Genomic DNA, 288,358 nt, shown 5'->3' with positions numbered 1-288,358 from the left:
TTGCAGTTTATTAAAATCTAGCCAGGAAAAAAAGGTACTAGGAATTGTATTTCTTTCTGTAAAAAAACACATCCTCATAACAAGTGACATTACCACTACTCCATCACCTCCCCTATAAATGCAAGTTCTTTCCTTCTCTCTCCTTTTGCAGCATATAGGTTTTCTCAGCTATTAAGGGAACATGATTGGTTGCAGCGTTGGGAGATTTTCTGCTTCAGAGCATTCAGCCTGTGTGTATCTCTGGAAATCGCTTGCTCCCTAAGCCATGATTTAATGGTCTTTGAAATAAACGAAAGGGAATTCACAGTCTGAGCTTTTAGATGGCAGGAAATCTGGGCCCATGGTTTCGGGCTGCAGGTGAGCCTGGGACAGGTTTAGTAATGGGTAGCTTCGGTTAGCTTGACTTTGTTCAATTCAGGTCAGATGTAGAGTGAAGATCACTGGACCAGGTCAGATGAAACAGCAGCACCTTGTGATTCATTCCTGGGCCTTGCAATGTGCAAAGGACTTTCTTAAGCCTTTCAATTTGTGGAGGGAATGTAAACATGGCCTGGAATTTTCACCCCTTAGCGTCAGGGGTGGGAGGCGGGAAGCCTGGAAAAATGGCATGGGAAGGCATTGGTTGGCCAGAGGTTTATCCCAGTCTTCCTGCTGTCATGTCATTCTGCCTGTGGTGGAAAAGGAAGCAGACATGGCCCCTGCCAGGAACCCCACTAAGCCATTTAAATGGCCAATTAAGGGCCTTGTCCTGCCTCTGCTGGCATTTTTCCAGCAGTGAGGGTCCAGCCAGTGCACAGGCAGATGGTTAGGTAAAGCCTGCCAGCCTCCCAGTGGGTTCCTGGGTGGAGGTAGTCTTCTTTCAGGGCACTCCATGACCCATGGAGATGCCCCCTGGCGGTAATAGCATGGCCTGTCCTCAATGACCCCCACTCCCCCTACCTCCCACGCCACCGAGCTGGACTAATTCTACATTCGATTATTCAGTTAAAAAGTACTCACATGGTTGGCATCTCACTTGCTACACCTTCCATCGGGTTCTGAAACAGTTTGTCTCCAGTGCCTGCCGCCTAGCACATGACCAACAAATTGTTTGAGAGTTCTTCGCAATAAGGTGTCAGTAACGGCTCAGTATGTTGTACTATTCCCTCTGAGTTGAAAAGTTGTGAGTTCAAAGCCCACTTGAGTGCACACTCTAAGCCACCACCCCAGTGTCACGCGGAGTGAGTGCTGCAGATGGGGTGCTAGGCCTCTCTCTGCTCTCTCAGGTGGATATTAAAGATCCCATGGCCCCACCTTGGTGAAGGCCAGGGCAGTTCTCCCCCCTGTCCTGGCCAACATAAATTCCCTCAACCAACATCACAGAGACAGATTTTCTGGTCACTGTCACATGGCTGTTTGTGGGAGCTTGCTGTGCGCAAATTGGCTGCCATGTTTCTGACATTACAACAGTGACGACACTTCCAAAATACTTTGTCAGCTGTAAAGCCCTTTGTAACATTTAGAGGTCATGCAAGGCGCTATAGAAATGCAAGATTTTTCTCTCATTCTGCACTGTCTTCTTGGTTGTCATCTATGAGCCTTGTTTTTAACCACTTGCCTCCAGCAGGGGAGACATCTGATGACAATAATTTCCCTGTTTCCATAGCAATAGTTGATGACAAAAAGTGGGTCATCTCTCTGATGTCTGTGTCATTGATGCACTCACTCAGAGCGCTGCATCCCTGGCTGGCAATTATCTGGGTAACCTTTGGCAAACCAGTCATTTGGGAGATGGTTTTTGGGAGCAGAACTATTGGCTGGTCGAAAGACGTTGCTGAGAGTGAGAGGGCCCTAGGCTGGAGCCAATAAATACAGTTGACACGTGTGGGCTCACTGCTTAAAGTAAACATGCGATCCTGGGTTCAAATCCCTACTGAGTCTTCAGCTCCTGAACTGGCACAGGCATGATGAGATGAATGGCTTCCTTCTGCGGTGCATGACCCTATGAAGCAGGGTGCTGTCAGTCAGTACTTATCTGCAGAAAAGTAAAGACCCAGAAACAGTGAAGGAAGGGCGAAATAGTTCCAAGTCAGGATGGTTAGTGGCTTGGAAGGGAACTTGCAGGTGGCGGTGTTCCCATGTGCCCGCTGCCTCTGTCCTTCTAGGTGGTAGATGTCGCAGATTTGGAAGGTGCTGTCAAAGGAGCCTTGGTGAGTTGCTGCAGTGCATCTTGTAGATGGTACACACTGCTGCGTCGGTGGAGGGAGTGAATGTTTAAAGTGATGGACGGAGTGCCAATTGCTTTGTCCTGGGTGGTGTCAAGATTCTTGAGTGTTGTTGGAGCTGCACTCATCCAGGCAAATGGATAGAATTCCATCACACTCCTGACTTGAGCCTTGTAGATGGTGGACAGGCTTTGGGGAGCCAGGAGGTGAGTTATTCACCACAGAATTCCCAGCCTCTGACTTGCTCTTGAAACCATAGTATTTATATAGCTAGTCCAGTTCAGTTTCTGCTCAATAGTAAACCCCAGGATTGTAGGCCGTTCCTACCCTAGGTTTGTAGGTTTCCTCTAGGTATCAACAACTCAAAACTACCAAGTTTGTCCACACCAAGCAAGTTTATTCAGTCCTCCATTGTTCTAATCCAATTACATTTACTCACGTATCCACATGGTTTGGGTTGTTGGTTGCTTGGAAGGTCCAAGAATCAGATCAGAGGGGATGATCAGTCCTCCTCAATCTTATTTCCAAGTAGTTGATCAGACTACTTCATTCCCAAGCTAACTAGCTTATCACCTTCGTGGCACCTTCTCTTATAGCCCATTCTCCACATGCCTACTGCATGATCAGGCTTTGATAGTTCAACCCCAGGGTCCAGTTCTTGATGGTTGGTCTGTTGACCACTGGCAGGCATCACAAGTGTGCTACATCCACCAGTGTCGGTTGACCTTTCACCAGTCCAAACATCTGCTTGTTTGTCAAGGGTCTCATCTCTCAGTTTCGACCGCACAGGGCAGCTAGTTCCCTTAGCTATTGTCTCTCAGGAAGATAAGTAGACATTGTCTCATCTCGTGGCCTCTTGGGTCTCCAAGCAACCAGTCCCGATTACATTGTTAATGTATATTTAGCAGTCCTTCACCCTTTGACCTTATGGATCTCTGGACTCCAGTGTACTTACTTCTCCATTTCCCGTCTCACTTGACTGTACATTATGTTTATTCAGCGAATTCCGTTTTTTCCCTTCAGACACTTGTTTTTTTAAAATCTGTGTCTGGCCTCCTCCAAAGGCTTTGAGTTATGTCATGTATAGTTCACAAACTTTAAGCAATCACCTACAGGATGTTGATAGTGGGGCATTCAGCAGTGGTAGTGCCATTGAATGTCAAGAAGGAATGGTTAGATTCTCTCTTGTCAGAGAGAAACTAACTCTCCCCTCGCCTGGATGAGTTCAGCTCCAACAAGAACCAAGAAGCTTGACATTATCCAGGACAAAGCAGCCCCGCTTGATTGACACCCCACCCACCACATTCAACATCCACTCCCACCAATACCAACGGACAGCAATGTGTAGAACACAAGATGCACTGCAGCAACTCACCAAGGCTCCTTCAACAGCACCTTCCAAACCCACAACCTCTACCACCTAGAGGAACAAGGGTAGTGGATGCCTGGGAACACCACCACCTAGGCGTTACCACCGCCCCCCGCCCCCCACAACCCAAAACCACCACCACCAAATCACTCATCATCCTGACTTGGAACCATATCACTGTTCCTTCGCTGTCCTGGGGTCAAAAGTTCAGGAACTCCCTCCCTAACAGCGCTGTGGGTGTACCTACACCATGTGGACTGCTGCAATTCAAGAGGCAGCTCACCACCACCTTCTCAAGGGCAATTAGGGATGGGCAATGAATGCTGGCCTAGCCAGCGATGCCCACATCCCATGAAAGAATAATAAAGATAAGTTGGTCATTGCCTGGCACTTGTGTGACAAATGTTACCTGCTACTTGTTAGCCCAAGCCTAGATATTGTCCAGGTCTTACTGCAAAAGGATATGGTCTTCTTCAGTATATGAGGTGTCACAAATGGTGCTGAACATTGTGAAATCATCAGTGAACATCCCCACTTCTAACATTATGATGAAGGGAAGGTCATTGATGAAGAAGCTGAAGATGGTTGGGCTGAGAACACTACCCTAAGGAGTAGCACCCTGGAACTGAGATGATTGACCTCCAACAACCATCTTCCTTTTTGCTAGGTATGAGTCCAACCAGCGGAATGTTTTCCCCCGATTCCCATTGACTCCAGTTTTGTAGGGCTCCTTGATGCCACACTCTGTCAAATGCTGCCTTGATGTCAAAGGCATTCACTCTCACCTTGTCTCTTGAGTTAAGCTCTTTTGTCCATGTTTGGACCAAGGCTGTAATGAGGTCAGCTGAGTGGCCCTGGCAGGACTCAGGACAACTGGGAATTGGGCGTGGGTCCTTTCTGAATCACTAGAATGGGAACCAAGTGAGGCAGGGCCTTGGACAATGCAATTAAATTCTCTGATATATTTCATTGCATTAATGAAACTACTAATGTTTGGCTTGTCTCCAGTTTATGATTGATTGCAATTGTTCCAATCTTCATTCTCAAAATCATTTACCAGAACCCCGGGCAGGAGAGAAAAGGATAGCAATGGAGGATGAAATATAGTATGTATATACTGCCTCTCGCAACTTCAGGACTGCTTTACTGTCAATTAAGTCTTTTTGGTATAGTACTGTTGTAGTGCAGCAAAGGCAGCAGCCAATTTCTGCACAGCAAACTCCCAACAACAATGAAATAAATGACCAGATTATCTGTTTTAAGTGATCTTGATTGAAAGATAAATATTGGCCAGGACACCAGGGAGAGATTCCCTGCACTTCTTTGATGTAGTGCCTTGATTTTCTTTTACACCTGTCTGAGAGGGCAGGCTAAATGCCAAGTAAATGTCACACCTGCAAGATGGCCCCTCTACAGTGTGGCACTCCCTCAGTGGAGGTAGCCAGGGTGGGGATATGGGCAAGCTCAGGAGCAGAATGAGATGCTCCCCACAAACAAACGCTTTCCATTTACCCATCATATGGCCCAGAGGAATGTACCCAGGAGATGAGGAGGAACATCGTGGGAAGGCAAGTGCTGTTGCTACTGGCAACAAACAGAGCAATATTTCCTTACATTTTTTCTTCTGTGCATTGCTTGCAGAAGAGACAATTAAGAGCAGTTCCTGAAGAAGAGGTGAAAGTGTTTTTTTTTTAACCGATATCCTCATTTACTTCAGGCATTTCCAAATAGTCAGGCCTCAGCTCAGCCTCCCACATCACACTGGCCTCAGCTGCCCGTGTCCTAATTACCCTCATAGATGGTTTAGAAGCCCACTGGAGAATTCACCTTAGCCACCTTTCGAGAATGTTGCTCCATCCTTCCCAGCACTCGGGGGCTGAGGCCTTGGAGCTGCACTTCCAAGGGAGGAGGAACATTGCAGCTGCTTCTTAAGGGCCTTTCAAAAGAGGAGCTCATTACAGAGAATGTGTAGTACGTGATGCCCCTATTAAACAGAGATCAATGTGTATGAGACTGCTGGAAGGACAGGCAGTGTGAAGGTATTTTGCATCTGTTAATTTTTGGCGGGGAAGCTATGCAACCATTCACCAGTGTCCAAAAACAAGCTAGATTTATGCAGCCGAGCCAGAATGAAGAACCATAGAAAGGCTACAGCACAGAAGGAGGCCATTCAGCCCATCGTGTCCATGCCGGCTTTCTGCAAGAACGACTCAGCATGTCCCTGGCCTTGTTCCTGTGGCCCTGCAAATGTTTTCTCTTCTTCCCTCCTCTCTCTTTCTCTCTCTGTCTCTCTCTCTCTCCTCCTCTCTAACCAAGTCCATTTCAAAAGTCAAGATCGAATCTTCCTCCACCACACTCTCAGGCAGTGAATTCCCCATCCTAACCACTCGCCTTTGCTCTCTTTTCGTGCAGATCACCTTAAATTGGTGCCCACTTGTTTTCTAACCTTCTGCCAATGAGAAATGTTTCTCTCTATCTACTCTGTCCAGACCTCTCCTGATTTTGAACACCTCTGTCAAATCCTCTCACTCTTCTCTGCTCCAAGGAGAATAGCACCAGCTACTCCAATCAATCAATCCTTGTAAGTGGAGTCTCTCATCCCGCAAACCATTCTCAGTCATTTTTTTTTGACACCCTCTCTAATGCTTTCCCGTCCTTCCCAAAATGTGGGGCGGGATTTTCCAGCCCCACTCGCTGGTGGGATTTTCCAGTCCCGCCAAAGTCAGTGGACTTTTGGCTGTCTTGCCACATCTGCTGCGGTGGAGCCGGAAAATTCCAGCTGTGGTGTCCAAAATTGGACACAATATTCCATAAACCAGGGGAGAGAGGTATAGTGGTACCCCACCCCCAGTAGGACCATCTGCCACTAGCTCATCCTGCTTTCTACTCTTAATGTCACCATTAACACATTCCATACTTAATATCACCACCATCAACACCCTTTTTTCCTTTTGTCTATGACATCTTTGGCAATCTCTTCTTTGCCTCCACCTATCACTGGCCCTCTATCCAGCTCTACCTGTCCCACCCCCGTCAACCAGCTTATATTTCACATCATTTCTATTTTTCTTTAGTTCTGATGAAGAGTCATACGGACTCAAAACGTTAACCGTGTTCCTTTCCGCAGATGCTGTCGAACCTGCTGAGTTTTTCCATCTATTTTTGTTTTTGTGTAGTGGTAATTGTTGCTGGCCTAGTAATCCCTAGACCCAGGCTAACGCTCTGGGGGCTTGGGTTCAAATCCCACCAAGGCAGCTAGTGGAATTTGAATTCAGTTAATAAATCTGGAATTAAAAGCTTGTCTCAATAATGGTGACCATGAAACTACCATTCATGGTTGTTAAGGACACTAATGTCCTTTAGGGAAGGAAATCTTCCATCCTTACCTGGTCTGGCCTATGTGTGATTCCAGACCCACAGCAATGTGGTTGACTCTGACCCACCAAATGGGTCAGTAAGCTGCTCAGTTGAAGGGCAGTTAGGGACAGGCAACAAAGGCTGGCCTTGCCAGTGACACCCACATCCCATGAATGAATAAAGAGAACCAACGTTTTCGAAAGGCTCATTATAAATCCCTCGCTGCCTCTGACCAAAGGCAGAGTCCTATCTCATATCATATTTTAAGATGGTCCCATCATTATGGTTCCAGGAAGCTGATGGCATCAGTTTCTGACCAATTCCGGTCCACACAGACCACAGCCAAGGCCCATGGGAGTGTCTGGATAGAGGGGTGGATGCAGGAGGCGGGAGAAGAGAGAGTGGGTCGACAGAGGCCGCAGTCTTAACATGCAGGGAGGAAATGCACTCCTGGTAGCTGTGGCTCCATGTCAAGTTGAAAAGAAAAACATACCTGTCGGCTCCTTCAATGGTCTCCCCATAATGATAAAGGCAAAATATTGTGACTGCTGGAAATCTGGAATAAAAATAGAAAGCACTGGAAATGCTCAGCAGGTCAGGCAGTGTCCATGGAGAGAGAAAGAGAGTTAATGTTTCAGGTCAATGACCTTTCATCAGAACTGAGCTCTTTAAGAACTCCTGGGCAGATAGGCAGAGAGCCTGCACAGTAGTCAGAGCATTTAATGAAAACTCCCTTCAGTTTAATTCAGCTGTTGGTTTTACCATTTATTTGATCTCATGCCATCCTCTTTGTCTTCAGAAGGTGGCAGAATAATACTGCGTTAGACTTTGACTTGGTCTTCAGCTGTCAAACTAATTTATTAAACAGAGCAAAGGAAATCTAGCAGTTGTTAAGCTTAACTAGTTAATGTCACAGAAAATAATCAATAGTTCTCAACCAAATTCCTGACTCGTGTTAACTAGTCTCCTGAAGGAGCAGTGGAATCTCACTTTGACCAAGTCTATAAGTCATCTGCTCTGACTGTTTCTTTTTACATGTTTTAGATTGACTCCTGAAACTGATAAAGACAAACAGATGGTCTTTAAAAAGAACTAAGCAAATTTAAGTGACTTATCTGGTTTTGAATACTGTCAATCAAACATATATTTTAGCAAATAGCATAGGATGTGCCTGTGTGTGGGTGCGAGTGCATGTGCACGTGTGTGTCTGTGTGTGTGTGTGTGTGTGTATGTGCACATGTGTGAGTGCATGTGTGTGTGTGTGTGTGTGCATCTCTGTGTATGCGTGTGCGTATGCTTATGTGTGCGTGTGTGTGCATTGCGCGCATGCATGTGTGTGTGTGTGTGTGCACATGTGTGTACGTGTGCATGTGTGTTTGTAAGTGTGTGTGTGTGTGCACGTGTGTGTATGTATGTGTGCATGTGTGTATGTGCGCATGTGTGAGTGCATGTGTGTGTGCGCGCATGTGCGTGTTTGTGTGTATGTGCATCTCTGTGTATGTGTGTGTGCGCACAAATATGTGCATGTGCGTGTGCACGCGCATGCATGTGTGTGTGTGTGCACATGCGTGTATGTGTGCGTGTGTGTGTATGTGTGCGTGTGTGTGTATGTGTGCGTGTGTGTGAAGTTTGTTTTTTAACTGTTAATGTACAGTGGCAGAATTAAACAAGCTAAGACAGGGCTAAATTTTCTGCAAAATTTTCTCACATTGCATAACTCAAGAAGAGGAGCACCAGCTGCCCATTCAGCTATCCGTTGACATCAGGTTCCCTCCCTTACTTCATTCTGAAGACACAGCCCATATCATGTAATTCACTGTGTAGGGTAATTACAGCATTAAAGGAGGGACTTGTATTTGTAATTTACTTCCCAAGTCAATAAGGCTCTTAAACATCAATTATCAGATATCACAGATTTATCAAGTGTACAGCACAGTAATTGTACATGAATATACATTGTAAAGATAACACCTATAAGAAAATAAGAAATAAGAAACAGGAACGGGGTAGACCATACAGCCCTTTGAGACTGCTCCACCATTCATTACCATCACAGCTGACTCTCGGCCTTCAATCCAAATTTCCTACACACTCCCCATATCCTTTGATTCCCTGAGAGACCAAAACTCTGTCTGACCAGATCTAGTGATGGTTGGCTAGGGATATAATGTGTTCCAGTTCTGAGGTCTTTACAAAGAGCCAATTTTTTTATATTTCTCACACTCCCACCACATGACCAGCCACGCAACTCTGCATTAGTTTATTATATGTATATTAAAAGAGTGTGTGCCCAATAGGTCAATGCAATGCGTCTAGTGTGTGGGTGAAGAGAGTTAGCATGCCTTCTGCTTTTGTTTGCTAGTTTCAGCCCACACCACTGGCTAGCAGCGTCCAAATGTGTAAATCTCTCCCCATCAGGGCACAGCCTCTCCATTGGCAAATCCTCAGCAGTGCCTCCTCGTGGTGACACATGGAAACTGCGTCCCTTGTGGCCTCAGGTGAAAGTTTCAGAGGAACTGGGAGGATGTATGCCTCCCAGACATGCTGTGTGCAGGCCCATCCTGGCACTCATGGACCAAACTCCCAGCTATGGGCGAATATCTCCACTGCCTTGTGGATACCTGGGGAGAGTTGAAGCCTCAGAGAGTAAACCCTGACAGAGAATCTGGAGTGGAGCCCAAAGGCAGACTGATGTCTAAATACGTAATCTTTTTGGCAAATCCTGCGACCAAGCTGGTGCCAGATGTAGTGCTTTGCGTTCCTTTGGACTTAACCGAGAAGGTCGAGAGGGGTCCCTGATGTTTGGGCAGCCCAGAGGCTCCTAAGTTTTACCCAGGATTGTGCCCTGGAGAGGACACTCCAGTTTCGCTGCGGAGCGTTAACACAATGCGGGACACAGCAGTTACGAGTGATAGGCCCAACTTGATTGACATAGAGAACGAGTGCCACAGGCTGTCTCCGATTGTGGGAGTGACCATCATGTCCCATGTGTCAGTGACCACCCCCTCCCCTTCCCCCCAACAGTGACCCCCCACCCCCCCAAAATCAGGCAACCCTCTGACTAGTAAGGTGATGACCCGCCATAGCTTCAGTGGATGCTTGGAGTTTAGAGTCTCTGCTCAGCAAATGGACGGGATCCATCGCACCAAGCAAACGAAAGAAACTAACAAAAAGAAAGAAGATGCCAACTCTTTGACTGGCAAGCTGGAACAGCAGGACAGTGTGCCCGGGACTGACAGACGACTTGCAGCTAGTTGATAATGAGCGCAAGAAAGCCGTGATCAACATGGAACTTGATAGGCTGTACATTGACGCAGCATTCGTCTAAAAGACCAGGCTTGCTGAGAGTGGATCACCGCAAGGAATCGATCACTCATTCAGCTGGCAGGGGAAGAGTTCAGAGCACTTCCATGCCCGTTTACCCACTATACACTCTGTAGCGAACCAGTGAATGTTATATTAACAATGGCATGTGTGGAAAAGCTTGAAAAACAGCCATTTAACTTCCTTTAAACGACTGCTGTTAATACAACCCTGTAAAAGTGTCAATCAACTAGGCATTTAAAGTATCAATAGCAGAAACTGTAAGCAATTCACACCTCTTTATCTTGTGTAAATAGACATTGAACCATTGACAAAATATATCTAAGGGAAAAAAAGCTGTCAATGTTTTCCCTTGTGTGCAACAAACTAAAGGAAGCCTGGGCTGTCAGCCAAGCATGCATGATAGAGGGGCATGGGGTGACGTGGGGGGTATGGGGGGCCTTCCGGGGGTGGGTGAAGTGCATGGGTTGGCATGAGTTGGCATGGATGGGGCATGGGGAGTTTGTGGGGATGAGGGAATTGGAGGGGTGAGGGATAGAGGCCCTAATATTGAATAAAACAACTGGGCAAAAGGCCCAGAGAACTGAAGCAGGCCTTTAAAGCAGGCTGTCTCGGCACTCAGCACGCCCCATGACTGCGGCATGGCAGATGTGCAGAGCTGGGAAATTTCCTGGCTCCCACTACCTGCCTCTAACATGAAAATTCAGCCCTGTATTTACACATGTGCAGGACGTGCTCGCCCTAGTGTTGTGGCACGAATAAATACAATACCTTTTGTTTTCCAAGTCAGGGGTTGCTGATTTGTCACAAGCCCCTTTTATATAATTGGCAAAGACCAATATCACTTCCATCAGGTTTTGGAAAAAAGAGTTAGGAGCTGCACGGCCATTTCAATCAGCACAGCAAAAAGTACAAACCGTAAGAGATAATTACATAACTTCCACAGAACCCACATTTCCACAATAGCACACCAGCACCATCTCATCCTCAAGCTGTCCTTTGCATTACTCTTACTCATTCCCCATTCTCCCAGCCACCCGTTCCCCAGGCCTCCAGCCCCTCGTTCCCCAGGCCTCCAGCCCCTCGTTCCCCAGGCCTCCAGCCACCCATTCCCCAGGCCTCCAGCCACCCATTCCCCAGGCCTCCAGCCCCTCGTTCCCCATTCTCCCAGCTACCCGTTCCCCAGGCCTCCTGCCCCTCGTTCCCCAGGCCTCCAGCCACCCATTCCCCAGGCCTCCAGCCCCTCGTTCCCCAGGCCTCCAGCCACCCATTCCCCAGGCCTCCAGCCCCTCAGCCTCCAGCCCCTCGTTCCCCAGGCCTCCAGCCCCTCGTTCCCCAGGCCTCCTGCCCCTCGTTCCCCAGGCCTCCAGCCCCTCGTTCCCCAGGCCTCCAGCCCCTCGTTCCCCAGGCCTCCAGCCACCCGTTCCCCAGGCCTCCAGCCCCTCGTTCCCCAGGCCTCCAGCCCCTCAGCCTCCAGCCCCTCGTTCCCCAGGCCTCCAGCCCCTCGTTCCCCAGGCCTCCAGCCCCTCGTTCCCCAGGCCTCCAGCCCCTCGTTCCCCAGGCCTCCAGCCACCCGTTCCCCAGGCCTCCAGCCCCTCGTTCCCCATTCTCCCAGCTACCCGTTCCCCAGGCCTCCAGCCCCTCGTTCCCCAGGCCTCCAGCCCCTCGTTCCCCATTCTCCCAGCTACCCGTTCCCCAGGCCTCCAGCCCCTCGTTCCCCAGGCCTCCAGCCCCTCGTTCCCCAGGCCTCCAGCCCCTCGTTCCCCAGGCCTCCAGCCCCTCGTTCCCCAGGCCTCCAGCCCCTCGTTCCCCAGGCCTCCAGCCCCTCGTTCCCCAGGCCTCCAGCCCCTCGTTCCCCAGGCCTCCAGCCCCTCGTTCCCCAGGCCTCCAGCCCCTCGTTCCCCAGGCCTCCAGCCACCCGTTCCCCAGGCCTCCAGCCCCTCGTTCCCCATTCTCCCAGCTACCCGTTCCCCAGGCCTCCAGCCCCTCGTTCCCCAGGCCTCCAGCCCCTCGTTCCCCAGGCCTCCAGCCCCTCGTTCCCCAGGCCTCCAGCCACCCATTCCCCAGGCCTCCAGCCCCTCGTTCCCCAGGCCTCCAGCCCCTCGTTCCCCAGGCCTCCTGCCCCTCGTTCCCCAGGCCTCCAGCCCCTCGTTCCCCAGGCCTCCAGCCCCTCGTTCCCCAGGCCTCCTGCCCCTCGTTCCCCAGGCCTCCAGCCCCTCGTTCTCCATTCTCCCAGCTACCCGTTCCCCAGGCCTCCAGCCCCTCATTCCCCAGGCCTCCAGCCCCTCGTTCCCCAGGCCTCCAGCCCCTCAGCCTCCAGCCCCTCAGCCTCCAGCCCCTCGTTCCCCAGGCCTCCAGCCCCTCATTCCCCAGGCCTCCAGCCCCTCGTTCCCCAGGCCTCCAGCCCCTCAGCCTCCAGCCCCTCGTTCCCCAGGCCTCCAGCCCCTCATTCCCCAGGCCTCCAGCCCCTCATTCCCCAGGCCTCCAGCCCCTCATTCCCCAGGCCTCCAGCCCCTCGTTCCCCAGGCCTCCAGCCCCTCAGCCTCCAGCCCCTCAGCCTCCAGCCCCTCGTTCCCCAGGCCTCCAGCCCCTCGTTCCCCAGGCCTCCAGCCCCTCGTTCCCCAGGCCTCCAGCCCCTCGTTCCCCAGGCCTCCAGCCCCTCGTTCCCCAGGCCTCCAGCCCCTCGTTCCCCAGGCCTCCAGCCCCTCGTTCCCCAGGCCTCCAGCCCCTCGTTCCCCAGGCCTCCAGCCCCTCGTTCCCCAGGCCTCCAGCCCCTCGTTCCCCAGGCCTCCAGCCACCCATTCCCCAGGCCTCCAGCCCCTCGTTCCCCAGGCCTCCAGCCACCCATTCCCCAGGCCTCCAGCCCCTCGTTCCCCAGGCCTCCAGCCCCTCGTTCCCCAGGCCTCCAGCCCCTCGTTCCCCAGGCCTCCAGCCCCTCGTTCCCCAGGCCTCCAGCCCCTCGTTCCCCAGGCCTCCAGCCCCTCGTTCCCCAGGCCTCCAGCCCCTCGTTCCCCAGGCCTCCAGCCCCTCGTTCCCCAAGCCTCCAGCCCCTCAGCCTCCAGCCCCTCGTTCCCCAGGCCTCCAGCCCCTCGTTCCCCAGGCCTCCAGCCCCTCGTTCCCCAGGCCTCCAGCCCCTCGTTCCCCAGGCCTCCAGCTGTCCCACCTCCCTCACTCCTGCCCGACATTCACTCTTTGCCCTGACTTTACATCCATATTCTCATTTTTTGTCAGGCCCATTGATTGACAGCTGTGCTGCAGGAGATATGCTCGCTGACTAAACGGGGATCACACCTCGGATCTGTGAATCAAGTTAATAGGGCACTCTTCACTGGAGCTAAAATAGAGAAAAATGATATCGACAGAGGGAATGTGCTCCATTTCAGTTGCCAGACGGGAAGTAACATGAACATTAATTTGAGCATTTGCTAAGGCAAAACCTTGACATAGAATACACTCAACGTCATGAATATTAATATAGGCCTGGAAATAAATCTGCAGTCATTATTCAGTCTGGTTCATTGTGTTCCTCACTGCTGAATAGATGTTACAAGATGATACTCACAGTGACATATTCAACTCTTCACTTGTTTACATATATTGTGAGAAGCTGCTTAGAATCGCCAAAATCTGCTATTATAATAAATACAGGGGACGAGAGATTGGGTCACGTAGTGCCTGAAAAAAGCCATCAAAACAGCGGGCAAGCACGCTTCCAACCAGAATTATGTCCATCGCCGTATTGGACGCAGACAAACAAGGGGTGTTCCTAAAACCCCCAAACGAAGCATTACACCCTTTACACTGTACAGTTAAGGAGTGTAATAGTCATAGAGTCATAAGGCAGGGGGACGCGCCCCCGACATGATCTGGCGTACAATAGCATGTGATGATGTCGGGTGAGTGTCCCGATGTCACCGCACGCTCGTGCCTTGTTTGGGTCAGGGGTGTGCGAGCGGGTGCCGGAGCTGCGCCCACCGGTAATTAAGGCCAATAAAAAGTCATTTGCCGGCAATTTTTCGTTGCCTGTGCAATTTTGCGCTCGTCACACAGGCAAAACAGGCAGGCGGCCAGCCAACCTTTTCAGAAACCCTATCCACGGGTGGAATTGCCAGTGGGAGTAGCAGGCAACTTGATACTCTTGATATTCTGGTGACTTATTGGTACTTGGCATTTCAGGACTCATTGGTGTCTCCAAGGCCCCCGGAGGATTCAGACCATGTGGATCCTTCCAGGTATCAGACAGCCTTCCCTTACCCTGGTAATGGGGATTGTGGTCTCTGCTGGAGGCACCTCCTCTGAGGAGGAAGAGAGGGGCAGAAGGGAGAGGAGGCCAGGTGTCCCAGTGCATCTTCCAGGGGAGGGTCCTGTGGGAGGAGAGGCGCAGGCACAAGGGGTGCAGGGCCAGCAGGAAGTCCAAGGCAGAAGGGGCTACAGAAGACACGACTATCCTGCTGCCAGGGTTTACAGGCAGCGATGCAGCTACCTCAATATGTCTGGGGTGCACGGCCGAAGGATGCTCCGCCTCTCACGAGAGACAGTGACCTCCATTTGCCAGATGATCGAGCCTGAGATCAGCTCTGACTGTGTGGGTGGACACCCCATGTCAGTGGCTCTGAAGGTCCCAGCAGCCCTCAACTTCTATGCCTCCAGCTCTTTCCAGGGGTCAGTGGGGGATCTGTGTGGAGTGTCCCAATCAGTTGTCTACAGTTGTGTCAAGCTGGTGACAGAAGCTCTGTTCAGGTGGGTAATGACCTTTATTCATTACCATACAGACGAGGCCAGCCAGGCTGTGCGAGCCAGAGGGTTTGCAGCGATTGCTGGGTTCCCCTGTGTCCAGGGTGTCATCGACTGCACACACTTGGCCATCAAGGTGCCAGGGGGTCAGCCGGGTGCCTCTGTCAACAGGAAGAGATTCCACTCCATGAACGTGCAGATAGTGTGTGATCACAGGATGTAGATTCTGCAAGTCTGTGCAAGGTACCCTGGCAGCTCCCATGACTCTTACATCCTCAGACACTCCCAGGTGCTGAGGCTATTCAGTGCTCCAGCTGACTGGATGGATGGCTGCTGGGTGACAAGGGCTCTCCATTAAGGAGATGGATCACGTCATCTCTTCACCACCCAAGAACAGAAGCAGAGCAGCGGTACAATAGGAGTCATGTCTCCAGAAGGACAGTGATATAGAGGACCATAGGTCTTCTCAAGATGCACTTCCGATGCCTGGAATGTTTAGTGGGTGTACCACAATACCCCCCCAGAGCGGGTGTCACTGATAGTGGTTCCATGCTGCGCTCTCCACAATCTGACACTGGCAAGGGGGGACCCACTGGAGATATAAGATCTTGACGCAGCTGCAGAGGCCACAGAGGATGAATCCAGTAGTGAGTCAGAAGAGGAGCACAGTGAGGAGAATGCTGAGGACATGGAGGCTGACCTCGGCAACCTCCAGGGAGGCATTGACACCAGGGATGCCTTGATCCATCACTCCTTCAGCGAGGCTACCAAAGATCAGCTTCAAACACGTGCCAGGTCTGCCTCCTTCATCCCGGATGTCTGAAAGGACCCTTTCATTTGAACCCAAAGTCCACTCAGTGCCTGAACAATAAAGTTTAGAGTCACTCATATCCAGATTACATACTGGCATTCCCTGAACCAAGAAAATAAAAAGGTGAAGCACACTCAGGCCATGACAACAAAAACAAAATTTATCTCATTTTGACAATCAAAAAAAATTTACACAACCTTCTCTGGTCTTCATTCCCACACCTGTAAAGATAAAGCAAACATAAATGAACAGAAAAATCACCCATGAACTGTCCCTCTTGTGCTCGTGATGCCTTTAACTTGTATTTCCGAGTGCTACATCTTGGTGTCTCCACCTCCCCCACCCCTCACCACAGGCATTGGAGACAGCCTGCTGACCCTGCTGTCTTGTTGGCCTTGATGGCCTCGTCCTCTGGCCAGTGGAGCCTGTGCTGGCCCCGCCTGGAAGGGAGCGGCCAGTGCCAGGGCTGGTATCTCCCCAGTCACTGCAGCCTCATCATAGGTGGCACCCGCTGCTGGATGGTCAGAGGAGCTGCTGCCATCATCCAGAGCACCCTGACAGGAGCCCACAGAGATGACAAGCAGCTCGTGTGCCAATGTGAGGTCGCTCTGGACCTCCCTGCTCACCAGTGATGGATGGGCACCGGGCTAGGATGCTGGGTGCCTCATCCATCTCCCACACTGGCACTGACCAGCTGAGATCATTGCCTGTGTGAGGTCTTGTAGGTCTGAGCACAACCCCAGGAACCCCTCATTCTGTAACTGGAGATGCATCTCCATGAGAGTCGACACTCTCTCAATGGAGGAAGCAGTGCGCACAGCCATGAAGGTCAATAGAGCGCTAATGCTTTGCATGGACTCCTGCAAAATGGAGACCATGGCACGCACACCCTTATGGATCTCCGCCAGATCCTCCCGCACAACTCGTTGGACATCCAGCATCTGCCGCCTAATGGACAACTCCAGAGGCTCATCGTCAGCCATCGACAAAGCATCATCCTGGTCCCCAGCATTCCTCCAACTGCCAGCATCCTGGGCACTCTCTGCCCCTGCTTGCACCTCAAGCAAGTGCAAAGTGCCCTCACCAATGACATTCTAGCCACCAATCTAATGCCCATCGAGGTGATGGTATCTGTGCTGGTGTCTGGTTCAGAGAGCGGGTGTGACACAGCTGGGAGTGAAGCCTGGTGGTCCTATGGCATCAGGGGTGGCCCTTTGGGGTCCACAGAGCGATTGCATGCTGGCAAACCTAAAAGGGAGAAGAAGGACATGTCATTAGTTAAAGTCATCACACTGTCACTGCGCATGCCAGGCATCCTGGTGAGATAATGGTGACATCAGGGTGCCATTGTCCTTCAACGATCATTGGGATCTCCAGGTTCAAGGCTCCCATTAGTGAAGGGACTACACTAGAATGGTTGCACAATCCGAAACTCTCACCTCTGTGCCCTGCGCTCTTTCCTTCGTCTGGCACCCCCGCCTCTCCACGCCCCGTTGCATGGCAATGTGGTTGACTCTTAACTGCCATCTGAAATGGCCTAGCAAGCCACTCAGTTCAAGGTTCAATTTGGAATGGGCAACAAAGGCTGACCTTGCCAGCGAAGCTCACATCCCATGAAAGGACAATTTTAAAAAAAAACTAGTTGGTACCATTTTAAAGAGCGAGGGGGAACAGAGAATCCTGGGGGCGCCTATACACCAGTCTTTGAACATAGCAGGACAAGTTGACAAGGCTATTAAAAAACATATGATATCTTGGCTTTATTAATAGAGGAATAGTGTGCAGAAGCAAGGACGCTCTGCAAAACTTTATAAAACACTGTTTGACCTCATCTAGAATGGTTTGTCCATTTTGGGTCACGACACATTAGGAAGGGTGCCAAAGCCTCGGAGAAGGTACAGAGGATATTTACTGGAATGGTACCAGGAATGAAGGACTTCATGCGGAGAAACTGGAGAAGCTGGGGCTGCTCTCCTTAGAGAAGATTAAGAGGAGATTTGATAAAGGTGCTCAAAGTCATGTGGGGTTTCAGTAGAGTAAACAAGTGGCAGAAGCGTTGTGAACCAGAGGACACAGGTTTAAAGGGATTGGGAAAAGATCCAGAAGCAATGTGAGGAAACACTTTTTTTACTCAGCAAGTTGCTGTGATCTGGAACGCGCTGCCTGAAAAGGTGAGAGAAGCAGATTGAACAGTAACACCCAAAAAGAGAATTTAATAATGCTTGAAGGGAAAAAATTTACATAGACAGCATAGAGGAAAGGGCAGAGGAGCGGAACAGGTTGCTTAGTTCTACCAAAGAGCCAGTATTAGGCTGTTTGGTATTGTTCTGTCTTGTTCTATGATTCTATGATTTCCATTTCAACTCCACCTCCACTCTGTTTTCACATGGATCGAAGGAATTTCCTCCCAGACTTTTTATCCTGTGTGTAACTGCTCCAAATTTGGGCTTTCATGAAACTGCATTTCCTCAATTGAATCATAAGTCAACATGGTCCCTTACGGCCTGAAAGTTGTAACTTTTCTTTTCATGACTTATTGTGATTGACAGTTGTTGGGAGGGTGTTGGTTACAGAATGGTGCCTCTTAAAAATGTCTTCATTATCTTCAGTAGGTTAACAGCAAGTGTTTATTCACTGTAAACTTATATACAATAGAGGGTACAGGCAAGGAACTATCTCCATGTCTAAGTCTTCACACATATCTGCTCAACATCACACTGACCTTGGCTGTGGGTCATGTGCCACCTTCCATCACTGTGTGGGCAGTACTATACTCAGTCCCGCATTAACCCTGTATGGACCTTATACTACAACAGTTTCCCTATCTACAATGAGCTGTGTAATTGCACTGCAAAGCATCAGCTTTGGGATATTAAACATATACCGAAGACTGCTACAGATTGAAGTGGCTCAGTTGGTAGCATTCCCACTACTGAGATACAAGATTTGTGGGTTCAAGTTCCACTCTAGAGACTTGAGCCTGTAACATAAGAGCGTAAGAAGCAGGAACAGGAGTAGACTATTCAGTTCTTCAAGCCTGCTCTGCCATTCAATAACACCTTGGCCAATCTGACTGTGGCCTTAACTCTATCTTCCTGTCTGCCCACTCCAGTAACCCTTGACTCCATTGTCAATCAAAAATCTATCTTGAATATGTTCAATGACCCAGCCTCCACTGCTCTCTGTGGGAGAGAACTCCAAACACTAACAACCCTCTGAGAGAAGAAATTCGCCCTCATCTTTGTCTTAAGTGGGAGACCCGTAATTTTGAAAATATGGCCGGAATTTTCGAGCCCTGTTGGCATCAGGCATCATGGCGGGTTGGGGGGACAATATGGCGAGAAGGCTAAAAATCGTGAAACCGGTTTGCGATTGTCTGCCCTGCCTGTCAATGGCGGGTCATGTTTGCCAACACCGCAAATTAGGAACATCATTTTGATACAGTTGCATTTAATTATAAGCCCTGCTCGTTGGAATCACCCCCCCGACACGGGATCAGCCAGGCCGACGTGTTTCACAACTGTACATAAGCAACGTGCGCTTGGCGGGCTGCATGTCACTCGGGATTTCGAGGTTTGTTTCCCTACCTTGATTCGGGCAGCACTCGCGGGCATCAGTGCCAGGCTTCGCAGGCAGCACCACGTCACTTTTAGGGTGGGCTCACGGGCAAGTGTCTATCTGTCAGGCCAGCCATAATGTGGGCTTCTCAAAGCGGTGGCTTCTCAATAGCTGAAGGGCTAGGGCTTGCTTGGGGAAGGGGGAGAAGTGGCCTCAGGCAAGGGAAGAGGTTACAGGACGAGGGCTGTATTGGGGAAGGGGGGAGTATCCCAGGGTCTGTGTAGGGGAAACATGTTGATCCGTGCAAATGGCCTCAAGATGGTGCAGGCTGAGGAGGCAGTCTCCAGAGGAGATGAGGCCAGCAGGAGATGAGAGGGTGTGTGTGAAAGAGTGAATGGTGATATCCCTTGAGCTGCCAGTGAGTGAGATGCCAGTGAATGTGTGATGGCCTTGTAAGTGTGTGAGTTTAGAGTGATGAGATGGTTGCCATACCCAGGCGGCATGGATGAGATCATTCATCTATTTCCTGCCCTGGATGGCTGACCTCTTGTGTGCAGCGTTGGCACTAACCATCTCTGCCACTGCGTCTCATGCCAGAGCAGTAAGACTGATGGGCATCCTGAAGCCAGAGTGGGGATACAGGACATCGCTGTGACCAGAAGGTGACCCAGGGATGCGTCACTGAATGGGGGGAACTGCACGTTTCTTGCTTTTGGGGTCATGTCTTCATGGAGCAGTTCTGGGCAGCAAGCATCGAGAAGTGTGCGTGCCGCTGCAGTTTAAACATGGCGCCCTGCATGAGGAAGTGGCGAGGTGACGGTGTGGTGGGCAAATCGGAGGCTGCTGCCAGTGAGGTGGTGTGTTTCCTGTGGCTGTATAATTAACGAGGCGGGAATGGGGCGATACGGCCATTGACATGGCCAGCAGGTAAAACAACTTTATTCCCGCCCACTACCGCACTTTGTGCAAATCCAGGATGAGCCTGTCCTTTGTGTCCCCTAGTTCTAGATTCCCCCATGAGGGGAACCATTCACTCAGCATCCATCCTGTCAAGCCCCCTCAGAATCTTATACATTTCAATAAGATTGCCTCTCATTCTTCCAAACTCAAATGAATGTAAACCAAACCTGCTCAACCTTTCCTCATAAGACAAACCCTTCATCCCAGGGATCAGCCTAGTGAACCTTCTCTGAACTGCTTTCCAGTGCAAGTATGACCCTCCTTAAGTAAGATTACCAAAACTGTGCACAGGACGCTGGGTGCAGTCCCACTAATGCCCTGAACAGTTGTAGCAAGACTTCCCTACTTTTATACTCCACCCTCCTTGCAATAAAAGCCAACATTCCATTTGCCTTCCTAATTTTTGCTGTACCTGCATGCTAGCCTTTCCTGATTCATGTACAAGGACACCCAGATCCCTCTGTATTGCGGCGTTCAGCAGAAATTCAAGCTAACAATTCAGCGCAGCGGTGAGAGGGTGCTGCACTGTCAGAGGGGAAGGCATTTGGATGAGACATTAAACCAAAGCCCTGTCTCGGGTGGATGTAAGAGATCCCATGGCACTAATTGGAAAATAAGCAGTGGCTACCTTGCTAATGTCCTGCCCAATGTTTGTCCCTCCGCCCACACGTTATTTATCTTGTTACTGTCTATGGGAGTTTGCTGCATGCAGCTTGGCTGCTGCTTTTTCCACATTTCAAAAGTGACTAGACTTCAGAAGTATTTCATTGGCTTTAAAGCACATGAGCTCCTCAAAGGCTAGTATAAATTTCTAAATGCAACTCTTTCCTTTTAAGTTGCAAGTTATACTTACTCCAAATTCAGTGGAGAAAATTAAGTGTAACAAAAAAAAAAAGACAGATTCTGGGGATACAACAGAAGCAAAATATGCAAATGGATGGTTTCTCCTTTCTACATCTTTTCTTGAAGTAGTGTATAAAACTCTTTTAATCTTCAAACAACAAAGTCCTTCATAACTTATTGCAGGCACAATCTCCTTCATATCTCTCCAGTCCATGTTTTATGTCATTCGGAAATATATCATGATGTGAATAATTCAAGCGTTACTCTACGGAATCTGATCTTTCTGATCCCAAACTCAAAACACCAGCAAGCTCCAATTCTTACGTGATCAGAAACAGAATGACCTGGAAAAACTCAGCAGGTCTGGCAGCATCGGCGGAGAAGAAAAGAGTTGACCTTTCGAGTCCTCATGACCCTTCGACAGAACTGTTTGAGGACTCGAAACGTCAACTCTTTTCTTCTCCGCCGATGCTGCCAGACCTGCTGAGTTTTTCCAGGTAATTCTGTTTTTGTTTTGGATTTCCAGCATCCGCAGTTTTTTTGTTTTTGTTTATATCTTACGTGATCAGGGTCATTTTTCTCCAGGTACTGATAGGGTACACTTGACCTTGGGTGAATTCCAGAGTGAACCTCTGCGCAGAAGAAAATAAGTCAGGGTGTGAGAGAAGCTGCTTATTTGCCCATTTTGCACGGCTACACAAGAGGTAGTTTACTCCCAAAATTTAACACAAATGCAATGGGTTCTGTAAAACTGGTCAAAATCACACCCCTTCCAATGTGAGCCATTATGCTGTATCTCGCTCCCATGCCAAAATGCAACAGTGAAAATCAGCCTCAAGACAAGCTGCTTTGTTAAGACTTTATTAATCCCTTCATGGGAAGTGGAATGGCTCAAGGGTAATAGGAAGGAAAGTTTGATGACAGCTTACTTCAGAATCAAATCACTCAGTTATGCAAATAGTCGAGACATCAGCTCAAGTTGTTTAAAGATGCTATAAACTGTTAGAAACCTGCCCTCTCCACACCCCGCCACCATTCCACCACCCCTCTGCCGAATTGACCCAAATAACCTGGGATCTGAGAAGTGTGCATTTTTAATGTGTTCATGGTATTATGAATATTTATGTCCAATACCTGCTGTGATCCTGGTACTTCTGGGATGTGACGGCCACACACTCAACACTTAATGTAGATGTACAGAAATTGTATATCGTGGAAAAAATATGATACATCTGACTGAAACTGAAGAATACAAATCCGGCAGAACATTGGTCACGTTTGGTAGCACAGGCTTTGAGTATTGCTGAAACTCAACATTCAAATCCGGTAGGTCGACTTTTGAACAAAAGCTTGGTAGTTAACTGTGCCCTGCTGCATTCCTCATGGCAACACCTCCACCAATCAGAGTCCACTTGCCAACATATCAGCAGTCTTATTTTCATTCATACATGGGATGTGGGCGTTGCTGGCTAGGTGAGCATTTATTGCCCATTCCTAATTGCCCTTTGTTGGAGGGCATTTAACAGCCACAGAGTTTGGAGTCACAGGTAGGCCAGACCAGATAAGGACAGCAGATTTCTTTCCCTAGAGAGCATTAGGTGGGCTTTTACAATGACCAGCAATCGTTTTGTGGTCATCATCAGACTTTAAATTCCAGATTATTTCAAAATTAAATTCAAGTCTCCCTATCTGCCAAGGCAGGATTCAAACCCAGGTTCCCAGAGCATTACCGTAAGCCTCTGGAATATTAGTCCAATGACAATAGCACTATGCCACCACCTCCTGCTCATGCAGTACGAATAGTTGTTCCCTTTACTGTTGTTCCCATTACTGAGCCATCCCAATGAGTGCAAGATGATCAGTTTCAGCAGTTGCTCAGATTCATCCAGAACTTTACAAACATTGCTTAATATGCAAATAACTCCATTCTCCACCCCACCACCCCTAAACTCATTCTTAACAGGGGTCGGCTGTGACTCACTTTGTAAGCACTCCTGCCTCTGAGTTCAAAGACCACAGGTTCACGTCCCGCTCCAGGGATTTGCACCTATAATCCAGGCCGATGGAGGGCTGCATTGTCAAAGACGCTAGGTGGAATCGCCCCAGATCCGCACTAAGTACGGTAACAGGCGGGAGAAAAGGCGTTTTACCTGCCGGCCACAATTGTGGCTTTTCACGCCGTATCATCCCAAATCCGCCACATTAGTTATGCGTTCTCGGAAAACACGCCATTTCCATGGCGGGCGGACTCTGATTCACCAGCCATGCCATCGCCTCGCCACTTCAGCACACCAGGTGCCACATTTAAAGTGCAGCTGCGAGCAAACGTCTCAGTGCTTCAAGCCCAGGACTGCTGCAAGGAAGACATGTCCCAAAAGGCAAGAAGGCTACAGCCCCCCCGGTTTAGTGACCCATCCCTCGAGTGCCTTTTGCATGTCGTGGAGGACCACCATGATATCCTCTACTCCCCACTCTGGCTGCAGGAGGGACAGTAACATTACCACTCTGGCTTGGTAGGCAATGGCAGTGGCAACCAGTGCCAATGCTGCACAGGAGAGGCTGGCCGTCCAACGCAGATAGAGAATGTATGTGCCACCAGGGTAAGGCAACCACCTCATCACTCTAAACTCACACACCCACAAGCCCATCACACATTCACTGGCATCTCACTCACTGCCAGCTCAAAGGACATCCCCACTCACTCTCTTACACACACACCCTCACATCTCCATCTGGCCTCATCTCCTCTGAAGAGTGCCTCCTCAGCCCTCACCATCTTGCCCCCACATGCACCCTGGGATACCCCACTTCCTAATACAGCCCTCACCCTGCAGCCTCTTCCCTTGCCTGAGGCCACTTATCCCCCCTCCCCAAGCAAGCCATTGAAAGGCCACCCCCGCCTTACAACTGGTCTGGTGGGTAGAGACCTGCCCGTGAGCCCCCCTAAAAGTGATGTGGTGCTGCCTGTGAAGCCTGGCACCGATACCCGCGAGTGCTGCCCGTAGGTAGGCAAACAAACCTCAAAAGTCCCGAGCAAAGTGCAGCTCGCCAGGTGCACATCGCTTACTTACCATTGTGAAACACGTTGGAGTGCAATCCTGCCAACGTGGGCGGACGATCCAGCAGACGATGGGGGCAGGATTTATTCCATCAGGATGGCCTTACAACGATATACAGATGTATTACAATGAGATTCCCGACATCTGACAGCAGGAAACACTGATGGGCTTTGACAGGCTGAGCGGACGATTGCAGACTGGTTTCACGAGATCGTGAAACCGACTTTTGGCCATATTGTCCACTCAGGGAGCCAAGCACGCCTGACGCCAGCGGGCACAGAAAATTCTGCCGACTATCATTACCAATATGCTGGGCAGAGCACTTCTAGCTGGTAATGACAATATGCATGTATTCCTGTTAGATGTTGTTTTAGTCCTGAAAAACTGGCACAGTGCTGTTAAATTCTTAATCCATGAGGCTTTTGGGATGGGAGGACATATTTTAGACTGTGACATGGTTATTGGTACAAATGCTGACTAGATATAGAATTTAGCTACATCAAGGGAAGAACAATATCAGCACTGAAAAAGGAATTGCATATGTATTTGATAAAAGGGAATATAAAAAGGATAAAGAGAAAGGGCAGGAAAATTAAATTAGAACGGATAGGTGAATCTTTCTGAATCCCACTGCAGCAGTGGGATCTCGCATATGGTGAACAACTTATTATAGAGTTCGGGGAAACATTCCTGAGATTTTCAGACGTGCTGGGTGCTGAGAATAAGGAGATGGTGGCATAGTGGTAATATCACTGGACTAGTCATCCAGAGGCCCAGGCTAATACACTGGGGGCATAGGTTCAAATCCCACCATGGTAGCTGGTGGAATTTAAATTCAATTAATAAAATCTGGAATTTTGAAAAGCTTGGCTCAGTAACTACTATCAATTGTCATAAAAATCCATCTGATTCACCGGTGTCCTTTAGGCCCACCTAGTCCAGACACACAGTAATGTGGTTGACTCTTGCCTGCCTTCTGAAAGGGCCTAACAAGTCACCCAGTTCAAGGGACAGGCACCAAATGATGGCCTTGCCAATATGCCCACATCCTATGAAAGAAATAAAAACAAGCTCCACTTGCAATGCAGGAGCAATTGCACATTGCACCTAACCAGTTCCAGCTAAAAGAGTCAACACTGGCATAACCCTGAATGCCATCCTCTCTATATTTACATAAAAGCAAAATACTGCGGATGCTGGAAATCTGAAACAAAAACAAAAATAGCTGGAAAAACTCAGCAGGTCTGACAGCATCTGCAGAGAGGAACACAGTTAGCGTTGTGAGTCTGTATGACTCTTCATCAGAACTGAGGAAGAGTCATACGGACTCGAAGCGTTAACTCTATATTTGCAGTTCTGTGGATGTCCATGCTGAGCATGCATCAGGGTCTTCAGTCATGAGAGGACCCTATAGAAGACATGAAGCCATTTACAGCCTGGACATTCTTGAATAATGAGGAATCTACCACCATTATTACAGTAATATCCAATAATGATACGATATTATCTATAATATATCAATCATCTCATGTCTGCATCCACTTCCTGCATACAACACCTTACTGCCTGTTGTCACATTTTAGTCACCCTTTTGTATCGACTTCTTACCTTATAAATTCCTATATCCGCCTTTATAAGGAAAACAGCCTGTCTGAGCCTGTCACACTGTAATTACACCCTCCCACCTGAGGTGGCAACGCAGCACCTCATCTCCCAGCTCCTCAACCTGTCCTGCAAGATTCAACTGAATCTGCTTCCCTGCTTTCCAAGTTGTCATCTGCTTTGCTCTTTAACCATGGTTGATTGGTCTTTTCCTCCTTTGGCTTTCCCATGTTACTTGGGGTCGTCACAACGCTGACTGATCACCTTCATATTAACAATCGTTTTTGGATTTGGCGCGTGGATTTACAGCCGGATGCCCTTCCTGCTGCTAACCATTCCCTATGGACCAGCATTGAGATACTCTGGCTTGCCTGCACTAGTGGCTGGATGCTCTTTAACTATAAACAATGATATTAAATCTGTATAATACATAAAAATAAATGCAAAATTGTGGCTTTGAAATAGGGACTGAATTATGTTCAAAAACCCTGGCTCAATTTGACCCTTCTACCACCCACCCCATGTGGCAAATACCACTCGCTGTACAGGAAGGGTACCCGGCAGGATATCAGTGGGCACCATCAGGCTCAACAGCAACTTGCATTTTCTAGTGCCTTTCCCTTCCTCCAAATGGTCTGTGGAGGCTAAAGAGAGTGAGGGCTGGTGGATGAAGTGACCCTGCTCTATGTGTGCCAATTATGATTCAGTAGGTAGCACCTTTACCTCAGAAGGTTGTGGGTCCAAGTCCCATTCCAGCGACTTGGACTTGCAATCCAGGCAACTGGTCCAGTGCAGTACTAAGAGAGTGCCGCACTGTCAGAGGTACCCACCATTATATCCTTGTAGCCACACAACTATGTCTCAGAAATCTTTGTCCCTACACATACTGCCTGTCAATAGAAGTCTTTTCAACAAATGAGGAGCCTGTTTGCAGTTCACTTGTACCAAACCACCAGAGGGTGCTGGTGCAAAGCAGACAGGAACGACAAGATGTAGAGAAATCACGAGTCAATCTAGTTCACCTTCTGTCCTGGTAGTCACATAATACAATTTAATTGAGTTATTGGCCATCCATAGCAATCAGTCTCTTTCAGTTAGTCTACAACAGTGGGATGGTAGCACAGTGGTTATGTTACTTGGCCAATAATCCAGAGAACTAGATTGCTGCTCTATTGACATGAGTTCAAATCCCACCAAGGTAGCTGGTGGACTTCAAATTCTGTTAATAAAAATGTGGAGCTCATAAATAATCATGAACTTATTATCATTAAAAACCCATCAGGTTCACTAATGCCTTTCAGGTGATATGACTCCAGACCCACAATGTGGTTGACTCTTAACTTCCCTCTGGGATGCTTCAGCAAGTTGTGTTTAAGAGCTACAGAAAAGTGAAAACTTTGGGTGTACCTACATGTTATGACGTGGCAGATGATATGTGCCAGGTGGAAACTTGATTGTGCAGTCACCATGATTTTGACGTTTGTATTTTATTTCAAGGTGTGTGCCCTGAATTCCACAGTGATAAATCCACCAAGACTCTAGAGATTTTTATAAAGCTAAATTAAACACTTATTAACAAAAGAAAAGATTTCAAGCACGTACATAGGTCTACAACTATAATAACTCCTAAAACCCCTAATTAATCTGGCTTCCAGTTACACCCTCATTAAGGCAACAATAAAAAAACAAATAGATTTTAAACAGATCCAGGTAAATCACCACAATACCTTGGACAGTAGAATTCAAAGTGGCTTTTCCCAGCTTTGGTTTCTGTAGACAGCAGCTTAATGCACATCTATTGGAGGCTTTTCACACTTCTGGTAGATCTTGCAATGCCTTCCTCTCTGACACATAGTCTCTTCTCCTTTATACATGTTTCTCCCATATAATGCAAATTCCATTGTTCCCATATATCTTTGGAACTTTACCTTTCTCATGATGTAAATCTTTTCATGGCGCTAATACTATTAGTAACCTTTGGGAAAAATAAACATACTGCTTAGCCTAGCTTCTCTGGCTAGGGTAACATCCTACCATCTCTTTGAAATTCAAACGACCCTGATTTATCTAAAAATGCAAATTCTCTTCACCTTCTAAAACTTCAGCCATGTTTAGGTATTTAGCATTTCAAACCTAGCTTCTTTTGATGAGTCAAAATCCTCCAGACTAGCTGTCTCCAATTCAATTACATCCCACACACACAGAGAAACTATCCAAACCTCATTATTAACCTACTTTTATAATAAATCACAAAATATCATGAGAATTATTATACATACAGGACACTATGGTACATGGACTACAGTGGTTCAAGAAGGCAGCTCACCACTGAGAATAATGGGTAATAGTTATGGTAATCAACGATGTGTACCATGATGTAACAGCAACATCAGCAGTCATGTGTGGGAGACTGAGAAGAAAAGATGAAATAATGTGTATGAGAGAGAGATGTCTTTACCTGGAGGCCTAGTGTGTACTATAGTGTAAATAAAGGGGTTTTTGAGAAACAGACTGGAGTTAGACCAAAGTCGCTCATAAGTTGTTGGAAACCTTCCCAATCTAGAAAAGGCCACAAGTTACCCAACGAGAGATCCAAATAGTATTAAAGTGAAAACCAAACCACAAACCAACCACACCTTCTCAAGGGCAAGTAGAGATGCGTAAAAATCCCGGCCTAGCCAGCAACGCCCAAGAACAAATAGAAAGAAACAAATCCAAACATGACACAAGTAAGATCCAATAAAAGAGAACAAATGCTACCTGCTCCTCCCCAACATGTACACTCACCACAAGTAATGTTTAAATTACTCATTTACTGTATCCTGAGATTTTATTTTCTTGGCAATAGGACCCCTGCTCTTCTTGATATTTATTAATGACCTAGACTTTGGTGTGCAGGGCACAATTTTAACATTTGCAGATGGCAAAAAACATGGAAATATTGTGAACTGTGAGGAGGAACTTCAAAAGGACATAGATATGTTGGTGGAATGGTTGGTGGAAACCAAGAATCCTAATTAGAAAGTAATACCAGGGTGAACGGAATACTGGGAGAGGCAGATAGAACTAAAATAGAGTTAAGTTAATGGATGGAGTCAGAGTAAGAGAGCAAGTAATGAAGACTAAATCAGTGTTACACTGCATGTATGTGAATGCACAGAGTATAGTTAATAAAATTGGGGAGTTACAGGCACAGATTGTCTTGTGGGATAATGATGTTGCGGCGATAACGGAGACCTGGCTTAAGGAAGGGCTGATCTAAGTGTTAAATATTCCTGGTTACAAGGTGTTCAGGAAAGGGAAAAAAAGAGGAGGGGTGGCATTTTTGGTTAAAGAGAGTATTGCAGTACTGGAGAAAGAAGATATGTCAAAGGATTCAAGGACAGAACCGATTTGGCTGGAGCTAAGAAATAAGAAGGGTGCAATTACATTGCTCGGCATAACGTATAGACCACCAGCCAGTGGGAAGGATATGAAGGAACAAATCTGCAAAGCAATTACAGAGAGGTGTAAAACAACATAGAGTAGTTATAATGGGGGACTTTAATTACCTATATACAGACTGGGATAGTGGTAATGTAAAGGGGCAGTGAGGGACAAGCATTCCTAGATTGTGTTCAGGGGAATTTCCTACAGCAATATGTGTCCAGTCCAACATGAAAGGGGGCACTGCTAGACCTGGTGGGAATAAGGTGGGCCAAGTAGATCAAGTGACAGTGGGGGAATATTTAGGGAACAGTGATCATTGTATCATAAGGTTTAGGATGACATGAAAAATGATATTGGTCAATCCAGAGTAAGAATAATCAACTGGCAGAGGACAGACTTCAAGGGAGCAAGAACGGAGCTGGGCCAGATAGACTGGAACCAAAGATTGGCGGGAACAACAATGGCTGAACAATGGGCTACCTTCAAAGGGGAGGCGGTTTGAGCTCAGTCAAGCTATGTTCCTCAAAAGGGAAGGATAGGACATACAAATCCAGAGGTCCATGGATGACCAAGGAGATAGAAATTAAGTTAAAGGAGAAAAAGTGTGCTCACGACTGGTGTCAGGTAGTGAATACAATTGAGAACCAAGCTGAATACAGAAGGTTCAGAAGGGATGTGAAAAAGCAAATATGAGAAGCAAAGAGGGATTATGAAAAAAGACTGGCAGCTAACATAAAAATAAATCCCAAAGTATTCTATAAGCACATCCATAGTAAAAGGGTGGTAAAAGGAGGAGTAGGGCCAATTAGGGACCAAAAAGGGGATTTACACATAGAGGCAAGAGGCATGGCTGATGTGTTAAATGAATACTTTGCATCTGTCTTTACCTACAAGGTAGATGCTGCCCAGGCCATGGTGACAGAGGAGGAAACTCAGACACTAGAAGGGTTTAAAATTGATAAGGAGCAGGTATTGGATAAGCTGTCGGTACTTAAAGTTGATAAGGCACCCGGACTGGATGAGATGCACCCAAGAATATTGAAGGAAGTGAGGGTGGAAATTGCAGAAGCACTGGCAATAATCTTTCAATGTTCCCTGGATTCAGAGAAGATGGCAGAGGACTGGAGAATTGCAAACATTATGCCCTTGTTCAAAAAAGGTTGCAAAGATCTGCCCTGCAATTACAGACCAGTCAGTTTAACTTCGGTGGTCGGGAAACCTCGAGAAACAATTATTCAGGATAGGGTTAATAGTCACATGGAACAACATGGATTGATTCGAAGAGTCGGGTTTGTTAAAGGAAAATCGTATCTAACTAAGTTGCTGGAGTTTTTGAAGAGGTAACAGAGATGGTTGATGGGGACAAGGCCATTGGTATGGTGTATATGGACTTCCAAAACGCATTTGATAGAGTGCCATACAACAGACTTGAGAGAAAAGTTATAGGTCATGGAATAAAAGGGACAGTAGCGATGTGGATATGAAATTGGTTGAGCGATAGGAAACAGGAATGGCTAATGGGTATTTTTCGGACTGGAAGAAGGTTTGTAGTGGAGTTCCCCAGGGGTTGGTATTGGGACCCTTGCTTTTCCTGATATATATAAATGATCTACATCTTGGTGTGCAGGGGACAATTTCAAAGTTTTTGGATGACACAAAACTTGGGAGAATTGTAAACTGTGAGGAGGACAGTGTAGAACTTCAAAAGGACATTGTCACATTGGTGGAGTGGGCAGATAGGTGGCAGATGAAGTTCAGTGCAGAGAAGTGTGAGGTGATACACTTTGGTACAAAGAACACGGAAAGACAGTATAAAATAAAGGATATTATTTTAAAGGATGTGCAGGAGCAGAGAGGCCTGGGTGTATATGTACATAAGCCAATAAAGATGACAGGACAGGTAGAGAGAGCTGTTCCTAAAACATACAATATTCTAGGCTTCATTAACAGGGGCATAGTGTACAAGAGCAGGGAGGTTATGATGAACTTATATAAAACACTGGTTAGACCTCAGCTGGAGTATTGTGTACAGTCTGGGTGCCACACTATAGGAAGGATGTGAACGCATCGGAGAGAGTGTAGAAGAGGTTTACAAGAATGATTCCAGGGATGAGACACTTCAGTTCTGAGGAAAGATTGGAAAAGCTGGGATTGTTTTCCTTGGAGTGGAGAAGGCTGAGCGGACACTGGATAGAAGTTTTCAAAATCATGAGGGGTCTGGACAGAAGATAGGGAGAAACTGTTCCTGCTCGTAAACAGATTGTGAAACAGAGAGCACAGTTTAAAGTGTTTTGCAAAAGAAGCAAATGCAAGGTGAGAAAAAGCTTTTTCACACAGCGAGTAGTTAGGGTTTGGAATGCACTGCCTGGAAGTGTGGTGGAGGCAGGTTCAATTAAAACATTCAAGAGGGTATTGGATGATTATTTAAATAGAAAAAATGTACAGGGGTTACGGGGAAAAGGCAGGAGATTGGCACTGAGTTAAAATGCTCAGAGAGCTGGTGCAAACATGATGGGCAGAATGGCCTCCTTCTATACTGTAACAATTCTGTGGTTGGACAACTAGCAGATGAAATTTAATGCAAATAAGTGTGAAATGACTCATTTTGGTCAGAAGAACGGGGAGAAGCGACATTTTATAGGGAGTACAGGAGCAGAGGGGCATGGGGTATGTATGCACAAATTGTTGAAGTTGATAGGGCAGATTGAGACAACGGTTAGAAAAACAAATGGGGTCCTGTGCTTTATATACTGGGGCATACAAAAGTCAGGAAGATAAGATAAACATGTACGATACACTGGTTCGGCCTCAATCAGTGTATTGCATGCAGTTCTGGACTCCACATTTTAGGAAGGACGTGAAGACATGAGAGAGAATTCAGAAAAGATTCACAAGAATGGCTCCTGGGATGATGAGCTTCAGTTACAGATAGATTGGATAGACTGGGACTGTTTTCCTTGAAGAAGAGAAGGTTGAGAGGAGATTTGATAGAGGCGTTCAAATACATGAGGGTCCTGGACAGAGTAGGTAGGTAGAAACTGTTGGTGGAACGATCGAAAACCAGAGGGCACTGACTTAAAGTGATTGGCAAAAGAAGCAATGGGGACATGATGAAAATCATTTTTATGCAGTGAGCGGTTAGGACTTTTTTTTATTCTTTCATGGGATGTGGGTGTTGCTGGCTGGGCCAGCATTTATTCCCCATCCCTAATTGCCCTTCAGAAGGTGGTGGTGAGCCACCTTCTTGAACCGCTGCAGTCCATGTGGTGTAGGTACACTCACAGTGCTGTTAGGGAGGGAGTCCCAGGGTTTTGAAACAGCCACAGTGAAGGAACGGCAATATATTTCCAAGTCAGGATGGCTTTGAGGGAAACTTCCAGGTGGTGGTGTTCCCATGTGTGTGCTGCCCTTCTCCTTCTAGGTGGTAGCAGTTGTGGGTTTGGAAGATGCTGTCTAAGGAGCCTTGAGTGCATCTTGTAGATGGTACACACCGCTGCCTCTGTGTATCGTTGGTGGAGGGAGTGAATGTTTGTGGATGGGGTGCCAATGAAGCAGGCTGCTTTGTCCTGGATGGTGTCAAGCTTCTTGATGGCCTGGAATGAACTACCTAAGAGTGTGGTGGAGGTAAATTCAATCGTGGTTTTGAAAAGAGAATAGGGTATTTATTTGAAGAGAAACGTTTGCAGGGCTATGGAACAAAGGCAGAGGAGTAGCAGTCGGTGAATTGCTCTTGCAGAGAGCTAGCACAGACACAATGGGCTGAATAGCCTCCTTCTGTGCTGTAACCATTCTATGATCCTGTGAATTAAAGCAGAAATGTTGGAAAACACACCCATAAACAAACACTTCTCGGAATCTGGTCCCCACCCAGTGTCCTCAAACAGCTGGACCCAAACCAAGTATGTGAAAGTCAATCTGCCCAACAGGTGACTGAAAAGAGAACTGGGGAAAGAAAGAGCTTGCATTTGTATGGCAACCTTTCACAATCTCAGGACATTTCAAAGCACTTCACTTCACTTTCACTGCGGCCACTGTGGGGATGTGTCTGGGCTCAGGTCTCTGGAGCAAGATTCAAACCTTCTGGTCAGAGGTGAGGAGTCAACCAATGGAGCCACAGCTGATACCTTGCATCCTAAATGCTAATCTATCCCTTTCTCTTCAAGGTGCTGATTGACATGTTCTGTCTTTCCAGCATTTATTTCATTTATTCTCCATGGGATTTATTTTTATTCATTCAAGGGATGTGGGCTTCGCTGGCTGGACCAACATTTATTGCCCATCCCTAGTTGGCCTTGGGAAGGTGGTGGTGAGTTGCCTTCTTGAGCCGTCGCAGTCCACATGGTGTAGGTACACCCACAGTGCTGTTAGGAAGGGAGTTCCAGGATTTTTACCCAGCGACAGTGAAGGAACAGCAATATATTTCCAAGTCAGGATGGTGAGTAACTTGGAGCGGAACTTCCAGGTGGTGGTGTTCCCATCTACCTACTGCCCTTGTCCTTCTAGATGCTACTGGTCATAGGTTTGGAAGGTGCTGTCGAAGGAGCCTTGGTGAATTTCCTGCAGTGCATCATGTAGATGGTACACACACTGCTACTACTGTGGGAGAGGGTGAATGTGAGCATCGCTCACAAGGCCAGCATTTGTTGCCCATCCCTAGATGCCCTTGAACTGAGGGGCTTGTTAGGCTATTGCAGAGGGCAGTTAAGAGTCAACCACATTGCTGTGGATTGGGAGTCAAATGTAGGTCAGACCGGGTAAGGATGGCAGATTTCCTTCCCTAAAAGGACATTAGTGAACTGAGTTTTTATGACAATCAATGATAGTTTCATAGTCACCATTACTGACACTAGCTTTCAATTCTAGATTTTTATTCATTAAATTATAATTCCACCAGCTGCCATGGTGGGATTTGAACCTATGTCCCCAGAGCGTTGGTCTGAATCTCTGAATTGCTAGTGACAATACCACGACACCACCATCTACCCTTTCCTTGAACTTTCTTTCTGTTTTTGCAGTGAGTCCTGTCACAATACAGAACAGAAGGGTGTAGTTAGCAGAGCTTTGAGGGTTACCCTCAGGATGGGTTTTGTTATGGAGTTTGCCCCATTTGGGAGAAGTTCTGAAAGTTTGACACTCCCATGTCTGGTTGTAGCTCAGCATGGGTTGTGGCTTTAGCAGAGGGGGGGCTTAAATTTGCCCCAAACATCCACGATTTTGCTGGGAGACTATCACTAACCCGGGACTTTGGTGGGGGGATGCTGGTCAGCTCCAACATTGGACCATCAGGTGCCTGGCATCATGGGGGAGAAGGGCATAGGGGACCCACCAACCCAAAATCGCCCAGTCTCCCCAGTGTAGAAATCCCCAGTCTGGTTGGACATATTCCTGAACACATGACCTCCTGCTTCCAACCTCTCCACCTCCCACAGCCAATCAGCCGATATGTCCATTCTCATGGTGTCCTGCCTTCCCAACCAACTGGAATATGGATATGGACAGGCTCTTCCTTACTCCAATTGAGTAACACTTGACTTATCAAGAAGTGCATTTTTCCCGTGTCTGATGGATTTATAACTGAAACCAAAGACATCTTTATAATCCCCCCTCCCCACCCGCCCCAACCACCAACTATGATTTTGCTCGCTGCAGTGTCCTGGAGATTAGCCTTTCATTCCTGGAGACTCAAGGGCAAACCTGGAGGGTTGGCAACCTAATCCCAGGCAGGTCAGCCTTTTGAGTGGAATATGGTTGTTTTTTCTTTAAATGGTGCTCTCAGGTTCAGACCTGAATTCCTGAATTTCCTTTTCTCCCCTTGCTTGGAATATTGGACAACTTGCATACCTCTATCACAGGACACAACTAATGCCATTTTTGTCTTGCAGGTCCAGCTCTTCCACACTCATGGACATTACAACACTGTACAGGACATAACTTTTACGCTAAAGTACAGAATACCATTGCAATACCATACGGGACATGCATCATTACGATACTGTGACGTAGTTGACAGAGGCAAAGATGCATGTCCTGTATGGTATCGTAATGATCCATGCCTTTACTGTATTACATTATGATATGGTAGGTGGTAATTGCCAGGCTGACCAAATCCCAAAGGGAAACTTGGCCAAGCTACCACAACGATTTGTAATTTGTCTTTTTATTACAAGAAGGTATGTGCACTGAAGTCAGAAGTAAAGAGTCCACTACCACTTTTGGAGACTTTAAAGATTAAATTAAAACATTTATTAACATAAGAAAAGACAACTTAAACACACAAGATTACAGTTACACAGTTAAATTTAGTCTTACATTTCCCAAAATATTTCTACTTAGCTAGACTCCCAAGTAAATACCCTTCTCCCAGGCAACAGTCCAAATTGATTCTTAACCTATAAAACATCCAGCAATATTACCACAAGGCACCCACTGTTGCTACAGGGAAGATATTTCACAGCTTCTGTCTTCCTCTCACTCAACAATAGAATTCCAAGGTTTCTAACAAAACCTTGCTTTCTGGAACAAGCAATCACTTCTCTGGTGCAGCTAAAAGCTGATATTTCACAGTGCACTCTTCAAGATCTCACATGGCCACTCCTCATTCAGCTTTCGATCTTTCCTTAAATAAACTTTCGCCCTTTTGATCTTTAAAACCCATTGTTTTAAGCTTTCTTTTGGAAGTTACTTTTAGCAGAATATAAATATCTTTCATGCTTTCATCTTGTCTTTGTTTTTGGGTCAATAAAACATGATATCCCCACTGCTTGTTTACCTATGAACTCCTGCAAGATGCAAACATTTTCCTTGTCATCTTCTACTTCCCCTTTCGAAATTCAAACAACCTCTCAACTTATTTACAAATGCAAATTTTAGCTTGTCCATTTCCATTTCAAAATGCATGGTTTTACACCTAATCCCTTTGATGATGTAAATCTTGCAGTCTGACTGTCCTCAGTTTAATTAAATTAGTCACACACACACACAACACATTCACAGCCCCCACAAGCCAGCCTCAGTATCCCACAGCAATATTAGAAAAAAATTATATTTGCTTTACAATTATAATGATGCATGTCCTGTACAGTAAGGTAATAGTGCATGACCTATACATTATTGTAATGACTTATATTCTGTGAGATATTGTAATGATGCATGTCCTCAGCAGTACTGTAATGGTCCATGCCCTTTAATGTATTTTAATGGTGCATGTCCTGTACAGTAACATAATGCTGCACATCCTGCACAGTATTGTAATGATGCACGTCCTATATGGTATTGTAATGGTTCATATTCTGTACTGTGTTGTAAGGCTGCATGTCCTGTACAAAATTGTAATGATACATGTCCTGTATGGTACTGTAATGGTTCATATTCTGTACTGTGTTGTAAGGCTGCCTGTCCTGTACAGTATTGTAATGATGCATGTCCTATATGGTACTGTATTGTAACAGTGCATGCCCTGTATAGTATTATACTGCTGCATGTTCTGCACAGTATTGCAATGGAGCATGTCCTTTATGGCATTGTAACGGATGCATGTCCTATACAGTATTGTAATGGTTAATATTACACAAGGATTAACATTACAAATGATTCAGGAGTTTTGTCCCTTTGCTCTTTCTGGAAGCTGATTCCATGTGTTGATCACTCTCTCTGCAAAATAAACTTCCTGACATTACTCTTAAAATTATCCTTTACTATTTTGAACCCGTATCCCCTTGTCCTGCTCCCAGTGCTCCAGATTAACTTTTTAACATTACCGTATTCCCTCTTCTCTTCCTAGGCCATAAAGTATAAACCCAAGAATTCAGATGCACCCTTTTTGGGAGCACAGTGGTGACAGTAACAGTGACAGTGGATGTTGGGGTGTGGGGGTGGGGAGTGAGGGTGGGGGGTGGGGGTCGGTTGTGAGGGTGCAGGGAACCATGTAAGAATGGGGGGTGGTGGCGGTAGGGTGTGAGGGCAGGCAGTATGGTGTGAGGATCGAGATGGGCGAGGGCGAGGGTGTGGGCAGGGTGTGAGTATGGGAGGTAGGGTGTGAGGGTGGGGAGTGAGGGTGAGATGGGGGTGGAGGGGTGTGGCTGGAGGCTGAGGGGCAGGGTGTGAGGATGGGGTGGGGGTGAGGGTGAGGGTATGGGATAGGGTGTGAGGATGGGGAGTGGCGGTGACGATCAGTTCAGGGTGTGAGGGTTGGGGGTAGGTGTGAGGATGGGGGTGGGGGTAAGGGTGGGCGAGTGGGGGATAGTGTGTAAGGATGGGGGTGGGGGTGAGGATGGGGGGGTAGGGGCAGGATGTGAGATTGAGGGGTGGGGGTGAGGGTTGGGGGCAGGGTGTGAGGGTTGGGGGTAAGATGTGAGATTGAGGGGTGAGGGTTGGGGGCAGGGTGTGAGGGTGGGGGTAAGATGTGAGATTGAGGGGTGGGGGTGAGGGTTGGGGGCAGGGTGTGAGGGTTGGGGGTAGGATGTGAGATTGAGGGGTGGGGGTGAGGGTTGGGGGCAGAGTGTGAGGGTGGGGGTAAGATGTGAGATTGAGGGGTGGGGGTGAGGGTTGGGGGCAGGGTGTGAGGGTGGGGATAAGATGTGAGATTGAGGGGTGGGGGTGAGGGTTGGGGGCAGGGTGTGAGGGTTGGGGGTAGGATGTGAGATTGAGGGGTGGGGGTGAGGGTTGGGGGCAAGGTGTGAGGGTTGGGGGTAGGATGTGAGATTGAGGGGTGGGGGTGAGGGTTGGGGGCTCAGGTTGTGAGGGTTGGGGGTAGGATGTGAGATTGAGGGGTGGGGGTGAGGGTTGGGGGTAAGATGTGAGATTGAGGGGTGGGGGTGAGGGTTGGGGGTAGGATGTGAGATTGAGGGGTGGGGGTGAGGGTTGGGGGCAGGGTGTGAGGGTTGGGGGTAGGATGTGAGATTGAGGGGTGGAGGTGAGGGTTGGGGGCAGGGTGTGAGGGTTGGGCTGAAGGTGGGGGATGAGCAGTCTATTTTACATTTCTTGCGCCACTATGATGAGGCCTGAAGCTTCCCAAATGCTGGACCTCTGGCTTCATTATAATGGAGTCAGGGCAACGCACCAGTTCATAGGTGAACAGTGGTGAAAAGCTGGACTGCTTCCAGCCTCCCTGTCCACCATATCGTGCCAGTTGTAGTCTGAGTAGTGACCGAGAAATAGATTTCAAGGCCCTGTCTGCCCAGTCTTTCTTCAGAACTCAGACCCCTAACACTAGGATCAGCCTCATGGCTCGTCTCTGCACTGCCTCCGGTAGTTGAATTTCTCCCTTGAGCCTCGGTGATCAGAACTTGCCACAGTAGCTATGGAAATGAAAGGTAAGACAGGTAGACTTGCGTTTCTGTAGCACCTTTCACAACTCCAGGATGTCCCAGAGCGTTTTACAGACAATTAATTACTCTCTGAGTTGCAGTCACTGTTGTGATGTGGGAAACACAGCAGCTAATTTTCCTGCAGCCTGCACCCATTACCAGCAATGTGATAATGACAAGATAATCTGTTTTACTAACTCACCTCCTGACTCCCCAAAGCCTGTCCACCTTCTACAGGGCACAAGTCAGGAATGTGATGGAATACTCCCCACTTACCTGGATGAGTGCAGCTCCAGCAACACTCAAGAAGCTCAAAACCGCCAAGACAAAGCAGTCCAGTTGATGGGGAGCCCATGCATCACCTTCAACGTTCACTCCCTCCATCACCGACGCAACGGCAGCAGAGTGTGTCATCGGCAGGAACTCACCAAGGGTCCTTCAACAGCACTTTCCAAACCCGTGACCTCTACCATCAAGAGGGACAAGGGCAGCAGATACATGGAAACACCGCCACCTGGAAGTTCCCCTCCAAGCCATTCACCATCCTGACTTGGAAATATATCGCCGTTCCTTCACTGTCGCCTGGTCAAAATCCTGGAACTCCCTTCCTAACAGCACGGTGGGTGTACCTACACCACATGGACTGCAGCAGTTAAAGAAGGCAGCTCACCGCCACCTTCTCAAGGGCAATTAGAGATGGGGAATTAAAATGCTGCCCTTGCCAGCGACGCCCATAGGACATGAAATAATTTTTTTAAGTCATGTTGTTTGAGGGATAAGTATTGGTCAGGCCACCAATCCTTTATATCCACCCAGGAGAGCAGACAGGACCTCGGTTTAATGTCTCATCCAAAAGACAGCATTTCCAACAGTGCAGCATTCCCTCGGCACTCCTCTGGGGCATCAGCCTAGAGCTTTGTGTTCAAGTCTCCAGAGTGAGACATGATTAAACTCACAAGTTAGAGGTAAGGGTGCTACGATTTGAGAAGCAGCTGGTAATATCAGATGGACTTCACACTGTAAAGCAGAATGAGTTACTTCAAACTATAGCAACATGTGTGAAGTCGGAACAGCCATTTGCTCGTGATGCTGTACCACCAGTCATTAGGCGAGGAGCAGAGGAGGGGACGAAATTCAGGATGGGGAGCAGGGGAAGGCTAGAAGCTACCAGCAAGATTAGAGATGACCCTATCAGTATGAAATGGGATTCAGTGGTCCTTTAGGTGAATTCATTTCTTCATTAACGAGTGTTAAAGATGCACTGTCAAACTTTGTTTTCTGATTAGGGAGGGAATAGAGGCTGAAGAGTCAGGTAAAGATGTTCTCACTTACGGGCAAGTTCAAAATTAGCGTTCAGAAACATAGAATTTGATGGGGGTGGGCCCCGCACATCAGTGCGTAAAATGACACCCGGTGAGGTTGGGTGAGTGTCCCAGTGTCACCACACGCCATTGCGATGTTTCGCCGGGCGATGATATTCGACGCGCGCCCACCATTAATCAACAGGCTAGTTAAGGCCCTTAAATCGTCAATCGACACCGATTTTCAGGCGTCCGTGCGATCTTCGACTCGACGCACGGGCGCAACGGGCAGGCGGGTAAGAGACTTTTTAATAAAACTCATCCACGGGTGGGATAAGAGGGGTCAGTGGGGTTGTCAATCTGGTCTGTGGAGTATTTATTGCAGAAAGTTTTTTAAACTTGCCTGTGTGATCTGTAGCAGTTCAGAAAGAATTCCAGCAGCTTCCTGTGAACTTTGAACCTTCAGCTCAGCACTCTGCAGTCAGGAATCTTTATCGGGCCTGCAGCTTTCCGGAGGCCTCCCCTTAGCCTGGGTATGGGTTCTGACATGTCCACTGGAGGCAGCTCCTCTGAGGAGGAAGGGAGGGATAGAATAAGGAGGAGGCCAGGAGTGGACAATCAGCCTCCAGGGGAGTCACCTTTGGGAGGCCAGGTGCAGGCACAAGGGGCGCAGGGACAAGAGGTTGTCCAAGGTGGAAGGGGCTGCAGAAGACGCCACTATCCTGCTGCCAGGGTATACAGGCGGGGGAGCAGCTACCTCAATATGCCTGAGCTGCAGTGCCAAAGGAGGGTCTGAGTGTCAAGGAAAACAGTCAACTACATCTGTCAGATGATTGGCCCTGAGATCTCCGCTAACTGTGTGGGTGGACACCCCATGCCAGTGGCTCTAAAGGTCACAGCTGCCCTCAACTTCTATGCCCTCTGGCTCCTTCCAGGGCTCAGTGGGTGATCTTTGCAGTGTCTCCCAATCAGCTGCGCACACTTGTGTCAAGTAGGTCACAGACCCTCTTTTTAGGTGTGCATTACCTTCATCCACTTCCACTGGGACCAGGCAAGCCAGACAGAGTGAGCCAGAGGCTTCACGGCCATTGCTGGCTTCCCCCGTGTCCAGGGTACAATAGACTGTACACATGTGGCCATCAAGGTGCCAGCAGGTGAGCCCAGTGTCTTTGTCAACAGGAAGGGCTTCCACTCCATGAACATGCAGATAGTGTGTGACCACAGGATGCTGATTCTACAAGTCTGTGCAAGGTACCCAGGCAGCTCCCACGACGCCTACATCCTCAGACACTCCCAGGTGCCGGGGCTCTTCAGTGCTCCAGCCTGACTGGATGGATGGCTGCTGGGTGACAAGGGCTATCCCCTCAGAAGGTGGCTCATGACCCCTCTCTGCCATCGAGGAACAGAAGCTGAGCAGCGGTACAATAGGAGCCACGTCTCCACAAGGGCTGTGGTGGAGAGAACCATCAGTCTTCTCAAAATGCACGTCCAATGCCTGGACCGCTCAGGGGGCGCACTCCAGTACCCCCCAGATCGTGTCTCAGTGATAGTGGTTGCATGCTGCACTCTCCACAATCTTGCTTTGGAAAGGGGGGACACAGTGGACGATGAAGACATTGACACAGTGGATGTGGCTGCACACGATGAGTCCAGCTCTGATTCTGAGGATGAGGACAGGGGAAAGATGAGGGGCTGAACGCTGACCCAGGACTACACCAAGGAGGCAGGGATACCCAGGAGACTTTACTCCAATGAACATTCAGCTAGCTCCACACAAATGATGAGGGGCTGAACGCTGACCCAGGACTACACCAAGGAGGCAGGGACACCCGGGAGACTTTACTCCAATAAACATTCAGCTGGCTCCACACAAGTGGATCAGCCTTGCCTGGTGTTTCCATACTCGGCACTTTAAGTGCTAAATCTGCCACTTCATCAGCTGCAACTAAGGACTTTGGACATAAACCTCAATGTCCACTCAAATACTCATGACAAATGCGGAACAAAGGAGCCGCCCTCAGCCATGGTAACACGTCTGGATTTAATTTTCACCATCGTAAGGCCACACAAAGTCAAACCAAAATGTTTTTCAATAATAAACAAATAACAATTCCCTAATCTCGGGCCAACACAAAAGCACCAGTGAGAAACCCGTGGTGTGCCTAAGGTGCCTTATGTTTACGTTTCTGGGTGCTACGTCTTGGTGCCACCCCATCGCTGGGAGTGGCATCTGAGCCAACCTGCTCATTCTGCTGTCCTGTTGGCCTCGATGACCTTGGCGGGCATCCTCTGGCCTGTGGAGCCTGTGCTGGCCCCGCCTGGGAGGGAGCTGCCAGTTCCACAGCTGGCACCTCCCCAGTCACCGCAGCCTCACCCAATGAAGCGGTCACTGGGAGAGGGGCGGAGCAGCTGGTACCCTCATCTGGAGCGCCCTGAGAGGAGCTCGCAGATTCAACAGGCAGCTGCTCCACTGACGTGAGGTTGTCTGGGATCTCCCTGCTCACCGTGGATGAATGGGCAATGAGCTGGGCAGCTTGAAGCCCTCACCATCTCCCACATTGGCAATGACCAGCTGTGGCCACTGGCACTATGAAGGCTTGCAGGTCCGAGCATAACCCCAGGAGAAGCTGCTTGTTCTCCTGGAAGTCCCTCTCCATGAGAGTCGCCAATTTCCCCATGGAGGAAGCATGATGCTCTGCCATGAGGCTCATTGCATCACTGACGCTCCGCGTGGACTCTTCCACCATGGACACCAAGTGAAGCACAGTCTCATGTATCACTCCCAGATGCTCCCGCACACCCGGCCACATTTCCTGCAGCTGCTGTGTCGCGGACGACTCCGGAGGGACATCATCAGCCACCAACTGAGCATGTGCCTCTGACTGCTGGCGCCATCGGCACTCTCTGTCTCTGCCAGCTCCTCGAGCGATTGTGAAGTGCCCTCTCCACTCTGCTTTGGGACACCAGCCGATGTTGCAATGCCCACTGAGGTGCTAGTATCTGCGCTGGTGCCTGCCTGGCAGAAATTGTGTGACGCAGGGGACAGTTGAGGGCCCTCGGGTGTGAGAGGGGGCATCTGGAATTGCTCCTGGTGGAAGAGTTCTGATGATGCTAAAATTAACAAGGACAATGGATCAGTTAGCGTGCACACAGTGACACACTTCATCCCTTTCCCCCTGGCTCATTATGTGCTCAACCTTCCAGAACCAATAGAGACAAATATTGGTGAGATGGCAAATAGTCAGGAGGATACCCTAACATTACAAGTGAATACAGACGGACTGGTCAGATGGCCTAAGGAATGCCAAATGGAATTTATGTGGATAAGTGTGAGGAGATGCACTTGGGCAGGAGAAACAAGGTACAGGAATACACAAGGAATGGTAGGACCGTAGGAAGTTAGGAGGATCAGAGGGACTTTGCTGGGCATGTCAACAGGCCCATTAAGGTAGCAGGACAGGGTCATAAGGTGTTTAAGAAGGTAAATGCCATAGTTGCCTTTATTAGCCGAAGGAATAGAATATAGGAACAGGGAGGTAATGTTCCAAAAGCAGAAAACACTGCCTAGGCCACAGCTAGAGTTCTGCGTGCAGCTGTGAAATGCGCTTCACGGGAGGATTGTGATTGGAGTGGAGGGAGTGCAGTGGTCGCTGACCAGGATGCTGGCTGGGCTGGAGAGTTTGACTTATGAGGAAAGATAGCATAGACTGGGGTTATTGCCCCTGGAGCAGAGGAGATTGAGGGGAGACATTATTGAGGTTTATAACATCATGAGGGGCACAGATAGGGTCGACAGAAAGGAACTTTTCCCCTTGGCTGAGGGATGAGTTACCAGGTGGTATTGATTTAAGGTAAGGGGCGTGAGGTTGACAAGTAGGTGATGAGGAACTTTTACACATAATAATGTGGGATGCGCTGCCTGAAAGGGTGGTGGAGGCAGAAACCCTCCTAACGTGTAATAAGTTATTGGATGTGCAGTTGCGATGCCATGGCATACAAGGCCATGGGGATAGTGGTCGAGGTGGTATAAGGTGACTTTGGAAGATGATTGACATGCACAACTTCGAAGGGCCTAGGGACCTTTGTCTATGACCCACACGTCTGACTCTATCAGTCTGTGACCGAGCAATGTTACAGCAATAACAACTTAAACAATCATCGGTGCTATGGATGGTGGTAAGACAGAGCGGATCTCACTGTTGGCCTCAAACACCTGGCCTTTCCACCCCAGCCTCAGAGACACCAGTTGACCTGGACGCATGGCACCTCTCATACCCCAGGGCCTCCTGCTCGAAGCAGCTTAACATCATTGGGTGAGCCTAGCCATCTCCGGTCCTCAAACGCTCAGATTCATTCTTCTCCTGAAAAACAGAGAAGACCATTCATTACGACTAATCACACATGGACTCTGCATGTGCACACCACACCCCAACCACAGTGACCCATATCAGGCCTCGAGTGCCTCCTCCCCACGCTACTGCTGATCAGTCACACAAAGATGGTAGGTCTGCTCCTAACCCCCCTCAATGGCCCCTTGGACACATTCTGTGTCCATCACTTCAGGAAACACACGGTCTTAACTCCCAGAGCAAGGAGGGGCCATTATGTGCAGCATCGAGGGCAGCAGATGGCTCTTGGCCACAAAACCTTGAGGCTCCCTTTCCACCATCTCATCACCGTGAATAGAGCATGTGTTGGAGTTCTGAGTATGTACCGAGCTACACCTCCTGCAGGCTGCCCCCAGACTAGCCATGTGTGACTAGGAGCAACACATGGAGGGGAGAATTCTTCTCCTCATGAACCACTCAGGCTGATGTAAGCATGGGCACCATCTGCTTGCCCACCCAGCGTACAAGAAATGCCCAACATGATTCAACACAGTCACGACAGTAAGACTTGGTGGGAGGGGGGGTTCCCTCAGAGGGTAAGGCTACCTGCTGGGTTAAATGCCCAATGCCAACATGGTACTCACCATGCCAGAGCGCAACAAATTGTTGAAGCGCTTGCGACACTGGATCCAGGTGCATCGCACCACATCGCAGGAGCTCACCACTCCACCACCTCCTACCAGGCACATTTCATCATGGCGGGGGGGGGGCTCCTCCCATCCTGGGGGACCAACACCTCCCACTGTGCTGCCACCTCCTGGAGGAGGGCAGCAAGGCAGTGATCAGAAAAGCAAGGGGCACATTGGCCCCCCACTGGCCTGCCCTGCTCCTCTGGCCCACCCTGTGGCCCACCCTGCAGCCTGCCCTGCTCCTGTGACCCACCCTGTGACCCACCCTGTGACCCACCCTGCAGCCTGACCTGTTCCTGTGACCCACCCTGTGACCCACCCTGCAGCCTGACCTGTTCCTGTGACCCACCCTGTGACCCACCCTGTGACCCACCCTGCAGCCTGACCTGCTCCTGTGACCCACCCTGCAGCCTGACCTGCTCCTGTGGCCCACCCTGTGACCCACCCTGCAGCCTGACCTGCTCCTGTGACCCACCCTGTGGCCCACCCTGCAGCCTGCCCTGCTCCTGTGGCCTACCCCGTGGCCTACCCTGCAGCCTGCCCTGCTCCTAGGGCCCACCCTGCAGCCTGCCCTGCTCCTGGGGCCCACCCTGCAGCCTGCCCTGCTCCTGTGGCCTACCCTGTGGCCCACCCTGCAGCCTGACCTGCTCCTGTGACCCACCCTGCAGCCTGCCCTGCTCCTGTGACCCGCCCTGTGACCCACCCTGCTCCTGTGACCCACCCTGCTCCTGTGACCCACCCTGTGACCCACCCTGTGACCCACCCTGCAGCCTGCCCTACTCCTGTGACCCACCCTGTGACCCACCCTGTGACCCACCCTGCAGCCTGACCTGTTCCTGTGACCCACCCTGTGACCCACCCTGTGACCCACCCTGTGACCCACCCTGTGACCCACCCTGCAGCCAGCCCTGCTGAGCCGACCCCCTGCAGTGTGACTTGGACGTGGCTATTGTGAGCAGCCTACAGGAGGCTGCCAGGCCTTCCTTTAAATAGGCTGCTGGGTCGCCATTGTACCCGGTGGTCTGTGCACACCCGCCACAGCCCGCACACTCCCACTATTCACGGGAATCGGAAATGGACGCCCGCCTTAATTGGCCCGCCCGTGCAAAATGGCGGCGCGGCCCCGATCGTGGGCGCTGATCAGGTCCACACCCGCCTGCGGCTGCTCCTGCTCTGCCCGCCCAACAGGCAGAAAATTCTGCCCCATAAAGTAGTCACTAATAAATCCAACAAGGAATCAGGGGAAACCTCTTTACGCAGAGAATGATGAGAATGTGGAACTTGCTACCACAGGGAATAGTTGTGGTGAATAATATAGATTGACTTAAGGGGAAGCTATGTAAGTTCATGAGGGAGAAAGGAATAGAAGGGTCTGTTGATGGGTGAGATGAAGTAGGATGGGCGCAATAAACACTGGCATAGGCAAGATGGGCCAAATGGCCTGTTTTTTTTAAAATATTCATTCACGGGATGTGGGCTTCGCTGGCTGGGCCAGCATTTATTGCCCATCCCTAGTTGCCCTTGAGAAGTTGGGGGTGAGCTGCCTTCTTGAGCTGCTGTGGTGTAGGTACACTCACAGTGCTGGTAGGAAGGGAGTTCCAGGATTTTGACCCTGTACATTCTATACAATGATGCATGCCTCCCAACATTACATGACTGACCTTGTGACTAAATCACTGGGATCTGATTGCCGTGTTGTTATAATGATATAAAGGCAATCACTCATCAGGGATTGGGTAAACACATTGTGCATTCATTTATTTAGAACTAGGCATGTGGGAATATTTATACGTAAGTAGAAAGCTTAAAGATATCAGCAGCAGAGCTGTGTGTGTGTGCTCTGCTCAAAAGCAAAAGTGAAAGTAAGACTGGATCGCATGATATACTTCCCTTCTCGTGATGTCATGCTGCTATCCCTTAAAGGCATATTGCAACACTGATTACTGCTGCTGGGGATGGCCAATCAGAGAATCACACCCCTCTGCCAGTAACCTGGCTACAAGTTTAATAAATGCTATGTCATCATATCACATGCAAATGAAAAAGTATTTGCTACACCTAATAAGTAACAGTTGAAGGGACAGCGCCCCTTTAAAGTCCATTCCGTGTTGCCAATGTCGGGAAGTGAAGAGCTTATACGTCAATCTGCCTTTACCCTCTTCCTTATTCTCCTGTATGTTGCCCTTGTAATGTCCACTTTGCAGAAGGCAGTGGCTCCTTCCTGGCAGCTGTGTTTCAACTGCCTGCCATGTCATTTCTTGCCCGCAGGCAATAAGCTGGGCAGAGATTGGGACGTGTGAGCTTCCTGCCATTCAGAGAGGAGCCCGATGGGTTAAAAGGGAAGGTGTTGGAGTGGGGATCGCAGTGCTGCAGATGGAGTGAAGCCAGTGAACTGCAGTGCCTGCAGTCGCTGTACACCCAAGCCTAAGATCTCAGCCAGAGCCATCAGGGGGAGCTGTGAGCCAAGGCAAGTCACTTACTCAGAGGGAAGAAGGTGAAGTGAGCAACAAGAGAAGCAGGAACACACAGGCCCAGTTTGGTCATGCGATTGAAGAACAGAGCACAATGGTAGGGCAAGGAGACCTAAACTGATAGCCAGGCACCATTAAAAAAAAAATTGAAGATTTAAAAACATCTTTTCCACAAGTTAGCTCTGCTGAGAGATCATTGGTCTTGTTAGGCAAAGCCTTTGCAAGATTTCTCAAGGCCATCTTTAAACGTTGAGCTCACGGCTAGGGTTGCCAACACCTCCAGGATTGGCCTGGGGTCTCCAGGAGTTGAAGATCCATCTCCCAGAGACACGGCTGTGTGCAATCCTGGAGAAAAACCATCGGGACGTTAAAAAGGGTAGAAACAAAAAAACTGCGGATGCTGGAAATCCAAAACAAAAACAGAATTACCTGGAAAAACTCAGCAGGTCTGGCAGCATCGGCGGAGAAGAAAAAAGTTGACGTTTCGAGTCCTCGTAACCTGCCGAAGTTCTGTCGAAGGGTCATGAGGACTCGAAACGTCAACTCTTTTTTCTGCCGATGCTGCCAGACCTGCTGAGTTTTTCCAGGTAATTCTGTTTTTGTTTTAAAAAGGATAGTTTTTTTTTTAAACTTCCTTTGAACATTTCTCTTTACCAGAAATAAAAATACGGAAAATGGCAGGGTGGGGGTGGGGGGGTGGGGGGGGGTGGAATAGGCTGTTTGACTGACAGTCAAGCATTATCTAATTTCTTGCTTAATCTTCAGACCTGGTCGGAGTGTGAGCAGGCAGGTGACAGTTTCTTCGAAGGAGGTACCCTTCACACCAACACCACAACACCCCCCCCCACCTCTTTCCCTTGCGAAGTGCGGGCAAGTGGATTCCTCTGCGGGCTCAAATTATGTGTTTCAGACCCTCCATTCACTGGGACCAACCCCTGGGCTCCACACCATTTTGGGATTTAAAGCCAGCTCCCTCTGCCTCTCCTCCCAGCTCCACACATCTGGCCGGTTTTGATGGCGACAAACAGGCTGGGCGACGCTGGGTAAGAGGGCAGTGGCGCAAAGCGGCCGGGCCAGACAGCTGAAGGCCTCCAGTTGTGGCCATAAATGGAATCCGAGTCTGCCTTCAAGGTCCTTCCAGTTAGGTGGAGTGAAAGGTGGCAAATTGAGATCTGGAAGCCTGGTCACTGTTGAGAGCTTTGCCTGCCTGGATTTATCATCGTTGTTGTGTGCAGGCTGTGGAAGCAGGCCCTTCTACCAGGTGCCTAATGACAATTTAATTTTGCACTGAATATGCTGCAGGTATTTTGCAAGCAAGAGAAAGACCTGGAAACCTAAGGCTGCAGACGTAACCCCACGACAAGCTGAGAATTTCACTATTGTACAGCGCAGTCTAGCAGGGCTTTGGATAAAACAGTACAAATGCAAATGTGCAGGTCTGGGTACAAGGGCAGCTCTTGAAACCCATCAACAGTTACAAAAATAATTGCATTAAAGTTCAAAGAAGCTGTGAAAGCGCCTGGGGTTATTTCTCGAAATAGAAATGGGAAAGGACATGTCAAGGAGCAAGGTGAGGCCTGAGATTCTGTCAGAGATAAAGCGCCTAGTGCCTCACCTCTCCCACCCTTCTCGATCCTCCTCGCTCATGGTGTGTGGGCCCTGTCCCTGTGCCAGGCCCTTTTGGTGTTGAGACGGAGTCCCATCACATTGCTGTATCCTGTGAAAAATTCTCTCAGCTCCATCTCGTCGGTATAACGATTCCCGACAGTCTGGGGATCGGACTGTGCGCCGTGCTGCTGTACTCCCTCGGTTTATTTTCATTGCGACCCGGCCTGGGGCTGTGTGGTAGCACATCCTGCTGTTTCCTAATTCACTGACCGTGAGGCCTTGTGGGTGGGATCGGTCTTTCTGGTTTTGTCTCCGGTCGGGGCTGTGGTGTTGTGGCTTTGGCAACATGAGGTGCAATTCCAGGCATGGGGCCATCCCCCCTGACCTCAGTCCTCCATAGAAATTGAGTGAGAGAGTGAGAACCCTGAGATTGGGAGTGAACTGGACACACAAACACACAAACACACACACAGAGGCTGCTCGGTGTAGGGATACACACACCACACACCACACACACACACAGAGGCTGCTCGGTGTAGGGATACACACACCACACACACACACACACACACACACAGGCTGCTCGGTGTAGGGATACACACACCACACACACACACACACACACACAGAGGCTGCTCGGTGTAGGGATACACACACCACACACACACACACACACAGAGGCTGCTCGGTGTAGGGATACACACACCACACACACACACACAGAGGCTGCTCGGTGTAGGGATACACACACCACACACACCCTGCAACCCCCCTTCTCCTCCCTCCTGAAAAACCTATCCAGATCATCCAGGAGGTGAAGTCAATTCAGGCTAAAGGCCAACCTGCTTCGGACCCCCACTTTGATATGAATCCCACCAAGGCCAGCTCAGAGGTTGCAACACTAGAGGCGAATGCAAGGCCGGTGTTAGTTAAACCTATTTCCTTGGCTCAATCCCGGTTCCCTCCCCCTTCCCTGGTGACCAAGGCTTGGGGCCTAGTCTGCCTCTTTCCAACTCTGCTTCTGAAGTGAAAAGGCAAAGAAAGGTTTTATTAGTTAGCTCTGCTGCTTGGCACTTTTTAATGATCATCTTTATAAATGACTTTGTTCTTTCATTATCAATTTATTGCTTTGACGTTGAGGTTTTTTTGCTCAGCAAGATGTGTATGTTTTATTCATACCTTAGTTGTTTTTTTGAAATTGATGTTTAGCGTTGCGCTAAACCAGATCTCAGGCAGCTGCTGCTGTGTTTCTAGCTGAAGGGGAATGAGAGACTCACAAGAAGTCTGAATGTTTTTGGAGGGCTGGCAAAAGGGGTTAATTTTGCTCCAATGGAAATGGGAAGTATTGGAAATACTCAGCACGTCTGGTGGAAACTGTGCAGAGAGGAGGAGAGGTCAGTGTTGTAATTTGTCAGAATTAGATCATATTGTGATCCTGAAGCATTAACTCTGTTTCTCTCTCCACAGATGCTGTCTGGTCAACTGAGTATTTCTAGCATTTCCTGTTTATATGTCAGATTTCCGGCAGCTGCAGTACTTTGCTCCCCTATTATACGCTCCATGCAGGGCATTTATAAGTGTGGTTAGTTTCAATTTAAAATGAGAAAATATTTATCACTCAATGCAAAATGTAATTTTCCTGTTAACATTGCTTGGTGCTAATCTACCGCCAGGTTTAGACATTTTTAAACTTGGAAGTGAAATCAGGAGTTATTCACCAATAGAATATGTCACTGGTAGTTCAAAATATCCTCATTTGTACAGAGGATTGTTGTTTGCAGTTCTTGTGAGATTCAAGTCTTTTGGATGTTGTGTGAATATTGCATAAGACCTGGTTCAAAGCAGCAGAGAATGGTTGCATAATATGAATGACCAAGCTGTGTGTAATCGTCTGACAAAACCATGGCTGTAAGGTGTTTCATACTGAAACTTAAACTTTCGATGGTCCATCTCAATGGAAGTATAAAGTACAAATGCCAAGAAGTTTTGCAAAAGCTTATATATAAAACAGTGACTATGATTCCAAATTCTGGGCACCTAAAGGATGTGAGAGGGAGAGTTAAAGATGGGTGGGGGAGGGAGGAGGAATTAGGGGCCCGGAAGCAGGATAAGCACCAGGGCCCATAGTTTCTCTCCCTGAACCTGTTTCCATCCGAGGGCTTCCGCACTCGTTCATCAGTCTCCAGCAACCAGGGGAGCTGGAGATAGCAGATGGAGAAGGTTAGGAAGCAGGCCAAGGTGGCCTGAACCAGCACTACACACTATTACAAAAGGGTGTTATAGTAAAACCATTTACAAGTCATTGGTTAGGCCTCAGTAGCATTGTGTTCAATCCTGGGCACCACACTTTAAGGAAGATGTCAAGGCCTTGACATGAGACCACAGCAGTTTGGCCAGAATGATACCAGAGATGAGCTAACCCGGTCTCTCTTCAATCACCAGTTAGCGCCTGCTGGTGGATTTGGATGCATTGTTCTTCAAGAAAAGACCAAGAGGGAATTCAACGCAGAATCTTGGCTGGGAAGCCATTGGGAGAGGGGGGAATTTTGTATTAAAGCATCCTGATTTACCATGGTGATCTCATTTCATGATCAGTGCATAAAAACTTTACACTTCCTGATCTTCTGGCGCCGACACAACAGCAGATATCAACATGAAGGCCAGTAGTGATGTAACAGAGGTCCCATGACCTCCAGAGCTACGGACCAAGTGCCAGTAAATGGGATTAGGCTGAAGGGCTCATTTTTCAACTGGTGCAGACATGATGGGCAGAGTGGCCTCCTTCTGTGCTGTAGTTTTTTTCTACATTTTCTAAATATCTGAAAAGGAGAAATGTGCAGTGATGTCCGTGAAGGGGCAGTACATGAATTGCTCCTTAGGAGAGCCAGCATGGACATAAAGGGCCAAATGGCCTTCCTCTGTGATGTAACAATTCTATGAGACACACTTGCGTATGAACAATCGGACTTGATTTAAAAACTGAAGCTGACATAAATGAACCTTCAGCATAGGAGATGGCAAAAAAGATGCAAAGCATATGTGAGAACAGGACTCTTACCAGATAGACTAGTGCCAGAATGTCTGGAAACTAGGAAGGGAATGTGAGAGTAATCGGGCTTTCTGTTGTAAATATGTTAGATAAGGCTGTGAAGGCAAATGATAATAAGATCAGTCATGGAGGGAGAAAGTTTGGAGAACAATACAAGGATAGAGAAGCAAGGAGCAGCTGCATGTGTTTTGTGATGCCACAATAGCCAATAATACTTAAATGCTGACTGCATGTAGTCAGAGGATGTTTGCATATTAACCTCACATGTAGATGGTGCAGTTAGCAATGTGGAGGGTTAAAACACCACAAAACTTTATCTAGACTTGTACAGGACTAAGCAGTTGGACTTAAGAGTCTCAATAAGTTCTTTGTTCATGAGCTTTTATGGTACCAGTTGCATGGACACTGCGTGTAATGGGTTGTATTATTTTGTTAATTGAAATTATTATTAATCAGGCATCTCTTCCCTATGTGATGGCCCATATGCACTTTGGAGGAAAAGTTGGTATGATGGTCCCTTTAAGAACTAGGTTTCTCTAAGATATGATTCTGGTGATGCACCTGGCATCCAGTAAATGATCATGTGACCAGGTTGCCTGAGAGATAAACAGTAGAAAAAAGGTTAACATAGGTTAATTATAGGGATGTGATTCCGTGTTCAAGAAGTTTATGTTTTAGGTTTGAGAATAAGCTAGCTGCAGAAAAGAAAACATCTCTCTCAGAGTTAAGTTGAAATGTTTTGTGTTGGCTAAAGGAGTGTAAACCTTTTGTTAACTGAAGGACTCCAACAGTGAGTTTAACTACTTGCATAGCCAAGCTGAGAGAGAGAGAGAGATGCAAATCTCCAGAGTTAAAGAATATTAGAACCAGGAGAATTCTGACCTGAGGCGGCTATGTTTAAGATGCTGGTGACGCCTGCGTTGAACGGGAGAGTTTGCAACCATAGGACAGGTGGAGGAAATTTGAAGGGAAACTCTTGCTGGAAGTATGGGCCAAGAAATCTCAACCTGTATATGAATCTTTGAAGCTTTACTCAGACCAAGCTGTTAATTTCCAATATTTGGTAAGTATTTGACTTGAGTTTATTGGGGGTGTAAGTCTAATAATGTGGACGAAAATGTGATTTAAAGAGTTTGGTTTAGATTATAAATAACTGAGTTTAATGTACTTTTATTATTTTTAATGTAATTGATTATTTAAGGCAACCTTTATTCATGTTCTTTGATTTTTGTGCAGTAACATTCGTTTGATTTAAACCCTGAATATTTTGGCTTCATTCTTTTAGTAAATACCTGGGTTTTTGGATTGTAAAAAGAAAATGTTATTGGTCCCAACCAAGATTATAATATCCATCTCTTCGGTCCTTTAACTTTCCACTCACCGCCACTCACCATCACTCACCGTCACTCACCATCACTCACCGCCACTCACCATCACTCACCGCCACTGACCATCACTCACTGCCACTCACCGTCACTCACCGTCACTCACCATCACTCACCGCCACTCACCATCACTCACCGCCACTCACCGCCACTTACCGCCACTCACCGTCACTCACCGCCACTCACCATCACTCACCGCCACTTACCGTCACTCACCGTCACTCACCGTCACTCACCATCACTCACCGCCACTCACCGTCACTTACCGTCACTCACTCACCGTCACTCACCGTCACTCACCGTCACTCACCATCACTCACCATCACTCACTGTTACCCACTGACACTCACCATCATATGTGGCACAGTTTAAAAATAAGGATTCTCCCAGTTAAGATGGAGATGAGGAGGAATTTCTTCTAACCCAGCTACTGCTGCACATAAGCCAGAATATATTGGTACCAGTCCACGGACCAGATGAAAGGGGGATGTTAGTGACAGGAAGGGACATCTGGCTGTAAAACCAACTGCCACATCTAAAAAAATGAAGGATGATATGAAGCTAATCAACCAGCCTTGTGGTAACCCATGTAACAGGGGAAAAGCCAAATGAGAAAGGAAGGAAGTGAGGAAGGAAGGATGAGGAGGAATTTCTTCTCTTAGAGAGTCATCAGTCTTTGGAATTCTTTATCCCAGGGAGGAGAAGAGGCTGAGTTATTGAAGGTATTCATGGCTGAGTTAGACAGATTTCTGATCTACAATTGAGTCAAGGGTTTTGGGAACAGTCAGGAACGTGATATTAAGGCCACAGTCAGGTCAGCCATTATCTTATTGAATTGTGGAGTAGGATCAAGGGGCCAAATGGCCTAGTCTTGCTTCTATTTCTTATGTTCTTATGCTCACCACCATTCACCATCACTCATCACTATTTTTCACCATCACTCACCACCATTCTTCACCTTCACTCACCACCATTCTTCACCATCACTCACCACCATTCTTCACCATCACTCACCACCATTCTTCACCATCACTCACCACCATTCTTCACCATCACTCAACACCATTCTTCACCATCACTCACCACCATTTTTCACCATCACTCACCACCATTCTTCATCATCACTCACCACCATTTACCATCACTCACCACCATTCTTCACCATCACTCACCACCATTCACCATCACTCACCATCACTCTCCACCATTCACCATCAATTGCCACCATTCTTCACCATCACTCACCACCGTTCTTCACCATCACTCACCACCATTCACCATCACTCAATGCCATTCATTGTGACTTACTCATCATCACTTACTGCCATTTACTATCATATTCCCTTTGCTGACCTCGCTTTCTTTGGTAAAATTCAGTTAAGTAAACTTATAAAAGAATAGTGCAATAAATTTGTTGAAAATAATTCCCTTTTCTTCTTTTCCAGCCTCTGTATCTGTATCCAGCTGTATCTGAGTCTTTGGAAGGTCTGGACCATCCTTACACTCACATGATATGAGCGGCAAAGGCCACAGAGTTTAGTATAACTCCACCCAAGAGTTTTGTGCTCAGACTCTCACCAGACAAGAGTTGAATCAGAGGAATCATCTCACCCCCAAGACCACGAAAAACTGTTTAGATTTGCTCAGATTCCACAAATGCCATTGACTCAAATTAACTCTCTTTCTCGTGCTGTGCTGCTCTTTTCTAGTTCATTCCCTTTATTATCATTGCTGTTTTTCACTGAGTGGTTCTTTCTCTCATCTCTCTTTCTCTCTTTCCATCCCTATTTAAGTTCTGCCATTCCTTCATCCCTCCTCTACCATCAGCTTCCTTATGCATGCTGTCAAGCATAATCATCATCTCTCATGTCCTCCCTCTTCCCTCTCTTGATCTCTCACTCAAATACTTGCTCCCTCTCCGCCCTCTAGCTTGCATCTCTCATTCCTCTCTCTCACCCTCTCATAAGGGAAGGTGGTAACGTATTGATAATGTCACTGGATTAGTAATCCAGAGGCCCAGGCTAATGCTCTGGGAACAAGGGTTCAAATCCCATCACGGCAACTGGTGGAATTTAAATTCAACTAATAAATCTGGAATATAAAACTAGTCTCAGTAACAGTGACCAAGACAACTGTCATCATCGACTGTTGTAAAAACCCATCTGGTTCGCTCATGTCCTTTAGGGGTGGAAACCTGTCAGTCAACCTTGTCTGGTCTACATGTGACTCCAGAAGCACAGCAATGTGGTTGAATCTTAACTGCCCTTGACTGAAGGGGGCAATTAGGGATCGGCAACAAATTGCTGACGTTGCCAGCGATGCCCACATCCCATGAAAGAATAAAGAAGACTCCTCTCACTCTCTTTCTTATTCTCTCTCATTGTTCACACTCAGTCTCCCTCAGGCACCTTCTGCTCAGTTTCACAGTCTTGTCCTCATTCTCTTTTTCACTCCGTCACTCTCTCTCTCTCAAACCATCATTCTCCCACGCCCTCACCCTGATTCCAATTCTCTCTCTTTCAGCTTCCCTCATTGTTTTTTCACAGTCTCTGTGCATGTGTGTACAAGATTTGGCAGCAGGCCACACATGAGTCACTCAGTCCCAGATGTAAGTAGTCTGTTCCCCTAATGTGGTGTGAAATGTAAGTGGGTGTGTGTGGGTGTGGCGGACATTGGTGTGTGTGTCTCCCTCTCTCTGTTCCTCCCCCACCCACGATACACGGCCTGGGGATCTGCCCCTTTTCTTTCTCTGCGCCACCTCTCACTTTTCTCTTTGATCTCAAACTCATTTCGACTGTTGTTCTAGCTGAAAATGGCTATACTCTTCCAGTAATGTACAAAGCACACTATGCAATATGGAGCAGTCACTCAGCTCTGGCAGTGCATGTTTTGTGTCTTGAGTGCTAGTTCCTGTGTATGTGCAGGCACAAAGGAACAATCACTCAGATCCGGTCCTGTGTGAGTCATGCCTGGGTGCCAGTTCTTGTACTCATACAGGAAGCAGTGGATAAAAATAAACAGTGCACTCATATCCAGTGCGGTGAGTCATGGCTGAAGACCAGCTGTGGAACAAATACAGCATTTAGAATGAAAGAGTCCCTCTGTCCTGCATTGTTTGCTTAATGAATTCGTTGGTGTCAGTTTCTGTGCGTCATGCTTCACCCACCCCAAAACTTTCTTTGTTTGTTCCTCCTGTGCCTATATTTCCCTTCATACTGTTGCTCCTCCTTACATCCTCACTGTATTAAAACTCCCAGACTCCTCGTAGTGTCTTCTACACTCACTCATTCTTTCTGCAGAACTAAGAACTGTAGAACTCCTCGCCACCCTCGGGTTCCCCTCCTCACGACGTCCTTTATGGCTTGTTAAAGTCCAATCTTATTAGTCCCTTAGTCAAAGTAATTTTGTCCTTCTAGCAGCAGCTGTGGAGAGGGAAAGAGAGTTAACATTTTGAGTCCCATGTGGACTCGAAACATTAACTCTGTTTCTCTCTCCACAGCTGCTGCTAGATCTGCTGAGTTTTCCCAGTGTTTTCTGTTTTTGTTTCAGATTTCCAGCATCGGCAGTATTTTGCTCTTGCCGTTTTGTCCTTGATCTGTCTCAGGGCCCCTCTAACTCTCACCAATACACGAATCCACAGCTTACACTGGGCCCACCGACAGCTATGAGTACTATCTCATGTTCACCCAGCAGCACCCTATTAGTGGAAAATATGACACATGTATCACTGTGAAATGGCTTTGTTCAACCTGTTGTTCAAATTTTTGAGATTCTCTGCAAAGAAAAGGAATATGTTCATATACCTAAAATAAATCTGCCTTTATCAAGAGCCTTTCCAGCCTGTGCTTTAGCTTTGATCAGTATGTTTTAAGGTGTGTTCTTCCTCAGTTGTACTGTATGCTGTGTGACTTTTATTATTTCCTAACTGTGTGGTCAGCTGCAATGATTTATATTTAAACGGCACCTTTGAGATATTTGCATTTATATAGCTTTTGACGCTCATTGTCAAGCATGAAGAAACCTCACAGGGACTGTGCGTAGAACTGCCCTCAGCCAACAATAAGCACATCCAGTCACTTGGTAGTACAGAACATGAATATTGTTGAAAAGTGATATGTTGCTGGAACTTTTCATCTTACATTCATCAGGGTAGTGTCCTCAACCCAACCACCTTCAGCTGCTTCAGCAATGACCTTCCTTCCATCACAAGGTCAGAAATAGGGATGTTTGCTGATGATTGTACAATGTTCAGCACCATTCGCAACCCCTCAAATACTGAAGCAGTCCATGCCCAAAGTCAGCAAGACCTGGACAATATCCAGGCTTGGGCTGACAAGTGGCAAGTAAAATTCACACCACATAAGTGCCAGGCAATGACCAACTCCAACAAGAGAGAATCTAGCCATCGCCTCTTGATGTTCAATGGCATTACCATCACTGAATTCCCCGCTATCAACATCCTGGGGGTTACCATTGACCAGAAGCTGAACTGGACTAGCCACATAAATACTGTGACTACAAGAGCAGGTCAGAGGCAGGGATCCTGTGATGAGTAACTCACCTTCTGACTCCCTAAAGCCTGTCCACCATCTACAAGACACAAGTCAGGAGTGTGATGGAATACGCCCCACTTGCCTGGATGAGTGCAGCTCCAACAACACTCGAGAAGCTTGACATTATCCAGGATAAAACAGCCCACTTGATTGGCACCCCATCCACAAACATTCACTCCCTCCACCACTGACATACAGTAGCAGCAGTGTGTACAATCTACAAGATGTACTGCAGGAATTCACCAAGACTCCTTAGACAGCACCTTCCAAACCTATGAGCACTACCATCTAGAAGAACAAGGGCAGCAGACACATGGGAACACCACCACCTGGAAGTTCCCCTCCAAGCCACTCACCATCCTGACTTGGAAATATATCGGCCGTTCCTTCACTGTCACTGGGTCAAAATCCTGGAACTCCCTCCCTAACAGCACTGTGGGTGTACCTACACCACAGGGACTGCAGCGGTTCAAGAAGGCAGCTCACCACCACCTTCTCAAGGGCAACTAGGAATGGGCAATAAATGCTGGCCCAGCCAGCGAAGCCCACATCCCATGAATGAAAAAAAGGAAAAAACGCAAGAACACCAAATTTCAAATAATCTCAACAATTTATATGACAGGAGAAAAGGGTGCTGATTGGTTGGCAAGTCGATTCTGATTGGATGAGGCATTGGCATGGAGACAGTGACAGAGAACTATAGGCTTCCCAATTCTGGCTAATTAAAAAAAAGGCACAAGGCTTGAACAAATTCCTTTTGTTTGCAGAGAATGGGTCCCTACATATGAACGTATGTCACTTCCAGCAAACGTAAATGAGCCTTAGGACCTGAAAAGTGCCCGGACTACCTTCATTTACCCTGGGAAGGCAAACAATCTGAAAAATTTGAACAACAGGTCAAGCAAGCCATTTCCCACTGCTACTATCACAGAATCACACAGTGCAGAAGAGGCCCTTCAGCCCATTCAATCTGCACCGACACTGACACCGACACCAACTATGCAGTGACGACATGTGTGATATTTTCCATAAAGAGGATGCTGCTGTCAGTCTTGCAAACCAGTTAGGTCCCAGCTTTAATCTCCAATCTGTACTGAGTTAACTGGTCTCAGCTACACTGGTAATCAAAGCAGAATAGTTAGCCTCAGCAACCCTGGGGAAGCTAGCAGACTAAAAGCAACCAAAATTCCAGCTTCTGATTGCTATCCAGTGATGCTTTCTGAAAAATGGTCATCTATAGGCAGCTTCCAGCTCTATTGTAATGCCTCGTAAGGTTCAATACTCTCTCAACACTCCCTGTCTAGTGTCATGCATGAAGAAAGGTCATAGGAACTTTGTGTGGGGAACTCTGCTCAAAAATTAGTGAGGACGTTTTGGAGAAAGGGAAACAAAAAAATGTTAATGCCTTTGCAGGATCTTCTTCTTTAGTTCTCTGACCGAAGGCAGGTCCTACCCACAGCACCAGAACCTCCACCATGAGTAGGACAAGGAAGCAGGTCCTGAATCCACCTGGACTAGAACAGGGATCAAACTCTGTGCTATTGGCATGAAACTGATCCACATGCTGTCCAGCCATTTGACCCCCCGGTATGTCTGAGTTGCTGTGGCAACATACACTTTTATATGAATGTTGTAGTCTGGAGATATGGATCGTGATGATAAGGCTCTAATTTTCTCTTCATCACATAGCTCACCAGGAATCTCTCCTGCTCTTACCACCTGCCATTGCTGTGTATTGGAAGGATTTACAAGTTGACTTCCAACCCATTTGGCAGCATTATGAATGCATCTTCCTTGGCCATCAAGTCCTAGAGTGGGACTTGAATCCATAGCTTCTGGCTCAGAGACAGGGAAGCTACCCACTGACCCACAAGATCTCCTGTTGCAAGATAAGGTTCTGAATTGAATAAAAATGATGAACCTCAGTTTAAACAAAAGAACAGTTTGAAAGACAGAAAAGCTCACACTTAGAATAACTCTTTAACTCTTCCTTTAGAGTATTGTCTCCAATTCTGGGCACTGCACTTCAGCAAGGAAAAGAAGGCATTAAGAGAGGGCACAGAAATTAGTTAAGAGAATGGTTACAGGGATGAGGGACATCAGTTGCCTAATTGGAGAAACTGGGGTTGTTACATACAAACATACAAATTAACATACGTTCGGCCCTTCAAGCCTGTTCTGCCATTCAATAAGATCATGGCTGATATGATTGTGGGCTTAACTCCACTTTCCTTCTTACCCTCTATACCATTTGAGTCCCTTGTCAATCAAGAATCTAACTAACTCAGACTTAAAAGTATTCAATTACCCTGCCTGCACCACTCCCTCGGGAAGAGAGTCCCACAGACTCATGACCCTCTGAGAGAAAACATTTCTCCTCATCTCCGTCTTAAATGGGCAACCCCTTACTTTTAAACTGTGTCCTCTAACTCTATCTCTCCCACAAGGGGAAACATCCTTTCCGTATCCACCCTGTCAAGTCCCCTCAGGATCTTATATGTTTCAATAAAACCATTGTTCACTTTAGAGAAGAGAATGTTGAGGGGATTTCATAGAGGCATTCAAAATCATGAGGGATCTAGACAGAGTTTAGTGTTTTAGAGTTTGGTGTTCTACAATCCTAGCCCCCTTTTGGGGCTATTCTAGATAAGACATACCTCCTGATTAGCCCACACTCAACCTCAGGCAGAGAAAGTCAGAAACCAAGGGCACTTGACTGGGTCGGCAGAGTCTGATCAGTCTCTCCCCAACATTATTACCCTCTTCCTGATAGCCTTTTATTTTTAATTAGTTTTCAGCAAGGCTCTAATTTTCCCAGATGTTAGAAGGGTCTGGGTGGAACTCCTCAGTAAATATTGCCCCACCAAAAGGAAATCGGAGTCAGTTTTCTGTATCAATGACTCAAATAACCCAAGTGAGACAATATGAATTTCAAACACACAAAGTTTATTAAAATAAGCAAGCGTGAAATTCAGTGATTACATGAGAAGCATAAATGATGAAACTAAATAATTCCAGAAAAGGACTAGTTCTTATTTCTAATAGAGAATTCAAGGTTTAAACTTTAACTGTTACAGAGATGACGTTTTAAAAAGGACATCCATCAAATATTAAAGTAAGGTTTCCTTAATAGCTAAGTGAGCGAGACTCATTAGGTTCAAAACAAATCTAAATCTATTTGAATTATGTTCAGATACTTATAGTAAATCTTAGTGGTTTATTCATTAATTTTATGTAGATAGGTGTTTCTTTAATTTGTAATGAGACCATATCTTTTGATTTCCCATATTTGGTGGAAAGGCCACTTATTGTAATGAAGGTATCCATTCAATTCTATGAAATCTTGTCTTGACCGGCTATTGAAATGGGGAAGGCTTAGGTAACTAACGTTGGTCAGCGTTTCTCCCTTAGTCAGAGCATGGCTTCAAGTGAGATAGCAAGACTCGGGGTCTGATATTCTTCTATCTTTATCAGGTTTTCTTTATCAGGGCTTGGATTTTGTGTTTTAATGCCAGTGCAAGAGAGGGAACCACATTTTTGGGTGTACATATTTTCTTATCAGCAAATTCACATTGTTGTGCAGTGAGTCAGTCCCATTGTGTTTCACAAGCTAGTTCTGACCCATGTTAATAAATATGCTTTTCCATGAGTTTGCCAAGGAGTAACTTTTTAACCTAACATTCCTGTATTACTACCATACCGTTTGATCGTTACTCCATTACAAGGGTATATAGAGAGAACCTTCCTATTGGCAGAAGGGTTGAGAACCAGAAGATTTAAAGGTGTTTGGAAAAAAGAATTAAAGGTGACATGAGGAAAAACTTCTTTACATAGAAAATGGTTGCAATCTGGAATGCACGACCTGAAAGGGTGGTGGAGGCAGATTCAATCATGGCTTTAAAAGTGAATTGGATAAACACCTGAAGTGAAAGAATTTATAGGGCTATGGGATAAAGTCAGAGAAGAGGGACTAGCTTGCTCTTGCAGAGAGCTGGCATGGGCTTAAGAGGCCGAATGGCCTCCTTCTGTGTTGTAACCATTCTTTAATTCTATGGTCCTTATCTCATTGATGTGTCTCAAAGTGCATCACTCACAATGGGTTCCAGTAATTATTGTTAGATTAGTAAGTAGATTTTTACATAGCCCACTCGAAATGTAGACCATTCAGTCCAAACTAGATTGGAAGCAAACCAACTGTGACAGGATTACCAGAATCAGCTCTCGCACAGTATGTACTTCACTTGTGTTCCAGAATTTAAAACGGCATTGTCACCAGAGTGTATGTTGACTTGCATTCTGACTGAAGACCTTGTACACACTGTACCAGAGATGATGGACACAATGTTTTGAAGTCACTGAACACATTCTACGAATAACATTATCCATGTATTGTAACGCACCCTTTTATCAGTAAATTGTGTAGAGCATCTTCAGTATTGAAGGCATAGTGTAGAATGTATTGAAGACTGCATACATAACTTTTCAGTACACACAAGGTAGCGAAGCCATTGTAAGTGTCAGCTGTGATTCAATGGGTAGCACTTTCACCTCTGAGTCAAATGACTATGGGTTCAAGTCCCACTTCAGGGACTTAACCACATAATCAAGGCTCACTAGTGCAGTATTGAGGGAGTACAGCAATGTCAGAGGTGCTGTATTTCTGGTAAGCCATTAAACTGAGGCTCAACCTGCCCACTCAGGAAGATATAAAGATCGCATGACACTACTTTGAAACAGAGCTGGTGAGTGCTCCCTGGTGATCGTGGCCAATATTTATCCCTCAACCAACATCACTAAAAAAAAGATTATCTGTTAATTTTCAGACTGCTGTTTGTGGGAGCTTGTTGGGTGCAAACCAGTGGGCATATTTCCTGCATTGCAACAGTAACTACTCCTCCAGAAGTACTCGATTGACTGTAAAGTGCTTCAGGACGTTCTCAAATTGTGAAAGGCATTATATAAATCAAATGTCTTCCCTGTACACAAGGTACCAAAGAGATTGTCTAGTAGGTGGTAAAGGAAGTAAACACAAGATCATAAAGAGAATGTATCCAATGTACTGAAGACAATGACTCAGGTTTAGCAGCAATAATAAGAGTGAGGCTATCAATGCTTGCCATTATTACAAGGGAATCTGATAGCAACTTAAAGCATTCACATATGCACCATAAAATGTGGAAATTCAGAAATTCCTGTTAGAGATACCTTGCTCCACAAGGTGCACTGTGCAATCCTCACCAATAGGCTCAGCATTAAAATCACTGTCATGTCATGAATTGGGGTACTTACACATTATCTCTGCATTAAGGATGGTTGTAAAAGTTAGGCTAGTACATTCAAGAATAAGTGATAATTATCACTGAACAACCTCTCTGGCCCTGAAAATTTAATTTTACAATGGTGAAGACTAAATTCCTCCTTAATGTTGCAGATTTTTCAAGAAATTAAAATTAAGGCTGTTTTCCACTTCTTCTGTTTGCATCTTTTAGCTTTCTCCCCTTTCATTCCATCTGTCTTTTCCAATCTTTATTTTGATTTCACTACAGGATTTAAATCTAATTTATAGTTCCTGTTTTATACTTACTGGTTTGGACTCTGCATGTCTCAGTGAGGACTCTTCAATCTGATTGGTTGAAGAGCCTCACTGTTTTCTGCCCTGTCTAGAGATTCCCTGCAGAGGGTGCCACATTGTGTCACTGGCAAGCACGCGAAAACCAATCAAAATTTTGTGGGCAACTGTAGTTGAGGTGGCTGGCAAGCACCATTCCTTTGCCACTGATTGTAAAATCAGGCCAATGTATAACATGTGCTGATGATAACATAATGTATATAATGTACTTTTTTTTGTTCATGGGATGTGGGCATCACTGGCTAGGCCAGGATTTATTGCCCATCGTTAATTGCCCTTGTTCAGAGGGCATTTTTTTAAGAGTTAACCACATTGCTGTGGGTCTAGAGTTACATGTAGGCCAGACCAGGTTAGGACAGCAGATTTCCTTCCCTAAAGGGAACCAAATGAGTTTTTGTGACAATGGTTTAATTCCAGGTTTTTATCAAATCCAAATTCCACCATCTGCCGCATTATCCGAGCATTACCTGGGTCTCCAGATTACCAGTCCAGTAACAATACCACTACACCTCCTCCATCAGTGTACATAAGGTTCTGAAGACAATGCATCAACATCCACACACATACATTCATCAATAGATGGTAACCAAATCTTGGCTGATATTTCATAAGAACATCGGAATATACAAACAGGAGTAGACTATTTAACTCTCAATTCTGTTCCACCATTGAATGAAATCATGGCTGATCTGCAACTTGACCCTATTTCCCATTTTTAACCCACATCCCTTAATTTTTGTGAAAATTAACAATTCATCGAACGTCAGTTGCCATTTGCAGAAAAGAGATCCAAGTTTCTACCACCCTCTGTGTGAAGAAGTGTTTCCTAATTTCAGTCCTGGAAGGTCTAGCTCTAATTTTTAGTCTATGTCCTTTAGTCCTGGTGTTCCCCAGTCTACCCTATCTGTTCCCCTTAATATCTTGAAAACTTTGATCAGGTCACCTCTTGACCCTCCAAATTTTAGGGGACACATCCCTATAGCTTCTCTAATTTCTCCTCATAGTTTAACCATTGGAGTCCGAGTATCATTCTAGTAAATCTACGTGGTGCTCCCTTCAAGGTACTTCCTAAGGTGCGGTGCCAGGAGCTGCTTGCAGTTCTCCAGGTGTGGTCTAACCAGGGCTTTGTATAGCTGACAATATGACTTCGACCCCCTTGTATTCTATTCCTCTAGACATAAAGGCCAAAATTAGCCTTTTTGAATATTTTCTGTACCTGTTCATGACATTTTATTTGTCTTTGTGTCTGGAACTCGCCCCCCACCTCCCCTCCCCTCCCCCCCTCTCCCCTCCCCAAGTCTCATTGGACTTCCACTGCTTCTAGCTTTTCAGGATTTAGGAAATAACCTGTCCTATCTTTTTAGGTCCAATGTAGATGGCCTCACATTTGCCTGCACTGAAACAACGTGCCACAGTTTTTCACATTCACTTAATCTTTCCATGTCTCTTTGTAATTTTATGCTTCCAGCTACACTGCTTAGAATGCTTTCCCTCCTTAACCAGTGGGCACTGAGGGCCAATTGTAGCCTCATCACCAATATCTGGGCCGAGAACAGATCACTGAATAAACCTGGGCCTGGTCTGCTCTGCCTGGCCCAGTACTACACCAGGCCGTCAGTGCATTTACCCACTGGGCAACGCATTCCATTAGATTATATAGGATACACAACATAGAAGCAGGCCATTCAGCCCAACCAGTCCATGCTGGTGTTACTGTGTTTGTGCTCCACTCAAGCATCCTCTCACCTTTCCTCATTTAAATCTACCATGGTAACCAACTCCTTCAAATGCTTGTCTAGCTTCCCCCTAAATGCATCTATACAATTTGCTTCAATCACTCCCTGTGGTAGCCAGTTTCACATTCTCTCTACTCTTTGGGTAAAGAAGTCACTTCTGAATTGGAAACAAAAACAAAAATAGCTGGAAAAACTCAGCAGGTCTGGCAGCATCTGCGGAGAGGAATAAAAACAAAAAACTGCGGATGCTGGAAATCCAAAACAAAAACAGAATTACCTGGAAAAACTCAGCAGGTTTGGCAGCATCGGCGGAGAAGAAAAGAGTTGACGTTTCAAGTAACTCCCTCCTCCATCCCCACCCCCTTTCTGTTTCTTCCCCTTTCCTTTTGTTTTTTTCCAATAATTTATATAGATTTTTCTTTTCCCACCTATTTCCATTATTTTTAAATCTTTTATGCCCCCCCACCCCCACTAGACCTATACCTTGAATGCCCTACCATCCATTCTTAATCAGCACATTCATTTAGATAATATCACCAACTTCAACACCTCTGTGTCCTTTTGTTTGTTTGTCTGTTACATCTTTTGATTATCTGCTCCTATCACTGCTTGCTTGTCCCTACAACCACGCCACCCCCTCCACTTCTCTCCCCCCTCCACCCAACCACCAAACCCCCCCCCCGACCCCCCACGTTAAACCAGCTTATACTTCACCCCTCTCCTTGGATTCACCCAGTTCTGCTGAAGGTTTATGAGGAGTCGAAACGTCAACTCTTTTCTTCTCCGCCGATGCTGCCAGACCTGCTGAGTTTTTCCAGGTAATTCTGTTTTTGTCTGCGGAGAGGAACACAGTTAACGTTTCGCGTCCAGATGACCCTTCAACAGAACTTCTGAATTGGATCCCTTTTGGATTTCTAGTTGACTATCTTATATTGATGGCCTCCAGTTATGCTCTTAGTCACAAGAGGAAACATTCTTTTTGTATCCACTCTATCAAAATCTTTCATAATTTTGAAGACTTCTATTCAGCCACTCCTCAGCCTTCTTTGGTCCTTAAAGTGCCAATATTTTTCCCATGGCTGGTGTAGATGAGTGTTTTTTTATTACTTAGGGTGTCCACAGTCCTTGCACACAACGTATGCTTCACTGTCAGATTAATGAGCCATTGTCCTCACCACAAATGTTAATCTGGGCATTCTTCAATTAAATGGGCCCATTCAGTGCATTGTTCACTAACCACTAGGGCTTGACTGGTCAGGGGGTCACAATTTAACATTCAAAGCAATGGGTCTTCTCAGAAAAACTACTTTAAAGATCAAATTGCTTGAGCCACTGTGTGTTCTTGATTGTTCAACATGTATTTTCCAGCAAGCGCATGAGTTATTGGAGCAAACCTTGGTTTAGTGGTCCGTGTGATAGCCTGGACTGGTTTCAAGCACTTGAGGGTGTCAGGCGGCTTTTATTTTCTATTATTCGTCGTGAGCCATCCTCTGCCCTTTTTTCACTCTCCCAGGAAATTACAGGGCAATGGAAGCGGGGAGGAAGTGCCTTGTCACAGTGTACCATCCATCCAGTCTTTTCCTACCAATATTTTTTGTATGATGGTTGGATGGTTATAGGTTCAGATCCCCCCACCACCTTAGACAGCCTCAGCATGCCAAGAATGAATACAATGATCATTTGTATTTATATGACTCATTCAGTAAAATATCTCAAGGTGCTTCACAGGAGCATTATTGAACAAATTTGAACCACATAAGGAAATATTTGAGCAAATGACCGAATGCTTGAACAAAGGGGGAGGCTTTAAGGGGCATCTTAGGGGAAAAATGAGAGGCAGAGAGGTTAAGGGAGGAAATTCCAGAACAGAGGGTATTGTCATTTGAAGGCACAGCCACCAATTGTGGAACAATTAAAATCGGGGATGCTCAAGAGGCCAGAATTGGAAGACCACAGGGTATCTTGGAGGAGATCACAGAGATAGGAAGGCACTAGGCCATGGAAGGAACTGAAAACAAGGATGAGAATTTTAAAATTGAGGCATTGCTTAACCAGGAGCCAGTGCAGATCCATGAGCACAGAAGTGATGGGTGAACAGGACTTGATGCGAGTTGAAATGCAGACAGCAGAGTTTTGGATGACCTCAAGTTTACAGATAATAGAATGTGAGAGACCAGTCAGAGGTGTGTTGAAGTAGTCACATCTGGAGGTAACAAAGGGTTCTGATCCCTGAATGTTGAGTTGACATACAGAGAGTACTTGTGTATGATGAGACCTGAGTTTTCCACTAGCCCCCACCCACCATCACAACTAGCCTTGTGAGTCGGATTAATCTGTTTTTGTGATGTTGATTAAGGCATAAATATTGACCAGGACACCATAGAAAACTCCCTGCTCATCCTCAAAATAGTGCCATAGGATCTCTTTCATCCAGCCAAGCATGCAGATGGGGCCTCAGTATAATGTTTCACCTGAAAGACAGCACCTCAAACAGTGCAGCACCCCATCAGTACCGCACTGGAGTGTCAGCCTTGATTTTTGTACTGAAACCCTGGAATGGAACTTAAACCCAGGATCTTGTGGCTCAGAGGTGAGACTGCTACCAAACTGACCCACAACTGATCTTGTTGAATGACAGAACAAATTCGAAGGGCTGAATGGCCTAGCCTGGTTCCTATCTTATCCTAGGTGCTGCTAGGCATGGAAGAGAAGATGAGCTGTACACTCCAGTGATGATTGAATCACCAGCTGTTATGAGTTAACTGATCTCATCCAGCATCCACTTACATCAAGCCTCAGTAGCCCTGAATTAGGGAGAGGAAATAAAACAGATTCGGGTGCTCATTCATGACCGCCACTCAACAAATGCTGCTGGGAAGTGTGAATGCATGGACTTTGGGTACAAGTTCCAGCTGTGACTTCCCCAGCTGTCAATGATTACACACAGGAAGGCAACCAGAAAAATGAACACTGACCTGCCTCATTTTTTTGTTTCCGTCTTTCTCCCCACAAGTGTCCTGGGGCCAACTTGAGGCATCACCAGTTCTTGCCCAACAGAAGACAGCCAACTCGGCACCAGACACAGACTGGGAATCAAACCGTACAGCTCAGTCTCCTCACACCCAGCAGTACATTATAAATAGAAAGTAAATGCAAAGATTTGCATTTATGTAGCACCTTTCACACCCTCAGGACATCCCAAACTCTTTACTGACAATGAAGTGCAGCCAATGTTATAACATAGAAAACGTGGCAGCCAATTTTCACACTAACAGCAATGTGATAATGACAAGATAATCTGCTTCTTAGATGACAATCATTGAAGGATGATATATCTTCTTGGACAACAGAGCCAATTCTACTCTGCTTTGAAATAATGCCACGATAGGGCCTCAGTTTACCACCTCATCTGAAACAGCACCTTCGATAGTGCAGCACTCCCTCAGTACTGCACTGGAGTATTAGCCTGGATTTTGTGCTCAAGTCTCTGGAGTGGGACTTGAACTCACAGCCTTCTGACTCGCTGAGAGTCAGCTAATAACATTAACAATATTGAGTTTCTTTTGATGCCATTAACATTGACATTCTCAATTTGTTTTGATGCAGCTCAGTACACGAGACAGTAGCTCAAGCAAACGTCAGGACACAAAGGGCCTTCAGTGCGCACTCTCAGAATTCATGATGCCACCTGGTACCACATTCCTGTGCACTTTCACCCCACTAATGAGTGCTCACGTTATTGCTTGGCACTTGGGAGTGCAGTTTAATGGTTTCCGATGCTGAAGCTGGGCTCAGAGCAGCCTCAGTATCATTGGTCCAGCACAGTCCCTGATTCAAAGGCTGTGACCTTAGGCCAGTATCTTTTTAAAAGACCCCATGGCACCATTCAAAGAGGCAGGTCCCTCGGTGTCCTGGCCAACAGTTAACCCTCAACCAACAACATCCAAAACAGATTAACTGAACATCTACATCTATCTGAAATGGGCAGGAACTCTTTAGAGCTCTAGGAAAGAGAAGACTGAGGGGTAGCCTGGTAGAGGACTTTAAAATTATGAAAGGGTTTGATAGGGCAGATGTAGAGAAGATGTTTCGACTTGCAGAGGAGACCAAAATTAGGGGCCAAAAATATAAGATAGTCACTAATAAATCTAATAGGAGATTCAGGAAAAACTTCTTCACCCGGAAAGTGGTGAGAATGAGGAACTTGGCACCATATGGAGTGCTTGAGGTGAATAGCAGAGATGTATTGCAGGGAACCTAAATAAACACATCAGGGAGAATGGAATTAGAAGGATATGTTGATGGGGTTAGACAAAGCAAGATGAGGGAGGCTTGTGTGGAGCATAAAGACCAGCATGGATCAGTTGGGCTGAATGGCCTGTTTCTGCTATCACTCTTTCTGAAACTGCGGCTTTGCTGGGGGGAAGAAAAATACTCGCTGTGTCTCCTGCCAAAACCACCACAAGTGCACTTCAGATGAAAGCGCCCCATTGGCTGTGAAGCTCTTTGAGGTTTCCTGACGGTGAAAGGTGCTATCGAAATGCAAGATGTTTCTTTGCATCTGTGTTACTTTTAAACCAGGGTTAATGATTTAAAAAGCTGTTTACAGTCAAAGGGCAGAGAAGGGAATGGGATCCCCTGCTGAGTGATCGAGTTCTAAAATATTTATGCCATTTCCTGAGTGACTCCAGCAAACTACAGTTAAAAACAACCTGCAAATGCATAATGCATGTGTGGTTCCTCCTGCACAGTCTCACACCACAGAGACGCCTACAATCGAAATCACGAATTTAGAGTTTATTTTCATGGCAAAGATTAAATTACCCAGCAGGCATCAACTGGTTTTACCCACTCGCGTTGCGAGATGCAACTGGCAAGCTCTCCACCAATAGGAAGGCTGCTGGTGAATTGGTCAATCCTGGCAGACATTACATCACCACTTATCTATGTAAACTACTCTCTCTCAGAGGCCCCAGCCCTACCTCGCAGCACTCAGAGAAGATTCCAGACGCCCTCATAAAGACCTGCAATTAAACAAAAACACCAGACACACGTCACAGACGCCAGTCATTTTAATAAGACGGGGCTCTGATTTTTCTTTCTCGGCCCCCTATTTAGTGTAGTAATGTGTTACCGGCTACGTTGTGCAGCAGTGCCAAAATGGAAAAAAAATGCGAATACTGGAAGCCTGTAATAAAAACAGAAACATGCCAGCTCTACAAAAGACCCAGAACAAGCACGATGGGCTGAAAGGCCTCCCTTTTCTGCTGTGTCATTCTGTGAAATACAAAATGGCTGCCAGTACCTGTAGAGAGAAAAGACAAAAGCAATGTTAACCTGTTTTCCACATCACTGAAGGACGTGCAATTCATTTTCTGTTTCTTTATTCGAAATCTATGTTGTATTTGAACAAGGAGTTTTTTGCTCAGATAATTGTAATCCAGCTTAACCCATTCCAGAGTGCTGTAAAAGCAGATGCCTTGCCCAATTTCCCTCCTGTTTCTGTTTATTCACTGTTAACTGCTGCAGGATATTTAAGTGTATTTTTGTTACTCAAACATGTAATGATCGAGGATCATAAACATAAACATCATAAACTGATGTTTATTTTGATGGGCCTTTGACCCTCATCATTACCCACTCCACCATCAGCAAGAAATACTTCCTAAAGGGAAATGGAGACAGTGTGGGAAAATTACAATGAAGTAGAAGATCAGGCATGATCTAGTTGAACGGTGGAGCAGGCTTGAAGGGCCAAATGGCCTATTCCTGCTCCTATTTCCTATGTTCCTATGAATTGTATGAAGGAGTGTGACTGAGGGACAATAATGAAAGGGAGAAATGTTTTAAACCAGAGCTGCAGTCATATTGTTTTAACCCATATGAGCTGAATTTAATTCAAAGAACTTAGTGCCAATAATGCAGGGTTCATTGTTCCTTTGCAATGTGGGTGTTTCCTGTCCTGTCACTGTGAGCCATCGCTCACTGAGGACAATTGCCACTGATAATTGTCAGCGGAGCTGTTAATGTTTCCATCCTCTGATCAAGAGGACAAAGGCCTCTTAAGCCACACAATGGGAAGCCCCCCACACACCCCCACCCCCCCACCCCCTCACACCGCACCACCATCAGGCCTCTCCCCACCACCATCAGGCCAGGAAGCTGGTCCCCAGGTTAAATTGCTGGGGGCAGCTATTCAATTCATTTGAAACTGGGGCAAGGGGGTCTAAATAGGGTGAGGGACAGAATTAGCCAAGATCTTGCGAACAAGGAGTCCTCTGTGTAAAGGGTCTGTGCAGGGGACATTGAGTGATTGTAGGATGGGATACGATTATGACATTCCCCAATCCTTGGAACATCCATTCCACTGATGTGCACAAAGAATCGTTGTTAGGTTCTAGAATTGGCCCTTTTGCAGCGCGGGAGGGGTGAAACTGGTTGAGGAGGGGCCAGGAGAAAGAGAGAGAGAGAGAGAGAGAGACGGTGGGGGTAAGAAAGGAAAATTATTTCTCAAAACCTATGAACATTTAGGGCCCCTCCCTGCCCACATCAGTGGCACACTGCAACCCAGACCTAGGGTCATGATGGGGTGTATCCCGCTAGTGCCCCAGAATAACAAATGTAAAATGCAATGCTGCAAGGGGTGGCAGTTAAAGGACAGGAGGGCATATTGGAGTGAGCTATATCGTGAGAGCGTGGTGCCATTTAGGTGCCTTTTTGTCACATAACCTCAACCTGGGCTTGATTAATGAACATTTCCTGCATCCACTCAGACGGTAGCGTGCAGTTTTCGATTTAATAAACGGGTTAAACTGCGAAAAAATAAGCAATATTCATGAGATGAGGGGGAAAACTGTCAGTTTTAAGTAATATTGCTTCTATCACATGGCATATTCTTCATTTTTTTTCCTCTCGCTAAAATGGAATCTGGATACTATTTATAGCATGTGGCAAAATAAGGGGGCTGAGATATCTGCAGAAGGGCTTTTTTTTTTATCATGAATTAATTCTCCCATGGGCTGTCTGATTACTCAGTGAACAAGCAGCCCAGTCCTTGGCGGTTGAAACCGGATTGATCCAGTCTCAGCCAGCTGGCTTTACATAAATTCCACAAGGGCTGGGTCCAAAATCCGGAATGGAGTTAAAGTCAGGCATCTTCGCTGCATCGCCAGCGAGCAACCGTCTGATCAGTGAGAAAACAATCCCACTGCCCCTCCTCCCCCTGCAACCCTCCCCCAACCCTTCACTGTGGGCCCCATCCCCCACTCCTGCAGCACCTCCCCGTGATTAAGTTGCATAAACACCGAGATTCCTTAAAGCAACCGCCGCTCAGTTCACTATATAGATATACATTTTTTTTCCTTTTAAATTTATGTTCCACCGCAACCAGTTTGCAGCTAAAATTAACTGTTCCAGTCAAAAATAAAGTTGCCCTCCAAAGGCACAGACAACCAATATTGATGCCCTTTTCCAAGCGTGTATGTGCGCAGGATTAGTGAGGAGAACTGTCTCATGGGTGCCTGTGTTTTTGGCGTTGCTGTTTCTTGCTGGCATCTGTACAATTTCATATGCAGAGCTGAATTGTGTTTTCTGGAGGGGTTTAACAATTACAGTTAGTTTAACATGTCTGACAAATCACTGACACCCTCCCCCACCCTCTCCTCCATCACAGCCTCCTCCCCCACACCCCACCACTGTTATTGCAAAATGCAGCATATACGGTTAATGATTGCAGACATGTATGGCATGTAGAGCACACGATGTGGCCCGGCACATTAGCCGCTCTCCACCAGGATAGATTTCTGCTCTAAATTCCCCTGGAATAAAGGGTACCTTTGTACAGCAACAAAGGGAGTTTCTGTTTGACAAGCGGGGGTTAGGAATAAATACCTCTCTTGATTTCTCAATGATAAGGCGGCAAAGGCTCCACAAAGACCTCACTCTAACCTAAGAACAAAAGGGCTGGCAAGGCTACTGCTCTGCTTCATTCCGATTCACGGAAAACCACAACACATACATGCAGAGCTCCCACCAGCAAATGCTTGTTGCAGATACCTCAGCCTCCATCTTAGTCAGTGACAGACAATTACTGGGGTGCTGCTGATTTTAGAGATGCGCCTGAATTTTTTTTGCGGGAAAGGTCAAATAATCTTGTTTTTCAATGAGCAGGTTCAACAGCAGCATGCTCTGGTTCCTGCGTGTCTGTCAGAACAGCCTGTGTGCTGTCACGCCTAGAGCAGCACTTGTGAAACAGAGTGCATTTAACAAACAATAGATGGAAGCAGGCTGGAAACACTCCTGACTTTAATTGCTGATTATCATACAAGGCTACAGCAATGTTATTGCTGCATAACGTACAGAGCATGTTTACTCTATAATTTACACAGCAGTATTATTACATAGAATGGATGGCACAGAAACAGGCCATTCAGCCCATCAGGTTCCTGCTTGTATTTATGCTCCACACGAGCCTCCCACACTCTTCTTATAACCCTATCAGCATAACCTTCTATTCCATCCTTTCCTCATATCTTTATCTAGCTTTCCTCTAAATACATCAGTACTAACTGCCTCAACTACACCATGTGGTAGGAACACAGGAACAGGAATGGGCCATTCAGCCCCTCGAGCCTGCTCCGCCATTCAACTAGATCATGGCTGATTTTCCTGCGTTAATGCCTTATCCCTTAATAGTATTAGTGTCTAGAAATCTCTCAATCTCTGTCTTGAACATAGTCAATGATCGAGCTTCCACAGCCATCTGAGGTAGAGAATTCCAAAGATTCACCACCCCCTGAGTGAAGAAATTCCTCCTCATCTCAGTCCTAAATGGCTTCCTCCTTATTCTGAGACTGCACAACCTGGTAGTAGACACCCCCAGCCAGGGGAAATATCCTTTCTGCATCTAATCTGTCTCGCCCATTATGAATTTCTTAAGTTTCAATGAGATCACCTCTTATTCTTCTAAACTCTAGAAAACTTTAAACTCTAAACTCCAGAAAATACAGGCCCACAGCAAGTTCTACATTCTCACCACTCTCTCGGTAAACAAGCTTCTCCTGAATTTCCTCTTGGATTTATTATTGACTATCTTATAATTACGTCCCTGAGTTCTGGTCTCACCCACATCTTCCCTATGACTACGCTGTCCACCCCTTTCATAATTTTAGTCAGGTCAGCCCTCAGAATAAAGAGATCATTATAGAAAATGGTTACAAAAAGGCATTAGTAAACCAGTTAGATCATTGTTTAGAATTATGGAATAGGAAAGCACAGAAGGAGTCCAATTCAGCTCATCGATAGTTCAACAGATCTTTGAAAGGCAATCCAGTTAGTCCCGCTAACCTGCTTTTTCCCCACATTCCTGTAATTTTTCTTCGCCTTCAAGTAATTATCCAATTTCCCTGTAAAGGTACTCCTGTTCTTCAGGTACCATAAGACGTAGGAGCAGAAGTAGGCCATTCAGCCCATCGAGTCTGCTCTGCCATTCAATGAGATCATGGCTGATTTGATAATCCTCAACTCCACTTTCCTGCTTTACCCCCATAACCCGTGATTCCCTTACTGATTAAAAATCTGTCTATCTCAGCCTTGAATATATACTTAACAACCCAAGCTCTATAGCCCTCTGTGGTAAAGAATTCCACAGATTCACTGCCCTCTGAGAGAAGAAATTCCTCCTCATCTCTGTCTTAAATGGGTGACCCCTTACTCTGAGATTATGCCCTCTGGTCCTAGATTCTCCCACAAAGAGAAACAACCTCTCAGCATCTAGCTTGTCAAGCCCCCTAAAAATCTTATATGTTTCAATAAGGTTGTCTCTCATTCTTCTAAACTCCAATGAGTACAGGCCCAACCTACTCAACATCTCTTCATAAGAAAATCCCTCCATACCGGGGATCAACCTAGTGAACCTTCTCTGGACTGCCTCCAGTGCCAGTATATCTTTCCTTAGATAAGGGGACTAAAACTGTTCACAGTATTGTAGGTGTGGTCTAACTAGTGCCTTGTACAGTTTTCGCAAGATTTCCCTATCTTTAAACTCAATTCCCTTTGAAATAAAGGCCAACATTCCATTTGCCTTCCCTATTACCTGCTGAATTTTTACGCTAGCTTTTTGGGATTCATGTAAGAGGACACCGAAATCCCTCTGTGCTGCAGCTTTCTGCAGTCTTTCTCCATTTAAATAATATTCAGCTCCTCTATTCTTCCTGCCAAAGTGCATAACCTCACATTTCCCACATTATATTCTATCTGCCAATTTTTTGCCCACTCACTTAACCTGTCTACATCCCTCTGTAGATTCTTTGTGTTATCCTCACCACTTGCCTTCCCACCTATTTTTGTGTCATCTGCAAATTTGGTGATCGTACATTCACTTCCCTCATCTAAGTCATTAGAATATATTGTAAATAATTGTGGCCCCAGCACTGATCCCTGTGGCTCTCCACTAGTTACAGGTTGCCATCCTGAAAATGTCCCCCTTATCCTAACTCTCTGACTTCTATTAGTTAGCCAATCTTCTATCCATGCTAATATGCTATCCCTAACACCATGGACTCTTATCTTATGTGCAGTACCTTATTGAACACCTTTTGGAAATCCAAATATATTGAATCTACTGGTTCCATTTATCTATCCTGTTTGTTACCTCCTCAAAGAATTCTAATAAATTTGTCAGGCATGATTTCTGGTCATGAAGCCATGCTGATTCTGCTTGATTATATTATGTATTTCTAAATGTTCTGCTATTACATCCTTTATAATAGACTTGAACATTTTCCCAATGATGGATGTTAGGCTAATTGGCCTATAGTTACTTGTTTTTGTCTCCCTCCCTTTTTGAATAAGGATGTTACATTGGCACTTTTCCAATCCTCTGGGACTTTTCCAGAATCTAAGGATTCTTGGAAGATTACTACCAGTGTATCCACTATCTATGTAGCTACTTCCTTTAATATCCTAAGATGCAATCCATCAGGTCCAGGAGACTTATCGGCCTTTAGCCCCATTAGTTTCCCTAGTACTTTTTCTCTAGTGATATTTATTGTACATATTTCCTCCTCGCCTTTTGTCCCTTGATTGTTTAGTATTTTGGGAATGTGTCTTCTACTGTGAAGACTGATGCAAAGTATTTATTCAACTCCTCTGCCATCGTCTGGTTCCCCATTGTTATTTCCCCAGCCTCATTCTCTAAGGGGCCTATGTTCGTTTTGGCCTCTCTCTTCCTTTTTATATATTTATATATTTAAAGAAGCTCTTACTGTCCATTTTTATATTACTTGCTAGTTTACACTCAAAGTTTATTTTCTCCCTCTTTGTTACTTTTTTGGTCATCTTTTGTTGGTTTTTAAGACTTTCCCAATCCTTTGGTTTACCACTAATCTTTGCCACATTGTATGTTTTTTCTTTCAATTTGATATTATCCTTGACTTCCTTGGTTAACCATGGTTGATTTACCCCCTTCCTAGGATCCTTCTTCCTCACTGGGATATATATTCGTTGTGAGTCTTGAACTATTTTCTCAAATGTCTGCCATTGTTCATCAACCATCTTTTCTGTTGAACCCCTTTCCCAGTCCACTCCAGCCAACTCTGCCCTCTTCCTTTGTAATTACCATGGACTTCATTGGATTGGTCCATGATTAGGCTTGGTGAAGTACTGCAGTGGTTTGCTGTAGCCTTTTGCAATATGGCTGACCAAGAAACTCTCCCACTCTTGCTGCCTGCCATCAGGCATTTTGGAAGGATTTACAGGCTGATAATAAACCTGTTTAGCCACATTGTGAATGCAGCCTCCATGGTCATCAAGTCCTGAAGTGGAACCTGAACTAGGAGCTTCTGGCTCAGAGGTAGGGACACTACCCATTGTACCACAAGACCTCCCATTCATAAAAGTACTATTGAATCTGTTTCCCCCATCCTATCGGGTAGAGCATTTCAAGTATAACCATTTTTTTGCATTATAAAGTTTTTCCCTATGTCGCCTCTGATTCTCAGGCCAACCACTTAAAATCTGTGCCCTTTAGTTATTGACCTTTTAGCCATTGGGAATTGCATTATGTTGTAAACATAGCACTATTATTAGTATATAACACACAAAGGCTTTTACTGTATAAGATGTGGTTCAACTGGTAGCACTCCTGCCTCAGAGTAAGAAAGTCATGGCTTTAAGTCCTACTCCAGAGATTTGAGTACAAACTCCAAGTTGTCACCTCAGTGGAGTAATGAGAGAGTGCTGCATTGTCTGAGCTGCTGACAATAAACCAAGGCCCCATCAGGCAGCTTTAAAAATCCCATGGCAGTTGTTCAAAGGAGAGCAGGGGAGGTGTGCCTGGTGCCCTGGGCCAATATTTATTCCTCACCCCAACACCATTAAAAGAGATAATCTGGTCATTATCATGTTGCATTTTATGGGAGTTTGCTGCGCACAAATGGGCTGCCATGTTTGCAACATCACAACAGTGACTACATTTTAAAAGGTACTCCATTAGTTCTAGTGCATTCTGAGGTTGTGCCAGGCACTATATAAATGCAGTTCTTATTTTGTACATTATATAGAGCAGTATTGTTACTATATAACATAAGTGTTAATAGCCTATAACATGCCAAGCGTATTAATGTAAAACATACCAAGCATTATTTCTGTAAAATATATACAGAGCAGTGATTTTACTGTCCAACATACTGACTTTATCTTAGCAGCCAGTTTTACAGTCTGGGGCCTATAGCATGGTTTCTAACACTCACTGATGTGCAGCTCGGTTGACATTGTCCCATTCACTAAATCCCAAGGCCCACACATTTTCAGAGTACAAGTGCCGGATTGTTGTGTTGCCCACACAAGAGTTCCCAGCCATTAAGGAGCTACAGTTGTGAGTTAATGTATTGCAGGTGATAGGAATGCTTATTCTGGGTGATTACAATGAGGGACAGTTGGAGCCAAGAGAGCAGATGCCAGAGGGAGTTGGGGATGGGAGTCCAAGCAAAGGTGAAAGGATAACAGAGCTCTGTGACTGAGAATTCCCGGGTTGAAGCCTACTAGCTTTTACTTAGGGGAAACTAGATCAGTCAGTTTAACATACTAGGTTTTCCAGCTGCACCTCTGGAAACAAATCCTATTCCTTCAAGTCAAAAGTATATTTAAATTTCATCAGGGAGTCCAAAACTGGGGCCAATAAAATGCAATAGTCATTAATAAATTTGTAGTATAAGGGTCTGGCACCTATAGGGTTAATGTGGGACTAAGTACAGTACCGTCCACATGTGATGTGAGAGAACACATGACCCACACCTAGATCAGTCTAGTGTTGGACAGAGCCATGTGCATAAGCAAGCATGGAGATAGTTCCTAGCTTGAACCTTTACTGTATATATGAGCACAGCTCTTGCAGTTAATAAATACATACAGTTAACTTGCAAAGACTTCATTAAGACCTACCAAACTACATCCAACACCCTACAACAAAATCCAATAAAGAATTCAAAGGAGTAGTTAGATATGTGGAACTTGCCATCACATTGAGTAGTTGAGGTGAATAGCATGGATGTATTTCAGGAGAAAGGATATGTTTTATATATGTACATCACTTTTGTAGTTAAGAAATACATAAGTTTAACATACTTAAGACTACCAAGACTTCAGTAAGACCTACCGAGCGGTATCCAACACCATACAACATGGTGGCAGCAAATAGAAAAGCTCAAAACCTCTCTGAAAATGCAGAGAGAAACTAAAACCCTGCAAAACTAAAGAAAAATCCGAAGAAGCATTCTGACCTGAAGAAAAGCTCAAGAGAAAATGCAGAGAGGAAAATCACGAGGGAAATGTTCCAAGAAAGTCTTGGAAGCTGAAGGCAGAAATTTAAAACTCCTCACTGCAGCAGAAGACTCTATGAGATCTCTTGGAGGTCCAGCTTCAATTTCCAGAATACAGAGCCATCAGATCTAGCAGGAATGAACTAAAGCTTTTAAATTCCAGAATAAAGCAAGTGCTGAGAAACTTTTAGATAGCTCAGTGATCAGAAATTGCCATTTAAAAACTCTTGTCAGGAAAACCAGCCACCTGAACATGCTGCGTCCAAGCTCCCTTCAAAAAGGGGGGAGAAAACTAATTAGTTAATTCTGAAGAATCACGACAAAATAATCAGCTTTAAAGACCTGTAAAGGCCAGGATTCAATACTTTTGCTATCCTAAAGCATAGCACTAAAAAGAAGTCTGCAACTAGTTGATCCAAAAAGCTATTGTTTAAACCTGTTTTCAAGCCTGAGTGTGAGTGCCATGGCACCAGGAGCCTGCTAAAACTGGCAAACACAGGAAAACAGTTTGGGCGGAATAGTCCGTGCCCGCTGGCGTCGGGCGTGTTCGGTGCCGTGATTGGACAATATGGCGAGATGCCAAAAATCAGTTTCACGACGTCGTGAAACCAGTTTGTGATTGCCTGCTCAGCTGGAATCTCACTGTAATACAATCTGCACATTATTACAAGGCTAGCCTGCTGGACTCGTCTCCTCACACTGATCATCAGCCCACGTCGGTGTGATTGCACACCGGCGTGTTTCACAGCAGTACATCAGCGAAGTGCACCTGGTGAGCTGCACTTCGCTTGGGACTTTGAGGTTTGTTTGCCTACCTTGCTTTGGGCAGCACTCGCGGGCATCAGTGCCAGGCTTCATTGACAGCACCACGTCACTTTTAGGGAGACTCAAGGGCAGGTCTCTACCTACCAGATCAGCCATAAGGCGGGGGTGGCTTTCTACGGCTGCAGGGCTAGGGCTTGCTTGGGGATGGGGGAGAAGTGCCCTCAGGCAAGGGAAGATGCTGCAGGGTGAGGGCTGTATTGGGGAAGTGGGGTATCCCAGGGTTTGTGTGGGGACACATAATGATCTATGCAAGTGGCCTCAAGGCAGTGAGGGCTGAGGGGGCAGTCTCCAAAGCAGAGGAGGCCAGATGGAGGTGTGAGAGTGTGAAAGAATGAGGGTGATGTCCCTTGAGCTGGCAGTGCATGTGTGATGGGCTTGAGTGTGTGAGTTTAGAGGGATGAGATAGCTGCCATACCCTGGCGGCACAGATGAGATCATTCATCCTCTATCTCCATTGGATGGCTGACCTCTGCTGTGCAGCATTGGCAGTGATCACCATTGCCACCGCCTGCTAAGCTGGAGTAGTAATGTTGCTGCCCCTCCTGCGGCTAGAGAGGAGGTAGAGGATATCTCAACGGGCCTCCATGGCTTCCAAAAGGCACTCAAAGGTCATGTAAATAAACCTGGAGGCTGAAGTCTTTTTACCTTTTGGGGACATCCTGTCTTCTGTGCAGCAGTCCTAGGCTGGAAGTACTGAGATGTGTGCTTACAGCTGCACTTTAAATATGGTGCCTGGTGTGCTGAAGCAGCAAGGTGATGGCGTGGTGAGCAAATGAGTGCCTGCTTGCCAAGGAAGTGGCATGTTGCCTAGGAATGCACAATTAATGCTGCAGGTTTGGGATGATATGGCATGAGAAGCCGCCATTACAGCCAGCTGGTAAAATGTTATTTAATGCAAATCTGGGATGATTCCGTCTTCGTCTTCAAATGGACAGTGGCACTATCTCGAATTTCGGCAACTTCTTAAAGCTGAACCTACATTTTAAAATTTTTTAACCATGGATCAGAAATCCACTCTTCCAGTTTGGATTTACACAAGGACCAAGTCAATCAGGACTTTGGAGAAAAATATTCTTTAGAGACATGATTGCTTCAGGTCTGGATAAAAAGACAGAAGCTCAAAAAAGTTAACACACTGCTTAACTCGGTAGGCCCAAGAGTAGATGACATTAATGCTAGAAAAGGAATTAATGAATCAGCTGCTAAATTTGAAAAAATACTCAAATCATTCGATGTTTATTTTAATCTAAGAAGCAACAAAATCCTCAAAAGAACTAAATTTAATAATTTAAATTATTATCCAGCAGCCAGGAGAACATGTCGACTCATTCATTAATGATCTGTGTAGGACGGCAGAAGGATGAAAATATGGAGACCTAAAATCTGAACTAATCAGGGATAGAATAGTTGTAGGAGTAGCAGACGATGCACCCTCAGACATGCTGCTAGCAAAGGGAAGATCTAACCCTGGAAAAACCTATCCAGATTGTTAGGCAGTCTGAACTCCACAGCACAGGTCCATTTTCAGAAGTGAAAGTAAACCACGGTACAAAGGAAACCCCACTGTCCAGTTGGTTAAACAGCAAAGAAATGTGGACCCTCCAGGCCAAGGGAGGTGATACTTTAACTGACCAATAGAGCGACCGTGCCAGAGCTGTGGAGCAAAGCACCCCCAAAGGCGAAATCAATGTCCTGCAAATTCAGCCTAATGCTTTCAATGTAACAGAATTGGATACTTCAGCAAACTGTGCAAGGCCAAAGTATCTAAAAGCACAGAAGACCCAAAGATGAATCATGAGGTCGAGACAGCACAGCAAGAGGACACACAGCCATGCTTCTTGGATGAGGTCAAAGATCTAGGATTTTCGTATTGGAATGCAGACATTTTAGTTAACGGCCATCTCACAAACTAAATTAGAGATGGGAGCCCGTGTTACGGCCCTATCAAACAAAGAACTGTGGCAGAGAGCCTCTCTGGCTTCAAATGAAGGACATACCAATCTATGCACCCGGATGAATCTGGCTTCTGGTCATAGGCATGATTCTGGTATCATTAAGGTATGGCGGCAAACAAAATTTTCAAGCTGATATATGTCATCTATAACCAATCTTTCTCTCTCTTGAGCAGACATGCCTGTGTAGCCCTGAATCTCCTCAAAATGGCAGAAGATGTCAAGATAACCATTGTCGTAAATTATACAGAACTGCAAGTTCCAGAGAGCTCAAACAAGGAAGAGTGTCCCGCATCATCTCTGCTCTGAACTGTCTTCTCTCTTTGCAGAGCAGGTTTGTCCATTTTTGTTACAGGTGCCGGAAAGCCCTCATTGGTTAGATCAGCCAACCATTCAGATGGTTACCATGATGCCTCCAGTGGAGGATAGACAAGAGAGCAACCAACAACCAGAATAGCCTCATCCTCCAGCTCCGAAGAATGTGGGTAAGGTCAACAATGCAACCACAGAGCAAATGCTGCAGATCCCATCCAGAATGACAGGGCCACAGACAATGCCGGAACCAAGTAGCAGCCATGTATTGCTGACAGCACACCCAGCCAAATGCAAAGATGATCTTCCAAAAGAACCACATCCTCATAAAAAGAATGGCCATTTTCCATCACACCAAACCACACGACGAAGGAAGAAGAGGAAAAAATTGACATGGAGATGAGTGCAATGTTCATCCACCCCACAAGAAATGGAATGGAACAACAACCATCTATCACCACAGCGTCTGAATCGAAAAAGAGCGATTCAATACCAAAGAATGGAAAAAGATGATAAAAAGATACCCAGATGCCAGAGTAACCTTCAAATCAACTGAGTTTACACTCCCCTGACTGTGATCTGAATGAGATATAGAAGAGTTATAAGGCCTCCAGAATGCCTGAACCTATGAACTCAGAGACTTGAAGTGGGGAGATGGGGTAGTAATAACATTGTAAATACAGGGGGTAAACTAGAATAACTTGAGATACATTGGATAAAGACTTAGGGAGGTGTAGTATAAGGGCGTGGCACACAAAGGGTTAATGTGGCACTGAGTGCAATGCTGCCCACACAGTGATGTAAGGGAACACATGGCCTATGCCTAGAAGTCAGTCTAGGGTTGGACAGAGCCGTGTGCACAAGCAAGCATGGAGACTGATCCTAGCTTGTACCCTTTACTCCATATATGTACACAGTTCTTGTAGTTAATAAATACATACAGTTAATTTGCATAAAACTACAAAGACTTCATTATGACCTACCAAACTGTATTCAACACCTTACAATAAATTCCAATAAAGAATTCAAAAGAGTAGTTAGATATGTGGAACTTACCATCATATTGAGTAGCTGAGGGGAATAGAACGGATGTGTTTCAGGGGAAAGGACATGCTGATCTGGTTAGACAAAGTAGGGTGGGAGATGGCTCATGTGAAACATAAACACTGCATAGACTAGATGGATTAAATGGCCTGTTTCTGTGCTGTAAATTCTATGTCATTCTATGCAGATCCACATTCACTTGTTGTGATTGATTGTTAAACCTAGAAAGCGTACAACATCCACAGACTACCCTGAGGTTGTTCCATTGTAGATTTGTTTGATATTATCTGCAAGACAGGAAATGCATTCTGACTACTATCTTTAAAATAATAAGAATTAATCCCATGTGGCATTGCACGCGGTAAATTGGGAAATTTGGGAATTTGATGTTGAGGCACAAAAACTGGCATTGTCCATTGATTGTTCTTTGTAGAAACCACCAGATTTTAGTATCAAAACGTTGTTTGTGCTCTCTGTGAGGGGTGAGCGATACACAATGGCAGTTATTCATCTGGGAGGCAAGTTGAAAACCTATCAGGCAACGGTTTTTCATATTTTTCTTATCATTACTTGTTCATTATTCTGCCATTCATGCTTACTATGAGCAAATGCTTTATCTCTTTGCTACTGCCATTACCACTCCCTTTACATTTTGCTCCATGACATCTTTGTCATTTAATCTCTCCCACCATCTACCCTATACCAGACCTTCCTTTTTGTTCTTCCTCCCCTTCACCCCTTCCAACAGCATAAAACCCATCACATTTCTACCTTTCTTCAGTTCTGAAGAAGTCATATTGGACTCCAAATGTTGACTCTGTTTCCCTCTCCACAGATGCTGCCAGACCTGCTGAGTTTTTCCAGCCCTTCCTGTTTTTACTTCACATTTCCAGCATCTGTAATATTTTGCTTTTATATTTGAAAACCTGCAGCAGGAAAATGGAGTTGAGACCACAACCAGATCACCATGATCTTATTGAATGCTGGAGCAGGCTTGAAGAGCTGAATGGCCTACTTCTGCTCCTAAGTCCTGTGTTGTAGCTCAGTTGCTAGTACTCTCAACGTCACTAAGACTGCCTATTTCCACCTCTGTAACATCAGTCAAATTTACCCCATTTCAGCTCACCTGCTGCTGAAGTCCTCATCCATGCCTTCGTCTCAACTTAGACTTGACTATTCCAATGCTCTCCTGGCTGGCCTCCGGCATTCTATCCTCCGTAAACTTGAAGTCAAGCAAAACTCTGCTGCCCATGTCTTAACTCACAGCAAGTCCTGTTCCCCCATCATCTCTGTGCTCACTGACCTACATTGGCTCCTGGTCAAACAACATCTTGATTTTAAAATTATCATCCTTGTTTTCAAATCACCCTACCTTTATAATCTCCTCCAACTCCACAACCCTCCACGATATCTGCGCTTCTCTAATTCTGGCCTCTTGTGCGTTCCCAATTATAATTGCTCCACCATTGGTGCCTTCTGTTGCCCAGGCCTCAAGCCCTGGAATTTCCTCTCCGCCTCTCTACTTACTCGCTTTCTTCCTTTAAGATACTCCTTAAAGCTCTTTGACCAAGTTTTTGATCATCTGACCTAATATCTTTATGTCTCTTGGTGTCATACTTTATTCTATAATGCTCCTGTGAAGTGCCTGGGATGTTTCATTACATTAAAGGTGCTATATAGATAAAAGTTGTTGTTGTTGTTGTTGAGTTAGAAGATTATGGGCTTAAGTACTTGTGATTTGCGCACATAACCCAGGCTGACACTCCAGTGCAGTACTAAGCGAGTGCTGCACAGTCGGAGACACTGTCTTTTGGATGAGATATTAAACCAAGCCCTCAACTGCCCTCTCAGGTGGAGAGAAAAGATCCCTTGGCACTTTCAAAGATATGCAGGTGAATTATTCCTTATGTTCATGTTAATTTTTATCCCTCAACAAATATCAATAAAACAGATAATCTGGTCATTATCTTACTGTTGTTTGTGGGACTTTGCTGTATGCACATGGGCTGCCATGTTTCTTACATGTTCAGTTCAAAATCAAGATGTAATTAAGTGGCTCCCTCACCGATGTCTAGTATCCCTCCCTCCTACCCTCCCTTTCTAATTATTTCCTTCAAAAAAGCTTGGTTTGCTTTCAAAATTTACCTTTAAATATTTCAAATTAGATCTTTGTCTCTGTCTGACAGGCGTTAATAATTAGAATTTCTGTCACAGCTATAAAGCAATTGGCAATTAGCATTTCTAGTTTTTGACAAAAAATTGGCTTTGATTGAAACATGAATGAATATCACCCCAAAGATTGACACTTAATCAGTTCTCTCTCTCCCCTCTCTGACAACAATCAGCTTTCTGAAATTTATAAACTCAAATCAAAAGCTGCAAAATCATTTCTGCAAAGTGTGATGCTGAAGTGTTTACATGCTTAAACATAGTTTCACTAAAAGCGCTTGCAGTTGGATTCTTATTACAAATGTTTAGATAGGCAGTTTTCATTGAGGCATGTTGACATACAGGTGTTCTATTATAAAAGTTGTAATACAGGATGGTGAGATCCATGCCATATCGGAGACTTTTAATATTAGAAATTTCTCAATGATGTTTTGCTACAGTTGTATAGGATGTTGGTGAAACCACATCTGGAGTACTGTGCAGTTTCACGCTCCTTATTTTAGAAAGGATATAAATGTGTTAGAAGCAGTTCAGAGAAGGTTCATTCGACTGATACCTGGGATTGGGTTGGGGATGGTGGTGGTTATATTATGAGAAAAGGTTGGGCAGGTTGGGCCTGTATCCATTGGTGTTTGGAAGAATGAGAGGTGATCTTATTCAAACATATAAGATCCTGAGGGGACTTGATAGAGTGGATGCTGAAAGGATGTTTCCTCTTGTTGGGGAGGCTAAAACTAGAGGACATAGTTTACAAATAAGGGGTTTCCCATTTAAGATGGAGATGAGGAGAAATTTTTTCTCTCAGAGAGTTGTGAATCCCCAGAAAGTGGTGGAGGCAGGGTCAATTAATATTTTTAAGGCAGAGGTAGATAGATTCTGCACTAGCAAGGGAGTCGAAGGTTATCAGAGTAGTTGGGAATGTGGAGTTAAGGCCACAATCAGATCAGCCATGATCTTAGTGAATGGCAGTGCAGGCTTGAGAGGCTGAATGGCCTACTCCTGCTCCTCAATCGTTTGTAAATATGTATGTATGTTCATACGTACAGAGCCGATCCACAAGGATGTTGCCTAGTTTGAAGACATACAGATATGATGAGAGGCTTCATAAAATCATGGCTGTTTTTGTTAAAACAGAAGGTGTTCATGGGTGAATTCATAGGGATGCTTCAAATCATGAAGAGATTGCTAAAGATAGATAGAAACAGTGGATAGAGGGTCTGAAGCGAGGATGAGGGGTGCAAGGAAAACCTTTTTACACAGATGATTGTGAAGCCATGGACTTTACTACTGGAACAAAGGATCATAGGAACATAGGAACAAGGGGAGGTGATTCAGCCCCTTGAGTCTGTCTGCCATTCAATGAGATCATAGCTGATCTGTAACCTAACTCCAGCCACCCGCTGTGGCTTCATATCCCTTGGCTAGCAAATATCCATCAATCTCAGATTTAAAATTAACTATTGATCTAGCGTCTTTGCAGAAAAATATGTCCAACTTTCTACTGCCCTTTTTGTGCAAAGGTGTTTCCTAACTTTACTCTTGAAATATCTGGCTCCAATTTTTTGACAATGCCTCTTAGTTCTAGAGTCCCCAAACAGTTGCTCTCTTTCCTCTCTACCATGGCTGTTCCCCTTAATATCTTGAAAACTTCCAGCAAATCACCCTTTAACCTTCTAACTTTCGGAGAATACAACCTAATTTGTGCAATCCAGCTTCATAATTTAACCCTCGGAGTCCAGGAATTGTACTGGTAAATTTACACTGCACTCCTTGGTAAGGCCACAGTTTAAGTACTGCTCCATGCTGCTAGTGGTTTATTGAGGAAAAATAAAGTATAATGAGGTAGGCCTAGCGATTGAAGGAGAAATCATGCCAACTTTTAAGAATAGAAACAATTTAGTAGTACAGAACTTGACTATTGCTGATAAAACAGACAAGTCAAAGCTTTTCATCTTCCACTCATCAGGACACCTTGCAAGAATACCAATATAAGGGGAAAACATCAATTTATAGTGTGTGTGAAGAGAGTGCTGATCGGTTGGCAAGTGGACTCTGATTGGTAGAGGCATCACCATGGAGAATGTACCTGTGATGGTGGCTGATAGTTAACTGCCAAGCATTGTTTGAAATTTAAAGCAGGCAGTTAGACCCTGATTGGTCAAGGCATTGCACTGGGTAATGAACCAACGAATGGCGGTCACTTACTTTGTTGAGCTGAAACAGGCACAATGTGTGTACATGTTCTTTCTGTCTGCAAAGGACAGGGCCCTGAGTATTAATCTATGTAGCTTCCAGTACACACAAATGCACCACACTGCGAGCCCAACTGACCATCTTAATTTGGTTGCCAGCGTAATTCTGAAGTACACGGAAGATTGTTTAGCAAGCTTTGACATGTCTCTTTTTTTCAGCAATATTTTAAGAATAGGTTAGATAAGCGGTTGAAAGAAAGAAGAATAATGGGCAACACACGGGATTAGAATTGTTGCTGTGTGCAGGATATATGCCAACATAAACTGGTTGGACTGCATGTCCTATTGTAATTCCTATGCAATTCTATGGAACTGATCATTCACCACATTGCTGTTTAACCTGATCTTGCACCATACAAGAATGGCTGCTCTCATTGCCTAGAATATGCTATTTTTTTTGGAGATAATTCTGACAGACATGGTAAGGTGTTTATATAAATACTGGTCTATGCACACTTTGGGTGAGGATAGAAGCAGGTGTCACTGAGATGCTTTCAGTGGTTGAAAGGCCTCCCGGCACTACCTGTAAGACTGCCAGCTTTGAGGAATCCTACTTCAACAGGGTAGGTCTTAAAGACTGAAAGAGGAAGGGGTTGATTTCTTTTGTGAAAAAGTGAGCTAAACATGGAGAAATATACAATGCCATCCTTTTAAGTAATGATTGGTTGGAGCCGAAAGCTGTTCTCAGCATTCAATTTCATTTTTTCCTTGCAATGACTCTCTGTCATACATCTAAACATGTTTTTTTAGCAATTTTCAGTAGTTATTTCAGAACGGAGCAACTTGCATTCATATGGCATCGCTGGACAACCTAAAGCAGCAATTCCCAAACTGTGGGTCATGACCTCTGAAGGGGTCACAGTGTGGGGTTGGGAGCTCCTCTTTCTCTGGGGCAGCAATAGCGACTGCGGAGAGAAGACTACCTAGTCCAGAGGCTCTGGCAGGATAACCGTAAGCTCATTGGATCGATACCACCAAACAGCAAGGGGTGGACGTGAGTCCAAAGCATTCTTTAACCTTAGAAAATACGATTGGCAGCAAGTGTTGAGTGGATCCAAGATGTTTGTGTGCCAACTTAGAGGCCCGCATGTGTAGCTGATTTTAAATGATGTATAATCGTTGATCTATAATGTGCAAACTTTATAATTATATACTGAATGTTCCTGTGCTGCTTTATTGCCATTTTGTTTTTGCTGGGTTTATGTTAACTTTCAAGCGTTAAATTGGGGTCATGTTGGAAAAAAGCTTGACAGCTACTGAATTAAAGCATTCCACAGCAACAAAATATTTTCATTATAGGGGTAAAGGAAGAGGAGTAGGCCATTCAATTAAAAGGAGAAACTTGCATTTATATAGCTGCCTTTCACTCCTCAGGATGCCCCCAAAGTGCTTTTCAGTATAGCCACTGTTGTAATGTAGTAAAAGTGACAGTCAATTTATGCACAGCAAGCTCCCACAAACAGCAATGTAACAATGATCAGATAACATGTAATAATGATGTCAGTTGAGGGATGAACATTGACAAATTCATCAGGGATAACATCTCTGCTCTACTTCAAATGGTACCATGGGATCTTTAACCTGGGAGGGCAGGGAGTAGATTATAGCTGATCGTTACCTTAAGTCTATTTTAAATTTTCAATTGACACCCAACCTCAACAGCTTTTCAACGAGAAGTGCTTTTGTACATCACTCCTGAATGGCATTGTTTTAATTGGAAGGTCATCCCCACTCGTTCTGGACTCCCCCCAACAGAAGAAATTGCTTCTCTCAATCCACCCTAACAACTCCTTTGCTGCTGATAATAGGCACACTTGGGTGAACATAATTTGCCCGTGAAATGTGATAGCATAACATGGTAGCATTAATTTCAAGTTGTGGTGATATTGTAGAGAATTATGGCAACTTGTCTGTTGTTTAAATGCGTGCTTGTAAAAGTAAGAGAGAAAATGGTGAGAGTCAGAGTGATTCTGACATTGGGATAACAGTATTGTGTTCTTACATCCAATGAAATATGCCACAAGGTTTTTTGTCCAATTCATTGACCCTTATAGCCAAACGACCAAATCCTTGTAACCTTTGGGAAGCAGAAGATGGATATCAATGTTTTCTCCTGAACATGTGTAATCCAATTTCTTAAGTACATCGAGGCATGGGGGTGCTGGTCCTTGAATCTATTGCCCCCTCCCACCCCCCAATACTGTAATTTTCAAATCTTTTTTGGTTGGAAGACCCCTTTACAAGTGGATTAGTAATCATGGATCCCATCTGTTTTGCTATAGGCCGTTGATGAGACCACTTCTGGAGTACTGTGTACAGTGTTTTCAAATTCAATTTCTCCTTAAGAAAAGATATAATTGCATTAAAAGCAGTTCAGAGAAGGTTCACTTGACTGATTCCTGGGATGAATGGCTTATTTTATGAGGGAAGGTTAAACCTATACCTACTGCAGTTTAGAAGAATGAGAGGTGATCTTATTGAAAGATATAAGATCCTGAGGACACTTGGCTGGGTGGTTACTGAGAGGATGTTTCCCCTTGTGGGGTAGTCTAGAACTAGGGGATACAAGGTTAAAGATTAGGGGTTTCTCATTTAAGGCTGGGATAGGAGAGTTCTTTTTCTCTCAGAGGGTCATTAGCCTGTGGAATTTTCTTCCCCAGAGAACAGTAGAGGCTGTGTCACTGAACATATTCAAGGCTGAGTTAGGTAGCTTTTTCATCAGGAAAGGAGTCAAGGATTATGGAGATCAGACAGAAAAGTGGAGTTGAGGCCACAGTCAGATCAGCCATAATCCTATCAAATGACAGAGCAGGCCTGAGGGGCAAAATGGCATTTTCCTGCTCTTAATTCTTCTGTTCTCCTCTTTGTGTTAAATTATAATATTGAAAGCACAAAAGTGTTTCATGTAAAGAGCATTTTAATAATGCTTTTAAGAAAATAAATACCTACTTACAGATGTGAGTGAGATAGGTGTGCCTACTTCTCACTGCTGAGCCTGTCTATCCTTGATTCAGTTGCAACTTGTATTATCACAACTCATGAAGCTGTCAAGAATTGCGAAGTCCTGGCCAAGGGCTACCCACAGAAAGTTAACTGCTCCTCCCTTTACAGATGACCAGCAACAGCTGGCTTTATTTCACACTTAATTTCACAGCAATGTGGGGTTGACCCTTAAATGCCCTCTGAATTGGCCGAGAAAGCCACTCCATTGTATCAAACCACTACAAAGTCTCAAAAAAGGAATGAAACTGGATGGAGCACCTGGCATCACCTAGGCACCGGAAAAGACAATGGCAACTCAGCCCTGTTGACCCTGCAAAGTCCTCCTTACTACCATTTGGGTCCTAGTGCCAAAATTGGGAGAGCTGTCTCACAAACTAGTCAAACAATAGCCTGACATAGTCATCCTCATGGAATCATACCTTACAGATAATATCCCAAACATCACCATCACCATCCCTGGGTATATCCTGTCCCACCGGCAGGACAGACCCAGAAGAGGTGGTGGCAGAGTGGTGTACAAGCAGGAGGGAGGTGCCCCTGGGGCATCGACTTTGGAGCCGAAGAAGTCTTAAGGCATCAGGTCAAACATGGGCAAGGAAACCTCCTCCTGATTACCATGTACCACCCTCCCTCAGCTGATGAATCAGTGCTCCTCCATGTTGAATACCACTTGGATAAAGCACTGAGGGTGGCAAGAGCGCAGAATATACTCTGGGTGGGGCACTTCAATGTCCATCACCAAGAGTGCCTCAGTGTCACCACTACTAACCGAGCTGGCCGAGACCTAAAGGACATAACTGCTAGGCTGGGTCTGAGGCAGGTGGTGAGGGAACCAACAAGAGGGAAAAACATACCTGACCTCATCCATCTGTCCATGACAGTATCAGTAGAAGTGCCTACCACACTGTCATAGTGGAGACAAAGTCCCGCCTTCACTTTGAGGGTACATTGTGTTGTGTGGCACTACCACCATGTTAAATAAGATAGATTTCGAACAGGTATAGCAACTCAAGACTAGCATCCATGAGGCGCTGTGGCCCATCAGCAGCAGCAGCAGAATTGTACTCAAACACAATCTGTAACCTCATGGCCCAGCATATCCCCCACTCTACCATTACCATCAAGCAGGGAATCAACCCTGGTTCAATGAAGAGTGCAGGAGGGCATGCCAGGAGCAGCACCAGACGTACCTAAATATGAGGTGTCAACCTGGTGAAGCTACAACTCAGGACTACTTGCATGCCAAACAGCATAAGCAGCAAGTGATAGATGGAGCTAAGCAATCCCACAACCAACGGATCAGATCTTAGCCCTGCAGTCCTGCCAGAAACAGTCGTGAATGGTGGCGAACAATTAAACAACTCACTGGAAGAGGAGGCTCCACAAATATCTCCATCCTCAATGATGGGGTAGCCCAGAACATCAGTGCAAAAGATAAGGCTGAAGCATTTGCTACAGTTTTCAACCAGAAGTGCTGGGTGGATGATCCATCTCAGCCTCCTCCGGAGGTCCCTGGCATCACAGATGCCAGTCTTCAGCCAATTTGATTCTCTCCATATTGTATCGAGGAGCGCCTGAAGGCATTGGATGCTGCAAAGGCTATGGGCCCTGACAATATTCCAGCAATAGTACTGAAGACTTGTGCTCCAGAACTTGCCATGCTCCTAGACAAGCTGTTCCAGTACAGCTACAACCTACCTAGCTATGTGGAAAATGGCCCAGGTATGTCCAGTACACAAAAAGCAGGACAAATCCAACCTGGCCAATCACCATCCTATCAGTCTGCTCTCAATCATCAGTGAAGTAATGGAAGGGGTCATCAACAGTGCTATTGTGCAGCACTTGCTTTGCAATAACCTGCTCACTGACTGCCAGTTTGGGTTCCACCAGGGCCACTCAGCTCCTGACCTCATTACAGCCTTGGTCCAAACACGGATAAAAGAGCTGAACTCCCGAGATGAGGTGAGTGTGATTCTTGACGTCAAGGCCATGTTTGACCGAGTGTGGTATCAAGGAGCCCTAGCAAAACTGGAGTGAATGGGCATCAGCGGAAAACTCTCTACTGGTTGGAGTCACACCTAGCACAAAGGAAGATGGTTGTGGTTGTTGGAGGCCAGTCTTCTCAGCTCCAGAACTGTAGGAGTTTCTCAGGGTAGTGTCCTCGCCACATCCATCTTCAGCTCTTTCATCAATGACCTTCCTTCCATCATAAGGTCAAAATTGGGGATGTTCACTGATGATTGCACAATCTTCAGCACCATTTGCAACTCCTCAGATAATGAAGCAATCCATGTCCAAATGCAGCAAGACCTGGACAATATCCAGGCTTTGGGTGACAAGTGAAAGTAACATTCATGCCATACAAGTGTCAGGCAATGACCATCTCCAACAAAAGAGAATTTAACCATCGCCTCTTGACTTTCAATGGCATTACCATCACTGAAACCCCCATTATCAACATCCTGGGGGTTACCATTGACCAGAAACTGAACTGGACTAGCCACATAAATACTGTGGCTACAAGAGCAGGTCAGAGGCTAGGAATTCTGTGGTTGGTAACTCCACCTCCTGACTCCCCAAAGCCTGCCCACAATCTACGAGGAACAAGTCAGGAGTGTGATGGAATACAAAAACAAAAATTGTTGGAAAAACTCAGCAGGTCAGACAGCATCTATGGAGAGGAAGACAGAGTTAACGTTTTGAGTCCATATGACTCTTCATCAGAACTAAAGAGAAATAGAAATGTGGTGAAATATAAGCTGTTTAAGCGGGGTGGGATAGGTGGAGCCAGATAGAGGGCCAGTGACAGGTGGAGGAAAAGGAGAGATTGCCAAAGATGTCATAAATGAAAGGTCAAAGGGGTATTGACAGTGTTGATATTAGCCAAAGGATGTGCTAATGGTGACATTAAGAATACTCCCCACTTGCCTGGATGAGTGCAGTACCCGCAACACTCAAGAAGCTTGACACTATCCAGGACAAAGCGGCTGCTTGATTGGCCTCCCATCCATAAACATTCACTCCCTCCACCACCGACGCACAGTAGCAGCAGTGTGTACCATCTACAAGATGCACTGTAGAAACTCACCAAGGCTCCTTTGACAGCGCACCTTCCAAACCCACAACTACTACCTAGGAGGACAAGAGCAGCAGATAGATGGGAACACCACCACCTGGAAGTTCCCCTCCAAGTTACTCACCATCCTGACTTGGAAATATATTGCAGTTCCTTCACTGTCACTGTCAGCAAAGCCTGCATCCCATGAATGAATAAAAAAAAACACTAAAGCCTCCAGATGCAAGACATCAATTTAAACTCACAGCATGCGGAATAACTAACTCCAGGTTAAACCAAAGATCCTGGCCGGCTTCTTTAGATACTCTATACTTCAAAACATGCATTTTTCTACTGTCTCATATGCGGCAGCCAAATCTTTTCTTTTGTCAGTGCTCATGTGAATCGGAAAGATCTTATAGAAAAATAACTTTCACAAAATAATTCCCTAACATTTCATTGGTTCATTGACAAGATGTTGGAGGTGATTGGACGACGATTATATCAGTCATCAGTTGCCAGCTCAAGAGCATTTGAAATATTCCTGTAAGGGCAGTGCCTGCTGGAAGTGAGAAAGCACTCATGGGAACAATGGGCAGTCACTGCTTTGCACACAATTATCAGCAATAATCACTGAAACTGCTGCTAATAACCAAAGTGTTCTTCGTCAAATTACCCACATAACATTTCTAGCTGCTATTCCTTTGCTTATTTCACTTACTCTCCTGAAAAGTCGCTACAAACCCATAAGACATAAGACATAGGAGCAGAAATTAGACCATTCGGCCCATTGAGTCTGCTCCTCTATTCACTCATGGCTGATAAGTTTCTCAACCCCATTCTCCCACCTTCTCCCTGTAACCTTTGATCCCCTTACCAATCAACCCCCAGTGGTCTGTGGACCCAGTTTGAGAACAATTGCCTTAATCATCCTTAATTTCTATTACAATATTACCTGCATCTCTAGTGGACCCCAGCTTATCTTTATCCTCCCTCTTTCTCTTAATATACAGATACATATTATATACATGTATATATATAACCACTTTTAATGTTATCCTTTAAAACTTTTGGAAGTTTTTTTTATCTCTTACTTCTTTTTTGTAACTCTTTTCTGTCCTTTATCGCTCTCGTAGGCCAAAGGATAGAATCATAGAACGGTTACAACACTGAAGGTGGTGATTTGGCCTTTTGCATCCATGTTGGATCTCAGCAAGAGCTACTCAGCTAGTCCTACTCCCCAGCCTTTCCCTTTAGCCCTTCAGGTAATCAGCAAATTCTCTTTCAAAGACCTCAGTTGAGTCTGCCTCCATCACACACAGGCAATGCATTCCAGATTCTAAACAATCACTGCATAAAAATGTTTATCCTCATGTCGCTGTTGTTTCTTTAGCCAATTACCTTAAATTGGTGCCCTCTGCTTCTCAATCCTTCCGCCAATGTATACAGTTTCTCCCCATCTACCCTGTCCAGACCCCTCATGAGAACCTGTATAAACCTCCTCTCTCTCGACCTCCTCTAAGGAGAACGACCCCAGCTTCTCCAATCTACCCACTAACCTTATTTGCTAAACAGTATGAAAAAAGGAATGTCTCCTGGAGTACCATAGCATTAAACAACAATAGTTTTGCAAATGATAACTTTTGTTTTCAAGAACCTGTATTTAGATAGTCCATTCAAAGCGAAAAAAAAAGTTCCAGGGTACTTAAAAGAAAATAAAAATTTCAAAAATTTAACTGAAGGTTTTTTTTTTGAGGCTGGTTATTTTTTGTATAAAACTCTATGGACGAAGTTGTCAGAACGTGTTAAGAACTTTTATTTGCACCATGTTAAATATGTAACAAGTTCCACCGCATGTTCTGCAAATCTGACGCGCCTTTGTGCTCAGCAGCGACACTGGTGGTCAGTCCTGGAAATGCGCAGGAGCGGTGGAGAATTGCAAGCTTTCGAGAAAACAACCGATGCAAATATTTAACAACGGTGCAATGGGTTGTTAAAGTTAGCATTTTTAAAAAAAAATGCAGCGTCTAGAAACCATTCGGTTCTTCCAATCTGGTCAGAAGTTCTCTGCATACCAACCTATGTAGGATTTTAAAAAAAAATCAGAATCCTATTGAAAAATTAATGCATCGTTTTCCTGTGCATTTGAAAAGAACGATTTTAAAACCAACGGTGCCAAGGCGACCCAAGCAATAAATTTGCAGCAGAAGCGTCTGCTTCGCTGCAAAACAAAACAGGCGAGGCTGAAAATTAGATCGACCGGGCTGCTATGCAAATTAAGCGCCCGGAATATTTACATACCACGCCCCCTCTCCTCCCCACTCCCCCTCCCCCCCCCCACCACCCCTATTGTTCTGCAGCGGGTGAGCTGGGCGAGCCAGTCATCTGAATTTGCATATCGGCGTCCGTTATCTGCATATAAGCCCTCGCGCCAGCTGTTGATTGGCGGCGAGCTTCCTAATGAGATGCATGCGAACGTTCTGTCATCTGCATATTAACCGTTCCCGGGGAGTCAGCGGCTACCCTCTGCGGCGCGCGGGGAGAGCGATCTGCTTCTCGTGAAGCGAGGGAGGGAAAGGGGAGGTCCTTCCTCAATGAATTAAAAAAAATTAATTATGCGCACTTTTAAAAAAAGAAATAAAATTACAGGGGGAAGCTGAAGAGGTGGGGAAGGAAATATAAGATGCGTTTTATTGCTTAATTTGCGTATTTTTCTAATTTGCATACCTTCCACGCGCAGCCGCCATTTTGTTTTAAGGGGGCGTGAGATATTTGCGGATAAACGGCAGCGGCGATAGTTGGGGGGAGGGGGATAAAGAAACGCCCAATGAAACGACCCTTTAACGCAGCGGAAAGGTAAGCGAATTATTTAAATTTATTCGGTAGTCGGGTGTTACATGTGTCGATAGGGGTTGAAGCGTATTTTTTTTTCTCTCTGTTGTAGTTTTTTTCCATACCCACCCCGCCCTCTTTCTCTCCCGGGCTGTTTGTTGTTGAGCGTCTTCGCCCCTGTGGGGCGGCCTGGGTGGCCCCGTGGGTGTGCCGTGTGTGTCTGCGCCTGCGCGGCGGCTGCAGCACTGGAGCTGCATGGCTGCTGCACGAGACCACTCGTGCGACTGCGCATGCGTGCGGCGCTCCCAGCTAGACCACTCGACAAACACACGCACACACATATAACAAACCCGTGGTGTTTGCGGGAGCTTCTTTCCACCCACCCTCTCCTCCTCCCCCTTCCTCCTTTCTCCCTCCTCTTGTATTAAGTGGGAACTTCGCTGGAAACTTCAGGTTAAGGTAAGATTTAATCTGGTTTATTGATCCAAAAAAAGCATTTAAATTAATTTCTTTTTGCCTGAGATTTTGCATTTCATCATGTAGATGCATTTTTTTGTTTATTTTGTTTTTTGGTTACACACTTCCATTCCCCCACTCATTTTTGTCAGCCTCTTTAATATCATGCTGAGGGTGAGGTGACAGCAAATGAGCTCAAGCAGCATCTAGCTGCATTACTGTAGGATTCTTCGTGCATGCATGTTTAGCTTCTAGAATGTTGCAAGTCATCACCTGACTTCTTCCCTGCACATGTATATACGCGTGAACAAGTGGTATTTCTGATTTTAACAGTGATTTTGTTGCACGGTTTAATTCTATTTGAGGTACTGCATCGGTACTAATTGTGTAATTTTAAATATTGGCATGTAACTGAGTGGGGGTCAGCTCAGTGCTGTTGCTGTCTGTGTAATAAATGTCAGAGGAACATTTAACCTAATTTCTGGTTATCCCTCACTCAGTAGCTCGATTTGCGATGCATCTGAAAATTCTGAACGAACTGGAAACCTGTATACTTGTGCAGAATGGGAACAGTAATTTGTGTGCACGATTCTGCTATGGGTCAGCTGAGAGATGACCTCCGAGTCGCATGGTCCTTTTGTATATTTTTTGACAAATAAAACCATTTATGACATTCCTTACCCATCTTGTTGATATTTAACACCTTCACCGAGATTGTTAACTTTTCGTTGTACATATACTGTGATTCTATTATTGTGCATATCTGTGACAAAGTGAGACTACATTGAGTTCTCTTGATGTAGTATTGAACAGTTTTTGCTGTTGGTGTTTAATCCTTGTTTTGTAAATTTTTGTTAAGTCTTCTACTTTGGATCCAGTCTTCTCAGGTGGCAAATTAAGTACTTCCCCTCATGGTGCTGTGACTAAAGACATTTGAGTAACAGGCTCCTAGTCCTTTCTCAAAGCTTCTCTGGGAGTGAAAGGGACATCTCTTGGGTGGGAAGGGGAAGTAGCTGGATTTCTGCTCAGTGCCTCCTGCAAAGCTGCCACCAAGAGTGGGAATTTAACGTTGTGTGGGAAATTGAAGTCCTATCCTGTTCCAGCATCACTCTCCTGTTTAACAACAGGTAAAAAGGTTTGTATTATAAACAAAGATTAAAATGCCATGAATCTGAAACAACTGGAAAATGCATAAGTATGCAAGTGAGTTAACATCTGGGAAAATTAACTGTTATGATGTGAACATAACAATGGAGGCAGAAGTAGCCAATTCGGTCCTTCAAGCCTGCTCTGCTATTCAGTGAGATCATGGCTGATCTTCTACTCAACTCCACCCTCCTGCACTTTTCCCATATCTGTTAATTTCCCTGGAATCCAAAAATATATTGATCGTTATTTTGGGGATACGTGGGCGTGTCTGACAGTTCACCATTGAAATGCATTTCTGTCGGTTTTCAGAGTAATTAAGCATTGATTGTTTCTAATGGTTTCTGTTTTAGTTGAATACTTTGTAAGCTGGATTGAATATTCTTTTCAGTCCAATATGACTCTTCAGAACTGAAGAAAATTAGAAACGTGATGGGTTTTATGCTGTTTAAAAAGGCGGGTGGGGGTGGAATGGTCAGGTAGAACATAACGGGAGGTCAGGGATAGGTTAGAAGATGGAAAAATTTAATTCTCATTGGCATTTAAACATTCCTGCTGTCTAAGCGATCCCTGATTTTCCTTTTGGTTCTACCTGACCCCTCTTCCCCTTTTTCAACAACATAAAACTCATCATACTTCTTCCTTTCTTCAGTTCTGAAGAAGAATCATATTGGACTCAACATTAACTCCATCTTTTTTCCACAGATGCTGCCAGATGTGCTGAGTTTTTCTTGCACTTCCCTTGTTTCAGATTTCCAGCATCTGCAGCATTTTGCTTTTTTTGAATATTCTGTTGTTAACATTTCAGGTCGCCTAAAATGTAAACTGTTTCTCTCCCTACAGAAACAGCCTGACTGGCTGAGTATTTCCAACATTTTCTGTTTTTATTTTAGATTTCAAGCATCTATAGAATTTTGCTTTTGCATACTCTGATTGTGTTCATATAAAGCAATTTTTAAAAACTGGTTGTTTGCATGATACACTTTAATAAAAGTTCTAACTTAACTTGAAGGAGCCTAGATTTGTAAGTGTAACTTTGTATTGATATACTTCAGACTAACACCAAGGTAGATTGTCATATTGAATTCAATAAATTTGGAAATTTGTAGAATTGGGTCAGAAAAAGTGACGTTGAAGGCTACTGGACTGATAAAAGTCCAACTGGCTCACTAATGTTCTTGAATGTTGCAGAAGTGTGGAATGCATATTATGTAAGAAATTTCAATTTTGTTTTCCTTATGTTCCAAATTTCTGGGTTTTTAAACCCCCTAATCCAGTAGCATTTGCCTAAAATGGTTGTGTAAAATGTCCTGGAAGAACTTGTGGAAAGAACACTTAAGCATTGCTGAAAAAAGAGATTTGTTGAAGTTTTTCGTCTTGCACTCTTCAGGACCCTTCAAGAATCCCAACATAAGAGGAAAACAATTTATGCTGTGTGTGAAGAGTGCCGATTGGTTGGCAAGTGCATCTTGATTGTGATTCTCTTAACATACAGTATAAATTGTTGTTTTTCCCCTTATATTGGTATTCTTACGAATGGTCCTGAAGAGTGCAAGATGAAAAGCTTTGACACATCTCTTTTTTCAGCAGCACTCAAGTTCTGTAGTACCAGATGACTAAAGAACATTAACTGCAGCACAAGACAGCATTAGATATGTGCACCTATAACACACATGGTGAAGTATATTTCAGGAGACCTTGATTTTAGTGTTTCGGCTTTTTGTTTGATACCTTGCTACAATGGTGTATTTCCAAACAAGGTTTGAATTAGTGATAGCAACCATTTCTGAATTCAGATGAACTTTGTGTCAATTTGGTGCGAAAATAATGCTCATGCTTGCAACTTGTTTACTTTTAAAAAAGGACATTCAAATTTGAGTCAAGTGTGCGCAGTGAAGCGCTAGTGTATTGCTCCTATCTGCTTGAGAAAAAGTATTCAGTGGAAAATATTTCAGTATTGTGACTGCTGGAAGATTATTTTTTCCAAAGTGGGAGAAATGAAGTCACAGGAAGTGGAATGCAAAAATATTCAAAAATATGGAAGATAAAATGACTTTAACAGAAGCAGGATAAGAGAGAGAGCATCCATTCTTTTATGGGGGGTTCCAGGTCTCCGTTTAGCGGGGAATTATCTACAGCTCTGTCACTTTGCAATATTTGTCCTATTCAATTTCCCACATGGACTCCAGTCGAACTTTTCTCAATCTGGTATGCATATTCTCTCGCATATATTGGCTTGCAAAATTGGAGGCATTTTGTAGGGAGGGGATCTCCATTATTTGTCAAGCATTTGACTCCGTGTCAGATGTTGTGGTTTCCTGTCAAATGACCAAATTATTTTAATTACTGATCATCGTTCAGATGTTTACATCACTTTTTCACAGGCCTAGTCTCCACTACCCCTTCAAAACTTCACCATGATGCCCAAGCCACTGGGTGTAATGAAGCATCACGGATACTTGTATTTTTCCTTGGTAGAAATGCATGTTGAGCTATTGGTTTGATTCATACTCTGTTCCTGAAAACTTTTTGTGGCTTATGGGTAGCTTCATTAAAATGACTGTTGCCACTGTCCCGGGCAGATCACTTTCAATAGGGTTTTGATGATGGCATTAGCATGATTATTGACTGCATCGTTTGTGGGCAGAAATTTCATGACTACTTCAGTCAGTTATATTAATTGGCTGACTTTTTTCAGAACAGCGGTCAAATGTTCCCAACTTTGAGAAGGAAGATGCAGAATAGAAGGATCTCCAGTCTCTGAGAGGCTGTGTGGAGAATTTTGTGGTAAAAGCCAGGATTGTTACCCTGATGAGTTCCAGATGTATCCTGGGATGAACAAGAAATCCATTATTGACATAGTGGACTTGCCTACTATTTGCAGTTGCTTTGGTAAAAACACCGCTAGGCTGTTGCAGTAATATCTTAAGTCACGTATCTGAAAAAATTGTTTGCATGGTATCGAACTACTGCTAGTCTTCAAACACCAAATGAAATATGGCAAGTTTCTGGTCCAAGGAGGAGGTTTCTTTCTTTTTTAAAAAGGATTTTAAATAGATGTGTGCTGTAGAAGGTTACATCCAACACCTTTTCAGCAAGTATCTGCTTCCTCCAGACAAATATCACCCAGGTAATGGATGATATTTGTATGCCCAGATCGATTGACATACTACCCATTTTGGCTATGTACCCAGTTAGTGAGGCTTCTGTTGCAGATTAATTAAGCAATTAATTCCCAAACTATAGCTGTAGAAAGGTTGAAAGTACACTGAACAAGAGGCTTGTGTGAAAATCAGCAGCATGGGCCCTAAGCTTGGAAATTTCTCCCTAAACCCCTACACCTTCTTTTAAGATGCTCCTTAAAACCTACCTCTTTGACCAATCTTTGGTTGCCTGCACCAGAATTTCTATATAGCTTAGTGGCAGATCTTGTTTGATAATGCTCCTGTGAAGTGCCTTGAGTTGTTTTTACTATGTTAAAACTACTATATAATTTAAAATTGTTTGGTCAGACTTCTGCTAGTCAGTAATGGCAAGCTTTGTAAAAGAATAAGAACTGCATTTTTATACCTGCCTGGAAACTTGGGTTACTTTGCAGCACCATCAAAGGAATGGGATCGCCCATCAAATGACTGTGATATGTGACCATAATAGTCAATGGAGGGAAATTCTCCTTAGAGGAATCTGCTTGCAATCAGGAGTGATATCACTCCTATTCATTTGACAGATTTGCTGCAAGCTGTTTGGCAGCTTCCATTGTTCAGTTACCAAACATGGCCAAAAGAACTGAACACAAGAAGTGAGGTGAGAATGACTGCCCTTGGATCAAGGAGCTCAAGCAAAATTGGAAGCCAGTGCAAATCAAGAGGGGGGGCTTTCCACTGGTTGGAGTATACCAAGCAGAAAGGAAGATGGTTGTGGTTCTTGGAGTCCAATCATCTCAGCCCCAGGACATCACTTCAGGAGCTCTCAAGATAATGTCTGAGGCGCAACCATTTTTTTGCTGCTTCATTAATGATTCTTCCATCGTAGGTCAGAAGTGGAGATGTTTGCTGACTTCAATGTTCAGTTTCATTTGTGATTTCTCCAGATACTGAAGCATCTGCATACAGAAAAGCTTGGATAATATCCAGGCTTGAGTTGATCAATGGCAAATAACATTTGTGCCACACAATTGCCAGGCAATGACCATCTCCAACAAGGGAGAATCTAACCATCTCCCCATGACCTTAAAAGGCATTGCATTCACTGAATCCTCCACTATCAACATCCTGGGGTTACCATTGTACAAAAACTGAACAGGACCAGCCATATAAATACTGTGGCTAAAAGAGAAGATCAGAAACTGGGAACTCATTGGCACTAATTCACTGTCTGACTCCCCAAAGCTTGCCCACCATCTAAAAATGCAAGTCAGACTTGACTTCACCAGTCAGGAGTGTCATGGAATACTCCCCATTTTCGCAGATAATGTAGCTCCAACAACACTCAAGCTCTACACCATCCAGAACAAAGGCAATCACCCCATCCATCATTGTACATTGGCAGCAGTTTGTAATATTCACAAAATGTACTGCAGCAACTTGCCAAGGCTCCTTCAACAGCATGTTCCAAACCCACATGGGAACCCCACCTGCATGTTCCCTCCCAAACCACCCATCATCCTGACTTGGAGCTATGTCACTGAGTCAAAATCCTGGAACAGTCTCCCAACAGCACTCTAGGCCTACCTACAGCAGATGAAATACAATTGTTCAAGAAAGCAACTCACTGCTTTGAGGGCAAACAGGAATGAGCAATACATGTTGACCTTGCTGATGATACTCCAATCCCATGAAAGAATATTTTAAAACTTGTTTCTTGTAAGGTGGTTTCCTGCCCAACAATATGGGGCTCTGCGCAAAACTGAAGTTTTGATTGAACATTCTTTATGCTTTCCCATTTGTTTTCCTCCACAGTTTATTTAAGATTCACATGAAGGAGTTGACAGTCAGAGACCTGCCTGACCAGATTGCCTGTCTGATGCTCTGGCACTCTGAATCGTGAGAGGCATTTAAAATCCTGCACAGAGTGGCCATATTTGGGACATCAATCCTTTGTCTTTCTGCATGTTATTTTAAAAACTAGAATTTAAAGTCAGCAATAATTACGTTGCTAAATTCTGGGAAATCCTAAAGATTGCATTGGCAAGTGTCTTGTCTGCTGATGTAATGGACACCGTTTCAAACCAGTGGCATTTAGTTTACTAGCAAGTTGGAAATGCTGCTAGATTAGGAATACTTGCTGAGTTTTGCTTCAATCCTTTTGTTGTCACTATTTTATTTGCTGAAAGAGTTTTGTAGGAACTCTCCTGAAAGGAGCATTTTGATGTTCTGGTTCATTTGCAGAGGTGGGGTAGGATAGGGAGCATTTTTCCTTTTGACTCCTAAGTGGACATTAATCTGGTTCTAAGCTATCAACCTCTTATCTGATGTCTCTTGTTTCTACTATTGAAAGGAATTGTTTTGCCTTATATAGGTAGGGCTAAAAAAGGACTCTATCAGAAGGATATAGAAAACTAAGAAACTGTAGTGTGGATTCACTGGGATGTAACCAGGGATGAGGGGTTTTAGTTATGTGGAGGGACTTGAGAATTTGCGCATTTTTCACTATTGCCAAAAGATGACCTGATTTGAGGCCTTTTAGATTATAAGGGATCATTGAGGTAAATTGTTTTTTTATTAGACAACCAGACAGCAATTTAAGATCATCTCTCATTGAATTATTTTCTGATTAAAATTATTTGAGGTCACAGTGAGGAGAACAATTTTGGCTCATAATTCATCCATCCAGAATGACCCTAAAGTCCTCACGTTGCTTAATTGATTTTTGGGTTGACTTTATTCGAAGTCCATTCCATGTGTTTATTATCAGTCTAAAATTTACTCTTTCACAGTTAAATCCTGTGACCTCTCTTCCATACAGTTTTTAATTATATAAATATACTACTGTCACCTCTCAGAATTGTCCTTCATCACAGAAGAATCAAATTTCTGCAGCATTTCTTCATTACCCAGACCTCAGAGACTTGGGGATAATCCTTATGGCCCACCACTGTCTCCCAAAGCTTGAATGTCTCCTTTTTTTGTTTGTAGGAATGACTAAGCTCAGTGGAAGAAGTTCAACCTCCACATGCAAAGCTTCCTAGACTCGCCCTCATTTCTCTAATAATAAAATAGGTAAAATGCTGCACATAAAAACAGAACATGCTTGAAATAATCAGCAGGCCTGGCAGCATCTGGAAAGAGAAACAGTTAACATTGAACTTTTGTCAGAACTTGGAGGTGTTGATTATTACTTTCTTTGGGCAAAGAACTGAGGGCACAATCTGGAATAAGGGTTTGATTTCAGCAGAATGGAGGAATTGAATATACGACTGCTGAGGAGACAGATGTCTTTAAGGTCACTGTTCCTAGATATCCTTCTACTCTCTTCCCTCCATGGGATTGACTGCAATTGCTGTTTACATCTTACAAGAAAGAGAGCAACAGTTTCTCTGGGAGGAAACCAGCATTCTACAACAATGTGGGTATTTGAGTGGGCACAACACTTTCTTTGGCATAAATACAAAAAGTATATATGTACTTGTGCCTTAAGGCACAATGATCTTAAAGCCTATACAAAGTGTCCATAATATTGAAATACATTACATGACCTCCAATTATCAGTTCTGGATAGATTACTGTGGAGGAGGCATAATACTGATACATTGCTCTTCCCTATAAAGAGCTATATAATGGAAGCAATTGTTAGCAGTCGCTGTTGCAATATGCATTAGCGCGTTACTAATGCAAGGAAAACACCTTTAAACCAACACACTCTCTTTTGTTAACTATGATCTGAACTCATCACTTCTATTCCTAGCATTGCTGTTGCTGTAGTGTATCAAAACTTTTCTCTGATCAACCCAAAATTTAGAATTATAGAATCTCTAATTGTACTGGATTTTTAAAATATTATTTTGGTTGAGAATATCACATCGCCAGTATCATGTTTTATGGAAATTCAAGCAACAGCATTGTATTTTACAATCCACATTACAACTGCAGAGTACTTTAAAATCCACATTGGGATCAACAAAAAAAAAAGTGATCACCAAGCAAGCCAACGAAAAATCAGTAACAAGATTTCACTTTTTTTGTATTTTAATTGAACGGTCAAATGAAAGTCAATATATGTTATACATTACACAGTGGATACAAAGTTAGATGTCACTTTATTCCATGGCTGCCCTGATGGTAATCCGTGGTGAATGTTCCGTTGAAATTATGTCAACTGTGGAGTTCACATGTAGGCTAAGTCCAGTAGGCCCAAAGAGTAGGTGAGATGAAACAGACTGTCCAAAACTCCTGAGCCGTGTGTGGCAACATTCAAAGACATGTATCCCAAACAGACAGTTTCACTAACTGACACATTCTGATGGTGATGGTTTTCCTTCAAATATAACTCGCGAAGAGGAAAATCTCCAACCATGGCCTCCATTGGAGTATTATCAGGATAGTGACTCCACGGATAGAGCACACACCTTTTTTACAAAAATATTGTAACACTTATTGCAACATTAAAGTACCAGATGTTCCTGGTGTAACAGTTTTTCATCACAGTATGAAAACAGCTGCTGTAACCTTGGGCAAGGTAGTGAATTTTGTACTTGGACAGATAGAAAGGATTAGGATACAAGTCAAACAGTTTGCTTACTTTAGAGCTTCACCCCACCCCTCCCCTGCCTCAATCCCTCAAAGTTTCAGTTGCTTGAAGGTTTTTTGTTATTTGCAAATGCTGCATGCATTGCAGAATTACTTTTGATTTGACTTGTATGAAATTAGTTAATTGGACTATCCTTGACAAAAATAACAAAAATCCTTGGTTGAAGTTTATCTTCTGAAGTGTGGAATAATTTTAGAAGTTGCTTCACATGAAGAGATGCTTCCAAAAGCTCACATGTATTACAGTCAGCCCTGAAAGCTGATTTCTCTACTGTGGGGAATAACTTATTTGTTGAGCATTCAAACCTTGAATGACATCTGGATCAACAGGGCCCTCCCTGTCCCATGATTTGAATTTATCACCTCAATTTTCCGAGCTGCCTGCAGATAGTTTACTGGAGTTTCATAGAAAATGTTCAGCGGTTAGATAACAGGTTGGACCCGATTTCATGCAACAGTTTTAAATCCAGTCAGTGAAGAAGGACTGGAGTCTTGGTAAACATGTAGTTGTACATTTGTTTGTACACTTGGAGCGTTAGAAGTGAATAATGAAAAGTGTTCCATGTTTCTTTATAATACTCGAGTTTCAAAAAAAAAAGTGCTGTTTTTGGGCGTGTTCGATTTTTGGATTTACGCATAAAGGATACTCCACCTGTGGATATATTGGTCTATTCAGCTATATCTACTTTCCCAAAGTCCCTTACTCATTCTACTGCATCAATTGATAATATCATCGCCCTTGGAGTCAGAAAGTTCTTTATTTGAAGGCATACATCAGATCTTGAGCACCAGAGGTGGTAGGCTGGCTTGAGTGCTAAGGAAAATGCTGCATTAAATGGTTCACATTTGTTGGTTCCAGTCCTTTAGGTGAACTTGAGATTTCATGCCTTCCTTTTAGAAGGATGGGTAGTTACCACAGTATCCTCGATAACACACTACCTTGGCAAAAATCACCAAAAGATAGTTAACTGGTCATTCACCATCTTATTTGAATGATCTTTCTGATTGTATTATGGTTACCAAGTTTGCTTGCAAAATTAATTATTGTGTATGTATATGTGTGCAGTGCTTTTTGAGATGTAATCAAGCATTATTTAACGCTAGGATTTTTTTGTACTTTTTAAGAAGCTAAGAACGTCGTAGGAACCAAGAGAGGGGGTAAATTAATCTGTTAAGTCAGGGAAAGTCACTAATTCCAGCTTGTCTCTTATGTGAACTTCTGAACCTTTCAGAATTTTTTGATGAAGTATTGCAGTGAACAATATTGTACCAGTTATTTCTCTTCCTTGTCTGATGGTGATGAATGTTGCTAGTGGTTCTAGGAATGCTAGCAGACTTCTAGCATCTTACCCAAGTATTACTTCACCAGTTGGGACAAGCTGTTCATCAGCTGTGAATTAGGTTAGTGAGTAGTAGACTACTTAACTCTAGGAGACTAATAAACATAATCCTGTTTTCTCAGTATCCATGTGTTACACTTGTAACAGCAGTCTTTGGACAGCAGCCACAAGCGGAATTTTGCCTAGCTGTTCCCGAACTCTCCTTTTACCCCAGCAGCGAGTTGCCTTCAGGACAGTTATGGTGGTAGCCCTCCAGTATCTCACGAATGTGGCAGTTATTTATGGAACTCAAAAAGTTGAGTGTAAACACGGAGCTCAAACATAGCTGAACTTGACTATGTTCTTGTTCGTTGCTGTTCCAGAAAGACTCACTGGATAACGATCGAGGGCAGGAACTACTGCTGATTCTTAGTTTTGCCAAAATGCAGGACTGCTGATGCCAGTTGTAACTCTGCTTTTGCCCTGGTGAAAATCAGTTAATGCACTGTAGACTGCCATTTGAAGCTTGGTCTGAATGGCTTATTGCTTAATTAGGCCTGAAAATTCGGGGGAGCTACAAATCAGGAGTTCTCTATAATGTGATGTATTTGAAACTCTAAAGTCGGGCTACTCAAAGAAACTAGGGAGGTACTAGTATCAATAAGTTTTTGTTACTACAGTAAAAGGAATAGTGCCAAAGGGAAAATACAGCTAATCCAGGGAATTATAGACCAGTTAGCATAATGCCATTAGTAACTAAGGTGCTTCACCATTCAGGACCCCTCAGACACTGAAGCAGTCCATGCCCAAAGTCAGCAAGACCTGGACAATATCCAGGCTTGGGCTGACAAGTGGCAAGTAACATCCACACAATGACCATAACAGCAAGAGAGAATATAATCATCAATTCCATTACCATCACTGAATCCCCCACTATCAATATCCTAAGGGGGTTACTGAATTGGACTAGCCATATGAATACTGTGGCTACAAGAGCAGGTCAGAGGCTAGGAATTCTGCAGTGAACAACTCCCCTTCTGACTCCCCAAAGCCTGTCCACCATCTACAAGGCAAAAGTCAGGAGTGTGATGGAATACTCTCCGCTTGCTCCCACAACACACAGGAAGCTTGACACCATCCAGGACAAAGCAGCCTGCTTGTTTGGCACCCCATCCACAAACATTCACTCCCTCCACCATTGATGAACAGTGGCAGCAGTGTGTACCATCTACAAGATGCACTGCAGGAACTCGCCAAGGTTCCTTCCAAACCCATGACCACTACCACCTAGATGGACAAGGGCAGCAGACAAATGGGAACGCCACCACCTCGAAGTCCCCTCCAAGCCACTCACCATACTGACTTGGAAAGATACCACTGTTCCTGGAAGCTCACACCCACAGTGCTATTAAGGAAGATGTATAGCACATGGACTGCAGCTTTTCAAGAAGGCGGCTCACCACCACCTTCTCAAGGACAGTTAGGGATGGACAATAAATGCTGACCTGGCTAGTGATGCCTACATCCCATGAATGAATTTAAAAAAACACTAAATCTTAAGATCGGATAACAAAACATCTATAGATGAAAAATATAATAAATACTCAGCATAGCTTTCTTAAGACAACACCCTGATTAATCAACCTCTTGAATTTTTGAAGAGTGAAGATAAGGGCAATTCAGTAGTTGTGGTATATGTGGACTTCCAGAATACCTTTGATAACGTAATGCCTAAGTTCAGGGCATATGAAGTCAGGACCCAGATAGCAGAATGGTTTGAAAGACAGCTACAAAATTGAAAACTAGCTTCGTGTTAGCAGACATTTCTTGGACTGGTTGGCAGTGGTCTACAGGGATAAAAGCAGAAAACGCTGGAAATAGTCAATACACCAGCATTTGTGGAAAGAAAAGCAGTGTTAATGTTTCAGGTCAATTTCCAGCTTTCCCAGTATTTTGCTTTTTATTAGTGTTCCACAGGGATCTGTGGTGGGACAACTGTTGTTCAGCATATACGTGATTTTGATTCAGAAGTTGGAAATATGGTGTTGAACTTGCAATGATTCCAAAGCAGCATGTATATTTATATGGTGTACTGTACCAAAATACAGAAAGACATACATGGACTGGAGAGTGGGTGGATAAGGCAATTAGGGATGGGCAATAAATGTTGGCCTAGCCAGTGACGCCCACAAACTTCAAAAAATGAAATTCAAAAAGGCAAAGTGTGAGGTGGTTCATTTTGTTATGGCACAGTGAATGGTAAATGCTGAGCTGCTCAAATCCCAGAGGGAAACTTGAAACACCTGCCACAACTGTTTCTGCAATTTGTATTTTTATTTGGAGATGTGTGCTTTGAATTCATCATAAGTCCATGAGTCTTGGAGGTTTTGTTTTACAAAACTAAATTAAACATTTATTAATAAAAGAAATGTTTTTTAAACATTTTAAACATATACATAGGTCTGCAAGCTCCCATAATGAACCTAACTCTCAGTTACATCTCTGTTAAAGCAACAGTAAAACAAGATGGATTTCAACAGATACAGGCGAAGCACACAGTACCCTGGACAGTGATATTCAGAGTGAATTCTCTTAACTTCAGTTTCTATAAGCAGCAGCTTGGTACACAGAGGCTGGAAGCTTTTCACACTTGTTAGATCTTAGAATGTTTTCTTCTTACACACAACCTCCTCCTTAATGCAGGTTTCAATGTAAATCCCATTGTCCCAATATGTCTTTGCAACTTTTACTTTTTCCATAATATAAATATTTCATAACACTCATTATTAGTAATCTTTGGGAAAAGTAAACACTCTGTTGGCTAGGTGTAATAGCTTACCATCTCTTCAAAATTCACTACTCGGGTTTATCTAGAAATGCAGATGTTCTTCACAATTCCATTCTAAAACTTCAATCATGTTTATGTATTTAGCATTTCAATCCTAGTTTCCCTTCTGATACATCAAAGCACCCCGACTAGCTGTCTGCAATTCAGTTAAAACCCCATCTTCAGTTAAAACATAACTATATACAGAAACTAAAACAAACCCCATTATTAACCTACCTTTACAATAAATTATCAACAGAAGTCATTCCAGTCCAGTGTCTGGATTTATAATTGTCCAATTTTCCCTTTCAGCTTCAAACTCTTGACAATTCATTTGCAATCAGTTTTTCTCATCTAAGCACATGTGTAATCTATGGATTAAATGGCTGCACTAATAAACTCAATCTCAATAGCCAAGCACTTTTGCCTTGAAATTTGTCCAGAAACTTGAAAGGATTGTGGTCTGTATAGACAATTGTTTCTGACGAATTGTTTGCCATGTGAATCCCTAAATGCTGCAATTCTAACACTAGACCTTTTGGATCGTTGAATATTTTCTGTTACACATTCAACTTCCATGAAAAATACCCTATCCGTTTTTCAATTCGTGTCGTCATCTTGTAACAATACGGCCCCAGTGCCTATATCGCTTGTGTCAACGGCCAACTTTAAATTGCTTGGCATAATTGGGTACTGCCAAAACTGGTGTCATAGTAAATGCAGTTTTTCAAACTGTCAAATGCCTTCTGATACTCCTGTGACAATTTGAAACTTTTTTTAGTAGTTCAGTCAACGGAGCAAACACACTGCTATGATTTGATAGAAATTTCCAGTAAAATCTACTCATGCCCAGAAATCTCAAAACTTCTCGTTTTGTTGTGGGCATGGGGAAATCCATGATATCTTTGGTTTTCACACCTCTTGGAGCCACCTTACTATAAGATGGAGGAGTAGGTGTAGGCCATTCAGCCCATTGAGTCTGCTCCACCATTCAATGAGATCATGGCTGATCAGATAATCCTCAACTGCACTTTCCTGCCTTTTCCCCATAACCCTTGACTCCCTTACTGATTAAAAATCTGTCTATCTCAGCCTTGAATATACTTAACAACCCAGCCTTTACAGCCCTCTGCGGTAAACAACTCCACATATTCACACCTTCTGAATGAAGAAATCCCTGCTCATCTGTCTTAAATGGGCGACCCCTTACTCTGAGATTATGCCCTCTAGTCCTAGACTCTCCCAGAAGGGAAAACAACCTCTCAGCATCTACCCAGTCAAGCCCCCTAAGAATCTTATGTTTCAATGAGGTCACCTCTCATTCTTCTAAACTCCAATGGGTACAGGCCCAACCTACTCAACCTTTTCCCATAAGAAAATCCCTCCATACCTGCTGGGATCAATCTAGTGAACCTTCTATGGACTGCCTCCAATGTCAGTATATCTTTCCTTAGATAAGGGGACCAAAACTGTTCACAGTGTTCTAGGTGTGGTCTACCTAGTGCCTTGTATAGTTTTAGCAGGATTTCCCTTTTTTATACTTTGAAATAAAGGCCAGCATTCCATTTGCCTTCCCTGTTACCTGCTGAACTTGTGTACTAGCTTCTTGGGATTCATGCATGAAAACCCCCAAATTCCTCTGTGCTGCAGCTTTCTGCAGTCTTTCACCATTTAAATAATGTTCAACTCTTCTGTTCTTCCTGCCAAAGTGCATAAACTCACATTTTCCCAGATTATGTTCCATCTGCTAAGTTTTTTCCCACTCATTTAATCTGTCTATATCCCTCTGTAGACTGTCATCCTCACCACAGGCCTTCCCACCTATTTTTGTTTCATCTGCAAACTTGGCAATAGTACATTTACTTCCCTCATCTAAGTTATTAATATATGTTGTAAATAACTGTGGTTCCAGCACTGATCCCTGTGGCACTCCACTAGTTACAGGTTGCCGTCCTGAAAATGCCCCCTTATCCCAACTCTGTCTCCTATTAGTTAACCAGTTCTCTATCCATTCTAATATACTATCCCCAATACCATGGGCTCTTATCTTATTAAGTAGCCTTATGTATGGTACCTTATCAAATGCCTTTTGCAAATCCAAACATATTACATCTACTGGTCCCCTTTATCTATCCTGCTTGTTACCTCCTCAAAGAATTCTAATAAATTTGTCAGGCATGATTTCCCCTTCATAAAGCCATGCATATTATATCTTTTATAATAGACTCTAATGGTTTTCCTAATGACCGATAAGCTACTGGCCTATAGTTACCTGTTTTTTTTTGTCCCCCTCCCTTTTTGAATGAGTGCTCATTGGAAGTTTTCCAATCCTCTGGAACTTTTCCAGAATCTAAGGATTCTTGGAAGATTGCTACCAGTGCATTCACTATCTTACCATATCCAGTGATGTGGCCTAGATGTAACTTGTGCTTTTGCAAATTCACCTTTAGCCAAGGTTATTACCAAATTAGCTTCTTGTAATTGATAAAACAATTCTTCCAGATGTTGTAAATGCTCCTCCCATCCTTGACTGAAAGCTATCAAGTCGTCAATATAAACAGCACAATTGCTCAGTCCTGCAATTACTTTGTCAGCCTTTGAAATGTTGCAGGTGCATTTTTCATACCAAATGGCATGACTTTAAACTGATGTAGTCAATCTGGCGACAAAAAAGCCAATATCTCCTTTGCTTTCCCCGATAATCATACTTGCCAAAGTCCCCTTAGCAATTCAATCTTTGTGATAAATCTTGATTGCATTGAGAAAGTGGGACAATCTTCCAACAATGGTATAGGATATGAATCTGCTTTTGTCACTGCATTAACCTTTTGATAGTCCACACTTAACCAGTTTCGCTACCAACACAATAGGTGAACTCCAGTTACTGCAACTAGACTCAATGATGTCATTTTGAAGCATGAATTCAATTTCTTTCTGTACTTGTGATAACTTTGCTGGATTTAATCTATAAGGATGTTGCTTTATTGAAGATGACACTTCTACAGATATATCAAGTACAGCTAAATTTGTCCTCCCCAGCTTATTCCCACAAATAGCTTTGTGTTACTACAATAGCTTCTCCAAATCACTGACGCTTGTCTGGAGGGTAACTCAATATTACATTTAAATTTTCAAGTATCCCCTCATTATCTAATTTGATTTGAGGAAAATCAGTTTCAGAATCCTGCATTTCTATCTCTTTATCTACCACCACAAACACCTCCTTTTGGTCCTCTTCCCTGTCAAAGTACTTTTTGAGCATATTTACATGACACACCCTCTGCTTTCTTCTGTTTCGAGTATTTATTAAATAATTTACTTCACTCAGCTTCTTCTCAATCATATAAAGCCCACTAAAGCTTGCATTTAACGAGTCACCCATTACTGGTAACAGAACTAGCAATTTTTCCCCAGCAACAAAACTGAGCTGTAGCTTTCCCATCTGCCTTCAATTTCATCACTTGCTGTTATATCTTTGAATGTTCCCTAGCTAACTCACATGCTCTGTCCATTGTTTTGCTGAAGCTTGATACATAATCCAGGAGAGTACTTTCTGAATTTTGACCCACCAATTTCTCATGAATCAATTTCAGTGGTCCTCTCATCTCATGACCATAGTTAAAAAGGACTAACTCCATTGATGCATTAGGAGCATTCCTAATAGCAAATAACAAGAATGGAATTCCCACATTCCAATCCTGTGGATAATCCTGACTATACACCTCATCATAGTTTTTAAAGTTTGATGCCATCTTTCCAAAACCCCTTGTGACTCAGTATAGTAAGCTGTTAACTGTTTAATCCCCAAACTGTTCATTACTTCCTTAAACAGTCGTGACATGAAATTTGAACCCTGATCTGATTGTATTTCTTTAGGTAAACCATATCTTGTAAAAAAAAAAATTTAGTCAACTCTTCCACAACTCTGTTATATTTCTCAAAGGTAGACACATCCATTATTGTCAGTAAATACTGATTTCCACTTTTAGTCTTAGGGAGGGGTCCTACACAATCAGTCATAACCTTAGTAAAAGGTTCTTCAAATGCTGGAATTGTAATTAAATGTGCCGGCTTAATCATTGCTTGTGGTTTCCCTGTCACTTGACATGTATGACATGTTCTACAGAATTTGACTACATCTCGATGCAACCCAGGCCAATAAAAATGTTTTTGTGTTTTTGACTGTCTTTCTAATTCCTAAATGTCCCTCATTGGAATTTCATGAGCTATCCTCAGAACCTCATTTTTGTATCTGAATGGTATAACAATCTGATGCACTCTCCTCCAGCTTTCATTTGTTGAAACTTAAGGCTGTCACTTTCTCGTTGAAATATTACCCTTGAGGTAATAGCATTCTGCCTCTGTTTTTGAGTAAGCTGTCTGATTTAACTGCCTTATTTGCATACCTTTTTTCTGTAACTCCAACTGCCTTGAGCTAAGTATCTCAGCTGCAATTTCCATCCTTTCTTCCTGAACAATTTTATCATACACCATGTCAGCTAATTGGACTTCCACACGTTCTCCCTGCTTTTTAACTTCCTGTTGCTCTTGATTCAACCTGTGACCTTGTTACCTCTCAATCTGGAAACAATCCAGGATGCTCTCTCTTCAACACTTCTGTTGAAAACACTTCTACAGGCTGCTCAACTACCATAGGCATCACCCACATCTGGGATTCAGCTATCACTGCCTGCACCCCAATAATCCTAACAGATTTTCTTTGTAATTTCCAAGACACTGACTTTGTGTGTCCAACTTTATTACAATGAAAACACCTCAATTTTCGAGTGTCATTTCTACCTCCAGCATCTTCCTTTTTATTCTGAGATTAAAAAAAAAATTTGCTTGGAATTTCCATCTACTTCTCTTCCCTGACTACCCACCTTCCTTTCACCTCCCCATGTTTTATCCTTCTCTGATTTAATGGGTGACAAAAAAAAGGTTTAGCTTTATGAAATAACTCATAATCATCAGCTATCTCTGCTGCTTGTCCAACCGTTTCAAGCCTCTGTTCTTCCACATGAGCTCTCACTGCTGAAGGAATTGAATGTTTAAATTCTTCCAAAAGAATTACATCTCTAAGAGTTGCATATGTCATCTCTATCTTTAATGCCTGTATCCACCGGTCAAAATTACATAAATCTCGTACTCTACCCGCCAACCTGGATTGTAACAACAATGTCCAGTTTTCCTGTCGTCATTTCATCTGTTTAGCTATCTTCTCAAATGAAATAAAGAATGCCTTAACATTTCTCCTCAAACCTTGAAAGCGCTTGTACAAATTAAAAAGTTTTCCCATTGGATTTTAGGTTAAAGATTTTCTCATCATAACCTTTCCTCAGCATCTGAAGTCTCCTTTTTAAAATCCAGCTTTTTAGGCCAGTACGCTGCCTGTTTCCTTCATTCTCTCTTCCATTGCTAACTTTTCCCTCTGGAGATCAAGTTTTCGCACTTCCATTCCTTTTTGAAATCCCCTTTTTCCCCTTTTTTTTTTGCTGACTCCAGTTCCAGTTTTTTATTTCAAATTCTTTTCCTTTTCATTTGCCTCCAACTCAAGTTTTCTCAGTTCCTTTGCTTGTTCAAATTCAAGCATCTTAATTTCTAACTGAAGTCTCACTACCTCCAGCTGTGACTCACCAGTGTCAGGTATCACTTCCAATTGTAGATGCTGTACTATCACTTCAACCATGTCTGCTTTCTTTGCCCCTACAGGTAACCTCAACTGCAGCTTATCTGCCACCTCTGCTAATTTACCCTTAGCTACTTTTTGTAACCCAATCAGTTAGATCTTATCCTTCCAAAAGAGTTTTAGCCATGGATACAGGCGTTTTGGCAGTCTCACCACTTTAAAAATGACTCTCACCACCTCCTGAATTCAAAGTGCTTCTCGTACTCAACCTTAAGATTCACCAACTCCAAACTAATCAAGGAATTTCACATATATCCCAGACAATCCCCCAACTCGGGTTTATCTAAAAATGCAAATGTTCTTCACACCTCCCATTCTAAAACTTCAACTGTGTTGATGTGTTTAGCATTTCAACCCTAGTTTTCCTTCACATCGGAACACCCGGACTAGTCTGCAATTCAATTAAAGCCCCCCACACGTCTATACACAGAAACTAATCCAAGCCCTACTATTAACCTATCTTTACAATAAATTACAATAATATTATGAAAATTGTATTCTCACGACAATTTTGTAAGGAATAATGAGAGTACTTTCACCTCAGGTGAACATATAGATAGGGTAGAAGATTCAAGGGATCTGGGAATACAGATATCGCTAGAAGTAGCAACCCTAATTGCTATATCTATAAAGAGTGCAAGCAAAATAGTGGGGTTCCTTTTCTAAAGTAATAGAATTCACGAGGAAGTAAATGTATACCGAATCTTGGTTAATTAGACACACTTGGAATATTTGTGTGCAGTCCTGGTCTCCATACTACAAATAGGCCAGGGAATCACTGGAGAAATTGCAGATCAGATCTACAGAGGTTACAAGAATTAAGATGTGAAGAAAAGATTAAGTAGTCTTTTTTTAGGTTCCTTTTTTATCTCCAATCTAGAAAAGAGAAGACTAAGAAGAGACCTGGCAGATGATGTTTGAATTCCAAAACAGTGTGGGGTGCATATGGAGAAACTTTCCCTATGTGGATGTGTTCAGAACAAGGAGGCATAACTGCAAGTCACTTATTGAAAAAAAAATCAAATGAAGAATTTAGGAGGGGTTTGTGTAGTGTGCTGAGAACATGAACTCGCTGCTACCTGAATGTTTTGAAGCAGATAGCAATTAAATATTTAAGGGGAGGCTTGACGCATAGATGAGAGAGAAAAGAATTGAAGATATGGGGACCAGGTGGGTGAAGACTTATTTGCAATATGGACAATGACACCTACCAGTTGGGCTTAATGGCTCGTTTCCAAGCAGTGGATTATAATGTTTTCATCTGTTTAGGTTGTGTGGCTTCAGCAGTACAATTTAGAAGATCCAAAAGTTTTCATATGTAATAGTTTTTTGCTGCTAATGAAAATATCCTGCACTGGAGAAAAATGCTGTAAGGATACCCTTACTTTGGGCAAAGGGTGTTGCATACAGATCAAGACTCCCCAGTTCATGAAGTTCTGCTTCAAATCACCTTAAAAGTAGGTCAACTTTTCCTCTGCCTCCCAGCATCTCATGAAGAACATGCACACTCAGGCATTTTCTATGGGTCAACATCATATCGTTTGCATTTTAAATATGGCTTGAGGTCCCCAAAATGAATTGGAAGATCCTCATGTTGGTGGTTCCTGAACTGTGGTGCTTAAGATAACTTCCAGTGGTAAAACTGTCATGACTACCTAAGACTGATTTATAACAGATCTTTAATCTGGGCAATTCTCAGCCTGCTGCATAAAGACCAAGTTCTAGAATCAACCACACCTGACATGGGCCTCGTGCAATACGAAAGCACCTTTTAAATATTGATCATGTTGCAGTAAAGAACTATTGCATTTGGAACTTTTGTAGACTTTTAAATTGTACTGCAAGAATTTGGAAGCTAGATTTTTCAATGTTTTTCCTTCTTTGCCAACCACCTTCAGCACCAAACCCCACTCAAAAAAAATACATATACAAATGGTACACTCCTGAAGGTTTCTACTCGACATAATCAAGAACGTGGAGGTGCAGTATAGTGATGTAGAAGTTCTTTTGTTTTAATCTTAATTGTTTTCCATTTATGGGGTAGACATCCCCTGGATTAATATTTGGATATGCAGTTTGGAGACTCCATTAGCTGGGGACTCTGGTTGAGCCCTATTCTGAGGACATGGACTGACGTTATTCCTGTAATCCCTTTTGTTGAGTATTTTGGTATTTAGGTCAGTGACTTTTCACCCAGTATTAAGTAACTGGAAGAAGAGAGAACAATTATTTAAATATGAAATTTATTTTGGCATCTTATTTAACACCTGTGCCTTTGTGAGTTGAACCTAATTTTCTTTTAATGTAAATGGTGAATTGTTGGATGCAGAGCATATGATTTTCAACCTTTTTATGCAATTAAAACCACTCCACTGATACTTGGCATACTGGGTTTATTTTACAAAATCCCCCTGTTATGGAATAATGGATATCAGCCAGAATATTTTAATTCTGTATCAATATGACACAGAACGCATTCTGCTGTGGCATCTCCACTGACATTTAGTGGGAAATGGGGTTAATATGTTAGCTAAGTACACGTTTACTGCATTCAGTTTGTTGTTTTATTGTAAACTGGTGTACAGTTTTTTAAAAACACTTTTTTTGGAACAGCAATGTTCTGGTCGACCTAGATTTTCTAAAGTGCTAAATAAAATCCAGGAGTGTGCTAAAATAAATTAAGTGGGTGGTTTGGCCAGTTCCCACTGACGTGAGTTCCTGAAATAGCAGCAAGCAAGGCAGCCATTTTGTGCATTCTGCTGGGACTCTGGCTCCTCCATTATGCAAGGAGCTCAGCAGCTGGAATCACATGACCAGAGATCTCATAGAACCCCAGATACCTCCTTTACCTGCTTTTCTTAATTAATCCAGTCTCTTTCTCTCAAAAAAAAATGCAGTGCGAGACGATCTTTCCTTGTAATCTGAGAGTTTATCATACAGAGAGCTGCTAATTGTGTAATGCTTATGTAGAGTAATGTTCAGTGTTCTTCATAGTGAGGGATATTATTGTCTACAATTTTTAACTATTTTTGTTTGAACATCTAACATACCTCACTTAAATTTTGTTTTTCTTTAATGGGTTATTCAAAACTAGATTTAAATTTCTACCTACTTGAACTCCTGGTGGGGGTGGGTGGGGGGAACTGGGAGGCTAATGTGAAGCCATGAGTAGTTTTTTTTTTGTGAAGCAAAAATATCTCTATCACAGTTTTCACTGTTTGGAAAGCTGTCCTTTGGTTTATAACCTCCAGGAGACAAGGAATAAAAAGACTTCTTGCAGATTGTCGTGAGTAATTTTTTTGTATGCATTGTTTTTTTTCTTTTGGGGATCCATTTTAGCAGGCAGTTTCTCTCTTAACCCGCACCCCCCTAACCACCTCCACCATCACCATAGAAAAGCTCACTATCAAGACTTCCCAATTACTTTATTTTGATCATCTGAAGGAATCCTGCATACGATCAACTTGGCTGCATTGCCGTGATTATTTCAGTGTGCTTAGTTAATTTGCCGCGTGCAAGTGGCAAACATCACAACTCCTATGTTGTCCTTCAGTTGACCTTGCAAGTCTTTCCAGTTGTATTCCTCGTATACTTCTCCCAAATTTTATTTACTGATTTTTTTTTTTTGGTGCTGTGTTCTCCTATACCTTGTCTTATTTGTCTTACCAGTTTTGCAGTGTAACATTAGATCTCCTATGTGTTTGCTACAATGTGGTTTTTGATACAGTCATTTCCTTTTCAGAGTAATTCTTGCAGTGTAACTAGATCTGAGGTAAAACTAACATTAAAAAAGCAAAGTTAAGCAATGTGTATATATATATATATATATATATATATATATATCCGTATGGTACACATAGAACACATGTACTATTATAGATAATGCATGGTGACCAGTCTGCTCTTTATTTCACAATTGCAAAATGTGTTATAACTGGCGGGTGCTGTGAGCGTGAGTCATCTAGATCTTTCTCACCAGTGCAATCCAGTGAAATGAAAAGCAAATTGTGCTGCTGGCTGTGCACTTAACATAGTAAGTGAGGAAATGGAACAAAGAGGAGGGAACATTTCTAGTTTCAATAAAGCAAATTATCATAGATGTATTGGTAATGAAAGCATGGTGTAATTTAAATTTGAGATGTTGGATATTTTCAGTGCTGTGAAAATTGAGTGGAGTAAAATATTAAATACCTTATTACATGTAGGACTAATATATTCTCTGATTATGTAATTTTTTAAAGTATCTTTAATTCTAAGGGAACCTAGAGAACACTAACCTCAAATTTGAGCTTTTTTTGGGGACTCGATTTAAAATAAACTTGAAGTGTTTATTTTGATTTTAAGTGACTTTTAAATTGCTTAGGGGAAGAAAAAGTGATTTACAGTTCTTTTGGAAAAGGAGGGAGTCACATGTATTGAATGGGGCATACATTCAAATAATGGGTTTCAGGGCTTAGACTAGGAGGCAGATCTTGCATTCTGGCAATTTCCTCCTCTATGTTCTTGAAGTGGGGCTTCTTTTGTTTTTTTCCCTTCCCCCCTCCCTCTGGTGCCTGCCGGTTCCAACAGCCGTCTGGCTCGCTCTGGCAGTCTGGAATCTCTGGCCTGGATTCTTAGGAAGCAGCAAGCAAACTTGCACAGTTGAATCCTGCTTGCTAATTGCCTAGTGTGACTGACAGGCAGTTGACGTCAGTGAGGGGCCGCCTCCAGACACATCTGCTATACTGTAGTTGCATACCCAACAATCAGAGCTTGCTGTCTGCTGGTAAGTCCTGTTGTTGTTGTTGTTAATGTGGTTGTGCGCTTGCAGCTATCTGACTGTAGCAGGCAAGGAATATTGTGCACACGTATATACACACGCACAGCCAAACATACACACCCACACCCCAGCTAAAGTAAATCATTGTACAGTGGTACTGCAGGGCAGGAAACCATGTTCTAGCTTTTCTCTATAGAGAAGTAACTGTTTTGTTTATGAGGTGGGATGAAGCTACAGTAACCTTAACTGCCCGTGTCTCTGCAACATCAAAATGGCTGACAGTTGTTGTGGCTGTTCCCTCCTGCTAAAATGCCTCGGGCAAGTTCCTGTGGTTTATTTGTGGAAGTGCAGATATCACATATCAACTTTAATGCCAGGTAAGCAGAATTAAATATTTATTCTTTTTGTCTCTAAACATCAGAATTTTTTGTCTTTTTCACGCTCCCCTCCCCCCCAAAAAAAATTAGTTATTTTCAATGCTAATTTTAGGTACAAACAACTTGCAAAATGTAATGTAAATGTACGTGATTTATGTTTTGCTGTGTGTGTGTCTCCTTAAATTAAAAATGCTATATTTCTTGGAAAACAACTGTTTTATATTTAGTGCACTGGAACCTGTATAAAACGGTCACCCTTCAGAAGGACCAAAATGGCTGCTAAATGGAGGTTCAGAACCTACTTAAGCAATATCCCAGCATTTGGGACTGTGAAAAATGGCTGTTAAAGTCAAATGAAGACCGCTTAATGTGGTTGAGCGTTAATGTGACATTCACAGGACTTAACCCATTCTCAACTAGAGGAACATATACATTTTATTACTTCTGCTCCCTGGTAAGTAGTAATTGTGGCCATTTTTAGTTATCTTTTGTCTTTGTTTTGCAGGGAGGGGAAAGTAATTGGAATATGTTGGTTTAGTCTCAGTCTGTTACATAACCAGGAAGAAAGCTGGATTTGCATATGGTGGGGTGGGGTGGAGGGCGGTGGGTGGGGGGGGGGGGCGGTGGGTGGTAGTAGGATAGGGGTGGGCTGTTCAGTAGTTGCAAGTAGTAATTTATTTTGAAAGTGAAGGAATTCTCGGTGTTGCACTGTGTAGAAATCCAAACTAAAACAACCCAGAACAAAGAATTTTGTGGATTCTATGGTAGATTGGCTTGTGTGTGGAACAGCTCAGCTTTAACTCCACTAAAATACTAGTAATTTTGCAGCCATGCATTGTGGGGAGGGGTTGTGGGGGGAAGGGGAGATGTATGGTGGGGGAAATAATTAATGCTGCCTAGGTAAGACCTTTTCACTCAGCTTGTGTTTTAACCTTTTATAAGATCTCACAGGCTAATACAATTTGATATTAATATTTAAACTGGTGTTCTAAGTCATGTTTGGGTTAGTAAATCTTTGAACTTTCCTTTGCCAGTTGACCAAACACTCTTCCTTTTACATAATGTTTATGCTAGTGCCAGGATCATCTTCACAGTCTTCAGTGCTGCAGCTTCTCTCAAGGCTCCAGGATCTTCTCATTTGAGTCTTCCCATACGGTATTTGCTTTGACATGCATTTCATCTATCACGTGCTTTAATGAAACAAAAAGGCCAAATTGCCTATTTGTTCTTAATGAATTCAAAGTCGTCTTGTAATTCTTTTTAAGTTGATTCAGTTTTTAACTGGTGGCCTTCCTGTCTACATTTTGACTTTCTCTGGTTTGAAATTTCACAGGGAATTCTTTGACATCCTCTCTTCTGGAGCCAATGTTTTTCTAGTATAGCCAAACACAATATAAAAAAATGTACTTGGTGCTGTTGATTTTTTCCTTTCCTTCATGTTCATTTGCTCATTACTGCCTTGCCCACACTCAACAAAGACATACCAAGATGCCTTTTTTATTCATGATATGAACAGCCAGCTGCATTTGAGAGCATTCTAGATTGAATTGTGGCTGAGGCACTATTACCAATTAGTACTATCTTTGTTAGCTTGCACTTTACTATAACCTGCCAACATGATCTTAAGAGCATGGTAACTATATCCAATCAGTGGTAACATAACTATTCATCTTTCATTCATTACAACCTTTTGTATTACCTTGCCAAATTAAAGCCAGAATTGACACAATCTGAGCATACTTATAGTTCTTGATTATGTTATTCATGGATGGAATTAGGATTTTTTGGATTATTCACAAATGTATTGTTTGTTTTGTTGAAGTTATCTTTTTATTGCCATTTTAATAGTTGCCCAAAAAAGCAACCATCTACATATACAATACAAATATCAGCACATTAATACAGACATTAAGCAGGCTTGTCTGTCAATATTTCTTATCTACCTGATAAGCAGGTGACTCTTAAATTCATTACAAAATCATGGTGATGTGAAGTACTAACCAAGGTGATACAAAGCCATAAGTAATTATTTCCTTTTAAATGGATGAAAATTCCTTTATCAATATTTAAACCTTTTTTGGAGATTTGTAGCAAAATATTTGCCTTCTGTACCATTTTACCAGTCTATGAAATCCATTTTTGCTGATTGCTTTGGTCTGCGATTATCAATGCTTATTATCTCCTGCCAAAACAAAAGTCATATTTTCCACATGATATTTAATTTCATAGTACTTCTGCATATGACTTTGTTACCCATAGCTTTAAACCTAATTATATTCTTCTGAAAAATAAAATTGCACAAATATAACCATGCTTTTGTACTACCAGTTTAAAAGTAGGGAATTGAGGGATATTTTGAACATACATTATTCATAATGCTTTGGCACACTCTACTTGTGTCCTGGCATATCAGTTTAAAAAATCCATAATGATAAATGTATTTTTCTTAAACTGAATGAGGGTTTGTAAAGAAATTTTTAAAGCTGCAACATTAGTAGGGTCTTTAGTTGCACATTGTCTTATTACTAAATGTACAGCTGTCATTGAAAGCTAACCCCATTGTACACTGGAGAGAGACATGACATATTATGTAATGCTTTCAGCAGATGATATGGCATTAACAGTCAAAATGTTACTTTTTCAAAAAAGGCAGGTGCTTCATTGGTAACTTGTGTGCACAAGTGAAATCCAAGTACTTATTGGCTGTGAAAACTTTTGTGACATCTTGAGGTCACAAGGTGCTATATAAATGCAAGTTCATCAATCTTTACCAAAATTAGTCATATACTCTAGGCATGTAGCAAAAGGCAATGTTATAGCTTGGATTTTATAGAAACTTGTTCACTCAGTTGCCTTACTCATAGTCATCTCACTGAAGTGGAGGATTTTAAACATAGGCTTTAATGACCTAGTATCTTTTATTATTAAATGACCTTTTAATGAAATAATATCTTATTTGAACTAATTTTAAAATCTCCAGTTTTGATTTTATCTATTATATGTTAAAGCTTCCCATTCTAGTACATTTCAGTCAGCTTTCTCAAAACAAATCAAATAGTGATGTGTCAGTCCAGCTCCAGGTGGCTTGGGGATCGTTACCTGAATAGACAGCTAAGTAAACACCTTATACATATTGCATATAGAAGGAAAATACCATCAAATGAGATGGGTCTCATACATTACATTTTGCATAATTTGAATTAATTTGTGCAGTTGCTGCTTAATGAAATAGTCAGTGCAGGAAAGTAATTGGGGTGTTTTCACTATTCTGGGGGGAGGGGAGGCAGAAAAATAATTTGCCAAGATTAGTCACGTGTGAGCCAGCTGCAGCCATGATAGAACCAGAGTTTCATTATATGGTCCACTCTTCAATACTGGTGTTCCTATAGTGATTAGCAGAATGAAGAGGTGGGGGGGGAGGGATGGGTGGGGAGAGAATTATAAATATGTGACAAGATCATTGTCTTTTTGGAATTACAGACCCAGGTGACAAACACAATAAAGATGTTAGTAAGTTGCATTCTTATTTTATGTGCTTCTATTGTATACCACCTTTTAAAATTATCGTTAAAAAAAAAAGTGAGCATTTCTGCCAAACTGACAAATAATTGTTTTTAAAAAAATACTTCCACATCTTAGTGTGCAAACTGATAGATAATGTAGTTACTGTATAATTGACCAGTTCCTGTCAAATCATTGTCTGCACCATTCATTTTTCCAGACCTCCTCTGCAAATTTTGAATATTTGAAAATGGTCAATGTGTGAATTGATAACGGTACAAAATTGCATGACCAATTTGCATGATTGTGTTATTTACAAAGCCAAGATATCAAATAAATTATTTCCTTTGTAGCATAGGTTTTCCGCTGTTTATGTCCTAGGAAACCTGTTTGATCTATTGGTTAAAATACAGTCTGCTTTTACAGGAATGAAGCAAACATTTCAGAATTTATGATTAATGGCATGAGCTATTTCAGCCAGCATAGTGCAGCAGTGCTTACACATGGGAAAGAATACAAGCCACTGAAGACATTCATCATTTCTACATAATTTATATCTCAGATTTTCCTTTTATGAAATGATCCATGATAGGAATATTTGTCCATTTTTGATTAGTTACATATTGCATTTGGATCTTACTATTTACAGATTCAACAAAAGCAGATTGCGCTGGGGTATTTCTTGAATTTGTGCATTCTTGATTGATTGTAAATATCCTGCTTAACTAATGTCACTAATTCAGTCTTAATTATGTTGAAATAAGCCACGCACTTTTTTTGGCAATTTTACTTGTGATCCAAATGGAATACACAATGAAGAGTTTAGGTGATAACCTTTATGCTGTTTGACAATTTGTATATCAGATCAGATGAGAAAGTCACTAAGGGTCAAGCATAATTCCTTTCACTGGAAATAAAAATTCCATTTTATAATGGCGAACTGTGATGCAGATGTTTTTAGTATAAATTCTCTCTTGAGGAATTTCCAAAGCTGTACCCATCTTACAAATGCAAAGACAATGTATAGAGCAAACACCGATGACACAGAACAACTAAGGCTTAGTGGTTCAGGAAATAAAACCAACCTGTAGCAGATTATTCAACTACGGATAGGTATTTATCCTACTCTCAGCTGATACCTTCGTACAGGTATTTTCCATTAAAGATCATTTGGCAGTAATCAGGAGCAGGAACATTTTTTATCTTCCTTCTCCCAAAACCTGCGTAAGCCATGTGATGCCTGAAGGTTTACAAGCTGTTGCAGTGCCCTTGTGAATGACCAAGTTTGCAACCTGCTCCAACTACCTAACTTAACTATTTAGAGCAGTGGTCTTAAAAAAATAGGCCAAGTTATTAAATGAACTCTTTCCTCAGCGACGTCAGGAGATCTAGCATAAGGGTATATATTTGAGACTCATCTGTCCGCTTCAGTTGTCACAAGAACAATTTTCTTTGCACTTAAAAGGTATTGTGGAAGAAAACATTTGTTTCCAAAGTAGAGAAGCTTCCCCACTTATTTCTTTAAAAATAAATGTAAAAACCCTCAACTTGACCAGGAGTTACACCTTGCAACTATGAAAAACACAACACATTAGAGTACCTCAGCAGGAGAATGCATTTACCATTACCTGGTAAAATGCTCCTGTCTCTGCAAAAACCAGTGTGACTCCTAATTTAGCCTGAACATCAATTAATGGATCTCCACTATATTTGTGTCCCAAGCTGCTCTTATGATGAGAGACTACGTCTCCTAAGATGTGTAAAATCCCAATTTTAAACTGGGCCTGTTATAGGTAGTGGGATATTGAGCTAGATTTTATGGTCAGATGCGCAGGAATGCTGGCAGGAAGCTGCCACAAAGATCTAGCAATCTCTAGCGTGGATTTACCTTTTCCTGACAGCAGTTTAAATCTGGTGCCAAGTCAAGGAAATCTCCAGATGTCTAGCAGCAATGATGTCAGCAAGTAAGAAAGATAGCCAGTCATAGTGTTCTTTCAGATAGCAAACCAGGAAGTTAAAACTGGTGATTCACATTTAATCTATGTTTTCAGATAGTGAAATAAATTATTATAGTTCATAAAGATAAAAGCTTAAATATCAAACTTCATTTTTCTTAGCAAAAATATAAAATGAGCTTTTCAGGGCCAGTGAGGGTGTTCAGAAGTAATTATGAAATTAGTATGCTTCAGTGCATAGTTACACCTCACTTGACAAAATCTGATTTCTATGGTGAAACTAATGACACAAAAGTGTAAGTTCTCATCAATTCACTGGTTGCTTGGGGATTTCTCTCAACAGTGCATTCTCTAATGGAGTGTTGAATCAGTGGCAACTTTTGGACTTCTGTGTTATTCTGTACTCCTGAAGTTAGTGTCAACTTGAGTGAAGTAAGCACTGCTGTTACTGCTGCAAAATCTGAGCATTTTGTCTTCATAATTGTCAAATGGCTGAATTGGTGAAATTGTTCAAAACATCAGTAAGCAGTTTTAAAATCTTAAAGTTTGCAACAGGAGGATTATATTTCATCTTTTACTTAAATTTTGTGGTGTAGAAAGTGCCTTGCCATGGATAGATTTGAAGCAAAAGCTATTTATGAGCATATGGCAAAGGATTATTTAAAATGGTTATATTCTCACCTCTGTATTTCATGTGGTATTTTTGACAAGATTGCACCAATAACACTATCTTTTGACTTTCTGCCCTTGGGTTTTTCACTGCTGCATCTGATTATTTTCGCATTGCGTTTTAGCAAAATAATTATACCATCTATTTTTCTAAATGATTTTTGGATTGTACTGAACAGATTCTCTCATCAAGTTTGAGAAATACTGATGAGATAGAGGCCAGTATTGGGGGAGAGAAGCAGCATGCCTCCCCTGGGACTGCAATAATTTTTGTTACTTGAAAGATGGTAAAAGCTTAATGGTATATTGAGACTTTTTAAAACAAAAATTACTGGTTAAGGGTGTTACAATTTTTAAAACAATTTGACACAAGTTGGCTGAGACTACAAGAAAGTTGTCTTAAAGACTATAAATTTTATTTTAAAATGAGTAATACTAAGTATTCTACATTAATTAATGATACTATCAAGACATTGTGATTAGACTGGTGATGACTCTGGGGGTCTTGACTATCTCTTAATTTATCACTTGAATTTCCAATGCAGCCATCTTAAAATATTCCTTAGTGTACTTTACCATTTAATGAGTGCAGAAAAATTAGGTTCAGTCACAGCCAAGTGAAGTAGTGGACCATAGAATACTTCTTGATTCTCAGTACAACATTTTGAAAACCAGGAACTCCTGCGCTTCATGTTTCAATTCATGTCCCTGGGTTCTAAATTCTGGCTTAATCTGAAGCACTGTTCGCAATGTCTTACGTTATCAGTATCAATGCAGAGTTGATTCTGTTCCTGTTTAGTTAATACAAGCTGCTGCTCTAACACGAGGCAAAAAAAGAAGATAATGCAACGCAAGAGAGTACTGCAGTGTTTGATGTGTTTCTAACATTAAAATGTCCTCCAATACTGGGAGACAAATTAAATTGTCCATTTGAGATATTCTGAATAGCCTAGAGGAGGTATGTATCTTGGGAGACACTCTTTGGGGACTGTGATTTGCATGCCCTTAACTCAACAGAGGCATTTTTCCAGCTGTAGTTTGTACTAGTAAAGAATCTAATGAGTGTCTCTTTTTTTTAAACTTTCTTTGTTCTGGGAATTTATACTATGTCAGAGTGGGGGAGGAGGCAGTGGATGAGAGGCAGCTCACTAAAGTGGAATATTGAAATGCTTGCCATGCTCCAATGTTCCCCATTAAAAATGTGCTAGCTTAAATCTGCAAAAGTGTTGTGGAGGAGAATACAGACCTGTTTTTGGCTGTGATTCAGGCACTTAGTTCTTAGGAACAGGAGTTAGCCACTCAGCCCTTCAAGTCTGCTCCACCTTTCAATAAGATCGTGGTTGATCTGATTGTGGTCTCAACTCCTTGTGCCTGTCTGCCCCCATAACCCTCGATTGTCTTGTCTATCAAAAATCTAACTCGACCTTGAATAAATTCAGTGACCCAGCCACCAATGCTTTCTGGGGAAGAGAATTCCACAGACTTAGAACCCGCAGAGAACAATATTCTCCTCATCTCCATCTTAAAAAGGAGACCTCTTATTCTTAAATTGTGTCCCCCTAGGCCTAGCCTCCCCAACAAGAGGAACCCTTCTTCTGATATCCACTCAATCAAGTCCTCTCAGGATCTTTGTTTCAATAAGATCACTTGTCATTCTTCTTAACTCCAATGGGTAAAGCCCCAGCCTGTTCAATTTCTTTTATGTAAGATAAGCCCTTCATCCCAGGAATGAGTCAAGTGAACCCTCTGAACTGCTGCTAATGCAATTAATCCTTTTTCAAATAAGGAGACCAAAACTGTACACAGTGCTCCAGATGTGGCCTCGTCAAGGCCCTGTACAGCTGCAGTAAAATTTACCTACTTTTATTGCAAAAGGAATGGACTATAAATGTCATCATTCCATTTGCCTTCCCAATCACTTGCTGTGCCTGCATACTAACTTTGATTCATGTACCAGGACACTCAGATCCCTCTGTACCACTGAGTTCTGCAATCTCTCTCCATTTAAATAGTGTAATGCCTTTATATTCTATTATATATTTTATATGTCAAAGTGGACAAGTTCATGTTTTCCCACATATACTCCATGTTTTTGGAAGCTATCTTTTAAACAAAGTTGTGCATCTTGGCGCTTCATAATGTCCATTCATCTCCTGTTTCTGATATATGGGAACAGGTAATGACTATTGGCGGTGATGTTCTGATTTATTTATGTATGAGGTGACGTTGCTAAAATCCACCCTTTCCAAACCTGCAGGCATCCAGGCACCCAAAATTCAAACTGGACAAACCAGTGAATAGCAACTCTAAATTTGAATAAATAAGGCTTGAGTTGTCTGGACTACAAGAGCCAGATTTTCTGGTGTTTCATTGTGATCGTTGATGTGTTGGGAAGATAAGGTTGTTAAATCATATAAGATTTCCTAATTTAGAGAGAGAATCAACTCTATCACACTCAGTTATATTATCACGCTTGCTGCATCCTGGACTTAGCAAAAATGATCTTGCATTCTAAAACAAACATTTGCTTTTATAAAAACAACTCCATCTAACAGATTGGAGGTTGCACATAGAGATGCATTGCTCATGTTTCAAGGTTGCTTCCGGTTCTCTCTTTAGTATGTCTGTTATTCACTGCTGGCATTTTGCCAGGCTTTGTAGCCTGCTTGGAACTAATTATTAGCCCAGTTGCCTAGCAACTGTCAGTCGTCTCCTAGAAACCAAGGGAACTGATGCCTAGGGCAGCAGAAGTGCAGCTGAGCTGGGCGTGAGAGATGGCAGCTGGAGTTGCAGCACATGCTGTGGAGTTGAGCAAAGCCTGTGGGTGCACGATCAATTAAGTGCTGTTCAACACTTAGATGCTGATTAAACAACTCTTGTATTTGTCCTGCTTTCTTCCTTAGTACTAAGACTTAACTAGTTTTAGTACTCAGCATATAAAGGATAACTGTTTATTGTTGTACACAGTACATAATATTCTGATATTCCATGTAGCCTTTGCTCACAGCAGAGTTTTTGGAGTAATGGTGTTAATACAGTGAACTGTGATGGCGAGGCATTGTTTACGGCATTTCCTACTTTTAGGAGCAATGCATTTCATTTCAAATAGTTAAAAACTACCACCAAGTAAAGAAATCAGTAACGATGCATATATCAAGTTCTCTTTTTTAAAAGTGTTAGCTTATCAGGAAGGTGGGATTTTCACTGGACCCCAAAAGCTCTGTTCCAAGTCCACCTTTAAGTCAGCTTAGCAAAAGTGTCTCTATAATCAAGACTTGAAGCTAAACAGTTCATCATATTTTGGCAAAGGTTAGTGGAAAGTATAAATAGCCAAAAATACAAGAGAATTACTGACCAATATACCGTGTACTGGCTTCCAACAAAATTAAAGCAGAATTTTGTTTGTGCATTTAGTACCGAGAGTACTCAATCTTTGTTCTGAACAAATGGTGGACAACAATGCAGAATTATCAAATGATTTCTGACATTGTTCATACTACAATATGTCTTTGATTCTGATGAGGAAAAGCACTTTTTCTGACAGAGATTGCTTTTAATTGGAAACTAGAGCCTGTCACTGATTTACTTGTGACAATCTTTTAAAATTAGTAATACAGTAATTCCTCGGCATCCCTTCTCATGCTGATTATTAAATTTTAGCAAGATTTATGTTTTTGAGTGAAAATATGTGTTTTAGAGGGCAGATTATGTTACAGGAATTGGTAGGCTTTAAAAGATGTTCACCTAATCATAACTAGTGATTCACAGTAATATTCTAACAAACCACTAATTAAAGTACAGTAAAGCTCTTTTTTTTTTTACTATTTGCTGTACAGTGGGTGACTGGACTATCCACTGCTAAATACTCCATTGCCCTTGACTGACATTGAACCACTGAGTTATTAAAGTAGGTCTTTGAATCAAGTTAGATTCTCCACAGAAGGTTTGATATAATTAAATATTGTAACAGGGAACCATGACCAAAATAAGATGAGTCTGCTGTTGGAAAAGTAATGTATAGTAAAAATAACCATGGCACGGAATCTGCAAATAAAATGTGGTTTACAAGCAGAAAAATAACCAGGTTCAGCATCATCCATTTCTTTGAAATTAATTAGCACCATCAAAGCTGTGCTGGTGGCTGTGTTTCCAATTTTTGCTTGTAATGTAGTTAAGCATGTGGTTCTTTTTCAATTATCTTTGAATCTAGGATTTGTCCTTACTCCCACTCTTCTTTCTTTCTTATTGATGATCTCCTGGATCCTTCCTATCCTACCCACGGGTGCTCACATTTCACATTACTTTCTTTCATTACATATCTGCAGAGCAATGACTTTCAGCACTCAGTGCAATGACAATGCCGTGCTCTTAAGTGTGTCGCTGAAAATGTTTTTTTCAGTTCATTGCCTCTCCAGGCTAGCTGGCTACCACCTCTTGACTTCAGTCCCATCTTTCATTCTTTAATCTAGATAACAATCTTGATCTCCGTATACTTTATTTCTGATGGAACACCCGCTTCTCCATTTCTAAACCTTCCAAGAAAATTATTTCTTTCTCCCCCCCCCCACCCCTTTTCAGTGCTCTCCTGAAAGCTCGTTCTTCCCGAGACTGAACATAGCTCCTTTGGCTACATGTGTTACTTGTTGCGGGAGGACACTGGAAAGAACTCTGCTTCTCTGCTTTAAATAATAGCATGGAAATGTTTACATTGTCAAGAGATACCATTAACCTCTTTAAAAAAAAATTGAACTCCCAGTTATTAACTGAAAGCATTGTCATAGGTTTCACATATTAAAAACTTTTACTATACAAGATTTAAACAAAGCAAGTATTACTAGCAACACTATTTGATGAACACTGGAAATCTCAATGGGTCACTCTTATTCTGTTTTTATTTCCATCCATATATTTTCCAAGATCTTGAGGGTTCCTTCACTTCGCCTGGGACCAAACCAAGGTGTGCCACAGCTCTCAGGAATTCATTTGGATTCTCCTCTGTATGACACTTCTTTGGGGCTCAATTCCTTCCACTAGCCTTTTGTTGGGCAGCCCTCCAACTCTTTAAGCACCTGACTATTGTGCTCAAGCATGGACTTTGCTGCTTTCTAGCTCAGTAACTCAAAAATCCGAAAATAACTTAGTTTCTGATGGTCCACTGCTTTTGGCCTCAGCTGCTTCCAAGCACCCACTGCTGGCAGCTTTCTTTCTTTTTGCCAGTTTCCAAGCTGTTTCAGCTCCAGATGTAAAACTGCCTGGTTTCTGCAATAAATCACGCAGCTAATACTAAAACAGAAGGGTACCTCCCTGCAGCCTATCCCTTATCCCAGATAGAGATGTAAAGTGATTACCTTTTACTTCCAAAACATCTCTTGATTTTGGGACCTACATGAATAATTTATACGCCATTTGAAGACAACTGTTGACATCTTGTTCCCACTAAGATCGGGTCCATCCATTGTTTAATGTTTTCCCATTTCTAGCTCTGATCTTATTAAATAAACGCAGGTCACCATTTTGAATAGCAATTACTTCAGATCTGTTTACGAGCTTTTGACCAGATGCATCCATTATCTTCTTTTAAAAAATTTAAGTTTTGGGATTAAGTTAAGATTTGAATCATGAAATGAATCTCATCACCATTGTGATGTTAATTTCTACCATCTAAAAAAACAACTTAAGAACATGCTGCATGTTTTAACTATCTTATCACATGCAATACAAGCCAGTCACTCCATCTTGGCAACATGACTTTGTTGACTCTGTTGGCTGTAACCCTGATCCCATTTAAAATTCACAAATTTTCTTGCCATGTCCTCTTTTATGCCAAAACAAAAACAAAAATACTTGGAAAAACTCAGCAGGTCTGACAGCATCTGTGGAGAGGAACACAATTAATGTTTTGAGTCCGTATGACTCTTCAATAGAACTAAGGAAAAATAGGCCTATTGTTTGTGAAAATCCATCTTGATGCTCATAAGAGGAGGCTTCTCATTGTTATCCATGTGAACTTTTAAGCACAGCCTTTGAATTACCCTGTTCAGAATTCAACTTCTGAACTTCATTGTGCTGCATATTTGTAGAATCTTTTTGAACTTGAAGAACATCCCAACTAATTCCACAGTGAGACCATCTTCCTCCTGCTCATCAGCAAATGTATTTTTATTTTTAAGTCCATTGTTCAGACTCAAGCACTTTGCTTTCTCTTTTTTTTGAGATGGCATGTTCCAAATGGCTGCTTTTTGTGCCAACATCTTATGCCTTCATTGGTCAAATTCTTCCTTAGCCACTTAAACTGCATACAAATTATATTTTATGTTCGAGGAGAAAGGTTTCATATTCCTGTTTGGCCTAGTCTTTGAACAGTTTATAGTTTATTTTTTCTTTATCCTACTCTGAGTCTTGCTTAATATTTTTTGAGTCTTGTCGATCACTTTGAACCTTTATTTTATGTTCCAACACTTTGAATCTTCCACGTAACTTGCGAATAGCATCATCCCAATCACCTTGGGGTTTCAAATGGTTTTGTGAACGCTGTCCATTTGCCTAGATTTTTGCTGCTGTATCCTGTGTCTCAACACTGGCAAGCACTTCTGATTCTGTCTCAGGTGTCATTGACCCTTCAGGATTACTTCGCGAACTCTGTCCTTTCTGGGGAAATCTTTTAATTTGAGACTCTTTCAGCACTTTTGCTGACACTGTCCTAAGATTTGGCAAAACCATATGCCCCCCAAGATCATTCTCCAATATAAAATCACGTGCTCAATTGGCAGTTTGGACACAGCACCAAAACTAATGGATCCCTTTGCTCTACTCAATGGGATAGGCCACACTTCCCATCAATATCTTCTATCAATACATTTTTATTCAATAAACCTTTTTTGAAGAAAAGTCTAAATCTTTTGCTAACAGCAAGCTCTGAGCTGAACTGGTATCTCTCAGGATAACAATATTTTTAGGCCCTTGGACAAAAATAGTGTGACTTCCTCTTCAAGTATAAAACTTTCAACTTGTACTGCACTGTTGGAGATGCCACCTTTCTGATGAGATGTTAAGGCGAGGCCCAGCCTGTTCTCTAGGGTGGATATAAAAAATCTCATGGCAATATTTGAAAAAGAGTAGGGGAATTATCCCTAGTATCCTGGCTAAAATTGATTCCTGAATCAACAACACAAGATTATTTGGTCATTATCACATTGTGTTTGTCAGAGCTTGCTGTGCACAAATAAACTTTCACATTTCCTAGAAAACCACCGTGACTACACTTCAACAGTACTTCATTGGCTGTAAAGGGCTTTGAGATGTCTGGTAATGAAAAGTGCTATATAAATGAAAGTCTGTTTTGAACTTGTCAACAGAATATTTCAGCCAAACAGAATTAGATAGTGATCTAAAGTAGAAACTTCAACCCATAGGAGGCAACTGCAGTAACCTACTACTTCTACAAAGGTGCACCAACTCTCAGATTGCAAATTGAGCGTGCATCCATGCTGATCTACATGGCTAAACTACTTCTGGATAAGCTTGCTCAGCCACTGGGCACTTTGCATGCAGAGCTGAATTTGACCAGGCAGGAAGAGCCAGGTGATTTTCTAACAATGGAAAGCATTACATTGTAAGGAAGAATTGTCTTCATATAATACTAGGGAACAATTTGGAAATGTACAACTGCACTGCACATACCCAAAGCAGCAACCATCTTTTCTCTTTCACTTGTTGTTCAACCATCATTTTCTGTGTCTTTAGTTCACTTTTCTAGTATTCATAAGATTTTAATTTACCATTCTATCCCAGTGAAAAATTAGAAGTAGCTCATATAAAGATTTATTTTGACCAGCCTTCTAAATGCATACATGACCCTGATGGACAATATTGTCTTTAGATAAACATTAAGTATTGAACTAAACTTGTTAACACACATTTCTGTTTTGTGCTAAAGGAATCCATCTTGTGATGGAATCCAAGGTTTGAAAGACCAATAGGAAGCATGTGCGAACTATAGTCTGAACAGATGACTGGTCAGGTGTGCTGTTGGCTGTACTCACCCTGGTTTCAAAGCTTGTTTTTGTTCTGTTATTTCTTTTGTTTTGTCAGACCTTAACTGATAGGGAAATTGACTTCAGGTTTCTGGGAAAACTGAAACTAATTGAAACCAGACAGAGACACAGCCATAAAAGCTTAGATTGCCCAGCAGTACTGTGCAGGCAGGCTGGAGAGAGTTACGTGTGAAGCATTTTAAAGAAGGAAACCCGAAGCTGGACGAGGAAAGGGAATAAGAAAAGTAAGGTTATTGTTGCTGCTGCTGCTTCAGTAATTGTAAAGGGACCAATTTAAACAGAGCTGTCTGTTTTGGGTGAAGACTGTACTTTTGGGGACTTTGGTTGGGATCAAATGTCAGAGGAGACTTGGTGGCTAAATCCTGCATGGAAATAGGAACTGAAACTCCACCCAAGGAAAGCAAGAGTTTGAAGGACTTTTGCTGAACGCAGTGCCATATATCCTAAGTGGATTGCCTGATAAATCTTAAGACTATCTTCATATCCCTGTTTGAAGTGTAATTTCTAGCTTATGTTGACAACAATTTGTCTTTGTTCACATGTAATTTGTTTTTTTGTTTGATTATTAAAGTAAAAGTTATATCTTTTTTTTCCATTGATGTTCAATAAGTTTGGTTCTCTTAGTTTGGTCTTCATAGGAATCATTAATCTGTCTACTGGGACGACATATCTCATAGAACTAAGCACAATACATGTATTAATGTATATGTAGGTCACATCAGTACTCGAGTGTATTTTTTTTTGCCTCCAGAATTAAAGCCTCTGTGTGATTCATTGCTTTGAGCTTGCACCTATTCATTACCACAGCAGTGATCTTGTAAGTCTTCATGCACATTAGCTTGTCCAATGCTACTTGTTCCCCTAGTACTGCTGCTCCATTATTGGTGGCAGCTCTTTCATCCATTATGTCTTCGCTCACAGGAATGCCTTTCTAAATTCTTTCATCCCCTCCGCGGTACTCTATACCTTGCTGCCACCTCAAAAACTCCTTCGATTCTGTTGTCTGTGCCCTAGGCCCCACAGAATTCTTTTGTGTTTTCTCCCCTGCTTAGCTTTCACTGTTTCCAGTTACCTTTATAAAGCACTTTTGTGAGATGTGCTAAAGAAGTGTTTGCTATTGAATCAATTGAAAACAAATTGGTTATCCTTACTGTATTCTGGTAAATAGTTTGCAAATGAAACTCTCTATTGACTTCGCTTCTGTGGAAGCCACACTCAATATTGCTGTATACGTGAGTGATTTTCATGGAATTCATCGACCATAAATGGTTCCAGAGCAAATATTTCCTTTTTCGGTTTCATGGTTTTGTACCCGAGTTGATTAAAATTTGGAAATATTTCACTTCAAAGAAAATATGGAACTTCATTTACAGTATAGAATTATTCAGTTATTAAAGTTGACATAATTATAACTGAAAATAAGAGTTTGGAGAGGACTAATTGGGGGAAGAGGGGAGAGGAAAATGTGGACAATCCACCATCACCACCATCTCCAAAGCAGGGATTTTAGTTACAGTTAGCTTGATATGAAAGGGGAGGTGGTAATATCTGATGCAGTCCAAAGCAACTCAGGGAAAAAAATAAAAAAACTGGCTTCAATGATTGATCCAACTAATGGGAGAAATGTGTAATAATAGATATCAAACAGGCTTGTAGTCACTAATCCCTGGCAAGCTGTGATTTCTAGAAACAATTGTAAATTATTAGTCGGCAGAGTAAAATAAAAGAATAAAAATAGTTGATTTAAAAGGAGAGGTTAAAAGTATTTACCCAAATGTAAAAATGTATGTTCCTGAACCATTCTTTAATGATTAGCATATGAGTATACTGTTCTTGGGAATAAGTGACTTTGAGCTGATTTAAAAGTGCTCTGCTGTTTCTACATGGTTTAATTAGCTCTGTGCATTATTCTACTTATTCCTACATTGTAGCATCGTTAAATATTTGTGTCAAGAATTAGTTACAAAAATATCTGTTAACCATGAGGGACCAGTAGCCTCTAAAGATGGACAAACCATGTTGTTAACGTAACATTAATGTTAATGGACATCCTGGGGAGCATAAATTATATCAACTTTTTATCAGTGATGTTATGTTGATCAGATTTGGCCTAGCGGGGTAAGAGCAGAGTGTACTATTTAGATCCTCATTAAGAACATGCTGCTCACCACTAACAGTAGGAGTCAAACCTGTCATTTATACAGGACTCAAAATTAAGATTGTTTGATGGATTTGAAGGATTATAATAGCAAACCCTATGCAAGGAGAGGGAACTTCTCCATTTGTCTGTTGGGACATGTTAATTCATCTAATTTGATACAGTGGCTGAAGCTTTATGAATTAAGCTTTTTTTTCCTTTGATAAACTTTTGCCCTTCCCACAGATCCCTCTTTTCCACTCCCAGTATCTCTTTGAGGTCTTGGATGTCATTGTCACTTTGGGAAAGGTAGTGGCATGTAGAGAGCTGGCTATGATTTAGTTAGATGTATTGTTTGAAAGTATTTCTCTGTACTGTTCAATGATTCTTAGCATCAGCACCAGTCTCGAGCACTCCTACTGCATACAAGTGCTTTACAACCAATTAAGTACTCACTGTTATAATGTAGGCAAATATGGCGACCAATCCACATACAAGATCCTACAAACACCAATGAGCTAAAATGACCAGCAGACCTTTCCTTTATTGGCCATGATTGAGAAATAAACATCAGGGCAATAGGAAAGTTCCCCTGCTCCTGGTCGAATCGAGCTATGGGATCTTTTATGTCCACCCAAATCTTTTATGTCCACCCAAGAGGGCAGACTGGTTTGAACATCTCAAATAAAAGATGGCAACTCCAAAAGTGTAGCACTCCTTTAGTACTTCACTGAAGTATCAGCCTGGATTATTTGCTCAAGTCTCTGAAGTGGGACTTGAAATCATAATCTTTTGATTGGGTGCCACTGAGCAAAAGCCTCTTCTGCCCCCACCCATAGGTAGCCTCAAATTATCCATGATACGTAGAGGTAAATTGGATTTGAAATAAGGGGTGCTGCTAAGTTTTGAGTGACCTAATTTATCAGCACCAATTGGAATATTGAAAACACATTTTATATGGGTGCTTATATGAAATGTTATTCTCCTAAATTGGGTGTCTCTTTTAATTTTGCTACCTTTGTCTGATGGCATCAACTAATTGAAGTTTCCATGGATGCCAAGTACCTCTAAGCCAAGAGTAGTCATTATTCATTCATGTGAGCCCCCACAATGAGTATTGACTGCATGGGACACCTAGGGTAGCCTAACTAAGCCAGAAATCCACATGCAAATTTCTGAGGTCTTGCTGGTTAACAAACAGGAGTGGGACTGTTGACTTTTCTCTCTTCCTCTCCGAACTTCAAATTGTAGCATCTATACCATTATTGACCGATCAGCTGACTCGACATAAATTAGGGATTACACCTGGATCGCCCAAGTTCTGTGTAGCTAATTTTACTGTAGAAAAACTCACTTGTGCAACAGGGTAACTCCTTACGGATCTTTTTATTTCTTGGTTCTGTTTGTTTGGAAGCTAAGATTGTAATTGATGTAGGTGAATAATGTCTGACATGCAGTTGCACAGTGTCATGTGACTTTAAAGTGATTAGTCATTATAACAGCTATAGCTCATTGGAATCACTACTCCTTTGGCTGAAAACAAATGCTGCTTTACATTGGATGGACTGGTCATGGAATCTTATTTTCCAGTGTATGACAGTACATTGCATGTTTTGGTGTATTGAAATTTGAGACTCCACATAAATGGTGGCTGTGAGGGACATGCTCCAGTTTTCAAAGCTCCCCTCTAATAACTGAACATCTTGAAAACTGGCAAAATAATTACTCATTTGCAGTCTTCCACCTGCGCCCCGCTACTTCCAAACCAAATGTGCAAACCTTAGCCCAACATTAAATACCATTTGAAATACTAGATTTATTCTATAACAACAACTTGTATGTTTTCCGTCTTTTTATTTATAGAACCGTGGGCATAATATTTGATGCAATCTGACATTCCAAATGCAATATGCCGTAACTGTTACTTGGTTGAATAAAATGCAGCTTGACTCCTTTGTCACAGCCAGTGCTGTGTTAATGAAGTTTCTGTTATAAACTTGCTCTCTGCTAATGTTGCTTATTAGATTCTCTGAGCAGAGTCTAACAGTATTTTCCCATTTCTTTCAGGAGAGACCAAAGTGAAAAGCTGAATGGTCTGCTTGAAATAAACTGAAAGGTATGGCTGTCTTTGGGTTTTTTTTGTTAATTGGTGGTTTCACTTGCAACTGCATTTGAAGATCAATCAAGAACACCACATGCACAAATTAAGCTAGTCACATTTTTCTCTGGTTTTGGCACAAAAGAAACCGGTCTAATTGCGCATGTAACTATAATTGTGTTGTGGCTGTAATGGCGAGTGTCATGACGCCCCTTTTTTGTCTGTGGTGGGATATGGCGCTAGAACAAAGGGTAGTAGAATTTTGAAACTCTCCCACAAACGCACTGATGCTAGATCAGTTGTTAAAACCCACGGTAAATCTCGGAATTAAAATTAAGGGATATGGAGCGATGGCGGGTATATGAAGTTAGATCACAGATAAGCCATTATCTCATTAATTGGCAGAACAGGCTCAAGGGACTAAGTGATTTCCTCCTGTTCCTATGGCATCACTCAGTTGCCCATTCTATTTGTGAACCTAGACACAACTTGATTTGTGTCAAGACTGAGCCTCTTCCTGACCTCTCCCAACACCCGTGTAAGTTCACTTTTAGCACAGCTCACTGGCTGGTGATTAGGAGTTTGAATCTAAGTAACTTTCTTTCTTGCCCTTTCTTCGCAACACTGAAGCCCAAATTTCCACATCACAGGTTGAATCTTTATGATTTGTATAGCTCAGTACTGTACCATGTGGCACATTTAGTACCGGACCATTGCCCTGCGTACTCAACAAGCATACATACAAAGGAAATCCTAGCCTGCAAAAAAAATGCATTAAATTGGACAAGAGTTTATTTTGAGCACCATTTCAATTTCATGTCCCCTTTGGATCTAATCTCTTGTCATCATTTTAGTCAATATCTGTAATAGTGGTGTCACCATACATACCTAAGTATAGTTATTGGAAGTTCATCTAATTTCATCATCCTTTAGGAATTTGAAATTCAACAGATTCTTACAATGAACTTGAAGGTTTTGCAGGCAGAATTTTTGTACAATGAAAACTGATTTCAGCTTCTAAAAAGTTAATGGTCATGTTAAAGGGAATACTGGTGAGTCTCGTTTATGTAATATCAACTGGTAAAATGAATTCCAGTGCAATTCCTGACCTAATCACACTGCATACAAGCTGGAGCCAAATGTCCACACTCCACCTTGACACATCTGTTGACTAAAATCAAGATGATGAAGCACACAAGAAGGTAAGAAGTTCACACTTGTCTGTATTAAAGCTCAGTCTGTTTTGGGGCAATCATACAGTTCCAATCAATGTCATAAGGTTTTGAAAAGATTTCTGTCTAAATTCAAACAATGAAGAAAATCTGTTTGCAGCTGAGAAGATATCAGGGATATTAATTAGGTGATGCTCCAAAAGGCATTTTACTCATGCTGCCATTTTGGAAACCTATGCTTTTGGGTCATAACACCCATGGGAAAGTTACCAGTGGTGGTAACTTTTGAAACTGTGCGCCATTTGCTGTATTAGTGTGTATAATTTCAACATTTCATGACAAAGTACTCTCAGTTGGTAAGAGGTTTATAAATCACAGAATCTTAAAATATAATGTTGCAGTTATCTTAACACTTTTGATGCATTTGTTAAACTTATGTTAAAACGTGCAGTGCTTGGGGAGAATGGGGTGAGCTGTAAGGAGTGCACTACCAAGCCATTCCCTGTACCATCACGTGCTTTGTTCTATATTTAGCATGTTAATGTCTCTTTGCACATTTTTAAAATTCCCTCGCATTCAAGTCTTGAATAATCGAATCAAATAGCATGGTACCATGGCACACTTGTGCATGCACACAGATGGAGTTTATATCTCCCATTGTAAACTTACCTCCATCTTTAAAATGAGTTCTGGATGTAGTTGCAATTAATTAATTGTGAAATTATGCTGATGGAGAAACTAATGATGTCTCTCCCATTTGATCCTTGCTCTATCCTGTGTTGCATGTTTTCAGCCAACGGGCTGATGCATTTGGCCTTCATCTGTGTGAACTAAGCAGGAAGGAATGTTGCTTCTGATATGAATGAATACTCAAATATTTCTGATCAATAGATGAGAAGAATAATCCAGTTTTGCTGAAACTCCTAGTACAGATCACCTTGCGTACCTTACTGTATAGATTTACATATGATTATTGGGCACATGGGTGTTTTTGGAGGCTGACTTGGGCTGGCAAGTCTAGGGAGAAAATAGTGGAGTTGAAGGAGTGGAAAGAAGAATAATTGGCAGTTGAATTATTTGTTACGTAAGTTACGTGACCTAGCATGTGGTTCTATTGCCTTCATCCTGTCAGCAGAATAACAAGACCTCAAAGTTCTCTTTTAAGTCACACATCTAACCTGCTGTTACTTGACAGTTGCTGAGTCAATGTTTTGGAATTTCCTGTCTAACATCATGATCGGAACACCTCCCCACAGGATGGTAGCACTTCAAGCAGAGGACCAAGTACTGCCATTTCAAGACAACTAAGGATGGGAATTAAATGTAGCTTTTCCATCATCTCTGATTCAAGAATAAATAATGGGTTTAATTAAAACCCAGGATCACTACTCTTTTCCTGCCCTCATCTGAAAGTCATATTGCTCTCTGGTAAACTCACTTAAATTCTGCGTAAATAGAAGATAATTCAGAGTTTTGAATCCAAAACACTCGAGTAGAGAGAAAAACAAGTTTAAATGTCTTGCGTCCCTAAACTATCAGTAATACTTTTGTCATTTTGTCTCCGTGTTCTCTCTACATCATTTCTCTGGTAACTGATATCAGTTGTGACCGTGTGCAGCTCTCAACAATTTATTGATCAGCTCCTGCACCCTTATTAGGTTTGCAGGAATTGTTTCAAATTTGTATCACCCCCTCCAATCTCAAGGGGAAGAACAACCTCAAGTTTAAACTGGATAACCTATAACAATTTGATTCTTGTCATCATATTGACCATATTGAATCATTTTTCAGCATGGCTTGAGGAAAATCCAGGAAGGCTTATCAAATTGTTGATCATGAGTTATAACTCCAGCCATACAGGACTTTATTCTCTCTTCCCATTTTTGCAGAAAAAGACAAGAAAAAGAGCAAAAGTTATCAAGATAAAAGCATCAGTCCTGATTTACTTCAGTGCTTGCACTAAGTGAAAACCCAAACAGTGACTACATAATAGTGAGCTGTTTTCATTTGAGTGCTCTAGTGGCAAGTAACACAAGCAACATTCATTTTTTTGACATTGGCATGAATCCTGTGTGTTTGAGTGTTTTACCCATTATACTAAGCACAATTCAAGGCCACCAACCTAGTAAGCATTGCAAAGTTAACCCTGCACAGAATGGAAGATGTCCAGTTCACTTGAGCTTTTAGTTTTTCTATTAAGCCCTTTCAATTTTTCATTTCATCACAATCTTGTTTTACTTCTTGCTCTATCTTATTCTATTGCCCAGATGTTTGGGTCTTTATCAACAGGATGATTTGATTGGAGTCTTGACATTACAAAGTGAATATCTAGTATTCCCCAATATATCCTTGATTGCTTTTTGTCTTTTTATATGACTTATTCGACAACTATTTTTTCACTTCTATTGGAAAATATGTTTTTATATACCCCCAGCGTTTTGCTCTATTAGCTTGTTTAGAAAGTGTGTATAGCACCTATTTCAAAGACATGCTGTGAGGTGAGCAAGACTTTCCTGGGCATACTGAATTTCAACCTTGATGCCATCTGAGTTTGACAATCAATAGATTTTTTGCCTTTAGGAAATGTGAGGTCTCTTTGGGGTTCAGTGCTTCCAAGATGATGATAAGCCTGACAACTGAGGCTCTGAACCAAGTCAATGTCTGACAAGCTAGTAATTCAGTGTCTAGACCGGGTCAGTCAACAATACCCAGGATATTATTAACGATTGACCGTCAACCAGTTTCACTAATGAAACCTGAATGGTAGAGCAGCCACTGAGGGCTACATGAGGTAACTCTGGAAGCCAGTTCTTCAGTAGATATGTGGCTGAGCAAACTTTTATATTTGCATGGTTTTAAGATGACTGAGTTCCAGCAATAACCCTATGGTCACAAAGGGATCTAAACCCTTGGTTCTGCCAATTTGCTGCTAGTCATTCTGGATTTGAACAATTGGGCTGTGTTCCTATGGGGAGAATCTGCTTTCCCAAGATGCTCAAACTGCAGGTAAGTCCCGATATCTCAGTTGCTTGATTTGAAGACTCTTAAACACGGTAATGGGGTTTTGTACATAGCAGACACCTATTTGAGAAGTGGGGGGGGGAGAATTCCCAATAGATTGCAGGACTGATAATGGGCAGTCCCAGGTGCATACCATATTGGAGCTACAGAATATTAAGATTGCAAAAGAAGTTTTAGCAGTGTTGATGCTGGTCCTGTCATTAATGTGTTGACTTTTTCAGTTTTAAATGCTGAGTGTTTCTTGGCAGTTTCTGTGCTAACAATTTATTTTGGCCACCTGACCTAATACTGACCCAGAATTAGTGGTAAATGTTGTGGGAATTGGTCCTTTTTATTTTCTTTCCCTTGCTCCCTCCCAGAGCAAACTCACCAGTTGTTTAACTTGAGGTTATTCAAAACTCTTCTAGTGTCTAAATTGCACTTAGTCTTGTTCGCCCATCTCCCCTCTGCTTGCTGACCTATATTGGCTCCTGCCTCAAATTTAAAATTCTCATCCTTGTTCTCAAACCCTCTCTGTATCTCCCTATCTCAGTAAGCTCTAACAACCCACACCCTTCTAGTTGTTTGTGCTCCTCTAATTCTGGCCTCTTTCGCATTCTCCATTTTAACTGGTTCATGATCAGTGGCTGTGCCTTCAGCTACCATGGTCCTAGCCTCTGGAATTCCCTCCCTAAACCTTTCTCCCTTTTCTTTGTTCTGCTTCTTTAACATGCTCCTTATACCCTACCCCTTGACCAAGCTATCTGTCATCTGTTGCATGATCTCTGGCCAGTGTCAAGTTTTGTTTTATAATGTTGCAGTGCAGCACCTTGGGACATAAGAGTGGTATATAATTACAAGTTATTGTTTGATCATCACCAGCCACATTGACTTCAAGTCTTATTATCTAACACAAATCAAATTGTAGTCCTATCTTAGTTCTTTCCTTTCCCATTGTATTCACCCAATTCTTGCATACCATAACTTTCATGTGAAGCTCTGATGGCAGCACTTTTTTTTAATATGTCAATATTTTGAACTCATTCTGTAGCCATTGTTTTGAACTATGGTTGTGTGTATATATATATATGCAACCTGGCAATTGTCAACAGTTTGCACCATAATTTTCAATGTGGAGCACATAATGACAGCTAAATAGCAATATAGTAAAAGAACATGCACTTCACAATCCAAGGGATATGTATACAGGTATCTTTCTTCAAAGAAATCTCGATGGGAGACCTTGGAAGATTTGGAATACTACTGACGTCATTGGTGTCCATTATTTAAATAACTCTCATGGGGGCAATGGGCACTAAAACTTAGAATTAGCATCTTTTTTAAAGCGGATAATGATTAAAATGCAAGCTTTGAATTAGGTGAGACTTTGAGGGGGTGGAAAGAAAGGAATTGTTCAACCTTTCTGTGAGTAAGTGCTCATAAAAGGTATGTGGGGCTATTGGGGAAGGTGCAGGAAGAGCAAGCCCCATTTGTGAATGGGTTTTAGGGGTTCCACAGCCAAAACCAGTTGATCTTTCACTTCCGTTCAAAGTGTTGTTGATTTTTCTTGTACATTTTGTTTTCTTTGCTCTAGCACCAAAATATATCCAACTTCAGTAAACACTGGTTGCAATCTTTTTGAAACTACCTGAAAATTATTGACTAGATAAACATAGAACTAACTTGTTTACCCAATGTGTGCTGTCAGCACAGAACTTTACCTACCCACAACAGAGGTCAGGGAATTTCGGGTGAGGCCCCCGCAATATTTTTGACCATTAATTTTATCATGAAATGCTGACAGGCAAGTCTGCACCAGTGGTGAAGGTTTAGAAAATCTCTGTAGGCCTTACCTGTTTCTTCCATCTGGTGCTGCAAAGACTGTCTGTAAAATTGAAAAATGTAATGTATGACAGTGGAGGCAGAACTGTGCATGATTTACTAGTATTCTTAGGGGAGAGTGAGATTCTTTTTTTTAATTGCTTTTTTTCTCTGCATTACAACAGTAATAATCTGTATAATAATTGGTCTCCTGTGTTCTCCTCAGACCAAAGCAGCTGCAGTTTGAATTGTTGCCCTTGTGACTCCTGATTTACTTTAACTTTTAACTGGCTGCAGCTCGAAAAACGCTACCTTCCCTTGGTTCATTGATGGAAATCTCTCAAAGCTACCTCATTGAAGTAAAATATTTACATTAAATGGTAAAATATTACTATTGTTTAATATAGTGCAAATACAACTTTAAAGGCGTCAGCATTGGTGACACCTACAATACTAAAACTATTATTTGATTCTAGACTGCACAAGGATTGCAATTGGGAAGATCTGTTCATCAATTTTTCAGAATTATGACAGTGAAAGTGGCATGGCTATTCAGGAAAGGGAAATTTCAGAGCAAGTGATGGAATTTAAGTGAGTTATCATCTGCGTTGAACCTTATTACCTCTGGATTTAGATGCATCCATGTGATCAGAAGTGGAACGCAGCTCATTAAATTCTTGCTGTGCCAAAAGAGGAAAATACATTAGGGCACCCACTTTTACACACAAACCGTGATGTAAAAAAGGACCGATGTGCAGAAAACTACATCCATGCAGCGGGCAATCTCATTATCCTTTGACACAAAGTTGACCATGTTCATCATCTGGGGTGTTTGGTAAGGTTCTGCTGGGTAGGTAAGTGACTGCTAAATCCAGTCTGCACCCAGAAGGTTCTGCTGCAAATAGGAGAAATTTAGTAATCCAAATTTAGTGTTGCATTTGCAAACCTCATTAGTCATTGTAAACTATGAAAAACAAAGTTTGTAAATTATGACAAACAGGTCCCCCTCATACCTCAAGAAAAAATATCATACAGAAATATTATTGCTTAACTAAAGGCAGACTCCAAATTGCTGTATTTTAAAATAAATCTGAGCTAACACCTCTCTCTGTGGTAAACAATATACAAAGCTATCTGGAATTGACATCTCCAAGAAGCACTATTTGGCCTATCTGGTTTCACTCTAACACCCTTGCCAGCTTTTATAAATTAATCGCATCAGAACCTACCTTGTGCTAATACACGCAAGAGTTAGTAGCTGGGAGAGAAGATAAGAATCCTTATTTTTGTTTGTTGAGCCATTAAAGGAGTTTCGCATCATATATGCATAGTTCTAGATTGTGAGCAAACAATTCAACAGACCATCCAAAGGGCTGCTTTTTCATCCCAATTGCTTTGGGTGCAAAGCTTGATTAATATTATGGGGATATGTCTACCAGCAACCTCTTCAATCTTGTATTGATTTTCTTCTTGGAGTCCCAGAAAAATTGAGAAAAGGAATGCACTTTTCCTGTACCTTCCAGTCATTTTGATTGTCTCTGTTTCCAGTCGAGGAGGACGAAGAAGTTTTCACAGAACATCTTTGCTATAGGAGCATATTGGAGATTTCTTTGAAGAATCAAAGAATAACCACTAAGGTTTTCGATACTTGGAACAGTTGGAACCCAAATAAATATACTATTAGTTAATTGTTGCATTCTTTTGATTCTGTGTAAATTTCCTTGTAAGTAAATTTGATAATTTAGTTTTAGGATAAATGGACCCAACAATGGTATTTTCTTCTTCATCTTTCAGAGCAGTCAGAGAATGTGACATCCATGATTAGTGCAAAATACTGACTTAAAAGGATAACTGGGCACTGTGGCACATTTAACCCATTTAGATCACGAGTTGGAGAGCAAATTTCAATTCATAGTCTGTTTATAGAAATTGTCTTTGAGCTATGTGTATGAACAAAAATGTGTTGTTGAGAGGGAGCCCATATTGTAACACTAATAGAAGAAAACATTGATCTGAAGAAAACTTCCACAAATTGCATTAAGTTTTGTACTGATTTATTGCTGAAAGAAGGAGGAATTGTCTGTGATTGACTTGCCGAATCACTTGCTGATGACAGAATGGGCACAGATTGTGGCTATTATGGATGGCTGTACCGCTGGAAGAAGGAAACTGGACTGCATATGAGCTGAATGAGGAAAGTAAGTGTTTTTTTCACTTGCTCCTCTTTTGGAAAGTGCATGACCTCCCCTTTGTGGCTTTGAGGTTGACTTCCCACCATAGAGGCATTTGTTATGAACCAATGACTTGCAACAACACAGTATAGCACAGTAATGTGCATAGGTGCTTGGCAACATGACTGCTATTGACATTTTGAATTGATATTGGCAAACTATTATCTCATCCAAATTGCACTGTAGTTGGAAGCTTCTACTCTGAGACACCCTTTTTTGTTTTCGTCTGCTTTGAATGCTAAATTTTAAAAGATAAGTGTGTTGACAGTTGAAGAGTTTGAAAGTCCATGTCTTGTAGGTTTGTAAGTTTTAATAAATTGAGGGACTCCAATCATGAAAGATAATTGTAATTTGCCAATGAACTTTTGTTTGGAATGCTCATACCTTAAGATTAACTACCTCAGATTGCTCCTTGGTTAACCAGCAAGTTCAAAGGGACAATCATCATAAGCACCAGTTTTCCAGTGCTCTTCAATTTCTGTTTTCCTACATTTACAGATAGATGGATCAAGGTCCATAAGCAGCAGTAACATCTCACTGAGATTTTGAGAAATGTGAAAAGAACTACAAAGTTGACTCAATTGTGCTATGTAGTATCTTGTTTATCTCTATGTTTATGTTGTTTTTATGTCAGCTATTATGTAATTATTGATAGTAATTTGGCATGTACCTATAATGTGACCATTTTCAGCTTAATTCTTGATCAGGTGGCCTTTGGTATGTAAACTGAGAGTTAAGTTCCTTCCTACCATAAATGCAGGGTAAACCAATACAACAACTTCCATTTGTATACTGAAATACAAATGTAGACTCATGTTTAGAAAAATGTTTTTCTTACTACAGTTACATATAAAAATTACTAGAATTACATAAAGGGATATATGGCACAGAAACAGGCCATTTAGCCCAACCAGTTCATGCCCGCATTTATCCTCCACTCGAGACTCCTCCCATCTTTCTTCCTCTAAATCCTCTTTACTTTCTCCTTCATGTGCTTGTCTAGCTTCTCCATAAATACATTTATTCGCTTCAACCACTCCCTGTGGTGGCAAGTTCCACATTCTCTCCACTCTTTACCCAAAGAAGTTGCTTCTGAATTCCCTGGTGGATTTCTTGATTGTCTTATATTGATGACCTCTAGTTACGCTCTTCCCCAGGAGCGGAAACATTCTCTCTCTATACGCACTCTCGAAATCCTTCATAATTTTAAAGATCCCTATTCAGTCACCTTTTTTATCAAGAGGAAAGAGATCCAGCCCGTTTGTTCTTTCCTAACGTGTATACTCGCACATTTCATATTTTAAATCTTCTCTGCACCCTCTCTAATGCCACTGCATACTTTTTATAATAGTGGATAGAAAGAGCGCAGGGGATCCAACAACTCTCATATACCAATAACATGCATGGATTCTTCAGCACTGACAATCTATGCCCACACACAAGGGCCCATCCTGCTGAGAACCAAGCATGGAGGGGAGCTCATCAAGGATGGGGAGGCATTTGCATGCTGGAGAGAACATTTTCCAGAACTTCTCAACCAAGGCTCTGTCTTTGACTTGAAAGCTCTCAACTTCATTCCTTAGTACCCCATCCAGCTCTGTCTTGGTGCTACCCCGGCCTGGAGCAAGGTTCACAAACAAGAAGGCCCTGGAGCAGACAGAATCGCTGCTGAAATTCTGAAACACAGTGGAGATACAGTCCTGACACAGCTGCTCAACCTTCTACCCCTCATCTGTGAAGAAAAACACATGCCAGGGGAATCTTGCGTGCTGTGATTATGACTATAGCCAAAAATGGAGACGAGTACGATTGTGGTAACTATTGCTGTCCGCCATGGAAAGTTATTGCGCGGATCATCCTCAACTGCCTCCTCCCAGTGGCCAAGGAATTCCTTCCAGAATTGCAGTGTGTTTTTCATCCCATCAAGAGGCACCACAGACATAATCTTCAATGTGTGGCAAATTCAAGAAAAGTGCGAGGAACAGCATTAACTTATGTTCATGCCTCTTTTCAAAAGCTTATGACCCTTTTCAACTACGAAGGCTTATGGAGTATCCTCCTCTACTTTGGCTGCCCTCTGAAATTTGTCACCATCTTCCTTCATGCCATGCAAGCTGTGATCCTCACCAAAGGAAGTACCACGAATCCTAATCCAAAATCACAGCAACCTCAGTCATAGAGCTTCAGTACGCAGATGATTGTGTGCGATCTCAAACTGAATTCCAGGTCATTGTCAATTCCTCCTTTCAAAGCATATAAGAGAATTGACCTTTCACAAAACACCTGGAAAACTTAAGATGCTCGAACCAGCACTCTTAGCACAGCATTTTTGTCCGTCGGTTAAGGTCAATGGTGAGATCGGTGGCATAGTGGTAATGTCACTGGACTAGTAATCCAAATGCTCTTGGGACATGGGTTCAAATCCCACCATGGCAGCTGGTGGAATTTGAGTTCTGTTAGTAAATCTGGAATAACCTATCTGGTTCACTAATGTCCTTTAGGGAAGGAAATCTGCCGTCCTTACCTGGTCTGGCTTACATGTGACTCCAGAGCCACAGCAATATGGTTGACTCATAACTGCCCTCTGAAATGACCTAGCAAGGTCAATTCAAGGGCAATTAGGGATGGGCAACAAATGCTGGCCTTGTCAGCTATGCCCACACTCCATGAAAGAATAAAAAAAAATCCTGGAAAATGTGGACCAATTTCTGTATCTTGGGAGCCTTTCCTCGATATTATGAAATTCATCATCGCCTCCAATGTGCCAGTTTCGGCTGACTGAGGAAAAGAGTTTTTGAGTCTCAGGTTTGAGATCCTAGTCCTAAGGTCGTGCCCTAATGGGCAGTAGTGATCCCTGCATTCCTCTCTGCTTTGGAGACTTGGATAACCTACATCAGGCACCTTGAGCACTGGAGAATACCATCAACAGTGTCTTTGCAAGATCCTCCAAATCCAATGGCAAAGGCAGTCCAACAGCAGCACCCTCCCCCAAGCCAACTTGCCCAGCATTGAGATGCTAATCAATCAAAACCAGCTCTCCTGGATAGGACATGTAGTTCGTGTGCCTGAAGCAACTGCTCTACTCAGATCTTTGTCATGGCAGGAGACTCCCAGGAGGACAGCGCAAGCGCTTGTCCTCAAAAGTATCCTTGAAGAGGTCAAATATCCCTTTGTTGGATCCTGTTCCTAGTTTAGTTGGCCTGATGGATTTGGATTGCACACTTGTTTCGAGATGACCGAGTTGGCACCATAGAAATAGCAGATGAGTGGACAGTTTTTATGTGGAACACATTCAATTTATTTACAAAGGAACTCAGCAGTCACACTAGTGTGCTTACAACTCAAATCCTATCTGTACATTAGACTCTAACTCAAGACTACTCTTACTAACTTCTAAGGTAGCGCGCACTACTCTGCTATTGGATACTAAGATCATGTGATTTTCCATTATACAATCGTCGTAAAGATATATTACACATCAGATTACAACATCGCTGGTTTGTGACTGACCAAAATGGAGAAGGCTCATCCAGAAAGGCGTTGAACACATTGAGACTTCGGGAGCCTGCAGAGGTGACGTTGAGGTGTTAGAGGGAGTGCACAAACCTCCAAACAGTCCATTTATAGAAAATCATAGAATAATACAGCACAGAACCTGGCCACTTTGTCCATTGAGTCTGTACTGGCTCAATCCAGTCAGTCCCACTCACCACCTTTCTCTTCCAAGCATTCATCCAATTCCCTTGAAGGCAAGTGCTGAATTTGTAGCCATTACTCTTTTCAGGCAGTGCATTCCAAATCCTAACCACTGTGCTTCTGGCTCTTCTCTCCTCTGGCTCTTTTTTGAATCTATAATCATTGGCCTTTCAACCATTGAAACCAGTTTCCCTTTATTTACACTAGTTTGTAATCTTAACTTTCTCTGCTGTGAGGATAGCAACCTCAGCTTCTCCTATCTATCCACCTAACTATACTCCTTTTATCCTTGGAATCTTTCCAGTAGTGCTGGAGCCCTCCCAAAGTAGTATTTATGAACTTTTATCTGAGGAAGCAGGTGGTTTTGGGGTTATTAATAAAAAGAGAGGAAGGAAATAATAGAAGAAAATTGATGCAACAGTTGAAACACTGATGGAATTAAAAGGGTGTGTGTGAAGTCAAACAATTTGAATGTGAGAGGAGAATTTCAAGGGGATAAGGTGATTTACCCAACCCTTCAAGCACCACCTGCCCTGCATGTGGTAGTGTCTGCAGGTCAAGTATTGGATTCAACAGCCATCTCGGAAGTCATCAAACCGGAGTGGAAACAAGTCATCCTTGATTCTAAGGAAGAAGTGACCAGTGGTCTAACCAAGGTTCAACTCGAGTTTAGCGTAACTTTCTACTTTTCAATCCTGTCCCTCTAAAAATAAAGCCCTGTGCTTGCTTTATTTTGTTTAATGGTCTTGCTAACCTGTGATGCAACTTTTAGTGATTGGTGCATTTGTGCACTCCAAGATCCCTTTGTTCCTTTGGTCTTGCACCTTCCAATAATAAATGACTGCCCTATTCTCCCTACCCCACATTTATCTGTGTTGAACTTCATTTGCTAAATATTTCCCAATTCTGACTCTCATCTCACCCGCAAAATTTGGTGTCATCAGCAACTTTAAATATTGTATTTTTTTGATTCCAAGGTCCAAGTTAATGTAAATTGCGAACAGCAGTGGTCCCAGCCTTGATACTTGTGGAACACCACTTTCTACCTTCTGCCATTGAATAACTATCTTTTACTCCCACTCTGCTTTCTATTATCAAGCCAGCTGGCAATCTGCCACTTCTCCCCTGACTCCACATTCTCTGAACTTATTCATTGGTCTATTATGGAGCACCTTATCAAAGGCCTTTTGAAAATCTGGATAAATTATCAGTAGGTTACTGCATTGTTGTCTACTTTGTTAGCCCCTCAAAAAATTCAATATGGCTGATCAAGCTTCTGTTTTGAAATTCATGTTGTCCATTCATTATATTTTTCTTTTCTAGATGTTTTTATTCTCTCCTTTTAGTAAGAATGCCATTGTTTTTCCTACCACCAATGTTAAGATTTCTGGTATATAGTTCCCCAGGCATATTCCGTGCCCTTTTTTCAAATACAGGAATTAGGTTAGCTAAACGTCAGTCCTTTGGCACTACACTTTTTTTCTAACAAATTATTAAATGTAGTGATGCTTCTTCTATTGCTTCCTGGTATTATTTTAAAATACATGGATGTAAATCCCAGTTCCAGATGGATTTATCCTCTTTGGGTTCAATTAATGTATTAATTACAATCCCTTTTTTATTTTAAACAGTTATCCCATTACTCATCGTTCAATGTCATGTTTACCTGTTCTGACTCCCTGGTAAATCATCATATTTTCTCTGTCTGAAGGAAGGTCTTTGGCTCATGGTCTTCTCCATGTTTCTGTGTCCTATGCTAGTCTTTTCATTTTCCAGTAACTTCATTCAATTTTTTTTAAGCCATCCAACATTGATATTCTCTTTCTCCCTCTTTTTTTCCTTGAAATCTTGCCTCCATAAAAGTCTCCTCCTAACCTATTTCTTGAGTATTGCTGAGAAAAGACATTTTGCCGAAGCTTTTTGTTTTGCACTCATCAGTACAATTGTAAGAATACCAATGTCAGAGGAAGCAGCAACTTTATACTATGAGAAGAGTGCTGATTAGTTTACAAGTGGGCACTGGTAGAGCTGTTGCCATGGAGAATGCACCAGGCACCAGTTAATGGTGGCTGACAGTTAACTGCCAAGCATTATTTGACATTTAAACCAGGCAGCCTAACTCTGGTCAAGGCATTGCCCTGAAAAATGAACCAGTGAATGGCTATCAGTGTGTGTACATTTTCTTTCTGTCTGCAAAGAACAGGCCCCTGTGTATTAATATATGTAGCTTCCAGTACATGTGAATGTGCCACACTGCGCCCAGTCGATAATCTTAAATTGGTTGTCGGCGTAATTCTTAAACACACTAGGATTATTACTCTCTCCTCAAAGTTGTTGCTTCCCCTGACATTGGTATTCTTGCGATTGTCCTGATGAGTGCAAGATGAAAAGCTTTGTCAAAAATGTATTTTTTTTTCAAGGATACTCAAATTCTGCACTACCAAACAGCTAGTCTGTTTCCTCTTAAAATGTGCCCTGCCCAGCCTCTCTGCTTTTTCTGAAAAGTTCAGCAAATATTTGTTCACTCTCCTCAGCACTTAATCTCTTGCTACTTTTTCGGTCCAATTCATCCTTTTCATTCCCCTCCAAACCTGCATTTCAAAGCTATTTAGCAATTTTTCTCCTCTTTCCATAAGGTACAATCTTTCATCTTTACTGAAACCACTCCAAATCAAGCTCTTCATCAGACACTTTGAGTTGTTTATTCAACTTTCTGGTTAACAACTGTCTTACTAAATTCAGTCTTTCTCATTGCTATCCTTGCTCTTATTTCTTTGCACCTTCCACCTGCAGATATCATACTTCCTAAATATGTGAATTATTGCACCTTTTCTAGTTTTCCTTCTATAAATAGATGCATATTTCTTAAGGATTTTGAGAGATGCATCACTTTGGTCTTGCTAATATTTACTTTCCTTCCAAAGTTCATGCAAGCTATTACTGGTCCATCAACTAGTTCTTGTAATCCTCCTCTTGTAATCCCTGCTACAAATGCTTTGTCATCTGCAAATCTAACTGATGGATAAGGGCCCTCCACAATGTCCAGTCCGCTACACACTTCTCCCTCTCAGAGCTATGATAGGGTTTGCCTTGTCCTCACCTTCATATTCAATGGATCATCCTCAGTCATTCTCACCAGCTCCAGGGTAATGCCACCGCCAATCACATCATCTGCCCTTTGATTTTAGCATTCCAAAGGGATTGTTCCCTCTGCAGCACCCTAATCCACTCCTCAGTCACTCCTAACATCCACTCCCTTCCTTCCAGCACCTTTCTGTTAAAGTGCAGACACGCAACACCTGCCCTTTCTCCTCCCTTTGCACCACCCAAGGCCCCAAACACTCTCAGTGAAACCATGTATTTCTCTCAATTTGGTATACTGTATTCTCTGCTCGTGATGAGGTCTCCTCTACATTGGATGACTGTTTTGCAGAAAACCTCTGTTCAGTCCGTAAGCATGACCCTGAGCTTCCTGTCTCTTGTCATTTTAATACTCCACCTTACTCCTGCTCTGATCTTTCTGTCCATGGCCTGCTACACAGTGTTCCAATGAAACTTGATGCAAGCTGAAGGAACAGCAACTCATCTTTTGTCTTGGCATCCTACAGCCTCCTGGACTCTGTGTTGAGTTCAGAAACTAGATCATAACCCTTGCCTCCATTTTGTGCTATGTTTTGTTTTATTTGCAGGCTTGTTTGTTTCTTTATTTCCATGTTGCATTCAAAAGGTTGTTATATTGCCTGGACACAACCTATACCAATACTCTTTGGCTTTTGCATCAATCTTTTATTATCTCTTCTGCCTTCCACCCTATCACAGGCATCTCTTTTGTTCTTCCTGTCTCTGGAATTGAAAGTTAATCTCAGTAACGGTGACAGTGAAACTATCATTGATTTGATTGTCGTAATTACCATCTGGTTCACTAATGTCCTTGAAGGAAATTTGCATTCCTTACCTGGTTTCACCCTACATGTGATTCCGGATCCACAGTAATGTGGTTGAATCTTAACCGTCCTCTGGAATGGCCTGGCAAGCCACTCAATTCAAGGGTAATTGAGGATAGGTGACAAATGCTGGGCTTGCCCAAGACACCCACATCCCATTTGAAAAATAAATATTTTTAAAATTGCCCTTCTAGCTTAAAAACTCGTCTATTTCGATATTTTCTTCATTTCTGATGAACGGTCATTGACCTGAAACATTAACTGTTTGTCAGTTGCTGCCTGACTTATTGAGTATTTCCAGCATTTTGTTTTTACTCCTTTTTATTGAATCGCTCCTTCAGAGGGCCAGCCCAGACATGACCAGCTGAATGGCTTTCTGTGCTGTAACCATTATGATTTTGTGCTTGAAAAATATTTTACTTCTGGGAGATAGTCTATGGACTTGTAGTTTCCTTGTTTTTGGGCCTTTCCTTTTGGGTGATGGCTTGATCTTGAAGGCAATAATGGCTCAAACCAGCCTGTGGTCAGTTTAACAGCCTGCACTGGGCAAAACTTTGTGTAGTATGTCCCAAAGGTGCACCAAAAGGTGTCGGTACTTTTGATTGTGGGTGCCTACAGGCGATCTTGAATCTGGCTTCCTGTTGGAATAGAGAATGAGTGGTATTGAGTTCATACTTTAAAAAGAGTGCTTCAAAAGAAACACTCCTGCTGCAATAAATTATTTGCATACCCTGATGAGTAGGCTACAAATGCTGCAGAAGAAGAAGCCTGCAGCACTCTGCAAACTAACTTCTGAGTCACCCAAAAAAACTGGTGGCCGGTGTTGAGTGGATACAAATGCAGGTGTGGGAGATGCGATCCTTCTACGAAGGTTTGAGATCTGTATATGGCCCTTCATACTGGGTGCAAGCGCCACTAAATCTTTGGATGGCACAACCCTGGTCATAGAGTCCCACTGATGGCAAGAAAAGAGCCTATTTGGTGTAGGAGATTTCCATGGCAAAGGGAAGTGAAGCCGGAGGTGGATGAACCACCAAACTTTGAAGAGATCGAGACCGCTACAATGCAACTAAAATCGCACAAAGTCACAGGAGTAGATGGAATTTCTGTCGAGGTCTAAAAGTGGCAGGGGATTTGATCCTTGACAGGCTTACAGAGCTGTAGCATGCTGGGAGAAAGGGAAAGTGCTTCAAGTTGCATTGATTCTCCCTCCTCAGAAGTAAGGGAGAGAAGTCTGACTGTTCAAACTATCTTACTCTCTATTGCAGGTAAAATCTTGGCCAGAAGTAACAGCGATTTTCCAGAACAAGCTTGGAAAGACTCCACAGAGACCCGATTCTGTGTATTGATATTAACCCAGCAGAGCAGTGGGAACAGTTCCATTCTACAAGAAACAACTGCAGAATTGGTTGGCTTCTCAAATAGAAGAAACCACGATTAAATTGATGAAGATGAGGTGTGGCACTATCAATATGTTAATGGGATAGATTCAAAAAAGATCCAGCAATCCCAAACTGGACCTCGGTGAGGCGCTGTGGACCATCAGCAGCAACAAAACTGCATTCAACCACAATCTGTATCCTCACCCCCTGACATATCTTTCACTCTACTGCAGGTCGAGTATCCGTTAACCGAAATCCTCGAGGCTGATGTTTTGGATTTTGGTTTTCAGTTACAGGCCTAATTGCACTTACTTGCAGACAAACAACTAGGCTTCCTGCACTAAAGTTAGGTGTGGTCTGTAAAGTTTGTGCCAGCTCAGTCAGGGCCTTCCCATGCTAAAGGTCAGTGCATTTGGTGAGATTTGTGCTGGCTGTGGCTTGGGTCAGGGACTACCGGCGCTAAAGATCGATGAGGTTCAAAAAAGTGCAGTTTTTTGATGTGTTTGGTTTTTGGATTTATGGGTAAAGGATACTCGACCTGTATTACCATCAAGCCAGGGAATAACCTTCATTCAATTAATTGTTCAGAAGAGCATGCCAGGAGCAGCACCAGATACACCTAATAATGAGGTGCTAACCTGATGAAGCTAAAGCACAAGACTACATCTGTGCTAAGCAATAGAAGCAGCATGTAATAGGGCTAAGTGAATCCCACAACTAACGAATCAGATCTAAGCTCTGCAGTCCTGCCATATCCAGTCGGGAATGGTGGTGAACAATTAAACAATGAATTGGAGGAGGATGATCCACAGATATCCTCATTAACAATGTCAGTGCAAAAGACAAGACTCGAGCATTTGCAACTATTTTGAGCCCAGAAGTGCCATTGATGTTCTGACTCTGCCTCCTCCTGAGGTACCCAGCAGCACAGATGCTAGTCTTCAACCAATTTGACTCACCCCATGTGATATCAAGAAATGGCAGAAGGCACTGGATACAGCCAAGGCTATGGCCCCTGAAAACATCCCAGTTGTAGTGTCAGAGTTGTGGTCCAGAATTAGCTGTAGCCCTAGCCAAGCTGTTTCAGTACAGATACAACATTGATATCTACCCAAAAAAGTGAAAAAAATTCCAGGTATGTCCAATCCACAAGGAGAACACACTCAATCCAGCCAGGTACCATCCTTTCAGTTTATTCTCAATCAACAGCAAAGCAATATCAAATGGCACATAGCAATAACCTGCTAACTGATCATCAGTTCGGGTTCCACAAAAGCCACTTGGCTCCTGACCTTGATTACAGCCTTGGTCCAAATATTGTCAAAAGAGCTAACCATGGTGTGTTGACAACAAGGCAGTATTTGACTGGCAACAAGGAGCCTTGGCAAAATTGAAGCCAGTGGGAATCTGGTGAATCCACTGTATGTAGACATAACTAGTGCAAAAGAAGATGGTTGTGATTGTTGGAGGTCAAAGCATCTCATTCCCAGGACATAACTGCAGGGTCTTCTCAGTGTAGTGTCCTAGACCCAACCATCTTCAGCTCCTTCATAAATGACCTTCCCTCTATCATAAGGTCAGAAGTGGGGATGTTTGCTGATGATTGCAACTCAGATACTGAAGCAGTCCACGTCCACATGCAACAAGACCCTGGACAACATTCAGGCTTGAGCTGGTAAGTAGCAAGTAACATTTGTGCCAATCTTGTGCCAGGCAATGCCATCTCCAACAATATAACCTAACCATCTCCCTTGACAATCAATGGCATTACAACCACTAAATCCCCCCCACCATTAACATCTGGGGTTATTGACCAGAAACTTAACTCAACCAGCTATTTGAAACCTGTGGTTACAAGAGCAGATCAGAAGCTGGGAATTCTGAGTAATTCACCTCCTGTCTTCCCAAAGAATGTCCATCCACAAGGAACAAGTCAGGAGTATGATGGAATGCTCCCTTGCCTGGATGAGTACAGCTCCAGCAACACCCAAAGGTTGACACCATACAGGACAAAGCAACTTGCTCATTCACTCCCTTCAGCTGCACCATTGGCACATAGTGACAGCAAGTGTGCACCATACACAAGATACACTGCAGTAACTCCCATGGCTTTTTTGACAGCACCTTCCAAACCTGTGACCTCTACCATTTAGAAGGTGCATGGGAATGCCACCACCTGCAAGTTTCCTTCCAAGCTGCACACCATCTTGACTTGGAACTATATCTTGTTCTTCCACTGTCACTGGGTCAAAATCCTTAAACTACCTTCCTCATAGCACTGTGGGTGTACCACCTATTCGAAGCACTACAGTACTTCAAGGTGGCTCACCAGCACCTTAAAGGGCAATTGGGGGCAACAATTGCTGGCCTTGCCACCACTGCTCACCTTCCATGATCAAGTTTATTTAAAAAAGCATTCATTCCTTGCTAGAGTATGGTTTCAGAGTGCCTGACACCCAATTTCCATGATTGGCTCAAGTGTCAGCAAACTGTTCAGCTGGGCAGCTGCTCCCATGAGTGTTTCTTTATTTTTAACCATTTTCTTCCCCTCTTTCTCTCTGTCAGCTGTGATCAGTTGATAGCACTTGCCTGAGTCGTAAGGTTCCAGGTTCAAGTTCCACTCCAGGGTGTTAGTACAGAAATCAAAGCTGTCACATGCCAGTGCAGTACTGAGAAAGCGCTGCAATGTTGGAGGTGCCATCTTTTGAATGAAGCATTAAACAGAGGCCCAAACTGTCTGCTCAGGTGAAGGATCCCACGGCACTATTTTGAAGAAGAGCCGGGGAATTATCCCTGGAGTCCGAGCCGATATTTATCCCTTAGCCAACATCTCTTTCTCAAAATCTGGTCATTCATTGCCAGCCATGTTTCTTGATTTGAGGATGATGTCTACATAAGGTTGCGAGTTTCTTCCAAGGGTCTTCCTGTGACTGAGTAAGCTGGTTTTTCAACCTGCACATAGGGCAGAGCATCCCACAAAGTAGTGGGATCCAGGGTGCTGTTACTCTGCCTCAGCAATAATACATTGGAACTAAGCCATAATGCAGCTTAATGGACAAGTTGTTGCTATTCTGAGCAATTGGTAGCAAGCTCCTAGTCATTATCAATGCCAACACATGTCAAGTAGAGCTTCAGTGTGTTTGAATCATTTTCCTTATCCTCCCTGGTATGTTGATCATTTGAGAGTTGTGAACAGGACCTGCTGGGGGGCTACTTTCAGCAATGTGGGCGCAGTGGCTATTATCACGTTGCTAATTGTGGGAGCTTGTTGCACACAAACTGGCTTCTACAGTGACTACATGTCAAAAAACACTTCATTGGCTGTGAAGTCCTTTGAGATGCTTGGTACCTGTGAAAAGCTTTAGATAAATGCAAGTCAGTTTTCTTTTCCCTACTAATCCTGTAGTTAGTAATTAGTCAGATAATTTTCCCCTCCTTAGACTAGGGGTCTTGGTCAGCATTCCTAAACACAAGAATCAGAACAACAACAACAACTTGCCTTATTTTAGCATCTTTAACATAGTAAAATGTCCCAAATCTGTGCACAGGAAGGTTATCAAACAAAATTTGACGTGATGCAATGCTCATTGGATCTCCTATCGTTGTCTGGATAGGATCAAGTAACTCAGCAAATATACTGAAACCCAAGACCAGCCATTCGCAGTCTTTAAGATGTACCGCATGTCAATCATTTGTCTGAACTCCACAAATCAGTTAACATATTGCATCATTCAACAGGGTGGGAGGAGGTCACTTTTTGGAGTCACTGCCTTTACCAGAATTGGGTCTTAATTGAGCTGTTCCTTTAATGTTGCTTGGTATTCTCTTTTTCCATCATTGACAATGTTACAAGCACAATTGTGTGCTGTTCTTAACATTTTTGCATTCTTTTATGTTATGAAATCAGTAGTTATCATGTTGTATTTTTGAAAAAAACACACCAGTTTTGAAGATTTGGATTCCCATTTTTGATTGAGAGCTGTTATTATTATTACTTTGATTAAATTGCTTCCAATTTTGGGGAAGTTTATTGACAGTTAAATATAGCTACCAGAAAGATTTTTGAGATCTTGTCCAATGACTGATAGTGAAAACTGAACTCTGTTTAGCACCAGTTTCGAGAAATGCACAGTCTGTTCCAAGCTACCCTGCTGATCTTGTCATGAATGTTTTAAAATGTTGGAAGGAGATCTTGGAGGACAGGGTAACACTGGCCAATATTATATGACAACAGACCTTAGAGCGCCTACACCTCGTTGACAAACAAGAGTCACAGGTCAGAGATTAAAGCTTTGCAGATTTGGGCTACCTTTGGAGTATTTGAGACCTGGAGCGCTATTGAGGTATTCCCCGTTAATGAAGAGGACTACAATAAAATACTTGGGATCTAATCTCTCGAATGTCCCCAGCTCTTGATCTGAACTGTCAAAATTGACCAACGTATAACTTGGAGTAAGTACTTGATACGTTTTGCAGCCTGGAATCCCAGTTTCAGCTTGGTCTCCTTATCAAAGCCTCGGCTGGCACTTTGAGAGGAATTCTTGATTACTGCAACTGAGTGGCATACACTGAGGCTTTGGTCATCTTCCAAGCATGAATGTTGGCCATTGGTCCGTAACATCTGTCAATGCTGCAGCTAGATGAGCAAAAGGCAAATCAGTAAGGTGTGATATAGTAGAAAGCTTGATTATCTCACAGCAACAACAAAAAGATTTCACAACCCATATGGTTAAATTGGTTAGACTGTGTTTGTGTCGTGGCTGAAGGGAAAGAATGTTCTGTGAATACTGGCCTCTGATGCTAGACCCCTACATGATAAGGTGCCAAGTGATGTCATTCCATCTACCAAACAATTTGTTAAGTCGACATTTCAACTTGATTGGCATTGTACCACATACAAGATGCATTGCAGCAACTCGGCAAGGCTCCTTCCAAATCCTCTACCACCTAGAAGAAAAGGGCAGTCGATGCATGGGAATGCCACCACTTGCAAATTTCCCTCCAAGCCACACATCATCCTGAGTTGCAATTATATTGTTCCTTCATTGCCACTGGGTAAAAATCCTGGCACTCCTTGCGTAACAGCACTGGGTGTACCTACAACTCTCTGATTTTACTTCGCTGGAGATAGGAGAAGACAGGTTTTGGAACTTACCAATTATTTTGCATGTGTCTATTGAATAATATCCTGCCAAATGAGCGATTCTACATGTTTTCATGAAGCTTTTCTTGTGTTGCTGATGTACACCGAGGTGCTGAATACCTGGTTCCTGTCTTGAGTTTTACAGCTTCAGTTGTGACTTGGCTCTTAGTGATAAGGTTCTGAGTTGCAGTCCCATCCCAAGACCCGAGCACAAAAATCAAGGCTGATGCTATAGTCCAGTACCGAGTTGTCGGAGGTACCATCTCTTGGACAAGATATTGAAGCAAGATGTCTGGCCCCTCAGGTGGCTGTAAAAGATCCTATGGCACTATTTTTGAAGAACAGGGATGTCATCTCTGGTTCCCTGGCTAACATTTTCCCTGAAACAACACTACAAAAGATTATCTGGTCATTACCGCATTACTGTTTGTGTGAGCATGCTGTGCACAAAGTGGCTACTGTAGTATCAGGGGGTTTGGGACTGGGGGGGGCTAATGTGGGACTGGGGAAACAGCACTGTCCACATTATGGTTTAGAATGTCACATGGGAGCAGTAGAGTGTAGGAGAGAGTCTGGAGTTAGAAGTTATGGAGATACAGTCAGGACTAGGTGCTATCATTCATAAATAGTTATTGTTCAACCATACAAGCCTCTAGAACTCTACAGGAGACAGCATACAACCTTACAACGTGGCAGCAGCAGGTGAAGGACCCCAAATCCCTAAGAACAAAGTAGTAAAGAAACTGCAGCCTGACATGAGAGAAGTGCACCTAACTTGAAGACCTCATATACACAGCTGGAGATTGCCTAAGAAGCTCCATTACAGGTGTGGAGGCTGAAGGGCAGAAGAAAGATGCACTGTGCAGTGTATAAAGATTCCAGTAGAGTACTTGAAGGTCTGTTGTGAGACCCAATCGAAAGCCGAGTTAAAGGACCTAACTGGACCGCAAAAGGGTAAGCAAGCTCCAAAAAAAGGCTGAATTGGATGCAATAATCAGGAAGCACTGGCAGACCAATCATTCTTCAAGTGGCGCTCATTAAAACACTGAAACCGGTATCCAGAGTCAGCGCCATAACACCGTGCACAAATGGAAAAAAAAATTAAGTTAGAGCAAAAAATTGGTTTCAATTCTGTTCTCCAAGCTTAGGAAAGTAACCAGCTGGCCAAAACAATCGTTCAAAGCTGTGATGGGAGCCCGCCCTATCTCAACAAGCACAGGAAGAGAAAGCAAAACCATTACTGCAGTGCCATTTCCCAGCTGTGAATGGTAAGTCAACAACGTCAGATCAAATAAAGCAGATGGAAGTGCTGGACCAGGTGCAAAATTGGGTGTACGGGGAAGATTTTTAAGATAGATGATAACAAGAGGCTTGTATAAGAAAATAGAGGCTGAACAAGTGAATACACTTGTTTTCAGCCAGTCCAATCACAGATGACATAATTGCAAGACAAGGATTAAATTAATCATCCAAAAACTTAAGTATTTGACACGTACTTTAAGATAAGAAATAAAATTTTGGAGTAAGCAAAATTTAATGAATCTAAAATCTGGGGCAACCTGTAGTCTCTCAAATTAGTTATACAGATTAGCTGAAAGCTGTGACTATGATGACCTTTAAGTCGGAGCTCAGAGAGACCAAATAGTATTGGGAGTGTCTGATTTTATGCTTTCTGATGTACAGCAATCTAAAGAAGATCTGACTTTGGAAATGGCCATCCAAATTGTCAGTAGGAAATCTGCCAGTTAAACCGATCCATTTTGCATGGCAAAGTTATCCCATGGTACAGAGCAACCCCAACAGTCCAGTTCATAAACCAATAAAAGGGAAAGGAGACTCCAGGACAAGGAAAGCAATATCCAAGCAAAACACTAGATGGTGGCAGACCATGTCAGCACTGTGGCGCCAAAAGACATTGCAGGCACGAGCATTGTCCAGCAGCACTGTGCAGTGCTTTCACTGCAACCACCTGGGGCCCTTTGGAAAGATGTGTAAGTCTAAAACCTTGATGTGCAGAGGATCACAAACAAGTCCATGAAATAGATGAGCCACACCAAGAAGTGCAACAATGCTGCTTCGGTGAAATTAAGGATCCCAGATTCACCTTTTGAAATGCCGACATACTTGTAAATGGTCACCGTATGAATTTCAAATTAGACACAGGAGCCAGTCCTGTTGGGTAAGGAGTCATGGCTCGTGAAACAGTATATGAAGCTATCCATAACACAATTTTATAGGGACCTGGAGACATCAAGCTCCATGTCAAAGGTACTGTGCAAGCTGCTCTCCAATTTAAAAACAAACATATGGGAGACGCTGGGTGTTCCACAACCAAGAATTTTCTTTCCTGAGCAGGAAATCCTGTGTCCACGTCTACCTCATTCAGAAGATCAGGATTAACCAGCAACGATTTGGTTCAGATTTCAAAAAGGATGCTCCAAAACTTTTGACTGGGCTGGGATGACGGATGAAGACTTGTATGCAGCATAACACAGAAATGATGCCAAACCCATGTTTATATTGTACAACAGCAACTTGATAAAATGACTTAGATGTAACTCAGCTGACAGAATGGTGTTCTGGAATGGTCCCAGTTCTGAAACTAAACTGGGCCATTCGTATCTGTGTTGACCTGACGCAACTTAACAAGGCAGTGGCAAGGGAAGTTCACCCTAAACTCTCCAAGAGCACAATGTTCTTGAAACTTGATACCAACAGTGGCTTTTAGCAGGTTCTTTTAGATGAGAAATCTAAGTTGCTGACAACTTTTATAGCTCCCATTTGGCAGATTCTGCTTCAGACATTTACCCTTCAGCAGTACCTTGGCATCCAAGATTTTTCAGTGTACCATTTCTGCCATGTTATAAGGACTGAAAGGGGTCATCTGCCATATGGATATTGCCTTTGGTCATGGTCCGACTGTCAAGGAACATGACAGTAGACTCACAGCTATCTTGAAATGCTTCCAGGAAGCAGGATTGACACTGAATGATAAGTGCAAGTTCCCCAGGCCCTCCATTTGGTTCTTGGGTCATATGTTGTGAAGGCATCAGGGTGGACCCATCCAAAACAAAGGCACTTAGTGAGTTTTCAACCCTGTCATCCATTCTAGACCTCCAAAGGTTCACTGGCATGTTGAACCAATTTGTGAAATTTCTGCTCAACTTGGTACAGGTCACAGGCCTTTTTGGAGGCAGAGGCTCTAAGTGTGGTGTTAAGATGCACATCAAGAGCATACATTCTGTCAGGTCAATGCTCGCAACAGATCCTGCTCACTGTCACCCATCCCTGCCAACTACAATTGCAGTGGATGTCTTGTCAACAGGACTAGGGGCAGTTCCAAGAGCAACTGGTGGATGTCATTGACCAGTATATTACTTGTCTAGGGGGCTGTCAGACACAGATGCGTTACATAATTATTGAAAAAAAGGCCCTCACAGTAATGTGGGCTTGAGAAGTTCTCTGACTCTATTGTTGGGCTGAAAGTAATCACCGAGGCAGATCACAAGCCATTGGTCTCACTATTGAACCAGAAAATTTACCAGGATGCTCCCCAGAATTCAGAGACACTGCTTGCGTCTCGTGTGCTTGGCATATGAGATAGTGGATATCCAGGGGAAGCATCGAATGACTGCAGACACACTGTCCAGGGCGACAATCGACCATCCTGCACATGGTCAATCTGGTCGACAAGCTGAAGTCGTATTCCCAGTACATGACAACACAACTGCCAGGGAGCTCCAAAAAGCTTCAACAGGTACACCAGGAGTAGATGCGAGATGGAGTGTGTGCCCACATCTCATTTCTGCCTACGAGGTTGGTCACTGCCGCATCCAGATGGCAATGTTATGAAAATTTACTTCAAACAGCAGAAACACTTCACTGTTATTGATGGACCTGCTATTTTATGATGAATGTTTGGCCATTTCTGTCTCACCCTGGCCCGAGATTCTACAATAAACCCACCAATGCCACTTGGGCATCACCGGTGTAGAGCAGGAGCCCAGTCTGCACTGTGGTGGCCGGGACTATTGAGCGATTGTGTGCGTGCTGTGCAAACCAGTCCAGAAGGGGAGTCCCTTATCCTCATACAGTTCCCTACCAGACTATATTAACTTTTGGGAATGGATCAATTCATATATAATGGCAAGTCCTTCCTCATTATTGTTGATTATTTCTCTCGGATCGAAGAGAAGTGTTTACAAACAACCACAGAGTCGGTCATTAGGTCGTTGATAGAAATTTTGTGATCCATGGCATATATTCATTTGCTATTGAATAATTCACTTTTTTTCTGGAATTGCTGGTTTCAACACCTCATCAGCTCCCCTAGGCATCCACAGTCTAACGGTGAGAGGGAAAGGGGCGTCTGCACTATTAAAATCCTCCTGAAAAATTATGACTTTCTAATGGTGCATTTGACACAGATCCACCCCACTACAATGTGAATTAGCCCCATCAGAACTGCTGATGGGCAGAAAACTTTTTACTTAATTTCTCTGGTAGCATGAGAAGTTAATCCCAGGGTTGGCAGTCGGGGAAATTAATCCCAGGGTTGGCAGTCAGGGACTATCAGGACCGAGAACATTCTTACAGTCAGTGACCAAGCTTCCACTTAAAATAAGAGATGCCATACTAGAAACCAGCCCAGACTAAACAGAGGTGATGGAGAAGGCATTATTGTCCTGAGGGATGAAGATCAACAACATACCCCAAAAGGCACAATCAGTCAGAACAAGAGGAGTCTTCTCCTCATTCCTTGTGACGAACTTCCTATCGTATACTTGAGAAAATCAGACGTAGAAACCCAAATAATTGCAAACCAAGTACTACAACTTCAACTCCAGACCAAGAAAATCACCCCCAAAATAATTGAGACTACCACTCCTCCAAATTTGAAAAGAACGAGATCTGGTAAAGCCTCCAGACTGTCTGAATCTGTAAAGTCAGAAACTTGGGACGAGGAAGGGTAGCATGTAAATATTATTGTAAATACATTTGGGTGAAGACTTGGGGAGGTGTAGTATTAGTGTGTTCGGGACTGTAAAGGTTACTGTGGGACTGGGGAAGCAGTAATGCCCACATTATGATAGAGATAAGTTATTACTATACAAGCCTCTAGACCTCTTCATGAGACAGCATACAACCTTACAACAGCTGACATGTTAACTACATTAAAACTGATGATTAAATACAAGGGACTTGGAACTGAAAGTAGGAGAAACATTAAAAAAAACACTGTGAGACTGGAATTTGAGTTTGAAGCAGAGACAGCATCAACATTTTAAGAATAGGTTGGTTAGGTAATTGAGGGAAAGGGAATGAAAGATGTATAGGACCAGAGCATGCACGTGGGATTAGGACAAACAGCAGATCTGTGGTCTGATGGTATTGAGGTGGCAGATTCCTCATTCAAGTATGTCCAGGCTATAAGTGACTGTCGTCTGTGAGTCTTCATGACTGAGGAGTCCAATGAGAGATCAGCATGGAACTGGAAATTCATGTTGTTTTTGTTGTTGTTTGTACTTGCATTGGTAGCAACAAATGGCTTTGTTTGCAGGTTTATTTTCTTTGTCACTAATGATTGCATAGAATTAGATAGAAATGACGATACTCGGGAAACAGCTGCAGCCGACCGACCCATGAAGAGATGAGCGCTGAAATTTAGTTCAGTGTGCAAGGACCGTCTGCATCAAAATCACAACTACCACCGTGTCCAGAGGAAGGCCAGTGGTAGCACTGTCTTGGGAAAACACTGCAACTGACAGGCCCATGTAGAGGCAATCACTAAAATTTCATTCAGTATGCTTCAAGATCATCTATGTCAAACTTGCAATATCCAACATGTCCAGAGGAAGGCCAAAGGTGGCGCAGTTGCAGAAGTTCCCCAAGCATCAAAAATCCCTTGCATTTAAACGTGTATGTACGTCTATTTGTTCAACCTCTCAACCATAGAGATGGTCTTCTCTATGTATCCTAAGCCCCCCTTCATAATTTTAGATGCTTGTCAAATTACTGCGTAATTCCTCTGTTCCAACATACTCATAATAGGAATCTGCGTTTATGTGGCATCTGTTGCAATGATTTACTGTTTGAGGCAATAATTAAGGCTTTTGGAGAATCTAATTATTGTACATGGATAGTCAACCAGTGGTTATAACCCGTATTGATTTATTTAAAAAAAAATGTAAAATGTAACAGTGTCCCGTTGTTGAGGGAAAAATCTAAAAACCGACTTGGATATCTGGTGCTCTTTTGTGTGCTGCTCTCTTTTTGTGTGATCAAATGTAAATATAGTATTAGGGAAGCATTCCTTTGAGTAACACTTGAGCCTTGGTTGCAATGGACTGCTTGTACTTATGGTTGAGATTTGGGTATTCTTGGTAAATCACAACCCAAAAGGAGCTTGTAGATCACTGTTCCTAACCTTGCATCTCATTACGTAAGGAAGATTGTCAGTCGTCAAATTCCAGTTAGATTTGTAGCATTTGCTGAGGGATGGCATCGTCAAGCCCATTTGAAGCCTTTCCTCGTATCATTGGTTAATTTGAGGCAAACAAATTCTTGACTATGACCACTTGTCTCATTCCTCCTGTTATGTACGCTGAAACAGGAAACCTGGATTGAAGTGGGTATTTTAAGAGCCTAACAACTGGTATGCCTATTGTACTCTGCAGCTGCTCAGTGTACCTGTGAAATGGTTGCAGTTGAAATTTAGGCTGCTGGGTCTAAGGTATCACCTCAAACTGACTGAAGGAGAATTATAAAGGTACATGTAATGGATTCAGGTCCTTCAGTGGTGTGGTTTATTAGCTTTGGACATTAAAGCAAAACGTGTGTATGAATAAAATTATATATCACACATGCATGAACATTTGTAACTATCTTTGCATTCATGTTGTTCTAGAGTGTTGATCAATGCAGCTAGGAATAAAAATAAAAGTTAACAACAGATTTTGCAGTAATTATAATGGCAGCTTTGTTTTAATGCATATGACTATCTGGTAATTACATGGGTTCTATATATGTTGTCCAGAGGGTTAGGGCGTCTGTCTTCCGTCGTGCAGCCAAACTGGTCAGCGCCCCAACAGTTATGTCAGAAAGCACATTTTCAATATCAACATATGGTGCGGCAAGTTAATTTGACTAAGTTCACTAGAAACGCCTGCTGCAGGGAGTGACAGTTTTTTCGTGTACAAGACTATTCATCGAGTAATTTTGATAGCTATGGAGTAAGTAACCTTGAGGCATCCAAGTGAAAATAGGATGACTGCTTTCTAAAAGAGCCATGAATGTTTGTTTGTGATTGGGCACATCTTCAAATGTTAGTGACTCTAACTAATAGTGTTCTATAGGAAAATTTGTGGGGTATGGGTGGTTATGAAAATGGAATATGAAAATGATTCTATACCCTAGATGTTTTCACGTCTCTTTCTCGTTCTTCCTTTGCCACCCATGCTCTTGAATGTACAAGTGTAATTCGTATTTATTGTGGATGGGAGGAGAAGAGACAGCGAGGGAGGCTGTATGTTTATTTGAGGTAATTGTGTTTTTGAATTGCATCCGTGGGCCACTCAGTTAATGTCATAAGGGAACTGTGAAGAACAGGTATAGTATTAGCTGCTGTTTTGACAAATATGGTCTGACCTCATGGCATGTTTAAAGACTAAACGTTGTTTTTCATGGGGAAATTTTAAGGTGATGAGAGAGCTGTTGCATCCAGAATGATATTCTATATGCAGCATGCTATCCCTGTGCAAAGATATGTAGCTTCTTCTAATCGTGTTAATTGATTAGCGAAGCTTTTTCTACTGCAGTGGACAGAGGTGTGTTCGAGTAAACCAGGTTGGGAAAGGGTTTTTTTATTCTTGTGATCGTTTATATTTTAAAAGCAGCCAATTTATGTAACTGGCTCAAGCTATCAGATTCTGATGATTGTCTTCAGATTTCCAGCAATATGTCTCTTTTTTTTTTCACACCCTCCTTTCATTACCATATAATCACCTCCTTTGCCCCTCAGTCTGTTGCCAGGCGAACTTCGCAGGGCTTACTGCTGATTGCTCAGCTCTGAGCAGTTCCTTTATTGGCTGTTGCTGGCTTGATTATGCAGACCTATCAGACAGCAGGTATTCATCCCTCCCCCCACCCAGTGCTGTGACTTCAAAGAAGGTGAGGTCTTTTTGCTGCTGTTGCTGAGACTGAGTTACAAAATGGCTGCAGGGGGCTCCCTCATGGGTATGTCCAGTATTTTTACATTTGTCTTTCCACAATGAAGAAATTTCTTAAAGCTTATTTTCTGGCGCATATATTTTGCAAATTACATTTATCCAAAAATTATGTACACAATCAGGGAAATTTAACTTTGACATAAAAGCGTTTTCCATACTTCAAGATTAGAGCTCTGGCGTGGATGCATCGAACCAGTTAAATAATTAACAAATACAGCAGTTCTGTTATTTCAAACAATGAGGAATTGGGGCAGTGATTATTTCTCCATTGATCCCCATTTTAAAGTAATTTTATCACGTGCAGCAAACAAGGATTGAAAAATTGGAAGAGTATGCATGATGCATCATGGGATGGATGAAACCGATTTAATTGGGATCAAATTTTGGCAGCATTTTTCACTAATGTTAAAATAGTTGGGGGGTGGAAATGGGGAGCAAAGGCTCAACATGGTTAGCTGGGAAAACTTGGCGGATGATTAGTAGCATGATTACCTGTAACCAATGTCCGCTGTTTGTTTTCAGTTACCCCCATCTCTCTAAACTGGTATTTTTATGCTGATTTAACTTTAATTGAGTTTACTGATTCACACTACTGATTCACACAAAGCTGTTAACTGTGAACTTGCTTTTGAAATGGCAGTGATTTAAGATGTTGCTTGCACTATCTTTTTTTCTTGTTTGAGAATTTAATCAGCTTTTGAATGAAGAGCCCTCACTGGCGGATCTTTCGTAATCTAACAGCAAGGCAGGAAAACAGTGTTTGGATTTGCTTTAAGTGAGAACTTAAATGTCAGCATGGAGACATGTGAATTTTTTTCAATTAAAATTTGATTGAATGCATTGCAGATTATGAAAATGCAGATTTCTTAAGCACTCGATTATTTGGCCTTTTTGTGACACGACATATTGCAGGAATTGTTGACTGCAGTAAAATAGATTACCGTAAATAGCCCAGAAGGAAGATTTTTATCTACCAATGATGGCAGGCCTTCCCATGTTTGTGTTGGAGGGCAGATGGATGATCATTGTTTAGCATTTCCCTTTTATCTCCTTCAAATTACAAGGCCAAGATTACAGAATATTTTACAGATTATAGAATAAATTTCACGGTTCTTAACAGTAGCAGAATTCACTTATGACATTAAGATTAATGTTATGGAAATAATCCTTGCCTCATGACCTTTGTCCCATCCAAGGACAAAAAGGAGCTCATCTCCCTGATTGTCTAAATTACTAAGTGAATGTAAACACAATTTATACACTCAAAACGACACCTCATGAGGAAGACTTGCACAAATGTTGGTGAATTGCAAAAGTTTTGAAACAATGATTGGCAATTGCTATATTATGGTGAGCTCAGCTTGAAAGATCTGTTGCATGTTCTGCAGCATTTCACTTCATGTTACCCAAAAGACCTGTTTACCAAATAACAAAATGTGCAAAAACTTCTTTTGCCGTTTCACAATATATGGTTTTAAACTACCAATGAGAGATGATTGCTTATGCATTATTGCAGAGATTTTAAAAAACCTAAAGGAGTTCCCCTTGAAGTAAATAGCATGTAACAAATTTAGAATGTAAGAGAACTTAGTTTCTTTTGATTAAGTAAACAGTGAGAGCACTACCTATAGGAAGCAAGTCAGGTTCCTTTTCAAAAATAAGCATGTTGTGTGTTTGAACTAGCCTCTGTCTAAGGATACAGTTTGTTCATCCTGTTCAACAGTTCATATGCCCTGTATATGCATATTAAAAAAAAAACAATGTTTTTAAAAATTCCAGCAACTGATGCACTCATGCTCAGATACACTTTTTTGGTGAAAACTGGCATGTAGCTGGTGAGCAAGATTGCCCTCTGGTGTCACTATGAGGGGCAGACAACCAGAGGAGATTATATGGCTACAGGGTTTGTTGCACATTTGTTAAGGGGAAATGACCTATTTAAAAATAAAACTTGGCCACTTCCCATTTTGCAGTTAAATCCTATCACAGATGAAATTTTTTCATACCTGAATATCAACTTGAGATCCCATGTGTTACATGGGAAGGACAGGACCAGAAACGATTCTGCAGATCTTTTGGCCAGTTTTGCGCACTCTTGTGTTTATCTTGTGCAGCTGTTCAAAATTCCCTTGCTTACATCACATTAGTCGCATATAGCAAGTTAACTAACCTATTGACTGTAAAATAATACTTCCAGCTCCAAAGGTTAGGATTGTGAATTGTTCATTTTGCTGCATATAAATGGTGGTTATAAGGTAACCCCCCACTGGGGGTGGGGGTCGGACGGAAACCGGTTAGATGGCATTCCATCTATACACTTTTCTCAAGAGAAACTAGTGGGTGAGTTAACAGGCAGGATGAAGAAATTTTCAAGGGTACAAAGTACATTGTAGGGATAGAAGAAAAGATTTCATTCAGCACGATATTGGGACAAATTAAGTGTCTAATGAGGCACTTTAGAGAACAGGAACTGACTACTGGATTTGAGCACTAGGATTATGAAACTGAAGTTAAGTGACAGGAAGCAATTGAGGGGAGAAAGAAAGACATTTGGTAAATCTAATAGTATGATTCTAAAGTCAGGTGAAGCTTAAGATGGGGAGTCACTATCTGTCATAACTGTACCAAACCTCTTTGAGAATCACTAATTAAAATTTGCTTTCTTGGTAAATGTTGCATTTTTTTCATAAAATTAACTTTACCTGCCACAAAATAGATGCTTGACTGTCAATTTTGGGAATTAATCTCAATGCTTTATTTAGCAATTGAGTGCAATGTAAAAATAGCCAGTTACTACAAAGGAATTGTTTTGGAAGTCAATTTAAAAAACATAGATTCTTCCAAATGATTTTGCTGTGTGTGAATCTTGCTTCTTTTGTTGTTTTCAGTTTGTACCATCATAAGTGCTGCATTCTCCTGGTACATGAGTCTTGTGCAGCTATTGACAAGTGCAAAATAAACTTGCCAGACCAATCCAGTAAAAGGGCTGTGCGTCATTAGTGTGGTATAAAAGGAACTCCTGATACAGACTATCTTTTACCTCAGTTTTATTTGCTACTGCTCCATGTGTTAACTGAAGAACTTTGCGTTATTAAATTACATACCTAATGGAGTAAAATATTTTATCAGCCAGAGCCAATATCTGTTGTCACAAGTGTATTCAGAATGCTTATGATGTTTGCCGAATTAAATGAAAATGGCCACATGTCTGTTGTGTCTTGAAACCTAGCGGTTAATGAGGCAGAAAGTGCTACCCAAGTAAACACTGGGGAAAACAGGCCATATAAAGCGAAGCTCAGGCCATTCCTTTTTATTTCTGTAGGCCCCACCTCTTTCCGGTGGCCAGTGCCCTCAGGTCGTCTCTAGTGGCTGGCTGTCTGACTCTCTCAATTCCTGAAAAATGCGCACAATGGATTGTGAAAAACAACAGTGTGACAAGGAATCAATTCTATATTATTCTTATCGTGCAACATCGGTATCAGCAGAGGTTGGGTAAACAGGATGTTTCAAATTTGGCTTTGTAATTTTAGGGAGGGAAAGAAGCTTTAATGCGGCCAAACCTTTATCTTTGCTGCTGTTGTATCTAACATACAGAATCAAATTCTTTCTTTGCCAGAAAATTCTAGAAGCATTTACTGAAGTACCAACTGTCTACAATTCACAGCCTCATTGCTGCTCCCTGTTGGTGTGCATAAGAATATCCGCTAACTTGCAGTTAGATTCTTTGAGTGGCTATTTCACACTCGATCTACTTCCATTCCTGTCGGATATTCTGATCATAACCTAGGGTTGTGATTCCTGGTATGTTTTAATCAAAAAGAAACCAGAATTTTGATTACATTTCATTGCTCCATGTTTTCTTGAGGTTCTTCAGTGCAAAACATGAATTGTGAATGGCACTATAATTAGTAGTCATTTTAGTGTTAGGCGTTAGAGTGGAATGTGGAATAGTGTGCTTTGTTTTTCCATTGCTTACATCATCATGTAGTTTTAGGTTGGCAATTTATAGGTGAAATAAAAATGAGTGTAAAAGTGCTTTAAGGCATTGACTGGCACTGAGTGCTGGCACATTATGCAATGAGTTTGTTGTTTCACCTGCCCTTGAGACAGTATATTTTCACATATGCTGTGTTGTAATTTTCTTTCCTTTCTCTTTTACGTCCTGCATGCGATGACTTTTAGAAATCTTACTAAAAATGTCACTACTCACTAAATATTCTATCAACCATTTCTGTAAAACATCCATTGTTAAGTTCAGCTTTTACAGTTTTTAAGCTACTTTGAATGATTATAGTGCATCATTCTTTTTGAAATTCTGCAACAAAATGCAGTTAAGTTGAAGAGTAACATTGCTGGAAGCAATCCTTCTGAATCCAGTCTTGACATGCACTAGTCACAGAAACCTTCCTCCTTGCCCCTGCTGTAAGGGTGAATGCTTTTCTTCTTACACTTAATACAGTTATTAATCTGTTTCAGTTACATGTGCTCCTGTGCAGTTGGATAATATTTCCTTCAAATATGTTTTCTGTTCTGTGCTATGTTAGGATCTTGCTCTTTTTTAGTTTGAAGGGTGTTGGGTAAACAATCATTTCTGAAGGAGGTGATCCTGTCTGACCACTAACCTCTCTCTCTCTTTGAGGAAGCAGTGTCATAAGTGAGCTATGGAAAGTGTATGACAGTGTACCTAGACTATCAAAAGGGGTTTGACCAAGTTCTAAATGAAATGCTATTAAATGCCAGGTAAGCCATGCGACTGAGTAAGAAACTGGCTGACAGATGTTGGAGGAATTACATCCGGGTGGGATGGTGTAGATCCAAGTCGGGGACTGCACATCTCCGTGTTGGAATCACTGCTGTTCCTAACTTACATAAATGATCTAGATTCCAATAACTCAATGCAAAATCTTCAGATTTGCAGTCAGTATCATTCTAGGAGGGTCAGTTGTAAATTTTGAGCTGCCTCCAGATGCAGTGTGTGAAATGTGTGCACAAGACATTTGCATGTGAAATATAATGCATAAAATTGCAGAGCCAAGTAAGGAGGAAAATAAGCAATACACTTTTTCAAGTTGCAGTTAAAATAACCTGGATGAAACTAAAGAGACCAGGGTGTCTTTGAAGGCTTAACACTAGACATGTCTAACTGGTGCAGAACCGCAAGCATTAAAGCTGAAACAACCGAATACAAGGTGGTGGAAGTTATGGTCAAACTGTATAGTGGCCTAATGAGACCACAACTGCTTGCAGTAATAGCTATCAAGACATGGAGGAGGTATTAATGTAATGGAGGGAGTGCAGATAAGAGCCATGATGCCAATCCCTGGTGTTTTACCTGGAAAGGAGTCCTCTGAGAAGTGACAAGGTGTGCAAGATAGGTAAGAGAATGGAAAAGGTAATCTGGAATACCAGTTCATATTAAAATATGATTGTAGAAAAAGAGAATATGTATTTGAGTTAGTTGAAGTTATATTTATGACCAATATTAGGAAGTACTTAATCTCGCATCAATATCTATTCAATGTGTGGAATAGACTTCCAGAAAAGTGTAGTAGAACCAAAAATCCAGGAACCATTTAGATTTTGCAATGGGAGAAGTTCCGGATCATTCTGGGTTGGTGGATTTAAATGGTTTGAATGACCTTCTGCATCCAAACTGTGATTATGCTCAAGTTCCTATGTGCAGTACTGGCTTTAATAGTTGAATATGGGGACAGGTAACCAAATCATTTTCAAGACTTTTTTCCCCCAATTGTTGAACTTTCATACTCCATAAATTGCCTCACTGGAATTCCTTATCTTCCTGGATCCATTGAATTGCTTCCAACTCTTGACAAGATGTTAAAAGGGTGCAATACACTAAAAAGATAAAACCTTGTGGAAAAAGCCAGTTTCCAGTCTAAGTGTCGATCACTCACTGCAGCTGTGAGAATTTGTTTCGTTTCCATGAGTTTCTCTACTGCTGTTAAATTTCTATAGAGAAACCTTCTGCACCATGGCTAGTTCTTTTTCTCCTTGAATACCGAGCTCAGATAATCGAGCCAACACTTTGCAGATTAATGGATGAATTGAGTTGTCAAATGAAAGGTGATATCTTGCAGATTGGTTCTACCAAGTTACTGAATTTTATGCCTTGGTGTAACGAGTGAAATATTAAATATGCATTTGTTCAAATTCCATTTGAAAACTAATTGAACTCATCTAATGATGCATCCAGATCATGCAGCTCCCCATATGGTTCTAAGCTTGGGTGGCAATTTGGGCACCAGTGTCAGCATCCTTGAATTAGCATGGGGGAATTAAGTAGGGGTAAAAAAACCGGATAAAGCTGGAAATACTCAACAGATCAGGCATCCTCTGTGGAAGGTAACAAATTTAAATATTTAAAATTCCTTGTTGCTTGCCTTAAGCAGCAGAAATCTAAGGTGACTGATTCAGTTTAACAGGAAAAGTGGAAATGGAAAAAAATGGTATCAGTAAAAGTAATAATAAAGCTGTCGTATTAGGGAAGGCAACCGTACCCAGTCTGGCCTATATATGACTCACTGCTGCCACAGTGTGGCTGACTCTCAACTGCCTCCTGAAGTAGCCTAGCAAACCCCTCAACAACTCCTTACATTTATATGGTGTCTTTAATGTGTCAAGGAGCCGCAGAGAAGCGTTATCAGATGAAATTTGGCAAAACCATAAAGAGATTTTAGGAGAGGCAACTAAAAACTTTGTCAGATATGGTTTGAGGAGCGCTTTACAGGAGTGAGCGAGAGAGAGGCAGAGGGGTTTAGGGAGGGAAATTCAGAACTAAGGGCTTAGACAGCTGAAGGCATTGACTGCAAGTGTAGGGCGATGGAAATTCAAGATGGACAATTCAAATGGCAGAGGTCTTGGAGGATTATAGGGTTGGAGAATGCACTCAGTTGTAGCTGCTAACAGAGGTTCAAGATGCTGACCCATCACCACCACCACCTTGGCAACTAGGGATTGACATTAACCGATGGCTTTGACACTCGCTTTCTGAGAATAAATTTTTAAGTCCAGGCCAAGATTTAAAGCTGAGAATATGACAAAAGTGCTACGTAGCATTCCCTGGTGCCTAGCATTTGGAACAGCAGGCAACTGTAAATTTTGTTTTTAAAACCATATAAAAATGCAAGCCTTTTAATAAATGTGAATGAGCGTCACAAGTATTGTGACTGGCAAACACGTTGCCTGAAATTTTAATGAAGTGCATTAGGTTGGGAAAGTCTCATCATATGCTACTTGTAGGCATTGCAGACACCATTAACATTGAAAACTGCAGAGGGGGAACATTTGACTAATTTTTAAAAAATGTATAGATGTTTTTTGCGTGGCACAATGTATATCATGATTTAATAAGTAATAAAGGCCTTGAAGCCTGATCAGAGTCTGCTGAACCATTGTAAATTTACAGTATACATGTTTAACTACATTAAAATTTTCTGAACCAATCTTTCAGGGTCTAAGAAACATTACCAAATGATTACCCAAGGGCAGGTTAAATGGATATATGGCAGATTTATCAATAAAGTTGAATTTTGAGTTGCATTGGATTGCAGAGATTTTCAGCCTTTGATACTTCTACAGAGTCAAGGGAAAATTAAATTGGTAAACTTTAGGACAGTAGAATTAATTCAAAAAATTGTGGGGGAAGAGGACCTGGAGGCAGTAATCACCACTAGAAGAGCTATCCAATCTAGTCCAATCTGTGGCTCTGGAGCAGAGCGGCCACATTCTGAGAGAAATCCATGTGTGACATTGCAGGAAAACGGTTGTGATGGGTGAATATTTAACTTGTTTATCTTAAACGTATGTAATTTCTTCATAATTGTAAAGCTTTTAGTTGAGGTTTTCTAGCAGTAGTAAAGGTTATTGGGAGTAGCAGTGTTTATTAATTATAATTAATAAATTAATTAACAAGTAATAAAGATGACAGGGCAGATGATGTGTTGCAACTGCAGAATGTGAGAGTTCCTGGACGCCGGGTTGATCACACCCAGAGAATGAGCTAACACATCTGCAATAAGTGACTGTAGCTTGAGCTTTGGCTCAGAGTCATTGAGTTGGAGGCCAAGCTGCAGACACTACAATGCGTAAGGGAGGGAGAAAGTTACTCGAACACTTTGTACCACACCCCTTAGGATAGGGTCTTCTGATTTGGTCAGTGGTCAGGGACAGGAGAGAGTGACTGCACTGCAAGTGAGGCAGGTATGGGGACTCGGAAGGTAGAAGTGGAGAAGCCTTAGCCTTTGCAATTATCCATCAGGTTCAAGGTTCGTGCAGTCTGTATGGATGAAAGTGGTGGCTTCAGGATGGGTGGGCAAACCAAGGTACAGGAAGCCATTCAGGCAAGGGGAGTTAATAGGAATGTGGTGGTAATTGGGGCCGTGCAGTGAAATTGGAATCTTTAAAGAGTCTCGGTGCTGGAGAATGAGTAGTCGATATTGGTAGAGTTTGTGGGATACACAAAATGTATGTGTTGGTGAGAAAGTGTGCAAAGTGTTGAACCTTTAAGTGCTGGCAGAGTGAGTCAGACTAGAAATAGCATAATTGAAAATATAGAAAGACTTTTGGCAGTTGGATTGAAGACCAAAATGACTGCCAGGTGCTTCTTAGTTTGATGGTCTTGCAAGCAAAAGCCAAAATTCTGTGTGAGGATTTAGAGAATGAGCAGGCTGAGAATTCCTGTGTCAGAAAATTTCAATGCTAGTTGTGGATGGTTCACATGTTTCAAGAGGCGTTTCTATCTGCACAACCTTAAAGTGACTGGCGAAGTGGATAGTGCCAATACATGAGTGGCTGTTGAATTCCTTGCCAACTTGAGCATCTTTGAAGAATATGGCTACTCATCAAAACAAGTTTTTAAAAGTTGATGCGACAGGGTTGTATTGGAAGTGTATGCCACAGCAAACATCCGTTTCCAAAGAAAACATGGCGTCAGCATTTAAAGCTGCAAAAAATCATCTGAATGCTGTTCTTAGTGGCAAAAAAAATGAAGTGGTGTGGTTGACAAGGTGAAATTGCTTGCATATCATGGAGAGGAATTGCCCAATGAAGACTTAATACAGATAGAGAGTCAACAAACTGAAGAGGAAGACTTTGCTGAAACACCATCCTCCCTCAAATTTTGTCAACAAAATGACTGTCGCAAGCTTTCCAACTCATGGAAGAGGCAGTGGAAATCTTCATGGGGGGTGGGGGGGGGTGACCCAAATTGAAAAATCCTGCTAAAGTGAGCAGGATGATGAAATTAACTTCTGCAAGATGATCTATTGGTAGAGGAAAAAGAAAACCATCCAACAGCCCTTGGATAAATTTTTCAAGGTTGTTGACAATTGTAGCCTTTCATCCATTAACTCCAGGGCCTGGCTATTCAATCTATATCACTTTCAAATCCAAACCGCAGTCACTCCAACTTCAGTCGTTTTATAAGCAGAAGACACTTGTGTTTGCACTTAGTAAGAACATGCATGAGAAGAAAATGAGCCTTCCCATCAGCAACACCTAGAAAACAAAGGCCCTCTTACAATCAGTTCCCACAGCGCAACAACACCTGTTGATTAAGATCAATTTAGACCATTTGCCAGCCACCCCTTGATGAAGGCAAACATTGGCAATGAAATTCTTCATCACTTACAATGTGCCAGTTCATTGTTCAGCCAACTGAGGGTAAGAGCATTTGAGGACCAGGATCTCCAGACCAAGGTCATGGTTCACCAGACAGCAGTGATGTCCGCACTCCCACCTATGTTTTTGAGATTTGGAAAGCCTGCAGCATTTACCTCAAAGCATCACAGGCAGTGTGCTTGAAAGATCCTCCAAATCCTGTGGCAAGAAAGGCAGTGCAACAGCAAGGTTGCACCAAATCAACATGCCCAGCCTATAGGTGCTAATTGCTCAAAGCCATCTCCACTAAAAGACTTTTTAGGAATGATCTCAAAGCATCCCAAAGAAGGTCAAACATCTCCACTGACTCATGGCAACCAAACAAAATGGCAGAAAGTTCATTCAGGAAGGCAACGAATACAGACTTCATTGGGAACACACAGAGACAAAGTCAAGTCGGCGGAGTCAGTACAAAAGCCTCCAAACAACACCTGCCTCACATGTGGCCGAGTCTGCAGATCACACATTGGACTTAACAGCCACCTCCAGAACCCATCAAACCAGAGTGGAAGCAAGGCAACCCTGAGCCCAAAGAACTGCATAAGAAGAAAAACTAGTGAGTCTTAAAACTGCTTTACTACTGATTCCTGTGGGAACCTATAATTCACTTAAAATCACTTCATTTAGTCTGATTTTCTAGGAACACATCTACAGTGTTTAAGTGAGGACTTGTTATTATACCAAATAGTTTGATAATTCCTCTGAATAAATTGCTTTGCCATACAGCTCTGACATCAATAAGTGTTTTTAAAATTAAAAAGTTCCTAGTTATTCACATTCACCTGAGTGTGGCATTAAGGAGCCCTAGCAAAACTGGAGTCAATGGGAATCGGGAAAAACTCTCCACTGGCTGGAGTCATACCTAGCACAAAGGAAGATAGTTACAGTTGTTGGAGGTCAGTCATCTCAGCTCCAGGACATAACTGCAGGAGTTCCTCAGGATAGTGTCCTTGGCCCAACCACCTTCATCAATGGCCTTCCTTCCATCATAAGGCCAGAAGTGGGGATGTTCACTGATTGCACAATGTTCATCATTCGTGACTCCGATGCTGTAGTAGCCCATGTCCAAGTACAGCAAAACCTGGACAATATCCAGGCTGACAAGTGGCAAGTAACATCTGTGCTGCACAAGTGCCAGGCAATGACCATCTCTAAGAAGAGAGAATCTAACCATCGCCCCAAGACATTCAATGGCATTGCCATCACTGATTCCCCCGCTATCAATGTCGTGAGGGTTACCATTGACCAGAAACTGAACTGGACCAGCCATTTGGATACTGTGGCTACAAGAGCAGGTCAGAGGCTAAGAATCCTGCAAAGAGTAACTTGCCTCCTGCCTCCACAAAGCCTGTGCACTATCTACAAGGCACAAGTCGGGAGTGTGATGGAATGCCCTCCTCTTGCCTCAAGAAGCTTGACATCACCCAGGACAAAGCAGCCCACTTGATCAACATGACATCCACAAACATTCACTCCCTCTATCACTGATGCACAGTAGCAGCGGTGTATACCATTTACAAGATGCACTACAGGAATTCATCAAGGCTCCTTAGACAGTACCTTCCAAACCCCTGACCACTACCATCTAGAAGGACAAAGGCAGCAGACACAAGAACACCACCTGGAAGTTCCCCTCCAAGTCATTCACCATCCTGACTTAGATATATAACACTGTTCTTTTACTGTCGCTGGGTCAAAATCCTGGAACTCCCTTCTTAACAGCAGTGTTCCTAACAGTACCTACACCACATGGACTGCAGCAGTTCAAGAAGGCAGCTCACCACCAGCTTCTTGGGGGCATCTAGGGATGGACGATAAATGCTGGCCCAGCCAGCGAAGCCCACATCCCGTGAATGAATTTTTTAAAAAAAAATCATCTTTGGAATGTTTAAGCATGTCAAGACATTATTTCTGCTGTTTTATAAAACACTGCTACTTTTCTGCTGGTTTTTGTGATCGTCAGATTTAACGTTTCCAACCTTCCAGCATTGCCCAAACCTGCACCCTATACTATATAAGCTTCGATTCTTTTGGAATTCTGCCAGCCGCATCCCATCTCACAGGAAATCCTCTTCATCTGTCATTCCTTTTTCCTGATGCCCTTCATTGGTTTTCATTCCTTCATACATATGCAACTTCACTGTTTCTTACCTCTGCAGTTCCCTCCAACCTCTAATCCTTTCTTTCATAGTCCAGCCTTTCCTCTCAAGATTATGGATACTTCCTCTCTACACTTCAATTATCACTGACGGAGCCTTCAAACAATTCGTCTCACATTCAAGAGCATGTTCTCCAAACTGCTCCAGGTTGGTCCCACCTAACAAAAGCCTCCTTAAAACTCAGATCTTTGACCATGTCTTATCCCTTAATATTTTTTCACCCTCTCCTGTTTGTTAGATCCTGATCAAAAAGGCACCTGAAAATGGTTTTTTGTTGCAGATGCTATTTTAATAATTTTTATACTGTTACTGTCACCTGTGGGAACATGCAGAAGGAAAAAAGCTAATTTTGATTGTTGGAAAAAGCATATTGTGCTGAACAGACCAATAATTGTCATTGCTTAAATAATTTGAGTGATTCTCAGCAGCAGAGTGGAAGAATTGAGAAGTAATGAGCAACTTGTGAAGAAATGTTATGAAATTATGGAACCACCAAATAAAAATGGAAAGGATAAGTTTGTGTGTTCAGGACTCAACTGTTACAGCTTCAACAAGCCCAAGCTCCAGAATATTCATAATAGGAAAGACTGAATAGTAAAGAAATTTGGAAGAAGATGACAGTGTGAACAATGGATGGCTGACGAGATCCCTTCTGCGCTATCTCATTGCGTTAAAAACATGCACAACAAATTCAAAGAACCTGTTGAGCAGATACACTCAATTTGTTGCAGCTGCATGTACAACTAACAAATTGTATCTTTTGAGCTACATCGGATTAAAAGCTTCAAAGATGCAGACATTAGGAATAGAAATGGAAAGATGCTGGTGGTAGCAGCAAAACGGTGCTCATGGTCATTCTGAGATGATGCCTTTGGTTTTCTTGTGGGGCCACAATTTCCTGCCACATTGGGAAATTTTACATGTGGATGACTGGCAGTGTTCAATATGTCTAAATGTTTTAGCGAAATTGTAGAAAAATTTAAAATTGCTTTTGATCAAAGACATTTTGCAGCGTTCATCCCCCATATTAACTAGCATTTTCTTTCTACTTTTTCTTGGGATGTGGGTATCGTTGGCAAGGCCAGCACTTGTTGCCCGTCCCTAATTACCCTTGAGAAGGTGGTGACGAGCCACCTTCTCAAACTGGTGCAGGTACACCCACAGTGCTGCTACGAGGGGAGCTCCAGGATTTTGATCCTGTGACAGTGAAGGAACAACAATTTAGTTCCAAGTCAAGATGGTGTGTGACTTGGAGGGGTCCTTGCAGTTGGTGGTGTTCCCATGCATCTGCAGCCCTTGACCTTCTCGGTAGTAGAGGTTACGGTTTAGAAGGTGCTATTGAAGGAGCCTTGGTGAGTTTGCCACAGCGCTGCTTGTATATAGTGTACACTACAGCCACTGTGCTTCGGTGGTGGAGGGAGTGAATGTTTAAGGTGCTGGATGGGGTGCCGATCAAGTGGGCTGCTTTGTCCTGGATGGTATTGAGCTTCTTGTTGGAGTTGCCTTCATCCAGATAAGTGGAGAGTATTTCATCACACTCCTGACTTGTGCCTTGTAGATGGTGGACAGACTTTTGGTCAGGAGGTGAGTTACTTGCTGCAGAATTCCCAGCCTCTGATCTGTTCTTGTGGCTACAGTGTTTATGTGACTGATCCAGTTCAGTTTCTAGTCAGTGATAACTAAAGTATTCAGCCATGGTAGTCCCATTGAATGTCATGGGGGATGGTTAGATTCTCTTGTTGGAGATAGTTATTGCCTAGCACTTGTGTAGTGCAACTGTTACTTGTCAGCCCAAGCCTGAATATTGTCTGTGTCTTGCTGCATACGGTTATGGACTGCTTCAGTATCTGAGGAGTTATGAATGGTGCTGAACATTGTGCAATCATCAATGGACATCCTTAGTTCTGACCTTAGGGTGGAGGAAAGGTTACTGATGAAACAACTGAAGACGGTTGGACCTAAGACACTACCCCAAGAGATTCATGTTACGATGTCCTGGGTCTGAGATCATTGGCTTCCAACAAACGCAACCATCTTCTGTTGTATCAGATATGACTCCAACCAGTGGCCAAACTTCACCCATCAACCAGCAAAGTTGTCAAATCATTTGTTTGTGGAACCTTACTGTGTGCCAATTACATACTATTTTTGTCCACTGCAAGGTTAAATCCTGTCCATACATGATCCCTATGCTCACTGATCTACTCTGGCCTCCAACAGTTAAGCAACACCTTGATTTTAAAATTCTCATCCTTGTTTCAAATCCCTCAGCAGCCTCACCCTTCCCTGTCTCTGTAAACCCCTCCAGCACTACAGACCTCCAAGATATCAACATTTCTCCAATTCTGGCCCCTTGAAGTTCCCTGATAATTGTTCTGTTGGTGATCGTACCTTCAGCTGCCAAGGCCCTAAGCTCAAGAATTCCCTTCCTAAATATCTCTCAGCTTCTCTACTCTCTTCTCCCTTATGATACTCCTTAAAATCTAATGTTTTGACCAAAGGTTTGGTCACTTGCCCCCATATCTTTGCATGGCTTGGTTGTCAAATTTATTTGATAACGTACCTTGAAGCAGATAAAACAAGTTGTTTGCACACCATGTAAAAATCACTAATTCCTGGCACTGAACTGGAGCAGGAACTCTTGCACCTTCCAGCACTGATGTCACTGTCGTGTGCCTTTTGTCCATTGAAGTCCCACACTCCCTTGTTGCCCCCATCGCAACTTTGTGTGCTGCGAGCAAGGGCTTAGGAGAAGGGCAGCAAAGAGTTGGGAGTGGGGCAGGGAGCAAGACGAGGGGTTGGTGGCAGCAAGCGGGAAGTGGTGAAAACTGTTCTTTTCGGGCTGAATTCAAATTGCCACTTTTGGTGCAGGTATCTACTTGGGACATCACGTCCCAGGCAGTACAACTGCATGTGTGGTGAGTATGCCTCTCTGCAGTTCCAGTGTCAGTAAACACACCCTTTCCTTCGGACAGTCCTGGGCAGAGGAAATGAAGTGCTAATTTGCTTTTCTTAAACACAGACCTGGAATCAGTCCCAGAATTTAAGTCCCAGTTGCTAACTGGTAAGATAAAAACAAAAAACTGCGAATGCTGGAAATCCAAAACAAAAACAGAATTACCTGGAAAAACTCAGCAGGTCTGGCAGCATCGGCGGAGAAGAATAAAGTTGACGTTTCAAGTCCTCATGAGCCTTCAACAGAACTAAGTAAAAATAGGAGAGGGGTGAAATATAAGCTGGTTTAAGGGGGGAGGGGGGTGGGGGAGAGAAGTGGAGTCGGGGTGGTTGTAGGGACAAGCAAGCAGTGATAGGAGCAGATAACCAAAAGATGTCACAGATAAAAGAACAAAGAGGTGTTGAAGGTGGTGATATTATCTAAAAGAATGTGCTAATTAAGAATGGGTAGCAGGACACGCAAGGTGCAGATAGCTCTAGTGGGGGTGGGGTGAAATAAGACTAAAAGGGCATAAAAGGTATAGATTTAAAAATAATGGAAATAGGTGGTAAAAGAAAAATCTATATAAATTATTGGAAAAAACAAAAGGGAGGGGGAAGAAACGGAAAGGGGGTGGGGATGGAGGAGGGAGTTCAAGATCTAAAGTTGTTGAACTCAATATTCAGTCCAGAAGGCTGGAAAGTGCCTAGTCGGAAGATGAGGTGCTAATTGGTAAGGTCTGATCCATTCTTGAATCACTCATCTGCAACAATGATATTATACAGGTGCTAACCACTTGTGAAAATCAGTATTTCTTTCATGACATCAGTTCTGTCACTAGAAAAGACAAAGTGCAAAATATTAACCTATTTCTTCACCATCTATAATGATCTGAGAAGTCAGCTCATAAATTACAATGAATTAGACAAAATATGAGTTGGAATAGTTTTGACCTCGTGAATCAAAAGGGCATTGAATACTGTGACAATTGGCCGCATCCTATCCTGCTGACCAGGTTTCCCTGCTTTCATTGGATGTCTATCTTAAAACTGTCAATGCTGATTTTTTTTTTTTTGCGCAAGGCCAAATTGGTTTGAACGGGAAGCTGAGTTGCCAGGCTAATAAAATGGGCTGTCAATGTTTTGTTTGCTGTTTTCTTTGTTCAGTATATGTTTGAGTTTGACTGAACAGTAGAAGATCTGGTGAATGGAATATCATCAGTATCAAGCATTGCAAAAGATGCATACATAGAGCTTCCTGTATTCTGCTTTCATTTGAGTTGTGGTGAATCTATATAAAACTTAGTTTGATAACAGTTGGGCTACTGTGAAATCTTGCTTCGCATTATAGGAAGAATATCGAGGCAATGGGAGTGATGGCACACAGGTTCATTAGGATGACCTTGGGTATGAATATATAACAAAAATGAAGAATGGACAGATTTAGTTAGTGAAAAAGGTTGCAAAGTGTACAAATTTATAAATAAATGAGGTGGACATTTTTGAGATATTTAAAGTTGGGGGAGGGTTGTTACTTAAAATTGAAAGTGCCTTTCCTTCCCCACTCAAACATCCTTCTAATATTTTTGAATTTTGTGCACACACCAGGAGGTGACTGTAAAAGGAAAGTAATCAGAACTGTGCCAGCATTGAGTTTGTAAATCTGAAGTTGTTGTAAAGAATATTTTGCATAGCCTGAGGTTGCCAGCACTTTGTAAAAGCTAATTTTACTGAAACATTTAATTAAATCGCCTGGAAAATGTGTATGGTAGCCATTGGTTATGGTGTTTGATTGGTATCCCGGAGATCATGAGTAAATATCACCATGGCGGCTCGTAAAATTGGCAATGAACGGACTGGCACCAGCAAAAGAACCATGAAAGATTTTGGATTTCTGTAAAATATCTGCAGCTTCGCCAGTACCTTTTGTTAGGGGGAGTGAGATGGGGTGGTGGCGAGAGTCTATTGTCTTTACCTGATCTGGCCTGCATGTGACTTCCCACATTAAATTGCTAACGCTTAATGGCTTTTAAAGTGGTTTAGCAAACCGCTTTATTGTAACCAGTCTCTGTGAAGTTTAGCAAGAAGAATTTCCTATCTAATACGTTCATGGGAGCACCATAACCATGAGGAGTGCAGTGATTCAAAGAGAAGACCCAGCACCAGTCCCTTGGGGCAGCCACAAGCCACAGGTGTTCCTATATTCCAATATCAAGTTTAAAAACTAATTGTACATCACTGTAATACCACAACACAAAGTAGTAATTGCAGCTGTTTACACTTCTTAGAGTAAGCAAGCAAATTAATACTTCAAGAAAAGGGTATTCAAATTTATCTACTTTTTGTATCCTTGCATTCCCGTATATTGTTTTTATTACTGTGACCTGTAGGTCAGGTTTTGTTGCTCTGATTTTATATCAGAGACCACTTGTATGTTAAGAGTTTGATACTGAAATAAATGTGGTGAACTTAAATTGCATAAATATCTCTAAACCTGAAAATGCTCTGATTTGCCTTAAGTACATTAGAGATGTGTATCAATTTAACCCAAATGTATGCAGCACTTAAATTGAAAATATAATTCTAGTAATAGTTATTAACTAGGTTAAAACTGTTAGTAGTTGGTTCTGAATCACATGGATTTTAACTTGGCAATTTTAAAGTATGATTAATTTTACTGAGATTCTTTTCCCTTTAAGAATTAGTTGACTATTGGGTTGCGCTAAGTTTACGGTGTGCTGAATGCTAGAAAACTGCTTTGGAAAATGACCATACTGGGCAGATCTAAATATGTTGGAAGCCAATGATCAAAAACAGAAAATGCTGGAAAAACTCAGCAGGTCTAACAGCATCTGTGGAGAGAGAGACAGTTAACGTGAGTCCATATGACTCTTCAGAGCTAAAGAGAAGTAAAAATGTGATGAAATTTATACTGTTTAAGGGGAGTGGAGCAGGTGAAGATGGATAGAAGGCCAATGATAGGTGGAGGCAAAGGAGAGATTGACAAAGATGTCATGAACAAAAGGACAAAGGAGTGTTAATGGTAGTGGTACTGGCTAAAGGAGCTGCTGATGGTGGCATTTAAGGTAAGAAAGCCAGCTTCAGCATCTCCACCCCACCCCCCCTTAAACAGTATAAATTTAATCAGATTTTAACTTCTCTTTAGCTCTTAAGAAGAGTAATACAGACTTGAAACGCTAACTCTGTTTTTCTCTCCAAAGATGCTGTTAGAACTGTTGAGTTTTTCCAGCATTTTCTGTTTTTGTTTCAGATTTCCAGCACCTGCAGTATTTTGCTTTTAACTAAATAATGTGTAGTTATTGGTTTAATTGCCTGACCTGTTGAGTTTGCTATATGAGTTTTATCTCACAGTTCTTCCTTTTAATTTTCTTGCTTTCAGGAATTCTGAGATGGATACCAGTGAAGAGCTTCCAAAAAAAGTCTTCAAGGCCAGAAAAACAATGCGCGCAAGTGACCGACAACAGCTAGAGGCTATCTATAAAAGCAGAGAGGAACTTTTAAAAGCCAATGAAGAGACCAAAACTAAACTGTGTAATGGTAGACATGAAAATGGAGATTGTGACAACAAAGCCTCACTAAATACTAACTGCATGGATGATGCTGACATTGATAGTATTAATGATGTGAGGCTGGGACCTGAGGAACTGCAAGGCAACTCCATTGATGAACTTAGTATCACACAAACACCTGAACTAAACTTTGCTGAAAAATGTCTTAATGAAAATAAGGATTTAAGCTCAAAAGATGAAAAAATGGACTCGACATCCCCAGCTGCTAAAGATGAACAGATTTCTACTGGGAGCACAGGAAACCAAATTTTGGTAGATGTTGAGAGCAAAAGAGATGACACTGTGGAATCAGACTGTGTTGAGTTGAAGCAGGATTCTTTAATTGCAGATAAATCATGTTCTGATTCTCAGAGCCTTTCAGAAAAGGAAAGACCACCTTCTGTTGATGACAGCAGGAGTCAGGAAATACCAGATGAAAGTAGCCTTAAGTTCCAGTCTTCCTCTTCCTCTGTGAGAGAAAAGGAAGACCATGAAAGTTCATTGGACATTAGTGAAGAGGCAATAACAAGTAGCATAGAATCTGTGCAGGAGAAAAATGATTGTGAAAGCTCTAAGATGGAATGTGCAGAGACTGAAAGTGAGATTGCAACAAAAGACAAATTAAGTGAGAACAAATCAGCTGAGAACAACCAACTGGAAATTGAAGAAATAATCCCCATTTTGGAGAAATTGGCCCCAGAGAAGGACAGTGAATTAGCCTGTAACCAAGGAATTGTTCCTGTAGTGGATTCCCCAGCACCAAAGGACAGTCCATCAAAAGACTTGCAGGAAGAACAGATGGACGCATCTCCATGCAGTTCTCCAACAAAAGAAGAGTGCAATGGCAACTTGCCAGAAGAAGCATTCCTTGTTTTATCAGATGAGGATGAGCCAATAATTGAGAGTAAAACAGAAAGTGAAGAGCTGGTACCAAAAAATGATGATCCAGGTATGCTTGCTTGGTGTTGTGCTGCATTGTCACTGAAAATATTTTGGATGTAATTTGGTGCTAAATTTATGGGTGCTGATTCTCCCTTTCACTTGTTAGGCCTGTTCTCATCAATTGTAAATGTCCTAAAATTGTAAAACGTATATGCAGTTCTGAATGGCAATGACTCCATAACTTGGGCTGGAAGGGTGGCTGGCATGTAGGTGTGGGAATTTCATATCGTAGGTGTGGGTATTTTTGAGGCTGTGCATTAAAACAGAATAGAAACAGTTTTACTCAAACTTAAGTGATATGAATGGTTTAGGGTTGCAAAAAGAAGGAACATACCCCCATTTCTAAGCATTAAGATTTTTCTTTGATCAGTTCCAAAAACATTTTTAAGTAATTGTTACCAAAGTGATGAATATCATTTCCTGAATATATCATATAGATACAGTAACAATGGGAATGAGTAACAGAAAAACCTGAAAAGTAAAATAATAGCTCTATATAATACCTTTAATATAGAAAACATGCAAAGGGTCTTCAAAGGTGGAATGGGACAAATAAAAACGGAAGAGCTTAGAAAGGGTATTTCCACAGGGGCTAGATGGCTGAAGGAAGGTCTCCAATAGGAGAAGGGAATGAAAGATTTACAAGTGGCCAACCATATATAAAACTGTGAATCATTTTACTGTCTAAGTTTGATTGTTAATTTGGTAAGATTAAACATATACAACTGTTAAATGCATGTACTTGCAATAGACTACAAATGCTGTTGGGAGGAGTAAAGAAGGAAGATGTCAATGATTTTAGTATTCATGCTTTTTGATATATAATTTTGTCCTCCTCAGCTATTTGTAATGCCTTGTTTTCTGTTCCTGTTATGTCATTAGCACAAAAGTTTATAAATGTCTTGGTTGCTTGATCTTTGTACCTTTTTGATATCGGTCCACTGAAGCTTGCCTCTGCATGGTTAACTCTCTGGACTGCAGTTTTAAGACATGCATCTGAATCTTTCCTAATAACTGCGAATCACAATGCCGCTCTTTCAGCATTGCACAACATTAGATGGAATATAAAAACTGAACCCTCTGCCTTAGCAGCTAAATGCGCTGCTTGGTTTGGATCAGGATTATGGAGGGAAAGATCAGATTGCACTCCACATAGCTATCTAGTTCCTGCTGGAAATTACAAATGAAGACAGAATTAGCCTCACTGTGATCAACTAGCCAATGAATAGCTTGATGGCCGCTGTTGCAGCTGGCCATTTAGACCATGTGCCCTGGAGCTGCTTATAGCTGTGAACCCGCATCCCTCCATGATTCACTTGGGAGAGGAGTGGCGAAGAGTGTGACAAAATATGAAGTTATGGAATGGGAAAAGGGTAATTTGCCCATCAACCCCCATTCCTCCTCCCACAATGTATAATCCAGCTTCAGGATGGAAAATATGCTCTTTCAAATTCTGGATAAGATCTGAAGAAGACTGTTTAATTGCTGGAAGGCAGCCCTGACTGCAAAAGTGTCCAGCCCTTCTGTTGCAGTGAATTTTGGTTCCTTGTCCCCATAGGAGTAAAATTCAGCTTTGTGGATGAGATGGAGAAAATCAAACATAATGGGTGCAGGTGACCTGACTGATCACTCAACGCGCGCACGCACGCACACACACGCACACACACGCACACACACGCACACACACCACACACACCACACACACCACACACACACACACACACACACACACACACACACACACACACACACACACACACACACACACACTAGAAGCAATCATTTGGTTTCAGTCTAGATACCAATCCAGATTAATATCAGCAGAAAGGATCAACAGGCTGTGATGGCTCCTGTTAAATGGGAACATAGGTGCAGCAGTAGGCAATTCGGTCCATCAAGCCTGCTCCACCATTCATGAGATCATCGCCAATCACCTATTTTTTTGAAGGCAAGGCAGGAAGAAGACTGTTTAGCTGTTTGTCTCAACATATTGCTAGTTTTTCATTTGAAGATGGTTTTACAGTACCTGCAACTGCCTAAGAAGTGCAGGCTCTGACAATTCAAGTATTTCCCCGTAGTGCTGTGTGCTCAGTTCTGTCTGAATTCTAAGGTTAGTTGTTTTGCTAACCTCTAAGAAGACTTCCCTCTTCTCGGAGAGGAGCTTTATCTCAATATTTTCTTTTGGCAAAACCCTCAAGTTTCGTTTTGCCATTCCACGATTGGAGAAGTATTCATTTGACACTCTACATACTTTTACAAATTACCTCTTAACAAGGACTCTGACCCTTGGATCCCAAGAAGACTACAGGTCAAACATTTCCAAGCTCTAATTAGCTATTTGTATTGGTAGAGATAACAAAAATATATTTCAGCTAACCACCTGTTCGATGACAATGACTTTGTATATTGGAAGTTTGTACAAAGGTCCGAATTATTGGTTCTTTTTATATATTTGCCTGTATTCAGCTGTTTTTGTTCTGTGGCCTGACTGGTTACAGTCATAATAAATAATTGCTCTGATGCGTTTCAAGGTTAGCAGCTTGACTTTAGGACCTGCTCTCAATTTTAGTTACAGAGGTGCTGGTCACAGGTAGTCAGTGACTTGTGCTAGGTGTTCTACTGCTGCTACCTAGTACCAAATGATGCAGTAGCGTAACCCAGGCATGGAAAAATAGGGTTGCATAGTGATCAGAACTAGACATTCTGTCTTTTTGTGTATGCCCTCCCCATGTGTTTCTCTAGTCACTTCAAAAGCATACTGAGAAAAACTTGGTGAAACAAGACCAGACAAAAATTCATTACGCTGCTTTAATTCACTAACTGCAGGTGAATTTAGAAAGGTTAGAGTAAATTCCACTCTGTTAACTCAATCTCACTTCACTCATCAAAAAATCATTGAAGTAATAAACTATACACTGTCTTTTTTGCAGGCAGACTGACTGACAAATTTTTGCATGCTGTTGCCTTTAGACAAGTTCTAACTCTAAGACCTAACCTGCATTTGGAGCTTAAGCCAAGAGCTGTGTCTCAGTCATTTATTCTAAACCCCTGAGCGTGGGCTTTCTTTTTAGTTCCTATACCAAGTGGTAGGGCATGTGCAGTGTTGTTGACACCTTCCTGTGCATGGATTCACCAAGAGTTTTGTCAACTAGACCCTCCTTGGCGCATATTGTTTGTTAATGTCTATGCAGCATCCATCTGCCACCTACAATGAGGTGATAAGTTACTGAATGTCCCAGCTCGTTTTGACTAATGGACCTGAGATGCAATAATAGATCTTTGCATCAGTCTGAAATTGTGATATTCCCCACACTAGCTTGTTTGGTTCGAAGGCCACAACCTACAGACATTGACAATATGTATTTCGTTTTGCAAATTCAATTTGTTTTAAACATAACTCTGCCCCAAAACTGTTTGTGAAGATGTGAAATATAAATGTTATCAAAGATCTTTGAGGACATTTTGAACCCATAAGGATGAAGACAGTAAATTTCAGTTAAATGCTCAACCAAATGCAACATAAAAACATCTTGTCCTCCCCCTCATTCCACTAGTTTTGTGACCTTTCACTGTTACATTTGGTTTTACAGTTAACATTAAACCTGAATTTTCCTCTGTCACTGATTGAGGTATTGGTATTAGACGTGAGCATAGGAGTAAGAGTAGGCCTTTCAGCCCTTTGAACTTTCTCTGCCATTCAACTAGATCATGGTTGATCTTCTACCTCAATGCCATTTTCCCACACTATCTCTCTTAACCCTTGATGCCTTTGGTATTCAGAAATCTGTCAACCTCAGCTTTGAATATAATCAGTGACTGAGCTTTCACATCCCCCTGGATAGAGAATACCAAAGATTCACCACCCTCTGATGGAAGAAATCCTTGCTATCTTGGTCCTAAATGGTCTACCTCTTATTCTGAGACTGTCACCTGGTTCTAGACCCCTCCCCCTCCATGCCCCCAAACAGGGGAAACATCCCTCCTGCATTTGCATTTGCCCTGTCAAGCCCCATAAGAATTTTGTACACTTCAGTGAGGTGGAGCACTACCACAAAGTGGATGTTTCACTGTTGAATTATATAGTGACTCAACAGATTTTTTTTACATTCTGCTTCATAGATACAGACCATAAAGAGCAAGCAGCTGATACAAGACAAAAGCAAGAACCAAGTAAGTAGTTTCTTCATTGGAAGCATTGCGCAAAATTGATTATTAAGATACGATGGTATCTGAATACTGTTTATCTGTATTCTCTCTCCTTTCTTAAAAAAAAGTAGCAATGTTAGTCACTTCACACCATCTCCTTTACTGGTATAACGGTCCAGGCTACTGGCTTCTGTAGCAGTCGTCGATTTTAAACATGTTTAAATAGCATTCCATCAAATAAAGCCCCCAGATGTTAAAAGGAGTGCTATGGTCAGTGGCAATAATTGTACTCCTACGTGGTTGTGATTTAATTTGCTAAAACTAAAGGCGTAGGTGAGGTTCAGTGGCCTTTGAAATCAGTGATTTAGCATACACTTAATGGTCCAAAACAGTTTCTTTAACTGAAAGGTTTCTCATAGTTTGAAGAAGATAATAGTTTGGACATAGTCAACTATCATGGCAATTGTGGACATTTAGCAACACAGATCGTGTTTGGTCATACACAATGCTAACTATGCATATCAAAAAAGTCATGAACAACACAACCATGATTTCCATATGCATTCCAAGTGGCAAGTGAGGTTTTCTTCCAGTAGCACACACTTCGAAAAATCAGCCCTTAAATCCCATTAAAACATAGGCTTGGTCTTATAAAATTGTTTCCAAGCACATTGCTGGGATGGTTTCTGGTATTTGTCTAACCTAAGTAACCTGTGCTTATGGAACAAATAAGTCAACCTTAAGAATAAGCCTTATGCAATGACTATTGAATCTGAAATGATTGTGATAGGTAGTTCTGAATAACTTGCTCATTGAGTAGCCATACATAAGTATAAATTGAGCCCTTCACATCTTGCAAATTGGATGCCACAGTTGACTGCAAACAGCATTGATTTCTGGCTATTGCTCCATCAGTATATCCTCAAATAAATTGCCAACGAAACCCTACTTCAAAAAGTTTAAAAATAATTAAGATGATGGTTATATCTGGTTTTAAGTTTGTTTAAATAGTGCTAATGACCTCAACAGGATAGTTGAAGGAGCTACTGACCCTAATAGTAACAGCAGTTTGAATTGACATTCAGAGTTGGTCATAAATCCACAAGTGATTGAGCATCAGCTGTACAGTGCATAATCAGTGGCCCTGCACAGAATCCCTTCTGAGTCAGTATCCTAATATTCACACACAAATTAAAAAGCAATTAAAAAGGACAAAATCGATGTTTGCCATTGTTACATGCAAACATACAAATTAGGAGGAGGAGTAGGCCATTTGGCCCTTTGAGTTTGCCCTGCCATTCAGTAAGGTGATGTGGCTTCAACGCCAGCCACTTTCCCGCTTACCCCCAATGTCCTTTCACTCCTTTGTTAGTCATCTACCTCTGCCTTAAAAATATTCAATGACCCTGCCTCCACTTCTCTCAGAGCCGTGAGTCTGGAGAACTCTTCCCCAGAGAGCAAATATTTCTCCACAGCTCCATCTTAACTGTGGGGGCCCCTTATTTTTAAACTGTGTCCCCTGGTTCTGGCCTTTGCCACAAGGGGAAACACCCTTTCAGCATTCACTCTGTCACGCCCCCCTCAGGATCTTCTATGTTTCAATAAGATCACCTCTCATCCTTTTAAATTTCAATGTATACAGGCCCAGTCTGTCCAACCTTTCCTCATGAGATAATCCTTTCATCCAGGAATTAGTCGAGTGAACCTTCTCTGAGCTGCTTATGATGCAGTTATGTGTTTTCTTAAATAAGGAGACCAAAACTGTATACCGTACTCTAGATGTGGCCTCACTAATTCCCTGTGCAACTGTAACAAAACACCCCTACTTAGTTATTCCATTCCCCTTGCAATAAACAACAACATTCCATTTGCTTTCCTAATAACTTGCTGCACCTGCCTACTAACTTTGTGATTCATGTACCAGGACACCTAGATCCCCCTGTACCTCTCTCCATTTAGATGATATGCATTTTTTAAATTCTTCCTGCCAAAGTGGACAAGTTCACAGTTTCCCACGTTAAATGCCATCTGCCAATTTTTGCCCACTGAATTAACCTATCTATAACCCTTGCAAACCCCTTATGCCTCTTCACAACTTACTTTTCCTACCTATCTTAATTCAATCCCTTCATCCAGATGATTGATACAGATTGTTAAAAATTGAGGCCCCAGCACTGATCTGTGGCATTCCACTTGTTACATCTTGCCAACCTGAAAAGACCCATTTATGCCTACCCTGTGTTTCTTGTTAGCTTACCAGTCTTTTATCAATGCTAATATATTACCCTCTACGCCATGAGTTCTTATTTTGTGTAGTAACCTTTTATGTGGCACCTTGTCAAATGCCTTCTGGAAACCTAAGTACACCACATCCACAGGCTCCCCTTTATCCTTTACAGTTTTGTGCGGCCACATTTTCCTTAAAAAGGGTTGTCTTTGGCTCTCCAGCTTTTGAATTGGAAATGCTCATAAAAAACAAATACTTAAAGATTTAAAATGCAAAAATATATCCCCATCTCATTACTTTGGAAATTTATGGTACGTCCTGGTTCAGGGACTGTACAATTTAAATAACCTTTTGGGAGTAATTTAATCTTTGGATGTCATTGACTTCACAGAACACTGCAAGTCAGCATTCATTTTCTTGTATATCCTGGGTGAGTTATATAAACATACCCAATTTACAGTACAGCTACTTTGCATTAAAGCACAACAAACAATATTCCTTAAATCCACAATATCAACGAATCTTTACAAGATCTAGCATGCAGTAGGTGGAGAAGAGATGTTAGTATTTATTGAATGTCAAGCATAAAAAGTGCTTGTACTTATAACCAACTGTGGCAGTAGTAGATGTAGTTGTCACTTTTATCGGTAGTTTTGCACTTTTATGTTATTAATCCTGAAAGAGCCATGAAATGTAATTTACTCATTCAGATGTCATTGGAACTTTGAGGGGATCTGACTCATTGTTGGTTGATAATCAATACCTGAATTTAATGTGGTTTTTGTGTAAAGGTTGGTGGTATGTGTTAATCTTGATCTAAAGAGTTTTTGTTTTCTGAAAACCGACCTTTAAAGCTGATTCTCAGCCACTGAAAACTGATTATTAAAAATAGTCGCTCCCATCAAAATAATAGTTGAAAACATCCGTTCAACTTGGAGATGGCTTCCTTAGTTGACCTTTTTTGAGGGAAGCGGAAGAAAGTAAAATAATTGATTCTGTTTGGCTCTAAGCTGGGAGAAAAATTGAGCTCTTAGGTTTCTTGAGTAATATTTCTATACATACCAAATAAAGGCATTGTCTACACTGCAAGGAAATTCAAGGAAATGCACTTTGGGGGCAATTGAGACACGTTAATAAATACAAATTCTGTAAGCGTTTCTATCTTTCAAACTTATGAAATGTTGTGATGCTTTTTGTTCTTGAGATGCATTGTATGTTTTTAAACTAATTTGCATCTGTTACAAATAAATATGTACCTCTTCATAAAAATGAGATTTTGGGAGTTTGGCAGTGGGAGGCAGTTGTGACTTCACTTTCTTTTTGTTGGTTTGCTTAGCTGTCTAATTTTATAAATTGTAATTCCATGTTAACCAGGGTCATTTGCCAAAAAAAAATACATCATAGACCTATGAAATTTTTGTAAAGCCCAGAATGTTACAAACGGGCTTACTTTAATAACCATATTTTTATCGGAACTGTAGGGATAGGATGGTGGTGAAACTGAAGACCTATCTTCTTTACCTTTTTGATGCTCATCAAGGAAACGAGATGACAGTACTGTTGAATGGAACACTTTTCTTTGCACCCAAAGACAGCATTAGGTACTTCCAGGATAGCTATAGTACATGTTAGGTAATATTTAGTGATGCCCAGCCCAGTAATGTGCTTTCATGTTAGCTTATAAATAACAGCCACTACTGCACCAGCTCAAAACTACCATTTGCTCTTCTAAGCCCTTATGGCCTCCAGGAATCACATTGCCCATTTCGTGCAAATCACGGTCTATGCTTCACCTGGATTTGACTTTGAATTGTGACTGCCCAAGCTCGACTTCACTAGGAACCATTAACCATTATTTTCCCTCCATCTGCTTGGTGTAAATTTTGGTCCAGGTCTGGTTACTGAACCACACAGTCCCTGGCTTATTGCCCCACTTGTATGAAAGGCAAAGGATATAAGGCAAAGAAATGCAATAATTTGTTTTGTATTACAGTCCCTCCCATCAAAATAAAAGAAAGTGTATTGAGTAGAGAAACAATGTTCAGAGAAGGTCAAGAAATGAGTAAATTGAATTGTTAACAAAAGTGTAGGGCTTTAGTAGCCACTTGAAGATAGAATACATTTTTAAATTACAAAAATATTGCACAGTTTATTGTCCTGCAGATTGGCCAGCAACATAAACTGGTGGTATAGCTTCCAGTAATGAATGTATCTTGCCAAAATCCTAAACCAGAAGCATTTATCCTGTACGTATGGTACCCAATTTTAAGTGTTCAGACCTAGAAAGCTGATGTGTTACGAATTACGCTCCCTTCAGCCTTCGCCATCTAGAACATAAGCATCTGATCAATCAGTGAATTTGAGAAATGCTAAAATATAGATCAGAGTTCACAATGAATCTAAATTTTGTATGGTGGTGTAAATCCAAAGATTGTCTCTTGTAGTTGAAAATTATTCTGGTTACTTTTTTTTGGATCCATCTTTGTAGACGAAGTTGTGCCACGAAAAAGGTCCAAGTCTGAAGATGCGGAAAGCAGTATATCCAAGCGGTGTCGGTTTTCTGAGGATGAATATGAGGCTGCCTTAAAAGTGAAGATCACTGCCAGAGGGGAGATCCGCCAGACGCTGGAGAAGGTATGTGACCTGGACTGTTGAATCAGTGGTTCAGTCTTCTGCCCATGTCATTTGGGAGAACATCATTTTATCACATTTCATCAAGGAGCAAGCTTAGTGATCTCAAATATATGAAAAAGTCTGCTTCTGAACTATTGGTTCTGCTGATTATTGGCTCTGTTGTTTTTGTACAGAGGAATTCAGTTAGTTTGCCTATTCAGTACATTTATAGTTTTTTTTGTAAAGTTCTAAAATATTTTGTTTTTGGCATATTATTTGTAGACACGCTGATGTGACCCTTCCAGTAAGGATGCATTTCTTTTCATCTTTTCGCATCTTATTTTTTTTGACTGAAGCCTTTGACTGAACCCAGGTTTTTGTTGGTTTATTCCACATAGGAGCATTAGAGTTAATCCCATGTATCTACTCTATTCATATATCCCTATATCCCTTTATTCCCTTTCCTTCAAGCAGCCATCTAAACTACTTTGCAGCAGAGACCATGTCAACATCAGATCAGTAACACTCATAGAGCATTCCATAGCCTCTCAGTCCTCTCTGCCAATTTAAATTGTGCATCCTTACTTGTGATGAGTTTAAAAATTTACTGGCTTCGCTGATTGGGAACCATAAAAAAAAAACACTTGCCATACCTCATCCAATCTCGGTTGCCAGTATGCCAAAGGTTTCTTAATTCATGTAGCTGTTGTCCAGGTAAAGTATAAATTTGTAAAGTTTAACCAAGCATCATAATCTTGACAGTCCCCACAGTGCAATTATTTTCCTGCTCCAAGACTGCATGTTCAGCAGTATCACCAACTGCTATTATGACATCCAAAGTGACTGCAACAAAGGAAGGCTTTCCCTCCTCGTGCTTCTCCACCTGTCTACACTGACTGCACCATACTCCTCCAAAAACCCTCCTCCGCTGTCCAACTGGTTGGACCAACTCTTACCTGGTTCCATTCTTATCTATCTTATCGCATCCACAGTATTGCTTGCAATGGCTTCTCATTTGGCACTTGTTCGGTGTTACCTCTGGTGTCCCCCAAGGATCTATCCCTGGCCCCCTCCTACATCTCATCTGTTTGCTGCCCTGTGACGACATCAACTAAAACACAAGGTTGGTTCTCACATATATGCTGACAACACCACTATCTCACCACTAACATCTCTCTCAACTTCTCCACTGTTGATAAATTATCAGACTGCTTATCTGACATCAGTTCTGGATGAGCAGAAGCATTCTCCAATTAAGTATTAGGAAGATGGAAGACACTTTTGGTCTCCACTCCAAACTCTGTTCCTGAGCTACCGACTCCATCCCTTTCCCTGCAATAGTCAGATTAAACCAGCCTGGTTGCAAGCTTGGTGTCGTATTTAACCCCAAGATGAGCTGTCCGACCACATGTGTGCCAGCACTAGGACCTTTGTATCTTCACCCCTTCTGAACTCATCTGCTGTTGAATCCCCTCATTCGTGCCTTTGAACTTGACTATTCCAATGTATTCCTGGCTGGTCTCCTGCACTATACACGCCATAAACATGTCATTTAAAAACTGTTCTGAACTTGCACCAAGTCCTGTTTACCTATCACCCCTGTGCTCACTTGTCAAACAACGTTTGGATTTTTAAGTTCTCATCCTTCCATGGCTTTGGCCCTCTCCATGTCTGTAATCTTCTTAAACCCCACAATCCTTTGAGATATTTACGCTCATCAAATTCTGACCTCTTGATCCATGATTTTAATCATGGTGGTCACATCTTCAGTCGCCAAGGCACTAGGCTCTGGAATTCCTTCCATATACCTCTCTGCCTCTCCACCTTCCTTTCTTCCTTTTGAGGCACTCCTTAAAACCTACCTCTTTAACCAACCTTTTGGTCATCTGGCTTAATACTTCCTTTTGTGGCTTGGTGCCATGTTTTATATATGCTCCTGTGAAGCATCTTGGGGTGTTTTAATATGTTAAAGGCGCTAAATAAATAAAAATTGTGTAATCTGATGCATATTCTAGGGAAAACACTCCACCTACTAACTTTTATTGGAGAAAAGAGTTGGAAGGGAAGAAAAACAATGTACATCATTTGAAACTGAATAATGGAAAAAAGGTTTGTAGTAAGTAACTATCTTTTTATACAGATTGTTCAACAGATTATTGAAGAACGCATCAGTTCCATGCAGAGTGGTGTTTTCGACAAGAAGCTGGCAGAGCTGAAAAACAGAGTAGAAAAGATTGAATGCAGCACGAGGCATGAATCTTTAATCAGTGGCTTACAGGCAAGTACTAGAATTTGTAGCTTTCTGCGATGTAGAGGGTAGAAATAATTTGGAAATTCTGGGCTGACACTGATGCGATTTTACACGCCCTGTGCATGAACAGCCAGAGCATGGTAATTTTTCAGAAATAGTTGAGTTTTTTTCTGTAGTCCAAAATCCCAGATTAACCTACAATAAAAGCTGACTTTGCCTCAAAATGCACAGTTGAAAATAAGATGGTCTGCCATTGTCCAGTCAGCTAGAAAGATTGTCACTGCTGAATAGTAATCATGTTTATTAACATGTAACTTTTGTTCCTACAAGAATTTATCACAAAAAATGCAAACGCTGTAAATTTATGGCTCCCAACCTAACTTTGAAGGATGTGGATTTGCAGCTTCCTTAGACCAAAAGAAGGAAGCAAGAGCAAATAAATGTGTGCCATATTTCTCTGCCTTTCATTAACTCGCATTGACAAAGACCTATTGGCAATTCAGGCTTGCTGCTTTACCATGTTGCTGTGTGAAGTACTTTCTTCAAGCAGAACTTGCTCTTTTAATGATATTATCACAAAAATCCTGAAAGGTACGATGTAAAAAATATAATGACTAAAAACTATCAGTCATAAATTATTGATTTGAAATTTCTGCTTGTTTGCTTGATCTGTTGTGATGGTCCCAGAATCAGACATGCACAGCAATTGCCTCCCAAACTATACATGATATCAACGATGAAAACACAAACCAAAAACGCTTGGCTATTTTTGAACGTTTTAGAAATCTTAACAGACGCTGTCTTAACTCTGCCACATGTCACCTGGAATGTTGTGTGCAGTTTTGGTCTCCTTATCTGAGGAAGGATGTTCTTGCTATAGAGGGAGTGCAGCAAAGGTTTACCAGACTGATTCCTGGGATGGCAGGACTGACACATGAGGAGCGATTGAGTCGGTTAGGATTATATTCGCTGGAGTTCAGAAGAATGAGAGGGGTCTCATAGAAACCGATAAAATTCTAACAGGACTAGACAGGGTAGATATAGAAAGGATGTTACCGATGGTGGGGAGTCCAGAATCCGGGGTCACAGTCTGAGGATAAGGGGTAGACCATTTAGGACTGAGATGAGAATTTCTTCACCCAGAGAGTGGTGAGCCTGTGGAATTTGCTAGCACAGAAAGTAGTTGAGGCCAAAACATTGTATGTTTTCAAGAAGGAGTTAGATATAGCTCTTGGGGCGAAAGGGATCAACGGATATGGTGAGAATGCGGGAGCAGGCTATTGAGTTGGATGATCAGCCATGATCATAATGAATGGTGGAGCAGGCTTGAAGGGCCGAATGGCCTACTTCTCCTATTTTCTACGTTTCTATATTTGTCTACTGTGTGTTATGATTCTAGTGTACAAATACCTGATATATCTTTGCACCAGATAGATTCAAGTTTCATATTCATCAAATCACAATATACCAATCAGTAAAAAACCTATCAGTAAGCAGGAATGAAAAATTGGCAGCTACCAATAAAATGAAAAAGCAAAAAAATTACATTACTCAGTATTGTCATACTCATTATTGTCAAATGACTTGCCTCTTACGCTCACAGCAGTTGTAAAGGGCTCTAATACAAAATACTTTTTTTTTGCCTTACTTATCTTGTGATGGGGCTAAAGGCAAGTATGTTTTTATGAAACACAATTCACTGAAAATTTAATTTGTGGTAATCTCTGCCCATGGAGCAACCCATCATCTGACTTTCCCTGAGCAATGCCATACTACGTCTAATATTTGAAATCATAGATTGAAAATAATTTAAATTTATTACACCATAAATACAGGGGAGTCCTAATTAATACCACTGCCTAGATGGGTTGATGGGGTGTAGCATTATGTCCAGTAATATCAATGAAAGAGGTATTAAACATCAAACCCGTTAAATCTGCCACCTAATCAGTGTACACTAGCGGTTCCCATACTTTTTTGGTTGTGTACCCTTATTCAGATTTACTGACTTGGTGCATACCCCTACACGCAGTTTCTTTTATGACCAGGCATTTTGTAAATCATTATAATTACACTTTATTATAAACATATATTTACCTGTAATAATGTTTTACTTGCCTTTAATGTGATGAATGAGCTTGTTTGTTGGAGCATAAGCACTTGAAAGTGGGAGAAATGGGTGACAATTTCGGTCACAAACTGTTTTCAACACATACGTTGATGGCTCTTAGATTTCGATCCATTGAATGCCAAAAATCATCTTTCATAAAGTTAAGTCATGATGAACCAAGCGCCCCTGCCCCAGTTCCCCCCATTCACTCAGACAGTCAGGAGCCCCTCTTCCAATGCACACACGTGCGCAGACTCTCGCTCAGCCCTTCTCTTTTTCCTCCGCCACGGTGTTTGGTCTTGTTACCAGTGCCTGTGAAGCAATGCCGCTAGCATGGGGTAAGGAGCTTGCTCAACAGACAGAAGGAGCAGAAACATAAATAAAAGTAGATTTCCCTGTGGATAGTTCCACTCAGAAGGACAGTGATTTTGAAGTATTTGGATGTCCTTGTTCCCTCTGCCAGTTATTACTCTGCAGCAGCAACTGAGCCAAGCACTCCTTGTGTTTGTGAGACAGCTGCACCACGGTGATGGCTGCAGCCAGGCAGGCCATGGCCCCCCAGCAGTCCGCTGACCTGTGGGTCAAGCAGTCGTCTCTCCCACAATGTTTTGGCCACCAGCTGCTGCTCTCGCACCGCCACTGCGCTGATGCTCAGACCATTGTGCCACCACTCATCATCCTGGTTTTTTTTTTTCTGCACTCAGAGACTTGATTACACTTGCCTACCACTGCCTGTGCTAAATTGGTGCCGAGCATCCTGGGCCCGTTTGGCATTCTCTTTAAGTCTGTGGTTAAAGGGCAGCTCATGACCCCAGATGTATTCTCCAATCACAGATTTTTCTCTCTCCTGCACTCACTGCTGCTCCGATCACGGATTCCCTCTCTACCCGCTTGTTGCTCCCCCAATCGCAACTGCATCTTTTTCCACTCTTGACTAGAGAAACCTATGCTTTTGTTGCAGTTTATGTTTAGCCCCGCCCTCTGCTTGAGTTCGCTGCTGTGAATGGCCCACAGTTTGGCAGAGGGGTGGCAGATAGCAAGGGGTGGCAGAGGTCAGAAACATTTCTCATCTCTGAAAATAGAACAAAATCCACCATTGCACAATTTCTATTAAGTACCCCCGAGGGATATCTGCTGTATCCCAAGGGATATGAGTAACCCACTTTGGGAACCACTGGCATACATTGCTGCAATTGCCCTGTGTTCGATGTTTGATGACTAGTTTGCCTCTGCTCCCTATTGTGACTGATAACCTGATGAGCCAGTGAAGGAGATGCAGTATCGTAAAGGATGTGTGCTTGTATTTCAGAAAGTGCAGCAGCTATTGAAAGTGTAGGTGGAGGAAAAAGAACTAAACAGCTTGCTTTCATTCATGCTCTCAGGAAACCCCAGTTATTTACTTTTGAAGTGTAGTGTTCCCTAATATAGGAAGCATGACAGCAAATTTGCAATGACATAACGACCAAGTAATCCGTTTTGGTGATGTTGGTGACACTTGAAGCCTTTACCTCCCTTTTAGATGCTAACTATCCTGTGTGCATTTCCAACATTCCAACACTTACAGTTCTTACTTTCAAGGCAACCTAACTTAATAACTATTATATCCAGAATCATGCTTGACTGACCTGGGTGCATTGGGTGACTCTGGTATTATTTTATGACTCAGTTTTTTTAAATTATTGTGTCTTGACTTTTCTGCAGGCAAAGCTCATGCAGATAGAGAAAAGGCTAGGCTCAGCAAATCAAGCTCGCAATGATTCTGCCTTGAAAAAAGCACAAGAGGTAGGTATCAAATTGGGACCATTGCTTAATTTGCCTTGGAAAAATAATGTGTTTGGGCCTTATTGCAGTGACCAAGTAGTATCTCAGTAGTGGCTCAGTACCCTTCTGGATGTATTGAGGGTTAACTTTGAACTTACAGTCATCTCTTTCTAAAAAAAAAACTACCCTGCTTTTCTTATTGTGTATCAAGATTTTGGAATTAGTTCCTGCAAATCTATGTGATTCAAACAGTTGCATCAAGCATCTACATATTGTATGCACCCATACTCCTCTTCTGTATGATTACAAATTAACTTTAATTACCTACTAACTCATACAGATCATTCCTTGGGAGAAACACAAATGTTTTCATTAAAGAATAACCCTCACTGCAGCTTGAAACAACATATTCTGGCATGCGTGTACTTTCTGTTTCTGTTTGTGGAGCAGGAGAAAGGAATAGAAGTAAGGAATCTAAAATTGATCTAGCGATAATAAATGGAAAAGACTTATAATTTTAATTTGGAAGTTTTGCTTGACGGATGTAGCTTTATAAATTACTTTATAACCATTGTTTACCTTTTGGAACCTTAATGGGCCTTTGCAGATACCAATCTGGTGGAAATATTAATTTGTGAATGTGCAACAAGTATCTTAAACTGTGGGATAAACTTCAAAGTACAAATTATAAAGTAGGGAGGTAAACTATAAGTCAAAACTGTCATGGGTCTAAGCAGCCCCCATTTATGCATTAGCTGTTCTTTAGTCTTGGGGTCACCACTGTAGAGTCTGGAAAGTCCTCTTAGTAGACCAGATATTCAGTAGATGTGTGGCATCCTCACTGCATCATCGCTACACAGAGGGCTATTTCTGAGTTTCCAGATGCGGCATTTGCCTGCACCTCCCCCTGGTTAAACTTGCACCACAGGTGGCGTGGCAGTTTACAGCAATGCAATCTCTCCTCAGTGGATGCTGGAAGTAAACATGCATTGCAAACAGTATCAACCATGTGTGAAATGCTGTTTGAGACATTTTAAGAGCATAAATATGTATGTAAAATTATTTCAGTATTGTTACAGCTTTAGCTTTACTCCTTTAGTACAAATTGAGCTCAGGCTATTCTTAGCTGTTGCCCCATTTTCTGCATAATTAACTTCTATTTTGCATATCATGTGTAGAAAAAAATGACAAAGTCGATGTCATTGTGTAGGAGCTGGTTGAGCTTACCCAGTAAATCTATACTTGGACAAAAACAAAGTTTCACTGAATATAATTGTTCCAGTAAAATAAGCTTATCATGTTTCTGCTCTCAACCAAGAGAGGAACAAAGGCCAGAAGAGAAGCCCTGGTTTTCTCTGAGCACATGGCCGTGTTATTCCTGATCTAGAATTTATTAAACTCCTTTAGCCAACTATGCAAGGAATTAAAATTGGACAAAAGTCAGACCTCAAGTTTTCATCCACTGACCTGTGTCACCTGTCTTTGTAAAACTGCTGTTTATTTTTTTCTCTTTCCTCTACTCATGGCTGCAAGAGAGGAAAGAGTTTTGTCGTTGCTGAAAATGTAGAAGTCCCTAGATTATTTTTATCAGTTGGTGCTGATGCATCTGTTAAGTTGAGCCATTTTGCTTAAATATACAATAAAAGATGTGTTGATTTAGTTAACGTCCATCGGATCTCTTGCCTGGCAGAGGTTAATTAACAGTGATGCACGAGCAAAGATTCAGTAGAACTTTATCAAGACTTTTTTTTCTAGTTGGTGTATATGTGTGGCTGCTGAAGGGACCTAGTTTTCATGCTAGCATTTCAGTACAAACGATACAGTGGTGTCCTTGCATCGTGAATCACACTTTTACAATGAATTTGCAGGCAACAAACACTTCTGAGGGTTACCGATGACCATGTAATACTGTCAGGATCCCGAACTTGTATTGCAGCTTGTAAGGTGCTTCTCTTCACTGTCCTCAGCATGCGTGGATATCCATGGTGATTTGTTTATTTCTTCAGGAACTATTGTTTCTGTGTTCTATAATATGTTAATGTACACGATTTAATAGTTGGCTATTTTACAAGTGCCCTTTTATTTTACACACTATTTCTGCAGCTGAGGCTTGCTTCTCATTTCAAATCGTCCAATCCCAACCGCTGCCTTTTAGCTTGCATTCACATGAGTTAAAGGGGAGAATGTTATATAAGGACCGGTTCTCTGAGTTGTTCTACATTTCGTTTTGATGTGTTTCTAACTTGTGTTGGTCAGAATGCTGTAAAATTTTATTGGCAACATTGATTTACATTTCTGCTTGTGACTGAAGGAGCTTTTGTGCAATTGGGACTTCAGTGCATTAGCTATCCTGCTGGTTTTGGGACGTGTCTAAATTCTGAATAGCTGCAGGCCGGCACAAAGGTTGAGTGTGAAGTGAGCCATTTTTAAGAATGCAAAATGTTTCTTCCACAAGAGCGTATTTATTTTGATAATTTGATAACTAAAACATTCTCTCTTGCCTAAAACTTTATAAAAGAGAATGGGAAAATTATGATAAATGCCCAAATTGTGCATTCATTAAAATATTATCTATTAGTGGGATATAACCTAAAGTTCAGTGTTAAGTCAAGCATTCTTAAAATCTTCAGACTTCTGTAACCTTGGTTTATTTTCACCCTCCTGGAGTTTGTCATTGCAGCTGTTTGCCTAACAATATCGAAATGTGTTCACGTAAAGCTGTTGATAGCAAGGTAGTAAGGTAGCAGTGACTCCAGCTGGCTACTGCGTCCATGGAGAGAGAGAGAAATGGTAAGCCTGTTTTGGGTTTGACATCACGCCATGATAAATGCCCTGTTCATTGCACAAAAGTTAGGACGAGTAAGGCATTGCACCAAAGTTGAAGACCATTTTGAGTAGGAGATGCTGATTGATATAAACTAAGAGAAATGCTAAGGGCTTTAAGAAGCTAGCAATGGCTGGCATTTAGACTAGATGGCTTATGGGGGGATATCAGATTTCATGGTCTACTGGTCTGCTTTTGTGCTGGAACATTGATTTGGTAATGTGCATAGTTGCTGGACTCATCTGAGATGCTAGGGACATTAACAACTCCTTAATCCTCAGCACACAATGTCTGCTTGAACACTGGTCCAATTTGCTAGGACAGACAAGCTAATTGGTCACTTTATGGTGTAAGGGGAAGCTAGATAAGTTCATGAGGGAGAAAGGAATAAAAGGATATGTTGATTGAGGGGGGGTGAAATAAAAAGAGTGGGAGGAGGCTCATGTGGATATAGACCATTTGGACCAAATAACTGGGAGGAGGCTCATGTGGATATAGACCGTTTGGACCAAATGAACTATTTCTGTGCTTTACAGCTAAGCAAATCCTGTGATGCTGGAAATCTGAAATAATAACAGAACATGCTGGAAAAACTCAGCAGGTCTGGTAGCATCTGTGGAGAGAGAAACAGAATTAACACTTCCAGTCCAATATGACTCTTGTATGAATCATATTTTACTTGAAACGTTAACACTGTTTCTCTATACCTGCAATTATAGTACCAGGCATGAGTGAATTGCTACATCAGATCTGTTACCTGAGATCTGCTGAATACATGTAGATGGTTATGGAACTTCATGGCATACTACTACTACAAAATAATTTTGGCCCCCACAAATTTACACAATTAAGGCATAGTTGTAATCTCTATTTAGGCTGTTTATAGTATTTACTAATTTTGTATGTTTTGCAGCTGTTGCAGTTTCTAGGATTAAGAATGGGGTAAATAAAACATTTTGATAACTTGCTTTGCTGCAGACCAACAGTTGAGGCCTTCACCTTTTTTAGAATTGCAGCAATGCTTTGGCTAGTGACCTAGAAAATTCTAATCTACTGCTCTATAACTGTAATTCTAACATTCCTGCTGTTAGTTCTGAAGGTATTAATGCTCCTAATAGTGCCCTCAACAATAACATGAGAGTTACTACATAGAGGGCATTTAAGAGTCAACCACTGCTGTTGGAACTACATGTAGGCCAGATGAGGTTAAGAGTGACAGATTTCCTCCCTTGACAGAGGAAGGACACTAGGGAACCAAATTGGATTTTGCAGCAATTTGGTAGTTTGATCACTATTCCAAATGTATAAATTAATTGAATTTAAATTCCTCCAGCTATCCTGGTGGGATTTCAACTCTTGTCCCCAGAAATTTTGTTCAGGCCACTGGATTACTAGTCCTGTAACATGACTATTATGCTACCATCCTCCCCTGGCTGTGTACCTGGCTAAGAAACCTCCTAATTTGGTATTTGGAGAGGAGGTGGGGAATAAATGCAGACTTAATAGATTTCCATTAGAGCTGCACGTAGACAATCCTAAACAAAAACAGAATTACATGGAAAAACTCAGCAGGTCTGGCAGCATCGGCGGAGAAGAAAAGAGTTGATGTTTCGAGTCCTCATGACCCTTCAACAGAACTGGGTGAAACCCCTGTTCACCAACTTCAGCAGAACAGCTCCTCCGCTGAGTGTGGAGATACAAAATGTGGGTGTTTGTGAGAAGATGAAATATCACAAATCCTTTAATAAGGGATATTTAACCTATCAGTGGGGAGCAAGGAAGTACTTCAGATTGAAATTATTGCTGTACAATTTTTTTCCATGAGATATTCTAGGAGTTCCAAATGTTCTAGGAGATATTCCTATTTGTAGTATATTCTGGCTCATAACAGGAACACAACCAGGCACAATCATGAACCATGGCCCTGTGGGTTGCATTTTTTAAACAACTTTGATATTAGTTGGATGTTACTACTTCGTCCTGTGCGTCTTACCACTGTTTAAAGTGTCATAGGTTACTTTGTTTATTTTGTATTGATTGTCAGTGAACTGTCATAAGTGAGCTTTTTGTAGCTGTTTGGTGCAATGGTTGACATGCAGTGGCTGCTGTTTGAAAGTAATCTGCTGACCAGATGCCAGTCATGCTAAATTTTCCAGCCAAAGCAAATCTCTAATTTGTTCTTGTGCAAACAACCTGTTTGTGGGCAGGTTGGGGGTGGGGGGGGGCGGGTGTTGGGGAAGCAAGGATTCAGACAAATTGTAGTCCGCTGAAATTACAATGTGTGACTGAGATTGGAAGGTGATGCAAAAGAGGGAAAAGATTGTGAATTTTCTTTTGGAAACTTCAAAAAGTTAGAGGTATTATAGGATCTGCACCTAGTGGAGGTATAAATTAAAACTGTTGTATGGGCTAAGTATTCATGCCTACTGCCCTGCCACCATTCTGTACAGGCTCAGACATCACAACCACTGTTCAGCTGTCATTCTGTTCCATGCTGGGAGCTTGAGAGCACCTCAATTTTCTAACAGCACGATGGACCTCATGATTGGCTCAAAAATGTTATTCAGGCTGACACTTCATTTGGCTGCATTATGTTGGAAAATAGTTTGATTTACACTGAAAATTAATAATGATTTTTTTGAAACCGTGCATATACTTGATTTTTTTAAAGAATTTGTTCTCAAAAGCTGCAAGATGAGGTTCTCGTGAAGTGTGAAAACGGGAGTCCAAATACTTAGATAAAATTAAAATTTTAGTGTTTACTGCCATAAGCAGAATTTTGGAACCATGTTACTGACAAACACTTTTTAAATTGGATGGATTTCCAGGACAGTAACTTGGAGTGTTGAACCACCTTTTGTTATCAGAATTGTTCCTCACTTATTACTGTAGTTGTACAATTGCAGTCTGTCTTAGATGTAGAGATTTGCAGGAAGTACAGATTGATTTTGCAGTGAGCATTGAACACATTGAGAAAACTCAATGGGCTGATTTCCAACTGCCATGTGGAGAAGTGCACCTTTGGTTTCAGAACCATTCACATGGAGTTTACAGCTTTTTGATTGGATGATCCACCAAAGCTAGTGTGTTGTAAAGATCCCAGTTAAATTCCTGATGCACTGAACTTGTATCTGCAAGAACCCTGAAAAAACAGCCTGGTTTTCCTCCTCTTCCTCTCGTGATTGATAAGTTATTGATGTCACGATGACTTGACAGCCTTCATTCGTTGACATGTAATGACACTGCTGTGGCATCACTGAACAGGATGAGACAAGTACATTTAACTCAAGTAAGTGAGCAAAGTTCTTTTTAATCTAATGAAACCATCTGTAAAGAAAGACCTTTAAAGTTAGTGAACTGAGATGAAATGTTATGGGTTGAATAATATATACTATGAGTTGTGATGTACCTGTTATATGATTCATTTGAATTCTTTGGGCAATTATGCCGGAGCACAAGTTATTTGAAATCTAATTCTCAACTCTGTAATTGGATAGGCTAACAAATGTTTCTGTTGTTTGAGGTTCAGACCCTTCTCTATTTGGGTAGTAACAAGCCTCCACTATTTGTGGTCTTGAGCTTCTGACTCGATATTGAAGCTTTGTTTGCAACTATCAGGGAATCAAAATCATGCTTGGGGTTTATTTTGAACCAGGAGTGCAATCAATTTGGATTTACTTTGTAGAGTTGAGTAGTGAAAAATTACTAACGCCACTCGACCCTGAAAATAAACAAATGAGTCCTTGGCTCATTACCAGCATGCTGAAGTTTCAGTGCTTTGTTGTAACTCTAATATTGTGGAAACTGCTTTTAACAGGAGTGCTGTACATTCAGTGAAACAGACTGCTGGCTGCAATATTGTATAACAGGTGGTGGCATTGCCCCAGACTCTACATGTGATGCACTGAAACCGCTGAAGTAGTTGCCATCACCAGATGGTTTCTCGTGTTTTCTTCTGCCACCATCCAAAAAGTCAATTGTTCATTGAATCGATAGAAACTCAAAGGAACACAGTTTAATCATATTTATCTTGCCCCAAATTTTAAAAGAGGTTCACTGGCTTTACTGGCAGGTTCTTCTGTTTCTTTGTCTCAGATTCTTGCACCTTTTCAACCAGAAATGCAATTTGACTTGAGCAACAGAGAGGAGTTCAAGTTGGCAAAGAAAAATGAGACACACCAATTTGGCAAGTCCATTGTGGAGATGGAACAGGTTCTACTGCAACTAAATGAAACTCTGTCTCCAACAGGCCCGGCAAGTGTATTGCGCAATCAACAAGTTGCATTACAAGATAATAGATCCGGTAAGCCTTTGAAAAAGCAGAAAGTTCCACTGGAGGATTGCAGGGTTTTTGCTGAATCAGGCAAAGCTGTTACATTAAAACAACAGGCTCTGTTGCAGCATAACAGAACTCTAAGTATTAAACAGAAACCCACTACAGATAAACAGCCTGCGTTAATAAATGATCAAGGTTACTGTAACTCATTTGGGGACATTATAGTGGAGGAGCATGAGGCGCCATTAAAAATTAGTAGAACTTCAAAGAGTATGTTTGTCCAGTTAACCACAAGGAAACCACAGGCTTATAATAGTATGTTTGTCAGGCAAAAGTCAGTTCTTTTACTAAAGGATAATGGCCCCAGCAGTATATCAAGAAAACCTGACACAGGACAGCAACAGGTGATACTACTTGAGGAAGTGACTCCCTCTGTTGTCCTTGATGAGCCTGATGTAGGTAAACCACATGTAATATTACAAGAAAATAAGACTCAATGTAATGAGAGAACTTCAGAAAATCAACGTACAGTATTGCTAGAGAATAGAGCTCCCTTTAATGCATTTGCTGAACCTCCTGTGGAGCAGCAGGTTCAATTGCCGGATGACCAAACTCCCAAAGGCATTTATAAACCTGTCCCAGACAACAGAAAGAGGATGATCATACAAGATAGCATAATTCCCTACAATACAAAGAGAGCCACCGCCTGGGGCATTCAGGCTTGGGATGAGTGGGCTAGAAACCGAAATAACTGCTTCATGGAAAATAATATGGAATGCTGTGAGTCAACCCTTTATGTGCCGGTACTGTCTCATGAAATAACTCACGGTGAACTGAATTTCTGGCTGTGCCACTTTGTGGAAGAAGTCCGTCGGCGGGATGGATCATTTTATCCACCTAATTCTCTCCGTCTCCTGTGCTGCTCCATCTTGCGATACTTGCGTGAAACCTGCCAGCGACTAGACATTGATTTCTTTAACGAATATAACATGGAGTATGCTGCATTTCGGGCTATCCTTGACAGACGCATGAGAAAACTTAAACAACAGGGGATTGGTATAGTAAGGAAACAAGCACAGCCTTATTCAGAGGAAGAGGAAGAAAAACTGTGGCAACTAGTTTTTCAACTTCACGATGCAAGAAGTTACAGTTATGCTGTCTATTTCTACCTCTGTAAAGTCTTTGGTGTACACGCAGCAGTAGAACACAATAAATTGATGGTTGATCAGTTTACCTTTGGAGCTGATGAAATTGGAGAATATTTGGAATTTGTGGCAAAGCCTTACAGAGGCGGGATCCAAAGAACTAAAGGACACACTTGGCAGTATGCAGATTTAACCAACCCAAGGTGTATTGTTTCTCTTTTTCGTCGCTACCTCAGCATGGTTCCAAGTAATGGTCCGTTTTACCGGCGCCCTCTTCCCGGGCGGCTGGAATTCTGCCAGCAGGCTATTGGAGTTCACACACTGGAGCGTTACTCCAAAGAAATCTGTGAGGCAGGTGGCATTTCAGGACGGCATACTGGCCAATCTGGAAGGGTAAGTATGAACAGTGTTTTGTTAATGTTGCAAAGACAGTAGGTGTTTTACTCCCTAGTGTCTATTATATGCATTTCAATGCATCTAACAGTCTGTGTAGAAGTTAACCCATTGTAGGTATAGTTTGTTGTTAGATGCTATATTTATGCATTCTGTATTTTAAAGGTCAAGTGACAAAGCCTTAATTTTTTTTTACACAATTGTGAACTGGAAGAAAACTTAAGTTGCATATACTTATGCATTTTAATTTGATTGCTTTGCCCATTGTAACCCCAATCACTGGTTCTGCTGCCTCCACTTTTGGCACTTGCTTATAGGCCAAATTTAGCCTCGATGCAGTCTTCACTGAGACCCAAGATTGTCTGGTAGGAGCTAATATTCAAGAAGGCTGTCAGATTATATTGTTCATATATTCTTCATGCTTTCCCCCTTCTACCCCCTCATCCTTTCCGTTAGGTTCCTGCACATTTCTGCATGTTGGTCCTTCCAGTGCTCAGGAGTCTCGTCCAACTGCAACAGGGGTAATGGCAGTCAGTCCTGGAACTTGAATTGCAACTAATAGGCTAAAATTCTACTGTGCGCCACCTGCATTTCTGTTAGCTTCCCACCAAATGGATGTCATAATTGTCTAGTAACTGGGAAGCTCTGAGAAACCAATTCCATAATGTTAAAAATGTTGCTTTTAAATTGGGATTCATTAAGATTGTACTGTAAGTAGATCAAGTCATCTTCAAAGTGTTGTGGTTACAATTCCATTGAAATTGATGAAGTTTTTGTCCAGCCAGAAATAAATTTGCTCCAGTAACAGACATGGTTGAACATGATCTGGAGAGATTGCACCTGTATAATTATAGCCTGCTTCCAGAATGAGATGGTAAATAGTTTCCCAATACACTCTGGTAGCCTTTTCTGAGATTATTTCAGCTAGGATGAGACTTTTCATGTTGCTTCAGTGGGAATATGAACTTATTCGAGTGTATGATACCATTCAAAAAAATCAGCTCTGATTTCCAGTGTTGTAACCCCAAAACCAAATATAACCAACTAGAATAGAAACTTTATCCTGTTTCCTCCCACCCTGAGCTTTTCGTACATTAGCTTTGCAGTAAGCAGTGATTTAGAGAGATGTGTGAGATCCATCCATCGATTATCTTTTACTGCAGAAACTTTTTTTCAGTTAATGAACGTTCATTGGTGAGAGCACTCTTGACAGGACAGCTAGATTAATTCAAAATTGACATTGATTACCTCTCAGATCATAGCATATATATAAAATAATGTTTATTGCAATGTGCAACTGCCACCTCCTAGCAGTAAAAGTTTTCAAATTGTTTTTTGACAAAGATATTTTAACTAGGCTTACTGTATTAGGGTCCAAAGTGGGTTCCACTTAGATTGCATTCCTTGCAATATATTCAACAATTTAATGAAGAATTTGTTTAACCTTTCCAAAAGAATATATTTTCAATTATATTAAAATTTAGGTTCTGAATTATCCTAGTCAAACTCTCCAGACGTTTGACAGAACCTTAACGAATCATGTAAAATATTAAACTTCATATTTTAATTATGCTGTATAGGACCAGAGAAATTAGCTTGAATAAGAATAATGCCATTTTAAAACTGGTATTAGGAAGAAGTAGTTTACAAAGGGTGATAAATTCTGGAATAAACTGCCAAAGTAGGAGGAGGAAAAGGGCTTTCTACAAATTCAGCAGTTTGGTTGCTAAAGAGTTGAGTTTTGGTGAACTCATTTACCATCCTCACTATAACTGTTTGATATGACTTTTGAATAAGTTGGAAGACTTGATAAATCTGCATTCCAACTGTAGCAAATCCTCCACTGTTTCCATGGCTTATGGAGGACTTCCATTTTAGTACATGGTCTGTCTCATTAGAAGGTTTGAGAACCTTATTTCAACAGTGTTCAGTCTTGGAGGCAGTACAGTGAGGTTGAAGGTACTAAGAGCATTTGTAGGTAAGTGTTAAATCATTTTTCATCAACATAATCTGACAGCACAGCTTATCTGTCATCACTGAGTTCCCTTCCTAGCTATTCCCCTTATTTTCATAGTTTAATATTGCCAGACCTAAATGTTTACCTAAGATAAAATTTAAAAACACCATTATCCAAATAGTTTCATTTTTTGAAATTGAATTTGTATTTTTTTTTCACAATGACCGTTGACGTTCTAATCAGAAATTGAGAAAAGCTTTGTCATTTGAACTTAAAACAAAATTTCTGATAATTTTTAATATTTGATACTTGTGGCTTATTGGTGTTAATACAGCGGAGCCCTGCAACAGATCAACATCCAAATTGCAAAAGGATTTTTCCCCCAGTGTTTAACCATGTTAAAATAATATTAGCTATATTCTAAAGTAGCAGCAAAGTTTGATCACAGTATTTTGATTTCAATAAAGTTGATCTGAAGTGGACTTCGTCACAGTCTTGAGTTATTGCTGTTGAATTAAAAATGCAGGGTGCTGTGTGTGCTACTCTCTCTGATAAATTGTTCATTGCAAGTATGTATACAATAAGCCCTCACTTTTGCACTGTGACAGACCCCGGTACTTTTTACATTGGGTATCAACTGTCAGTGATGATGGAAACCACCATTTCTGATTCTTCCTTTATCCTCTGCTTCCCCACTACAACGATGAAGCTAACTGAAATAAAAACAGAAAATGCTGGAAAAATTCAGGCCTGGCAGCATCTGAGGCGAGGGAAATGGAGTTAATGTTTCGAGACCGTATGACTCTTGACTCTTCAGAGTTCTGAAACGGACTCGAGACATTAACTCTATTTCTCTCTCCACAGACACTGCCAGACCAGCTGAGATTTTCTAGCATTTTCTGTCATTATTTCAGATTTCCAGCATCCACAGTATTTTGCATTTATCTTGATGAAACTGTGAGACAGGAAATGAGTTCTGACATCAGACATTGCACATGCCTGAGCTATAGTTATTACTAGCTGGCTTTTGTTTGCTTGCACTAGCAAACCTGATGATCAATCTTGATCAGTGCTGCTCATCGAATTGCTAAGCTGTTGTTACATCAGTCGACAGCAGGATTTGTCCAAGTGGCTGAGATCAAAATTTTGAAAACTGAAATTCAGCTGCAAAGTAAAACTGATGCAGTATGCCCATGATCCCACAAGCACACTTTTTTTTGTTGGCATCAGTATATTGGAGAAACACATCAATTACTGTATTCTGTTTTTTGTCCAATGGTATAGAGGGGGCCTGTTGTATATTTGTTGCAAAAATAATTTAATTCATCTTAGACTGAAACATTCAACAACAGAAATTGCTGACTGTAGTTATACAAATTTTTATTGAACAAAGAGTTCAAACTCTTCTAACTCCAAGCCCTTGCTCATAACTTTGCATCTAGTAAATTGACCAGTGACAATTTACTTAAGATTGAGCATTGTAACAAGTGTTTTTCCTTTTTTGGGGGGGAGGGGGGTTGGGACAGGAGAGGGAATTCTTTTGTTGATGTCTTTGACCATCCAAAGCTATTGAAGAGATTTTTTGGGGTCAAGTATCAGCAAATTCTGCATATTGCTTAATATTTTGTTTTTTAGTGATAGTGGTTTTGAATGTATAATGTGACTTTCACTTGGGTTTTCTGAAACTGCCAAATTAATTTATGTTTAACAAAAAAAATCTCTGGTCAAATTGGTTTTGCAAGGAAAAAAAAATATTGACTTGTGCTGTGGTAGAAGTCCATGAGTCCTGTCTTCATTGGGCCTGCAAACAATTGAACTTGCTGGATGGATGTGCAGATTGTCTTGCTATTGAAAATTGACTGGATCACTCAATTTATGTTCACCAGCTTCACTGTTGCTAAACGCACAAGAGTGTAGAATATGATGTAATTAACTGAGATGCAATGTTGTTGTTACAGAATTTAAATTAGCCAACCCAAAAAATTCAGAATGGAAGTGGTGTCAGGGCATATTTTTTGGACCTTGCTGTTATAAAATTCAGAATTAAAAGATAGATAAATGTGCCCTTGGGTTTACTCAGAATAAAGCCTTCATCATGGTTCTCTTGCCCTTCAATTAAATTCTGTTTGCTGTCCTATTTAATCCCTTTAATCCCACTTATTCCCCCTTGTCCATTTTTTAATTCACTTGACACAATCACTTTTTAATGCGAATTTCACACTTTTTTAAGGATCTTTTTGTGTCACACTGGTTAGTTATGTGTTTATAGGTGCTAGGTGACAACCTAATCCCCACCAAATTGCAATGATAGTCATTGCAGAAGTGAGCTGAATGGGTGTTCAGTGATTTTAAGATGTGTTGAATGTATCTCCTCTGAGAGAAATCTATTATACTGGTGAAACCCTATTATTGTCATTTCACACTATTGCATTTGTGTTGCCTTTTAGTTTACTTAAAAGTCAACTAGGCATTAACAGAATTCACCACGAGTTGTATTGGCAAAATGTTTATTTCTTTGTGGAACCATAATTGCAAGTACTGTAAATCCTTTTGCTATTGTGTTTCGCAAACCTTTTGTATAGGGGAATGCATTAAAGGTTTGGATTTCCTCGATGGCTTTCCCAATTCATGATATGGCTGACCAATGTGGCATTACAGTCATTCTGGCAAACAAAAAGTAGTGCTACTATGTTGTACCTTGCAAATGTTAATTAAATTCACCCCAATTTCAAAAAGCCAAAACCGTAAGAAGAAAAACCATTTTGATGCAGTTCAAATCAGTAACGCCTAAGTGGTTATCAAATGAAAAATCTTAACGACCAACATCAGAAATCTGTCTGCACAACCCCAGTGACTTGTTCATCTACGCAGGCCTATTTTTACTTTTTGTGTGTGTTCATTTTGTTGTAGGCCAGCAGTGTAGCTGCCCTTCACAGTCGTGGCTTTGATGAAGAGCTAATTAAGGAACGAATGGGAAATGGCAGTAGTGCAATGATGTCCTGCAAAAAGACTCAAATGAAGGCAGTATCTGACTGTTTGCAGCCTCCAAATCCTTTGAAGAAAATCTCAGCTTGTTCACAGTCGTCATCTGCCTTGAGACAGCAAAGTGTTTGTGCACACGAAGCAGTGACCAATAGTCCCCAGCCAGAAACTGAAGTTACAAACCAAGAAGAATTGGTGATAGTTGAACTGCCTTGTAGTACACCTTCAACGTTACCAATGTCTTTGTCAAAGTTGCAGTAATGTCAACCTATTATGCTGCTAGAATCTTAACAGTGTAGCGAAATGACTCCATTTTTATCAGGTTGTACGAATATGAAACAAACTGATGAGGGGAGATGTGATGTACCTCCTGATTTCTGTGTGTAGCAGTATTTGAGTTTTTAAGCTCCCATCTGGAAGTGGCTACATTGAGTCAAGAACTGGGGAGGGGAGGCTGGGGATAATGCAGACGTTTTAGTGTTATTTCCTACTAGTGTAAGATGGTTAAATTTGCAAGGTGATTCTTTTCAAGCACTTTCTCTTCTGTTATGCTATAAATGGATTTATCGTATGTGGTTGTCAGTAATACTAAGGTATTTTTATCCTTTTTAATTTTGAGATTTCACGTGCAATAAGCAACTAAATGTTAATAACAAAATTGTTACCCTGTCTCCTCATAATTAAAATTATTTAAGTCTATATATTATATATATAATCCCATTAGATTTTATTCTCATTTGCCTAGCAAAGTTACCATCTTTGTTGCCTTGTGTCATTCCTCTTACCACATTGCTTATGAGAAAAGATTGGTCTTGTACTTAATGCAGTTTCTGTGCAAGCACTAGCTGTAAAAAGTAAATACTTTTTTCAGTCCATGGGATATGGGTATCACTGGCCAGCATTTGTTCTCCATCCTCAATTGCCTTTTAAGGAGCTGGTGGTGATTAACAGTCTTGAACCACTATGGTCCATGTGGTGTTGGTACAACCATAGTGCTTTTAGGTAGGATGTCCCATGGTTTTGACCCAGTGACGATTAAGGCATGGTAGTATGTTTTCAAGTCAGGATGGTGTGTGACTTGAAGGGAACTTGCAATTGGTGGTGCTCCCATATATCAGCTGCCCCCTTCTAGGTGGTAGAAAACTTAAGTTAGGAAGGTGCTGTGAAGGGAAGCCTTGGCAAGTTGTTGCTGTGCACTGTGTAGATTGTAAATCCTGTCAGGTGTGCCATTGGCAGAGGGAGTGAATGTTTTAGTGTGGTGGATGGAGTGCTGATCATGTAGTCCTGGATGGTGTCAAATTTGAGTGCTGTTGCAGTTACACTCATCAGGAGTGTGATGGAATATTCTGGCTGATGCTTGTAGATGGTGGACAGAGTTTGGGGAGTTGGGAGGTGAGTTACTCTGCCTTTGGCCTCTTGTAGCCACAGTAATAACTGGTCCAGTTAACTTTCCTGTCAATTGTAAACCCCAAGATAATGTTAGTGGGGGATTCAGCAATAGTAATGCCATTGAATTTCAAAGGGACATGGCTAGATTCTCCCTTGTTGGAGATAGTTTTTCCTGGCACTTGTATGGCATGGATGTAACTTGCCACTTAACTGTCCAAGCCTGAATGTTGCCTGGATCTTGCTGCATATGGACATGGACTGCTTCAGCATCTAAGGAGTTATGAATGGTGCTGAACATTGTGCAATCATCAGCAAACATCCCACTTCTGATTTTATTATGGAAAGATCATTGATGAAGCCGCTGCAAATGGTTGGGCCTAGAACATTGCCCTGAGGAACTCCTGCAGCGATGTCAAAGCCTTTATGCTAGGTTTGACTCACAACTAGTGGAAAGTTTTCCCCCGATTCCCATTGACTTCAATTTTACTAAGGCTCCTTGATGTCATACTTGGTCACATGTTGCCTTGATGTCAAGGACAGTCACTCTCACCTCAGCTTTTCAGTTCAGCTCTTTTTAGTCCGTGGGTGGAACTCAAACTGAGCTGAGTAAGTACTACTTGATAGCACTGTCAATAACACCTTCCATCACTGATGATTGAAGGCTGATGGAATGGTAATTGGTTGGATTGAATTTGTCCTGCTTTTTATGGACAAGACATCGGGGCAATTTTCCCACATTGAGTAGATGCCACATGAGCAACTTGGCTAGGGGTATGGCTAATTTGAAGCGCAAGTCTTCCATTCTATAGCCAGGGTGTTGTCAGAGCCCAGACCCTTTGGTGTCCAGTGCCTGCGGTTTGTTATTGATATCACGTGGAGTGAATAGAAATGGCTGAAGATTGGCTGGGAAACCTTTGAAGGAGGCTGTCATGGATCATTAAAATTGCTTTATAAGTGGGGCATAGAATACCAAAGCAAGGAAGTTTTGATGAAACAGAATAAAACCCTGGTTCAGTATCAACACTCTGGGCACCAAACCCTTTTAGAAGGGATCTGAAGGTATTGGAGAAGGTGCAGAAGAGATTCACGGGCATGTTTCCAGGGATGAGGAATTTCAGTTTGGTGGATTGATATGAGAAACTTGGGGCTATTCTCCTTGGAGAAAAGATTACGAGGGGATGTTATAGAGATTTTCAAAATCAAGAGGGGTCTAAATAAGGAGAAACTGTTCCCTTTGGCAGAAGGGTTGAAAACCAGAGAATATCAACTTAAGGTGATTGACAAAAGGCGAGACAATGACATGAGGAAAAACCTTTTTACGCAGCATATCAGGAATGCTCTGCCTGAGTTTGGTGGAAGCAGATTCAATCGAGGCCTTCCAAAGAGTATTGGCTAATTATCTGAAGTGAAAAAAATTGCAGTGCTATGGGGAAAAGGTGAAGGAGGTGGGACTAGATGAGTTGCTCTTCCAGAGTTGGCACAGGCACAACAGGCTAATTACAGGAGAAGGAGGCTATTCATTATTCATTCTATGATTCTATCATCTACTCAGCACTTCTGGTTGAAGGTGTTTGCAAATATTTCAACCTGGTCTTTAGCACTGATGTGTTGGGCCCTCTCATCACTGAGGATGTTTATGGAGCATCTTCCTCTATTTAGTTGTTTAATTGCCCACCACCATTCATGACTGGATATGGGCAGGAATTCAAAGCTTTGACCTGACCTCTTGGTTGTGGAATTGCATGCTGCTTCCACTCTTTAGGATGCATGTAATCCTGTATGTGACTGTTTTGGTAGCTATAACTATAGGGTAGAAGAACACACCTTTGTTTTGTACAATAGTTGGATTTCTGAAGTGTGTAATTCTCTCATAATGGATAATGGCTTGTAGATTAATAGGTCATGATAAATAGGTGACCAGATTGCGTTAGCCAGGCAGAAATCATCTCCCTTGGAGTGTGGAGTTTGTGGAGACGATTATTACGGAACCACTGACTTCTCCACCTCGTTGCCATTTGTAATGTTTCTGAAAAAACTGTATGAAGTTCATATACTACTTTTGCTTGGACCTGCTTTTAGTTCTGACTTTAATCAGTTAAGGAGAGTGTACGCAATTGATGAATCTTAAGTATTATAAAAGGCGATAGATATTTGATGCTCTTTAATGTCATTTGATGCTGTAGAGCTTTTATTATGTGGCAACAGTAAGCTGCGTTGTTAATGTGCATGAAAAACATTATGATACTGTTTCTATTCATGCCAGTTCTGCAGAGTTGACTGAGGATAAATGATTTCTACACACAGTTTCAGGCTGTATAAATAAAGTAGGGGACTAAAGAGTATCTGAGACGCCAGTATTTTAACATAGAAAATAGGAGCAGGAGCAGACCATTCGGCCCTTCTGAGCCTGCTCCGCCATTCATTATGATCATGGCTGATCATCCAACTCAATAGCCTGCTCCTGTTTTCTCTCCATATCCTTTGATCATTTTCACCCTGAGAGCTATATCTAACTCCTCCTTGAAAACATGCAATGTGTTGGCCTCAACTACTTTCTGTGGTAGCGATTTCCACAGGCTCACCACTCTCTGGGTGAAGAAATTTCTCCTCATCTCAGTCCTAAATGGTCCACCACTTATTCTCAGACTGACCCCTGGTTCTGGACTCCCCCACCATTGGGAACATACTTCCTGCATCTACACTGTCTGGTCCTGTTAGAATTTTATAGGTTTCTATGAGATTCCCCCCCATATTCTTCTGAAACTCCAGCAAATATTATCCTAACCGAACTCAATCTCTCCTCGTATGTCAGTCCCGCCATCCCAGGAATCAGTCTGGTAAACTTTTGCTGTACTCCCTCTATAGCGAGAATATCCTTCTTCAGATAAGGAGACCAAAACTGAGTGCACTATTCCAGGTGTGGTCTCACCAAGACCTGGTATAACTGCAGCAAGACATCCCTGCTCCTGTACTCGAATCCTCTCGCCATGAAGGTCAACAAACCATTTGCCGCCTTTACCGCCTGCTGCACCTGCATGCTTACCTTCAGCGACTGGTGTCCGAGGACACCCAGGTCTCATTGCACATTCCCCCTCTCAATTTATCATCATTCAGATAATCTGTCTTCCTGTTTTTGCTACCAAATTGGATAACCTCACCTTTATCCACATTATACTGCATCTGCCATGCATTTGCCCGCTCACTCAGCTTGTTCAAATCATACTGAAGCATCTCCGCATCCTCCTCACAGCGCACCCTCCCATCCAGCTTTGTGTCATCTGCAAATTTGGAGATATTACATTTAGTTCCTTCATGTAAATCATTAATATATATTGTGAATAGCTGGGGTCCCAGCACTGATCCCTGCGGTACCCCACTAGTCACTGCCTGCCATTCGGAAAAAGATCCATTTATTCCTACACTGCTTCCTGTCTGCCAACCAATTTTCTAACCATCTCAATACACTACCCTCAATCCCATGCGCTTTAATTTTACACGCTAATCTCTTACGTGGGACTTTGTCGAAAACCTTCTGAAAGTCCAAATAAACCACATCCACTGGCTCCCCCTCATCAACTCTACCAGTTACATTCTTGAAAAATTCCAGTAGATTTCTCAAGCATGATTTCCCTTTCGTAAATCCACGCTGACCCTGTCCGATTCTGCCACTGTTTTCCAAGTGCTCAGCTATTAAATCTTTTATAATGGACTCCAGAATTTTCCCCACTACTGACGTCAAGCTGACTGGTCTATAATTCCCTGCTTTCTCTCCACCTCCCTTTTTAAATAGTTGGGGTTACATTAGCTACCCTCCAATCTGTAGGAACTGTTCTAGAGCCTATAGAATATCGGAAGATGACCACCAAAGCATCCACTATTTCTAGGGCCACTTCCTTAAGTACTCTGGGATGTAGATTATCAGGCCCTGGGGATTTATTGGCCTTCAATGCCATCAATTTCTCCAGCACCATTTCCCTACTAATACTAATTTCTTTCAGTTCCTCCCTCTCACTAAGCCTTGTGTTCCCTTACATTTCTGGTATGTTATTTGTGTCCCCCTTTTTGAAGACAGAACCAAAGTATGGATTTGGTTGGTCAGCCATTTCTTTGTTCCTCATTATAAATTCCCCTGTTTCTGACTGACATCTGTCATCACCTATCTTTTTCTCTTCACATACCTATAGAAACTTTTACAATCAGGTTTTATGTTCCCCTCAAGCTTACTCTCGTACTCTATTTTCCCTAAATCAATCCCTTGATCCTCCTTTGCTGAATTCTAAAATCCAATTCTAAAATCCCAATCCTCAGATCTGTTGTTTTTTCTGGCCAATTTGTATACTTCTTCCTTGGATCTAATACTATCTCTAACTTCCCTTGAAAGCCATGGTTTGGCCACCTTTCCTAGTTTACTTTTGCACCCGACAGGAATAAACAATTGTTGTAGTTCACCCATGCGCTCTTTGAATGTTTGCCATTGCCTATGCCTTTAAGTAACGTTTCCCAATGCATCACAACCAACTCACACCTCATACCATCGTAGTTTCCTTTATTAAGATTCAGAACCCTCATCTCAGAATCAACTACGTCACTCTCCATCTTGATGAAGAATTCTATCATATTATGGTCGCTCATCCCCAAGGGGCCTCGCACAACTAGATTGCCAATTATTCCTTTCTCATTACACAAAACCCAGTCTAGAATGGCCTGTTCTCTAGTTGGTTCTGCAACGTATTGGTCTAGAAAACCATCCCATATACACTCCAGGAATTCCTCCTCTACGGTATTGTTACTAATTTGATTTGCCCAATCTATATGCAGAGTAAAGTCACCCATAATTACAGATGTTCCTTTATTGCATGCATCTCTAATTTCCTGTTTAATGCCATTCCCAACATCACCACTACAGTTTGGGGGTTTATATACAACTCCCACTAACATTTTTTGCCCCTTAGTGTTTCTCAGCTCTACCCATATAGATTCCACATCGTCAGAGCTAATATCTTTCCTCACTATTGCGTTAACTTCCTCTTTAACCAGCAATGCAACTCCACTACCTTTTCTTTTTGTCTGTCCTTCCTAAATACTGAATACCCCTGGATGTTTAGTTCCCAGCCCTGGTCACCCTGCAGCCATGTCTCCGTAATCCCGACTATATCATCCCTGTTTACATCTATTTGCGTGGTTAATTCATCCACTTTATTGCGAATGCTCCTTGCCTTAAGGCACAAAGCCTTAAGGCTTGTCTTTTTAACATTACTTGTCCCGTTCCCGCTATTTTTCACTGAGGCCCTGTTTGATTCTTGCCCTTGATTTCTCTGCCTATCACTTTTCTTATTCCTTATAGTCAAGAAATGATTGCAACTGATGCATTAAATAGGTTTTCATCTCAGACCTGACTGATCCAGGTTACATTCTTTTTGAATGGATCCTGATATAACTGGAGGTGAGTTTCTCTTTCCTTCAGTCCCCAAATATAGTCTTAATCCAATTCTTTTATAGCTATCTCCTAAGGACAAATACAGCTCAAACTGCTGATACATGTGAAAAGTTGATTTAATCTTTTTTATTAATTCATGGGATATGCATCCCTAATTCTGAATGTGGTGGCGAGCATCCACCTTGTATTGCTGCGTTCCATGTGGTGTAGGTGCACCCAGGGTGTTGCTAGAGAGGGAGTTCATGATTTTGGCTCTGCAATAATGAAAGTCATGGTATGTGACTTAGAGGGGAGCTTGCAGGCAGTGGTGTTTCTATGCATATGGTGCCCTTGTTCATCTAGGCAGTAAAGCTTATGAGTTTGGAAGATACTATTGCAGGAACCTTGGTGAGTTGCTGCAGTGCATCTTGTAGGCGGTACACACTATTGCCAGTGTTTTTCTTATTCTTTCATGGGATGTGGGCATCACTGGCTAGGCCAGCATTTATTGCCCACCCATAATTGCCTTTGAGAAGATGGTGGTTAACTGCAGCCTTGAACTCTCCAGTACATATGGTGTAGGTATATCCACAGTGCTATTAGGAAGGGAGTTGCAGGATGACCCAGCAACAGTAAGGGAATGGTGATCTAGTCCCAAGTCCAGATGGAGTGTGGCTTGCAGGTGGTGTTCCCAAGCATCTGCTGCCCTTGTCCTTCATGGTGATAGAGGTCGTGTGTTTGTAAGGTGCTGTCAAAAGAGGCTTGGTGACTTCCTGCAGTGCATCTTGTACATGGTGCACACTGCTGCTACTGAGAGTCGGTGGTGGAGAGAGTGAACATTGAAGGTGGTGGATGGGGTACAAATCAAGTGGGCTGCTTTGGCTTGGATGGTGTCAAGATCTTGAGTATTGGAGCTGCACTCATCCAGGCAACTGAGGAGTATTACATCACACTCCTTACTTGTGCATTGTAGATGGTGGATATGCTCTGGGGAGTCAGGAGTTGAGTTTCTTGCTGTAGAATTCCATGCCTCTGACCTGCTCTTGTAGCCACAGTATTTATGTGGCAGGTCCAGTTCAATTTATGGGTCAATGGTTACCCCCCAACCCACAGGATGTTGATAGTGGGGGATTCAGCTATAGTAATGCCATTGAATATCAAAGGGACATGGTTGGATTCTCCCTTATTGTAGATGATCATTGCCTGACACTTGGTGCGAATGTAACTTTCCACTTAGCCCAAGCCTGAATGTTGTCCAGGTCTTGCTGCATATGAACACTGACTGCTTTGATATCTGAGGAATGGCTAATGGTGCTCAATGTTGTACAATCATCTGCGAACATCCCCACTTCTAACCTTTATGATGGAGGGAAGGTTATTGATGAAGCAGCTGAAGATGGTTGGGACTGGGACACTAATCTGAGGAACTCCTGCAGCGACGTCCTGGAACTGAGATGATTGACCTCCAAAAACCGCAATCATCATCCTTTGATCTAGGTATGACTCCAACCAGTGGAGAATTCTCCTCATCCCCACCCCCCTTACCCCCAATTCCCACTGACTCCAGTTTTGCTCCAGCTCTTTGATGTCATGCTTGGTCAAATGCTGCCTTTGATGCCGAGGACAGTTGCTCTCGCCTCGCTGGTGTGCACCAATGGTGGAGGAGTGAATATTTAAGCTGGGTTGCCGAGCAGTCTGTTTTGTCTTGGATGGTGTCAAAATTCTAGAGTATTATTGGAGCTGCACTCATCCAGACAACTGGGGTGTATTACATCACACTCCTGATATGTGCCTTCTAGATGGTGGACAAACTATAATGGACAAGTCAGGAAGTGAGTTACTCACTGCACTATATGTGGATGATCCAATTAAGTTTCTGATCAAAATTCTGAAAGTTGATCATACAGCAGAGCTCGTGTGAAGGCCATGAAATAAGCTGGCAAAAAGATGCTGAAGGGTGATACCTATAGCTGCAAAGCCAATATGGTTTTTAAAAAGTTGCTGTTTTATGTCAGAGCTTTGAAGTTCAGCTTTTTAGAGGTGGTTGCAAAGATACTGAAGGACTTGGCTTTAAAACTCTCTCATAAACACACCAATAAACATTTTTTTTGAATAATTGCTTGTCTGGTATCCTTGTTTATCATTTAATACACTATGTAGATATATTTATTGACATGGCTCGTTAAAGAACATTTTGGTTAATAAGCGTATTTAACACATCCTTAAGTGCCCCTGTTAATGGGATTAGTCTAAATTTGGTCCCCACTAATTTTCCTTCCAATTCACGCTGACTCCAGTATCTCGGTATTTTGTTCACACTACTATCCGATAAAGGTTGGGTAGAAATTAATTCATCTACAATATGTTTGTCGGACTTGGCCTAAATAGCCAAGTGGTTATGGTACTGGGCTTGTAACCCCAAGATCCAGAGTTCAAATCTCACAATGGCAAACTATGAAACAATGTAACTTCATCTGAATAGGAACAGATGGAAACGTGTTTGTACTCGAAAGAGTTACAAATGGACTTGCAAAAAATTGCTTGGCCTAAATAGCCAAGTGGTTATGGTACTGGGTTTGTAAACCCAAGATCAAGGGTTCAAATCTCACAGTGGCAAACTATGAAACAATGTAACTTCATCTGAATAGGAACAGATGGAAACGTGTTTGTACTCGAAAGAGTTACAATATGTTTGTCGTTATGAGCCTATACATCAATTGTCCACAAAACATTTATTTATAGAGTGATACAGGAATGTAGCATGTAGAATAATATAGCCGTAACATAGTTCTGTTATAGACAGTGATTGGATGAAGATCTAACCACACGAATGCAATTCAGGAGCTTGCTCCAATTGTATTTGACTGTCAGCTGTTGGAGCCAGAGTCGAATTAATTTTGTCTGTAACACGCGGACCTCACTGTGGTCTGGTGTGTTAAAGTTTATATTTAGAAGTTGCCTTTGAAGTCAGTTCAACACAATTGTGTTATATAGAAGTTATTGCATCTGCCTAAATATCAGTTATAGATGTACTAAGGAAGGACCTGTTAAAAGTAGCATCAAGCACATCACCAACATTCTTTCATTCAGAAGAAAGATCGTGACTTGTGTCCTCTATCATTTTACATTTGTGGAAGAATCTCATGGTTCATCACTCGGTTATATTCTGCTTTTGTTTTCATATTAACATTAAACTCTCCTAATTTTCAGCTGAATTCAGATAAAGGCTGTGTATAACAATTGATTTTCCAGTTGGCTAGTGTTTTTTTAAGAGACACTAATTGCTAATTAGAAATTACTGCTGTGTTTGCATGTGTAACTATCCATAGAAATCCTATTTTTGTCCCTTCATACCTGTTCCTTGCTCCCAGTTCCCAGTCCTTTTTGACCAGCTGTTGTAAGCGCATTGACAAAAATCTTTGTCGTGGCAGTAATATTTTTCAGCAGAATGTATTGGGCATGGAGTTCGCACTTATCTCAGTTTACACCAAGATTTGTATTCTAGTCAAATGTTAAAAAGCAAGGGAAACCTTTTAAGTATACCCTTTGGTACACTTGACATGAAATTTGGAAACATGAAAGATTGAGGACAGGTGACTAAAAGGAAGTTGCAAAAATATTTGCCAAACTTAAAGATCAGAACTACAAATGTGAAATTGGCTGATTATTGAAGCTTCATTTGTACTAAGACTGCTTGTGTTCAATTCGAGAAACGTGTAAACAGCTGAATGATGGCTGTGTGCACTGTTAAATGGACCCTGTTTCAAGACAAATAGAATACATTTTTTAAAATGAGCTAACCTCATGCGTAAGAAGCTGCTAGGTTTCACTCTTTAGGGGCCATTGTGATTTTGAGAGCATGCAGTACTTTGTTCACTTTTGGCACATCCATCCTTAATACTTTTTTATTTTATCCAGAAACCAGCTGTCTCCTCACCTCAGCAACCACCTGGACACCAAACTACGCAACCTGTCTCCCCCAGCAAATCTTACAACCCTTCTCTTGGTGCTTCTGGTAGTGTGCAGTGTCGTAGGTAAGGAGGCTCTTCGTTTTAATCAGTAAGTTGTTTTGCTTTAACATATCCGCATGTTTAAGGGCATAAGAATTAATTTTGCTGGACAAATGGAATATTCTGGGCAAGTCTTAGTCCATATCTTTCTCAAGAAAAGCCACAGTCCCTCAAAACGAGGATGACTGCTGCCAAGCTTTGTGATTTGTGTGTCCTCAGGTGACTCAGCAGGCCCATCCTGTAGCCACAAGTCTTTAGGTAGACAGGACAAGAGTTACCCTGAGGGTTTGTTGGGGGAATTCTTGAGCCAGGGTTCTGCTTCTTCTCCTTCCTGCTTTCATTGGTTCTCCGCATAATCCCAGTTGGCACAGGCCTCGGATGCCAATTAAAATAGAAACTTTAAATACCTGACAGCTGTACAAACTAAAGTGAGAAAAGGAATCTTTGAAAGTGTAAATTAAAAAGTGGTTCACTCAAAGGTCAGCATTGCAAAGTGTCAAAGTGGTTGTTATGAAAGTTCATTAATATAGGTGTAGAAAGAACATTTTTTTACCTGTTGCTGTAACGTCACTGTTCAAAATGTAAGTTTGAGTGCATGGGCCAAGACAGCCTGCCACCCCTTGTAGAGCCTTGTTTTAGTGAATGCTGCTGGACTGCACATCAACAGGCTTCAGAGTATCATGAAGCTTGGGAAAGATGTAGTAAAGCCATTCTGTCAAAATTAAGAGATATCAGTGTGAAAAAATGATCTGTATCCAGAGTCTGAGGAGAATATAAAAAATCAATTGATAATTGCATATTGCTTGTGTGATGACAGGAGGAGTCTTGGTACAGTGAATCAGCTGTGTCAGATACTGAGAAGGAGCATGGGAAATTAGTGAGCTTCCAAATCTCTGTTTCAAGATGACCTATAGGATTTTATAGCCTTGAAGTTTATCCCCTGTAAGTTGGATGCGCAGTAAGATACTTCAAATTTGAATTCTTCATCAAAGTAGGAAATTAACTTTAAATACTGATCGAGACTCCACAAATCCAGATCAAAATTTTCAACATGTCTCTCTAGCATTTGAACTAACTGAAACAGCAATGTTTATTTATATTTACTTAGTATTTTGGGGAAAGTTAATTTCCAATTTATGGACCAAGGCACTGGGGAAGCTGTAAAGCTGCATTCCTTATATTTTAAAAATAAACAATGTTACAACAGATACAATATCCCAAATCCATCTATCCAAAAATAGGTAGAGTCTGAAAACTGGACTTTTTTAAAGCTGCCATCACTCGACTTTCCATCCTCATTGACATCTTTGGCCTAACTGGCTGTGAAATTCCTTGGAGCTGCTCCCAGTCCATCACCAACACTTCTGAAGTACAGCAGAAGCGCCATTTACATGTATAAACGGTTTCTGTCACACTTCCGCGAAGTAGCACTGATGGACCTGAAGCAGCTCAATAATTTCCTGGCTTATCTTGCAGCATTGTCTCTATATTTATTTCAAAACGGCCCTTTGCAATCTTTACTTGAAAGACATGCCCTCTACACTCTACATGCCCAACTCTGCCAGAGCCGAGCTGCCCGACCCGAAAACCGGCAAGATCCGGCACCGACTCGATCATGAGGTTTCTGGTTTTGTGACACCTATACCTGTACTACCATCATTCAGCTAATTCCTTGGTAATAAAGGCTGCATCACACAAAGAAGCAAACTTTCCCAAGTTGTCATTTGAAAATGTCAGATCTGATAAAATGCAAAACTTGAATATGAAGAATTGGCTGAGACGGCTGATGGGTTGAACCACAGGAACAAAACTGGTATGTTTTAATGACTACTATCTGTATCTCAAGATTACATTAGAGCATAGAAACTTGGAAACAGAAGGTGGTTATGCAACCAGTTACCCTCAGAGTTATCTCTACCTACTCCCATTTGCCCACGCCTCATCCAAATCTTTCAGTAGCTAGCTTCAAGTGATTTATTTGCCTTCTAAATATGACACACTCAACTTGGGCACCAACTGATAAAGCCTTCCATTTAATCTCCCTTTTTCTGCTTCCAGCATGAATCTTCAGTTTGTTCATCCTTGTTGCTGGTTGACTGAACAGCAGATATGATGTATCATGATAGATTGATTGATTTTAAATTCTATTAGATTCCTCCTCCCATCCCCCACCTCGCCTAAAAAAATCTTCTCTACTTTTTAATGGTTTAAATTTTAATTTGTGGTTATTTAAAAATGTAGGTCCCTTTTTGTTCTGCTCCTAGCATCTGTCCATGCTGTATTTCTTATGGGATAAAGTTTATATGAGAAAATCAATTGAGGAAAGACGAGAACATAACAATTTTGGAAATTTTATTTGCCTGACATTGGTAGATTCTTGTGTACCATTTCTATTTCTGTTTTTTTTTTAGTGGAACAGTAAGGCAGATGCTGGACTTAAGAAGAAATATGGCAGACACTGTAGCATCAGCCCAGCACTCTGCAAACTCCAGTAATGCAGGTACTTGCAAAACAAATGTATTAGAATTTTTAATAAGGTTCAATAGTACCATTTAACTATACTGAGACATCAGTTCCTTACTTAATGAAAATCAGGGTACTTGTAATTTCTTCCAACACTCCCAGCTACCAGTGTAACTTGGCTCTGAAATATCCAGTTTATGGGCGTTCAATTCTATTCCAGATTAATTGGAAAAATAATTGGAATCCTGCTGTTTCTTGAGGAATTTCAAACCTTTCACTTTCCCCTCATCTTTGAACCAGTCACTTGAGTTCCAGAGTTGTTTGCTTTCCAACTAGTTCAAACTCTTTTAAACTCTTCCATTTGGACTAGTGGGTCGAGTGCTGGTAAATGTACCAACCTGAGGAGGAGAGAAGAACTGAAAGCCACAGAACATTACTTTAAAACTCTAAGCTGCCATTTTTTGTTTGCTTAATTGAGTATTGTATAAACTTAACATCTATTTTTTTTCCTAATCCCATTAACAGTCTATGCATTCCACATTGCTGTTGGAAGGCACCCTAAAGATTAGGATGATGTAGCTGCAAGTTTATCAAAAAGTAATCTGGCAAATTGCCAGGAAGTTGTAAATATCCATCAAAAATATCAGCTTTTAAAACTTCAGTTTTGCCAATGCTACAATATACCAATTCCTAGCTGGTGTGGAATAGTGATGTAGCTTGCCTCACTTTCCTAGCAGGTACAGAGAGAATATCAGCACCTAGTGGAACCTCAATGTGTTAGTGCATCATTACGTCTACACCTGACTTGCCCTTTCATGCAGCATGCTGTACTACAGAGCTGAATTGACTGTGTTCTATTATACCACCTTAACGTCAGTCATGTTGAATACAGTCACAGTGTAGTCTGCATACCGGACTTGCCCAACCCTTTTGACTGACCCTGATTAAGTGAGACTGATTGGGATTCCAAAGGAGAAGCTTGGAATGGGCTAGCGCAAAAAATAAATAAATTCTGTTTGCAGATTCTAATTGGAGGATGTTTTGCTGTTGCAGGTATTACAAACTTTACACCTCCTCAGGTAGTTGGCGGACAGACTAAGCCTCAGAATGCAGGGACATCTGGTGCTGTGGTCACTCCTGTACTCCCAGCAACTGCAGCAGTAGTAGGAAACAATCAGTCGCTGTCGACCTCCGGCAGTAACCAGCCTATGCCAGTATCTCTTCAGTCAGTGCCAGTATTGCTTACAGTTCCAGTGGCAATGTCTTCCCAACCTCAGCTTCTGCAGCCCTCAGCAAATACCTTGATGACGAACCAGCAATCTGGAATTGAGTTTTTACCTGTTCAGTCGCAACCCACGCTTAACAACCTCTCCAAGCCACTTGCATCACAGATATCGGCAAATGTAGCAAAAGCAAATGGTGCTAGTCCTTCCTTGCCAAGCCCAGGAGTCCAAAGGAAGTCCCCTGGAAGCATGGGGCCAATGCAGATAAGTAGTGTTACTTCAAGTCAGACTGCTACTGTGGCTTCTGTGACCAGTACTCAATCTATTCTTTCACCTCAGATTTCACGGACAGTACAACCATCTTTGGGTTCCCCAGGACATTTTAGCCCTTCTAATGCTAGGGTACCAGTACAGCAAAGACCTTCACAGACTTGCAGCCAGGGACAAGTCTCTGGATCATCAAGCCAGCCATTAACAGTCAGTTCAGACAGCACCAATGCAGGAACCTCCAGAGCAGGTGAGTGAACCATCGGAATGCAACCGTGTGCATTGAAACTGAGCTATTTGTTCAGCATGTTTGTGCATGTAATTAAATAATTACATAATAGAAATTTATTATGTTAGCATTGTGCTGGCTACATTTCACTATCAGTAAATCTGTAAGTGCTGGTTGTGAGGCATGGGATTGAGCTATGAAGAGCAGTTTACCCCGAGATTTATTGAAGTATTGAGGACCACGTTCTCATTTCAAAATAAAAAGCAAGAATCTCTGAAGTACAACCTAGTCTTAATTAAAGATATTAATGAGGCTACAATAAACCAGCATCCCAGCATTTGGAAAAGGTGTGAAATAAAATTCCTTTCCTTTCAAATCTGAATGCTGTTGCCTGTAGTGCCACACTTTTTCTGTCACATTTTATAATATTGATGGCAGAAGTTTGGGAATATGGTTAGCTCATCAATCACAGTTGAAGAAGAAGCTATTTGCCTTTAAGTGTCTTTTAGAACCATGTAACAGAAGTCCTTAAATGGTTCAAACAAGTGAGGCTTGTGTGATTTTAAAAAGAGGACTGAGTTATGACTAGGTAAGACTCGTATGGCTGCATCCCAATGGGCTTTTGTTGCAGAAAATGGAAGTTTGAGTTACTGTCCTTTTATATATAACGCTGACACTTATGGTTAGAAACCAAGCAGCAAACATCCCTCTCAAAAAAATTTGCTGTTCAGTCTGAGACAGTGTTCAGAGGAAGGTCTTTATCCATGTTTCTGCCAGTTTCATTAGCATGTGCTGTATAAGTAGAGTGGGTAATTAAAATATGTAATATCTTACTATAATGGTTAATGAGGCCCAGTTAATTGGGATTATCAGGGAATTGAATGTGGTTTGAGGAAAAATATTGAAGAATACAAGGAATGAAGAGGAAAATGGGATAGCTCTGATGTGGACTAATATAAACACCAGATGACCCCCTCTTTTACCCAGATTTCTGAAATGCATTGTACCTCAACAGGAAAAAAAAACCTGCTTAAATACTTCAGAAGGCTTCAGTTGTATGGAAAAGGTGGGATTGTTTTCTTTAAAGCAGAGAAGGTTAAGAGTAATTTAAATGGAAAAATATTGCAATTTCTTCATCACTGGGTCAAAATCCTGGCTCCCTACCCAGCAACACTGGGTGTATCTACACCACATGGACTACAGTGGTTCAAGAAGGTGGCAATGGGTAGTAAATACTGGCCTGGCTGGACACACCCATATCCCCAGAATGAATTTTAAAGAAGCAAATATGTTCAAATGTGAGAGGTATTGATACAGTAGTTAAGAAATACATAGTGGTGCCCCCTGTTGGTCAGTGTTAGGATTGATAATATTAGTAACCTGGACTTCAGTATACAATGCATAATTTAAAAGCTTGCAGATGATGCAAAGTTTGGAAATGTAGCAGGGTAATAATGGATTAAAGAATATATATAAATAAAAATATATAAATATTTATAACCTTTTGTTATATGTAGATGTGTAAGCATGTCCAAGTGCCACCTTGTTGCCAGTGCAAAATAATTCTGGATGCTTCAGATGCAAAGCTGAGACTGAGCAGCGCTTTAAAATTTGCAAAGTTCTCTGACCTGAGCCAAGTAACACAAGTTTGTTTTCTTAACAATTGGGTCCTTTAAATGACACATCCTTATCAGAATATGTTTCACGTTACACGAAATCAAATTCGTATCCTGGGAAAACTATATGTTATCCCACTGATTGTGACCAACACCTTGGGAGATGCACTATAATGTATTCAGAATGGTATAGCAGGGAGGTTGGCTTTTGGCTTCAGCTTGCAAAATCTGTTCATGGTAATTTAAAGTCAGTGACTTCAGGCTGTGTTTATTTAGACTCTGACCTTGGTACAGATTAGTTTTAAACACAGCTGCATTATAGCAGTAGAATAATTTAATTATGCATTATATATGATACTGTTTGATGTAGTAAAACCTCCTAAGGCACTTCATAAGAGCATTAATGAACAAAACTTGACACCAATTCATAAACACCTATTGGGATGTGACTGTGAAAGAGGTAGGTTTTAAAGGATGCGTTAAAGGAGGAGAGAGGCAGTGATGTTTAGCGAGGAAATTCTTGAGCTTCAACCCTAGGTAGCTGAATGCACAGTGATGCTGTGAATAAAATCAGGGTTCTGCAAGGGGCCAGAATCGGAGGAGTGCAGATATCTTAGACGGTTATAGGGCTGGAGGAGACAACAGAGACAGAGAAGGACAAGGCCATGGAGTAATTTGCAATCAAGGGTGAGAATTATTGCCAGGTCAGGAGCCAGTATTAGGCAGCAAGTGTGAAAGATGGGTGAGTGGGATTTGGTGAGAATTAGTATTGGATGCTGGACAAGCATTGTGACAAATCAGAGGCAGTGCAGTTGTCTAGTGCAGTGGTGGTGAACTAGAGCCTGGTATTGTCAGCGTATTTATGGAATATGACATTGTTTTCAGATGTTGTACATATGGAATATGACATATGTATTTTCAGATGATGTTGCTGAGGGGCATCATGTAAGTAAGAAATGGGAGGGTTCTGAGCTCGGATCCTTGGGGGTTTCAAGGGACAACAGCAGGAAGATAAATCATTGCAGGAGATTCTCTGGCTACTACTCAGTAGGTAAGAAGTAGGCCAATCCAGTCCCATTCAGGGGAGTGGCATTGTAGGTGGATGGTGTGGCCAACCACATCAGGGCTTTTTGAGGCAATGGTGATAGCATCTTTGGAAGGCAAGGGGACAGTACCTGAGTTGAGGGAACTGTTCACAATATCGGCTAAAAGGAAGCCTATTCAGAATAGAGAAACTACCTCAACAAGAGAAAATACCTGGCATAAGAATTAGAATATGTAACTCCTGATGACCTCCGCAATCGCAAGGAATAGAGTTGATTCCAAGCATCAATTCTAAAAGTGCAGAATAATTATATCTTGTAGCTTTAAAGTGACACACACCTGCACTGCAGCAGAATAATACTCTGCACTATGTAGCAGTACACTCCTACCTTTACAAGCAATGCATCCTTTAGCTTTGAGAGCCCTACAGGAGATGTTGCAACGGACTATAGGTCATATTTTTAATACCCGTTGCCTTCAAAAAAAGATAAAATCTTGTAAATGTCAAAAGTTGCTTAGCATAATGAGCATGGGGATATTAAACAGCTGCATTTTACCACAGCCCAGATAAAAATAATACTTCATAACAAAAGTCCTGTTACCATGTGTGTTGTTTTCACAGAATCTACTCTGGTTGCATTCTCAAATACATAATTCCAAACAATGTAACTAATTTATATTTTAATTATTTTTGCTTCTCCATTCCTGTAATAAATTCCATTGTTTAATAAGTAATGTATATATATTCTGCATGCAAGTATAAATCAAAATAACTAGAGTTATGAAGCTTTTGAAATTTCGCTCCATCTATATACAGGCTGCAGTTTCATCCAATACGAGAACTTGAGAATGCAAAAGCAACGGCAGCTGTGTTATTCTAATGCTCTTAATGGTTTATAAGATGTCAATCACTACACATGTTACTGACTTCTGATACACACCCATTACCTTGTGTTAGGGATGTAAGAAACCTGGGTATTCAAGGTTTCAGGCCTCATTCTAAACCTTAGGGAGCTGGTGGAAAGATTAAAGTTACAGCAGTGTGTGGGCTAGATTCAATCCATGGATTGAAACAGTGAACATTGAGACTGAAGATCCGCTGACGAAGCTTTGGAGCTGAGCTTTTTGTGTTTCTCTATCAGCATCCTTCTGTCAAACTGGAATGTTAAATGAATTGCTTCTATTCCATTAACAGAGAGCAGCTTCAGCCAGGCCACCCAGAGACACCCTACAGCAGTTCCAGCAGAATCACCGGCTGCTAAGAAAGCACCACCTAGTGGCATCCAGGTGGGTACAGCACATATATCATACACATCATGCCACCAGTTATAGTCTCTCTCATTGTCTGTACTGGCCAGGTGCGGTTGGTGAAATAGTACAATTATCCCTTTGGGTAGAATGTGGTTGCTGTTTGTGCAGAAGAATAATTGACCTGATCATCACACCGTTCCTTTCTCAATAGTCAGCCATGGATCACCTTGTTACGTTTGCCCAGTAAAGCTTTAAGGGGTAATATTGTTCTTCTTTTAAGTTTTCCATTGAAACTGAATTATAATATAATTAACCCTTCATTAGCAAATCTGCCTTTCTACAAAATCTTCAGAGACCTTGGCAGAATTAAAGCCACAGCATTTCATTTTTTTTTGTGTTTTGGGGGCTTTTTTGCTTTGTTAAAATTAATAATGCTTAAGTATAGAATTTGATACAATAAATGTAACAAGACCTTCCACAAATACCCAAAGAGATGTAATGGGGGAAAACATGTAGCACCTGTATTATGTTGTATATCTACATCTTTAGCCTCACCAGAAAGAAGAGAGTGGTGAAAAGCAGCCCTGATGAGCGGTCTTGTTTAATACAAAAACAAATGCGCACTTCGGTGGAGAGGGGGGAAAAAAATTGTTAATTATTTTGTGCATTCTCTAAATAAACTGGAAAGATTCTATAAATAAAACAGCACTCATTGGCACAGCATAATGTGGCTGGATTCAATCCGCAAAAAGAGATGCCGTCAAAAGTTTTCAGAAACCTTCAACTGAGTGTAGTGTTTTGATGGGATGCAACAATGCCTCACATTTCCAACAGCCTTAAATTCTGCACCCGGGTAACTCGTCGCTCAGCGCATCACAGCGCAGAAATGGAAGTGTTCAGTTGGTCAAGGTTCGTTTCCAGAACTCGTAAGCCTTTTCAAATTTCTATTTGCAGATTCTCTTCATTGCAGCACTAAAGTTTTTCCAGTTCTTCTAGAGAATACATACATGAAATCAATGTGTCTTTCCCTATTTGATTTTTTTCTTCATCAAATATCTCAATAGTTGAAAGGTCTGTTAGTTACAAAAGAGATTTAGCGTTGCTTTTTTTTCAAACTGAAAGCAAATTTGTGTCTTTCTACTATTGTATGACAACATGTAATGCCATGGTTTGTAATGTGTCAAAGAGATTGGTTAATAGGGTGTGTGCTATTGAATGTTGGCACACCTCTGCGGAAACCTTAATAACAAACGCCACCTGCTGGATTATTTTGTTTAGTTTTTTTTAACTTTAAAGAATTATATCAAAACATTACATATTACTCCGCAATTCACAGCTGTCCGAAAAAACAGTGTCTCACTCCTCACTCTACACCTATGGCATTTTCGATGGCAACACACTGCTCAGTTTTGAGGACCAAATGACAGAGGAACAAATTGCCAGCAACGAACTTTTAGATGGAGCCAGACGGCACGTTAGTGTGACTGAAGAGGATCTTATTGGACTTGAGGAGGAACGTAACGAGAAGAACACCCGCAAGCAGACAGACTGGGCAGTAAATATCCTTAAACAGTGGCTTATTGAAAAGGGCAGAGATGAGAAATTTGAAACTCTGTCGGTGGAAGAACTTAATAGTATTTTGAGAGAATTTTATGGCACTGTAAGAAATCATGATGGTAACACCTATAGCATTTCCAGTTACAAATCTATCCGGGCAGGCTTAAACAGGCACCTTAAGATGCCTCCTCACAGCCGGCAGATCTGCCTGATGCAGGATAAGGAATTCAGTAGTGCCAATAATGTGTTTCTAGGTGTGCTTAAAATACTCAGAAAGCAAGGAAAGGATGAAACAAACCACCATCCCCCTATTAATGCAGCTGACCTTCGAAAGATCAGAACATCTGGTGTCCTGGGACTTCACACACCCCTTGCACTTGTGAACAAAGTCTGGTTTGACCTGCAGTTACACTTTGCAAAGCGTGGACGGGAAATCCTTCGGGATCTCCCTCCAGATGCTTTTGTTATTAAGCGAGATCCCAATGGACGACGCTATGCAATGCTGAAGTATACTGGGAAAAGTAGAAGCCGTGAGGACCCTTTGAAATTGGGCCGGATGTACGATATGCCAGGAGATGTAAACTGCCCAGTCACTTCACTTGAACTTTATATATCCAAGCTGCCACCAGACCCTCCTGCGTTCTACCTTCACCCTCTAAAATTAACACCAGAGCAGTTACGAGAACAATCTGTTTGGTATAAAAGGGAGCCAATGGGAGTAAATTATCTTGGGAGTATGATGCCTAGAATCAGTATTGCTGCCAGACTCTCCCAGAGGTACACCAACCATTCCCTCAGAACTACAACTGTTCGTCTCTTGTGTGATGCTGGCCTTGGAGCACGGGAGATCATGGCACTCACTGGCCACCGTTCAGAATCCAGCATTAGAAACTACTGGGGAGCTGCAGAATTTCAGTACCGGGCCTGGTCAGACATGTTAGACAATGCAGGGTTCAACTATATTTACACAGCTCCAAGCTCTGTAGCACATGAACCACAACCAGGAACGTCTTCATCTACAGTGACTTTAAATCCCAACACTGTTACCGGAAAAAATGCTGGGATCATCTTGCAGAACTATGTCATTAAGCAGGAACGGCTAAAATGAACTCGTATTATTGTGAACAAAACTCAAGCTACATAAAAATTTTAAATGAATAATGTATTAAAACAAAGTATATATAGTTCTAAAATGAACAACCGGAAAGTATGATAGCATTGCAATTTCAGTGTTAAATTTAAACATGACTTTGGGTCAATAAAAAAAAAATTGGTTCTTTAAATTAAGCTTTTGATCAATAGAGGTTGGCTATTTGAAAAAAAATTGAAGGTTGATTCTTATAATCAATGCTGTAATGGTTCCCTGCTTTATCTGCTTGGCTCAAAGATATATTTTGCTTGCTGTTAAATCTACCTGTTTAAAAAGGGATAGCAAAGATGATGAAGCAGGGAACCTGTTTTGGAGTCGACAGTGGATGCACATCCACAGAGTTGGAGGCCAAGATCTGGAAAAGCAGCACAGAAGCTTTGCTGTCCTGACAGAGCTATTGAAATGTTGAACTTTGTTACTGTCCTTATCAAAATGCTGGAATCTTGTGAATACCAATTCAGGATGGATGCAGCCACAGTAAAACCTGTATTTTAATTATAAAGCTTCTGGAAAAAACTAAATAAGGCAGTAAAATTTGTGACCCTGCATTGCATTGGTTTGAATATAATGTGCACCAGTCCTTTGGTGCTAGTTTCATAATGCTGCTTGTATGCAGAGGCCTGTGACAGACAACAAATGGATTTCAAATATATGCAATGCTGCTTTTTCTTGGCATATCAACAAGGTCTGGAGTTAAACTGCATCTTGGACATGGGATATCAAATTACAATTTGGCAATTGAACATAACACTTCTGAGGGTCAAGAACCCTCCATGTAATGGGAGCAAAGGATGACTTTGTGACAAATTAGGAGTCACTTCCAGCTAATGGAGCTTGAGATGGAATCCTTTTCTCTCAGGTTGTTAAATATATAAAATATTTGCAAGCATATTTATTTTTCTCCTTTAGCTGTTTGAATCTCTGCTACAGTGGAGATATTTTCTTTCAAATAAATAAGATGAACTTTATAATGCAAAAATACTTATCACCCTTTTGCAAAGATACTTAACATTCATATTTATTTTAACTTATTGAATTATTTATGAATTAATATAGACTAAATGGTACAATCTTAAAGGGGAGCAGGAACAAAGAAGGCTGTGGGTTCATGTATCATTGTGTATGTGAATCTTTGAAGGTGACAGGACAAGCTGATAGTTTTTTTTACCATCTTGATATTCTTAGCTTTATAAGTAGAACCATAAAGTAACAAAAGATAGTTAAGCAAAACCTTCAAAAATCATTGGTTCAGCCTCAGAGTATTGTCTAATTCTGGGCATCATTAGGAAGAATGTATATGGCCTTAGAGAGGGTGAGGAAGAGATTTACTAGATTATACCTAGGGATGAGAGATTGGAGAAACTGGGATTGTTTTCATTCAGAAAGAAGACCTTGCATTTATATAGCACTTTCCACAACCACCGGATGTCTCAAAGCACTTTACAGCCAATGATGCTTAGTCACTATTGTAATGTAGGAAATGTGGCAACTAATTTGCAATCAGCAACATGATCAGATTATTTTATATGATGTTGATTGAGGGATAACTATTGGCCAGGACGCCAGGGATTAACTCTCCCTTGCTCCTCTTCAAAGTAGTGTCATGGGATCTTTTACATCCACCTAAGCAGCTGGATGGGACCTCGGTTTAATGCCTAATCTGAAAGGCAGCCTCTCCGACAGTGCACTGCAATGGAGTTTCAGCCCTGATTTTTGTTTTTTGATCCCAAGCCCTGGAGTGGGATTTGAACCCAGAGCCTTGTGACTCAAAAGGACTGTGCACTACCAACTGAGCTACTGCTGATGCACATAGAGCAGAGAGTGTTAAAGGGAGATTTAATAGAGGTGTTGAAAATTGAGGGGTCTGGATGGAATAAATAGAAAAATTGTTTCCACTGGCAGAAGGGTCAGTAACTAGAGATTCAAGATAATTGGCAAAAGAATCAGAAGGGAGATGAGGGATTTTTTTTTTTTTACTTGGTGAGTTATGATCAGGAAAGCACTACCTAAAAAGAGTGGTGGCAGCATATTCAATAACTTACAATAGGTAATTGGATAAATATTTGAAAAGGGGAAAATTTACAAATCTATGGGGAAAGGGGGAGAATATAGAGTTTGGAAAAACTGACCAGGTTTTGAGACTTCTTTATTGAGGAGTGATCTGAAATTCTAACTCCATTTGGTAGAGTATTGGATATTGGGTGTTACTCCAATGCCACGGTCTCATAGACTAACGGTGACCATTGAGAGAGCAGGAATGATGCACTTTCATACCTCCAATAAAAACTCTGTTTAAAAAAAACACAAAAATCAATACTTAAAAGTTGGCAAATTAGTTAGCTAACTTCAAGTATTAAGTTATAAAGTTTACAATGTCTTTATAAAGTTCATCTTTTGAGACTGAGTGACAACTTGTGCCTTTTAATGTAGTAAAAAGTCATAATGAGGCCATAATATCTTAATTAACTACCACTATCTTAAAAATAAAACAAATTTAATTTGGATCATGATTAAAATGTTAGTGTCTTGTGTTCTGACCCAATTCTGATTCAAAGGCTATTTGGTTGCAGGATACAACCTCTACTAGTTCAAGCTGCTATTGGATTTAAATAGCTTGCAGTGGCATGAGCTTATAAATTGGGCACCAGACAACATTTGTTTAACTGTAATCAGATCCAGGACAAAGGTTCAACCCCCCTGCGGCCACCCCCCAACCATTTGTTTAGGTGCAATCAGATCCAGGACCCTGGTTAACTAATTTAAGGGTGGTACTGTTGCTTTGTGGTATGAATAATACCCATTGTTCAGTTTCAGGTTTCACTGTATGCTGCCTATAATGTTCTTTAATTCCTTCTCAGATATGTGTTGTGTTTTTATTTATTTTTAAGCTGGCAACAATTAATCATTGCTCCTGCATTCTATTTTAAGAAGACTGGTAGCATCTGCCCTATCTAAAGCTTGCTCTTTTTCTCGCCCAGCTGGAGTTTGTTCCCTTAGCTATTCAGAAACTCTTGCACACTATATGTAATTTGTAACATTCAAGATCTAATTATCTGTGCAAAAGTTACCTTGTCAAGGCTGTAGGAGATATTCCGTGCTTTAAAAATGAAATAGTTGGTTACATGCTGTAAGGAGTCGTGTTTCCACGGCATTATCAAATGCTGCCTTAAATCTCATGAGTCTCAATGGTTAGGGACTGACTTGAATGTAAATACAAATAAGCTCTTTGTCATTGATCTTGGTGTGTGGATTATAATAAGTATAACCAGATGGTGTTAGTTTGAACAAAACAGATTTGAATCTGTGGAATTAAGTCAATAGTATCGGTATAAAAATCATAAATATACTCAAACATTAGTGTAGTAGGTTTTTGTATTGCAGTAACTAGACCAAAGTGTAAAACAGTGCTGTAAAGTATGGCAGTGAGGTGCCAAAGGTCTGTCATCTAAAGCAGCTAAACTAAAACAACACAGCGATGGAACATTAGGAGCTATTATTCCCATAGAATAGAAGGTAACCTTGGCAAAAGTGTAGGCATGACTGTGCAGAAGCTGTTACTCAAATCAGAAGCTTTTCCATGCCTCTTTTTTTAAATAATAAATTCAGGCACCATCAGGGAATCAAGCCTGTAACCAAAACACATTGGATGTCTACAGTATATTAGTCATTTTTTTCAAGTACAGTGACTTTAAGAGATTTTGTTGACTTTGTGACAAATGGCAAGTCGCAATGTAGCCATTGCATTTCCCACAATAGGGTTCATCCATGGCTGCCTCCTTTCCTTCATCCATCATGTTTCTCTACAGCATTAAGCTTGGAATCAGTTTTCATATGTAACGATGGCACCCAGCTGTTACCTCTCAGGTGTTAACCCTCAATTTGTTGTGTTGTCGGTGCCTGTCCAAAACACACCTCCCTTAGTTAAACATGGGTGAGGCCAAAGGCATCCTTTTGAGTTCCAACTGGAAGTTCAGAACCTTTAACTACTGCTTATATCCAGCTTGATCAGGCTGAAGCTGTCTGTAAACCGAATCTTTGCATCCTTCTCAATGTCTGATCCATTCTATGAGCGTGCCTGCACATTTCCACCTCCCAACTCTTGTCTTGCTTCCATTCCTATCTCGTGCCAGTTGCCCCAGATCCCTCATTCATGTTCTTTGCTAACTCAAAATTCAACTTCTGTGATGCTCTCGCTGCTGAACTCCATCTAAACAAAGTGTAAAACAAAAAGCTATCCATAACCCTTATTGACCTTGCTAATCTCCCTGTCCTGCAATGTTTTCTCTCTGGATTAGACTTCAACCTCCTGCAACCTTTTGTACTCTTGTCGTCTTCTGTATACTTACTTTCCTTGGAATTTGCTTCATAAGCCCCTGTATATCTCAATATCTTCAACAACCTCCTTGATGTCTTATCTGCTTAGCCACGCGTTTTCCACAATGCCTAACTCTTCTCCTAGTCCCTCCTTGGAATTCTGGCTACAGGCTTGATTCCCTGATCGTGCCTGAATTTGCTAACTATCTAAAAATGTATCGTCTCCCTCTTTGCCATGAAACGCCTTGGAATATTGATTGTTTTGGCAAAGTATAAGTGCAGATTGTTCCTTCTGTTGACAGCTCACAGTTGTACTAATGACAGTTGTTTCGACACTTACGTGTTTTAAGCGCTTGCACAAATGGTAGCCCAGAGGCATAGGTGCCAACAGTAGCACCTCAGCTGGTGCCCTAGTAAAGTTTTTAATTATCTTAACTCTGGGACATTCTGGTCACATATGTTTTTGCTGCCTTATTGGATTTATCATTACCTTTATTCAAAGAAAGCCCATTCATTACTTCTGTATGTAGGTGACCCATTGTGTACAGCTCCCCAGTGCAGTATCCATTCAGAATATGTCCTTCCCATGTCACAGTGCTCTATTTGGTAAGGAGTCCATTCTTCAGTAGGTGTCTTCAATTTACTATTACCAGTCAACATAACTGGGGAAGATGGCGATGTGGGGAGAAATTGGGATTCGGATTGCTGGCATGTGTTTTTAAATTAAAATAGTTAAGGGTATAGAAAAGTAAAGCCAGAGAGCCTTAAATTATATGAGAACAAGTGAAGGCAATAAGACTGAAATCATTTAAGGACCATCTGATACTGCACTGATGTTTCTGGGTAGATCAGCCAAAGTAGGCTAAATGGTTGCCCTTATCAGTAATTATCATTGGCAGACTGGGCTTTCCTGTAAGCTTTGCCCACAGTTGAATTAGAATGCACAGAAGGAGGCCATTTAGCTTATGTTCGTGCTGGCTTTGCAAGAACGACTCAGCTAGTCCCACTCCCCTGCCCTTTCCTTGTCCACATTTTTTTCTCTCTTCAGCTAATTATCCAATTCCTCTTTGAAAGCCTTTAGGTTCTGCCTCCAGCACACGCACTCAGGCAGTGCATTCCAGATACTGACAACATATTGCATGAAAATGTTTTTTCCTCATGTCACCTTTGGTTCTTTTGCTTTGCACCTTAAATTGGTGCCCCTTGATTCTTGACCCATTTTCCAATGGAAACTGTTTCTCCCTATCTCCTCTGTCTGGACCCCTCATGATTTTGAGCACCTCGATCAAATCTCCTCTCACCTTTTCCAAGGAGAACAGCCCCAGCTTCTACAATCTGTTGTCATAACTCAAGTCCTCCATCCCAAGAACCATTCTTGTAAATATTTTCTGCAGTCTCTCTAATGTGTTCACATTCTTCCCAACTTGTGCTGCCAAAAATTGAACACACAACTTGTTGAGGTCACATCAGTGTTTTGTAAAGGTTTACTTCCTTGTTTTTGCACACTCTGCCTGTACAAATCACATGATCCCAAATGCCTTATTAACTACTTACTCAGTCTGCCCTGCCACCTTCAATAATTATGCACATATACCCACAGGACCCTCTGCTCTTGCAACCCTTTTAGGATTGTATCCTTACATTGCATCTCCTTGTTCTTTCTATCAAAATGAATCACTTCATACTAATGTACATTAAATTTCATCTGCCACGTGTCCACCTATTCCACAAGCCTACTTCCAATTGAAGTCTATTGCTATCCTCTTCTCAGTTCACAATATTTCCAAGTTTTGTCATCTGCAGATTTCGAAATTGTGCTTTGTATACCCAAATCAAGTCATTAATATAGGCCAAGAAAAGCAGTTGTCTTAGTACTGACTCCTGGGTACCTTTTTCCAGTCTGAGAAACAAGTGTTCACTGCTATCTTCCACCTATCACTGGCCTTCTATCCAGCTTCACCTGTCCCACCCCCCTTAAACTGTATATATTTCACCACATTTTTACTTTAGTTCTGAAGAGGAGTCATACAGACTCGAAATGTTAGCTGTCTTTCTCTCCACAGAAGCTGTCAGACCTGCTGAGTTTTTCCAGTAATTTTTGTTTTTTTAAGTGTTCACTACTACTGTCTTTGCTGTCACTCAGCCAACTTTGTATCTACGCTGCAATGACCCTTTTATTCCACGGGCTTTAACTTTGCTAAGCCTAGTATGCAGCATTTCATCAAATATGTTGTAGAAGCTCATATACACTACATCAGATACATTACCCTCATCAACTGCGTCGAAGAAACTCAAACAAGATTTGCCATTAGCAAAGCTGTACTAGCTTAATTAATCCATGTGACTGTTAATTTTGGCCCAAATTATCATTTCCCATTACCAAGGTTAAACTGGCATATCATTGCTGGGCTCACCCTTCACTTTTGTTTGAACAAAGGTGTAACATTTCCAATTTTCCAGCCCACTGGCATCATCCCTGTATTTACGGAGAATTGGGAGATTGTGGCCTTGCCTCTGCAATTTCAACCATTACTTCCCTTGGGTGCATCTCATTTGGCCTTGGTGAATTATTAACTTTTAAGTACAATCAGATTTTCTGTTAGCACCTCTTTTGTCAATTTTTAGCCTATCCAGTGCCTCAACTGCCTCCTCTTGCAAGCATCATCTTCCTCGGTAAAGACAGATGCAAAGTACTCATTTAATACCTAATGCTTGTCCTCTGCCGCCCATGTGTGAATTCTCTTTTGGGTCCCTAATCAGCCCCACCACTCCTCTTGCTATTATTTTTCCAATTTGTATGCCAATTGGAGACTTTTATATGAGCTACCAATCTTCTCTTATACTTTCTCTGCTCTAATATTTTTTCACTTCCCCTCCTGAGCTTATGTTCAGCCTGATCCTCACTTGTTTTATCAACCTGACACTGGTCATACTCAGAAACACAAAAGTAAAGTACTGCGGATGCTGGAAATCTCAAAAACACAAAAATGTTGAAAATAATAAGCAGGTCAGGTAGCAACTGTGGCGATAAACAGAGTTAATGTTTCAGGTCAAGTCGATGTTCTGATGAAAGGTCATCCAGATCTGAAAAGTTAACTCTTGCTGTGCACACAATCGCTGCCTGATCTACTGAGTATTTTTAGTTTTTAAATCAGACGTCCCCATTTCCTGCTTCATCTTACTCACACTCTTTTGTCATCCAGGGAGCTTTGGCTTTGCAACATCCTACCTTTCTTCCTCGACTGTATACAAACTATCTCCCCTTTAAAGGCAGTCTAAAGGGGTTTAATCCATGTCTTTTACTCCTCAGAAATAAGTAAAGGCCTTTCTGCATTGAAGGGACCTAAATGATTAGTCCAATTTGCTTGGCAGTTTTATAATGCAGCCTGTTATGGAGAATTTGTACATTCATAAGCATACTTATAAGCAATTATAGAATTGTGTGTTTTAGAACTGATGCTAATGAGAACGATGTTGCAATTTTATTTAATAGGAAGCGTTGCTAAAACCGTCATAATAAATAAACGTTGTAACCAGCTCTCTGGCTTCACAGGGAGTATAAAATGACTGTAGTATTCAAGTTAAATAGTGAGAGAGTGGGGATCATTGCAGTGGTGCGTGCAGATCTAGCTTAGTCACCATTTTGAAGTCATGTGTTCTGTCTTATTTTTTATATAGCATTTTGATTTAATATTTATAGTTAAATAGCAGAACATATGGCCGTTTGGAAAGGGTAGAGTTCCGGTTTTTGCAATGCAGGCTGGGAGATACAAAATGGGGTGCTACAGCACCATCACTGGTGAGAGGACATAATTACAGCATGACACATTTACATAGCCTTCATCATAAATGCTGACATAGGAACTTGTAATGGAAATTTGATTCAAAACTAACAAACTTGACAATAGACAAGTTGACAAGGCTTGGCAGGCAGGAAATTCATAGGGCTGTAAGATTTTTAATAAGTTATAGTGTCATTGCAGTAGCAGGGACAAAATTGAATGTACTTTTAGTAAGCAGTTGGCAACACTAATCGAATATAGTAGAGAGGCAGTTGTAATAAGCAGGGTTTTTTGGATTTTTGGAAAAATCTCAAATGGTAACTCAACCTGAACTTGTTTAATTTGTTTTCTGGGCATACTGACAAGGCCTCATTTATTGCCCAAGAAGATGGTGCAGCATAGCATTTGTTTCTACAACTGAATGGCTGACTTAACACGTTAGCAAATCATGTAATTGGGATCGGATCCAGACCAGGCAGGGTGACAAGTATACTTCTCTGAAGGAAGTTGAACCAGTTGTTTTTTTTGCCAATCTGGCCTGATGCTAGTTCAGTTTCATTTTTACAACTTGCCATGATGGGGTTTGACTTTGCAAGGTCTGGGTTTCTAGACAATGCCATAACCACCACAGTACTAAACTGTAAAACATTTCCACCAGCTGGAGATCATGCTCACTCTGAGGTGCTCCTATTGTACACTGGAACTTTCAGTACTTAAACTGTGTGAAAGTCCTATTCCAGGCATGAATTTACTTGTCTACGCTAGTTGCTGTTGATGGGATTAAACCTGGGTCAAAAAAAGAAACAGCCAATAATACACAGTAAGACAGGCAGCATCTATGGAGAGCAAACAAGTTGATATTTCAGGGCTGGATGACCATCACTAAGTATATTATCTGATTAGATTTGGGCATTATGTAACTAGGCTAATAAGGAATTTGCTATATGCAGGTATTGTACTACAGTATATTGTTGGTCATAACTAGGTAGTAATAAATCATTCAGTTAATCCAGTTTTTTTTATTTATTCATGGGATGTGGGTGTCGCTGGCTAGGGCAGCACTTATTGCCCATCCCTAATTGCCCTTGCAAAGGTGGCGGTGCAGTGCCTTCTTGAGCCACTGTAGTTCATGTGATGTAGGTACATCCATAGTGATATTAAGGGGGGAGTTCCAGGATTTTGACCCAGTGACAGTGAAGGAACAGCGATATATTTCCAAGTCAGAGTGATGAGTGGCTTGGAGGGGAACTTATAGGTGGTGGTGTTCCCATCTGTCTGCTGCCCTTGTCCTTCTAGATAGTAGTGGTTGTGGGTTTGGAAGGTGCTGTCTGAGGAGGCTTGGTGAGTTCCTGCAGTGCAAGTCGTAGATGGTACACACTGCTGCTACTGTGGTGGTGGTGGGGGGAGTGACTGTTTGTGGATGGGGTGCCAATCAAGTGGGCTGCTTTGTCCTGGATGGTGTCAAGCTTCATGAATGTTGTTGGAGCTGCACTTACCCAGGCAAGTGGAGAGTATTCCATCACACTCCTGACTAGTGCTTTATAAATGGTAGGCAGTCTTTGGGGAGTCAGGAGGTGAGCTACTTTCTGCAGGATTCCTAGTCTCTGACCTGCTCTTGTAGCCATAGTATTTATATGGCTAGTCCAGTTCGGTTTCTGGTCAATGGTAACCCCCAGGATGTTGATAGTGGGGGATTTAGCTGTAATAATGCCACTGAATGTCATGATGGTTAGATTCTCTCTTGTTGGAGATGGTCATTGCCTGGCACTTGTGGCATTTATGTTGTTTGCCACTTGTCAGGCCAAGCCTGGACATTGTCCAGGACTTGCTTCATTTGGACATGGGTTGCTTCAGTATCTGAGGAGTCGCAAATGGTGCTGAACGTTCTGCAATCATCAACGAACATCCCTACTTCTGACCTTATGGTGGAAGGAAGGTCATTGATGAAGCAGCTGTAGATGGTTGGGCCTAGTTGCCTAATAGTTTACTTGTCCTATGACCAGTAAAGTTAACTTTTGCATTCATCTCCAGTCCTGAATGCAGGCTTAGCATTTTCACTTTTTAAACTCTGGGAAATGCTACCTCAGTCATCAAAAGCTCAAAACATAATAGAATTTTGGAGTTACTGATGAAAAGTGATTATTTTGTAATTTTATTCCATCCTTTCAATTATGCTTTAGTAATTTGTTGCCAGTTTTAAAAAAAATTTGTAAACTCAGAACAAATTATGTATTGTCACTTTTTTCACCCTGAGTTAATAATGAGTAAGAAGGTGTGTATGAGCAAATAACGTGCATAGCCGCTAGAGCAGCACGTTCTATCGGTGCTTTCAGTGTCCCATGCAATGTACTTTCTGGTTTAGTGAACAGAGAGAGATGCCTATGGCCCCCTCATGGACAATGGCTAATTATCGATGAATCAAACCTGTGCTTGAGAAGGATTATTGACCTGAGCAAGACATCAGGGCCTTTAATTTCCTACCAACTCGGTCTCATTAATTACAATGACACCCACAACAAAACAATCCTGTGCAGATGAAGCGAAAGAACTCCTCCAGAGTAAAGTTATTGTTAAAGTCAATTGTGGTGTGCTCTACTAATAATCAAGAACAAATCACTAATATTACAAGATTAGTTTAATCCTTATGTCACAATTAATGCAGTGCTGTACAATTCTTCCAAAGGAGCATCCTGAACAGGTCAATATCTTTGTATTGTAACATTACAACTTCTTACCTTAAAGTATATTATTGCTAAAAGAAAGGCGTTTCTTTTATCATGGACTGAGCTAAGCTAAATTTAAAAACTGTCAAAAGTCAAATCTGCGAAAAATCCCCATGTTATGAAATGCAATCGGCCATTGCTGCCAGAACAGCCATTACGTCCAGAACTGACAAAGGATTGGGATTGGTTCTTTTACAATTTTCCTTCCAAATGAGCAGTTTTGGATTGTACTGGATCCTCCATCTCTAATTTGTTCATTTTTTGCAAAATAAAACTGATCACACTTTGAACAAAACCTCCATTTAGACAGTATTAGTTTAATTTTAATATGCCCGGCAGCTTGCAAAGGATTAAATTAAAGTATTACATTTAAGTGTTCCCGTTTGGCGAGGTTTTAGCACTGATTCTATTTTGAACTCATGCACTTGTATCAATCCCCAAAATACCGCATAGAAACCTCCTTCCCTTTTGAAGTTTTTGAATGTCTGTCTGCCCATTCATGCTGCTCTGTGGTAATGGGATTGGGAGGAAAGTCCCATACTTGCCTTTTTGCTATTTATTGTTTATTTCTGGCCCTGACTTCATGTCTCAGGCAAATAAATATGCAAATTAAGTCAATTTAAGTTGGATGCACTTTCAAGTGGGACTTCCACCCTAGGTCTTGTATTCGCTGTGAGCAATTCAATCCTAAAAAGATTTAAATGTGTATTGCTGGGGTTTTCGAGATGGATTAAAGCAATGAGTAAGTTTTCATTTTCACTCTAAATTACTGGGCTTCAAAAGTCCTGTGTGCACAAAAGGGAAAGGATAGTGCAATATTCAATATCTGTAGCACCTTAATGGTTTTGATTTTTGAATTAGTTGAGAATCCCTGGGGAATAGGAAGCAAAGAAAGTCTGTTTAAAACAATATACACCTTCCAGTTCATTATTGCTATTATATAACGCCTAGGAGCATCTGTTGTACTTTTGCTATTGTTATCTATATTCTTTACATGAGAATTTTCATGCAATCTGTGGTGTATTTTGTAATGAACTGGGCAAGGATTGTTGAATATTCATGATGTGATGCCTAGTAATTGCCAATCTACCACAGTTCAATGTATTTTTAAAAATTCTTTGTAAGTTTGGTATCACCTATGATTAACGCACCAATTTGGGGTCATCGCATGTTGTGGAACTAGAATATTGGCAGATGCCAGTTTAGAACCAGTGTGATTTTATTGCAAACTTTTTCTTGGTTTTTTTTTTGGTGTAATGTTACTGAAATGAACTCAGCAGGTGGCGCTCGTTTTAAAATGAAGGCGAAGGAACATTGCATTATCCTGCATAATGCATAGGTTCTAACCATTCAGATTTTGCACATGTGACCATGGCGTTATATAATAATTATGGTAATCTTACTGTTGTGTGTTGTCAGTGTTTTTGCAAAAAGAAACATGAGCTTTATTAGCTGATGGATTGACTATGTATGAAAACCACAAAAAGTGTTTTGTAGTGAAATATGAGCTGCAATATAATCCTTTACTTTACAGTGAAACTGACTTTCGAAACAAAATGTGGATCTTGTTGAACAGATGAGCCTCAACAACAAATCTGGACAGCTAATAACTCTTCAGCTATCTCCCTCCTTGCTTGTCTAAAACAGTAACACTTGATTGTATTCTGCTAATTAACATTAAATGTGTTGGGAGGCAGAATCAGAGTAAAGTGCAAGGCTCTCATTTGGCTGATAAGCAATGTGTGATTCTTGTTGGGTACTGAGGCTTTGTGCTCAACATCCTTCACTGGTCCAAAAAATCCCAAATTGTTTCGAATGAAAACTATCTCAAGTGTTTTAAGCCTAAACCAAACACAATGACCAATAGTGTGTGGTTGAGTAACTCCTACTGTGGAACTGGGGCTGAGTTGGCTACTGACTTTGATCAACATTCATCCCTCCAGTCTGCTGTAGCGTTTACTGTACACTTTGGTTTTACTGTGAATGCTGTGTTCTATGTTCCTCCTTGTGCTTCGATCAGCTCTTTTATCTTCTATTGTGTGCATCCTACTCAATGATAGAATGTGCTTCCTTGGGGCCATTTACCCAGAGTTATTAGAGATTCCCAAATTCTCATTTTCCCCCCTCTAGTAGTAGCTTCTAATTTGTTTTCAGCTGTGAATCAGAGCAAAGTATTCACTGGCTGAATGCCAGAGTGGAAAATTGGGATGAAGCTTTCAGATAATATGGCCAAAAATTGTGTTTATCAACTAAGTGGTTTCACTTGTTTTCTAGTTGAGAAGGCTGACAATTCATTTGTCTACATACTACCTAGCTCCAAGGAAGATTAGTGACTCGATCCTTGGCTTCCCATATGTTCTGAACATCAAATTTAACGGAAGGTCATTCACTTTTTTAGTCGATGCGTTGCAGTAAAAAGACTGCAAAGTGATTAAAATGTCACTGAACTGACTAACCAGTGGGATTGGGTAACATTAACATGTTTCCTGTAAGTGGCCCCAGTGAGAGAACTGCCTAGTGTATTGTTGTGTTTAACTGTTCCCTCATGCTTTTCTTCCAGTGCAGACTCTGCACTGTTGCACTATAGATTCTAAATACTGTCTATATTTAGCTTATCACTTGCACTTTAATCTGCTTCAACCTCTGTTCCATCCCACCTCCAGCTAGTTGTACTGTGTGTGGCTGTCAGTTCCTGCTTTAATCTTCTCTATTCCAGTGCAGTCTGTCTCCAATCTTGTCCTGCAACATAGTGAGTGCTCTGTGTCACAATCGGCTGCTTTGTAACTATTTCAGTATAAACGCTGCATATACATGATAAACTAAGCCTTAGAGTGTGGTGTGTAATGCGTTGCATTACACTGTCATGCTCCATTTTGCTCCATTTGCTCCATCTCTGCATTGATTGTGATCCATCATATACCATGTAGATCCAGAATGCTGAGGCCTGTGTACTGCAGTGCTCAGCTGCTGCCTCTTACTTCAGTGACCCCTATTCAGTGTAAATCCAGTCAACACTGTAGACTCGTTGAAATGACAAATGGAATTGCAGAATATCTCTGTTCAAATAAATGAAATTGTAAACCTTTGTGGATTTTAAACTACTCATTTTCAAAGCAATTAATTGGTCCCTGGATGTTGGTTCCAGATGTGCATAATTGGCAAACTCCTAATTGCAGCGAATGGTGACAGCTTGTTTGCAGTTGAATTTACAAGCTGAAGCTACTTCAAATGGTTAGCATCAAAACATAAGAAATAGGAACAGAAGTAGACTATTTGATCCCTTGAGCCTGCCCTGCCATTCAATAAGATTCTGGTTGATCATCTTGTGTTTTGATTTCCACATTCCCATCTAACATCTAACCCCGATAACCTTTGATTCCCTTGCCTAACAGGAATCTGTCTATCTCCCTCCCCCCGTTCTGTCTTTCCCTCCCCCGTTGTTTTCTCTCTATCCCTCCGCCCATTTCCCCTCTCCCTCCGACCGTTCTCTCATTCCCCCTTCTCTCTCTCCCTCCCCGTTCTCTCTCTGCCCCCCCCACCGTTCTCTCTCTCTTTCTCCCCCCCCCCCCAACCCCCGGGTTCTCTCTCTCTTTTCCCCTCCCAACCCCCGGGTTCTCTCACTCTTTGCCCCCCAACCCCCGGGTTCTCTCTCTCTCTCCCCCCCCAACCCCCGGATTCTCTCTCTCTCTTTCCCCCCCCCAAACCCCCGGGTTTTCTCTTCCCCCCCCCCCCCCCCCCCCAAACCCCCGGGTTCTCTCTCTCTTTCCCCCCCCCCCCAACCCCCGGGTTCTCTCTCTCTTTCCCCCCCCCAACCCCCGGGTTCTCTCTCTCTTCCCCCCCCCCCCCAACCCCCGGGTTCTCTCTCTCTTCCCCCCAACCCCCGGGTTCTCTCTCTCTTTCCCCCCCCCACCCCCCGGTTCTCTCTCTCTTTCCCCCCCCCCAACCCCTGGGTTCTCTCTCTCTTTCCCCCCCAACCCCTGGGTTCTCTCTCTCTTTCCCCCCCAACCCCCGGGTTCTCCCTCTCTTCCCCCAGTTCTGCTTTAAAAATATTCAATGACCCCACCTTCTGAGGCAGAGAATGCCAAAGTTTCAACACTCAGAGAAAAAATTTCTCTTCATCTCTGTCCTAAAAGGGCGACCCCTAATTTTAAAACAGTGCCCCCTAGTTCTGGACTCACCCACAAAAGGAAACATCCTTTCAATGTCCACCTTGTCAAGGCCGTTCAGGATCTTGTACACTTGAATCAAATCATCCCTCATTCTTCTAAACTCCAGTGGAAACAAGCCCAGTCTGTTCAACCTTTCCTCATAAGACAGCCCACTCATTCCAGGTATCAAACTAGTCTTTAGTTCTGATGAAGAGTTATACGGACTTGAAACGTTAACTCTGTCTCCCTCTCCACAGATGCTGTCAAATCTGCTGAGTTTTTCCAGCAATTTTTGTTTTTGTTTCAGATTTCCAGCATCTGCGGTATTTTGCTTTTATCAATCTAGTAAACCTCCTCTGAATGCCTCCTTTCTATTTATATCGTTCCTTAAATAAGGAGACCAAAACTTTCCACAGTATTCGAGGTGCGGTCTCACCAATACCCAGTATAACTGAAGTATAACATCCTTACTTTTATGTTCAATCCCTCTCGTAATAAAGGATAGCATTCCATTAGCCGTCTTAATTACTTGCTGTACCTGTATACTAACTTTATGTGACTCGGACTAGAACACCTAGATCCCTCTGCACCTCAGAATTATGCAGCCCTTCTCTATTTAAGTAATACTCTGCTTTTTTGTCCTTCCTGCCAAAGGAAACAAATTCACATTTTCCCATATTAAACTCCATTTGCCAGATCTTTGCCCACTCACTCAACCTATCTATATCCATCTGCAACCTCCTCATGTCCTCTTCACAATATACTTTCCCACCTATCTTTGTGTCGTCTGCAAATTTAGTTACTGTCTTCACTCCCCTCATCTAAGTCATTGATGTAGATTGTAAAAAGTTGAAGCCCCAATAGAGTGGGAGTCTACTCGTCACATCCTGCCAATCAGAAAAAGACCCATTTATGCATACTCTTTGCTTTCTGCCGGCCAGCCAATCTTCTATCCAGGCTAATATGTTACCCACTACACCATACGCTTTTATTTTCTGTAATCTTTGATGTGGCATCTTATCAAATGCCTTCTGGAAATCCAAGTACAGCACGTCCACAGGCTCCCCTTTATCCATCGCACATTACTCCTTGAAAAAACGCCTTTCACAAAACCATGCTGACTCCCCTATTGCCTTGAGCTCTTCTAAGTGCTCAGCTATAACCTCCTTAATGATCGATTCTAATAACTTCCCACGACAGATGTCAAGCTAACTGGCCTATAGTTTCCTGTTTTCTGCCTCCCTCCCTTTTTGAATAGAGGGGTTATATTTGCTACTTTCCAATCTGATGGAACCTTTCCAGAATCTAGCAAATTTTGGAAAATTAGCACCAGCGCATCAACTACCTCATTAGCCACCTCTTTTAAGACCCTAGGATGTAGTCCATCGGGACCTGGAGACTTGCCAGCCTACAGCTCCATCAATTTGCTCAGTACTGTTTCCCTAGTGATTTCAATTTCACCAAGTTCCTTTCTCCTGTTGACCCCCTGATTTTGGAGCTGTTTTTTGTATCCTCTATAGTGAACACAAAATATTTGTTCATTTATTCAGCCACTACTATTAACTCCTCCCCAATGTCACACTCTAGAGAACCAGCAATCACTTTACTTACTCTTCCCTTGTATGTACCTAAAGAAATTCTTGCTATCCATTTTTACATTGCAGCTTGCCTATAATTTCCCTTCTCTACCAGTAGTTTCCCTTCTACCCACAATTTCCCTTCTCTACCAGTCATCCTCCCCTCCCGTTTGATGATCTTTGCTAATGGTGCTGTATCTTTCTGCGATACGGTTTAATATATGTAAGTGGCTTGTTGGTAGTTCCCTTGATTGACGAGAGGTTATGAAACTCTGGGTCTCATTGCAGCCCAATCCTATCCTCATCCAGTATGCACACCCAAACAGTTTTACTGTAAGATTTAATGAATGGTGATTGGGAATCTTAGGTGGTTAACACAGGCCCCCCCCCCCCCCCACCCCACCCCTTAAGCCTTGCACTTTTCTGAATGCACTGCTATTAATGAATTATTTGCATTTTTAAATTCTGTTTTACACTACTCTGATTTTTTAAATCCACTTTTTAATCCACTTTTTAATGGCTGCAGTAGCTCCTCTTATCTATTCTCTTCCCCCTCCCCACCACCACCATCCTCCCCCCACACTATAAAACAGCTGAAGCTAAGTGAACAGGAGAACTACTAGGTGCACTAGCGGATTTGACCATACAGCCTCCTTGCTTCTGCCCTCAGCAGTTCCTGGCTGCCTCAAGACTTCCCCCTGCTAATGATAATGTTGAAAGCTGATCCATTTAGGTAGATTTCAGTATCAACCCACATCCCACCCATGTGTGGTACCACCTGTGGAAGTTTGGCGTGCTGTCTACTAACTATGGATGGTTTTGTATTCTGGCATATAACAACCAGTTACTATTGATTGTGCAGTTGAACTCATGTTGCAAACAGAGTTAGCAAAGGGGGATGTTTACCACCCAAATTATAGAATTTTTATTTGAAGTGGAGGAGGGGTGTTGGGTGACAGGTGGTGGGTGCTGGTTACTGACTGTTGGGGTCGAATTTTCCCAAATTTCCCGATGGCAGGTTTTCACGCCGTATTGTCCTGAACCTACCTCATTATTTATGCATGGTGGGTGGGCTCTCATTTGCCCACCCAGCATCACCTTGCTACTGCATCACGCCAAGTCACCATGTTTAAAGTCCAGCTGCAAGCACACATCTCAGTGCTTCCAGTTCACTGCTGCTGCACGGAAGACATGGCGCTGAAAATGAAGAAGACTGCAGCCCCCAGGTTCAACGACGCATCTCTCGAGCGACTTTTGGATGTGGTGGAGGCCCACTGGGATGTCCTCTACCCCCGCTCTAGTTGGCCTCCAACATTGTGTACAAGAGAGGGGTATTGGGCAGCTCGATCTCACTCCAGTTACCCCTACTCCCCAAGGAGTTAGCCTAGGGCACCCACATGGAGGGGGATCTGCAGTTGCACGCTCCAGGCCTATCCATCCAGGTGACTGAGTTTCTGGCCCATCTGACTCCCCTCTTTCTGTGACTTCAGCTCTAGCTCCACAGGCCAAGGAGAGTGCCACTGCCACACAGCAGTATCCTGAAAGCAGGCTGGGGCTCTCCAAGTCTCAGCCTTCCAGGGGACACCCGTCAAAGTCATCATAGGGCGTCACAGTCAGTAGGCTGCCTCCACCTCAGTTGTGGATGTCTGAGGAGTAGCAGGACATAGTGGCAGGGTTAGGACTGTTAAGAATTAGTTGCACAGCCTGGGCATGGTGTTAATCACTTGTACATACTGTTCACTATCGTCAATAAATTCCCAAGAATGTCTCCCTACCTGTGGCTCCTTGTTCTGATGAGCAGTGTTCTTGTCATTCAGATGTGAAACCTTTTTGCACAAGATAAAGGAAGATGTCTCAGTTCGGGGCCTCTTCCCTGTGCTCTGTGCAGCCTTCAGACCAAAGTGATGGTCCGGCCTCTCACTCCCTGGAGATATTACTGATGCCTGCACGTCGGCGGAGTTTGTCATTTCTACCAGAATGTAGTGGGCAGGTGCCACAGAGTGTTCTCATTCTCTGTGTGCTCTCAGCACCTTTTTGAAGAGGGGCTGTCCTCCAGCTTTTCAGCATCTGTGACCACTGATGCTGTGCTCCAGCTCCTGAAGGGCTCAGGTGCTGAAGGCAGACAAAGCATCAGATGCTTCTCATGTTTCATGGCTGCATCCCTTTGATCTGACCCTGATCACAGAGCGCAAGCAAGCTGTCCTTGGCCAGACAGGCGTCAGGCATTCTCAGAGGCTGTGTGAAGTATTATTGAGTGTCCTCAATGCATCACATTGTCATCCTCCTGCAACCCAGTGACTTTTGGAGCCTCCACCGTGTCTCCATGACAGGAGCATTCTCACAGAGGGTATTTGTGCTGCCATAAACCAGACTGGCACCAAACATTCACAAATGCAATGTGAGGAACTATGGGGTCACCCCTCTGCATGTCATTGTCGTCATCCTCCACAAATCTGGCAGCTTTGAGGGCCTCCCAAGTGCCACACATTCATCTAGCCAGTGCGAGGGCCTCATCCCAGTCATCGTCACCTCCGAGGACCACCTCAACCTCATACCTGTTGGTGGCGTCCTTATCTGAGGAGACATGCAGCTCCTCCATTTCCTCCTCAGCCATTGCCCCATTGGAGCGGCAGGTTGTAAAGGGTGCAGCAGATGCCGACAGTGCGTGACACCCTCTGCGGACTGTGTTGCAGGGCTCCACCAGACTGGTCCAGGCTTCAGAACCTCATCCTCAGCACCCAGATGGTCTGCTCCTCCAAGTTGCAAACTGTGGCATGAGCCTCATTATATCGTCGCTGTGCTGCAGTCTGAGGCCGCTGCACAGGTGTCATCAGCCACGGCCTCTGTGGGTAGTCCTTGTCCCCAAGGAGCCATCCCTGCAGCCCCTGTGGACCGTGGAAGATTCCAGTGATCTGTGACCGACTGAGGATATAGGCGTCATGCACACTCCCTGGAAACCGTGCGTACACCTGCAGGATGTATTTCTGGTGGTTGCAAACCAGCTGCACTTTCAGAGAATGGAAGCCCTTGTGGTTGATTTAGTCCACCGTGTGTTGCGATGGAAATCTGAGGGCCACATGAGTATAGTCAATCGCATACTATAACTGTGGGAAACCAGAGATCTGGGCAAATCCAATTGCTCTTAAATCCTGGCTGTTCTGGTCCTGGGCATAACGCATAAAGTTGTGTGCCCTCGCAAAGATGGCATCCATAACCTCATGGATGCATTTGTGGGCGGAGGCTTGAGAGATCCCACAGAGGTCACCTGTGGAGCCCTGAAAGGAGCCAGTGGCATAGAAATTGAGCGCCATGGTCACTTTCACAGCCACTGGCAGTGGATGCCCTCCATATCCCTGTGGCACAAAATCCTGCAGTAAATGGCAGATGTGATTGACCAGCTCCCTCGACATACGCAGTCTTCGGCGACACTCGTTCTCAGTCATCTGCAAAAATGAAAGGTGGCATTTGCAGATCCTGGATGTCACTAGGCGCCAACTAGCAATGACTCGCTGTGGCTCTTGGGCAGTATGTGGGGGAACACCAACCACCCCTGCTTCCTAATGTTGCTGCTCCTGCCTCTCTGCACCCAGGAGCCTCAGTCGCTCTCTCCTTCATCTTCATGCTTGGTAGGCCATCAGGCATACAGCTAGTTCACCAGGCTCCATGATCCTGATGTACTACTCCTGCAGGATGAAAGAGAGAGAGAGAGACACGTGGTTAGTATAGGTGTATGAAGAACCTGTCCTGGTTAAGTGTATGATGGCCTCTTAATGCTTGCTGGAGAGTGCTGGCCACCACTTGGAAGGCCAGAGATTGGTGTGCTGCTTGGCTGCCCTGTTAGCTTGAACCATGAGGGAGACTGGTCCAAACCGGGATGCTGACATTGCAAGAGGCTGTGAGCGCCTCCAGCAGTGACTGCTACATGGCCAGCTTTAGCGAGGGGATTGTACAACATGTGCAGTCCAACTGCTCTGCAGTCCACTAAGTGGGGCATGGGGGTGGTGGGGAGGAGGGTCTGCAGAACTTGGTGGCACTTGGACGCCTCTGCGTTGTGTGAGTGGGCAGATAAGCTAGGAGCCTGACCCCAGTCATATCCATCTGGCTGCACCTGAACTTTCTCAGTTGCAGAGGAATAGTCACTTTTTGAACAGGTTTCCCTAATGCATGGCCACTTTCCCTCGTCCACCCCGAATGCCCTATATTCAACATTTCCATGATGGCAGAGACACGTCTCCCTCCACCAACAGTTGCTTGGAGGCTGGGTTGCCCTTAGCTACCCCCACGCCACCAGTCGCCTCAACGGTAAGGTTGCACTTGCACCGCCATCCCCCCCCCGAAGTTTGCAAAACAACAGGTGACTCTAGCGAGCTCCACAGAACATTGCTGTGCACTCACCTCCAGTTCACCCAGAGTTCGGGCTGCCAAGAGTGCATCACCTCTGTGCTGTTGTGAAGCACATCGGTGTGCTTTCCCACCAACATGAAGGGACAGTCCAATGGAGGTGCAAGTGCCTGGTGGGCTGACCTGATAATGATTTGCAAATGTATTGCATTGAGGTTCCCAGCGACCGAAGGCGGGAAACATGGCCTGCCATTGGCAGGCTGAACAGACAATGGCTACCTGCCTTCCTGCTGTTGTGAAACTGATTGTGCCATATTGTCTGCTTATGCCACTTATCACTCCCGCCATTAACGGGCACAGAAAATTCCGCCCCTGATTTCCCAGGACCTGACTACATCACAAACTGCATTTATTTTCAACATAATCAGGACTAGATGAGTGATTTAGTTGAGTGAAATACCATTAAACCAATAGCACCATTACCATAGACTTTCCCTCAGTCAGTGATCAGACAAAATAAGGCCAAAATAGGTTAACCTATTTGAAAATTACACATCTACCACAAGAACAAATGTCACATTGAGAGGTGCAATGCCTGCTTAGAAATCATAGAAAATATGCAACACCTTCGTTCGAGACACAAATTTGCTGAATTCTTCATATCTGCAACCTGAAATTGATGAACATATTGTAATCTTTTAGAGTTCCCTGACCATTGTACTGAGTGACTGAATCCTATTTTGTTAACAAATCTTTGGAGCCTAAAAGAGCTGCAGATCCACCTGAGCAGAATACACTGCATTGCACTATGTAACACTCCAGTCCTTAAAATATTGCATCATCTGACTAACGCCATGGAAGATGTGTTGGTCATTTAAAAAAAATCTAGATTAAAATGCTGCTGTGCTTGTTTAAGTGCGCATAATATTAACTGCCAAAGGTGTTACCAAAATAAAGAATCGCAACAATAAGGGACCATAAGCAATAATGGACCATAAGTTTTGAATGTGGTGGATAGGGCCCTTTTTTAGACTACCTAAGGGCCAACTACTTTCAATGCAAGTTTGTTCAGCCCATACTATCATTACTGTTTTTGTCTCTGCCATCATGGAAATGTTGCAATATTCTCAGATTGCATATTTAAATGCTTCCATGAGATACAAAAGGCTATCCTAACAAACTTAAGAGTTATTAAAGCTAACGGAAGGTTTTATAACTATATTGAGAAAGTGAGCAGGAAGGGAGAATGTGGGCCCATTGGAGACCGTTGCAGGAGGGATTATGGATAATAAGGAAATGGCAGACTTATTAAATGAATATTTTCTATTTGTTTTCATGGCGAAGAGAGGGGACAGAATACCAGCGGTAGAAGGGAACCCGAGGTAAAGTTAAGGGGAGGAACTTAAAACCACAGCAATGCAAAAAATAATGCAGACAAAGTTTTTGCTTGTGTAAAGAAATGAGAAATGTTAGATACATGGGTCATAATTTTTCCAAGCTCTCTGGACTAGGTAGATATGCCTTTGGGTTGGAAAAGTGCAAATGTCACTATTATTTAAGACAATTGTGAGAAACAGGAAACTAGAGACTGTCAATTTAACATCAGTACAGGGGAGTTACTGGAATTTTACCGGGAATAGAGTCATCAGGGAAGTTACTTGAATTTTATTGGGAATAGAGTCATGAAGAATTTGTACATGACTCACTGAACATTTGTACAAATATAAACTGATTGGAGAGAGGAGTCTACATGGAGTCCAAAGCTAGAGGTTATAAATATTCATAAATCTAACAGAATTCTGCAGAAATTTCTTCACTCACTAGCAAGAATGTAGAACATGCTATCAGTTGTTGAGCAGTTGAGGCAATCAGCATAGCAAGCTGTATGAGTAAAAAAGGGAGAAAGGAATGGAAGATATCCTGATTAGTTAGATGAAGGAGGCTCACATAGAGCATAAACGTCAGCATAGACCAATTGGGCCAGATGACCTGTTTTTGTGCAGTACGTTGATGTAAAGGGTGAGTCATGTTGAACTTTTTGAATCACTAACAAGGTAGATAGGGAAGTATCAAATGGCTATTGTCTATATGAACTTCCAGAAGGCAGTTGATAAGGTTCAGCATGAGATTGAGTAGAAATGAGGGTGTGAGGAACTGGAGGTAACCTTGTAATGTAGGTTGGCAATTATTTGGATGAAGGAATTGAGAGTTGTATATCTAGGTTTGGAGACAACCTTGGGAACAGCAGAGTAGATGGCAGCAGGAAGTTAAAAGGTGCATAGACAGATTAACTTAGTAGCCAAAACTGGGGCCCATGGAGTTCAAAGTGAGGAGTGTGAAATCCAATTTTGATAGTAGAAAAATATGTACAAAATATTTTTTTGTAATGACAAGTGTCTGGAAATTGTGGAGAAGTAAAGGGATCTGGGGCATCCAGGTACACACATCACTAAAAACTAGTACATTGGTACAAAATATAATCTAAATAAAATGCTCATTGGGGATCAGTCTCTATCTGTTGCACTTGCAAATCTCATGCCTGTAGAGCCTTGCTCCTTAGATCAGTGAAAAATTTTTTGCCGTTGTTTTGAATTCTTCATCGATCCACTCCCTATACACTTGCATACAACTTGTTTTGCAAATCAGGGGTCTGAAGCAGTTCAAGAAGGCATTTCAGCACCACCACCTCGAGGGCAGTTAGGGATGGGGCAATAAATGCTGGCCTAGCCAGTGACGCCCACATCCTGTAAATTGAATTTTAAAATTTGCTGCTAGACTCCTGACATTTTCCCTGTGCCAGACATGGAGTTAGATGAACTATTTCATGGTAGCAATCATATCAGACAGAAAAACCATCCCAGGTTTTCTCAACCATCTGCGCTAAAATGAACTTCCATCCAGTTCATTTGTTTGGCTGGCAAATGAGATAAGGACACCCCTTACCCTCCTCAGCCCTACAACCCTAAAAGTGTCAAAGCCAAGCACAACAGCTCCAGTTGCGACTGAAGGGCAAATGCACAATGTCATTTCTAATAGCAATTTGTACCTCTGTTCTGTAAGTCATCTCTATGATCTAATCATCTGAGAAATGGAGGACTATTCCTGCAACATGCACAGAAATCCACAGAATCTGTGCCTATATAGTAAATGTGTAATAAATCTACTACTGATTGTATTGGAAGTGTGTTTTGGCGAAGACATAAATGTTGCAGCCAGAATTTCCTCTTTCCTTGAAAGCTTTGCCTCCATCTATCTGTGTGTTCATTGTTTCTTTCACGGTATCTTTCTATTTCTTTTGGTGGTCTCAACAGCCAAGATGGTCACTTCTGCAGCTGGGAGATCAAGCGGACCATAGTTTCCTCCATAACTTTAGTGCCTTTGCTGAGGTTATTAGATGGAAAGGGTCAGGCTTCCGCCAGGGACAAGGCACAATTCTCTGACACAATACAATTCCCCACCTGGAAGCTAGATGGAGAATTGGTCAAATTTGGCCAGTGTAGAATTAGCCTGTTACTGTGAAATGAAAAAGAAATGAATGTTGCGATAGCAGCTTTTGCTGACTCTGTGGATCAGAGCATGAATATGTTCCTTTGACTATTAATGTTTATTTCTATGAAATCACTAACAAATAGATTAGAATTGGTGTGATTGTCCAACACTACTTAGTACATGACTGGTAAATTCATTTGGATGTTTTTTAAATATGTTATTCCCCTTACTGGTCCCTGTGACCAGCAATTAACCTATAATACTTCTATTTAAACCAACATAATGAAGATGCCAGGAAATCTATTATTAATAAACAGGCCCATGAAATCTATTATTAATATACAGGTCATGAATTGAGGAATCCTGCTGCTGTTCATCCCATTCCCAAACAATCCTAGGCACAGCAAAACTCCTGAGGTGAATTTCCTTCAGGGTTCTCCTACTTGTCCTTTTTTTCCCCTCAGGGTTTCTGTCACTGTTCTGCTAAAGTCATGGAGGGCACCTGGGAGAACCCCTGTGGGAATTCACCCCGTGTCATGTGCATGCTTCATTGTTCATTATCCCTAATTTTCTCAGTTGTTTCTTTGTGAATTCATTTATCTCCTTTTTAGAAACTCTTCTCAGCAACTTGCATTATTTAGTGCCTTTAATTTAATAAAATTACCCAAACCACCTTACAGGGGCATTATCAAATAAAAATTTACATCAAACCATATTAGTGGATAAGAGAGATATTTTAGGATAAGAGAGATATTTTAAGTGTCTTCAGCAGAAGGGGATGGAATGATTTAGGGAGAGAATCCTAGAGCTTAAGGTCTCACCAGATGAGGGCATGGATACGAGTGATGGAGTGATGAAAATCGGGATGCACAAGAGGCCAAAATTGGAAGAGTGCAAAGATTCCGGGAGGGAAGCTTGGTGTTGTAGGGCTAACGAACGATAGAGGGAAGAAGGGGTGAGGCCATAGAGGGATTTGAAAACAAGGATGAGAATTTTAAAACTGAGACAGTGACTAACCTGCAGCCAATGTCAGTCAGTGAACATACTGGATGATAGATGAACAAAACAGTTTCACTTGGGATATGGGTTCAAAGTTTTGGATGACCTCACGTTTACGGATGGTGCAAGATGAGAGGCTAGCCAGGAAAGCATTAAGAATTGTCAAGTTTAGAGTAGACAAAGATATGGATGACAGTTTCTAACAGTGACTTTGGTCTTCCAATTACTGTATTTAATTGGAAGAAATTCCTGCTTATCCAATACTATATGTTGGATAAGCACTGCTTCCAAATGAGAGAGGTTGAAAGAGAGGTAGCGATGAGGCAGAACTGGATATCGTCAGCGTACATAATGTGGGAACAAATCTGACCCCAAGTATTAAAGCAAGCCATTTGTGTTTATTGCCAGCTGGCTTTTTAAGAAATAAAATATGTACCTGTTCCTTCTATTCCATAAAGGGGCTATTAATACAACAGTGTTTACACTTGCAACATTTACATTGTTACTTTTCTCTGAACAGCTGCAGTAATTAATGTAAACCTTGTTAGTTTGTTGTTCCATTTTAAATTCTAACCGGAATATCTGCTCATTCAAGTCATTGCACAAGATTTCCATGTCATTTTTGATCCACTAATCGTAGGTTCAGTGGGGTTCTGATATCTGTCAGCAGGATGTCAATGTGGGGATTTTTGACTTCCCTTGGTTGCAGATGCTGGAGCTTCAGGAAGGAGTTGGTGCTCCAGTTCTGGGTATTGAGCAATAAATAGGAAAACAGTCCCAATCCCACAGTTGCAATCATGCCCCATTGCTGTGCTTAATCCATGATTACACTTTAATCACCATCTCCCTAACAATCAACATGCAAGACTTTTATAATTCTAGGCACTCACAACTGCAAATAGTGAGAGATTTTTAAAAATGATTTGATGTAATGAATTAATCAGTATAAGGTTTATGAAAGAATGAAACAGTCACTGAACTGAACCTTTAAAATGAGCCAGTAGAAAATGGCAAGAAGCCACAGTGCAATTAACACCAGTCACAGGTCCGTACGTAGTGACGTGACCACATGTTGATAATATAGCCCATCACGACTAGAGGAATGCCATTGCAAAACACAGCAGTTTTTTCTTTCAGAGTGCAAAGACAGGAGGAAGTGACATGGGAGCTGTCATTGACCTGACGGGCGATGATGAAGATGATGTATCTGCACAAGGTATGGAGCTTTGGATTATTCCTCCTCCTTCCTCTAACAGCTTTCCTATACTTAATGTGATCGAATATCATTCTCGTCAAATCTGCAACCCTCACCTGTAATTGCAATGTATTCCTGGCTAACTTGCTAAAAAGCTTACCTGACTTTGGTGCAGAGTTTTGTCTCAGCAGGAATTGGTATTTGTATCATCTTATGGATTTATCTTCTTCGTTATTTATTAACTTTTGTGTTCAACAAACTGCTGCGTAGAGACCGTGTTAAAGGGTTGCATTTTAGCCATTCTCTTGTCTATCTGTTCAGTCCCTAGCTTCAGTGCAGCAGTTTAGAGAGGGGCAAGTAGCCTTTGTGCTTAAGGATTAAATCATTTCAATGATGAAGGAGGATATGACGAGAGGTAAACAGGCAGTGGGTAGAGGTATGAGATAGAAAAAGATTTAAGACCTAGTTGCACTTGTGTATACGCCCCCTGGTGGCAGCTCTGTAGTAGTAGATTACGTAAATTCTGAGATTCGAGACACGTAGCAAAGGTAGTGTGGTTTTAATAAGGGATTTCGACTTTCATATAGATTGGGAAAAGCAGGCTAACACATGCCAGAAGGTAGTGAATTCTGGGATAGTTTTCTGCGACAATACGTCCTAGAATCAATGAGGGGACATATTTATTAGATTTAGTAATGAGCTTTGCAGATACTATGATCTCCCAAAGATGTGTCTATTCAGAAACCGTACTTTTAGATTGGAAAATTATGCATATGTCTCCGCTGTTTAAGAAAGGTGAGGGAGGAAATTATAAACCCATCTCATCTGGAAATTACTAGAGTCTATAATTAAGGTTAGGGTGACTGAGCACTGAGAGGGAACTCGCATGGACTTGTAAAGGTTAGATCATTCCTGATGAAAGTGATTAAATTTTTTGAAGAACTGACTAAACTAGTCAACAGGGGAATATCCATGGATGTTATTTATGTGGACTTCCAGAAGACACTTGATAAAGTCCCTCATAAGAGACTGTTAGCTAAAGTTGAAGCCCTTGGAATTAAAGGCAGTTTATTGATCTGGGTGGCAGGAGACACAGAGATAATGGGCAGGTACTCTGAATGGCAGGAGGGTGACTGGTGTTTACCCGCAAATGTGTGAAGGGGCTCGACTATTCAGCATACTTATTAAAGGTTTAGATGATGGGATAGAAAGCCATATATCCAAATTTTCCGATGACCTAAAGATAGGCAGCATTGTAAGCAGTGTAGATGAAAGCATAAAATGGATATTGATAGACTAAATGAATGGGCAAAACTGTGAAATGATTTCAATATAAATGTCAGGTCACTTTGGACAAAAAAAGATAGAACATGGTTCTTTATGGATGGTGAAAAGTGAGAAACAGTGGCGGTTCAAAGAGACTTGGAGTTCTTGGTATGTGGATCATTAAAATGTCATGAACAGGTATAGAAAATAACCAAAAAAGCTAATGCAGGTCTGTATATCTAGAGGATTGGAACTCAAGTCAGAGATGTCATGCTCTACTTTTACAAAACCCTGGTTAGATCAAACCAGCAGTGCTATGAGCAGTTCAGAGTACCACACCTTAAGTATATAATGGCCTTGGCCATGAGTTTATTGGAATGATATCTGGGCTCCAAATTACAAGAAAAGATTACACATTGTGGGATTGCATACCCTGGCATTTAGAAGGTTAAGGAGTGATTTAATCAAAGTTAAGATATTCAAGGAAATGGGGTAGTTAGAGAGAAACTATTTCTGTTTGGGGAGTATAGGTCTAGGAGGCATAGTCTAAAAATTAGAGTTAGGTCTTTCAGGAGTGAAATTAGAAATTACTTATGTACTGTACGCTGTGGTAGAATTTTGGAGAACACTTACACTTCTGCAAACAGGAATTGATGCTAGATCAATTGTAATTTTAAATCAGATTTAAACAGGAATTGATGCTAGATCAATTGTAATTTTAAATCAGATTTAAACAGGAATTGATGCTAGATCAATTGTAATTTTAAATCAGATTTAAACAGGAATTGATGCTAGATCAATTGTAATTTTAAATCAGATTTTTTTATTGTTATCCAAAGCTATTAAGAAGTATGGATTAATTAGCCATGATCTCATTGAATTGCAAAACAGGTTCCTATGTTTATTTGAAGACCATCAGAAGTTGTTCACCTTTTTGTCAGATTGCATGAAGGAAATACCTCATTACAGCAATAAGAATATTTGAGTGGTATACTGTTATAGAGCCTTAAGTAAAATTTGAGCTTGGATATTGAGGACATAACATCCCCTTATTTTCACAATCTTTTTAAATAAATATGTGCATAAACAGTTCTCCCCTCTCTTTGGGGTGGTACTGCACTGTGGATGTTTACAAAAGGCTGATATGCTATTTTCTTGCCTAGATGCCAGGAAACAGAATCAGGCTGTTAACCAAGGAACAACTCAGCTTCCAGTATCTTCACCCACTGTCCAGCCACAGGTCAGAACCCCTGCAGCTCCCCAGGGAATTTCTCCACAGCAGACTTCTGCGCAGTCCCACTTGCCAGCACCGCAGAACAGCCCGGGTACAGTTGGGTTAACCATACAGACCACCAACGTGCACAGCGTGTCTGCAGGTAGAGTACTAACAGGTACTGGAACCAATATTAATGGTCAGAATTTCTGATCACATCCAAGCAGTAGTATTATGGTTGAGAAGGGGTGAGGGTCAGGTGGCTGATAATTGTTACACTTCTAAAAGTTGTAGATGATCTACAGTGATGCTTCAGTGCAGAGGGAATGCCGCACGATCAAAGGTGAAATCTTTTGGATGAAATGCTAAATTGGATCAATGGGCATAAAAGATTCCGTGGAATTATTTGAGAATTTGGGGAGGTTCTCACAATTTTCTGGCCAATATTTATCCCTGAACCAACATCACTAAAACAGACTGTCTGGTCATTGTCACATTGCTGTTTGCAGGAGCTCGCTGTGCACAAATTGGCTACTTACAAATTTCCTGCATTACAACAGTGACTACACTTCAAAACTGCTTCATTAGCTGTGGAGTGCTTTGGGATGTCCTGAAGCTGTGAAAGGCAGTATAGCAATGCGAGCTCTTTATTTCCTTAATCTTCATGAACTGGGTGGCTCTACTGCACTGAATATTATCAGTTGAGTCTTCAGAGAGACTCTTTTTTCTGTTCACGAGTGGAAATTTGGGGAAAGAGAACCTGTATTAACATTGCCACCATTTTCAGTAGCTTGTATTCAGACACATTTTATGAAATAATTGTCTGTTTTGATTACATGATGCTTCTGGGACGATTGCACTAAGCGTATTAGCATGTTTGTGTTAGCACTGGTTTGTTAAGAGGGGTCAATAATGCGTTACTGTGCATGGAATTTTGCTGTGCACAAATTATTTTTCCTACATTACAGTGATTATATATAAAATGCTTTTGTACATCCTGAGATTGTGAAAGATTTGATATAGATGCAAGCCACGGGTTTGACTATTTAAAAAGTCAGGTCTTATTAAAAATGTAGAGCAGTCATGACAAAATGTTTAATATGTTCTCTTTGTAGGGCAAACAAGTGCTAACATGCTTCAGCATCAACGTCCTCCAATGCCACCACCGACATCACAGGCCCCTGTGAGACCACCCCTTCCAACTCTCCAAAGAGGAAGTACAAACCCAACGGTTTTTACAACACCCCCTCCATACCAAAGTCACAATCCAGTGCGTGCCGTCACAACACAGAGCCAGGCTATGCGACAGCCCAGCCCTCAACCACCAGTTAGTGGTAAGGATACTGTTTGCATGTTAAGTTTAGCTTACTGTAAAGGGAAGAACAATCTTGAACAGTATATATCCAATCCATTTTTCATACATTATTATTTCCCAAGAATATTCAGCTTCTATTTAAAACGAGTTAGTAAATGCTCTGTGGCATTGCATGCAGTCAGTGGTTTAATCTCTTTTATTGGTCAAGCTTGTGGTTGTGTTGGGAACAAGAATTCAGAAACTCTGTCCACAAGCCAGTTAGTGGCAGAACCTGTAAGTGCACTTTGATGGTGTAACAGAATTGAATGGGAATTGTGGACGTGGCAAAGTACAATGTTACATGTTGACGAGAGCATAACCAAAAATCATGACAGTAGGAAGTCAGGTTTGTAGACAGGAAGTGTACACTGTGCAGCAGTTCATTCATGATGTGCCAATGTCTTTCCAGGCCAGACACCTGCCATGTTGGGTTTCCTCAGCACTAGGCTGCTGCAGTGATATTTCCAACCGGGCAGGGGCCATTCATCCTGCAACAGCCCTTTTGATGTCGTGAGAAGTTGGGAGCTTATCCAGAATGCCCCACTCTAGGAAACCATGCTGCCACCTGGATTGATTAGGGATTCACAGCATTGATTTTATTTCATTTTGAAAATGAATTTCCTGTGCCGCCAGCTGAGAGATGTGCTATTTATCAATCTGCCTGGACCAGGTTCAAAACCAGACGCAAGAATTAAATGTACTCTTTAGAATAATAGAACCATAAAACGGTTACAGCACAGAAGAAGGCTCATTGAGTTCACATTGGCTTTCTGCAAGAACAGTCCGGCTAGTCCTACTCCCCAGGCCATTCCCCATATGCAATTTTTTTTTTTTTTATCTTCATCTGCTTATCCAATTCCCTATCGAAAGCCAAGATTGAAGCTGCCTCTACTCTCAGGTAATGCATTCCAGATCCTAACCACTCGCTGCCTAAAAACATGTTTTCTCATGTCACCTTTAATTATTTTGCCAATCGCCTTAAATCTATGCACTCTCATTCTTGACCCTTCTAGCGATGGAAACAGTGTGTCTCTTAATCTAATCTGTCAAGACACCTCATGATTTGAATACCTCTATCAAATTTCCTCTCAACCTCTCTAATGAGAGCCCCAACTTTTCCAATCTATCCTCCTAATCGAAGTTCCTCATCCTTAGAACCATTCTCGTAAATCTTTTCTACACCATCTAAAGCCTTCACGCCCTTCCTAAAGTGTGGTGCCCAGAATCAGACAATGGGCCAGATTTTTGCAAAGTCAAGAAGACACAGTGGACCTTAAAATGGTGGGAGGCACTGTGTCCAATTCTGACAGATCCAATTTTTGCCAGTAGGGAAAAGGGAGCAGGGCATGATTCAACAAGAGAAATATGAACTCAGCAGGCCCATTTGAACTTAGTGCTGAGTTCAAACAGACCCCATTTTGGCTATTGCAAGGTCCTTAACCCGCAGTGTGGGAGTCACAAATGGATAGAGTAGATGTAAACAGAGTTTCTGTAGAGTTCTTTGTTTACATTTCCCCAAGGGCTATCATTATGTCATTATGAATGCTTGGTTAAGTTTCAAAAGCTACAGTTATCTCAGTAGGGTTCTGAGTTCACAATTTGATAGTTTAAAGAGGCAATGAACGGATTAGCTATCTTTGTGGAGTGTGAAACGAAGTTGATTTTTCTAAGAGTTTAACTACTTGAGATTTAAAAGCTTTGAGTGGGTTTTATGGTGGCAGTTTTCAAACTATCAAGTGTGGATGAGTGAGAGCTGTGTAAGATTGTTAGAAGTTCATTTTTTATTTCCTCATGGCTCCCAGGGTTTGTCCCTGTTGGATACTGGGTGAATGGCTATAGAGTTGGTGTGGAGGGTCTGAGAGGCCATGAGTGTGGGTGGTAAAATGTGAGAGATGAGACCTAACAGCTTCTGAAACAACTGGGATGAAGTCCCAGAGGCATGCTTCCTTAAACCCCTAGCACTTGCCTGCCCCTGTGGCTTCCTACCCTCCGCTTCTGTGCTCAGTGGGCCTGACTGAATCCCACAGCCCCTCTCCTTCCCTGTGCCCCCCACCCCTCTCCCATCTTCCACTACTGCAGCAAACATGGTGTGATTTGGGGCACGTTTTAACTAAAGCGGGTTTGGCACGTCGGGATATGTTCCGACTTGAGCTATCCCCCTCAGTAGTGAAAATCTAGCCTAATATTTCAGTTATAGCTGAACCAATGTTTTATAAAGGTTCAACATAATTTCCTTGCTTTTACTCCATGCTTCTATTTATAAAGCCCAGGATCCCACATGCCTTTTTAACTACTTTTAATCTCCAATGATTTGTGCTCATACACCCCCAGGTTTCTATGTTCCTTCACCCCCTTTAGAATTGCACCCTTTAGCTGTAGTGAGTTTCCTCATTTTTCATACCAAAATGTACTATATATTTCTCTGCCATTAAATTTCATCTGCCATGTGTCCACTCATTCCCCCAGTCTATCCTCTTGGATATCTTTATCCTCATACTTGGCAATATTTCCAAATTTTGTGTCATCTGCACATTTTGAAATTTACATCCAAGTCTAAGTTATTGATTATATACCCAGATAAGTTGTGGATTCTAGGACTGACCCCTGGAAACCCCAATTGTACCTTCTTGCAATCCAAAAACCAACCATTTACCACTACTGTTCCCTGTCGCTCAGCCAACTTTTGTATCCATGCTGCTACCTTCTACTCTACTTTAACTTTGTTGTCAAACCTGTTATGTGGCACTTTATGGCCCTTTAAAGTCCATATACACCATATCAACTGCATTACCCTCATCAGCCCTCTGTTACTTCATCAAAAACTCAATCAAATTAGTTTAAACACTATTTGCCTTTAACAAATCTGTGGTGGCATTACATAATTAATCCACCCTGGCCATGTGACTGCTAATTTTGTCCGGAATTATGGTTTCTAAAAGCTTTCCCACCATCAAGTTTAAACTGATTGGCCTGTAACACTTTCGACTACAAACATGTTTCTATCTGTTTCAGATGAAGTCACATTGTTTCATAGTTTGCCATTGTGAGATTTGAACTCTTGATAATCTTTTAAATTAACATATCTTTGTAACTCTTTCGAGATCTGTTCCTATTCAGATGACGTTACATAGTTTCATAGTTTGCCATTGTGAGATTTGAACTCTTGGTCATCGGGTTACAAACCCAGTACCATAACCACTTGGCTATTTAGGCCAAGCCTGATTGGCCTGTAGTTGCTGGGCTTATTTATGCATAAGTATCTATACTGATTGATACTCCACTCACCACAGCTGTTGGAGAGAGCGTTTGATCAAACACCTAGTAAAAATCAACAGTGAAAAATCATGCATTTTGCAAGTTGTCTTTGTTACACAAATTTGAAAATTGCCATCTTACGCTTTGTCATAACTATATGCGGCATCTGGACAACTTAATCCTTGTGAACTCTAATCCACCTTCATAAATTTAAGTGAAGGAGGAGCAATGGTACAGAAGAGACACTGAATCTGGCAGAATCAACGACATGGAAAATATCTTCAACTGAACTTCTCATCTAGGTTTTTGACTTTGCCAGGAGGCTGCATGTCACCGAACATAAGAAATAGGAGCTGGAATAGGCCATCTGGCCCTTTGAATGTGCCCATCATTCAACACGATCATGTTACCTCCACCTTCATGCACATTCCCCATATCCTTCAACTCCAGTAGAATCCAATAACCTATCGCCCTCACCCTTGAATATACTCAATGACTGAGCATCTGGAGTAGTCAACAAATTTCTCCCCTTCTCAATCCTAAAACCTAATCCTTTATTCTGAGACTGGCCCTGTGTTCTAGATTCCCCAGTGAGGGAACACACTTTCTCAGCATCTATCCTGTCAAATTCCTTAAGAATTTTAAATATTTTTCACTTAAATCACATCTCATTCTTCTAAACTCCAGGGAATATTGGTCTAATCTATCCAATCCCCCCTCAAATTTCCTCATCTGAGGAATCAGGCTAGTGAACCTTTGATGCACTTCCTCTAGGGTAAATATGTCTGTCATTGGGTAAGGAAACTACAGTTGCACACAGTACTCCCAGGTGTGGCTTCATAATGCCCTGCATAATTGTGTTAAGACTTCTTTTATAGTCCAATCCCTTTGTAACAAAAGCCACATACCATTTGCCTTCCTAATTTCTCACTATACCTGAATGTTAACTCCGTGATTTATGTGCACCCAGGTCTTCTGAATGAAAACATTTACCCTAAGGTGTAGGAGATTTCTGAATCTGATGCTTATGGCATTACAACTGTACGTCTCAGGCTAGTTGGACTAGCTAGATTTTTGCTGTTCAACATTTTTTGAATCTTCTTATAAATGGTTGGATTTTGAGCATGAAGAGCAGATCCTAGTTGGCCCAGAGTGGCCTCTTACAGAGACGCTATCTCGTGCAACAATAATGTATATAGATACTCAGTTAGCTCCGTAGTTAGTGTTAGGTAATTGGGTAACAGAACCAGAATGTAAAGGATCTTAGTGATATTCACTTTTTGATAAGTTTATAGGTATTCATTATTTAAATAGACAGGAGCAACTGGCTGGGAACCAGTGGGTGATGTATGCTGGACAGGACAAGGTTTCTGCGCTCTTATTTTCATCGGTCTAATAAATTCATCACAACTCTTTGGAATACTAGTGCAGTGGTTGTAATGTAGTTACTGACTAAATGTAAGGTCACTGCATCCTTTACCCTTCTTGATTTAATTGCTGACCAAGGTAAACCTTTGGATGTTTTATTTTCAAATGCCACAATCATTAATCTGAGCAAGGCCATCTTTCGCAGACTACAATAAAATGTTACATCAAATTTAAGTTCTTCTGCAACTAGAGTGCCTTTTTATGATGCCTATTCTGGTGGTAACCCCCCTCCCTCTCCCCGACCCAGTATTGTATGATGGGATGTGCAATACTCCAAAATAACGCATTGCCTTTTATGTAGCAGGTATGTCAGTCCGGCTGCCTCAAACATCTTACATTGTGAATAATGTAATCTCCATCCCTGTGATGCCGAATATGCCTCAGTTCACAGTACATCACCGGCCTTCACAGGTAAGTCATTCTAAGCGTTGGTGTACAGGCACTGGAATTGATTCTGTACAATAATTGAACATTAGCCACAATCTGGTGTAGGGATTGAGTCATGTGACATCCATCATTGAAGGGAGACTTAAAATACTGCTTTCTGCTACCTGAGTGAAAATCCCTTTCAACTGAGATTGTCTAAATCTGTAGATTGAGTCCCAGGTTCAAGAAAGTTTGTTATGTAATTCAGAAATAATGTGGTGATATGATTGACAGAATGGACTCGCAGGAACTGAGATCATGTGCATCGGCCAGAAGGCGAGGAACACTGGGGGAAATGAAAGAAATCTGCTTTCATTTGTGTTGTCTCAATCTGGCCCCCTTCTCTCACACTTCATGCTAAGCTAGCTGATCTACACAGTTGGTAACTCCACTTGGGCACCAAGAGCCTGAATGTGATCATCCTGCCAAGAATGGCCAATCACTTATCACATGGTCTCGGAATGAGATGTGGAACATTTGCACCTGTACCAGCTACTCTGCAGCCTGATGAATGATACAGTGTATCCGACCCCTGCCTGGCAGACACCTGTGTACAGAGGTGTATCCGCCCCCTGCCTGGCAGACACCTGTGTACAGAGGTGTATCCGCCCCCTGCCTGGCAGACACCTGTGTACAGAGGTGTATCCACCCCCTGCCTGGCAGACACCTGTGTACAGAGGTGTATCCGCCCCCTGCCTGGCAGATACCTGCGTACAGAGGTGTATCCGCCCCCTGCCTGGCAAAGATCTGACTTGCAGAAAGAAGTTGGCTTTCTTGTTTGGAGTTTCACCATTACGAGTGTTGTACATGGAAAAGAAAATATGTCCTCTAAGCAACATAATAAAAAGGCATTCAGGACTGCCAGGATATGCAGCTGTAAAGCAGGTGTTTTGGTTAGAAATCCTTCTCCTTTAGCACTTATATTATTTACTCGTAAAACTTGCTGCTTCAAAGCATCATCCAAACTTCTTGCTCCTGCTCTTTAACTTGCTTTCTAACATGTTAACAAAATTAATTTGAAACACTGAGAGCTGTCAATGCAACAAGACACTGTATAAATACAAACACCAACAGAAACAATGGAGTGAAAGGAATTACAAATTTCCTTGCCCTCCTTTATCAAAAATAAAATATAAGCTCTTCCCAATTTCTCTTCTGCCCACCATCAGTGGTAGGACAGTAAAACCTTCTCTGATAGTAGATTCTCTGCAGCAATTGTGATTTGAGTTCATTTTCCTCGGGCCATTCTCAGTGAATAAATTGTTTCAGCTGTCACTCTTGATTGTAACACGGGCAAGTTATTTTAATTTTATCAGATCATCCCTAAACTTGGTGGAATACAAGTCAGGTTTATTCAACATGTCCTCGTAATTTAACCCTTTAAGCCCTGTTTTCATTCTAGTGAATCCACACTGTACCCCCTCCAATTCCCATGTATCCATCCCTAAACTGAACATGGTACTCTAGAAGAGCTCTGACCAAGACTCTGTACAACTGCAACATGTTCCATAGTTCCTAATCTTTTGCCATGAAGAAATAATTCTGCTGGGTCCTTCTACTTTCATTAATTTTGTGATTTTTGCATTGAATTTATAGCACATTAACAGGCCATTCAGCCCCACTGGCCTAGTATTTATGCTCCATGTAAGTCTCCTTCCACTCTACTTCATCACACCCTCTACTTCATCACACCCAAGCATATCTTTCTATTTCTTTATTCCCCTCTCTACTTATGGAGCTTCTTTAGATTCTCTAGAGCCTTACTTTTTCATATATGTTGCACTGATAGCTATTTTTAAAAAAATACATATTGCAAAAGCCTGGGATGGGGTTTCCCAGGTGTTGAGTTTGAAAATGACTTTCTCCGTTGTCTGTTTTAATGCAGGAGCCACCTCGACCCATCCACCCAGCACCACTCCCTGAGGCCCAAGCGCCACAGCGGTTACCTCCAGAGGCTGCTAATACCTCTCCGCCCCAGAAGCCTCACCTGAAGCTAGCGCGAGTCCAGAGTCAAAACGGAATTGTCCTGTCCTGGAGTGTCCTGGAAGTGGACCGTTCTTGTGCGCTTGTGGACAGTTACCATCTCTATGCCTACCATGAAGATCCTGCTACCACAACCCCATCTCAGTGGAAGAAGATTGGAGAAGTGAAGGCTTTGCCACTTCCTATGGCCTGCACCCTTACTCAGTTTGTGTCCGGAAGCAAGTACTACTTTGCAGTCCGAGCAAAGGACATTTACGGCCGATATGGGGCATTCTGCGATCCACAGTCGACTGATGTGATGTCGACTCAGGGTAATTAATTCAACAAAAGAAGAAAAATCAAGAAAAACAAAGAACCACAAAGCCCAAAATGATATTTTTTCATTTCTTTTCTTACATCATGCATGACGTGTTGTAGTTTTTCTATAGGTGTCTGACTCACTTGGTATCTGTGTACACTACACTGCATATATACAAGAGGGTCATGGTATAAATTAGACAGCGCTGATCTGCAGCAAAATAAAGACAGAATATTGCACCATGTGGTGTTGCATTACTGCTGCCACAACTAAGTTGCTTCTGTTGTCACCGTAGACCCGATTTGACTGGGAGATGTTTGGTGCGATCGAGTCACTGGTAAAGCAGCAGCACCAAGTGGCATATTTTGTTTATTCTACGGTCATCAATTGGGTTGGGTTTTAAAGAAAAACATTCCCAAATGTGACGCGCGATATGGACCGTTAAAGTGATAATTCACACATGTATTATCTTATTGTTCTTATTTTTTTTAAAAACTGTTTTCACTGCGGCTTTAGCTATCACTTCAGAAAGCAGTGAAAATTGATCAGCAGTGACCATAGGATAATGGATTTTATTGCATTGTCTGAAATACTCCTGAAATAAATGCAACTTGCAATGGACTGCATACTTGATTATTAGAGACATTGTAATCGACTGTGTGGGCCTCATCGAAGAAATCAGACACGCCTCCATTCATCGTTCACATCCAGTACGATCATTGAAACTGTAAGTTTTTAAAATGAGATGCTTTTCTGTGAGATGTGTTGAGGGGGTGGGAGGTGAATAAAAGCAGATTCTATGGTTTTTTTGCCAAAAGCTTTTGTTAAGTGTGTTATCAGAGTAATCTGTGCGCTCCAGAGACATAGATAAAATTCTCAAAATATATTTTTAATCAGTGTGAAAGAAGTACTTCATGGTGTGGTCACTAGACAGTGAATCTGACACTTTGAGAAAGCCCTTTTCATCAGTACCACTTTTCTGGTCTAATGAATTTTTTAAAATATATATATATATATGTAAATCTCAAAACTGCTCTCCCATTAAAGCCACTATGTTGTATATATTCTTGCTTGCATGCAACAAATCTTTCATGCCTAACTTGACATAATCAGCAAGCACAAAATAAAAATCCAGTCATCTAGTACGCATGTCAAAATGAGTCGGTTTCGGGAGCATGCAGCTGGACCTGCTTATCCTTGGAAGGGCTGTGACAGGTCAGTCAGCATGAGCAGAAATAAGGTGCCTGTTCCTTAAATGACCTGCAAATTGTTCAAACTATTTTCTCCCCACTCCTCCCCTATTGTTTATTTCCTGCAGCAGTTGCAGACAACCAGTATTGGACGCTTCCTTATCTGACTTCTGAGTTCACATTGGGTTTTTATGCTTGCACCATGGCAGACAACAGCCAGTGTTGTTCAGCTAACTTTATCGAAAACCATTCTAAACATCCCAACCAGCTATCTGGGATGGAGACCTTTCTAAAGAGATAAGGCAAATCCAACTTCTCTTGTGTAAGTTGTATGTTTTGTGTCATATGGTGACAGTTATTGGCAATGATGTTTGTGTGTGTGTGCACGCGTGCACTGCCTCAGGCATTGGTACATGCAAGGGATGGTGACTCATAAGGCAAATCCTTCTCAGTACATTATCCAGTGAGATCAATGCACTCTTGAATCACAGAGTCAGTAATTATTGTAAATCAAATCATTGATGAATAAAATGAATTATTTTGTATCCATTTAATTACAAGGTGATATCAATTCAAGATGCAGCTGATAACGTGAGAACTATGTATCCACTTTAGAACGGAGTGCCTGAGCAGCAGTGGTGCCAGCTGTATGGTCACTGCTTCCATGTGACTTATACATGATAAATATTCTAATCCATGGCTTTTTTTTTAAATCTCTGGATAGGACCAGGAGCTAACATGAACCCAGAGACTTTTTTAGGAATCAATAGTTAAACTAGAAAACAAGTCTTGAAAATGGCAATGTTAATCAACTATTGTGACACTGTGACCTTATACAGGAACAAAAAGTAATACTGTGTACAAATCTTTATTTCTTTTGAGGGCAGTACTGGTAAAATATTTGTCCAAATATTATGAATTTTGGCAAGAGAATGGCAAAAATTGAAGCAACTCTTGTACCATGTAACAGCCAAAATATTCTCATCAGTATTTGTATACCCTTGGGTTAAATTCAGTAAAGGTGGAGGAAAGTATTCACTACATTTGGAGACATTTTGCAGTGTGATCTCCAGGGAAGCAGGGAATTAGAGCCTAGAGGAGGGCGGAGAAAAGCCTTCCTGTCCTCTGGCGAAGGTTTGGGTGCAGTGTGATTGTGAAAGAGCACTGCCTGGCACCAGGGGAATGGATGCCATGTTATGTGGTATCTGGGGAAACGGTACTTAGGGCTGTGAAGATAAATGGTGCCACTCATTGCCGATCAAATGGATATTGTGCTGCATATTATGGGGAAGGGATTCAATAGCTGTCAATTTGTGCAATCATGGGAACAGACACTGTCTCTTGTCACTAGAAAAAACAAATTATAACTCTGCATTTTACATTTACTCAATCGTGCAGGCTTTTAGCCACAGGGTACAATAATAAATTATGATAAATCTATTTGTAATAAATACTAAGCAATCTCTCTCCCAGGGAGGGATTAAACACTGAAATGCTGGAACAGGTTGAATGTAATTAAATATTGCCTTTTTAAATTGTTTTTTATTTTGTTGAAAGTAGTATACCGTCAATTGCAAGTTAAATGTGCTAATGTTGTATTTCAGAAATGTGGCGTCATCCTGTGTTGCCCTTAAAACTACTTTTAAGTGATATTTTGTTCACTAAAATCTGAAGTTTATAGTTTGAAAATAAAGATCCTATCGATTTTATCTTCTCTCTTGTGTATAACTAAAATGGATCTTGGAATTTAGTTTTCAATGATCCACCCCTGGCTGCTCCTCATCTGGTTTTCCACACAATTCTCTGCTCATAGTACATAATGAAACAGACTGATTCAATTGATAGATTTAATATTTAAAGGCAACTATGTTAAAACCCTGGATGCTACATGGAAGACCTCAGCTTTAAATGCCAGTTTCTACTGAATTAACAGGTTGTGAACCAGACAGCTGTAGTAAGTGGAGATTGACCATTCCAGCCCTCGATTAGGGAAGGGAGGAAATCAATCGAGGTGGCTGCAACTGCTGGACATCTGGTAGCCGCTGCTGAACAGTGCATGTATGTGGACATTGTATGAGGGCAATATTGGGCTGGGCTCACCGTATAAAGAATGGCCACCTTGGCAATGTATCACAGGACAAGTTGTGCCTATGGAATTTTACTGGGCACTTGGAAGAGAATGGAAAAATGTTATAGAACTAATTCCTTAGTAAGTTTTCCATGTTTTTGGGTTTTGACTGTTAAATTTATGCTACCAGTCACTTGATTTAGATATTTTGAATATAAAACAATTCCTGCAATTAAGCTGCTGAAAGTTGCAATTCCCAGTTGAATGCTCTGGTTCACATTTTAACCTTACATTTTGTGCATGTAATGGGTATTAGGATGCTTTATGTCACCATTGTGCATTCAAAGCTGTTTTAACCAATTCATTCCAGAAGACTCATCTCAGAATACTTCAAACCCATAATCAGGGTACACACCTGTACATGCACGCATCTCCATGGAGACAAAAAATGCCTATAAATACATAAGTTCTGTTATAGACTTTTATGTCCAATGTTTACAATAGGCCAGGTTCTTTTGACATTAGAAATTAAAATTTACTAACACCTTGTAATGTGTGATACAAAACACTGGCTCCCAGTATAGTGGAATCATGTTGGGGGAAAGAGTGCCATTTGTTTAATCAAATCTAAAATCTGGGTGATTGGTGTGATGTAATTTGTTTGACTGCTGATTCTGCTGATGAAGATGGACTTTTAGATTACTTGTCGAGTTACCCTGGTGTGTTGGATGACATTGGTGTGCCATTTCCCCTTTTGTGACTAAGCCAACTGTTGCTATCCTTTCACTTCCTAATGCAACAAATTTTTCTGACCAAATGTTATCTATAGGATTTGTAAACTTAACATCTAGGCACTTCAGTTTTGGAAAGGGAGAGGGATGTTTTGTGATGTCTCTTTATCAAAATGTTTTTGGCACAACAAAGATGTAAAAACTTTTTGATCATTACTCAACTGGAATATCGAATATGTTTTAGGAAATTTGTGTTCTTCATTTCTTCTCCTCAATCGATTCTCCTACTAATAACCCAAGCCTAACACTTGCAGTAAATTTTTATGGATGATATATTTGAAGCCAGAGAAACAATGCTGCACTCTCAACAAGTCAACCAACAAATAATAAGGTTCTTTTATTTAGGCTTCATTTGCCAATTTGCTGGTTTTAGTAGGATGTAAACAGTCCTATTCCTGTGAAACCACAGCCTCCAACCTCTCTAGATGTCACTGACCATGTTCCAGTGACCTGGGTGCTTCACTAATTGAAGGCGGGATACTAGTAACACCCCATCCTCATTCATAACGTGCTCTATTAAGATCACTTCACTGAAACATGGCTCCCTATTTCATGTTATACATTTCATTGCTCACTTGGTAAATACCTGGATCTCTGGTGTGATGAGGGTGGAGAATAAGATTACAAATGTTTTGTTTATCAACAATACTGTAAATTAAGTGATCTGTACTTTTCTGATTCTACTTCATAGTATTCAGCACTAAAAATGGCTGAGTCTTTTTTGAAAATGTTATGTGATGTGTATTTAAAACTGTATAAAGGATATTAAAATACTCAAAGGGTTTAACAGCTCTTGTACTGATTCTTGGTGTGTGACTGGGCAGGCGTTCCCACTTGAGGAACAACCAAACCAGTTCTTGCATTGTTTGCAATGTGACTATCTACAGTTAACAGTACACCAATCAGTTTGTAATCTAATCACCCAAGTACAGTCAATTTAAGTGAGCTGCACATTTGCAGCAAAACTATTTTAAACTATGTAGGTAATAGCAACATGGTGTACAGTGGCTCAGGTAGGGCTAAACATGCAAATTCACGAATTCTGGTAATCTAAATCCCTATACCCAAACAACTCAACCTTTGTATTACTCGATGATTTGTTCAATTCAAATTTTGTGGATTTGGAGGGCTGTTTTAAAAATCGTTTCATTGATGGATAAATCCTAAATCAAAAACCAGATCAATGAGCATAAAACAAATTATGTATGCAAATTAATGGGAGCATAGACTTTTAACTTTGCATATAACCTGTGAAGTTCTACAGAATTTGCTAAATGATCCGTGAAGATTCATTTAGACACCCCTGTTTGTGTTGTGGTTGTCATATTATTGGTTCCTAATCTGAGGGGAGGGTTAATCTGAAGGTTTGTTAATCTACGGTGGGAAGAAATCACTGGATTTTCACCCTTGCTTTTCTTTTAGACATGCTCATGATTTTGTATGTAGCGCTGGAAACCTGGGAGCAACATTTCTGTGAAGCATTTTAGCCTGGAGAAACTTGCACAACAAAGGAGAAAGATTAGGATAAAACATTTTTTTTTAAAAATAAAAGCACATTGTTAACTTGCAGGTAGAAATTATTCACCCCATTATAGCAATGTGGCAGTTTGGATGGATTCACCTCCAATAAGAATACAAAGAGCTGAAAGCTATGAATTATAAATCTATATTTCACAAACAGTATTTGTCACAGACCAGGTGTACAATATGTCCAATTTGTGGTTTGAGTTCTTTTAAGTGACTGGTGAAATGTCCTGTAGAATTGAGAGATCTAGGTTGTGACAGACATCTCAAACAAAAAGAGGCAAAAGTATCAGGCAACTTAAGAATGGGCTTTGTAGCCCAAGTTCGGAGCATCGTTAGTGGAGGGTTAGTAATCCAGCGGATAGAATAAGATAAACCGAATACTCTGCTGTGTCTTTGGTGTAGAGAATGGACTTTATCTATACGTGGCCTGATCTAATCACTGCCACAAATGACTAGTTAGAGGATCAGGATCTGAGTGAAGATCTAAGTTTATTTTCCTGCCATCTGAAGTAACTGACCACACTTATGAGCCTTAGAGGTACATTTTTTTTTAAAAAAGACATGCTTCAAAAGTAATTGGCTTGTGCAAAACACAGCTTGAGCAGAATTATAGTCCATCTAATCTCTGAAGGTTCTCTCTAACTACCTTAAATAATGCTGAATATTTCCAGATAGCAGTCAGGCCATCCTTTTTCTATCTATTTGAGATGCAAGCATCATTGGCATAACCAGGTATTGTCTATAGTAGTTAGCCATCTATAATACCAGGCCCAAAATGAAAAAAGGCTTGTGTTTATATGGCACCTTTAAGGACCACAGGAGACCCTCAAGTCCTTTACAGCCAATTACTTTTGAAGAGTAGTCACTGTTGTAATATCTGAATTTTGTGCATGGAAAGCTCCCACAAACTGCAATGTGATAATGACTAGACAATCTATTTATAACAGCATAAGAAACAGGAACAGGCCCCTCTAATATTTTGAAGCCATGCCCCTCCCTAGATCTAAATGGAACTAAGGTAAAACATCCTCTCAGCATCTACACTGTCAAGCCCCCTCAGAATCTTATGTTTCAATAAGATTACCTCTCATTCTGCTATACTCCAATGAGTATGGGCCCAACCTGCTTAACCTTTCTTCATGAGGACCCATTCATCTCAGGAATTGACCAAGTTTCTTTGAACAGCCTCCAGTGAAAGCATATCCCTCCTTAAATTTGCAGACCGTAACCCTACCACAATACTTTGTGTGATCTCACCAATGCCCTGTACAATTGTGGCAAAACTTACCTAGGTTTTATACTCCACCCCATTGCACTAAAAGCCAACATTTCATTTGCCTTCCCAATTACTTACTGTTATCCTACATGCTAACTTTTTGTTTCATGTAAGAGGGCACCCGGATTCCTCTGTCCTGCAGCATTCTGAAGTCTCCATTTAAAAAATACTTTGCATTACTATTCTTCCTATCAAAGATAGTTTTCACACATTATACTCTTAAATTGCCAATTTTTTGCCTACTCAACCTATATCCCTTTGCATCCTCAAAGCTTGCTTTCCCACCTACCTTTGCATCAAATTTGGCTACAACACACTTGATCTCTTCATCCAAGTCATTAATATAGATTGTAACTAGGCTTCCAGCACTGATCCCTGTGGCACTCCAATGGTTAGTTTTCCAACCTGAAAATGATGCATTTATCCCAACTGTGTTTTATATTAATTTAATCAATCCTCTATCATGCTAATATATTACCCCCAACACCATGAGCTCTTTACCCTGTGCATAATCTTGTATGTGGCCTCTTATCGAATGCCTTTTTGAAAGTCAAATATTCTACTGCTTTCCCTTTATCCACTCTGCTTGTTGCATCCTCAAAGAACTCAAATAAACTTGTCAAACATGATTTCCCTTTCATACAATCAATCAGAGTCAACATATGATTTTTTAAATGTCCTGTTGCTGTTGCCTATTATGTAACAATGGATTCCAGCATTTTCCAATGACAGACGTTAGGCTAACTGGCCTATAATTTCCTGCTTTCTGTCTCCCTCTCGAATTGTTACATTTGCGGTTTTTGAGTCTGCGGGAATCTTTCCAGAATCTAGGAAATTTTGGAAGATTACAGCCAATGCTATCTCTGCAGCATTTCTTTAAAAACCCTAGAGGCCATCAGGTCCAGGGGACTTGTCAGCCTTTAGCCCCATTAGTTTTCCTAATACTTTTTCTCATGTGACTGTGTCAAGTTTCTCCCCCACTTTTCCCTCCTGATTTTCTATTATTGGGATGCTTTTAATGTATTCTACCATGAAGGCAGATACAAAATACTTTGTCCCGCTATTTTTTTTAAGTCATCCTTTGGGAAAATTTTAGAAAACAACAATTTTCTGGCCTACAACAAATCATCACAGTATTTTATGCCTCATCTTTCAATTTATACCATCTTTAACTTCCTTAGTTAGCCACAGATATTCTTTTCCTAGGGTCTTTCTCAATTAAGTATGTCTTTAATAGTTGAGCAGCGGCACACATTCTCATTCTGCCTCATTCCAGGGATGAGTAACTTCAATTATGAAGATAGATTGGAGAAGACAGCGGAGATTTGATAAAGGTATTCAAAATCATGAGGGATCTGGACAGAGGAGATAGCGAAAATCTGTGCCCCCTCATGAAAGGATCGAGATTGCATTGATTTAAAGTAATTGGCACACATTTAAGGGATATTTATCTGCTAATCTACCATTTTACCTTTTTAGTCTTATTTTTCCAGTCCATGTCAGCCGTCTCTTACATTTGTATTTCCTTTATTTATGTTTAAGACCCAAGTTTCTCACCCTCAGACTGAATGTGAAATCATGTTATGATTGCTCTTGGTATTGGTAAAGTTCATTTAATACTTTTCTTCATCTTATGAACATACAAGTGCTTGCACAAAATCCATTACCAATGTGCCGAATAAAAGTGAAATAGAGAGCAAACATTATGGGATCGTCCCCCTGTTCATATCCAAAGACTTTGCATGAACTGAAAAACCTTTGTTTTTAACGTGATTCTTTTGAAGTTAGTATTTCAAATGACATACATCATCTGGCTTCTAATAGATGATTTCCTGACCACGGAGACACTTCATTTATTTAGCAATTATGCAAATTGAATTACTAACTTTTGATAGAGGACAATGAAGCTCAAAAGCATTTAAAAATACTCAAGAAAATATATAACATTCCAAAATCAGTCATTTTTTGGAATTTCTTTGACCATTTTGCCACAGAGGGGATTTGGAGTTGCTTGTAAATGTTTGGTTTTTAAAGCAAAGTGTATGCACACAACTTAAGAATGGCACTGAGACTAAAGATCTATTATCTGATGTTGCACCACGTCCTGTTCACCCATCATTCTTGTGCTTGCTGACCAACATTGGCTCCCAGTCTGGCAATGTCTCAGTTTTAAAATGTTCATCCCTGGTTTTCAAATTCCTGCATAACTTTGTTCCTCCATTGCACCAGGCTCACTGGTAAAGAGAAACTATTTCTGCTGGGTGGGGAGTCTAGGATTAGGGGCATAATCAAAAAATTAGAACCAGACCTTTCAGAAGTAAAATTCGGAAATACTTTCATGCAAAGTGTGGTAGAAGTTTGGAACCCTCTTCCGCAAATGGCAATTGATGTTCAATTGTTACTTTTTGTTAATCAATCTCAGATTTAAATGTATCAAAGGTATTAAGGGACATGGAGCAAAGGTGGGTATATGGAGTTAAGTCACAAATCAACCATGATCTTATTGAATAGCAGAATAGGTTAGAGGGGCTAATTAGCTTCATCCTCCTATATTCCAAGGTTTAGCAAATAGGAATGCTAGGAGTTATGGCTAATTAGTATCTCCATTATTTTATGTTCTTACATGATCTTGTTAGACCATTAACTTTTTAATAACACTGTGTAGTTCTTTCAGTTAACAAAAAACTTTTACCGTGCAATAGTTAAAGCAGTATTGCTAACAACACTTTCATAAACACGAGTTCCGTTGAGATTTTTGGACTTCTCATTCTGCCTCATTCCACGGATGAGTAACTTCAGTTATGAAGATAGATTAGAGAAGACAGCGGAGATTTGATAAAGGTATTCAAAATCATGAGGGATCTGGACAGAGGAGATAGCGAAAATCTGTGCCCCCTCATGAAAGGATCGAGATTGCATTAATTTAAAGTAATTGGCAAAAGAAGCAAAAGCGACATCATGAAAAACTTTGATGCAGTGTCTGCGCTCAAGATCTGGAATGTGATGCCTGAGTGTGGTAGAAGTTTAAAAGGGAATTAAACTGATATCTGAAAGGGAGATTATGAAGGTTTATGGGGAGAAAGTAGAGGAATGATGATGAGTGAATTGCTCATTGGGGGGCCAGTGGAGACACGATGGCCCAAATGGCCTACACTAACAACTCTGTGATTCTACTTTTATTTCCACCCAATAATTCTTTCACTTCCAGGACAAAACCAAGGTTTTCCACAGCTCTCGAGAATTGACTCTGAATCTCTTGTACTATTCTGAGTTGAAATTTCTTAGGATCCTCCCACTGGCATCCAGCCAGGTGACCCTCCAACTCCTTAAGCACCTCACAATTGTGGACAGCTCAAGCATGAACCTTGCTGCTTTCTTGCTGAAAAATCAGAAAATACCCTTGATTTCTGAATTTTTAAATTTATTCATTGGATGTGGATTTCATTGGCTAGGCCAGCATTTATTGCCCATCGCTAATTTCCCTTGTTCAGAGGGCATTTTAAGAGTCGACCACATTGCTGTGGGTCTGGAGTCACATATAGGCCAAACCAGGTAAGGATGGCAGATTTCCTTCCCTAAAGAACATTAGTGAACCAGATGGGTTTTTACAATTGACAATGGTTTCATGGTCATCATTAGACTTTTAATTACAGATTTTTATTGACAGAGTATTACCCTGGGTCTCTGGATTACTTGTTCAGTGGCAATACCACTACGCCATCACCTCCCTACCCTCTTCTGGTGGTCTACTTGTCTCCGAGCAGCTTCAGGCACCAACTGCCTGTTTATGAGACAACAGATAAACCCAAAAGGGTCCTTCCCTGCATAACCCATTCCCAGAGCAATGTGGCATAGCTGGGATATTCCAGATAGTGATCCAAACTAATTAATTTTACCTTCAAAACAACCCACTGATTCTGGGACCCAGATGAATAATTTAAACCCCTTATGGAGACAGCTGTAGACATCTCATCACCAAGATTCAACGGGGTCACCTATTGTTTAGTGATTTCCCACGTCCAAATCTGATCTTATTAAATAAACATTGGCCACCCTTCAAATTGTAATTACTCTCGGCTTTGTTTACTAGCTTCTTAAGCCAGGCATTTCCATTTCTCCAAAATTCAATCACAGATTAAATTCCTGAAACATATCAGATTATATATTCATAACTGCATACCAAAAAACCACTTTTCAGTCAGATAACACTAGTTATCGT

General features: G+C 42.0%; 2 protein-coding genes across 8 annotated transcripts; both read left to right on the top strand.

The window, feature by feature from the left end:
* The first annotated feature begins 96,270 nt into the window (after positions 1-96,270).
* Positions 96,271-280,186, top strand: LOC121271729 (activating transcription factor 7-interacting protein 1-like). 7 transcript variants are annotated; one of them, XM_041177924.1, is made up of 16 exons: positions 96,271-96,589; positions 139,267-139,315; positions 188,086-189,203; positions 193,316-193,366; positions 198,058-198,203; positions 200,323-200,460; positions 204,245-204,325; positions 228,605-228,720; positions 231,108-231,196; positions 232,213-232,899; positions 236,734-236,825; positions 266,007-266,085; positions 268,494-268,721; positions 269,659-269,877; positions 274,882-274,991; positions 276,892-280,186. In XM_041177924.1, exons 3-16 carry the CDS (start codon positions 188,096-188,098, stop codon positions 277,306-277,308), a joined length of 3,561 nt encoding a protein of 1,186 aa, XP_041033858.1. In that variant the 5' UTR covers positions 96,271-96,589; positions 139,267-139,315; positions 188,086-188,095; the 3' UTR covers positions 277,309-280,186. The 7 variants fall into 7 exon arrangements, with proteins under 7 accessions (XP_041033858.1, XP_041033863.1, XP_041033862.1 ...); XM_041177929.1 differs by lacking the exon at positions 96,271-96,589 and adding an exon at positions 96,860-97,024 and having other exon boundaries at positions 268,494-268,706; XM_041177928.1 differs by lacking the exon at positions 96,271-96,589 and adding an exon at positions 96,860-97,024 and having other exon boundaries at positions 274,885-274,991.
* On the top strand, positions 212,415-218,587 carry LOC121271730. Its single transcript, XM_041177930.1, has 2 exons — positions 212,415-212,942; positions 217,810-218,587. Exons 1-2 carry the CDS (start codon positions 212,433-212,435, stop codon positions 218,140-218,142), a joined length of 843 nt encoding a protein of 280 aa, XP_041033864.1. The 5' UTR covers positions 212,415-212,432; the 3' UTR covers positions 218,143-218,587.
* Positions 280,187-288,358: the final 8,172 nt, after the last annotated feature.

Source organism: Carcharodon carcharias, chromosome 31 (assembly GCF_017639515.1).
Source record: "Carcharodon carcharias isolate sCarCar2 chromosome 31, sCarCar2.pri, whole genome shotgun sequence".
Taxonomy (NCBI): domain Eukaryota; kingdom Metazoa; phylum Chordata; class Chondrichthyes; order Lamniformes; family Lamnidae; genus Carcharodon; species Carcharodon carcharias.
Note: the sequence above shows the minus strand (reverse complement) of the source record. Positions and strands in the feature narration are given on the sequence as shown.

What these genes read in the sequence shown, in the direction of transcription:
- LOC121271729 (XM_041177924.1), top strand. Translation starts at nt 188,096, where the DNA reads ATGGATACCAGTGAAGAGCTTCCAAAAAAAGTCTTCAAGGCCAGAAAA. An exon ending in AAGACAAAAGCAAGAACCAA is followed by an intron (nt 193,367 to 198,057) that starts GTAAGTAGTTTC and finishes CCATCTTTGTAG; the next exon opens with ACGAAGTTGTGCCACGAAAA. An exon ending in TGCAGGAACCTCCAGAGCAG is followed by an intron (nt 232,900 to 236,733) that starts GTGAGTGAACCA and finishes TTCCATTAACAG; the next exon opens with AGAGCAGCTTCAGCCAGGCC.
- LOC121271730 (XM_041177930.1), top strand. Translation starts at nt 212,433, where the DNA reads ATGAGAAAACTTAAACAACAGGGGATTGGTATAGTAAGGAAACAAGCA. An exon ending in ATACTGGCCAATCTGGAAGG is followed by an intron (nt 212,943 to 217,809) that starts GTAAGTATGAAC and finishes ATTTTGTTGTAG; the next exon opens with GCCAGCAGTGTAGCTGCCCT.